This window comes from Hippoglossus stenolepis, chromosome 19 (genome assembly GCF_022539355.2).
Source record: "Hippoglossus stenolepis isolate QCI-W04-F060 chromosome 19, HSTE1.2, whole genome shotgun sequence".
Lineage (NCBI taxonomy): Eukaryota > Metazoa > Chordata > Actinopteri > Pleuronectiformes > Pleuronectidae > Hippoglossus > Hippoglossus stenolepis.
In genome coordinates, this window is record NC_061501.1 from 15327494 (window position 1) to 15571286 (window position 243793).

The window sequence follows — 243793 nt, forward strand, 5'->3', positions numbered from 1 at the left end:
GTGTCAAAGGTGAAGCAGCAGAACCAGTACAACCTGGTGCCTACATTACCCAAATACTATTATAATATCAAAAACATTTCTCCATCTACTGGTTTTCACTCTGATATAAAGTTTTTTTTTATTCAGACATGTAAAATAGTCCTCAGGTTGTCAGCTGTAACACATTCTCCGTCACAACATCTCCGCTCTGTTGTGATCCGACTGCCTCGCTCCTTGAGAAATTACGCTTTTGACATTTATAGCTGCCGCACATCCGTCCCTGACGCACTCGCTGTGTGCTCTTTGTTTTATTGAGCATGATGAGTCAGTCTTTCCCTTCCTCTGTCCAGCACGGTAACTCCGTTACCACGGCGATATATCCTCCAGACAGCATCCGCAGCACAATTGATCAAATGGTCAATATGTTCAGACGGTGGCACAAAGCACGGCACAGTGGTGGTTTTTTTAATTCTTCATTACACCGATCTTCAGCAGAGTAGATTTGTCTGTTATCATCTCCAGCCAGAATATCAGAGCATCATTAACGGAACATCCGCAGCTTCAATCATTATCATTGAGCTCAGACCAGAAATCCACTAAGTGTCTGTAACGGTGCAGAGTCATGATGGAGCGGAGCGCGGACGTGCTGTGATGCTGCTGTTAAATCATCTGTGACAGTGCTGAGACGCCAATAACGTCATTTTGATCTCTGCTCTGTTTTATCGCCTCATTGATCCTCTCAAAAGTTTCCTTGTTCTAAGGAATATCTATTGAGATGTGGTTTTCACATCAGTGCTACAGTGAAAGGTTGTTTTGCTTGAAGTCAGTTCACGTAAACTATAAAGAAACAATTCAGACATTTACTGCTTTATAGTGAAGATCTATAGAGACGATCCCTGACAACCTGGGAGAACAGGACCAGGACTGTCTCTGTGGCTCCTAACCTGGGGCCGTCAAGATAAATCTATGGGGTTAGGAGATGGTTATAGGATTCAGACGAAAGAAAAAAACAGCCCTACTTAAATATTTATCATCTTTTCTTTCTCTATTGCATCTAAAAGGTTGTTGGAAGGCAGTGATTATCAGCCCAAAGGACATGTTGGTTATGTTTTGGACACTTTGGACTCATGTCGTTTTACCTGATGAATGTCAGTCGCTCTTTTTGCTCTATATTTGGTCTCAACCAGCTCCTGAGTGAAATATCGGATTGTTTAGCTGCTAAGTGCGATATTCACTATGTGCATTAGCTCGTCGCTGACTGTGCCTGCCTGTTGTTTGATGGTGCAAACGACGGAGAACGATAAGAGGGAACCAACACGTTAAATGTGCGACCAAAACCAAAGCAATAAACTGAAAGATGTTCAAAACAAAAGGTTTGGTTCAGCTGAGTTACAGAGTTACGTGATAAATGCTGTGGGGGAAATGAGTTTTAAAATAGTTTTATTTAAAGAAAGACAATGAGAATGGAGAAAGGCAACCCACTTACCCATCCCAGCACAAAGCGGCCCTTTATTTATTTACTTCTTTTAATCTTTCTGGCTGAGGAACACAGGTCTGAACTGACAAGGGGGAATCTGGCCTTTGTTTGGATATCATCTGTAGCTTTAATGAGGATACCACACACGGGCTGTACTTTAACAGGCTGTTTTAAGGCCTAATGAACGGAGTGTCGGGTCAGACTGAACGGTAATGAGGCAGGCTGCTTAGGGACGCTGCCTTCGATCGCCCATTCATCAGCACATTCCTCTCGTCCACACACACACTCTTTCTATTTTGTCCCTATCTCTCGCTGTCTCTCTCTCTCTCTCTCATTTTCCCTCCCCCTGTAATTACACAGCAAATTCTGCCCACAGGCAGCTGAGCGCGGACGTTCGCAGAACACACACACACACACACACCCACACAGACACACACACACACACACACATGCACGCTAACCACACGGTTTATACACTTTCCCTCATCCTGTCAAGGTGCATCAGGAAGAGGCCATTTCCTCATCACTCTCTCTAAGTAGTGGTGCCGAGTGAGACGAGGGGAGGCAGAGGCGGAGACGTTCAAACAGACAGACAGAGGCAGAGGTAGCCATTAGTGGGACATCTTGGGAATAAGTGCGTCGCCACAAAGCAGAGGGTGTTGGTGTTTGAGTTTCCTTTTTTTTTCGCTCTTATCTCTCTGAGCAGTTTGAGTGAGCCCGGACTGATAAGTGGTATCCATCTCTTACCGCACCGATTAAATGTTACCAGCCTTGTTTTTGTTTTTTTGTGCTTTGGTCATTTCACAGTGTGCCCTGCGCAAACAGAGCAACTGCTGAAAGGAGACGAGACAAAAGCAGTTGCATGATGCAGCAGAAGGGGCCGAGCGGTGGAAACGAAGCATTGCACGGTTGTCAATAACAAGTGGGGGGATTTAAAAGCAAATGCAGGAACAGTTTAAGTTTTCGTTTGAAAATGCATCAACTCTGCTACGAAAACGTCTGGCGTCCACATTACTCCGGAGTTTTAGAGCTGCTATAACAATCCAGGGTTGCGCTTTAGTCGGAGATGTTTGGAAACGATGACGTAGAAACTCAAAACCGTTTGCTGGGTCTTTTAAGTCACAATGTAGCCTTCGCTCATTCGTCAGGTTCCGATCACGTGACCCCCTGCAGGAAGAAAACAACCGGCCTCAGCTACCAGTGTAGAACATAACAATGTATGTACAATCAATTACAACCCTGTTTAAATTCTGCATTGTATGATGCTACAACTGTTTACATGCATTAGAGACAAGCTGTTATTCCGTGTACACTGGCACATGTTTGCCCTCCTGTGTACACCTGCACACGCACATGCCCAGTGAACGTCAGTGGTCACGTGATACGTGTTTTCAGGCGTGTTGGTATAGATAAGAACTCAAAGCGGTTCGCAGCCAAAACGCTCGTTTGGACAGAGATTGTTTTATGCTGCTCAAACAAAAACATGGATTTAGTCCAAGACAAATACAAACTGATTTACCCACTGAACCCTCCTCTACTACACACACACACAGCAAAACAGGGAAGGAAGTGACAAGTTTCACAACAGCAGCTTTACGGGATTCATTTTTCACAGTTTTTAGGTGGAAAACAATTAATGGCGCTGCTCAGGAGGTAGAGTGGGTTGTTGGTTTGATCCCCGGCTCCTCCTGTCTGCGTTCCAAAGTGTCCTTGGGCCAAGATACTGAACCCACATTTTTTTTGTAAATGGAGTGTGATAGAAGAAGTGCTGCGTATAGAAGTGCTGTATGAATGTGTGTGAATGGGTGAATTCAACTTGCACTGTAAAGCACTTTGAGTGGTCGATAAGACGGGAAAATCTCTATATAAATACAGTCCATTTACCATATGTGGTCCTTAATCTTAACTAAGTCAGTATGTGAGTAACCATAGAGGTGGAAGTTCAGAGAATGTTTCTGGAAGGCGTTGAGACATTTTTGCCGTCCTGCCAACAGAACTCCCACATCTGAAAATGCTCATGTGGATTGTTTTGGAAGGGGAATGACAAACCTATGATTTAATGTTTTCATACCAAACCTGGTTATTTTACAGTCACAGAATTGTCTCCAACAAATCCTGTTTGAGTAATATCTGCTGCAGTTCCCTTTTTTAAATGAAACCACAAGGTTTTTGACCCATTTTTAGGCTTGACAGGGTTCGGGGATAAAGCCACAGTCAGAAAATACTGAGCTGCAGCTCTGACGTGCTGATGCTTCACAGGTGACCGTGGTGAGCGTTGCACCATGGTCTTCATGTTAGGCTACAACCACACAAAGATGTTTTAAAACATATGCATTTAGCTTTAAATACTGAAACCTTTGGAGATGCCATTGGCCCCATTTCAGTCTGAAAACTCCGGGGGTTGTTATTTTTGTCTCGGTGAGCAGAAACCATGTCACCTATATTCGCTTCCTGATTGGTTCTTATCAGTCACGACTTGACAACCAACGATGGGAACCCGCACTCAGTCTCAGTTTTAACTTGTCGTTCGTCCAAAAAAAGAAATCCCTGCTCTTACTTTTTGCCATTGCTGTTTCTCGTTCATAGTATTTTTCTGCAACTAAGCAACCAACTGCAAATTGACAATCTGCACGACCTGTGTATTAGTGTTGCCCTAGTTTAACATGTCAATTATATTTCTGTTCAACTTCCCTGCAAAAGAAAATATATTTTGGAGAAAAAGTACATTACATTTTCAACTAACGTAATGAGGAAATGTTAATCTATGTATTGATACTGAAAATACTGTATAGTGATCCATCGTTAAGGCCACAATAAAACATTTGGCCCAACCTGGTGTCCAGCAAAGAGGACACAGTACCTGATGACGAGTGATGCAAATATGGAAAAGATTTTATTTACAAACTAGAATAGCACTTAGACGAGCATATACCTCTTCTAATTAAGGCCCAACAGTCTTTAAATGCAATCAAGCTGCACACACTCAGATATCAAATTGAACAATGTTAAAGAAAGCAATACAAAAATCCGTCCAGTCATCTTGCTTAAAACCCAACAAACGAACGGAAAGGGTTGAAGACAGGTCACAAATTGGAATTCCCATAGGCTGTGGTGGACAGTATCTTCTGCTCAAAACGGATCAGGAGCATCTGAAAAGAGAGAGAACAACACAAAGGGGGGACTGAACAAATCTAAAAATCCATTGATGCATTCATAACATACATCTTCTAAGTTAAAAGTAGAAAAATACAAAATATATACATGCTATAAAAGACACAGGTACCTCGTGGGCCGGTCAGTAACAAGGTTAATCATCCAGCTGAGTTTTACCCAAACAGAAGCTTCTTGCGCTTCACATTTGATGTAAAGGAATAGTTTGACATTTTAGCAGCCGGCGTTTATCTGCCCCTCAATCACAGACGAGCATTTTCCACTGCCGTTGCATAACACCAGCGAACAGTCTGTCAGCATTAAAGAGACACTTCGGTGGTGCAACACTGAGGCAAATAACACAACGCCTCAGAGCGCCGAACATTAAATAACAGTGTTGTCTGCATATAGAAGTTAAACGAAGCACATGTCACTCAGGACTGACGGCCCAGTGCGGAGAGACGCCTGCAGCACAAATCAATTGCACACACCGAGCTGTTAACAGGAAGGAGGCGGCAGCCCAATCTGACAGATGCACCGCGTAAAATCCAAATTTGATACATAACAGGCCCATAAAGCCATCCCATCTATCAGTTACACAGCTACTCAGGTCCAACACACAATTAGCCATCAAATCAATAATACCCTTCTGCTCAATTACCCTGTGAGTGGCAGCTGCCGTAGGGAGGAAATAATGGAGTCAGGATGGGTTGTGACATCTTACCTCAGTGTGGACATTGTTCTGAATGTCGCTCTGTCTTACAGTTTCTGAGGAGACGACAATCAATGCTGATTAACTGGTTTTTTTTGCCGTTTCCCAATAAAAACCTACAAGTATGGATGTAGCTGGAGATTGAAGACTTCTCTTTGTTAGATTTATTCATGAGAAACAGTGGAAACCATTAAAAACGAGATTGGCAATAGAGTGCAAACCAGTCAGTCGCCTAAACATGATCAATGTATTATTCTCAGAGAAATTAAGGAAAATGTTGAAATGTTAAAGGACGCAAAGAAAATAATCCTGGATCCCCCTTTGATCCATCAGGTATTTCTCTGTAATCCTTCTAACTAACAGACAAACAACGCAGGTAAAACAACCTCCCTGGCGCAGGTCGTCATCTGATCAGGGACGTTAACTAGAACCATCAGCCTGTCAGACGCCATCGTTTATTCCCGACGAAGGGAAGGTCACCAGTCGTCCGTTTGCCTGTGCAGAGCCGAGATAGCAGCGAGGAAGATTCTCAGCTATTCTGCCAGTGACAGGAGAGCGATTATCGGTGAATTGCCTCTCGGAGACTCTCAATTACCGAGCCGATTTCACCTTCTTATGAATTTTACCGTTTCAAATTAAGCGCAGAGGAAACGCTCGCCAAGGCTGTAAGTCATCGCTAATTACGCCCCTGTTCTCCCCCCCTCCCCCCGGTTTAATATGACTTCACCCAGCTTCAGAGGTCTATCCTGACGTTGTAAACAAATAAGCAATCGTGACAGATTGTTGGCAGGGTAAAAGAAATATAATTATTGCTTCATTAGTCAGTGTCACTAATGAGGTATCTGCAGCGATCCAGTGTTTACCCGCAGCAGCGACAGGTGTGACAGTTGGTATTGATTCATCAGTAAAGCCGACTGTACGGCAAATAATGGCGGAGCTCAGAAACACCCTCCAGACTGACTGCTGGGAAGCAGGTGGGCATCAGCTGCCCTCATACATCACAGCACTAACAGCCTCCTCTTGCAGACAGCGGGGGTAAGAGGGAGCTGGAAAAACTATCAATAGAAATTAGACAAAAAGAGAGAGAACGAGAGGGGGGGAACAGAGAGGTCTGAAAAACAGATCAAACCGCTGAAAGGAGGAGGGGGGGGAGAAAGAGAAAAGAAGGTGATGTAAGAAGAAAAAGACGGCTGTAAGTAAAACAAAGGAGTCAGCTGCTGGAGTCGTGCATGAACAGCTGGTGCCAAAGACAGAGCCGAGGACAAAGTGGGTTCTGTTTGGACTGGAGCCGGGCCAAAGCTGGGCCGGGTTAGGCAGGCAGGGAGCGCTGCCAACGCCAGAAGAGGCCTACGGGAAGATCATTATATAACCGAGAAGGGAAACCTCACAGGCACAACCGAGATGCTCTTGACTCCCTAATGATATGACTCGGTTTAAACCCCATGTCAGAGGAGAAGGCCGGGAGACGCTGAAAAGAAAGAAAAGGCGTCTATAAAAAGACGAGGGGGGAAGGAGCAGAGGCCTTGCGGAGAATGCAGTCTATTGTTTATCCATTAACCACCGCTGCAGAAACCGCCTGCGCTTCTTCACTCTTCTCCCACTTCAAAACAAACCACACACTGGTTCATATGAATATATAATTACGCTATATGGAAAGTCTGCCTCTTGCAGCACAGGTACCGGGCCTCAGACGGAAAGTATTACTGAAAACTGTCCTTTTTGATTCATTTTCACCAGAGGAGAGGTTCAAAAGAAATGTGGTTTTGATTCTGCACTATTGAGAGAGATGGTTTGTTTTGTAGGGAAAGTGAAAATCATCTCTGGGTGGGGGGGGGGGGGTTTTGTCGCCCTTTTAACAAAGAAAGTGTGTCTTTCATGAAAGTCAATGAAATGATGAAATCAGCGCCCTCAGATGGAATAAAGACAACATCATTATGACTTTTTACAATTCAAGATGAGCAGTGACTCCCTTTTATCCATTTTCAATAGGTTGAATTACACACGATGCTTGGTATCATTTAAAAAAGCGGCACGCAGCACCTAGTTTTGCCTCGGTGAACTCCACGCTCTTCCCTTTTTTGTCAGATATTTGACACCGTGCCAGCCTTCCTCATATATGGCCCAGTTTGGTAATAGCACTCGTACAGCAGCACCTCGCTGAACTCTGACTAATACTCTCTCTATGCATTTAAAATCTGAGGCCATTGTCCCCGCGTCTCTGAGATTCAGGACAAGTTTAAGGCCCTGATGTCTGAGAGTAGCAGTCTTTTTTAAAAATGAAGACTGAGCTCCTCTGTGAGCTCTTTCATTAGGTCGAGAGGCACCGAGCCAACTTACAAGCTACAGAATTACATAAGAGGGGCTTTTAAGACACACTGGCTCATTTTGCCTGTGTGTTTCCACGTCGTTAAAAAGTTATGTTTTACGGTTCCGATTGATACACGACGAGAGCTGTACAGAGCAGCCTTCAGGCCGAGGCTCGTGAAATCAACGAGTACATTGTGGATCTTGTCGTGGACAGAGTACGAGACAAAGAGCAGAGACGTCTAAAAGCTTTTCTGCACAGACGCAAGACTGACAAATGATGTGGCTGCATCTTTGTGGTCCATCTGTGTCTCTTTGCATCCCTGTTGTGTCTCTTCTATACATTTTGTGTCTCTGTGTAGCTGTTTTGTATTTCTCTTGTCATTTTTGTGTCTTATTGGTTATTTTGTGTCTGTCTGCCCCTGATGTGTGTCTCTGTTGGACGTTTTATGTCTTAATATAGCTGTGGTCATTTTGTGTGTGTCTGTGTCCCTATTGTGTCTCTATGTACACTTATTGTGTCTTTGTGTAGCTGTTTTGCGTTTTTATTCTATTGCATATCTGTGATTATTCATCATATTGTTTTTGCATCTCTACAGTTGTTTTCAGTCTCTTTACAATCATCTGACTGACTTTCTATTTAAAACTGTTTACAGTCGGTCGGCCCCCCGGCCCCCCGGCCCCCCCCGGCCCCCCCGGCCCCTCTGGTTCTGTCCGGTGGGCTCGCTCACTAATCCATCCACAGATCCTGCCATGTTTAATAAGACACTGACAGTTGTTTGGAGGCGCAGCGTGTTTTCAGTTCATGGATGAATCTGTGCAGCGAGCCTCTTTGTAATGGCTGCATGTTTTTTCTCTCTCCACCTGTTCTGATTTCTTGGTGTGTTTTGACCAGTTCTGTTGAATTTTCTCTAAAGCTGCGTCCCCGGACAGCTGCAGCAGGCAGCTGCTGGTTGTGTAGAAACAGAGCGATCTCCTAACAGTCTGTGGATTCATGCTGCACTTCATGCTCACCCGCTGATAGGATGGCAGTGGGGCGCTCGGCAGGACATGCCTCGACTTGTTCCTAATTGTTCATTTGGGGGTTCGAATCCTGCTTAATCCCTATCTATTTCTCATCTTGTGTGCATGTAGCTCCTCAGCGTAGAGGTGATTATCTTTGATAAGCTGACACAAGGTCACCAGTGGTGTCTTTGCTGCCTTTAAGGTAATGAAGGTGAAGCCAGTGCCTTTTGGTAGGTTAGTGATGCTTTTGACCACTTGCCAACCGAACACACACATTAACAGCCCCCGCCTCCTCACGAGTATTTACTAAAAGTTGCACAAACAAGCCCTGATTGTTAAACATGGGACGTACATGGTGCGCTAATCATCACCTTCATTGTTGATTACGCTCCCTTTTATCTGTTCTGCGGGAGACGAGCAGCCGGAGCGTGCAGCCAAGTGTTAACATGATGAGCGCGGCAAAAAAATAAAAAAAGGGAGGCTTGTTGGGCAAATATTCCTGAGTCAGACTGAACTGGGAATACTGCAGCAAGTCGAAGTGAATCAATGCAGTCATCAGTCCCACGGTGACTGGTAATGGATGGTCTGGCAATGCTGGCAGTGTACACACTTTGGTTGTAGTGTGTGATATTAATCATAGGAACAATTCTAAATGATAATTCTTCATGGAATAATAATATTTTAAAGTGTTTTTTTCAAATGCTGGAAGGCTGCCACTCGTTTTTAAGTCTTTTTATTTTTTTATTGACTGATGTGCTTCGTCTGTCTGGTGGCAGACATGTTGTCTTCTATTTGTGTCCAGATTATATGCACAACTTAGATCAGATTTAAAAGTATTGCCGCTAATGGACACATCATCCATGTAAAAGCTCTGTACTTGAATTTCATTACCACTCAGAGCAGGAATACTTCAAATTATGTCTCTGTTACTCGGCAGCAGTAAAAGTCAGTAAATCGTGACTGCAGCGGACATAAAACACTGAAATAGACACCGAGTCTCCTGAAACACACTTGTTTTGAATTTAAATCACCTGCTGTCAGGATGAGAAATGTGCTTCGACATTTTCTTAAAAGTCATAAAAACAATTGCATACGCAAAGGCGGATGAAGCCAGGAGGGCGCGCACGGCTTCGCGCGACATCATTATTCCCTGCACTGACGTGGATTTTGAATCATGTCTTAATAAACACAGCAAAGAAAAAAACAAAGCTTCAAACTTCAGAGTTGGATTTGAGGATGCAGGGAGCAGCTGGAAATATCAAAAGTTCATCTGGAATGTTTTAACATGGATTCATCTACATGAGATTATTATATATCATGCTTGATCTATGATGATCCTGGACAGGTAACGTTCGTATCACAGGGTCAACATCCAGAGACCAACAACCATCCACACCTCTGGACCCAGAGGAAACCCATGCAGACACTGGGAGGACATACAAACTCCACACAGAAAGATCCTGGACGAACCGGGATTCAAACCAAGAACCCTCTTCCTGTGAGTGCAAACCACTGTAACAAACTTAATTTTGCATCTATTGCATCGTCAGCATGCAGCAAATGAATATTCCGCTCCACCATGTTTAAGTCCGGTGTTTCAATCCAGCGTGTTTTCAACCATCCACCCTCCCTATGCTGAGTTTTGACAACGCCCCATGATGTCGTCCTTTGCTCATCATAGTCATAATTAGCCACAGCCACTAAGGAGATCTGTCACTTGAACTCGTGATAAGCAGCGGTGGGGTCATGTTCGGGAAGAGGGCGCGAAAAGACGTACAACACACTGGAGACGGGCTAAATAAACATGAAGAGGAATTAATGATTCTCGGTTTAAACTTTGAAGAATGCTTTTTGTGAGCTTTTGTGATTGTAAATACGTGACACACTGTATATTCATATTTTCTATTAAGAATCACGGCTGTATGTAAAAGACCTTTGGCCCTAGGTGTTGTATGTAATTTTGTAGTTTTTTTTAATGCTTTCATTTGGTTTGTAATAATAAATAACTTAGTTCAAAAAGCTGTTTATTGACCTAAAAATTCATTTTTTTAACTGCGAGTGTTCCCTGATCTCCCTCATCTGCATAGACACAAGTACCTGAGAGGCAAACTGAGTAATAAGCATAATGGGCCGGTTCAAAATTCATTTCTCACTGTACTGCATCACAGCAGGAGTCCAAACAAACGGAATCGTGGTGTTTTTCTTCTTTTATCATCGTTTACTCTCACCCTCCGAGCTCCTCTCACACTCACACACTCCACACCTCAACTCAGGAGAGGTTTCTCCTCTGCGTCAGTGGTGCTTCGATCCTCTCTTTGCTTTCTTTCACTCTAATGGCTTCTTTATCATTTCTTCCTCTGTTTTAAAGGCCATGCCGTACTTGACCGGCTGTAAATCTGTTTGGAGACTAATCTGCCACTACCTACCAGCTGCTCTCCTGGCACTCGCCAGGGCCAACATTCCCGTTGCCATGGAGATAACCAGTCACGGCAGTCACACATAAGGCCTGGAGCTGCGCCGAGCGGGCCGTGTGTGGCGAGCGTGTGCGAGTGTGCCCGAATAATGTGCGCGTGTATTATTAGAAGTCGAACCGTGTGGTGTGTCAACTGCCAGAGAAAGAAAAAGGTTCATGATTAACTGCCATTACCAGCTGTTTGGCAGTCTGAGCGTGTTAAGTGGTTCCACGCCGTGTACGGCACTTCTTTCTGTGCACGGTGTGCACGAGACAGTTGGACCAAAGTCGGTTTAGCGTTGCCTTTTGTTTGGTTGTCTAATTGTAGAAGTCTGTGCCAACCTTTGTCCCGTCTGCAGACACAGACCTGATGGACATGAAGCTCCTTCATCACCTCAAACATCACCTGTGTCATTTTGTCAGTAGAGCCAGTGTTGGCCGATGACGTTCAAAGTTCGGGCGATTTTGAAGAGATTCATACCACTCTCAGGTCTGTGTGGTCGATATGAAGCTCAAACTTTACTTTGAAAACTCAAATAAACTTAAGCATGTCCTGTTGAGACACCACGAGCAGCTAAACCTGTTAAGATTGCAAAAGTCTGTCGAGATAATGATCAGCGACCACACCTCCGATACCTCTATATTGTGCCACTGTGTCCAGCATTGTTAGGAGGATAATGCAAAAACTTTTGAACTTCCAGGAAATTATGTGCAGGGTTGGGAAATTGCCCACGGCCATTTGGAACGGATCTGAACAAGTGTTTCTTTCTGTGCAGCGTTTCTTAGAAAGTTCACGTAATCTGTGGAGAATGTCGCTCTCACACACGACAGACTCAATGACAGGTATGCAGACCAAAGAGAAGTTGTCGTGTGAGACAGAGAACTGCATTGCATGCCACTAGGGACACACAACTGAACGAAGCAACACACCAAGTTACAGATGTCTTATGTTATTATGAGTAGTGTTGAATGTTGTATGGGTTTGATATGATTCTGTGACAGGACTAATTAGACCATAGTCTTATTTATTATTAGTCTAAAAACTCAAAAGGAAGCTAATTATGGGGCCCAGACATTTTAAAATGTCCCGGTAACAAACCTGGTGAAGGGTCACAGGGTCACAAAAGTCATATAGGTTGTTTGTTTTTTTCGTGGCATCATTGTTGAGATTGACTTTCAAGCGAACGTGAGTTAATGGTTTTCCTTAGAGTAGAGACGTGTTTGGGGAGGAGACGTGTTTGTTATCTGTTCTCAGGTGAACGTAGAAGCTCGTGAGTATTTTAAGATGAAAAGCAGTTGGTGTTCTTTTATCAGTGTGTTGTCCCGAGCCCTGAGCGTGCACGCAGCCGCAGCCTGAGACTGTCACACGTTGAGCTTTTGATGTATTAGAAAGCTGTTCGCGAAAGAACAGAGCAGCCGCAGAACGTTTAAATTTAGCCGCTGCGAGTTACACAGAACTAGACACAAAAAAATAACACAAAAGCAGACAAAATCTATTGTTGTCCGTCACAGCCCCGGATGACACACGTAACATGTGCAGCACTCTGCTTGATTTCCCTGTGTTTTTCTAGGTATGCACGAGGCCTTTCACTGAACACGTCTTAGGAAATGCACAGGAAGGAAGCTGCTGTGGTTTGGTTTGCTGCGGAAAACAGGTGAGAGCATGTGCTGTGTGTGTGCTCAGGCAGTGACATCACATTCCATGACGTCGACATGGCAACAGTGAAAGGACGAGAGGTGAGGGGGCGAGCGCACAGACCTCAGGGTTCAATTGATCCTCTTTAAGACCTGGGAGGAAAAAATATATAAAGAGGAAAAACCTGACTGTTCCTAATAAAGTTTGTTTGTTCCTCACTGTCTGACAACATCACACGTACAGTACAATCCTCCATCTTTATAAAAGAGCCTGTGCTTGTGTTGCATGAATCAGGTGCCAGTTCGACTCCTGATCCTGGAACAAAGACGACACACCTACACACGTAAACACAATCCAAAAAATACAAACGGATGGAAAGTGTTCAAATAAAATAAAACGAGTTAAACACACAAAGATCCAGGCCAACAAACTCTTCAGCAAATGTTAAACGTGTTGAAATGTTGCAAAGAACAGAAGTCAGAATTACAAGTGTTACTATTATTATATATAATAATATTATTAAAATGTGCTGAGGATCTTTCTGTCCTCTACCGATGATTTTAAAAGTGAGATCAACGCCACCTTGAAATCAAATCTTATACTTTCCACAAAGGGATGTAAACTGGAAAATGAATTATAAATAAATAGATAAAAAGGGGAATTAAAGATTGGGAGTGTTCTCTAACCTAAAAGGCAGCACAGACAAAAGCTGTGTCGCAATTCAGAGGCTGCACTTGAAGACTGATTACGTCACAACCCTGTAACTGGGCTGGTACCGATTCAAAGTAGTTGTCCCACACACAAAAAATGTCAAGCTGGGCCGATATAGGCGAATATAACTGTAGTCTCATCACAGGCCTGCCCTGAGGGAATTTTTTTTTAAATTATGACTATCCTCATACGCCCAATCAAACTGTCTCGTGTGTTGTACAGAGGCCTGGAGCCCCCCCGGGTGTTTCCCAGCCCTGAACATGAATGTGTTATTTACCCGCATGGGACTAAGTTTAAGAAAGGTCAGATCCGTATTTCTCTGGTTATTGTCTAGAATGATCACAGGATGTGGGTGTGGGTGTGTGTGTGTGTCAGTGTCAGTGTCAGTGTGTGTGTTTGTGTGTGTGTGTGTGTGTGTGTGTGTGTGTGTGTGTGTGTGGGTGTGTGTGGGTGTGTGTGTGGCTCCCACATGAATTAATGGTTTCAGACGTTTGTCGATTTGCTTAAATCAGCAGTCTTATCGTTACTGTCATTACCTGTCAAGTTACTGTGAGCTCACTGTCATGTGCTCTGGTATCAGTTCCTGCTTTTTAATCCACTACAAAACAATGATCCTTATCTCCTTTATTCGAGCACTTTGGGAAACGAATCGATTGTTTTTTTGCTTTTAGGCTATTTTAAGAAAAATAGAAATGTCGGATGATTCATGCGGGACATGTTTAAGCCCTTGAACCCCGCGGCCTCCCTGTTGTTACCTGTCTCCGTCTTGTTTGGCTGATTAGGGGAGATAATAGGAAGCAGCCACTTATCTGGTCTCAAACATGGATTTCCAGTTTCCCGCTTGGCGGAGGTGAGTACACCTAAGACTGAAACCACCTGGTCCAGACATTGAAAAGACTATTACAGGCCGCTATTCAGGTTCGGCTCCAACTCAGCGGGAATCGCTAAAGATGAACCTCTTAAGCTGCTTTTCACAGGGCTGACAAAACAGCAGTGTGTCCTGTGATGAGCCAATGAGTTGTTGGTCAATAGATCTGCAGGAGGCTCTGGTGCTCTAATCTCACCGCATCACCACTGGAGACTAGATGAGAAAACGAGTGATGAGAACATGTGCAGCATCAGGACAGAGAACAGCAACATGCTCCACATTTTATATGGACGTGCAAATGTGCCCAAAATCTGCCAAGTGTCCAAGAGGGTAATTGAATGAATCTGTGATTAAAGCGCGGCATGGGTTTCGGCACATTACTCCAAATTAATCCTTGCACCCTGATTTGCATGCATTCGAATGCACATTGTCATCAGAAAGACGAGGAGAAAATGCACGGAGATGATTGCCGGTGACTTGCCAACGCCAGTCCTTCTCTTTAGTCTCTATTAATCCCCGGCTCCTGGCCTCGGGCCATGGCGGGAATGTGCAGTGGAGGACGCCCGCGTGCCCTCTCTCAGCTGCCTCCTAATCTCACTCCCAGCCGCAGACTCGCTCCGACCCCTCGGCCCTGCTTGTGAGGTCCAGCCAATCTTTTCCTCTGGTTCTCTCCTGCCCCCTAAAGCACGGAGAGGAGAATCAGCCTGTTCTGGTCAGACCTGATGATCTCCGGCTGGTTTCCTCGAGGCTTTTTCTGAGTGAAGCACTTGGAAAATGCAATGTACAGCTTCTTGTGGATATTTTTCCTAATGCATTAACAATGCTATAGGACGAACCTTACATTATAATAAACGGTTCTGACCGTAATCTTCCTCGTCGTTGTGTGGATGTCACCAGAAGATAGAAGAGGGAGAAATAGCGCTTGGCAATCAAATATTCCCATGTGCTTGGTTTGTTGGCGTGCTTCTTTGAACCCTCGCGATTCACATGCATTCCTCTCCCAATAGGAGCTGTCACTTTGTGTGGACATTGTCCCTTCAGTGTGTGTGGCTATAGGGAGCGTCTGATGTCCACTCCGGGCCACTTGTCTATGATGTGAATGGGAAGACAATGAGACCCCCAGTGGCTCCCTCTCTCCATGACCCGCCTGGGGTCTGATTTGCCTTGGCAAGGGGGACAGAGGCCCAAAACAAAGCTGAAGGATTCTCCGGTGAAGGGGTGCAGAGGTCAGCCCCAACGCCCAACTAACAGGCCTGTCCTCTGGTTCGGGCTCCTAAATGGGGAAGGAACACAGAGGTGCAGAGACAATGGGATAAAAGGGACCTCCAAAGCCATTAAATTCTGAGGAAGTGATGGCCGTGAATGATGACAGAGACTGAATAGAGACTCTTGAGGTGGGAGGTACGCTCTATTAATGACCATGGATGCTCCATTATGGCAGCCCTGAGAGGTTGTGATGAGGTGGTATATTTTTTCCCATTAGGCCTCTCTTCTCCAAACAAGGAGACAATTCCAGATTGATGCAGGAGTCCTGGTCGGGGCGTCGCGGAGATCCCCACTGTGGCGCCCGGCGCAGGGGGAACAACGTGACACCGCCAGGGCCCCGTTAAAGGTATGGATGAGTCAAATTACTGTTTGCGCAACATCAAGCCCTTCACAGCTCCCCTGAAGGACACTTTGATTGATGGACTTTCTCCTTTACATTGCGTGTACATGAGGACGTGGAATTCATTATTCTCTGTCAACACGGACATGAAGGACAAACTGCTTGTAACGTAGAACTGCATGTACATTACATGAACCCTAAACGTGTTATTCATCTATAAATTAAACCTAATCCCACTTGAAGCAGATTTATTTATTAAACACCTGTCCACTGAATTATATCACAGACATATGTTACATTAAATGTACGCACTGTTCTCTCAGGGGTGTACAGTATGTACACTCTCTCCTATACGGACAGATTTATTATTTCTCAGATGTAATTGCCGGCCATTAGGCAAATCCACATGTTTCTAATAGAAGCAATATCAGAGCCTTATTCAAAAATAAGGAACTAAACTCACATAATGACGTGTTATGATCTTTTGTGTAAGATAACATTCAGTGTAAGTAATATTCAAACCTAATGAATTTTCATTATGCACTATCCAATTTTCCAGGGCCCTTCACTCCCCGGCAATGAGCTGAAAACTCATTTTCCTCCCGAAACACTTCACCTCCCTCCCTCCACCTCCTTCATACTTCACTATAGGAGCCTGATTCTGCAGCTGTGATGTCAAAAATAAGACTTTTTTCCTGTCTGGATCTTTTCCACACCCCCACATACTGGTCTGTTTGACAGGAAAACTCAGGGAGCACAAGACGGTGAAGGCTCGTGGAAAACGGGGTGTTAGATATCTCAAGATGATTAACGATTAACGTACCGTAAAATGAGAATTCAATTAAATTGGATTAACATCATTTTGAGTACATTTTGATATATGATAGCTCATGTGCAAGGCTGTGGAAACCAGATCTAAATTTCTTTTTGACTTGACAAAGATCCAGCTGGGATCAATAGTTTGGGCATTCAAGAAAAATAAATGGTTTAGCTTCCCCCAGCGGGCATCGTGTCATTGAAAAGTGAAAATGTATGTAATATGGAAGTATGGTAATTTACCTTCCAGCCGAGAGTTAGATGAGACGATCGATACTGCTCGGGGGGGGCGGTGAGCTCCTGACTGCAGAGGGAATAATCTCCTCATCTAAAAGGGAAAGAAATCGAATAGATGTGTTTCCCAAATAGAATTATTTAAGCCCGAAATCAAACTAATCTTAAACGCTGATAAACATTTTCAATCTGTGTTTCTCCTGATCTCACTTCTGAGTCCACTTCACAAAGTCCGTGTGTGCATCACCTCTGGATTCAGAGGTAACTCCAGATTCAGTGTTAAAAAGCAGAAGCATGTCTAGACTGCAATTATACATCCACAAATAGCTGGATTTAAGGAAGCCAGCCACATGTTTTACAGTAAGAGTCCTTAAAAACAACACTCAACAGCTGGCTGTGACTGCTCCACGGTGCTGTCAGGAGGATTCCACTTTTTATTTTTTTTCCCCCCCAAAGCAGGAAAAATGCACCGGTCTGGCCAAAAATAGGCATTCCGCTCTGTGAGGAATTGCCTGCAGGAGGATATTCTATAGTGGTTCTGCAGAGCCGCCGCACGTGGCTTGAATCTTGGGCAGCAAACTTTGGGCAGAGATATACGGAATGCGGCTTAATGGCCACCAGCAACAACAACGAAACACATTTAGAGCACACTCGGCCATTTGCATAGATCAGGTCAACAACAGAGCCAAGCACGAGCTCCATGCAGGTCCGAGCCACTCCTGCACACTCCGCTGGTCCTCCCACTGAGGGCACTTTCAAGAGAAAAAGGCCCCTACGCACTTAAGTGCACTTATGGCGTCTTTGGGGTTCAGTGCTTCACGTGTTGTTGCCTCTTCTGCACAGAATTGAGGAGACGCTACGATGCCAGATGATTCCTTGTGGAGGCATGGGTTGGAACAGGGTATATATACCAACGTCTCTATCCTCCAGAGCTGGTTCACAATGCAGCAGAGGCAGAGGAAGGTGAATCCACTGGCATCGTCTGATCAAAGCACACGCACTAAACCTTTCACCTGGGGAGCAGCAGACTGTCTGCACATGGAGATCCCTGCTGCTGACTGGGTTAAACAGGCTGCTGTGGGAGTAACCGAGGGAATGGCCCAGACTACCAACTAGCCGCAAGCGTGCTAATATGCTAATGTTAATATGCTCATCACCATTCCCACGTAGGCGCAAAGGGGTTAGCCCCGGACGAGGAGCTCTTTAATAAGGGTCCGATTTCACCCCTGGGACAAGAATGAATGGTAAACACGGCTGGAGTTAAAGCCGCGGTGATTGACATAAACAATGAGGTCTGTTCAGGTAAAAGGAGTTTTTTAGATCTAAAAAACACACTTTCAAGCAAACAGAGATGTATTTAAAATAGATTTGAGTGGGTGTGTATGCAAAGAACAAATTCTGTGTGAAATGCAGATTTACAAGTATCTTAGAAGATATTTCAATTATCTTTATACCACATGAAATACAGAGCAAAACAGAAAAATACGAGAGATGGCTGTGTATCTGTTGTAACCCATCTACAGTGCATGCTTCTGGTTTCAGGGCCTTTGTTTGTTAATTAAATTGGGAATTTGCTTTTGTGTCCGGCGCACTGCAGCGTGCATAATTTAATTTTCCATCCGTAATAACCCCCGCCCCGCCCCACCCCCGCTCATGGCCGGTGTTATGGCCCTGGAAAGGCAGAACTAGACCCCCTTTTGTCTCAGCTGTAATTAAAGTGGACTGATGGACAATTAGTTTGGTCTAATTTCCAGGATGGCACTGGTCTTATTCTCACCTTTGAACCACGAAGGCTTGACACCAGTCTGACCCCCAGGGGCTGAATCTATAGGCGGCTGTGACGGGGTCAGCGGGGTGGAGAGGTCGTCCATACTTTGATAGGGTCTTAATTCCTCAAAAGACTTGTTTGGAGTGATGTGACAGATTTGCATTCATCGGCGCACTCATCCGATGACACGGGCGGCGTTACGAAGACTCCGACAGTACATTTTCAATCTGACATTTAAAAGGAGGGGAACTTCAAACAAAAGTACTTCCGTTCAGAGAGACTCAACTAAATAAAATCATTTACTCAACTGCACATTGTTCATGAATTGTTCCACATTGATTTTTGTTTTCAATTAAGACTCTAAAAGACTTTATTTCCACTTGATGTCGATTTCACAATTATCTAAACGACTGGTGCAAAGATTCAACGTTTCTCATGAAGCTTGTGACTTGAAGTTAAGTCAAATGTCCAGTGACACCTTTTCTTAGCAATCAAATTGGCCTCACTAATAAAGGCAGCCTTTTGTCTTCATTAAGGAAACCTGACCTAATTGGATCCCACTGTTTTGTCTTCCTCATTAAGGTCTTCATGTCAACTCGTCCCCTCCTTAATGTCTCAGATCTGAAATTTAAGCAGACACTCCGTTACATTGCACTTATTGTTCCACTTTTAACTCCTTTAATTGGTCCTTTAATTAAGATTGAGTCCCATTCAGAATTTACATGAGATCATGCGCCTCTGACACGCAGCTATGCAAAGTACCAGCGTCCAATGAAGTGTATTAACCTGCTCATTAGATCGGTTTCATATTAAATCAATTTTAAACATGTTCTTGACGTATTCAAAGAGAATTATTGCAATTGTCTTAAAACTGGAAACAAATGAGGATTGAAAAGTAAATGATGGTTTCGATTTTCCGAACTAGAATTGCACTCAGAGCAGAAACCTCTGCCAAGGCCCAATAGTCCCTTATATCTGTACCAAATTGCAGACACTCATCGATATCAGTCCCCTAAATATGCCTGATTGTTTTTCATTAGGATCCATAAATTATTCCCTGGGAAAACCTCCTGATCCGGATATGTCACCCAAATGTAATTGAGCAATGCTTTATATTTCAGGCAGGTTCCGCTCACCTGGCGGCCACAGCAGCTGATGGAGATGATATAAAGAGAAATGTTAGTTCTTACATATTTTATGATTAAATGTACAACAGTGTTTTATACCATCTGCTCCTGGACATCAGACATGTACCAAGAAATACAGAAACGATGCAGGTAGCTGAAAATGTCCCAGTTTGTAATGTACTCTACATCTCTGGCCACATGCCAGGGTGTTATCACTGTTTGCGTACAGTGTGTTGGTGAGAGTTACACCACACAGACTGTTGACGCAAGGATTACTGAGAAGTCCGGGCCTGTAATACTGAAAATCGACATGATGAGCCGTATCATAACGGACCATCCTCTCAGTTATTAACTGTTTATATCCTCACACAAAGGACAACTTGTTATTCGAGAGAGAGGCTGGAGCAACTGCACAAGAACGAAAGTAGTGAAACCTTGACACATGGCGGCGATACACATTGAACGAACCCCTCGCAAAACACCGGAATTTATTCCCATCCTGTGCGTTTGAGTTATGCGCTTTTTGAGTTACGTCGTATTCTGGGAAAATACGGAGATACTGCGGGTCTACATCTGGACAACAGCAGCAACAGCCACTCATGTGTTTGTGAAGACGAGCATCACAGGGGTTGAGTGTACCAGCACAGGAAAGACCTTTCTTTGAAATTAAAGAGGATGAAGGATGCCACTTGTGTACGGCCTTGATTTACGTGCAGTCAGCGGCTCTCAGGGGCACATTGACGTAACGGGAAGGGAAACGCACCTAGAGATCCTGCAGCGACTGGGAACAAGCACCCAACACCAACAGAGAGGTACAAACAACAAGAGGACGTCAACATCTTCTCATCATTTGAGCTTTTAGACCAAAATAAGCTCCTGAAAGCTGAGCTGGGGTTGGAATTTGACTTCATGGCATCTGTTTTGCTCTATATAACAATTACTACGTCATAAAATCGGACAGTTATGTTAAACCCCTATATGAGTTGTAAATATCCACCCAACCAATATCCTCACCACTTACCGTGTAAGGTTTGAAGGAAGGCTTCAGGCAATTGGACCGTAAGTATAAAAAAAATGATGTATTTTTTTAAAAAATCAAGAAGTTACATTGTTTAGGCATTATCTGTATGTTTAGCTCTTATGTGGACGTATAAATAAAAGGCTTCTAATCTGAAAAGTTACAACCAGTCCCTGCTGTCCCTAGTTTCCCATCCTTCCCACTATGGTTTTGGATGTGGCCTCTGTGTGTTTAGTTTGAACAGCCGGCTTTAGCTCCTATGTGAGTTCTGAGAAGCAGCTAGTGTGTGTGGACTGACAGCTGATTGCACTATGGTTTAATCTTGTTAGGGATTTTCAAAAGTGCTGCGTCCACTCAGATCTGGAGATAGGAGCAGCGCGCAGCCTTTGTGTGCAGAATTTCAACGCTCCCAAAAAGGGGGACAAAGGGCCCCCCTGGTGATGTCATTCCCCTGTCAGCAAGCAGGCCCTCGCTGCAGGAGAGGGGCCAGGACAGGACATACTGTGACCGTGACTCCCCCGCCGCCGTCCACTCTCCACCGCGGCCCCAGCTTCTCACCCTGACTCCCCCCGAAACTTAAAGCTCGAAATCCGAGTCACGCGGACAAACGGCAGATTTAAAATATTTATGACCTTTAATAGCCTAAATCTGCCCACGGAAACTCAAACGCTGCGTATGTCATCCTTCTTATGGCACGTGTCATTCCAGCGAACTTTTCAGTTGTATTCAATTACCAGTGCCGTGAAAGTGCAGCTGCCAGTTTGGATGTGTTCCTTGAACTCCTATATTTATATCAGGGCCATGTCTTCACCGCACACACACAACCGACTGTCCGTGCACATGTGACACATGCTGCTGGAGACTTGTGTAATAGTGCCTACTTCAGCACATGGATGACCGATTGTGTGTTACCGCACCAATCATATGTTACGGTAACCTAACAGTTATTTGGGTTTCCATTGATACAGCAGCCAAAATCTGGGCTTTTCATTTCCGAATATATCAAACTTGTTATTCACTGTAATTTAGATTTGTTGAGATGATGTTGTTGTTTGCGGTTGTGGATGTTCTCTCATGTTGTCTAACACACACATGTACACGGCTTCCCCTAATGACCTTTGACACTCCTTGACCTATAACCCCCAACATATGACACAAATTGAGTTTTGGCCCCTTGGCACTTTTGTGTCTTTTTTAACTTGCAATGTGAGTTGTGCGAGGATCTGTTGAGCCAGCTCGGCATTCCACGAAAACAGCTTCATAAATCTCAGCTGTGCCTATGTGCATGTGTGTGTGTGTGCGTGCGTGTGTGTGTGAACACAGGCAGATGTGTCCTAACTTAGCAAAGTACACTGCGCAGCAACTTCTGTTTCCAAGAAATTGTACATCGTTGACTTCTCCCCACTTTTAGAGAGAGTGTATCTGGAGACACTCTGCTGGCTCATGTTACGGTACATAGCGCGCACACACACGCCCGCACACACACACACACACACACACACACACACACAGGGACAAGCGGACATCTTACACCTATGGTAGCGTACACACCCAGTGTTTATGGGTATTTATGGTTATGAGTCCTGTAGGTTCATCAGAAGTCCCGCCCCCTAACTCACACATAGTATTTCCCCCTGAAAACATGTCAGACCCCGTGGTGTCCACTTTAAGTTGGAGTCTTTCCTCACCGCTGTAAATCATTGGTACGACATCAGCAGGTCCCACTGGGCAGAAGGAGACAGTTATGCAGAAAAAGGACAAGCGGCCGTGGAAATATGGCGTTTGATGGATGAAAGACAAACATCCCTTAGATGAATGATTCTCTGGTCTGTTCAACTGGCTGCCTCTTCCTACGCAGACCACTAGGGCACCTTATGTCACCTAATAAACTTTTTCCGATTTTGCACTTAATATTCATTCAGGCTGCAGCCACACTGGTATTTAAAATGGCAAAATGGGAATCAGGATAATTAATTTTAGTGTAACAACGGCAATCAGTGGACTCGCGCAGCTTCGATGACGCAATTTTTGTTTTGACATTTACACCACTGACAAAAATAGCCGGCCGCCTGAGTGGTGCTGACCCTTGAGGGGACAGAAAGTGATTTATTTAACCATAATCCCTCTGTGCTGTAAATAAAGATGGATGACATTACAGCTCCTTGAAAGTGAAGCCGTACCATCTTGATCGCCCCCTGGTGGCTGGTTGCAGTATAGATCATAAACATTGAACAAAATGTTATTGTTATTAATGTTATTAATGTTATTGACAGCTGATTAAAGAGTCTGCAGAAATTAACGAGTCAAAAAAGGGAGTAAAAAAGATTAAAAAAACAACTGAAGACATCTCCAAATATAGATAAACCACATAAAAGATTAATAACTGAGATATGATCGAGCCGTTTTAGACAAGACAGTGACTCTAAGATGTGTTTTAAGGCAGAATTCAATGCACAGTGTCAGCAGAGCCAATAGTAAATTAAGTATCAAACTTGTTTTTGGATTTAATCAAGTAGAAGTAAATAAAAAAAGCTTTTCATGACTTTCTCATATTCTTACTGTAAACAGGAAGGAAGTCCGGCCACATGACGAGACTTCCTCCTCATGGAAACCTCCTCTGTCTTGCGCTCACAGAAAGCCCAGCGCCTGCACGCTGCTGCTGCCGTGACGTGGGCGAACACACAGACGTGTAATGGAGTGCTGGTGGATGACCTCACGGCAGCTCGCAGAGGCAGGAAGAAACCCACCGACGGCATATGAGAAAGGCCGGCCTGGCTCTGCCGGGCCTGAAACTAAAGCAGAAGAAGGTGTGGAAGCCTCCAACTGTGATGGTTACTGAAGCAGCAGAGGGGAGGAAGCGTTGTCTCAGGTTTAGAGCGACAGGGGAGTACGTGGGTCTGTGGTGGGTGTTTGCACAGAGCAGCAGCTTCAATCTGGAGGTGCCATTCACTTTGTTCAATAACATATTTCCATCGGCACAGTTAACATCAAGAGATCACAACAGGCGTCTGGACTGAGTGATGACACAGCAGTTCAACTCGAGGCCCGTATCGACTGGAAAGACACTGATGTATCGAGACAAGCATAACGCAGAAGAGAGGCTTCTGTTTGCAATAAGTGCCTTTCGTTTATATGAGAAACGAGGGGCGTTTGAAGTCGGGAGAAACAGCACCTCTGCAATGTGTTCATTAAAAAAGTTATTATACTTTTACCCTGAAAGTTCATCATTGGGGTACTGAGTCACAGCGATTTGAAGCAGGACCCCTGCACTGCACATTTAGCCTCTACAAAGAGTTTCAGTGAGGACAAAGCACACGTTTTCCCATAAATACTTGAATTTGGCCAAGGTAATGATGCCTGCACAAATGGCCCCCAACCAAACTAAATAGCCTTGATTGCCGGTTAATTTATTTGAGACAGGCACCATGCTGAGATCAAACGAGTCGCTCTCGCTTGTAGCACCTTCGTTGCAATGAATTTGCTGACCCCACAACCTCCTGCATTTTTCTATAAGGGGCATGAGAGGCCGGAAAAGAGTAGCCCCGAGGTAAGAACGGGGTTAGTCCACATGAGGTTTGGGTTTGTATGATGTTTGTGTAGCCCAATAAATCAGCTAGTTAGGGAGTTTTCTGTATACACACACAGTAGCTGAGAAAAAAAGCAGCATGAAAGCCAGGTATCCTGAACATGGAGTAGCTGCAGGGAAGAGAAACACACACACACACACACACACACAGACACACACACACGACTGACAGATGCATGAACATCTCGTCTGTCCTCGGTGTTGCACTTCAAGAATGTGAACATGAAACATTTCCACCTGAGATTAAAATAGAAATAGTGCATTCACGCACGTGCACACAAACTCTTTCTAGGCACATCCTGCATGTTTTTTATTTTGTCACCGAGGTTGTCCCTGAGTCGAGGTGAGGCTTGAGTTTCATTGCTAGACGGCTTTAATGACCAGGGGAAGGGCTTGGAATTCCCACAACCTGAACATATGAGGAGGATTTAGTTTGGTTCTTTTGTTCCGAACATGAAACAGGACATTGTTAACTGTGGCCTGGAGGCAGAGCGGCTGCAGTGCACGACAACAGGTCAGAATCCCAGGCCTCTGTTTGAGCAGGAGATCTTAACAAGTCGTTATTGGACCAACATCAGAAGGAGAACGAGTGGGTTATTCCTTTATTGTGTCCTGCAAAATGACCCACATTTATATATCAAAGTTTTATTTAAGAGACTTTCTAATTCCACATCTCCGGTGCCTACATTACCCACAGTGCAACTGTACGTCTGAGCTTGGTCAGAGATTCAGGTGACTTGCCAGTAGAAGCTTCATTCATCTCAATGCACTTCATCAGATTTTGAGTAGCTCCATCTGGTGACACAAAAGGATTAATGCAACTTTATTAACCCCACAAATGCAGCTCAGAAGACGTATAAACAGATGTGTGTTTCCAAGATTTACTTTATAAAGCACCTTTCACACGCAGAGGTCGATTCAAGGTGCTGCAGGGGACATTCAAATAAATCCATTTGAACACTGAAAGCAGAGTTGGAAACAATAGCATCTCAGTTGTATAGAACACATATTTAAATATTCCATTATGTCGACTTATCAGGAAACACAGCCGCTGCCAAAGACAAGATTTGTGATGTGACAGGTTTCAATGACGACCGTCAATCAGAGGTCAGAGGTCAGACAAGAGCTCCGCACACGTTACAGTCAGTCTGCTCACAATAACTTTGATTTAACACAACAATGGTTTAATTAAACTGATCTGATTCCTGAATGTCAACCAACAAACATGCTTCTAATAGAAAAAGATAGAGATGAAAAAAATATTGAGTTTTGATTGTGTTCAATCGAATACAGAAGAAAAAGGAAAATAAAGTAAAAGACATTATGTTATTATTCAGTTTCTTCCTGCAAAAAATTTTGTCTTCATTTTGCTTTATAGTAATTCTAGTCTACTGTTTACAAAAGCAGTGTAAATTCTTTTTAGATTTTACATTATATTATATGATCCTAGTTTAATTCTGTAATTTACGCGATATATATATTGTAATGTATTCTATTCAGGTTTATGTGAAGTGACTCAAAATTATTCAATGTTCTTGTAGGAATTTTCTAGAAAATGACTGATAATAAGAGGTGTGACGCTGTAATAAATCTTAAAGATCTTTGTTCGACAAAAACCTGTAGAAGAAGATTTATGGAGACAAAACCCACTTGTGTGTAAATCTCATGAGTTGACCTGCGTCTGGTCTGTAAACAGAAATACTCTGCAGCCTCGGGTCTTTTCTGTCAGACCAACCATCACGTGGAAAAAAACTAAAAGCTTCCCTCTGTGTTTGTCTGCAGATTTTTTGACGTGGGTGAATGTGTCACGGTCAGGAGGTCTCCACCCCACCGGCGATGGACGCCATTGTTCAAGCGGCACCCCCCTCTGTGTTATTGAGACATGCTAGTCGTCTCCATTATGAAACGTAATTAGGTTGTTGTGTTTATTAACTCCTATTATCGGAGGAGCCCTGAGATGTCGTCTGCTTGTGACTGGTGTTGTGGCTGCAAATGTCCTCAGACGCAGGTCGATGCATAATTTATGTTTTTTCCTTTATTTCTGTCTGCATGTTCTGTTTCATCCCATTTACCACCGTTTGTTTAGAGATAATTTAAAGGTGCAATCAAAACCAAAGCCTTGGTTTACAGATTGATTTGTTTACCATTCATTAACGTGTGCTTTAAAAATCCATTTGCACATCAACACATTTAAAACAATGTGTACTATTGTCAAACATACATTATTGTCGTTGTGGAAATACAACTGCAATGGAGACGAGAGTATATTGTAGTTTTCGTTGGTGGTGCATTCAAGATACAGTGTGTAGAAATGATAAAAGCATCTATTTGCATAAATGGAATATCATTCTCATAAGTATATTATAGTGACTCTATAACCTTTATAAATTAGATACCGTCGTGTTATTGTTACGTTAGAATGAGCCTTTTGTATCAGGGGGCGTGTCTTGCCTCCACGGACAGCGTCATGCTGGTCATTGTGTTTCTACAGTAGCCTGCAGAGGACAAAGCATTTGTACGTTCATGCAGCAGCGTGAGTTGGACAGATTTGGACGACACTTTCATGAAGTTGAGCCACTTCTAAGAAACAGATTAAAAAAACAAAGGGTTTTCACATTCACACGTTCCATCAGAGAAGGAAATCTGGAAAACCTTAAGTTTGATCAAAGTTCCCTTTAAACGATTCACACCTCTCTCAGCCATGTCTGCTCTCACTTTAAATCCACAACAATCAAGTAAAGTAGAAAATAACTTTCTGAGACCGTCTGTGTGTATTCTGCTACATCAGACTAATAACAGGAGCCCTTCGCTTCCTGCTGGGATAATTGGCTAAAGTGCTGCACCTCCTCCCGGTGTCACCGACCCGAACCGCGGTGGTCCCAACATCCCAACATCTGGCCCACTCTCATCGCGCTCAGATACCAGAGACATTTAAGGGGAGACATTAAGGATCAGAGCGGAAGTGGAGGTTATGGATCAAGCTGAGCCCAGTGTCCTGGGCTCTTCAGGTTCTTTAACCCTTAAGGAACGTGACTGATTAATGCTACAAGAGTTCAGGATCTCAAAGGTGAAGCAGCACTGATCTCTGGGGTTTTCTATTTAAAAGCAAAGGGTTAACGCAGCTTGATCCTTAACCTGTACTTCCACTTTTATTCTTAATGATTTCCCTTTAACTGGATTTGAGGAGTGTAAAGAATAAGAGATGTGAAGGTTAAGGATCAAATCGTTGCCTTTCTCATGTTCTTCAACACTTTGCTTTAAAAACAATATGACGATATATTTCAGATTCTCAAAGGTGAGGTGATGTTTTGACAAAACTTAAAGGGCTGTAGTTATCACAGGGATAATGGACGACACACTCTGGAAGTAAGAGGAGAATCCAGTAGCTCAATTCCCTGGAAAGGACCAAAGAAGATCAGATGATGGACTTGTTCAGGGCGAATGTTTACGACGAAGCAAAGAAAAAATGCTGTTTAGTCCTAATTCTTCAAGGAAAAATGCTAAACATCCGACTTTATTTCATCCTATTGTGAACATTGAGCTTTCATACGTCACTTGAGCGAGGTTGAGGTTAGTTAGCGGAGGAGTTTAGGATGAAGACTAATTTATGTGTTTGGAAAAACAAATTTCCTTCTCGTGTGGTGAGTTCGGCAGCGACTGCTGGAATGTAAACTTCTCCAAATCCAATAAAGAGCAGGAGAGAGTGACGATAGAAAGTCGCCCGTGTGTCGCTCTCCTCGCGGAACGTTCCAACATGTGGAGAAACACAACGCTGAATATTTGCACGGATGTGATTGTGCACATATCGACAGACAAATGTCTCCCTCAGGCTGATTCTCTTCGGCTTTAAATGAACTTGATTAAGTCAGAATTGGACGTGAAAAGATTTGGTTAATGTCTTTGTTGCTTTTGATCGAGAACTTGATCATTTCTGCACTGATGCATCTTATCAATTTAGAGCTGAGATCGCCAGTAGCTGCTCCGGGTGCATTAGGAGGCAGCAACATTAATGCCTTAACATTGGCTAATTTTCTAAATGAGCCTTTCTAATTAGCTAACTAATAGCTATAGCTAATGAATTCATAGCCCGTCTCTTCTCATTAACGCAGACTTAATATATGTTTTTCTTCTTCTTAGGGATTTGCTCGGTCTGGAAAAAGACTTAAAAAAGTGTTGTGTGTTGTGTAATAACTGGAAGTTAAAAGACAAAATCAAAACAATAAATCTGGAGCACTTTCATTTTCACTGTCAGCAGATTGAAATAGAAATCTGCTTCTCAAATGGTCGACAATAATAATTTAAAGCTGTTACACACAGTCCATTCAGGAGGTGGAGAATATGTACGCTCCACATTCCTCTCGGCTGCAGGACGCTCTCATTGACTCGCGGAGATCTCCATCGGATCCGGGGCCTGACCTCAGTGGAAGCTGCGGAATGAGGAGCTGGTTGGCAGGTGAGCAGATGAGCAGGAGGCGACACGTGAATCCTGGTGGATGAACCCGCTCCTCTCAGGCACCGAGCCCAAACCTCAAAGGGGAATGTGCAGCCAGAACACACCCTGCCAGGCAGCAGTAACCTGAAACGTGCTGCTTATAGACCACCGAAACCAGGATTTTATTTATCTTAGCGGGAAACCGCTTATGATGAGGCGGTGGCGTTTGAGATCCGATGCAGAAGTGGCTCTTTTTTTTTTTTCAGGTTTGACTGTTTCGACAACAAATCTGTGGACGATATGTTGAAGCCTGGAACAAAGCTGATGGAAAACTGGTGAGAAAAGTAAGAATGGGACAACACATTTCACTGGAATCCAGCAACTACATCCCAACTCCATTTCTTCATCTTTGATCTAAAAAAACCACCAGAACAAAACCAGTCACAGCAACAACAACCAAGTGTCACTGGATGGTTGTCCACTGACCAGAATGTTGGTGGTTCGATCCCCGGCTCCAGAGAAGTGTGCCGACAGTGGATGAATCCGGTGTCCCCTGCAGGAGAGAACATGGCTGTTAATGGTGACGTTCAGACTGAATGATCTTCTACGCACGATGGCACTCAAGCTGCTCGCTGTTTGATTTCGGCGTGCGACCTGGTGAAAGGTGCCCGTTTGCTGGCAGAGGGAGATTGATTGCGACATCAGCGCGAACCACCGGGCCTCTCTGCCCTGTTTGATGGAGATGCTGCTTGACGTGGAAGAATTCAAGGTTAAAGGCTCCTCCACGGTGGGAGCAGGGGGATGTGGGAGTGGTACCCGATAACAAACCTCCTCAGTGGCCCTCAGACTCCGACGCCGTCTTTTGACATTGCTGATCTGTCATTTAGGGAAAATCACCCGAGAGGTTCAGGCCTTCCAAATGTTCTCCTCCAGTACTCGGCTGCAAAGTCAGTGTAGAGGATTTCAGTGCCACTGGGTATAAACTGGGGAAAAAAAGTCTTTATTCTTTATTACCATTTAACTTGAAGGCTGCAGGAAGTGTAATTAAATGTTCCTTGAAATGTTGGCGACCAGTTTTTTGTGCTCCAAGTTTTCATGCTCACAGACGAAATTTTACTTTCATGCCGATGATTAGGGAGTTTGATATTCCACCATCTCAAGGACGTAATGTTTTCACTCTGGTCTGTTTGTTTGTTTGTGAGCTGGATTGTGTGAGAACTGTTGTTTGGATTTCCACAAGAACTCGGTGGAAGGATGCGAAATGGGCAAAGAAAGCTTCTGTTACATGTTTGTGCAATTTAATCCGCAATTTAGTGAGGTTTTCTGGTTGAGGGGACTGTTTTCATATTAATTAAATCTTAGATTAATTATGTTGAACTATTTACTGAATCATTTGAAAGAAAAGCAAAGAGACTGATTTTGTTGATCTCAGTTTCTTTAAAAACTCTAAAAACCTTGAATCTCTCTCGTGCTCGGCTCTTCACTCCACACAGGCCCTGGAGCGATGGATAATGACTTGATATCATTCCAGTCACCTGCTTTAATATGCACTTTACAAATAAACCAAAGCAGAATTACTTGGGACAAATCAGCCTCAGTAGGGAATAGAACCATTTACAGATGTTTTGTAGAGTTTGTGGAAATTTGGATTTTGGATGGAAATCAGTGTTGGATGTTTGTTGGCCACTCCTCCAGGGGGATCAAACATGTGAATAATAAAATATACAGTGTTGGTATCATTGCATCAAACCAGAGAATCCCATCCCCTCTGCACAGTCACCAGCAGCGGACCATTACATGCTGTATGAAATAGCTTTAAAAAGCTTCAGGCCTGTTTACTTTACTTTCCCCTGCATCCCCGTGGCCCCACTGAGCAAATAAACATTAACACAAGAAAGAGACTCTGACGGGCACCAGGTTGTTGTTCCCAAAACTACCGGAGAAGCAAATGGCCGACGGGCACCGGCACCCATCAAACACGCTGTTAAGTATCATCTGCTCCGACCCAGACACGCATCAGACGAGCAGAGCGGATGATTCCCGTCCTCCCTGAAGTCTCACTGTACTCTCTCTCCATCTGCCTCACTGAGCATCTTAAATGGAGCTGCCCATTGACCTGAGCACGCTCGTAAATAACTGAGGGCTTTCAGAGGTGGGTTCTCCGAAAGGTAAAAGGGTCATAAAATGGGCCGCTTTCACTTTTTAAAATAAAAACCCTCCATCCACGTTTTAAAAAAAAAAAAGGGAATCCTGCTGTCTTCTGTTAAGATGTGTGACTGCATGGGAAATATGTGTAGTGTTCCTCACTGTTTGCTATGAAGCCAATAAAAATCATACTCCATTTTTCTTTTGAATGGCATTAAAACTATTTTTAACCTGTGACGCACCTTGCAACTTTATTTTAACAGGTGCCATGTAAATAAAGTTTATTATTAGTATTAGTATTAGTATTTAAGAACGTGATAAAAGATTCCTGGATCCACCCTCTGATCTGGATCAGAACCATGAATCCTCTTTCTATAACCACAAAGACACATAGAGGTGGATGATAATACAGAGATTATATTTATTCACAATATGCACATTATTTACATATTCACAAAGAGGTGTACGGGTAAGGAATGAAGGGTAAAGGGGAGAAGGGGAGTGGGTAAGGAAAGAAGAGTTCAGTCTGTTAAGAGCATCCTCCACCGCTCCTGTCCTCGTCTCTTCTGCTCCTGAGGTTTAATCTTGTTCACCTCTGGTTCGTCCTTCACAGTTTCCACTGCGGCTCTCTGTCTTTCTGCGTGAGCTCAGGCTCTCTTCCACCTGAGTGAGCTCCAGACGGCGACTCGCCTTCAGTGCGTCAAACCTGGGCCTCGCAGCTCTTCAGCTCGTTGTGAGGCCGCAGAGGGTCGATGGTCGATGGTTGGTTGGAGCTCGGCTTTCCCACTCCCTCTCCCTTCTGCCCTTCATTTGATTGAACAAAGTTAAACTTGTACCTAAATATACACAATAAACACACAAGGATAAATCTTCAGCAACGGGTTTGAATCACATCCTTGAAGTTTGGGTTAAAAGAAAACAATTGTTTTTCTTCTTGATGCCAAAAAGCAGCCAGAGCAAAGCTTATTAAAGAAGTTCACACGGTGCAGATCTGGAAATTAGGTCACTTTCCTCATCAGTATGTCTGACAAAGTGATAATTCCAGCTCACATGAGTCATTTTTTGAATCCCACATAGAGTGTCGGCTCCACGCAGGACGCCCAGCACAAGGTCAAACCCGCGAAGAGGCTGGGTCAGAGATACGCCTGCGTTCAGCCTAATGACCCACAGCACAATTAGCACTCTGCAGCTCAGCAGGTCAGAGTGCGGGTATACGGAGGTGTTTATTGGCTGCTGGCCTCGCTCCCCTGGTGGACTCTGTCATGCAGCTGATCATCTTCCAGACTGGGGCTGGAGGCGCTCCAGCCTGACACATGCACAGTGCACGGCCGAGCCCGGCAGCCACACAGAAGGAGGCCGACGCGGAGAGAGGGATGCTCAGGTGCTATTGTTCTTGTGGGATGTTTGTTACACTGGTCAACACTGAAGCAACTGGAGATTACCCCGCAAAGCCCAACCTCCAGTTTTATAATCACACATTACGTGCTTTTATCACCTCGGCTAACACCCAGCAGGAGATGTCTGAGGCATTATAATGTAACTGACCCAATTTTACAAACAGCAGAGTCTCTTTGCACCTTTTCAAAAACCTGATGGAGATGAGCTGTTCGGGGGGGCAGCTCTCAGAGAGGAGGCTCTGCTCGGCTTCAAATTCACAAAAGCTGCACGATTTTAAATCCTTTTGTCCTTTATCGACTCTCGAGCTCAGGCAGAGTGAGTTTAAGACGGACAAGGACGGTTTGGGGAGCGGGTTTTAAAGGGAAAGGCTAAGAACACGGCTAAATAACGTAAGTGACGGCTTTTCGAGTCAAATTTGAACCAGTTACTTCAATTGTATTGGATTTGGCTGCAACGCTGTTTACCCCTGATACTCCAGAAGTGCTTTGTGGACTCCAACACTTCACCCACCCCCCTCCATCGGCATAGCGCTGAGGAGATAACGAGTGAATTATCATTTTCGGGCGAACCATCCCTTTAAACTGCGACGTGCACTACAACACCTGCACGTGCACATCTGTCCCTGAAGAGTTTACACTCGTCTCGGCTCAGTTTCCTAATCACCAGAAGCAGGACGGAGAGCGGGAGAACTTCCCCTGTGCGGGATTCATGCAGCTCACATCAGTTATTTCTTTCCTCCCATGTGTTGAATGTGCAGACGCCGAACGTGCCAGACCCCGAGAAGCAGGTGCACCTCGTCAAAGCCAGATTTTTAGGCCCACTGTCTCCTAGCAACAACACCAGAAGAGGAGAGCGCCACCGGCTCCCGGGGCTGCTGCTATTCACCAAAACGTCCTCTAGCTTTGCTTGGCTGTTGTGATAAAAAACTAGGCCACTGGTTCTGGTGCACTACACTGAACTGGTTAGAGACACAGGACAACACAGGCAAGTGTGTTTGTGTTTTGCAGCAGGTGTGATGTATAAATGAGTGAAGCGTGTTTATCCAGGTCATGATCGGGTCAGGGCAGTTTCTATTGGACACACACACACACACACACACACACACACACACACACACACACACACACACACACACACACACACACACACACACACACACACACACACAGAGAGAGAGAGAGACGGCATGTTGTTATTGTGCAGTGGGAAAACGAACAATTTTCTATCCCATGAGTCTGTAATTTGCCAATAATTTTCTTAAAGTTTCTGGGAAAATTGTGATTTTTTCTCCTAGGTCACATGTACAGTTCCCGCTACCTCTAGACGTCCAATCACAACCTGACCCTCTCGCCATTGAGCCAATCACCTGTGAGCTGTCAAAGTTTAAGATGTTCTCTCTCTCTCCTGTCTTCAGTTGTCAGTTCAGTACCACGATCAACGAGTGACACCACCTCATCATCTTCCTTCAAACCGTCCAATCAGAAGCCTCCATGCTCCGGTTTCATCTCCACCAACCACGTGTCGAGGCTCCAGGGAAATTCTCCTTCACGTCTGAAGCATCTAATTCAAAGGAAGCTTCCATCGTGTTGACAATACATTTAATTTTACTCTAATTAACAAATTTCCATGTGATTCTCTCCTGATTGACGTATGTTCTTATACCGTATGGAAACAAAGGAGGAGGTTGAATGTGGATGTTTCAGAGAAAATACAGTTTGTTCCGGTACTGTTTGTTGTCGTGTGTATTGTTTGTGTTGAAAAGTAACACAAACGTGTGTCATTCAAAACTACTGCTCATAAACCTGTCAGAAAAAAATGACAAGAGCTCAATGATCAGCGACAGGCGGTAATTATCGCAGCGTGTCGGAGGAATGCGGCTCTGAAACATCTGAGGCATTTTAAGTGTTTAAAAGTTTCTGGCCGCTCTCACAGTCCACGGTTTACCATGAAACTGTCCATTGTCAGGGGCCGGTGCTCGATGAGTAGCCTTCCTTTCTTATTGTGGGCCGTCCCAGCAGAGATTAGGGGCCTGCGCTGCTGAATGGAGGCGAGAGGCGGCTCTTTTTTTTTTTACCCTCTCGATGCTTTCACTCGTCAAGAATGAGTGTAACTCTGGGAAATGTTCCCCGCGAACACTGGAGGAAACCCCTAAATCCTGCAGAGCTCCCGAGGGGATCTGTCTTTGACAAACGACTTCCCCCCCGCGTGGGGAGCACAGCCTGCGGATCAGCGAGTACCTTTAATAAAAGAAAACAGAAAAAGTGTGAAGGTGTGGTGTTTGTTCCAATCTGAAAGAAAAGGTCAACGAGAAGTGATGCGGCAGGTAATTTATCTGCTTATACTCTTATATATGGTAATTTGTTCCAAGTGAAGTCATATACTCGGCACAAAGAGGATATTTACAGCCGCTTCGTAGCACAGGAGCAGTTGAGAATAATGATAGAACAAACAGTGATCTCGGTTTTAGCACATTCCCATTTGAAAAGGTCAAACATCAGAAAGCTGCTGAGTGAGTGACGCTGACAGATGCTGTCAATCCTGTTGGGGGTTATACTGCCGGTGGTTAGAGGGGCGGGGGCCTCAGAACAGGAAGAGACAGCTGAGCGTTCCCGATGCTCTCCAGAGCCTGAACAGCTGAGACCACGAGGGCCCGGGCAGGCGGCGGCTCCTCGGCAGCTTCAGCGTTTTGATGAGGAAAGCCTGTGCGAGGGGGTGGAGATGAAGTGTGTCTGCACGTTCCCTAAGCCGAGCGGAAGCCATTACCCAAATCTCCCCAGAACGGACAAAGTGCTGAGTGCCCAAAAGAAAAACAGGCCCTCGGCTAATAGACATCTGTGGTCAAAACAGAGGAGAAGTGATAGGAGGCCGTGTTGTGTTTCTGTATCTGGAGAAGACAATGCACAACTGTTCCACATTATCACCCACAACTGGTTCTGCATCTATTTCGCCCGTAACGCTCGGCAAACGGCCGGTGCTATCTGCAGCAACAAGCGTGGTCAGATTAGACAAACTGTGGCCGCGGCACGGTGCATTTCAGTTCAACAGTCCAAACAACATAGAGTCAATTCAGGGAACGCGATCGCGGTGAGGACCTCCTTGCCCCAAGAGACCAAAACAAAAAACCCCCATCCTGACTGATTTCCAGAGTGAGGAACGCTAAAAGCTCTAAGACATACTTCATGGTTGGGTATCAAAGGATCTAGTGGGGGGCACTCGAATGCTCAAGCTTTCATCTCCACTGTTCTGGTTAAGTAAGCCTCGAGTGAGTGATGGGAACCCGTCGTACGGCGAGGGGAAGGGGGGGAGAGTTTTTTTGCACAGCAGCTTTATATTTTATGAATTTTAGCGCAGGAAAAACTCAAAGTTGACCTCAGCTGTGTTTCCTTTTGAAGCTTTCCCCTGACAGCAATATTATTAACACCTTTCGACCTTACACCTACAAACACAAACCATCCTCTCAGGACGGTCTGTAGCGCCGCAGGTAGCTCGGGGATGTAAGTGATCTGACTGGGGGCCTCCCCGCGGACCAGATCGCCTCAAACACAATAACTCACCGAGGGTCAAGTCGAGCGCTCGATGATGTGCTCGGTTACTCTCCCGCTGCAGAACATGACCTCTGTCAGCCGGCACCGCTCCACTGGGCCCGCTGTCCTTTCTTCTGGTAGCTATCTCAGCAGTGACATCTGTTTTCAGGCTCTATTTACCAAACTGGGACAGGAGGCAGATTTTCTGAGATTCCCAGGAGGCTCCCTGTTGGGTCTAAAGGGGCATTTCAGCATCCACAATCCATAAAGTGAGGCATGTTACACATAAATGACGGCTTTAAGGGCCTTTAAATGAGGTTGTCATAGAGTGTGTAGTGGGTCGTTAAAGCCAAGACAATATTAGGGACACCTTTTACTTTTAAAGCCCTGAAAAACACAACCAATATATAAACATGTATGATTCTGACACTTCTTTTCCATATATTTTGATACTGTGACCTTTCATATGTTCTTTTATATCATCACATCTTTTAATGTTGAAAAAATAAAAGCCCTGAGGGTCAAAACACAACAACATTTACTGAATGTTTTTTGTGTTTGTCAGAGTAATGTTGTGTTTTCCTTGTGTTTTGACCCTCAGGGCCTCTGCACTTCTTTATCTCATCATCACTATCTTCTTCTTAAAGGGTTTTATTCACAAACTGATGTCATTTATTTCAAGATATTTTCTCCTTTTATGTAACAGAATTTGAAATAACTCACAGACTCTGCCCAAGTTGTTGTTATGTTGTTTGTCGGGGAAATAAAACGTAGCTTAATTGGGCCAATAAAACCTATTGGGTGGCTGATGTTCGCCTGAGGAGCCGGAGACGTTTTATCTACTGTTAAACCATCTAGAAAATTATTCTTTAAATACATACATTTTCATGAATTTTATGAAATACATGAATGAATACATCTGTTGGAATAAAACTGAAAACTGTGTCTCTTTTTTTAATGGTTTCAGTTTCAGTGGATCCCACCTGACCATTGCAAACGTTACAATTACAATGTTAGTTCCAAACATCTTCATAGAAGCCCAAAGATACAGTGATACTTCCATCCATCCATTATCTGTACCACTTAACCTTTTGAAGGGTCAGGGTCGAGACCTGAACCAATCACAGATGGTATTGGGTGAGAGACGGGATATAACCTTGTGAGGTCATAACAACTGTTCACGTTCACATTCACACCCACGGCCAATTTAAAGAATCCCATTAACCCAAACACAACCTGCATGTGTTTGACCTGTGGGAGGAGGCTGGAGAACCAGACACAGAGAGAACATGCAAACGTTCTGTCTCTGACATATATATTATATTATTGTCATGTTTTATATTTTACACAGAACTTATTGTTACTTTCTCATCAAAAACACTAAAAACAGAACCATAAAATCTCCGAGGTAAAGTGAACAATGTGGGTTTTCTTTTCATTTCCTCATTAAGATTATAAAAGTGTTTATGTCCTGATGATTTCAAGCAGTCGTGGGATTCAGAAGAGTTTTTAAATGACTTAAAACAGTTGTAAAACAGTCAAAGTATAAACATGAGTCATACTCATATATGGAAATCTTTGTTGCAAAACAAAACAAGGTATTATTTGTATGTGGGTCAGTGAGGCCTCTTTACAAAACCAGGAAACATGAGTGAAAATATTCACTCTTTAATAATATTTATCAGTGAAATGCACCTGAAAATCAAATTAAAATAGGAATATATGTATTATATCTGATAATAAAAGTGTTCGTAGTCTTTGCTAGGAGAGATAATGGAGCTGTATTCATGCTTGGCAGGAGCTAAACTTCCTTAACGACGCTTCCAAGGATGAAGAAGCTGCCACGTTGGACCATCTGGACACTGGACGTTTCACTGCGCAGAGGTGAGGGATTGATTCTGGAGGATGCATACTAAAGAGAGACGGGATGATGCAACAGATCAGTGAGAACAGACACAAAGAGTCCTCACCGTCCTACCTGTTGGGGACAGGGAGGCAGTTAACTAAGTTGTTTTGACTGAAAATATCCCCCTGTCCGTCAGAGCTGAACTTCTCTGACTTGTGGGATGAAACGGAATCGAACCTGCACAGAAATCCCAGGAACCGAACCTGGATCCTTCTCCTGCTAATGACCGTTAAGGGCCGAGAGGAACACAAATGAACAATAAATCAAGTGCTTTCAGAAAAAGGTGCAGAGACATGAGTCCCGCAGGGAGACAAATGGTTTCGCCCAAAGTGCCGTCACTCCCCGCTGACACGGCCGCGGAGGCCCGGTGACGCATGACCAGCACGGCTCCTCGGACCGTGCCATGAGATAACGAGCGGGGGTGACGGGACGGCCGGATAAGGGTGAAGAACTCTGATGTGGCAACACTGTCTGTTGGAGTAAGGGGAGCGTGTTGTTTTCAAAACAGGAACACACACTCATGACTACATACATGTGCACATGATACACAAAACAGTTTGGGTTTAGGGAGCGGGACGTCTCACCTGCAGCAAAACACTGGCACAGATCAACAGTGTGTGGCGTTGGATGTAGAGCAGAGGTGCTTCCATTCACATTCATCTGGGTGGAGAGGGATTATACAGGGTTTAAGTTGTCGCTATTGCAGAGGTAGGAAAGTACTTTTACTTTGTTACTGTACCACTACAGTGGTATACACATAAAAATGAAGATTTAATGTGTACTTTAATTGAGTATTTATATTTCTGACGACTTTTTACTTTTGCTCTCCACATTAAAACACAAATATCTGTACTTTCTATTCAGACTCGTTGGAAACACGACCACAGCTGAAGTGAGCGACAACAGACGTGATTGTGTTTCCGTTGTGCGTCTTTTGTATTTGTGTTTTCTGTCAATACCCTTGTGTGAGATGTCACGGCCAAAGCGGGAAGGCAATGACTCAAATGCATTAAATGAAAATAATGAGTCTGTTTTGAAAATGTAATGAGTAGCAGTTGTGTCGTGGCTTTGGCGTTCGTGTTGCGTTGTTTGTGTGTTTTCTGTTAATGCACTTCTGTGAGACGTCTCGCCCACCGTACCTTCCCAACATCAAGAAGGATTCACACAGACAACACGATTCCTGGTTGTGTATCGATCACGTGACGCACAAAAGACGTAACGCGGCGTGAAAGACGTATAAAGAGGAAATAGACAAGAGCGGGAGACTGAACTGTGGAGAAGAGGCGTGACAGGAAGTAACAACATGGAAGAAAGTGAAGAATCAGCCAACATCGTTGACAACAAAGCAGAGAAACGAGAAATTCCCCGTCCCTGCACTTAATTTAAATTAAAAATATTTCATTCAATATATTTCCTCCTGGACAATTCTCACAAAGCTTTTAACCCCAGTTTTTAGTTTATTGTTTTATCTGAAATAAGAGAGGTTTGAGTCAGATAGTCTCTGAACTATATTCATGTGACATGATTCTCGGTTTGTTTTGCACAGATACAGACGACAGAAATTACTCTCAGGGGGAACATTTCCCTTTTATACTTTCAAGGTCTGTGCTTTTATACTTGTACTGTCTTTAACACGAGTATCTGTACTTCTACTTGAGTAAAGTAAGTGTGTACTTTTACCACCTCTAATTGTTTTATCAGTCGTTCACTAATGCTTTAAAGACTGGTTGTGTTGATAAGACCAGGTTGTGAGATGCCAGTTGTTAAAATCCAAGCGGCCCCAATGACTGAAGGTCAAAGGAAAGTGTTTGACTGAATCAGGAGCCTTTATTTCCAGCAGGATGTGACGGCCTGAACAGAATTGAATGCAAATATTTACTTCCAGGTCTGTTCTTCCGTCTGAACCTGCGTTGGCCGTCCTCTGATGGGACGTGAGGGTCAAGGAGACGGAGCGAGCAGACTACACACACCGATGATGTCTCTGAGGCTGGGGGGGGGGATCACGGATCTGGCCGGTGGCGAGCGGGATATCTGTCTGACTTTGGTGTGAATAAAACATGCCATGGCATGTTGGTAGCGACGACCGAGGAGGCCCCCTGCATTATTCATGGAAGAGCAGCAGGCGAGGATGAGGGGCTGCTGGCTGGTAGTAGGAGGAGGGGGTGGTGGTAAAAGAGGAAGAAGAAGAAGAAGAAGAAGAAGAGGACAGGGGGGGTGCTGTGCTCTGCAGGGGCTTGAGAAGGTGTGAGGGTGTTGCCAGGCTGTAAAGACCAGAGAAGGTCGTCCACCCAGCAGCTGGGCTCAGTGGCTTATCGTCACCCTGAGGCGTCTCACACACTCACAACCGTCTCCCTCCTCGATGCTGCATGTTGAAATAGTAACTGAGAGCAGCGACGTATGGGTTTGACACATTAGTGAAGCCTTCTCTGTCAGAGGAAGTGAAAAAGAGAACAAAGGTCCGAAACGTGAGCAGAAATACTGTCACCGGAACTTTGATCGATAGATTTAACAGCCAATCGATACCTGTAAGAATTTAAAAACCACATGTGTGCGGTCACAGTGTGTCAGAGGATGATGTGGATGGGATGTGGGTGTCTTTGGCAGCGCTGGTGTTATCCCAACCCCACTCACCCCAGAGACTGGACTCTCCCGTAAGAGCTGAATCAGTGTTTTCCCTCTGCAGAGCAGCAGAGGAGGAGGAGGAGGAGGAGGAGGAGGAGGAGGAGGAGGAGAATGTGTTCCAGTCAGCAGCTCTTCCTCCAGTCAGGGAGAGGCAGACAGAGCTGCGAGCCAAAGCTGATGCTACTGCACCACCTGCAGGCTCCACACCAGACCCAGTGTGTCTGCTGCGTATATGTGTGTGTGTGTGTGTGTGTGTGTGGTGAAGTTTATAATTCTCCTCCAGAATCATCATCACTGAATCATGCAAAAGAGAAATTAAGAGAAACATTAAGATGTGAATCGTGAAGTGCAAGATGTTAAATCTTAAATTAGGAAAAATAGATGTGTTCAGGCCAGACTGCAGCTTGGATCCATCCATTCCTCCTGTGACACGCCCTGCGGAGTGAGAGGTCAGAGAGGAGCGCTGCACTGCAATAAAAAAACACACACATCTGCATCTCAGCAGGTAAAACACAGTTTTACAATCTGTGTGTAACAGTGAAGCACGGAGAGCAGCAGGATTCTGAGTCGTCATTGGGTCAAAAACGGTTGAAGAATCACAATAACGCCCCAAGGTGACATCTTTAAAGAGTCCAAAGGTAGAAAGTTTAGGACAAAGAGAAGAAACAAAACCACCAATTTAAGCAGCTGGAGCCTGAGAATATGTATAAAAGATTGTGAGGAAATTATTTTTAATTAGATATTTTTATAGCCAGGATTATTTGACACACTGTTATTGGACTATTTGATGCTGGTACTGTTTTGTGGGTGGATCCTCTTGGTGTTTGAATCCTGCACGTGCATGTTTGTAAAATGATTTATTTTGTATAATTGTAAGATGACTGTGTGGGAGAAAAAGTAATAAAAACAATCAAACAAATCGATTATTAGAATAGTGGCCAAACCGATTAATAGACTGATCCTTTCCAGCTCTAAACACTTGAATCTGTGGAGTTTTCATCCTTCAGCTTTCCTCTATTTTCACTTTCAAAGAATCACCTCTCTTGTATCTTCTACAATGATCCGTGCACAAGTATCAAACCTCACGTGGGAACTCTGCTCCCCCAGATTCCTCACTTGAGACGGAGGCGACCCTTTCTAGTAATGTAAGAAAACTCTGGAGCACGAAGGTGGAGAGGAAACCGTGGATCTGCTGCCAACGCGGCTTGATTTCAGTAATGTGAACGTTTAGTAGCAGCTGGAGCTAAAGTCAGCAGCACAGTGCACCGGCTGACGTGCCCCTCCCTCTGCTCAACGTGCACGCACGCACACACACACACTGCCTGCATTATAATTAAATATAAATACTCACCATCAGCCTTTGCAGGGAAACACGGTGGAGACAAGATGCTGTCGTTTCAGATAAAAATGTATTGATTTAAGTGAAAATCAATGATAAAATATGTCTTATTATATAAATTATTATTATTAATCTTTTAAAATAAATAAATATGTGTTTACTGGACAATAATATGGTAAATTCACAGTGTTTTATCAAGCACTTTACATCACATTCACACAGCTCCACTATTTGCTTTTTCTATCACACACTATTCACACACACTTGCCCAAGGACGCCTATAAGGATCTTGGAATCTAACCTCTGACCCTCTGGTTAGTGGACGACCCGCTCTACCCCCTGAAGCCACAGCCCTCTGGATATTCATGGTGATATTTGTTGTTGAGCAGCAATTTGAAGCTGCAGACGTGATCAGACTCGACACACGTCTGTTCAGTGCACGTGGTAGAAGGTCGATACCAGCACCTGAAGAAGCTGGGTTTTCTTGCCATGTTTAAATACACAGGACCACAATGACCACGTAGATCATGTGACCTTTAATGGAGCTGATTCCTAATCCAGTTCATCTCTCTCTCTCTCTCTCTCTCTCTCTCTCTCCGCAGTGTATGAATAAAGTGTGTAAAGTGCTCTGAGTCAATAAGACTGGAAAAGCATTGTGTGTAAATACAGTTGAAAGCACAATTTGGATAAATACATTTTAAACGATCATCCAAAACTTGGTGTGTTTCTAGACGACAGTCACCCCCGACCTCTCCCAGGTGTCTGTCTGTTAGTCAGATGGATTATGCAAAAAAGTACTGGACAGATTTACATGAAACTTATTGAAATGATGCAGTTTGGGTGAGAGAAGAATCCATTACATGTTGGTGTGGATCTGGATCAGGCTGCGGCTTCAGGACTGGATCTTTCCCTGTCTTACTTTTGTCAGATAGGGCGTTTTCTCTTTTTTTTATATATATCTTGTTATTTCTCTATCATGTGTGTATTTAGTTTCTTGATTGGAAAGATGGTAAGTGGGGGTGCTGATAGTCAGAGCCAGGCTTCCTGTTTCCCCACTCTTCCCAGTCTTTATGCTAAGCCAAGCTAATTAGCTTTTGCCACAAGGGTCTCTGACATTTCCAAACTGTCGCAACAGCCAACGAAGACCTATTTCGCCATTTTTCTGCCGGAACAGGACAATCAGCCCCTCGTCCGGCGGCTCGGTCGGATGTTTCGCAGTGACAGGATGGCTGGAGACAGACCTCGGCGGTGGAGACCCTAACAACAGTTGCACAGTCATCAGGACTCAGAGTTATGATTTATGGTCAAACACCAAGACAGAAAACGGTCGACTCCCTGCGTCAGGACCTCCGTCTGAGGAAATTGCAATAGACAGGGTGCATCAGAAACTGGAAGTGGAAGTGACTGTGAGCGCGACGGTTTTGTCTACATGAACAAAAAAAAAAACCTTGATGTCCGAGCCAGGTATTAGTCTGGACCGAGCTACGAGGTTATTCTTAGTTTGGAATCAGAACACATTTGTCCACATGAGACATCTGTCAGTGTCATGAGGATATTTCAGCAGAAATTCTTAATAATGAATATTTCATGAGGTTTTAAGGAATGCTTTTATTAACTAAATGATTTATTCAACTTATTATACTCATACTCAGGCTTTATTATCTATATTCATAATATTAATAAGTATATGCATTATACTTAACTGTACAATTTGGAATAACGAGATATTATTTGACTTCACTGTCTATAGACGTAATAGACAATGTGTTTATTAATGGTTGATACAGTGAATTTATACTTTATATGTTGTAAATACATTGGGAGAGAAGTTTTTTCATACATACGATACATTTTTAGACAAAACTTGTTTTGAAATGATTTCATTACTTTCATTGCTGATGGTCGACATAGTATTTGTTTCTGCTTTCAGGACTGGTAGTAAACCATTAATAACTTTTATTGGTTGCCAGGCTTTAGTGATAATCAAACTGGAAAACATTTGCCGAAATATGCAAAAGATCACACAATATTTTGAAGCTTTTTTATAAAGAAAAATAAAGAATAGCTAGATATTATTATTATATACATGTTAATCATGTTAATCAATCGTTTACTTTTAAAAACAAAAACCTTTGGGTTGCCAGGTTGTGAGAAAGGGATTTATATTTTAAATCTAGTCATCCAGTAAGTTGCTCTTACAAAAATGTTATTTAAGCTTTCATAAATTATTAACTATAACTTGTAAACCCAGAGTATGTCTGGTACCAAAGGTTCACTGTGGACCTCAGAAACATCCGAATCCTTTCGGAGCAGAAGCTGCGGTCGTCTCCGTGTCGTCCCCTGACGTGCGGACCAGCTGTTGTTTGCAGTGTGACTGTGTGTGAACGTCTGCTGACCTGCAGCAGGAGGTCAGGTCCGACATGAGGAACAGGATTTCTACTGTCAACAAGTAAATGACGTCCACCGAAGGCGTATTTCACACAACGCCTGCTCACTGATGTGTGAAGTAGGTGTATAAAACATCAACAAGCAACACGTTCTGGATCTCAACATCTTTCGAAAAGGTGGTTCAGCTGCTCAGACAACTGGAAACATACTTTATCTGCGTCTCCAAGACAACCGAGCTCCTGAGGAAGACTGTGTGGTGAGATCGAAAGAAAATATTACATTACATTAACTAAGGATTCAGTTAAATTAAGAACAACTGCATAAATATTTCACAGCTGCAAATACGAGCCAAATGTTTTTTTGTTTACTGTTGTATAAATTATGGAAAAGCAGCAAATCTTCACCACTTACAAGCTGTGCATGCATTTCTCCTGGAAGGGGACTCCACCATCCACCATCCATTATCTATACTGCTTATCCTAACCGGGATTCGAACCAAGAACCTCCTACCGAGTCGGTCTTTTGTCCAACTTCGTTATTTAAATCATTCTCTTCCATGGGTCATTTGCTCTCATGGACAATTTGCATTAAAACTGGAAGAACTTTTCTCTCTGTGACATGTGACGATCTCTTTACTTCCTTTGTTATTTGCACAGAACTTCCTCCTGATGTATGAATTCTAAAAATCTATACAAATGTTTTCACTGTTTCTTAATTATATTTAACTGCAGAAACCAACAGGAGGTGTTTTCTCTGTGTCCTAGAAGAGGACCTGTGCTCGGGCCTGAGCCCTCTCACCGAAGTGTAGCAACACTTTCACTGACTTCTCACTTCCTGAGAAATGCTCATGCAAATGCTTTGCACCAACAAAATAGTCCTATCTGCCCAACGGACTCAGATTACAGCACCCTCCTCTCGGGTTTGGCATGAAACGTGATCCTCGCTGAGCCGTTGATGTTTTGACACGACTGATTAACTAAGACTCCACCGATTAAAGCAACGTACAGGAGGAAGTGGGATTTTTTTCAGGGTGGTGGGGTGGGGGCTTCTGCATCTGTGGCAGCGTGTTTGTGTGTGGAGGGGGTGGGTGGGGGTGGTCTCAGAGGATAGCCGTTGTCTTTCTGAGAAAAGCGAACTTGTCTCACCCCAGAGACAGATGAGCAATGTGTTAGGGCCTTGTGGTTTATGGACAGAGTTCAGTTCTCAGGCTCCTCTGGGGGGGGTTTTCGCCAGAATTAGAGAAACTCTTTACTCAGAAATAACTGACAGTTGTGCCAGTTCACCGTGGCACATAATGCTCCAAATATCAAACCGTGGGTAGCAACGTGACAGGAACATCACACAAACCTGCTATATTCAAGAAAAAAGGGCCTCGTTATTGTGAGGGAGAGGAGGCGGGTTCGTCCTGCAGAAAGATGGACGTTTCGGATTGTTTCCGGAAGACGACGCTCTCCTCGTGTTCGTCAACTCTTTACGTCTTCACTTCAGTCGACATAAAAGTCGCTCAACAAACGTCGCGCAGAGTTAACGTCTCCGGACACGAGAAAGACATTTCATCTGTAAAGGTGTGACCGACATCGTTCACCTGATGAAAATCCTCAAGGTCAAATTCTGGAAGCTGCAAAACGCTGCAGGACTCCCTCTCTCCCTCTCGTTTGTCTTTCCCTGCGCTGCATCCGTCCTCCACCTTCACTTAACCTTCAGGTTTGGCTGCAGTATAACAAACACAACTCCCCCCAAAAACACTAAATGCACATTTATGCACCAGTGAATGTCTGTTAGAAAGTAAAACATGAGGTTTTTATACATCATAAGTTATTTTTCTTCCCCTTGTCCAACTCTCTGACCCTTTAAAATAATATTTGCTGCAAATCAGGCGTCAGGATGATCTCAGTAACTTTCAAGTTCACTCAATGACGCATCCGGGTGCAAAGTGCAGTTCGGGAGATTGGATTTTCTTGTTTTTTTTAGTCAGCCACGCCTGCAAACCGCATTTTTTCGTCATAATTTTCATGCACGATAAAGCAGAGCACCTGAGAAGACGCAGCCCGACGACGCAGGATGAGTGAGTGCTTGTGCGTCGGGTCACAGCGGGAGATCAGCCGTAGCAGAACAAGGATGCTGCTGCCCACTGAGAAGATGTCACAGTGACACACACACACACAGGCAGCTGCATGCTCCACAACCGCACACAAGCTGCATTCATGCAACAGAAGCTCCGGGCAGCAATTTCCAGTTTATACCCACCCTCTCCCTCAAGGACTTTCAAACCCACCCAACATTAAAGCACTTTCTGTCCTCCCCTCTCCTTCGTCTGTTAGTGCAGTGATGCTGCAGAGGACACACCCATCCACACTCTGCTGCCTCCTTGTCTCTCTCTCCTTGACCCTGAGAAGTTCTAGATGCTCGGAGTGCTGCAGTGCCCACCCAGCGGCAACTTCCCTGCTCACACTGAAACGCTGCTGGAAGGAGGGAAAAACGCTGCAAAGGTTAGAGACGTGAGGGTGAAATGAACGGATGATTCACTTTCCCTCTTTTACTGAACACAACAGATACAACACATATTAATAAATGAGGAAAGAAGGAACAATGGATCCCAGAAAAGCTTTTTTTTTTATGAAAGGGAGACGACTACTTGTCATTGACATCATGTTTTTAATGAGCCCTAAGGTACAGTACACATGGAGTGGTCATAAAAGGCAAAGAGAACATGGCTCAAATTAAAAGCACATGAAGCGAAATGCTTGAATTTAAAGAGAAAATATTACTGGTTTTCTTATTTTCTTATTTATTTGATGAGTCTTTCATAAGCCCGGAATCAAACTGTCCCAAATTGTTATTAACTCATTCCTGCTTAAAATCGAGGCTTCAAAAACTGCAGCTCACAAACCAATGGGTGACGTCAGGGCGGGGTTTCTACTGCTGCACATTCAAGATGCCTCACTCTCGATTACCAGCCGGAATTCGAGAGCAAAAGTTCAAACCCTAAACTAAATGAGCAGATCATCTGATTACATTCATTTTGCACTGCAGAACTTTCTTATTAGGTTTAGGTTTTATTGTTCCTATTAAAAATATTTTACTTGAAACAAATTTGCCACAAACGCAGGAGGAATAACGTTTGCTTTTTGTGTGAAACTGTCCCTTTAAGGTAGTGAAGCTCATCCTGTGTCACTGGGTTCGTTTAATCAAGAGAAGAGAAGCTGCGAGATCTGAGACGTTCTCCCTCGCTGCCTGTTTTTATGATCGATCATAAGAAGGTGCTTCTCGCTAATTATCACGTGAGGAATAAAAAGAAAACGTTACAGTAAAACATCCGACAGCATGGATATGAGAACAGATCAAACCCGACGAGGCGATGGTAGAAAACAAGAGTTCTCTTTTTAATGTCTCCAGCCACAACTTACTGTCCACGTACAGTACACGCTCCCAATTTGATTTAGATTTTGCACACATCACAGTTTGAAAGTTTTCAAATGAAAAATACAACACAACTATGAGAAAAAAAAGTCATATGCACAAATTAAAACCTATAAAAAAATATAAAAACAGTACTCTGAAATCTCATTTTGACAAGTACCATTTCATTAACAAAACATGTAATAATGCACAATAGAGCAGACAAATTAAACTGAACCATTAGTTGTTTTTTTTAAATACAAGGAAAGAAAAAGACAATTTTCATCATGCAGAAGATGTAATATTAAATAACGAATCAAACAAAAATAATATATACTTCTCTATATATCTCTCTCTCTTTTAAATTTTCAAGTCAAAGCACTCCCGTCCCTTAAACAGGGAAAAAAACAAGACATTTTTAAAAACACCAGAGGTTCCGCTATGTTTTCATTAGCTGCCATTGTTGCATGGCCTTTTTATCGAAAACATCACAGCGACATCTTTTTGGCACAGAAAAAGACGTTTCATAATGGCAGTAGCATTTTGCAATATAAAAGAGGGCGGAGCTGTAGCTCTTTAAAAAGAAAAAAACAAAAACATTCTGTGCACCGACATCAGTCAGGAGAGTGGCGTCTCCCCCCAGCAGGGTGTGAGGCAAGCAGGCGCAGCCGCTCAGTCCTACTGCAGCATGCTCTTGATAGTCTTGTTGGTTGATTCATCGTTCAGATGCTTGGTTGTGTACCTGCAGCGACAGGAAAAGCCATAAGTGAATTTCAACAAACAGAAGAAGTGTTCAGATGTTTTAATTCCCTCCGACAAGGAAGTTGTGTTTTCATCTGCGCGATACTGGAGGATACGAATCAAAACAAACAGAGAAAGTACAAACTATACAAGCTGCCAAAGAAGTGGAGTTAAATGAAGGACAACATAACGAAGACCTTCCTAAATGTATTTAAGAAGTAGAACATAATATTTGAATGTATTTAAGACTTTCTATAACCCTGAAGAAAACCTGTCTAAAGTAAAGCTGTACTTGAAATGTACTTTGTTACTTTCCACCACTGTACATCTAAAATAACTTGTCATCCTCTGTCCGATCCGAGCTTTAGTCGCTGAAAGGAAATCTGGCAGCTTTTGGATGAGAGTGACCTCATGCGGCCGCGGAGCGCTCGCCCGCCTCGGGCCTCCGGTACAGAGAGAGAGAGAGATACAGATGTGAGGTCGACACAGACACGGCCTCGGCAGCTCAAGCAGCTGTGAGTGTTTGGCCCAGGCGGGTAGAATTTGGACGACTACGAGGGAACGAGGTGTCAGATGTGATCGGCCTCTCTGGAGAGGCTTCGACACCCAACACACAGACGACCAAATCCCCGGTGGACTGAGCAGAGAATGAGTCGCCGCACTGGAGGCGAGGGTGAAATAAACCAAGAGGTCTGTCTGCTGCTCATGAGCCACTGTCACCAGCATGAGCAGCCGTCTCTTTCTCACTGATCTGCAGAGGGGAAGTTACCTGAGAGCGTTGAGAAGGCCTTCTACACTGTTCGGAGGCTGATCTCTGAGGACTTTGATGCAGCCTTTCATCTGAGGACCAGAAAAACACTGTTAGAGTCAGAGTCAGCTGGGCAGAGCGACAGTGGAACGACCGTGGCAGCACTCACGTCGATTTTCGATGACTTGGCGAAGGCCCCTACGGGATGGACGTAGTCGTACAAGATGATGACCCCGACCATGACCCGCAGGCAGAAAGACACCGTCTCCTCGCTGGCGAATCGGCTGCGGTACTCCCTGTCAGGACATGAGCGAGGGATTACATCCACGAAGGTAAAGAACAGCAGGTGAAGCAGCTCTGTCAACATTCAAGTCACTCACGGTGTTTCCAACATGACTTTACACACGGTCGCCATTGTGCTTAAGCAGTCTGTCGTGTTCTCAATAGGCAGGTTCTTGTTCTATAAAAAGACAGAGATAAAAAGGAGTGAGAGCTCGGTGTCACAAAGACGAGGGTTTAAAAAAAGCTCGCTGCCTCTGCTGTCAGTTTTACCTCCGACACAAACTTTGTTGTGCCGTCGCTTAATGTCTTCAGCATGGGCGTGGCATCGGCGTAGAACAGAGATATCCGATTGGCCAGCTCGTTGTTGACTTCGTTTTCTCCCTCCGCCTGGAAAACAGTTTTTTTAATGAGTAAATAGTCGTGTCATTATAATTTCATTGAAGAATCATCACTTTCATGTCAAAGGTCAGAGTCGGTGACAGGCCGGACCCTGGAGTTCACAAAGATTCACCAGGTTGATGCACATGTTCACCAAACCGCTCGATGCAGACAACTTATTGATTTGTATTTAAATGGAGCGTTGAGCGTTGAGATGCCATTGTTCTCTTTGTTGTGATAAAGTGAAAAATGTTGTTTTTAAAATGAACAAAAAACGAATTGAGAAGGAGGAAAGACAGTGAGGGTGTTATTTGGAAACCAGGTGTTTTGTTTGGCATCACACTCGTCTCCATGCCGCCCGACTGGGATTGTGCTTTTGAAAGTCATTTCATTAAAATGAAAATCCTGACAGAAAAACACTGATATAAGCTGACCCCTGCTGCACCTCCTGCTTTTGACACATTCTGCCGCTTCACTGAAAAAACACAGGTATCTCTCCAACGGTCTGTTCTAAATTTGTCTGCATATTTAAAAACGATGAAGAACAATTCGTGCCTTCATTGTTTCCGCGCTGACAGAATAGGGAATAAAATATCAAAACCAATTCCTGCTTTAACAGATGACGACACACGAGCCCAAAGACATTACCACGGGGACAGATGCGTTTCATCTCCGATGTCTGAATGATTCAGTCGTCTGAGTGGTGACTCAAACGCTGCTGCTGCTGCTGTGTGAGACTGAGCCCGGGCTTCTTTCAACAGTGACAGGTTCTAATGACAAGTGTCTGGGTCCATTCGCCAAATGGTAAATGTCAGAGAGATCAAACCTAAGAGCGGTGTCTGTTCATCCTGCACGCACACACACACACACACACACACACACACACACACACACACACACACACACACACACACACACACACACACACACACACACACACACACACACACACACACACACACACACACACACACACACACAATGAAACCTCACTATTCCCTGCACCAACTCTCTTTTAGATGTCCACTGAATAAAGATGCATGTCTTCTATATTTTATATCGCAAAGTAGGAGTGAATAAAACGCAGCCCCGGACTTTGCTAAATAAAAAGGCTCAAGCCGCATTTCCACAGTTCTTCATTTTAGGGGCTAGAAAACTTCAGATGTTGAAGCTGCAACAGTGATGTCTAAATGTACATTGTAGGAAACAAGTTAAACACACCTAAAACCTAGTGAAGGTCAATTAATAGATTAATTAAATAGTAGTTTCACGTGTGAATCTATTGTTAAATCACACACACTCATTATCAGGTTTTTCTGCAGCGGGTCTGCTTCGCTTTCACACCACGAACGAAGCTTGGAACTCGTCCAAGACGCTCATTTGCTCCAGACCAGAGTTCAATCCCAGAAGGTGTCATCTACAGAATCCGCATTGACCTGGAATTAAGTGTTTAATCTCTAGAGGATTTGGGCCACGCTACTGATTTGGGATCAGATTCTCCCGCCACGTGCCGTTACCTCCCACTCTGCGCTTCAAACTCCCTGAAACTCCCCGTGGGGCCGCGGCTTCCCGTCGCACTCCTCTCGACTCCCGAGGGCGATCAAACAGTCGGAAAACTTCATTTGTCATTCCTGCCTTTCAACTGCTGCAGTCTGAACTGTGCCGAGATTATAACGAGAAGTGAGGGCTCGGGTCTGAGTTAAGACGAATCGCGATGACGCACATCTTTAAATTTGATCAGGGCCAGCACCACGGGAACATTAAAGGAATTCAAAATCACAGACCGTCTCAACATGAGGAGTTTTAAAATAAAGTCATTATTCATCTTTGCTGACTCTTCTGACAGTTGACATAAAGGCTGCCTCTGCAATCCCACACAACTGAGTTCTTTGCATTTTAAATAGCAAACTGATGAAACGTTTTGTGGTCGTTACCTGAGGTTGAGCTGAAATTCTGTATAAATGTTGTGCAATGTCACACCCATCAGAAATAAAGGCAATGCCAGTTAATCTACTTTACCCAGTAAGGACTACACAAAGTAAATTAAAAAATCAAAGTTATTTTGTGTACTAGTTCCAATAATGTAAATTCTTAATGCTGCAGCATCGTAAAGTGGGTTTTGGAACTTTTTATGCTGCTGCTGAAAATAACACTAAGACAGTGAGTGAACCAAAACAGTAAAAATCAAAACAATAAACTAAAACTCTCACTAGAGTTGAGGTGAACTGCAGAATTGTGTTGATAAATCTCTGAGCTTATCATCTCCAGAGATTCCTTTCAAATGCATGTAGATATTTGATTCAAGGCTGAGATCAAACCATGTATTGTCGCTGCTTTAACCGAGTTGAATTCTCTTCACCACCCAGAGAGCGGAGGGACGTAATGAGCTCACCGGTACGTTGTTGATCCGCATGCGGCTCAGCGTTCTCCTGTAATAACTGAAGTCATTCTGAATGGCAGGATTTGTCATCTGCGAAAAAACAAAACAAAACAAACAGAAATGGGGTTTTAATACACACAGAGCAGGAAAGTGTTTCTTTTCATGTCTGCAGGACATTCAGCTCTGGATCCAACACGCCGTCGTCCTGACAGAGTATTTTAGTCAACAAGGCAGAAATGTAGCTTTGGGGGGCGAATGGCATAAAAAGAACACTGATACAATTACAGTTTCATTTGCCGAACTGGATTTGAATCCTCTGACACTCATCCCGCTTTAACATCCACATCCCCGGCTCCTCCTGTCAGGGAATATTTGGTAATTCTCCCTCCACAGTCTGGCTGTGCAGCTGTACAGTTTGTGACAAGAGGGTCAAAAATTACGCAGCCGTCAAAAAGGTATAAAGGGTCTCATTAGGCCGAGCGAAGGTGAGAAAGAAAGCCTCAAACAAAAGCCACAAAATTCAGTTGATTTCCTTTGACACCACTTTCTACAAATATGACTCATCTGGCTACGGTGACCTCTTAAAAAAAAGAAAGAAAAAAAAAAGAAGAAGCAACCAACCAGAGAGCTTCTTTCAAATGTCACCGCTAGTGAGAGCTCATCCTGTGGCTAATTATCGTCAGTCCTGTATGAGCATGTCACATTCAAAGCTGTACTGGCAGCAGGCTAATCCTGCGACAATAGACTGGTGCTCAGTCTGTGTCCACTGTGTCCACCAGAAGAGACGGGCGGCACGCCACACAGACAGTTTAACTAGGTCAGGAGCCCGTGTATGGGTGTGAAAGATTGATGACAAGGCCTAGCATGCCACTTTGCACCCCCAACCCTACCTTTGGGTTTCCATCCCGCCTGGGTACTGGGCACTAATTGGGACATCACAGCAAAATCGCCTCAGGGTGTCAGGAGGGTTTTTTTGTAAGTTTTTGTTTCTAAGGAGTAGGGGTGTAAGGGGAACCAGTTCACCCGCTGTCTCATCATGAGGCCTCATGTTTTTGACAATGCGCATTCAAGCGACACCCGCGCTCGATTCCTGGTGGTTTTTTTGGGGGGGGATGGCGCATCAGCAACTTGTGTCTGAATTCGAGCCAAATATTAATTTCTGGAAGGTGCCTTTCTCTTTCATTAATAAAAACCTTCTACATTATGCAGAACTACACTCAGGACAACAACAATTTGCACACCTCTTTACCCGCAGTAACCCGTATTAGCCATTCCACTGACATCCACTGTATTATAAACAGCAGAGCAGTATCAGGACTCTAATTAAATGCTAATTATGCACTCACTGGCTGCGGTTTTAAATTGCACGGAGCAAGAACCTAATTCAAGGGCGTCAGCAGCTTGTAGGGGACTAAGAGGTTGGGTCTGTATCACAGGAGAAAAGTGCAGAGGTTACTTCAATATCTAAAAGGTTAGCTTGAGGTTTTAAATGCAGAAAGTGACGCCCCGGACGTGTTGGAGAAATTAAAGAGTGTCTTACTTTAAGCTCATCAAAGCGCAGAGTGAAGTGCAGGATCTCGGCAAACTGCTTGGCCAGTGCCTGCTCCCGCTCCAGGTGCTGAGTGGGGTCGTCGTAAGTCTCGCTGGTTAGAGCTCCCAGGAGGCTGTGCAGCGCCGCCTCTGTGGGGAAAAATATGATTTCTGTGTTAGAGGAAAGGTGCTGAGAGGACAGGCACAAAAACACAAGAAAAAAATATATATATGTTCTTTTATTGAGGCTTTCAGAGCCTCTTTTATGTGTGTAGTCGTCCAGGTTGTCTTTCAAAATCTGTTTTTTGTTGTTCAAGGTTCCAGTTAACAGCTGAAGAATCCGTACAATATTACAGAAATGGAAAAACCCAAAGGTCGTGTGAAAGAAGAAACGCTCCATGTGTCAGGACAGACTGAATATTCAAATCCTAAATTATAGTTTATTTTCATCATTGATTCATCTGCTGAATATTTTCACATTGAATTGTTTCTTAAGGCTTGGGAATGATTAAAAAAAACTTTAAACAAGACAAAATATATAAACTTTATACTCATTAATGATAAGAAATAACAGCAAATCTTAACAATTGAGAGGCTTTGCCCAGTCAGTGTCTGACAGTTATGGTAGAAAAATGACAATCAACCATAACAGCTCCACATAACTCATCAACCAAGATTTAGATTCTTTCTGTCTTATATCATTGTGTGTTTTTGTGGACGAGGCCAAAGAAAAAGTGCTTAAAGTGGATCATAACCACAGTTAGTGTGTCAGCCAGCTGAAGCAGCCTGATTAGGACACAGACAGATAATGGGACAGTGGTGGTGCCCAAACTGCCGAGGGCCCAGTGCCAGTCTGGGGGGGAGGGAGAGGGGGGTGAGGGGTGGTCCGGGAAAGGGGGACGAGAGGCTTTCCTGCTCAGATGCAGATGAGACATGGGACTAATTATCTCATTGGAATGGAATTGGGGGTGGAGGGGAACAGGATTTCATTCAAGCAGAATTACACTCATTGTTTTGACAGTAAGTAAATACAAAGCCTGTGTCATGCCTTGACATGACATACACACAGACCAATAATTAAGCATGCATGAGGAGCCCCAGCAGGGATATTAGGAAACGATTAAGTGAAACGTAGTAAGAGACGCACAGGCACTAATAATATAAAACAAGACAGGTCTTCTTCAAACACATAGTTTCTAGAACGAGAGGAAAAAAACTGAGTCCAGCGGGAGTTTTTATTTATAGATGCAGACGATGCTCAGAATTCAGTCTAGTCCGAGACGCTTTTAAATAATGACATAACCCAGACGAGCTCAGCATCTGATGCAAGAAGCCGTGCGTGGTACCAAATGAGCACCGGATAGATTTATTCTAAGTGTCTTTTACATCTCTTGTTGATTACACACGACGATGAGCATGTCAACATAACCTAGAAACGGACAGATTCAGACGGTGGTCGACTTAAGATAATCAGAAAGGGGGGACGGACGGAGCACTGGCAGCGCTGCGCGGTAAATTGAGCGTGTTTGCCATTCGGTAATGACTCCCATCTGCTCGGGACGGCGTTTGCAGCGAGGCGGCTGACTAAGAATGGCACTGAGTAGTGGCTTTTTCTTCCCTCTAAGTCCCAGTCAAAACATGAGTTAAGATGGAGATGCTTAAAGGCCGTCAGAAATGAGCCACTCTTGTCTGTCGGGAAGTCGGGGATGGGAGGGTGGGCGGCGGCAGCGTGGGGGCATGTCTGAGCTCATCAGGTCACGGCAGAGCAGGCAAGTAGAATGCGGGCATGTTAGGCGCTTTAGTCGCAGAGAGGGGAGGGACGGAGGATGGCGCGTCTTTAGTCTGTTCGAGACCCGACAATCTCTGAGGAATCAGATTCAAATTCACATCAGTTTCTCCGAGTTTCGGTCAAAAACATTAAATCCTGATCAGAAAAAAATTAATTTAGTCTGGTCTGTAGCAGAAAAAACTTACGTGGTGCCAGTAATGTTACATTTAAGTCAGATTTGAGTTTTCATGCAGGAACAACACGTGAGCAAGAGAAACACGTCTCTTACATAATCAAGCAGAAATGTCAAATATTTACCAGCGTCTCAAATGAGTTTGTTTCACAAACAGTAAATACTTGGTTTGTTTCCAACTGTTGGTGAAACAATCCAAACAACATAAAGACCTTAATTCTGGGAGGATCCATGTCTCAATTCTACATTATGTTAGATTATGGGGAAATATGGGTGTCAACATAAATGACATAATGGTCCCTCTAGAATATCTTCCCTCCTCGGCGGCCCTGCTCTGCACAGTGCTCTACCAGCCTGTAGTAGTAAAGGCCTTTCAGCTTCATTTAGATCAGACAGGACATCGGGATGCGGACGCCATCACGGACGCCATCACGGCCCCCGAAGCCTAAAGTCAAGGCAGTGAAATAGAGCAGCAGCCGCGACTGGGAGGTGACCTACTTCATTACATAACCGCCACCGTGAGGCAGCCGCCGCCCACTGCTCCCATTGACTACCTTCTGCACCGCCACTGGGATTACGGGGCTGAGGGCGTTGGGGCATGGCGGGCTCCCCCCCGCCCCCCCACACCCCTTCAAGCCTCAGGGTCATAAGAAGATCAGGGAGCAGTAAGCCTACTTCCCCCCCTTCCCCCCTGTATCCATGCTAATTAAACAACCTATAGCCCCGCAGAGGTCAGCGCGCAGTGCAATGCAAGCAGCATGTTGAGAAATGCGCGGCTGTGGGGGTTTTCAAAGAGAGTTTGTATAAGGCTGAGCTGTGGGTTACGTGGATGTGTCGCATGTCTGTTGACTTTTGCAGTTCAGCAGTCAATACTGCAGATGCACACGTGAACAATTAAGGTCATGTATGAAGGTTGTGTGCTTCTGAGGCCACTAGAAGACCTTTTCTATAAAGGACATGGACTTTCATCCTTCCCAGTATCAGGTCTGGGACTTTGGTGATGCTCAAAATTAAGAATGGCACTAAAATGCATGACAAACTAAGACACACAAGAGAGGGGTTTTGCAGCATGAGACTGTTTGGGTCCGACACGTTCAAGACAACAGGAAAGTGTTTCAGCAGATACATACCTAACCTCTGGGAGAACTGGTAGAACTTCTTCAGTTTCCCCACTAAGGGAACGACAGCCGCCCACGCTTGCTCCTGTAACGCCTCATCGTTTGGATTCTGGATCGCCTAGAAACATACACAAGAAAATAAGAATGAAAGTCACTCATAACTCTGTATAGTGACCCTTGTCTATAATAGAGGAACTCTACAGATTTTGTTCATAAAATTGTTTTAAAAAAGGTATTGAGGTGCACTGGTGCATATAAGAAAATGAATTGTCTTTTGAGGTTTCCGTGGAGGATGCACAAAAAGATTCCGCTGCTCAAATTTAGTTTCTTTCTTCATAGGGGAACTCATAAAGGGAGGACAAGGAAAACGACAGTTTCTCTTTTTACATTTGAAAAATCTGCTTATTTTCAATTGCTACAAAAGGCTTTTATCTGAGCCCTATTATTCACAGAAGCAATGTCATTCACAGTTGGTCAGTGAGAAACCACAAGTGGACAAAATGGGGTGTTAATATTCCTTCACTTTGAAATTTGTTAAAGAAAAATGTCTCCAATGTCAATATTCATTTGTGGTTACAGACTTAGGCAAGAAATCCTTAATGACTTAATAATTTTTACAATCCTTGTGAATTACTCCCAGCAGTCGTCTCCTGTGGAGGTTATTCATTTTTCTTTTTTTAATCCAAAAGGGAAACACCTCCACTACTTTCAGTGTGATCTGAAACCCTTTCTTCACAGCGGGACACAAGCAGACTCTCCAAACTCTGCAGCAGCTCCGCTTGCCGTGAGTTGGAGGTGGGTATTTGTGTTAGGGCGTACCTCTCTGATCTCCTGCCCCGCTCCCTTGTACGCCTGCAGCTCATCCAGGATCCCCTTGGCGTCTTTCAGCACCACGTCAACCTGCTCCCACACCTCTCGCTCTGCGTCCGTGGGCTGGGCATCTGCAGCAGACCGCCACCACCACGACAACAACAACAGGGTCAACGGGGCAAATCTGATTAGTTTCTAATCCATATTCAGTCTGGCTTGACATACAGTAAAAAAAAAAAAAACAGCTGTAGGAAATCTATGATGAGAAAGTTTAATGTGCAGCTTTCAATTATGTAAATGTAAATTCACAGGAATAATCTCATCTTTGCAAAGCTTCCCATTTATCCGTGACACCACCCACTTCCCTGGCTGATAGGAGGGAAATGGAGCAAGATAAGAGAAGACAAATGAAAAAGGCTTATATATACTCTTTGTAACAGCTCTGTGTGTAGAGACTGTTTGGTTTCTGAGTTCTTATTTTGCCTTGAGAGAAGTGGCAATGAAGAATAGCAACAGGAGTATGAACTCCTTTCCACCACCTGAAGGAAGAGCACCTTGCCAAGTGTGATGAATGTAAACTCCTGCTCCCGTGCAGAAGAAACACCTCAAATCGAGCTCATACTGGGAGCTATAATAAAGTATTTCTACTGTGTATCATTATTAATTTAGCTTTTTGAATTTATTCCATTTTATAAATCATTGTTTACATTTAATGAGCCTTTTCGAGTAGATTTTAGGGAGTAACAACATTCGCAAAGTGCAAATACACTCTAGAAAGAAAACAGCTAGAGAGATCTTTATAATATTTAAGCAATCTTGCATTGAAATTATTTGTTAGATATAAAAACTGTGATGTTTTTTCAATATAAAAAGAAATCACCTAGAAACAGTTGGAGCCAGTCGAGGCATTGTTTCCTCTAAAGGTATGACTGAGTCTCTGGCTCTGCCAAGTGTGAGAATAGTACAGTACAGGATCAAGCCATGTTGAGGGGCCTTAGGCTACACAGCAGCTGAACTTAAGCGCTTTATATTTGAGGAGGGGGCTCTGCTGCAACCCTGCCCTGATTGATATTCCGCACACACTCCGGTGTAGAAGAGGCAGGTTGATGGAAAAGAGCAGAAGTGGTGGGTTTTATTCCTTTTTGCCGCTGGGAGGAACACAGTGTTTCGTGGTTGATAATGTTATGGTAAGATATTCAGGTGATCAATATCAGTGGAGGGGGAGCAATTACTTCAGAAGGACTCACTTTCAAAGTCGAGGAAAAAATTGGGCTCCTGTTCCAGATCTGTGCATGTCAAAACTTTCAGTAGGTTCCCCATGATACGATACCTGTTGAGGAAAAAGGGAGACAAATCAATAGGGAGCAAAGAGAGAGGAGTTCAGCGGTAAAGTGAGTGGGCGGACAGAACGACTGAATCCACCTCACTCCTGCTCGGCTTCACCGCCTGTGCGAATGCAGCGGTGCCCCCCAGATGTGCCCGCTGCTCATAGACACCAATGTGTTTCCTGCCCTCAACAACCACATGTCACACCAGAAAGTCCAGAGAATATAAAAAGAAAACGCACTCTTATTCTACCCAGCAATCATCAGCATTTACAGGCAGTTGTACGCAAAGTAATCAATTCCACAAGCCTCCGCAGGGAAATCAAACATGATCTATGTTTATATGAAGCAGGTAAATGTTCCCTGCACATGATGAGACGCAACTAATTAAACTTTTATAGAGGATGTTGTCATGTGGAAACAGAAGAGGAGCGGATTATGAAGTTTGTTGGTTGTGTGTGATGTAGAGCTCGTCCGCCGTGATTTGAAATGCACTTCGTCGTCTGTGCAGAATCACGTTGTTCCTCGGGATAGTGCGCTGCAGTATCTTGAAACACAACATGAATCATTCACGTACCTTTGCCAACCTAAGTACCGACAGTGGGACAGACAGAGCCTTGTATTTACTACAGGAGCCCAGTGCAGGCCAGTCGTCCATATAGTATAACATACATCTGCATCCCAGGAGTTATGTTGGACCACGTTAAATTCTATGACAAAGAAATTTTAACTGCAACCAAGTATTACCTCCACAAGTCAGTTATGTTTTCTCCCTTGTCCGTCAGTTTGTATGTTGGTAGGATTAAGTAAAAACTACTGAACAGAATTCCACAAAACTCGATGGAAGGACTGGACCTTAGCCCCTGGTTGGCAGAGGATCCAGAAATGTTTTAATCACGTTCTTTAACATTGTGAGAAAGGGCTTGTTTTGAAGTTTTCACTGTTTTCCAAGGAAATCATTCATGGAGCTTGATGAAAAGAATCTGGAATATTACGAAAACTCTCCAGCTCCATGTCGACGTTAGACTTGAAAAAAAATATACAAATGAAATGATTCCATTATTCAAGCAAATATAGATGCAAATGAAAATGTTTCAGAAAGTATAGCTACCTCAGAAATGTACTCGAGTCTCATTGACCTTCACTTAGAAAATACTTAGAAAATACTTTCTCCATTTCAAGCTTTCACACTTTGTAACTGGCTTTTAATTCCTGGTGCAACAACTGTGCTGCATAAGGCAAGTATCAGACGTTGCCATTGTCCCTATGAGGTGACTTGAAGGTTCAAGAAGAGGATGATGATGATGATGATGATGATGAGGAAGACTGTGTGCAAGCTTTGGCAGTCACACCCATACCTTCGCTGCTGATGCACACAGACGTTTATAGATACACCTTATAGCTATACATCTGCCGAGAGCTGCGCAGTGAGAAGTGACAGCCTCTCACATGTCTCTGTCCTGTCGTTCCTCCGACTCCTAGAAAGCACAAAGCACGATCTCTCTCTCAGTAGCACAGGTCAACAGACATATGACAAGTCAAAGATCGGTGGCGGTTTGTAGAGAAAAAACAGCGACGGGGGGGGAATCCCTCAGCGGTGACAGATTCAACCCCTGGTGACAGAGCGGAGACGGGCAGGATGCACTCAGAGAGGACGGAAGGAGGGTCGATGTGGGAGCCGGTGATGAAGTTAAACTTCGGCAGGCAGATGTCAGCGGGGATGAGCGACAGGTGAACAGCCAAAGTGACTGAGTGAGGGCCAGAGGTGACAGGGTAAATCATGGCAACAGAGGTAATGCTGGGAGACAGGGAGACGCTGCGACAGAGCAAAGTACACAGTCAGCAGCACAGGGTGAGATGGAGTGCTTTTAAAATGCATGAGGTGCACGAGGGAGGGGCGACGTGTAGTCTTGCATCTTGAAAACCTTGTACAGGCTTTTTTTTTTTTTTAAACAGAATTATTTTTATGATGAATGGACAATTTATACTTGACTGTAAAGTTTATGTACAAAAAGCTTTTATACTATTACCTTCTCTGTATCCAGTTAATGGATTGGTACTTAATTAACAGAGCATCTCAAAGTCAAAAGGAGCCAAGCAATGTCTTCTAACATGTTTCCTCAAGTTCAGTCTCCAGTGAATCAAGCTGAAGAAAAAATATATATACATATAAAATAAAATATAAATGTATAAGTTTACTGTAGGAAAACAAATATCTAGTTCCTGCTTCTTCAATGGGATATATTTTGGTGCTGGTATTAATTTTCTTTGATAGTAAATTTGAAATCTGGGGATTTTCAGCTGCGGTGGTGGTGTAGTTCAAAACAAGGCGGTTTCACTACTGACTTCTTTGTGCTGGATCGCTGCAGATCCAGGAGAAGCTGCTGTGTGTTGGATTGAGGATTTCGATTACAACTAGATTGCTTAAATATAAAATGTGCCTGCCCACATTTACTACTACTTCTGACAATAACACCATTGTTCCTGTTGTCATTGCTGCTCCCTTCATCTCTGAGACTTTTTCTTTTGTATGAATACCTAAAACATTGATACACCTCTCCACAGTCTTTTCTCCTGAATGCTGTAAATAATGTTATTTTGTCGACATGCTCTTACACACGACACCTATTGCACTTCTGTCTGTCCTGAGGGAGGAATTCCGCTTTGAGGTTTCTGCATTTTCCCCGTTAAAAGGTATTTTTTTTAAAGGCAGTTTTTCCTGTCCTTACTTTATCCTGCAGCACTCTGCACTGACAGTATTTTCTACTGACTGTTGGTCACTCGTCGAGCCCAGTGACCACCTGCAAAGACCCACCTGCCTTGTCCAGCCTCGTCCTATTGCCCTCCACTAATGTGACCTGAATGTCTGACTGTGCCAGCACTGGCACCTCACTGGCTGTCGGAAAGCAGCACCTGATCCAGCAGCCTCAGAAGGGATGAGAGCTGTCAGCGTCCTCACCCTGCTGGATGAAGCGGGCACTGCCCACCAATCGCAGGGGCCTCCACCGGTCCTCTGCTGCCCCCTCTCAGCCGCCCTCGGACCGGCTGCCTGGCAGAGCTGCTGGGGCTCGGAGCGCTTAGACGCCAGCACTGGCAACCCTGCCTGCTCCGTGCTACAACTCCCCTGTGCCGCTTAAAATGAGGTCATTTTAGGGACAGGGATTTATGTGGCCGAATTTCAGAGTCCACTGGAGAATCTTCAAGTGTAGTAGAAAGAGAGCAGATTAAATCTAGATCATTTTAATTTTTACACCTCAATCTTTCTCTCAAGCTGTAGCCTGAGTATCACTTTCACATTACATAAACATGAACCAACTGACTTTGTAGCTCCTGTGATGACAACCCACACATTATACGATGACAAGCCTCCTTTTAAAAGATGAATTAAATGCAATACGAGTTCCTGTGTGTACGCCGGTTGCCTGGTGACGGTGTAGTACGAGGAGAGAGGTGCTGGCTGAGAGTTCACAGATACAGTATCAGAGAGAGATCGAGGAATTGAAGCCCCCGCCCCTCCCTCGCTCCCTCCCTCCCTCAGCAGTTGTAGTAGTACCCGGACGTGCTGGCATGACCTGGGCACCACAGAGAGCCCGCCGACAGCCTTGTTGTTGTTTTGCACCCCCCCCTCCACCCCCCCACTGAGCCATCGCGTGCTCCCTGCGAGGAAGGGGGGGGGCTGCTTCTAAGGCCAGGGGCAGAATCTGACAAGCGGGAGCCCGCGCGCCTCTCCCATTGGCTGAGCCGATCTACCCAACAGCTCACTGTATCCATGGAGTCAAAAAAAAAATGTTGTGCCATTGAAAACATTGCAGCAGCCAATCGGAGGCGAGCTCCCGGTGAGCAGCGAGTACAGTAGTAGTAGGACTTGAAAGCACATGAATATATTAATACAGATGAGGTAATGCGCCAAAAACAGCGGATTAGTAGTGGAGGGAAGAGGAATTTTTAATTCCACTACTGAGCACGTTGTGGTTTAAAGTGATTTCATTATTTATTATATGCAGTACAGCAAATTCACATTATGATCAATTAAAAAATAAAATTTATAAAATATTCACAAATGATGCTTCGTGTTGCCACTTTGCTAATAACTGATCATCAATAAAATATATATAATATAAAACTGTAAAAAAAAAAAAAAAATCCACACCCACAAGTATTTGCAGGTTGCAGAAAAAGGCTGAAGCTTATTTTGGTAAAGACACCAAAACAGTGCCACGCCCATGCAGCAGCCTGACCTCCGGATGGCACTGGCTTTTCTCATCTCCCGGCTCGCCGACACGCGGGGCACAGCTGAAACCGAGCACTGCGGCAACGTCCGACACAAACCAGCTCGAGGGGTTGATGGCTGGCTAATGTGAGGGAGGAATATAGTGCTGACATTCCACTACTCGGCTGCAGCATGAGGATCCACGTGCCCTGCCGCTTTACTATGGATGAAAAAAAAAAAACAACGCCCTCCCCTCCCCTCCCCAGCCGGGCGCAGACACAGCAAAGAGCGTCACGTGGGCTCCGCCGTGGAGAGGCTGAGAGCATGCCTGGGGTGTGTAAAGGGGGGGGATGGGGAGCGGCGGCGGCGGTGTGTGTGTTTATGTCTGAAATAATATGGGTCTGGAATGGGAAATGCATGGCTCATTTTTCTTTCTTTTTTTTTGCTCTGTGTATGATATTTAAGTTAAAAACTAAACAATAATATGGGGTAAGGATGAGTGCTGTATATTATTGCGTGTGTGGAAGGGGAGGGATTTGAAGCGTCACACTGCGGCAGAGGCGGGCAGCGCTAGGCAGCTTTAAACTTGACCTAGATTCCCCGGGTGACATGCCACATCGCATTAGCCCACTCAGCCAGACCCGGACCCGCCGGAGCTCGCTGACACTGGCCCGTTTCGACAGGCAGAAAATGGGGGAGCACTTCCCGAATGGGGGCTGGCATGCCAGCGTGCGTCCCCGCCACCCCTTCCTCAAGCCACGTTCTCTTCCCCAACACAACTTCTCCTCACCCCCCCTCCGCTACCATCCCCTGCCAATTCAACCCAGCTGACTAAAAATGGCTTAGGGGACACATGGCGATGAGGAAAGGGGGCGGGCTTGGGGGAGGCCGCCATTTGTTTGTTTTTGGGGGGAGAACTTGATTACCTCGTAGCCACGCCTTTGTATTGTTACGCCCGGGTAAACATCGGCTAATGCTCCCCTCACCCAGATTCTATCAAATCAAAACAAACCGAGTCTGCACGACTGATGGCGGTGCTTAAAGTGACATCAGCTACCAGCGATGTCATCCTACTCTCGCAACCACACGAGAAAACTCTGACAGGCCTACAAATGATGGCAATGAAAAGGAATTCAAAAAAAATTGTGCAGAGGTAGCAGCTAATCTGTACGACTAAAAAGATTCCCTCCCTAAAAAAACAACTCCTGCAAAAGCTCCCTGCATCCCATCCCATCTCGACTGTGTGTTCATCAGGGAAATTAACAGGTGAAGCCGGCAGTTTGACCGGAGAGGCAGTTCAGAAGGGGAGGATGAAAGTGACAGCCCCTCATCCTCGGCTAAGCCCCTCTCTTTGGACGGCACCAGATGAAAGTTGGAAACCATGGCAACAGGCACATACACAAAGAGTCAGCTAAAATGCTGGCTCCATTGAAATAGAGCGAAGAGGCTCTCAGCGCCGCTCCGCAGTCACACCAATATAACACTTTACACCATCAACACAGAGAGAGACACTGACAGGGAATTTCAGAACGATGCAATTAACTGATTTTAAGACCGGCTCCTACAGCAGCGCCACAAAAGTTTATTTGATTCTCCAAATGAAGAGAAGGATGGAAAACATTGCGTGACAGACGTGTCAAAGGGGTGTGGAACCAGTCCATGATGTCTGTATGAACTCTTTTCCAAATTCACCACTTTTGACTCTCCTCTGCATCCGCTGAACATCTGCCTGAGAAGGAAGCCCCCCACCACCCCCACCCTGCCCTTGAGAGTCCTCTGACTTCCTCTTAGGACGTGTTAGGAAATCATTAAAAAGGAGCATATTGCCTCACTGTCCTCCGTCAAAGCAGCACCTCCTTCAGGGGCAGCTGCCTCCAAAACCCATTCACAGACTGATCCCCCCGTTCTTTTGCCACAACAGCCCCGAACCATCATTACTCTCCCGACCTTCTGACTGACTGTGACTCACCAACATCACTGCATCCTCAAGTCTACCGCAACATTCAGAGGGATTACTCCTCACAGTTTAGTGTGATGACAAATTAATGCCTCATTTGAATGGAAGAAATACTGTGAAGCGTCACCTCACTTAGTTTTTCCCCGCAGTATGTTAACCTAACAGGAATTTGGGTGGGGCACGCTGGAGATTTTGGAGGGATGATGCCTGTCACATTGAGGAGCACCAGAGATTATATTTCTGTAAGAGATGAGTGCCATCTGGAGGAGGAAAACAGTTGTGCATGATGGGTAACGAAGACCACTCCCAAACCGTACACCATCACACACCAGCTTTAGGGAAGCTTGTACTTTAAGATACAACCGCAAGTGAACAGCCAGAAACCTTAAAATTAGTTGAATCAGTAAAATAAAATGCTGTCATCTGCAAAAAATGTTTTAAAAATCTTTGCAGCAAATAATATAAATATCTGATTCTAATAATGTAGCAGCTCCCTGGGATGAGCAGTGGCATTAATGACTGATCCAAGAGCTCCACCCAGTGTTCACATGCTGACACTTCAGGAGATAAAGGGGATTGTTATTTTATAAAAAAGGCAGAGAATTCAACATTATTATTGACTAAATCTAATGGTAATCTGCCCTTTGACAGGATGTCCAACATGTGAGGCTGCAGGAGGGAACTTTGACAGGAAGTTCCAGTGTCAGCCCTCCAGAGGCATAAATAATAGATAACTGAGGAGAAGCCGGGAGCTTTTAGCTGACATAACAAGCCACTCCATATATTACACCCACTTAGACATATCATCTCAAATTACCTATGCAGCCTGTGTGGGTGAAGTAGAGCAGGGGCGTTTTCCATATGCTGACTCAAGAGTGGAGCAAGTGATATTTCCATTATATAAAAAAACAAGTCTTTTCATAGGTGAACTCCTAAAAGAGGCCAAAGACACCCCTTTAGTTTGGAAGTGTAATCGATGGCATAGCATTTGTTAGAGCTAGAAAACGATCTACAGTGAATTCACAAAGTAGTCAGTCATTTTTATTTCATCTAATGTTGCAGCCTTATGCCAAAATAAAAATAATCCTTTTTTAATCTTTTCCAAAAATGGAAATATCACATTGACATAATATTCAGGCCCTTTCCTCACAACTTAGTTGAAAGCACCTTTGACGGGGATTAGCAATAAGATTTGCACACCTGGGTTTAGGGATTTTTCTACCATCCTTCTCAGATAGACGGGGGATGGGGGCCGTCGGTGGAGAGCTATTTTCAGGTCTGTACAGAGATTGGGTTCAGGTCACTGCTCTGCCTGGGCCACTCAAGGACATCCTCTGTCCTGTTGGAAGGTCCTGGGGGCTCTGATCTTTTTAAGGATATCTCTGTACTCTGGTCAAAATCGAGGGAAAGCTGAATTGAATTGAATTAAATTAAATTTGCTGCTAGTGAAATACACCCCCACACTACGATGCTACCACCACTATGCTTCGCCTCTAGGATGGGATTGATGAGCAGTGCTGGTTTTTCTTCATCAAGGTGTAGCAACAGTTTAAAGATGATCATGGGGTATTAGAGGCATCTGAGCTTAACTGTAAGTGTCAAAGCAAAGTGTATGAATACTTATGTCAATTTGATATTTCAGTGTTTCCTTTTTAATAAATCTGCACGGTTTTCACTTTGTTTTCTGCTCCGAGTGTAAATTGATGAGGGGGAAAAAAATAATCAAGGATTTTCAACATAATGTGAATTCTATATTTTCTGTGCAAAATCCACTATATCAGGCTCCGCCAGCTGGGGGCAGTATTGACCAGGTTATGATCCTAGCAACAGGAGAGCCAAGAAAAGCTTCCCCTCGGGCTGCTCACCCCCCCTTGGCTTAGTGAGCTAATCCATCCTGTGCATATTCACACAAAACTCGGCCCGCTGCATTAACTCAGCTCCATTCTCCATTTATAATGCAACGCGTCTCCTGCTCGCCTGCACCGCCACAGGCTTGTGTACTGCATGCTAACTAAAATAGCTCGTTGTTCAGGCTATTTTCGTGAATGGATTTGGGTCTTACCAGAGCACCACAGCAGCTTGGTGTTAGCCTATAGACACTCACACACAGTTCTCTGGTGGGGATGCACTGACTTAGTGATCCTATATATGAACCACCTGAGGCTAAGCTGTCAAAACGGTGCAGCATTCAAGCACAGGAGCTTAGCCAGTGGAATGATAGCTGTGTGTCATGGAGACAATCTCCAAGGAAGAAAATACAACAGGGATGGGCAGACAGGCAGACAGACAGACAGGCAGACAGGCAGACAGACAGACAGACAGACAGACAGACAGACAGACAGACAGACAGACAGGCAGGCGGGGGAGAAATGATGAGTCGTAATAGGTTGAGGTGAGAGAAGGAAGAAAAAGAAAGCGAAAGGGAAACATGAACAGGAAACAAAATTTCTAAAATGCTCTGCTCTAAAATGAGAAACATGCAAATTCTCTGTGAGGCACAACAGTTCAACAGCATGGAAATTAAAAAACATGGAGTGTGTGTGATCGCACAAGAAGTGTCGAGAGCTGAGAGTTTGTCGTGAGCAGTGACCCGGCGCCCTGTCGTTACATAAATACACTGGGCCTGGGGAGGGGGGGCAGGAAGCACCTACTGTACATCTCTCTGCTCCTTTTTACAGCCCACAATGCACTTCATCCCCTGAGCCAGTGTTACACATGCACCAACAGCACGGCACATTAAGATGATATTAATAGGCATAGGTGCACCACAGGCGGTCTTACATAACGATTTGTCTGTATTGGTGCACACAAGGTACAAGCACAGAGATTAAAAACTGAATTTATGCTCAATATCTTTAATCCTTGGTGGCAAAAAAAGGCTAAATTGTTTTTATTTTAACACTGAACATTACGCCTGAACAACAAGAGGTTAAAGAAAGATGTTCAAACTGCATTTCGACTGTTTTTATGATGACTTTATTTATTACCTGCAGCAAGGAGGTTATGTTTTTGCCCACAGGTCATTGGTTTGACAGCAGGACTTCCCAAAAACTGTAGGACGGATAACCACAAAACTGTGTGGAAGGATGCAGTGTGGGTCAGGAAAGAACCTATTCAATTTATGTGCGGATCCAGATCAAGGGTCAGGATCGAGGACTATTTTTTGACTTGAGGCTGCTGAACAATGTCCATAGAGAGCTATATCTCCACCTGGGTATTAAAACAGCAAAGTGAGACAACAGTTCCACGATTTCTCCTCCCACCTGCACTGAGCCCACACGAGCACGGGAAACACCAGCAGTGGAAAGAAAGCTAAGTATCAACAGCCATGTACAGAAAAATGCCTCCATCGATTCAAAGTCCTTCATGACCTAAATTCCTTCTGAAACAATGGGAGAAATGCAGGCGCACAAACCAGAGGGATGTAGAGAATTATGTCTGTTCCTCTCAGTGACCTGCTTTTTCCAGCGCTGCGGTCAATTCAAATGAAGATCAGATATGATTTTAATCCTTGGATAGATAGAAATAGACACGTAAACCCAAATCAGCAGTAACTGTGTGAACAGTAGATGCAATCTGGACACGCCGAATGGAGGTTTACATAATAAAAATAGACCAATGGGAGAATTGTCATTGATGAATTGAACTGATATGAAACATATGGACTTGGACATCGAAATTAACAGTAAAGTTGGTCTTAGGACAATACTTGAATGTTTGTATGAACCCTGAGTCTCTTATAAGTCATAAGTAAATTCTCCTGTTCACACTGGTTGTGAAGAGATCTCTTCCTTACTTAATATTCCATTAATTGTTCTCGGAATTTTTCAAACATTACTTAGTTGTAGCTTCTCAGTTGTGGGGGTTTGCTGCTTTTCTTTCTTTGTCAAATATATTCAAGTTTCTCTGAAATTTACATATATAAACTAAGATAAAGGATAAATTGACACAACCATCCGCAGATTACTCAGTAATAATAGCTGTAGCCACTTCTGAACCAATCGTACGACAACAAACGTTCCCCACGGCTTACAGGTGAGGCGTGGTAGGAGGACTCACCAGCAGTGGAGCTGTGCGACTGTCAGTCAGGAGCAGGGAGGCCTGGCCTGGCAGGTGGCCCCGGGTCACACTCCTCCAGCAGATGTCAGCCTCTGAAACACAGGTCAACAGAAACGACATCTAAATGAAACTCTCCGCAGGAGTATAACAAAGTAGGGCCCAGCGCAAACAGCGAGAGAGAACCTGCACACGCATGTTATTTCACTTCTCTCTGACAATCTGTTATAACTCAATAAAAAACACACGAGAGGGAAATAAAGTAACCAGAGTTGTAACAGTTATGGTAAGGATGCAATAAAAGGTTTGCCGTTATGTTCTGCTGTGCCTAACTTGGGGAGAACGGCCTAAGTGCAGACTGAGTTAAAAAAACATGGAACAAATAGCTGTGCATAAATAAAAAAAAATACACCACTTCCTATTGTGCAACACTTCCTCTGATTCACTTCAGGTTATCTGCAAGCCGCCCTGCTTCCTCCTGTACGAGCGCAATAACTTAATACACTCAACCCAGCTCACGTTTACGACCCGACATTTAAAAGACGACCGATGCAAACTGCGAACTAATTAAGTCGTTTAAAAGACACCTTTCAAATGCCAGGACCTAGTGGAAAAAAATCACCGCACAATTTTCCGTTTTCCGATTGAACACATTCTCTAAAAGCCACAAGCTGGTTTCACAAGATGTGCAGAGAACAAGCTCAGCAGACTGTGAGACCACTAGTACCAAGGAACTTCTCTCTTTTCGACAGCTTGCATGCAAATGAACGGCAATAGCTGCAATGTTGGTCATGCGTGACTCTGATCAGACTTCAAACCCTGAAACTTCAAATACCCACAAGAATGGTGAGAGGGCTGTGGGGGGGTCAGCCGGAGAATTCAACAATGTGAAAACTACAAAAATAAAAGCAGGATAAAATAACCCTTCTGAACGCAAGAAGTCAGAAGCTTTCCTTCATGCAAACTGGCCGCGGCCTGCTCTTGATCCGATAGAGCTGGCATGTCACCGGGGAGCTTCTGGGTGACATCTGTGGCAGGGCGTCATGGGAGTCAGCCACACATCGTGCCTTCAGCTGGAGGGCACAGTGACACGCGGCCAAATCAGCCCTCAAATAGAGGTTAATGTTTAAACCTACAGAATGTGGAGCGGAATTTTTAAACCACTCTCCTGCATCACGTTCTTCATGATGGTGAAAACTATAACTTCACAGTCAAGATTAATAGAGCAATTAAGCCTAGATCATTAAAATAACAACATGCCTTGCTCGTGTCATTTAATTCAATTTGATTTGTATAGCGCAGAGAAATGGGTGCTTTTCGTGCGGTGCTTTAATCGAGTCCCTTTCTGCTCATGACAGCTTCCATAATAAATGTGAGTTGACCTGATACCTCCATCTTCTGTAGAATTCACTCCCACAATCTAAATTAACATTTAAAGCAACTATACATATATACGAGGAGGAGGAGGACTGTCATTCACTGCAGTGCTGATGACAAAAAAGCCCCACATGATGAGATCATTCACGAGGGGCAGTGTGTGTGTGTGTGTGTGTGTGTGTGTGTGTGTGTGTGTGTGTGTGTGTGTGTGTGTGTGTGTGTGTGTGTGTGTGTCGTCATTCAACTTTGCTCATGCCCCCAAGCAACAGATAAATCCAGGCTATCGGGGAAACTCAGCTCCAGCATAGTTATCTAGTGTAACTGTTTAACATTTCAAATAACTCTGAGGCGTCTGCTTGTCACATGAGACGCTTTTCATCCTACAGGAATAAAAACTTAAAAGAAGCTATTTAAATAAAAGACCAAGTCGGTCAATAGATCAATGACATGAAAAAAAAGAAAATCTGATATTCAACATGCTTTAAAAATCACTTTTCACAAACATCAGTAAAGCAGCACGACTGATCCGACGCTGCTTTAATCCCACAGGATCAGAAGCAATCAAACTGAACTACATGTTCACATCCTGCTGTTTCAAATACTTAATTCCTTGTTTTGATTAGTCACTTCCAGGGAGTGTGCACAGTAGCTGCTCCGCGTAAACGAGATCAGAGAAGGATGCGTACAAGAGATGATGTCGAGGGGCTGAAACATCACAGCATCTCCAGTTTGCAGGAGCAGTAATAAGTCGACATGCCGCAGATATTCGTTTGCCTTTTATCTATCGTACCACATGAAGGGGTCGATCGTTTTGTGTGGGCCCGCTGCCGAGTGTGTGTGGTACACATGTGTCGAGTCCGTCTGTAGATGAGAACCCTGAGGTGATCAATAGGATCCATATGTGGAGCCCGTCCGTTTGTCCCGCACATGGAATACATAGGGTTTATTAGGTTTCCCAACACGCACTTTATATTCCTCTTTAAACTGTTGAGAAAAAACGTAAACTGACCTTTTGCTTGAAATTAGCTCAGTCTGCCGTGATACGATTCAAAAACGCCACAGTCGCCACTAAATTGGCTTTGTGGTGGGACTGTTCTGACCCATATAACATGTTTAAGACTCTTTTTAAAACACTAATAAATGTGACATTACTGTTGCTATAAAAATGAAGTGTGTGTGTTTGAGGGATTGAAGACCAGCCAGTACAGCATTAAAGCACGAGGCACTTGGACACAAATCCGTCCTTGTGGTGTGAGTTTCAACACCACTGAATAAAACTTCCATTAAAACTCAAGTTGCCATGACAACTTGTACTCCCCCCTCCCCCTGCTGGCGAGCGAGAGCCGAGGACCGAGGAGGGATATCGACTGAAGGTGCCGAAGCCAACGGAGCACAGCGGAGCCTCTGTGGAAAACCATTTCATTAAGAAAACTCCCACAGCTCGGTTCCCGTGGACTAGAGACGCTCGGACTGAAATGTCACAACAAATAAGTTGTGGAGGGCTCGCTCGTCTCATCTGGACACAGAAATGCATCACAGCACGCCGAGCAATTACAATCAATCACCACACAGAGGTAGAGAGGTTTGTTTGTTAGTGTTACTGCCATTAAATTACGCTTACATTTGCCAATATGCTTAAATTGTACGTATTTTTCTTTTCTTAAACATTGCGAGATTGGACTTTCACCATTTAATACAAAAATAACAAGATTTAAATCCACTAATCACAGATCTAAAATTACTTTTTTTCCCTGAACAATTAAAAACCCTCAATAATGAGCCCTGTGCCCTGCACCACAACACTGCATCTTTGTCCAGAAGGAGAATTATAATCGTTTATCAGCAGCTTACAATGTTCTAGACATGGTTAAATATTAATGAACTCGCAGTTGCAGTTAAAAAGTGGGACAGAATTTCTCCCCGGGTTTATGTGACTGTTTAACACGATGAGGAGTGTGAGGATGAAGGTTTGGGGCGGGGGCAGCCCAGCAACAGTTTCATGCAAAAAAAAAAAAAAATCTTAATTTCCTGCTGGTCGGCCATCTGTGGCAACACCCTCCTCTACGTGTCCACAGACGTGTGGGCGGCCACATGAGGATGTCATGCCTGCCTCCTTCAACATGCTACAACAGAAGCATCAACAAGGTAGAGATGGATTCATTTTTGATCTGCTCGCTGGAAAAAGAAACTCACTTTACATTTAACTAATTTACATGAATTTTGCTTAAAAAAGATTTCAAACAAATCTTGTACACAAATGTCTCTTCTCTGCGATCTGAGCCTGGAACTGTTTTCACTGCATGTGTGAAAGGTGTAGGGGGGGGTGAAAGACGTCACTGCTTTTCTTTCCTTGTGAGTGGGCCTTGCTATTTATAGCCTAATGTTGGGAGATTCAATGCAAAGTCCACTTGGCTTTTTCCTATCACATTTACTCCGAAGATGCTGCTGTTGCACACAGGGAGCAACAAATGAAAGCATCCTGTTGGCTGCCTGCAGGAGAAGGAACGAAGAGGAAGAAGAAAAGGATCCGACACTGCTGCTCTCTCTCTCTCTCCTCTCATCGTGCACATGCTTTAAGGCTTCACATAAGCCAACATCACAGGGCGGAAGTGAGAGAGTTGAGAGGAATGCTCGAGTCTACCAGCACAGCAGATCACAAACCAGCACTCACACAGTGATTCATACACATCAGAGACATACATCAAAAGTATATTACTGCCGCCGCCAAGGGCTGCACACACACACACACACACACACACAAAGCTAGGACCTCCAGAGCTTTAGAACATCTCGCTCTGCTCATTTAACAGCAATAAACAGTGTTGACTAACTCTGTTTGTGGGCTGAATGGCACGGAGGGAGCAGGAGCACTCGATGCTTCCTCACATACAGTATGGACTCTTTTGTGAATTCAAACCACTCACACGCACTCTCTCTGAATCCATATGCTTTCTTATGTAAGAGAGAAGAATGTAAATGGCAAATTTGTTGTAGAAGCTGAATAGCATCACTGAGATTAAATAGCTCTTTCACTCAAGTGTCCTGGTCAGACATTGTAAATAAAGATCGACGACGTGTCTCTTCTTCATCACACTATCCAGAAATGAAGCTTGATATATCCTGGAAACGAACACTGCCATCCTGCACATTAGGAGCCAGAGTCTGACTAATAGCGATCGGGGGATGGAGCTGCAGTAGAGAGGTCCAGCAGATGCACATGCTTGACCAGTCAGTGTCACCCTGTTTTTTATAGCTTCAAATAACAGATTGAAACCAAACTCCACCATCATGTCTTCGATCTTTATATACAGTCTATTGTCATTGCTCAGACAGCAGCAGCACATTAGACATAAATGCTATGAAAACATATACCATAAACCCTAATAGATAAATAGATGGGTATATGAACAGAATAAACAAGTGGCACAAAGATAACGATCAGATGGATAATTTAAGGGTGATCAAACAACAGCAGTCAATTAACTGTTTCGAGGAATCCAGAGTCAGATATTTAATAGATTTCAGCTCTCTAGTAATTCTGCTCTGTACAGGAACACAGGCCTGCTCAAAGGGTGAGGTGGTGTCGGGGTGTGGGGTTGAGGGGGGGGAGACTCAGTCGGCCTCTCCCAATGACTCGAATGTCATCACATCAGCTATGATCTGCTTAAGGACAAGTGTGGGCATGCAGCAGTGAGAGAAGAGGGAGAACCGTGTGCACTCGAGAGGGAAATGAGATCACGCAGGAGAAGTCCACGACTGATTATTTTATAATTGTCAAATAATACAACTTCCACGACAGTGAACAAATCACCCGTCTCTGTAATTGTAAGCCGAGTGCCTTTAAAAAGCATATAATCTAAAATGAGCTGTGTCACGATCATGTTCAGAAACATGCTGAACAGGCCAAATCAGCAAGAGGAAGTAAAATCCAAACAACTGCACAAACAGCATTAAGCTGTGGAAAGAGATCAATACAGCTCTGTTCAGTATAAAGCCAAGACACAGCAGCACCTGGCCGAGCACACTGACTAACACGAACCTTGCAAAACATGTAAATACTCAAATGTAGTTGCGTTTGCGGACTGCGTCAGAGAACTGCTGGTTTGTGTTTGAGCCCGTTGTTAACTTGTTATTGTGTCAACCTACTAAAGATCAAATGAGTCCAATACGATGCAGGGGAAACAACTGTGCTGGCACTGAATAAAAAGCTGAGAAACAAGGTTAAGTGGGTCAATCACAGCTTTGCACGGTAGTAAGGTAAATAAACACTGCATAGTTAATTAACATGGTTAACTGGTTGGAATGTCACAAAGCTGCAGAACCCAATCACATCAACTATGTGTGTTACAGCAATGACTCAGCTAGACAAAATGCAGTGTGTGTGTGTGTGTGTGTGTGTGTGTGTGTGTCCATTTGCTGCCGGAAATATATTAAATCGTCTGACTGTCAGCAGGAGACAACACTGAATCTCATATCGACAGTAACTCAACCTCCAGTCAGCGTCTCAGCGACACAGGGGGTGATCAGGCGAGTGATCTGCATTAGATGGTTCTCGCCACTCGAAAAATGTCCCAATCAGATAATACACAAAAGGTGCATAATTGCAATCATACGTTTTATTCTCATGACTGTTTGTTTTCCCTTTTCAATGTACAGACAGACAAAATGATGGACATAACAGTGTCTGAGCGGCTCGGTCTTAAAAGGTGCTTGAGACGACTCCTGGAAACCTGATGAATAATTAAAATGACCAACCATTATGCTTCCTCTCCTCTCATGTTATCAGCCCGGCTACAGCGTCTACAGATGGTCCAACTAGAAAAGACATTTGCTCCAGACACTATGTGGAAAATGTTCACTTTACTGGTTTAGAGGATCCCAGTGGGTGGAAATACAGTTTAATACAAATTTACCTGTATTACGTTCGCACAATATGAGGATATTTTGACTACAATTAAACATTTGTCTATTCCTGTTATTTAAGCATGAATAAAAGTTAAATCTAATGCAAAAAAAAGGTTACATCCAGATTATAACCCAGTAGTGATAAGTTTACACATAGAAATAACCATTTCCTTACCTGGAAGCTGACATTTGCTCTGTATTACACAATATCCGATCAATGTTGAATTTTCTCGGAAAGGTCATGCCTACCAAACGTGCATGCCTCTGCCTGCGTTGGACTGATTTATGGGGGAGTAGGTTGTGCATAATCATTTCATGCTTGTTTAACAAACCACGGCCGTGAGAAGAAAGAAAAAAAAGCTCCTGCATGTGACTTCCTGAAGCCACAAAATACTCAACACCAGATTTCAGTCTTTTGGTCACAAGAGGCATTTCCTCTCACTTTGGCAATCTGAGTAACTGCTGCTGCAGAGTTTTCCATACAACAGGGATCAAAATAAGGATTCAGTTCGCTTCAGAATAAACTTTAAGAGTTTAAAAGTCGCTAGGACTGATCTCACATCTGTTCACACCACAGCAGAAAGAGAATGAGACACAGCACAGCAAGTCGTACCATGTCTCCCAGTCCTACGTCTGTGGGAGAAGTCGGGTATGTGTCATGTTGTTTCCAGACCAAAGTTACAGGGCGACGCTGAATCAAACGATGAGAGCAGACATGAAGTGTAGATGTAAGGAAGAGGGAAAACTCTAATGACCAACAAAAGGATTGAGACCTTTTGAGAGTCTGACCAATATGGATTTTCTGGGGGGGGCCAATATTAGGGAGTAAAAAGTGACTCTTCATCACAGGCCTAACTCGCCTCTCACACAATTCACACAAACAGAAAGCGTGACACCTCTGAGACAAGTTACACGCAGACGTTGCATCAAATCTGTCTTTCTGAACGTTTCACTTCCACTTTCAGGACGTCTGCAGAAACACGGCAGGGAGGAAATAACACGCACTTCCGTTCTCTGCTTGTATGGTTGTGTAGACAAGTGATGCAAACACAAAACAACAAATTAACTCCAGTCAGATAGTTATCCGAGCTAATGACAGCTTTATTAGTGGACCACATAAAGACTCTTGGAAGATACTGGGACCCAGTAGTTGAACAGCACTAATTACATTTACTGCACTGGAGGAGAATGTTGGGGTACCAGCCCGAACATATTTCCATTTTAAGCAACTTTAAACAACGTCTCACGTGGAAATATTGCACTTTCTACACCTCTACGTGTATTTGACAGCTACAGTCACTAGTTATCAATCAGAAAATGAATTAGCTGATTGGATAGTCAAATAATTTTGATCATTTTCTCGCATAAACAGTGGATAACAATTTCCTGTGTTATATATGTTTATACACACACAAGTAAACTAAATTTATTTGGGTTTTTGTGCTGTTGAGCTGATTGATTTATGAGTCTTTCACAAACATATCGGCAGAAATGAAAACTTTTACTTTACTCATCCAAACAGTCAAATCACTAAATGGCTCCTCAATCCTGCATCAGCTCTTTGGTTCCAGGTTTTATTTGTCATATGAACACAGGGTCAACAGCACACTGAGAGAAACCGGTCAGCTCGGCGGTGCAATAGCCAAAGTAAAATTTAAATAAAAACAAGGTGTCAAATGAAATACAACACAATACAAAGACTATATAGATTCAAACGTGCTTTAACGATACGGAGTGAGTGTGAATTATTATTGCACATGTGTATGTACAGTTATTACAAACTCAAAGCAATAACTACCACTGAATTTGATTGTATTTTAAAGAGGCACTACTCTAATTGCACTAGTTTTTACTGCATTTACTTTTATGTGATGTGTTTTTATGGGGAGGGGGGGGGTTGTGTGTTCTGTTTCTTTTTCTTGCTATGTGGTGAGGCAGATTCCACACACCCCGAGTTGAGTGGCAGTGGAAAGTCTTGACTCTTGAATTGACTCTTGAATTGACTCTCGAATTGACTCTTCTATGGAGACCCGCTTCGTGTCGCGGCTGTCAGCGGGTTCATTTCCCTCTGAAGCAGCTTTTAAAGATGCCTCCCGTCCAGCGCCTGGAAGCGAGCAGCCGTAATCCGGACCATACGGTGCGGGTCTGGATAATCTGAGCCCACTTGATAAACGTGGCCTGCGGCCGACACACGGGGGGCCGGGGGCATGTCACAGTCAAATGCCTCCGGCCAAATAAAGGAGAAACGTACGCCGGCGGTGTCGCCTTGAGAAACCTTCCGCTGGGCTTAAAAAAAAAAAAGAAAAGAGGAAGTTAACGGTTCCAAACCGAGGACGTGATCGAAAACACCCCCAAAAAACAGACGTTTCTAATTAAAGTGAAATTCAATAAAAAAGAGAAAAACCTCAGTTTGGTTTCGACACACGCGTTTTTTTTTTTGAGTCACCATTCATTTCTTCCCCCAGCGAGGAACAGAAGTGAGGGAGAAGCTCCGGTGAATGGCAACCGGTGGACAGCGGAGGAGGAGGCGGCGGAGGAGGAGGCGGAATGAGGCGCTGGGTTTAATGGTTTCTCTTACCTGGATGCTGGTTGGGGGAATGGGGAGGGGGGGTCGACGGAGCTGGAAGCCGCCTCGCTCGGAGCCAGCAGCGGTGCGAGCCGAGCGGAGAAGAGAAGCGATCTGCGGCCGCTGCTTCCGGGTTTGTTGTGGAGCGTCGATGCCGGAGGGGCGCTCGGTTTGAGTCACCTCTGCGGGGCGGGAGTGGAGTGGAAGACGGACCCGCCCGTGCGCCGCAGACCCGCTGAGGTGTTCCAGCCAACCGTGACTCGAACCGGATCACTCCCGCTCCGACCCGCTCCACCGATGTGTCACCGCTGCTTTCATTAGGGCCGTTAGAACCCGGTTTACTTACTGTGGCGGAGCGATACGGACACGAATTAAAACACGATTAAAAAAAATAAATCGAGTAAATGTATAATATATATATAATAATAATATGACTCTTCTTTATCAGAGTCATATTATTCTAATGTACACACACACACACACACACACACACACACACACACACACACACACACTCTGACCCCAGGTAACCCCATGTAATTGTTGTGGTGTTGTACTTTTGTTGAATATGTCATAGGAAACATTTTACAAACACATCTGTACTTTTCCTATTCATGTACATATTATTATTGTTTTGTTTTTGTGTCTTTTATCTTGTGCACCTGACTCAAAGCCAAGTCCCCCCCCCCCACCCCCAGGATAATAAACAGCTGAAAAGAATGAATGAAAAATGCATTGTTGTGAATGAACACATTTTGTCACAGCCTGTGCTTGAATGGACACAAACTTTGTGATCTCTGGTGATGCAACATCTATATCAGAAAATACAATGGAATGTCTTTTCTGATATAGATGTTGCATATATATTATACAAGTTAGCAGCTGGTGATACAGACATTCAAAATACTTATCCTACAAGTTATACATAGAAAACAGGAACAAGTTACGCAGCCTTGCAACAAGAACATGTGATTAGTTTTATTGTCTGAAGTGCGATGCACCATTATTGATGACACAACAGTTTCCTCGCCTCTTGATTTTCCTGCTTAACACAGTCAAACCTCCACAAACAGCTGCTCGTGTCAAATTAAAAACACGTTTTATCTCCTGTCTGATCGTTTTCTCTTTGTCTCTTTGTGGTTAATCACAGTTTGTTTGATGTACAGCGAGAAGCTGCTTATTAAAGCTGTTTGAAATAGTTCCACCTGCCAAACCCACAGCACCTGGCTGTAATTTGAGCTCATTAGATGATCCACAGAGACTTTAAAAGACAAACAGACTCTAGGTGCTCGCTGCACAATGATTAAAGCTAGAGCTGGAACATTTGCACGATTCCTTACTTTGCATTATTGTACACAACTGAAAGAAACAGCATTTCTGACAAGTTTTTAAAGCTTTTCAGCATTTTATTCTCCTTCTTTCCAAACTGTTTAACAGCGTCACTCCTCAGCGGACTGGACTGACACTAATCAAGCTTAATGATGCAGCACACCTGACTTCCGAGTGGCTCCTGGAGCTTATATAGTCAGTGCAAAGAGCCTGTTCCCACCTATTTGATAGCAGCTACAGAACACGTCCACACAGTTGTTGCATCTCAGGAGAAAATTGTTTGTTTGCTCAGCAAGTTGACTTTCAGCCATGGTGAAAGAGAAGGCTCACGTCAACCTGGTGGTCATTGGCCACGTCGACAGTGGCAAGTCGACCACCACCGGACACCTGGTCTACAAATGTGGAGGCATCGATCAGAGGAAGCTGGAGAAGTTTGAGAAGGCGTCGGCACAGGTTGGGAACAAAAGGCCTAAAACCTAATGTTTAAAATGTTGGAAAACAACTCATCTAATGTGTTTTTTACAGATGGGGAAGAGTTCCTTCAAATTTGCCTGGGTGCTGGACAAGCTGAAGGCTGAGAGGGAGCGTGGAATCACCATCGATATTTCACTGCTGAAATTCAACACACAAAAGTTCACCATGACAGTAATTGACGCTCCAGGCCATCGAGACTTCATCAAGAACATGATAACCGGAACATCACAGGTAAAAATTGCTGAATGCTGAATTTACTGTTGGCATATATGTGTTTTTATTCTTTAATGATGTTCCACTACTGTGATTTCAGGCTGATGTTGCCCTCCTGGTGGTCTCTGCAGCTAAAGGAGAGTTTGAGGCCGGTGTATCGAGAAGTGGTCAGACCAGAGAGCACGCCCTGCTGGCTTACACCCTGGGTGTCAAACAAATGATTGTCTGTGTGAACAAAATGGATCTGACTGAGCCCCCTTACTGCCAGAAGCGCTTCGACGAGGTGGTGCGTGGCGTGAGCGGCTTCCTCAAGAAGATCGGGTACGACCCCGTGACCGTGCCCTTTGTTCCCATCTCTGGCTGGACTGGGGAGAACATGATCACCGCAACCCAGAAGGTAAAAGACATATTTTGCTTGAAGTCAATAAGGTGACATATCAATGTGTTAAATGGATGTCTGTGCAGATGCCCTGGTTCCAAGGCTGGAAGGTCCGACGGAGGGAAGGGAACTCAAGTGGGAGAACTCTCCTTGAAGTTCTGGACTCGATTCAGCCTCCTGTGCGCACCATCAACAAGCCTCTTCGATTACCTCTGCAGGACGTCTACAAAATTGGAGGTCAGGAAAACTAATTTGATTTAAATTGAAATTAAAACTTCCTGATTTCCAGGCCTCAGACTTAATTGATCGTCTTAATTCCCTGTAATGAGTCAGGTGAGTATTTTGGAGGAACTTGTTGAATGCTCTGTGTTCATGCCTCCAGGAGTTGGGACAGTACCGGTGGGCAAGATTGAAACAGGCATCCTCAAACCCGGCATGACCCTGATGTTCTCCCCCGCCAAACTCACTGCCGAGGTCAAGTCCATTGAGATGCACCACCAGGGGATGCAGACGGCCCTGCCAGGACACAATGTTGGCTTCAACATTAAGAATGTGGCCGTCAAGAACCTGCGGCGTGGGGACGTGGCCGGCAACGCCCAGCAGGACCCTCCATCTGATGTCAGCAGCTTCGAGGCCCAGGTCTGTTCGAAGCAGCTCAAGATGTTTAACCATTAAAATGTCTGCTTGTCCTGATGGTGTTTCTGTCTGCAGTTGATTATCCTGAACCATCCAGGGAAGGTGAAGGCCGGATACTCTCCGGTCCTCGACTGCCACACCACCCACGTGACCTGTCGCTTTGCCGAGCTGAAGGAGAAGCTCGACCGACGCACGGGCAAGAAGCTGGAGGATAATCCCCAGGCCCTGGTGTCGGGAGATGCTGCCACAGTCAGACTGGTTCCCATCAAGCCCATGTGTGTGGAGAGCTTCTTCACATACCCTCCCTTAGGTACAGAATCAGTCCTCCTTGAGTCTTTATGTGAATTAAATCTCCCTCATGCTGTCTTCTGAAGTGTAACATGTTTGTTGTGCTCCACAGGTCGCTTTGCAGCCAGAGACCTGAAGCAGACAGTCGCTGTCGGCGTCATCAAGTCAGTGGTGAAGGACCATGGGTCTAAACCACTCAAAGCCCAAGTGTGTAAATAAGTTAGTTTCTGTTTACCAGTATTTTGGTATCACTGCTTTGTGTACAGTTATTTTTATTCGGACTGAATCTTTGTGTTTTGACACAAAGTATTTGTTTTGTGTTTTGAAGTGTGTAGTATTCCTGTGTTGATATCAAATCCAAAAGATACTGTTGAGTTGTACTTTGTTTAAAATGTGAAATGAGACGAGATAATAAAAGTATTATTTGAAGTTCACGTTTCAGACTTTTGACTCATCTGCTCTTGAACTGGTGTCGGATAGAAAAACTGAAACTAGAGTAAAGCTTCAGTTTCAATATCTTGTGTTAAATGTCAAAACCTTATTACTACCACAACAATGTGAATGCACTGCAGTCCTGCATGCAAGTATACAAGTACTCGGTATTATGAAGAAAGTAATGGTCCCTTGACTGATTCAGTCTGACATTATTGGATTACTAAACCTGAGGCACCAACATCACTTTAAAATTGTTTGTCTAATTCTACAATAGATGTACTAATATACAATAGTTTAGTTCAGTGTTTTTCTAAAATGTCTGAGTCCCTTGAAACAAGGTGTTGAAATAAATGAGTCATGAGCGGCAAACTTTCTACTACACAACTTTTACACTTCTTCTCTTTTCTCAACTATATTCAACCCAAATCTCTGCTCTCCCTATATTAGGTCTCAACCTTTTTGTGTGAAGCTCCTTAAGATTATGAATGTTGCACAAAATGAATGAATTCAATTTTGAATTCTTGGTTGAAATGATATTTAAAACCTGTGGAAAAAGACATTGCTTTTGTGTGAAGGGTTTTGCGTGTCATTTTATTCCAAACCCTTAATTTAATAGTGAAATTACTGATAAATATAAAAGTACAAGATTTCCCTCTGAAATGTGGAATAGAAACGTAAGGGTTCAAATTAAAATGCCTAAAAAGGGGTACTTGTGTACTTGTCATTTGTTACAATCTACAACTTGGATTTGTCTACTTTACAGATATGAGAGCTAATTATCCTGCAGAGTTTAAATCACCATTTCCCTTGTTTCTCCATCTTGGAACAGTTGCTCCAATAAGCTGCTTAGAAAAATACACTTTTCCCTCTAATGCTGGAGTTTTGAAATTCCACAGGGAGACACAGACACTTTGAAATCACTCGGTACAATGAAAACTAAAGGAGCAGGCTGAGGGTTGAAGTACAGCACTTTTAATGATACAATGGGTTTGATGGGTTTGTTCCTTAACATGGGGAAGAACTGCAAGTCAGTGAGGACCCGGGTGAAAATACATCGGCTCTCCAGCCCTTTTACAAAGTCCACTCTTCATCTAAAAGACATCTCTGGTTCACAGGCAAACCTGGAAATGTACTGAATCCAGTAACGTGGAATGATATTACATGACTCAAACAAAAAAATAATAATAAAAATTCAAGCTCATGAGGTTTTACAAGACACTGAACTGTGAACACAGGTTGGTGTGAAACGTCTAGCCTGTCAGAAAATCAAGTTATTGCTAAAGATGTCGAGTTTCCTGTACTTGTTATTAATAGTGGCTTTTAACGACAGGATACTGTTTGTGGAGTCCTGCTTAATTAATAGTGGCTCTTCAAACCCTGAGGTGAGCGTCTTAGAACGCAGCACTCCACTCAATTCCAGTCATTGTTACACCATGCACAGAAAAGGTCAAAGCACTGCGGAGATGGGAGTAGAGTTCACACACACGGAGCATACACACAGTGAACAGTGTAACAAGGAGTAAATTAGTGACCTACAGTGAACCACAGGCTTCGATATTCCACCACACAGTAGCAGCAGGTTTCTATACTGTAAAACAACCAGAATACGTGTACACACACACAAAGCAAGCAAGAACGAGGAGTACATTTAATGAAAGATCAGTGGGAGACTCCGGCACCTTCAGTCTATTCTGGTGGCAAACAGGGATGCAAGACACGAATAGTGACGCGACCTATTTCACATTCCTTTTCTCATTTGTCCTTTTTCCAGAAATATATGCTGATAGTTACTTAGAGGGCCAGTAAAATGAATACAGATAAAACTCAACCTCTACCGCCCTGATGCTTAATCTGACAGGCAGAGAGCAATGGTACATGTTTTGTACAATAAAACATGTATATACACTCACACACAAATATATATATTTACATACATATATACACAGTAACAGCATAAACATAGACTTTTTAGGTAAGTGCTAGGGTTCTGAGAGTGGCTTCGTCACAGCCGTGCTATAGGGTTAAGATAATACTGGTAGAGGAAGAATACACACATTCTTTGTACAGCATGGATGAGGAATCCATGGCTAGATCATCCTTCTTGGGTTAATTCTTCTTCGTTGTTGTTTTTTTTTTTTCTTTAGACACTCGTCATGTGACAAGAGGTGTAATGATCGCTATTTACAGGAGCTCCCAATTCAGGGAGAGGTGTAGTGCAAGTCTCTCTGGCTGTCAGTCACTCAGGATGTGCACAAAAGACATGGGGAACACCCCCTTTCTTTCCGGATCTCCTTCAATGTGCCCGATCTGGAAGTCAAAAGCATGAATTAGTATGTGAGGGAAAGATTATGATCTGGCATTCAGAGGGATTTTGACCCCGTTCAGACCTGGTATGAACATCTCTCTCACAAGTGGAGAGCTTAAAGTTTGTCTGTCCACACGTGACAGTAAAATGTGTCCTGAACGTGTCTCCTGTGACAACTTGTGACCGGATCTCACTTCCCCACTCACCCAGAGTTTACAGACGTGTCCGACAATGTGTGTGTGTCAGCTCAAGCCAGAGAGAGAGTGAGCAGAGTCAGGAGGGGCTGAATGAATGAATGCGTGCAGCTATGAAGAAAAACTATAATGTTGATATTGTGGCAGTGGCTACAAACAAATCAATGTGTGATTACAGAGCATTCAGACAGGAGTGGTCACAGGAGAAACGTTAAGGACACATTTTAATACTGGGAGTGAACAGACAAACTAAACACCGCCCTCTCGCAGAACAGATGTTAATACCAGGTCTGTGGAGCCTCTGTGTCTTCAAGGTGGTTCAGAAACCGTCTGAGAACCAAGAGAGTGGAGGTACAGAGTAAATAGTGGAGCAGGACTCACCCACCACTCCTGGTCCTCCTCGCCTGTAACTATGATCACCTCTCCTTCCATAAAGGTCAGCTCGTCGTCGTTGTCAGCCTGACAGTCGTAGATCGTCTTCACCCGGCGGGATTTGCTCTTCCCCTGGACATATTATTCAACATGATTTTAAATTGTAAAGCCACTGTGACCACAAATACTCATTTTAAAACAGACATGGCGACACAGAGAGACGTAGAAAGCATCAAAATCCAAAGTGGAAAATCTCAAGGACAAGAAATCCCCTTGAAAGTACCTGTAAAAGTGGCTGTTCACCACGTTCAGTTTTTCGTATCTTTAAGTAGGACTAAAATTTGCAGCCTGAGGGGACAGAGCTTCTTGGCACCAAACTGACAGCAGCAGGAGAAAATACCACCAGTACATCAGTAGTTTTTAAAAACAAAGTTTTCGAGGACGGATAAAATGTGGAGCAGTGATGGACTTGTTCCTCAGGAGGATTATTGCCTGAATCCAGAAGAGGACGTTAAAACAAACCTTGGGGCCTTGAACAGAATGTTAAAAAGCTGATAGCCAGTGTCAGAGTGTTTTATTGTATCACACTGGATGTTTTATATTTATAGATTAATAAAACTGCGACAGAAGAGAGCCAATATTGTTCTAAAAATCACAAAGGGGGTGAAAAATAGAGTAATAAGTAGAAAGTAGACAAGCTTAAAGTAAAACTGCAGTTAATCAGTTCTACATATAATAAAGAATAGTTCACGAGCTTTAGAGGTGAGCGTGTTTGTACCGTGTTTATCTTCCTTGGTAGCGGCACAGGCGTCTCCGCAGTTCCTACCGGCGTCCCATTGGTGTCTTCAGCAGTTTGGTGGGAGGGGGTCGGGATAGTTGCTTGATTAGGTGAGGGCGAGTCTTGAGGTTGAGGTTGAGCCTGCGGCTGAGGTTGGGCTTGAGGCGGAGGCGGGGGTTGCGTTTGAGGCCTTTGCAACGTCTCTCCAGGAGGTGGCCTGGGAGCGGACTCAGCCACCCCTGGTTTGGGGGGGATGTCGGCGAGGTGGGGCTTGGGAGGGAGGTCTTTGAGCTGGGGTTTGGGCGGGAGGTCTCCCAGCTGAGGTTTAGGAGGCAGGTCAGAGAGCTGCGGCTTCGGAGGAAGTTCTCCGGGTTTCGGAGGGAGATCAGACGTCTGCGGTTTGGGGGGCAGGTCTCCCAGCTGAGGCCTTTCCGCTGGAGGAGCCTTCTGAGGGGTGTCAGTAGCCGGCGGGGACTTCTGGAAGACCTCTGGAGGAAGGCTGGGTTTATCCATAGACGGGTGGTGTATGGTGTCAATCTTCCGCAATGCCACTGCAGAGAGGAGCAGATCATCACTCAATCACTTCTTCATTTTAAAAGATTCTATTAAAATTAAATTTAAAAAAAAAGAGACTTTACCTTTTTGAGGTAGTTTGGGAAGAACCCTTGGACCAAGTGTGGACTTTGTGTTGATTGAAGTAGTGCTGGGGAGAGATTTCCAGATTAAACAAAAACTAAATCTAAGAGGCTGCTTGCACCATCTCAGCTGGAGTGTATTTTGTCATAGTGAGTGATGTCATAAATTTGAGACGCCTGAAACCACAGATTTCCCCGTGGCTGTTGTGTTTCAGTACCTTTGCTGTTGAGGAATGCCTTCAAACTTGTTAGACACAGGAGACATCTTGCTGACAGGAGGCGGAGTAGAGTCACTTCCTACAATATCAACATTAATGACGACAAACAGATTACTCAACACCCCAGCAGAGCGCTCACCACGAGATTATATTGATATAAATGTGGAAATAAATAAACATGCTGTGATGGTTAAAAAAGAAAAATAACAAAACAATGAGGGAGGCGTCATCTGGCTGAGCTTTCCATGAGCCCGTGTTGTTTGGAAACTAACGTTGTGCAAAAATAAAGTTTAATTAGTGGTGGGGTGTTACAGTACGTGTGACACAGAATCCACAAACACCACACCACGGAGGACAAACAATAACAAGACGAATTACAGTTAAAAAAATATCCCCATTTTACAGATATGGGATAAAAGACTGTTTGATTTCACTTCCTCTTTCTCCAAGTCTTTGGAAGGGAACCTCTCTTTTCAGGGGGTCTGCATTTCAAAAATATTAAAGTAGCTATGTGTCTTTCAGAAATGCGAGAAGCCAGAAGAGTAAAAACTTGATATAATATTGAAAAAAAAGAAGAAGAAAATTAATATATGAATAAAAAAATGCGTCGTTAGGGTGAACCAGTCATCCATTATTTAGTTTTTATCCACATTTCATTTAGATCCCTTCATTCTATATTATATATAAACTGCAAATTAAAAAAAAGGCACCAATGGTTTGTGCTGTTCAGGGTGAAATTAAACTTAACCACTAAGAATCTAAACATCAGTAAATGTTTAAGCATTAAAATGTTTATTCTTTGACAAAATAACCCTTAAGAATGAGGCTGGTGATATTCTACACTATTGTCAACAAATCATACGAACAACCGACAGTTAATTCAGTGTACTGACAAATACTGTATGTGTATGATTTCTGTGTAGTTCTCCAGATATTAAAACTGTGAGCCAGACTCTGGATGTCAGGTTCCTTCATTATAATGAACAGGGACACTGTAGTTTACACGCACACAAGCCTGGTTGCATAAATATTCATGAGGATATTCATGAGGACACCAATGCGTTTAAATCTGTAACTGAAAATTGTCGCCTACAAATGCACTATTAACTCCTGTTAGAGACAATCCTGTTACACGAGACAGTGACGAGCTGTTTAAGGAATTTACAATATACTGTACGTGTGGGAGCGGCTTTTAAAGATTTACATCTTCATTGGGACCAATTGACAGTGAAACTGGGACAAACATCATTTTTGTGGGTTTTGTTGACAATATAAAAAAATAGGATAACACCAGCCTTATCATTTGACTCAATAATCACTTAAGGGCTTTTTCTGGAGCTTTCAATAGCATGTTAAAGTATCCACCCGTGCATGGTTGTTATTTTGTCAACAGGTTGTGCGCCGGTTGATAAAATAGGTGAAAGCTCTGGAAAAAAGCTGGCAAGTGGACCTAGAGTTTAGATTATTTTCATCAAAACTTCTATACATTTGTTTATTTCAGTGCAGATCTGTTGAAATCCTCCAGCATCTCTGGAGGATCATGATATTCTGGCTTCAGGCTGGAGCCAGCCCGACTTTACTGTTACGTGTGCTTGCGTCTCACCCCCAGTCAAGCCCCCTTTACTGTGTGGACTGTGAGAGAGCGGGCTGGGTGGGTCAGACAGGGTGCGTTTGTGTCCAGGAGGTGGGGGCGGAGGCCTCTTCTTGGACAGGGTGGAGCTGCCTCCTGGAGTGAGTGTAGAGGGAGGGCCAGATGGGGGAGGAGCTGGAGGAGCGATACATAAAACACATGAGGTGATGAGGCCGACCTCCAAAAAATCATTCTGTTAACCCCCAAATCCCAGAGAAGGCAGAAGAGAGGAGAGGAGGATGAAACATGGAAAGGAGAGGAGGAGCGGAAAATATGGAAAAAAGTTCTGCTCGCTGTCACGGATAAGTTTATCGAGACAAAATGAGGACACAAGAAAAACCACAAATATACAACTGTTAAATTATGAAACAAGATACTAAGTGTGTTTATAGCGTGTCTATCAGGTTGGTGTGTTTATGAATATGCCTGTCTGTCTCTACTTGGACACCAAAGCACTCACTGGTCACTATTATAGACAAAATAAAGCGTGCGAGCAGCTAATAGAGAGCTCAGCCAGAGAGGAATCAGCTGCGGTCAAGGTTTACAGCTCAAGGATGGTGGGACATGATCGTAGACGGATAAAAAAAAATCATCTAGACAAGAAATGTTTAACTTGAAGCTCAAGTTGGCGACGTGGTCCCAAAAAAATCACCACCACCCTTTAAACCTGAGCTGTACAGGGAGAAACAACTGAGGGGTAACTGTATATGGGCCACACAGCCGAGTAAGGAGGAGAACGTAAAACCAGGATATTCACTGATGTATGGTCGGGTGCCAGCCAGTGTGGCGTAGTGCGAATGAGAGCCGAGGAATGCCAAGTGAGGAGCTGAAAGAATAGAGAAACAAAAAAAGAGAGAAAGAAAGGAGAGCGAGATGAGGAGTGTGGGAGAGAATCTGCAGCATGTCAGTCTTAAGAGGAGCTGCTCCCACACATTATAAAATAACAAGATGAAATCTTATCAGTGGCAAGCAAAGAGAAAAAAGAGCAGCAGCGGGTGCAGAGCAGGCCCCCGGGGCGAGCTCGTCAGCACCCGCTGAGAAAGAGAGGAAGAGAGAGAGAGAAGGGCACTAATAATCAGGAGCATCTGCAGAGTTAGCATGTTCTTCTATACACTGTGCAGGTATGTATTATTTTTGCTTAAATACAAAGTTAAAAACTACACTTGTTTCCAGTGCGTCAAATAAAAACTTTTACTACTGAGTCTATTGAAAATGATCTGAATAGTTCCCTGTCACCTCCAGGAACAGAGATGCTCCAGGAACTAGACTTCTGGGAACTGAATTTAGACACTGGTTCCTGTGGTCGACAGGAAGGTGAAGGTCACGCGTTACTAAAGGGCTTCCTGAAAAAGTTGGTTGAAAAGGAAGTAACTGACACGTCTGTCAAACTTGACTTTTTCTCCACATGCATGTGAGGTGTGCGTGTGACTGTGATATGAGTGAGATCAGTGACATTTGTTGTGTGGGAGTTAGATATATTTCGATTTAGCAAACACATTGATTAGTCTTCATTCTCCAAGCATAGTGTTGTAAAAAAGTTTAATATATCTTCTGAAAACTAAGAGCATAAATGTAGCCTCTATGTCGTTAATGTTAATACTCATGTGTTAAATTGAAGATCGGTGGTTTAAACAACAATTACCACATTTCTAGAGCGTGAAAGTAGAAGGAAACTAATTCAAACTTCTTCATTAGCACTGAAAGCAGATGCAGTTTCTCTCCTTCTTTGTTTTTAAGAAAAACAAGATTGATGGACTGAATGACTCGTTAGGATGGATGTGTTGCAACGTAAGCTTCTGCAATATTTCAAACCACCGACTTCAGTCCCCCCACAGAAGGAGGAGTGTTATTTTTAATTCTGATACTGCAGAGACAGCACGCCCCCAGTACACTGTGTGTGTGTATAATGTGTCGGGACTAATGATTAAGTGTGTATCCAGCTTCCCTTTCACACGCCTGTCTCACCGCTGCCACCCTGGCCTCTCCTGCAGCCATGTTTTCCTGAAGGTTTACTGTGTAAGCAATCTTAATGACACCTGCTTCCCGCCCTCTGGTCTGTTTGTTGGCAAATTGCATACCACTGCAGGGTGTGTGTATCTGTCGGTGTGTGTCTGTGTGTGTGTGTGTGTGTGTGTGTGGACTAATGGACAGCACAAAACTTTCCAGAAAAGCGATTACGAAGCGTTCTTCTGTTGCTAATTCTGTCCTGGATACAATCAATAGACATAATCAAGTCAATTTTACAAGCTACAAGTGTACAGACAACCTTTGGACTATTTGCATCACATTTAGCTAAAGAGGTAACCGAACATAATCTCCTGAATTTAGTGCGACTGTGTATAAACCTGAAATTAAACTGAATGTTGTCTGGAAATGGAGGCTGGCGTAAAGGCGCTCGGAGCAGGCAGTTCTGACCTTTGCCCTGGTTCCTGGGTGGCAGCGGCGGCCCGTCGGCCACGGGGGAGGAGGTGAGGTCGGTGGACGCGCTGTACATCTGGTTGGTGAAGGCGCTGTAGGACAGACGCTGCTGCTTGTCCCTCTGGCTGATGAAGCCCGGCAGGGAGAGCTTGTCGTGGGGTGAGAGGCTGGAGGAGTGGCAGAAGCTCTGGGGCCTCGGGGAGCGGTCCTTCTTGATGGGACTGGGCTGGAGGGTGGGTGGGGGGAGGACACGAGACAAATGAGACTTTAGATTGATTTTAGGGACGAAATAAAAAAACAGACATGCTGATGATTAAATTATTGACAATCATTCTGCAATTAAATTCATCATTTTGTGACAAGCTGCAAATTACAAGTCCTTCAGACAGCTAACCTCCATACAGTATGAGTGTGCCCATTGGCTCTAGTTCACTTTGAATGAGAGGCAGTAGTACATGGGGGATTAGCTCAGATGGTAGAGCGCTCGCTTAGCATGCGAGAAGTAGCGGGATCGATGCCCGCATCCTCCAATGACATTTTTTTTTCACGATTACATTGTTTTGGTGTCTGCAGCAGTAGAATGACAAACAAAGAATCTTTACTTGCTAAACTGACATCGTCTCTTAATGCTGATGATTTAAATTGGTACAAATACATCTTAACGTTAATCTCAGCAACCTTGGGAAATCAATCCTTGGATTCTCTTACATTGTGTTTGCTGTGGTGAGCTGTTCATTAACCTAATGAGAACCAGTTTGGTCAATTACTCTAACAAATGTATCCCTGGATGTCTTCACATCTTTTTTATCTGCAAATCACAAAATCAATGCTTATCAGTGTCTATTAATTTGACTATTTTCATCCTTTATTCTAATTCTTTACACACAAAGACACACAAAGACACGAGAGAAGCTTTTGTTCTCTGATTCTCTGGAGATGACATCAAGTCTCGTTTCTATTCTGTTTCATGTTTGCGGGGAACGTCTCACCATATCATACGAATTTGGAAGATCAGCCACAAAGACGACAAAATATATCAAATCCAATCACTGAGCTCTGGAGGAAAATTCCCTCAGGCATGATTATTAGTAGCATTCAATAACATGATGTGTTCGAACCTTATCATCCAGGTCGTCATCGCTCTCGTCCATCTCCTCCAGTCTCAGGCTCCATTCATACTCCACATGGATGTGAGGGTTGAATTTCCCCTCGGCAGCCTGCACAAGCTAACACACACACACACACACACACATTCATCAGTTAAGCTCAGGCAATGTACAGTGGCGACAGTCTAGGATTGCAAATACGAATATTTTCATTATCAGTATATTTTCCGAGTATTTTTTCTTATTAAATTGTTGGAAATAGTGGAAAACGCACAGTGTCCAAGCTGATATATTCCGATGTGCCATTATGTTCGTCTAGCAACCAAATATATTCAGATAAATTAAGAATTTACTGTATGAAAAATGAATTTGATGAATTATTTGCTTGAACAAGACTTAGAATGATGAATTATTTAAAAAGACTCAGCTCTACAACAAAGTAAAACACTATAAATAGGTAAAAAAAAGAAAAGCAAACAATAAAAAATGCAATAAGGAACATTAACACTATAAATTGGGGTCAAACATAAGAATTAGGAGAACAATAAACCACAGATATGATAGTGTTATTCTCTACATGAGAGCAATTGTCCAATATACAGAGGTACCACAAAGAAACATTACATTTAAAGCTGCTTTTTTGTCTACATGCTCATATTAGCGTTAATAACAAACATACATCAACAATTATTTCCACTCTGCTGACATTGTTGCCTGCGGCTGGAGACGGACCTTTGACTGCCATCTAGTGTTCTGAATTGTCTGGTCAACACGTGTCCAGTCAACGCTTCGCAGCTTGTTGTTTAATTCATCTTATTTCATCTGTATTGCGTGATTTTCATATAAGTTTATAAATCTTTATAGACCATTAAAAATCGACTGTGGTGTCCAGACGCACCAGCTGGGCAGACGTGTACTTACTGCCTCCTCGCACTGACTGTTCCTCAGTCGCCTGGCAACGTCCAGGGCCGTCTCTCCGTTCTGATTGGCTGAGGGGAGCGGAGCGATAGTCAACAGTTAGGGTCTGAAACGTGTGCACGGATGACATTAACGAGACGATGAACCTCGCCGTGTGACTCACTGATGTCAGGAGCCGGCTTGCCCCGCAGGAGTAACTTGAGGCACTCGGGCTTCTCGTACATGCAGCAGTAATGCAGGGCGGTGTTCCCCCATTCCGTCTGCTTATCCACGTTACCACTGAGAGAACACACACACACACACACACACACACACACACACACACACACACACACACACACACACACACACACACACACACACACACACACACACACACACACACACACACACACACACACACACACACACACACACACACACACACACACACGAGTAGTCAGGACACGGGTCAAGAGCCGGAGGGTGTTTTCCACAGCCCGGCAGCTTCAGGTTAATGTGGTATTACCCAGGATTTAGTGAGAGAAAATGGTTGAAAACAAACAAAGATCTGTCTTTTACATTAAAAGTCAGAAGGAAAAAAACTAAATACAGCAAAACTAAAGCACAGCAGGCATTAGCTGTATTAGCTGTGCAGAATCTTCAATGCTATACAGCCACAGTCGGTAAATAACCCATTTATGATCTTCTGCAGCTCCCAGAGTAATATCTTAAATAATGAGGCCTAAGCATGACACTGTATGAGCACAGCTATTAATTAATGAGAGGGTCCCGCTTCTTGTGCATACAGACTGTGTGCGGTAGGAGCAGTGGTGGGTAAACAATTGAAAAGAGGAATAAATTAAGGCAGCGAACAAGTGCTTGACCCATTTCTGTTTGCCTTGTGGGAATCTGAGCTGAGCTGTGCAGCACTAAGCTTTCCTCTGCACTTCGGCTGCTTTATCACAGACCAGAGCGCCGAACAAGAAAGACTCGCAGCAGACAGACAGATCATATTTAATACTGTGTTTTCCCACCAAAGCGTTGTTTACTGCATAATTTAGCCGTAAACCACTGATGTGTTCAAAGACATTTTGACAGCTGTTTAAACTCGCATGAAAAGCCGAAAGTCAGTCCGGGCGCTTGTGCAACATCATGCTGACTTTTCTCCTGCAAGTGACAGTTAAAGATTTACCTGTTCTGCACAAGGAAGTCCACCAGGTGCAGTGAGGTTTGGTCAGCAGTCCGTACAGAGTAGTGCAGTGCTGTCTCTCCGGCTTCCTGCAGGGGGCCATCAAACACAGCAAAGACACGGTGAGACAATCTTGGGCAGCATCCATTCTGTATTCTCTCCCTCTGTGTCTCTTTCAGCATTTAAACAAGCTGCAGTAAACAAAATGGCTCCTAAAAAGTCATATTTAAGCCGACGAGAAACTACGATTTTGTCTATTTTAGGGGATATTCTCGCAGATTGCCCCCGAATCGGTTTGTTAAAACCGTAAAAAGCTTTTTCTTTAGATTCACCATTAAAGCTGGAGATATAGGCTTAAATTAAAGGAACGGTTACATGTATTGTATATTTGGTGGCATCGATAGGTTTGAGAATGGGCTGTGTTTCGTCATGCATTCCTGTAATGCTATCTGTGCCGAGGTTTAAGGGGAGAGTGGGATGTCACTGTGCAGTCTGCAGCCATTCAGATGCACCGACAGCAGCAGTTCAGATATCGGTGAGTCAGACTTGATAGCAGCAGCAGCAGCAGCAGCTCCCTCTCTCACCAGATGATGTCCTCTTTCATTCTGTTGCAGCAAACGCACATTTAATTTTTCATTAGGGAAAAAAACACGTCTGTGTTATAAAACCTCGACCCATTTATGTCAGATTAGGTTTCACCAGCCATGTTGTTTACGGTTCGGTACAATGAGAGAGAGAGAGAGAGAGAAAACAGGCTAAAGCACAGAATAAAAAAGCTGACTCGTGAATCGAGCCACTGCAGATGTCGTCATTCAGTAAATAGGGCCTCAACAGAGATTAAGGCACACAATGTGGTGGAGGTTGTTGGATGTCCCCACCTGCTGGCGAAGTTATTACGGATGACTCAAGATTTTCCAAACGTTACGCCCATTTCTACCCACCAAATAATTCACCGACTGGTCAAGATGTGTCAGCGCTGGTTGACGGGAATAAATCTCACATGAGGACGAACCGCTGCAGCAACATGTGCAGAGCTGCGGGGAGGCCATATTCCTGGCTTTCTAGTTTAGTGTGAGATCACTGAGCGTGATAGAAATATACTGTCGCGCTGCATGTGGAGGTCTCGGCAGGAGGTTGGCAAAGATTACAGGCAACTTGCTAAAACCGAGAACATCAATTTCCCCGTGTTTTGTATCATGATTAAAAGACTAGTTCACCTAAATAACACAAAAAAAATACATCTTTTGAAGGCTCCTCAAAGTGCGGCAGATATGTGCTTCCTTCCATCCCTGGAAAACAAAGGCTCGAATGGGTGGATCCTTCTCTCAAAGCGGTAATGGCACCGGCAAGCGAAGAAACGCCTGATGCTTGAGTATTAAGCTACGGTAAACATGTTAAAAAACCAAGAGCCAATAAACCTTGCTCAACATTGTGTCCAGCTGCAGCTCTGTTACTGGACGACAGCAGTAATGGCTGGTGACGCAGAGCAAAGAAATCCTCTGTAGACCAGAGCGTCTCCTTTGGGTTTGCAAGCTTTTATGCAACTGGCAAATGTAAATATTATAATACATCTTCTCTACATCTGTCAAAGAAACTCTGACACTTCCATTCACTCACAACTCAATCATACCAGGCAGATGAGCTGATGATCTACTTCCACATTAGTCGTCTCCAAAACAGAGCGTGATGACAATTGATGCAGTGTGACACACCACATGACGTTCAAGTATCGCAAAAGATTATCATTCCACATCAAATCATATTATTTACTTGTGGCCTTGGAGTAAATCATTGAAGTCCCACAGCCCGGGGGGGTTGGAAACCACCGCTGCAAAGGTCAGACTCACCTGCCCCGCGTCTGGCAGCGGCTCCATAAGCTCCACCCCCTCTGCGTAAACCTGGACGAGGGCCAGCAGGTCCCTGGACTGAACCGCCTCAAACAGCTCGATCATCTTAGCTGCTGCGGACGTGCACGTCTTCCTCGCATACTTGTGGTCCACGTACTTAGCGTTGATGAACTCCTTCCTTACCGTCCTGTGGAAAAATTTAATAATTGTTATCAAAGTTTGTTTTGAGAGAAAAGGAATATGAAAGGGTATGAAACCCTGAGAGGACTTACATGTCACTAGAGGGAGTGGGCTTTGGTGTAGGGGAAGTGAGGTTTCCCTCCATGATCTCATTGAAACTACTGTTCCCTACATTCTTGGCCAGCTGGGGGAGAAAGAGGGAAAAATCAGTCATGTTAAAAAGCAGAGCAGCATCAGAGCCAGATGAGCGCGGAGTGAGACGCCCTCCTGCTTTAGGAACCACATTCTGTGCCATCCTCAGTTTCCATGACTCCTTCGCTGTTGCTAATGTTTCGCAGGAGATGGAAATAGAAGAGGGCCTGGACTTCTGCCTCTAACAAAGACTACTCACTCACACGTTCGAGCGATTCTCTGACTCACCAAGAGTTCGGAGGTCCCCAGCTTGTCGAGCTCCATGGACTGGATGCGGGAGATGTGGACCCCCATCTCTCGGTGGATGCCAGAGCACTCGATGCAGGTGAGGATCCCCAGGTTGGTGGAAAGCCACTTTGGGTCTAGAGACAAAGACGACATATAAAAACACACGTCAGCTTCCTGCAGTGTAGAGTTTCCGCTGTAGTCGGTGGGATTGTGAGTGGAGCGGGTGTAGGTCCAGGAAAACTTTTTCAATTTGGATACGTGTCTCACACCAGGTGCCACTAACAGCTCGAAGCTCCAGATACAGCGAGATACGATAGCTTGAATACCCAGAATCTATTTATATTGCAGTCAGGGAACATGGTCAAATAAAGATTAAAAAAAAATGATATATACCGAATGAAAAAGCTTAAGTTTTTCCAGCAATAAAAAGCATCCGTCATGCTCCTCAGTGAAAATAGATTTTGTGGCCATGTTGTATCGTGGCCCTGAAAAGCTGCTGCGAGTGGAGGAATTGGTTTCTCTGTGTTTCTATTGATTCATTCCGGTGTGATTGTTGAACCCAGGAGAAAAAGCCTCGACATAAGCTATTACACTTAAACTGTGAGGAACTGACATCAAAAACCACAGACAACGTTTATCAATAGATGAAAAGTTTTCTGATTCAAAACTTCTCTGAAGCTTTGTGGTCACGTTCTACACTTTCTACTTTTGATCGCTGTGCTTGGGGAACAAGAAAAATATAGGTTTATCAGCTTTGCTTGATTTTATTTGTTTTGGGTTGCATTTTTTTTAAAATTTAAGATAAACCAAATTTGGCACATCCTGTAGAGATACACAAATCCGACCCCAGAAATTCATTTCAATAAACGGAAAGGATGTACTTGTGGATGTAGCATTTCATTTTCCTGCCACGGCCCTGCATTCTAATCGTGTGTCATTGATTGAGGCTAGCACATGGGCTAACAGCTCGAGGCTACATTCCTGACAGCAAACAACGGCACTGATTAAAATAAACAACACTTCAATCCCAGTCTGATCTTCGTCAGGTCAAATATTTGATATTTGAGGTCATGTAATCTTGTGTCAGCTGATGAAACGTGAGACCACATGAACCTTGAAAATGACGTGGATGCTTCACACAAGCTAATTTATTGACCGCCTGGATTGATTTTATTGGCATTTCAAAAAATAGATATTTCAGACAACTCAAGGACTGGCACTAACAGTGACCTCAGTCACATCGTACACAAGGAGGCAGATAAAGTCTGTTGTGTAACCTAGGCAAAGCTGCTAGACGTAGCAGCAGGGACTTCTCGCGGTGCGCTCTGAACCGCTGTATCGACCACCATCACAGCCCCGGTGCTCTGATGCAATCTGGGAGATTTAAACCGGCGATAAACACAAAGCTCGGCCGTGTTGGTTGTGAGCTCAGTGATGCTGCAAGGTGAATGATGTCGTTCTGTCTCACTCTGACAAGTGAATACCGAGCAGCAGAGGACGGTGGAAACGTCAGGTGGCAGTTTCAACACGCGCATTTACCCAGCACAATGAACAGATGCGAGCTGCTGACAGGCCGCAAAGTGCATGTTGAGCATGATGACTGGATGCATGGTGACCTCTATAGCTGCTTAATGCTAAAGCTGCAAAGCTGGGTGTTATAGACAGAGATCCTGAGAGAATATCAAATAAGATGGAGTCGTCCTCTTTCCACTCGAAGCAGAGGGAACAAAGAGGCGGCGACCTCTGCGAGTCATTACGATGACCTTTGCCGTACTGGGGCGTCATCTCCTGTGATTTGATGAGGTAAAACAACAGAAAGCAAACAACCTTATCCCACATCTGGTGGTGATACTACTGAAACCATGTATACGCAGAAACAAGCGAACAGACGTGACAAATGACCTCCCCTTTCTGCAGATTTCAGGAGTCGACAAAGCGTGTGTGACTTATGTCAGAACATGATGTAATGATGTTGCTTCTCAAAGCGTAGAAATGTTTTTTTTCCCCCTCCCGTCGGTCCGAGCTGCTGTGTGTGTTTGTGTTGACGTAGGGGAATGTGAGTGAGTGTGTGTGTATGTGTGTGTGTGCTAAGTGTCAGAGGGCCTGAATGTCTACCCTCTTAAGTGCTGAGTCTTTGCTTCCAAATGTGGGGGAGGACCGAGATGGGATTGTGTCCTGAATGCTAACAACACTAGTGCACGTACATGCACGCTCTTGTTTATTAAAGGCTGCTGGTGAAGGCGCAGTGCAGCTTGTTCCATTGCCGTCTCCCCAGTGGCTGTGACATTACAGAAATCCAGATTGCTGCGTGGGATTAAATAAAACAGTGGCTCACAGTTGAATGTGAAAATGCTGAAGTGACGCTGTTTGTCCTTTTCCCGTAACAAGGTGAGCGATGACGAAGCACAAAACAGGAGGAGGGTGTGTGTATGTAGATATATTTTCAAACCTGTCTGGACACACACACACACACACACACACACACACACACACACACACACCTGCAGCTCCGCAGTCACAGCAGATTTCGTTGCCTGGCATGCGCAGCACGTCCTCTATGATGGCTTTAGTGAGATCCTCCAATCCGTCTTCGCCTCCGCTGCTCTGCCCACCACGGAACGCCATGTTCAACGCCTCCTCCTTACTGTTGGTCAGCACCGAGATCCAACTGCAGGAGGAAACACACCATGAAGGGAGATGAAGCTGGAACGAGGGAGTATTTGTCCTTGTTGCTTAAACCGACAACTTTAACATGATTAAGATGATTAGAAATAAATATTGTGAGTGAGGTAAATTTCCATAAACCCAAAGACCCAATATATTCTTTATTAAACACAATCATAAATAAATCTTAAGCAAAAACTTCTGAGGCAATAAACTACAAAAACTCCTCTTTAACTTAACAGTTTTTAATATTTCTTTATTTTTATTTCTGTTTGCTGGCATGGCTTTTTTTTAAATAATTAGGTGTATTAAAATCTCAAAGCTAAATCGGTTTGATTCTTCAAAGGTGTTTTGTGCCTGCAGATTCATTTCCTTTGAAAAGGTGGAACACACACAGATGTATTCACAGACACTGTTGTTCATTAAGAATCACACAGGAAACACTGCAGCGGCCTTTCAAACATGGCCTCCTGCAGCTCACTACACGGTGCAATCTGCTCCTACACTCTACCCACTGAACCGGCCCACGCTCACACCTACACACACACACCTACACACACAACACACAGAGAGTGGGCTTTATGAGCCTGACGTCAGCAGTTCCTCTGTCACTGTTTGTAAAGCCAGAGGCCAGACAGGGAGTGGGCACACAGACTGATGTGTTAGATTGTCTGTTTATCAATAAGTGTGAAAAAACAAAGATATTTTAATCTGCAGATGCGTAGGTGTGCAGCTGCTGAGCCTAAGCACTTTTGTGTTTACATTACAATACGCTCCCAGCCTAATTGAAGGGGAGCATGATTGCCTAAAGCAGGAGCCCTATGAAGCACTAAATATTTGATGGAAAATTCCCATGAAGAGGCTGCGGCTGCTGCAGCTGGAGGTGCGTGACAGAGCGGGCGGCGAGGAGCAGAGGGCTGGATCCCAGAGGACGACATGTACATGGAGGAGTGTTCAAGCAGCACTGAACCAGGCAGCACAACCACAGGAAGGATAAAAAACTAAGTTCCCGTCATCAGAGGAGGAACATGCGGAGGACTGAAGTGTCAGAAATCAAAGAGTGTTTCAACTCGAGAGCGCTTTAGTCCAGACAGCTCAAGAAGATTCAGTGTGATTGAATTCAGTTTTCTTTCAATGATTCAGTGTGTGTTTGTCCCGAGAAGCAACACAGTTTACGTGTTATTTCATCATTTTGACTCTTGTGAATGTGTTGAATGAGGCTTTATGGTTCCATTAGCCTTGTCTTAAACGTACATACTCACTTACAATAGAGCTGAAACATCTTCTTTTCTATGTTTTACATAAATGCAAACTCAATCATTTTGGTTGGTTTGACAACAGAAGCAGCTTGAAGGCATAATCTTGGGCTTTAAGAAATTTAAACTGGTATTTTTCACAGTTTGAAGTCAGTTACTTGACCAGATAACCAGTAGATCAGCTGAAAATGTTAACAAATCTGGTCGCAGCCCTAATTAACATTTAATTTAGAAGCAAGTGCAAAATGTTAATCTTAGTTTTCAAACAGATTAATTTATTAAAAGTATTCAAATTGATGCAGCAGAACAAGAGCTATTGCCTTATTTATTTTTTACCCACAATGCAACTCAGCAGCTGAGAGTTCAGCTCATGTTATGCTAATAGAAGCTAATGTCGCATCGAGCTGCTGCTGTTGATCTGCAGCAGCCAGGAAAAAACTTTACTTATTGGTTCATAGAATGTGATTCTGCTTGCGTTTGTATGTATAATAAAACCTTGGTTGAATGTTGAACTGTCCCAGTAATCTGTGTCTGTGTGTTCCTACCGATTTATGTGCATGTGTGTGTGAGTGTGAAAAAACTGGTTGAGATTGACCACAAATTCAACCGCTGCCCTCTCAGCCTCTAACTCTCAACTGTCCCTCTGCTCGTCACAAAGTAAAACACATCCTGGCTTCAGGGATGACAACGACACGACCCACTGTCCGCCAACCAACCTCTGCGGTAGGTGACGGCTTTCTAAGTGAATAAATAGATTTGGGTGAAAGGAAACGAAAAGTCATAGGAAACGAAAAGTCTCTTTCGACTTCGCAAGGAGTGCAAAACTCACAAACCTCAGGAACTAAGAGTAAAAGCTCTTTTTACTGTGGTTGATGTATTTGTCTGTGCCAGGTTACTCTGAAGTACTCACATGACAAACTCTTGCTCATCCTCAGCTTGGAAATGATATGTCCGATTATCTGTGGAAAACAGAAACCACGACGTTAAGTAAGCTTTGTAATGAGAATCATCAGACAGCACACTGTTGACTAATCAAATATAAGACTTGTCATGTGATAGCTGTTGTATAACTTTCTAAAAATGTTCTTTTCTACAAAACTGTGTTGAATAACCACAGATTATTTTTCCTTGATGTTTTTGTTTAATAAACTCCTTCCCAACGTTCGGAATGCTAATGTGTAACTTTACGTAACTGATCCATTCTGGCACGAACAGTGTGTGTGTGTGTGTGTGTGTTAAACTTACGAGAAATGAGATCAAAGCACTTCCTGTCCTCTGTGCTGGGTTTGACCTGGCAGGTGAGCAGGTTGAGTTTGACCGGCTGCCTGTTGGACTGCAAACGTAAACAGATTCAGGATTACAAAGACGGCCCCTTCACGATAAGACATTCAATCCCGACAATGCACAATATTAGACACTGAACGCTCTTTATGATTAATGCAAAGATTTCTAATACAGAACCCAAAGGTATCAACTGTTCATTGTATGAAATGTCAGAAAATAGTGAAAAAAGCTCATCAGAATTTCCCAGGACACAAGGAGACGTCTTCAAATTGATTTGTTTTGTCCAACAACCAAAGAAAACGGTGAAAAAAGCAAAAGATCCTCATGTTCAAGAGGTTAGAAAATGCATATTGTTGACATTTTTTCTAGAGACCGACCAATTTATTGATTAGATGATAAAATCCATCGATACAAGCCTTTCACAGACAAAGGTATCTGCGTTTATGTTTGCCGATATGCACCACTATGACAACCTTTATTTTACAGAATAAACAATGCAGAAAAGATATTAATATTAATGTATTAATGTTTATAAAAGTATCTGCATCAGCTCTCTCTTTTATAACGATAAAGAAACTTGCATTAATCGATCATTAAAATGGCTGTCGACTTTATATTCATAATTCATCAACATCACTGCCATTATCCAAATATAAACCTAAGATATTGAATTATTCACTAAATCAAAGCTACAAACCCGTCAAACTGTTGAACAACAATCTGACCTCAAGGCTTTTCTGGTGCCCATTTGGAAGCTGGGCCGTGCTGGCTGGCTGGGCTGTGTGCTGTAATAATGGGCCCAGTTGGCACATGCACACGGAGCATTGTCTCCTGCCAGTACTGTGCCAGAGGAGAGGCCGGGGCACGTGCTAATGAAACGCTAACAGGCTATGACGAGCCTCGGAGCCCTGCTGGCCCGCTGCCGTCCCACCATGTCAAACGAGAGTCACCAAGAGTTCAGCTGCCGCGAGGGCTGAAGAAAAAATAAACTTGGATTGGTGGTAGATGGGGAGAATTGATTAGAAGCTCTTGTCTAACTACAACCCAGCGGGTCAGACTGTACAGAGTGAGGTTAAAGATTTAGTCGCTTTCAAACGGAAACCTTTCATTTTCTATCTGAGGCAACCACTTCCCCTGAGCCTCTTCCAGCGCACACACAGGAATGATGTCACGTTCGAGGCAGCAGCTGGGTGAAGGTTAAACATCGCGCTCTAACACTGAGTCTATAAAAGCCGCTAATGTGAAGAATGAAACTGCACAGGTCAGGATCATTTTTGCGCTGCCAGAGCTGATCCTTCTGGCAGATGAGTTTGAATGAGGATGACTGTTTTTTGGTTTGCAGGCCCGAGGAAGATCCATGTGGAGTTGAAACCGACGAATGAATGAGTCTCAGATTTTCTCTTCAATTATTTGTCCTGGGATTTCTTATTTCCAGAAGATTTACACAAGAAAAGAGAGGAAATCACACTGAGCTGTTTCTCTGCTGCTGCTGCAGAGCGGAGACAATGCTATAGACGTGACAGCGTATACAGTACGCTCGCACTCGCTCCGAGATGAGTCACCGAGGCGCAGCGGGCGGAGGGGGGAGGGGTGGTGGTGGGGGAGCTCGGTGGTTGAGGAAGAGGGGGTTGGGGGGCACTGTTGCCATGACAACCCATCTATGTCAATTCCACTCTTGAAGCCTCCAGATTGAGAAAGACCAACACAACCTTTTCCAAATGATGATGCTCTCCCTTTGATTCACATAGTTACTTGTGGGAGGGGGTCAGGGAGTTTGTGTGTCTGTGTGTGTGTCTGTGTGTGTGTGTGTGTGTGTGTGTGTGTATATACTCACTGTGGCATGAGAGATGGTGAGCATGCCCCCTTCACTGAGCACTGCCTCCTCTGCCACACCTTCCTTAGTCTGCGTGAGAGAGGGGTACACACATTAGTGAAGGGGCTGTCGTGTCTTTGGTGTTTAAATGTTAATGCAACACGTTCTGTTCGGTGCAGCGTTCTGAAACAATGGCCGTGTTCTCCACTCACCCGTCACTCTTCTTCAGCAGATAGCCTTTCTTCTCACTGCCAAACTCCTTGTTTCCCTGCAGCTGGTGCATGCTGTATCCACCCTGCTTACTCTGAGAGTCCTGCGCAAACGCAAATGAAACAATGTCAAACACTAAGCATGCACAGAGGAGGTATGTAAAGACATGCATCACAGACACAGACACAGACACAGACACAGACACAGACACACAACAAACTGACATCCAAAGTACAGGGTCTCTTCTCAAAAACAAAGTGAGAGTGCTAACAGAAGATGAGAATCTACAGGGCATGCACTTTAACACCTCTAAAGGGCCAAACAGTCAAGCATAATAGACAGATGCCAGCATGCTCCACATGCACCAGCACTTACTCTTCTAGACTTGATTCCAGACAAGCAGAAGGCAGAGGGGGGAGATAGAGGGAAGAGGTGTGAAAGATCCAGTTCAGGTGCAGGCGGTGGGTGTGAAAAATTGTGTGTTGCCCGCCCCGTGTGCTCACTGAAATCTACCATCTCTCCTTTCAAATAGTTTGTGCTATTAGCTAGAGAAGCTACAGGAGGTGTGAATGAAATGTGAAAGGCTCTATAGGTTGTTTCATGCAGAACAGTGAACTGAGAGTGTGAAAGTGTGAACTGAGGGGATGGTGGGAAATCTAAACGATATACCAGCCTGTGCAGATAAATAAAACCAGGGTTGGCTGTGTTTTGAATGTGTGTGTGTGTGTGTGTGTGTGTGTGTGTGTGTGTGTGTGTGTGTGTGTGTGTGTGTGTGTGTGTGTGTGCGTGTGCGTGTGCGTGTGTGTGTGTGTTAAGTCTGGCAGTGAGTGGCTCTCCACTGAGCAGCCAGTGAGGCACAACACTGGTCACCAGCAAAGCCTACCACACACTGGCTACCAGCATGGTACAGCACTGGGCACTCGCTCTGTGCTGCAGGAGGCAAGCTCCAAACCGGGTAGTGGCCCGAGTGGGAGCGTGTGCGTGGTCAGACATGGAGAAGGGGGTTTTAAATAAGACTGGAATGGCTGACTCGTGCCTACCCTGACGGTGTTAAGCCAACTATATGTCTGTTTGAGCTGGTGCAGTCGGAATATCACCTGCTACGAGTAAAGATTTGGCCTTGGTGTGTGTGGGTGTGAGCTGCCTACCTCCTTCTGGTCCAGCTGGAGGGAGGACTTGATCAGATCTCGCAGGGCAGTCAACTGCTTCTTCTCCTCGTCCTGAGTTTGTTTAATCTGTGGAGAAAATAAAGCTATGTTGAGGAAGAAATACACCAAAGCTGTTTTCAGACTCTGGAAAACTGCCCGGACCCAATTTTCCTGACTCTGAATTTCACATATGAAGAACGCAGCAGGAAACAAAAGGACAATTCTCAAAAACATCAACTGTGATTCTGCTGAGAAAAACAAAACCAAATCTGGAGGATGCAGTTGTTGGAAGAGGTGAGAAGGTGAAGGACGAGTATTTACATTGTAGAGATCAGCTGCCAGCTTCTCGATGTACTGCTTCAGCTTATCCGCCGTCTTCAAGCCATCCTGAAAGAAACTGCAGAACAGAGGAACGTGTGAGTCTCACTGACATTAACATTCACTGGAATAAATATGAGGCACATCAGTAATTTACGGGAACTACTCTGCAAATGTCAGGCGTCACAATCCGCTCTTCTTGGCTGCGATGAAGGTCACACAGAGAGGAACTGCTGCAGTTTATGTTTAATGTATAGACCGATTCCGTCTGGCACCTTTGCCTCTTGGCACAGAAAATCATGGCTGGCCGAGTCTGAAGGAAATTTGCAGAGATGCTTAGCGCATCCTGAAATCAATTACAGATCTGTGAGTGGTGCACACCTCGAATGCAGCGCTGCGGCTGCAAATCACCACTAATGACCTCCCCCTTTCTCTCTCTCTCCTCCCACTGACCACTACTCTCTTCCTCTTCTACCATACATCTCCTTTCCTCATTTCATTACATGCTCTTTCGCCTCTTTTGTGCTTGTTGTCTTTTACTCCCCTCCCAGTCCACCCAGCTCTCCATTAGAGACGTTCCGATACTTAGCCAGCATTAGGTCGCCAGGTCGGATCACGCGCAAATGTATGTACCGACCCAATACCAAGTCTTTAAAGTATATGAGTTTCATCCAGATACAACTGCAATTTTCTTTTGCTATGCTATGTATTTGTACTTCTAAGGGTTTAACCTGACTCAGGCCATATAGCAAGGATAGCAACTATCGCTTCCATACAGTGTTAGTAGCACACAAATGTTAAAATAGACATTGAATTATTAAAAAGTTATTTTTTAAATGCACTGGTATCGGATTGTTACTCTGTTTTGGACGATTCTCAAAGTCCCGGGATCTGAATCACTATCAGATAGGAAAAAATGGTATCTGAACATCTCGACTCCTCATATCAAGTGTCAGAAAGTTTAAGTGTTTATAATGCAGGTTGTTTACTGTGCTATACATCTACAGAACGACTAAACTTTCGTTGATGATGACATTTTTTCTCTAGCAAAATCTGGGAAATGCAGAGTGTCATTTAGGGTCGATGAGTGAGAGCCTCCGTGATCTTTAGAAATTACTTAACAGAAATCACACCCTCACACGCTTTGAGCTCGGCTGAAAGTAAACACAGAAAGCAGCCCCCTGGGAATCTCTGTAGCTGAATCACCAGCCCTATTCATGCTCTTTCATCTTGGAAAGAGACTGTGGTTCGGCATGCGAGAGAAGTAATAACAAACACGAGGAGATGGCTCATGCCTGCGAGTTTCAGGATCGCATTTACTGCGAACCTTGAAGTTTTGAGATGTGAGCAAGATGTTAACAGACACCAAATTCTGCTGTTATTGCTTTACTTTCTGAATGAAATGATCTGGACCGTAAAATTAACGCAAACTTTCTAATTATCTCCATCTTTTCTCGGCTGTAAGCAATCACACACTCAGCTCTCCAATCCGCTGCATTTATGCCTCTAATCCATCACCGGTGCAGCTTCTCTATCCATCGAGTCCCAGGTTGAACAGATTAACAGGGAAGTATATTGTTTTGTCCCGGTGTTATGACAGGACCTAGCAACGCTGACAGAGAATTTGTCATCCTGTGACGGGGCGTTCTGAGTTGCGATTCTGGCACGAAGCGCATCCACTTATTTACCCACCAAACCCCACAGCTGTCAGAACACATCTGTATGAGGACCTGTGCATATTTATGAGAGCTATATATATACACACACACACACAAACACACGCACACACACAATGATGCACCACTTAAGATCTGAGAAACATTAAGTGATAGGAAATTGAAATCTAGAGCTGCAAAGAGAGAGAGATGACCTTTTTCCCTGGAGTGGTGTGTTATCCACTTCTCCTTGGGTTTGATGCACATTACAGGAGAGATTCGCAAAATCAGGTTTGGGGGGATTAAGGTGGTACTTACTTGCACTGTGCGTGGTAATACTTGATCAGGTTCTGGAGGAGGTCCACCCCTTTCTTTGTCTTGATCTCATTGACTTTGATCAGGTACTGCAAGATAAAGAGAGGTGCAGAGTTCATCAACGAGTTGAAATTCAAGTTGCTTCGATCGTTTTTCATGTGGCAATGATGTTACACAGAGAGAAGAGACTCTGCTTTGCCGTATGTACTCTCTGCATTATGCTAATCACATCTGAGTGAGTGCCCCGTGAAGCCTTTCATGTACGAGCGAGGACGGCCTCGGCACTCTGGGAGTGGGGACAAGACTGGTAAACACAGAAGAAAACGCCTTGTAGTACAAGAGAATACCGTCGCTCTGCTTTGATCTAAATAAAGTTTCAAAAGGGTGAGGAAAAATATTTTATATTAGCATTATGAAGAAAAGAGAGGGAGAAGCCTCCGGAGGAAGTGCTTTGTCGGCGCCGTCTGGGTGTCTGAGGATTCAAAACAAATGTCTTCAGACGCCGCTCCCACTAAACAAACGAATAAAAGATAATCATAATCGGAGTTAATCCCACAGTGGGCCAATCCACAGAGATTTACAAAGAGTCACGGCTAAAGACCACTTTCAGCTCCGCAGTCAAATTAAAACTACTAAAGCGTTGTTAAGCTTCAGTTCCCAACACACAGTTTAAATTTACGTATAACATGTATGTGGATTCATGGGTTCATACGTGTCTGTGTGTGTGTGCATCAATGTGTTTATGCATGCATGTGCTGTCCCTTTGTCTGCCTGACTGTGCTCGCTGGACGGGAGATTATCCACATTTTGTCTGAGCCTTGTGTGGGTTCAGTGTTTTGAAGAGCGCTGCCGCATGTGCATGTTTGAACTCTTTTGTGTGAATGAGCAGCGACGCTCAAACTGCTGCCGTGTCTGGGCGGAATATAATGCAGCCCGCTGATCCCTGCCTTTCCGCACTCCTTCGCTGACGGCGTAGGATGAAAAGGGTGAGAGAGTGAGAGCATCCTGTAATCTGGTGATTGAGTAACATGGTGAGAGAGAGCGAGAGAGCGAGAGAGCGTGAGAGCGAGAGAGTGCACGCAACACAGAGAAATGAGGTTAAGTGGGATGAACAGATTGTGCCACTGACTGCAGCAACTGCCCCGCACACAACAACAGCAGCAGTGATATGTCCAGCCAGGATGACTGTTGATTTAGGATATCTCTGATGTTTGTGATTACTCTGTCTCCTCTGTGTTACTGGCAGCTTCAGAAATATTAATTAATCTCAAAAACATGTCTCTTACGTAAGACAAAGTAGGATAAATTGAATAAATGCCTCAGATAGAGAGAGATATGGATAAAATGTCAGTTTATAAAGTGTTCCAGCTGCTACTAACATCCTGTGAAAGGGTTTTAAACCGAGCAACCACACTACTTAGCAATTAGCATTAGCATCCTCAGAGCTATCAGAAGGAGAAATTAAAATAAATGGCTTTGCTTTGGTCTGGATCAGATTAATACTCTGACAAATATTTAATGAATTTGATTTGTAGCCAGCCTGTGAAGTAGCTAGAATAACAATGGAAGCATGTTAAGATGCATCAAGATGGCGGGAGAGAAACGTGCTGCATTGAGTTCACATAACCAACAGCAGGAGAGGAACCATTGGTCCATTATGCAATTTTGGTATAAAAGAAAAAAGTCCTAACAGGATAAAACAGTGAAGAAGGCGTAGGCGTTGCCGCCCACCACCAGAGAGGGTTTTGGCAAAGCACAGTGAGCTCTAACAGTTTGTTCTGATTCTCTCGGGCACATAAAGAGCTCTCTTTGGTTTTGCACTTAATTCCAACTGTCACTTTTCTTTAAGTACGGCCTTTGGGATTAACTAAAAAACAACAAAAAACAACAGTGTCGCCACAGACTTGAAGGGAGACAAGTTTGCAGAAACAATGGAACATCTGAAAACACTTCAATTAAAAGGCAAACAGTTTGAGTGTTTATGAGCTGTCAGCTGCTCAAATATTTAAAATGTACTCGTCACGTGTCATTAGACTGTGAGTGTTGTGTTTTCTTAATCTTACCCACTGACTTTCAATCATTGTCCAGTGTTGAGGACGACAAGTAGAGACTGGTGAAGTACGTACCATCCTCATGAATTAAGTTCATGCACAAGTGTTGCAGCTATCCTTTAAATTATTCAAATCATCTAAGAGGGGAAAAAGTCAACTATATTAAACTCTAGTTCAATATTATTAGTAAAAGACATGTTATCGTTTAACAATAAATAAATATTCATGATGAATATCAAAAAACAGCATTTTTAAAAAGAACATAAAACCAGGAAGGCCAGTGTGAATGACAGATCCATGGGTTTGAAGGTTAGGCCAGTAAACTAAATACAGTTTATAATACTATGAAAATTGATTTTACAATTCTGGTTTTAAAAAAAAACTACCGTTCCCAAGGAGACTGCAGCTCTAATGCAGGATAACTGCAAAGCACACACGGCTGTGATACATTCCAAGACCTGGATAACTGCTCGGCTGCTTAATTACAGCTCAAACTGCCACATCAATTGTGTTTTTGGCTCCATTTACACCAGGTAATAAAACCTGATAATGAAGTCTGATCCATCTGTCTTTATTACTGTTATTCATTAACAATCTCCTCATCGTAATTCTGCCTGCACTTTTATCACATCTTAATGTGCAAATAGCAGTGGACGGGCATAGGCACGCTCAGGAGCTCTTGCTTGCTACTGATACTACTTGTAGTTTTTTTCTGGGCAACCTTTCAACTTACTGGGCGGTTATTTATCTCAAGAGTGACGTCACACGAAATAGAAAGAATTCACAGCTGAGATCTGATCATAATGAGAGACAGACCACCTCCACTTTGCTTCAGTGGCCACAGTGTGTCACTGTATGTGGTCTGGCTGTTAATGCAGCTCTTAATGAGGTCAACAGTCACACTTCACTACCTACCTCGCACATCTGGAGCTGAAAGAGACGCCGCTCCTTCTCCATCTCCTCAGCGATCTCAGCCCCGGTGATCTCGGTGCGGATCATCCCGTGCTGCTTGGCGTGCTCTCGCTTCTCCTTCTCTATCTTTGTACTGACACAGAGGAGAGAACAAATCAATAGATGAATGTGCTTCTCCTTTTCACATGTTCTTGACTTTGTGTGTAGGCTTGTGACTTCTACAACGGTTCCTGGAGGAGCCAAACTAAATGATTGCATGTTACTAACACTGTTTGATCCATTATTCAGAACACGACAATGAACGAGGTGATGCAAATATGCAGGATTAAAACAGCAGACTTTAATTATCCACTTACAACTTGGCCTCGTAGTCCTTCCATGCTTTGTCAAAGGGCTTCTTAATGTCCTGCAGAAACACAGGAGGGCAAGCATCAGCAAACTACAAAGAGGGTCAGCATGGGAACCATGTTGTTTGCAGAGTTGGATCGCTACCAGAGACGCAGCACATGCCTCACTCCGCTCACGATTTATTCCCTGGACGCACAGCAAGTGACTGCTCCCCTTCCTTGTACTCGAACATCAGGGGTCCATGACCCAGTTACTTGCCACTAACCTCAGGCACAACATGGAGGCGGTGTTTATTTCTCCAAGATTTACAGTGTGATCTTAAAGCAACAAAAGAGCTGAACCCCTAACTCCCCCATCTCTCGTCTAACTCCCTCTTACTCACATGCACTAAGAGTTAGATAGAGAGGTGTGCAGATGAGGGATCTATTTTTCCTTGGCCCACTGCTGAAACGTGTCATGGGGGGGGGGGGCCCCGAAAAGGTCAAGCAAGAGACTCTTACCCCTTTCACGCCTTTCAGATCGCCCTTCAGCAGCGAGTCCAGGGTGAAGATCACATTGTGGCTGAGGCTCTGGAGCTGAAAGACGACACAGAGAAAAGGAGGACAGGAGTTATAATTTGGTTCTTGTCACAAGCAAACACAGGCAACACATCATAAAACAGTGTGAGATGTACATATATTTAAGGGATGAACAAAAACCATGAAAAGACAGAAACGTCTGAAAAGCTGAAGCTTGATATAACAAATTCAAGTAAATCAAGCTGCCATTTATATATAGTACTTGTCACTCCAGCTGGTTTTTAGCCAGTATTTAAACATCAGGCAGGTAACAGAGCAACCTAATACAGTGAAGGGTCTTATTTCTGGAATCTACATCCATTATTCACTCTCCCTCTTCGCTCTGTTTTTGGTCTCCACCAACTCCTGAGCTGCACTATGTTCACTCAACGAACTTTGTTTGCAGATTGGTGGTGGAGAGGTGGCGTACACTGGGTTTATCATCTTATTTAATTTTTTTACAGCTCTACTGTTGCTGTAAATGACGAGAGACAGGGAAACCAACACTAAAGTAAAGTTTTGGTGCAGAAAAACCAAAACAATAAGCTGAAAGACACAAAAACGTTTTGTTTGGTTGAGGGAAACTGCAGAATCATTCATGTGCGTCCTTCCACATTACATTTAATCATCTGATATATTGCCAATATAAAATATTGATTAGTGAGGCCACTGATAGCCGAATGGTTCGGGCACACTCTGTATGCCTGGTGCAGCCGGCCGGCTCCTGGCTGGCCGGCTGCGTGTTTCTCCTCTACTATCTACCAGTTTCCTGTCTTCTTCAATGTCTCTATCAAAATAAAACAAGAACAAAAATGCCAAAAAAGCTCTACTTTCAAAATAGTGATTAGTGCAGCTTTAATCTTAAGTAGGGGCTTGAAGGATAGAGTGCCACAGTCAAGTTGTTGTTTTGGCTTTTTTAAATGAGTTTCTTGACAATGAGCAAAGTCTCTGTTAACACCAGCGTCATCTTTTAACCTGTAGAGCAGTGCATCATCACATTCCTGCTGATTGAAGAAAACATAATAGCAAAAACAGCACAAGTGCAAGTTGGGTCTTTTGAGGAATTAGCAAAAGCTGAACGCTGCCAGCAGCTCGGGTTGCCACAGCTATGCTCAGCAGCTCTAACCATCAGGATCAGCAAGGTCATTTACAACACTACTAAGCATTTAAGTCCCTGTTGTCCGCACAGACACACAGCGGCGGTCAAGGAAGTAAACAACACTTAATGGGCGCTAATGTGCTTCTTAAGTGCCTGTCTTGCATATGGCCAACGTCAGAATCAATCTTCAACTGGACAAGTGCCGGACTACTCTAACAGCCCATCCTGGAAACTGTTAATGTCTCCTTCGCTTTCTCATTCAATACGATTCTCCGAAGCACAGGGGAAGGTGCAGAAAGGCTGGAGCCAACATGGACCGAAATCCTTACATTTAAGCCAGAAAACACATGTAGGACATCGAGGACAAGCATTATTCATCAATACTAATTTGTAGAGCATGAGCATACCAGCAGCCCGGAGGGCTAATTTATCGAAGTCTGCGCACTCGCTCGATAAAATACTCAAAACGGAAATGACAGGAGTCAAAAGAGAGGAAAAAGAAGAGATCGAGAGGAATGAACAGAGATAATTTCACCGTCCCGCAAAATATGTAGGTAGCACCGACATGTGGCTGATATGAGGAGGTTTCCAAATTGTCACACACAGATATAGACACAGACACAGTTTGTCCTAGTGCTGCCAAGTGCACTTATGGAGTCTAATCTCGCTGTCGGCCACACAGGCAGGACTGTCTCTTCTTCCAACAGCAATCCCTCACAGAGGATTCACACAGGACACAACATTCAACAGAGACGTGGGGGAAACAGGGGAAATCCACAGCGGGCGGATAAGAGCCTTGACTGGAAAAAAGAAATACAAGACTCAGAGGTAGATTTATTGACTGTCAGCTGTACTGTCTGGCTGTGGTGATTCTTTTTAAAGGTGTACAGACATAAGAAAACCTCTTGATCACCTGCAGACAAACAGATACAACTATCACCCTTTACCTTAAACCACAACCTTTAACCTAATGTAAAGCTAATCCCAAACCGTAAAGCCAAATCCTAAACCACTTATCCGAGCGTAGACAGGGAGAATAAACTCTCTCTGGAGAATGATCCTCTTTCTGTCCACGTGAAAGAAGAGCAGCCACGATGGCAGTTAGCGTTCAGTAGGACAGGCTCCCTAAGACGTTCCTTTTAATTATAGCCCCAGTGTTGACATGCTGGACTCACCAGGTTCTTCAGCAGGGCGGACAGCTCCTTGGTGAGGGAGGAGAACTTGACAAAGGCCGTCCCCAGGTCAGGGTTGTCCCGGCTGATGAAGTTGCTGCCGAATTTGTCCAGAGCGTGGGCGTAGTTCTCTTCATTTTGAACGTGGTCTGAGGGAAAGAGAGGTCAAGCAGTGATAAATATACCTGCCAGAACATGTGATAAGCTCAAGATTAGTATGAAATGTATATATGATCCTAACTGGAGTTCTCTGCACAAAAAATGTGGTGAGATGAAATGAAAAAGAAGAGAAAGAAAATATTTCTTTAATATCACTTTTTGTTCTGAAAAGCTAGATGGTCATGTTGACACAGATGTGGCAGAAACCTTCAGCGGAAAGTTTCCCTCATCAGTGCAGCGACACGAGCGAATCAATAACAGACACATGAGACCTCAACCCATGATTTTCATCGTGAGTCAAACAGCAGCATCCATCCGTCCTCGTCATTAACTCAGAATTTGAGAGAAGCTGGAGGGACAGACAAGTTTAGACTGATGCCAAATCTGGACAAGAGTCCTGGGAGGGAGGTCAGGTGAGACGAGCGCCGTGGAGCTGATTCCTGCAGCAGCAGCCATTTTTAACCTTAGTTATACCGGAAACTCAAATAGAGTCCAAACAGGGCTGTAGTTTCCATTGAGGACAAATAACCCTTGTATTGTTTCTTTCTTTTGTTTCTCCTTTATATTTTCTGTATTCCTGGGTATTTAGCGTTTTTACGAATCTGTGGGGTCGAAATTTTATGGGGCCAACAAAAAATTTTATATATATAAGACTCAATATTTCTAACTATCATGAGATAGCCTCAAGATAACCTTACATTTTTTATAAAATAAACCGCTGTCTGCTGTTACTGTGAAGCTGTCGCAAAAAAGAACTACTATAATTAAGTTCTTGTCACCGGAGTTAATTCGGAAAACTAGACGTGTTATTTTCTTGCATTTTCTCCAGAGGACCATTTTTTTATTTTTTAAAGCCTTAATGGAACAAAACGGAGCCTCAGCCTCAGCGAGCTGTTGAATGAGGAGTTGCAGACGACGAACTGCTGCACACCTCCGACTCCTCAGCAAGCGAACTCCTTCTGCCGTGTGCAGCGTGAACTCTGATTGCAGGAGACGTGATGGAAAAGGGCAAATTATAGGCCGACTTCCTTTTTTTTAAAACAAAGGGAGTTTGTTTGGCTGCAACATAAACAGACGAGCCACTCACTCTCCTGTTGTATTTCTGACAAAGAAGTTGATTCTGGAGAGAATTTGGGCGCTGAAGTCTTAAACTATATTTGCCAAATCAACGAGGAGTTAAATCTTTGACTGAATGAATAAATTTCTCTTTTCCTTTAAAAAATCATACAGTATTTGTCTCACACCAAAAATAACTACTTTAACAAGCAGATAACGTGTCAGACAGTAAACGTAGAACTGCTCCAGGCGTTTCTCTAGAGGTCACAACGAGACTAAACTCTTTCTGGGGAGAACAAACAAACGTTTTTGTGTGTGTGTGTGTGTGTGTGTGTGTGTGTGTGTGTGAACAAACATCTGAAACTGTCAATTTACTGGGAGGAGTGTGCTCTCTGAAGAATTCAGTGGAAAATTACTGAGGATCCATGTCACAGCAACGGGCAAAACAAACTCAGGTGTTGGTTTCTGGGACAATGTGGATACGCACGCACACAAAACACCATCTGTCCCAAAAAAGCCAATGTTCCAGACAAAAAAAAAAAAAAGAAGAGAAATCCTGCGTTTTCCAATGGGGGTTTTATTTGGAGGTGGTTGTGAACGTGTAACCAACATTCAGTGTTGATCTAGAAACAGTATGTCTCACCTTGTCCTGAATTGTAGATGGCCTTCACTGATTTCTTCACCTTCTGCAGGGAGGTTCGATCCTGGTCCAACGCCTGAGGAAAGAGGAGGAGACCACATGAAAAAACAGCAAAACAATTTTTAGAAATTCAAAGCCTTAGTTTTAATGAAGTAGCAAATGTCACGAACTTAGGGCGTCAGAGCTGATATTTGCTCAGTGATTCAAAGCATTCACGTTCCTTGAAACTAGACAGAGTGCTCACAATACAGCGCTTGACCTGAATATGGCATGAATCATTATTTCAACACTGCTGACTGCAGGAGAAAAACCCTCCGTGTTCCCCATTAGCCAAAGCAAATAGGCAGCGTTTCCAATTTTATCGCGCTTAGGTTATTTATTCTGATACAATGAAACATATAAATGCAGGAGAGATAAACCGCTGAGCGAGTGTGAGAATTAATTATCTGTCCCACTTTCCTTTCAGAGATTAATGCTCACAGTTCAGAAACCTAAGCACCAGGGAGTTCGTATAATGACCAATAAAAATTAAAATAAACTATTCAGTGTTTCCCTTTACGTGAGCGGGCCACCCAGGTATGTTAACACACACCAAAGTATGTTTAGTTTTGTATTTTAAGTGAAAGACGTCACCCGCGAACAATTCTCTAGTTGACAGTTAATATCTTAAATTGAGTGAAATGTTTAATATTTATTTACTACATCCAGTATACTTCATAGCCTTTTTTTTTTATTGTAAACCTTTCTTATTTTTATATTTACTATATCCCATTTTTATTCCAGTAGTCTTTTCTTCTTATTATTATCTAGATGACCTGTTTCTGTTGAACACCATGAGTTTATCAATTTCACTCTAGCAATTTTCTTCTTTACCAATTGTATTTTTGGTTGTTTTATTTGTAATAACAGAAGAATCTGCAGCAGATATAAACCTTCTGAGAGACTTTAGTCGTTTTCAAATACTTTTACCTGCAATGATTATAGTTATAGTTTTCAGAGTGAAATCAAATGCTTGAAAGCCTCTCTGTTCTGTATTGTGATTTATTTACCATGTGTATGAACCGCTGTGACCAGATTAACGGCTGAGCAACTATACAAATAACTCAACAATCCCGGAGACATTTCTCTGCTCGCTGCACATCAGCAACATGAAAATCACCTGTCATACTGAGCGCCATCTGCCCAATATGATTTAATTTACTGCAGGAGAGGCTGAGACAGGAACAGTGTACACAACCATCACAACCACACAGAACCTGCCTCGAACAAATGGTTTCAAATCTGAGCCGGTATTGGTGCTCGTCACAATCAATTCTTCCTGAGGGAACAAACATTTCATATCCAGCCCATTCTAACCACAGGGATACCAACCATAACTCTGCCATGTTTGATCATAATAGATGATAAACACCAGCAAAAACACCATTACGTCAAGGTCAGCCGGTTAACAACAGAGAGACACACACACACACACACACAACAGCGGGCTAATTAAATTTCACAACATAATTAAGCTGTCCTTGCCTTCCCCTGGACAGTTTTACATGGCTCTCCCCCAATTATGGCAGCAGACATTTGTTGCCGCCGGGCCCGTTCTGCCAGGCCAGAGCCTTTTGATCCCCCCTGCACATGGAGCAGACCTCTACTCATACTGCTTAGCCCCGTGTCTGTTTACCTACACAGGCACAAGATGAAGATTTAATGGCACCATTATTACCTCTGTATATCATTTTGATAATTGCTATATTGAAAATCTTCAAACAGAATGAAAACATTCTCGAAGGACAAAAAACTTCACTCAGATCTTAAAGGTTATTTGTAGGGGAACAGCCTTCGTTTAAAGATGAACAAAGCATCTCCACTTCCTCCCACTATCAGGAAATTGAGTCAAAATATGCCATCTTGTGCATTTTTGTTCTTAAATCTGCAAAGTATTGATCAGGGATGGAGCCTCGGTAGTTTGTTCCCACTGATAAACACGCTCAACCAATCGTGAGTCAGTCTCAGCTGTCAATCATGAGGTTTCATGACATTTCTGTAGCATCAACTCCTAACTAATTAAAACCAAACTTATTGAAATAGCACTTGAACAAACACTGGTGTGATAAGAAGTACCTGAAATGACAAAAAAACATGTTTGGGAAAAATGTATTTGACACATTGGACTTTTTGGTCCACTAACATGGAGGAGGCGTATCTTATGACCAATACTGCAGCCAGCCACCAGGGGCCTATCCAGATGATTCGGCTTCACTTTTAGGAGTCATCCCCAAACAACAATGTCTAAATAAAATAGATTTATGTTTTACTATTGTCATTGTATTCTTTTTCTGTCTCTCAGTATTAATAATATGATGGATTTCTCTTTGGCTTATAATCTGATCTTTCCCAGAGTTGGAACAATAGATCTGTGGATAAACAGAAAGTCTATTGGCAACAATTTGATAATTCGATGAAAGATCGAATCGCTCATTGGCTGTCATCTTTCAAACGGAAATGACAGCCAGTGTCCAGCTGCTTCAATGCGATGATTTGCTGCTTCTCTCTGTTTGTGTTTTTACTTTATTCTATGACTGTAAACTGAATATCTTTGGGTTTTGATCAACACAAGATGCTGAGGACTTACTCATACACTCTGGGAAACGGTGATGGAGATTTGTCATTACTTAAAAAACTATGTAATTAATCAAGACAATCAACAGCACACTAATCTATGAATGTCTTTTAAAAGCTGAAGGAGAATAAATCAATTTCTTACATGTGATTACATGTGTTATACCACAAAAGTCACAGATTAAATCCCCGTAACAGCCAGCGCATGTTCTAACAAGCTATGTTTTCTCTCGGCTTTCCTCTTTGCAACTCCCCAAAAAGTGCCTTTGTCACTCCGTCCGAGTCCGTCGGCAGTGAAACCCCTTCCAAAGTAGATCTGTGATTATTCAGAGGTTGTAGTACCGTGTGCTGATTAGGATGAGGAGCACAACACACGGGCTGAGCAGGCAGATTGACCTTTGTGGGGCTCATGCTGAGAGCAGCTGGCACCGCCACCCAAGGGTCACCCGTAATCCACTCTGTCTGTGCTCTTAATTAAATATTCGGCCGCTACGTGAATAGGCTTTAAAAAGATTCACTTTCTTTTTGTTACACTGTCCATACATCCTCATATTGTTACACCTGATTAGGTAGCTGCTTTAGATTAGATGTCAAGGCCGAGTGCATTCATTCAAAATCCCGAACAAATTCATACAGAAGATAAATGATAAATTTATTCTCGTTGGCCGGTACAATGTAACTGGGAGAGATGGTTTGCTGAAGCTGTTTTCTCTCAGCTTTTCAAGGGGCAAAAAAATAAAGGAAATCAATGAAATAGCGCTGTCTTGGCACACAGTCTTTGCAAACCCTTGGCAACAGGCAAGAATGCATCTGAACTCTGCTTTCCAAGGGGCTGACAACTATTGAATATAGTCAAAGGATTGTTTTTTATCTCGCAGCAGCCAATTGCGAGATCCCACTCTACCCAGGGGGATTAGCTAGCGTGACAATGCCAAAACATCTGCGGCCATTTGTCTCTCCACCCAAACAGGAAAGTGATGCATGCGGACGATTTATTCAGCGCTGCTGAGAAAATGAAGCGAGGAATAAAGTATGTTCCGTCATCATGTGCTATTCCCCTGAGGAATATCTCCCTTGAAGAGCCATTTGTGCTGTGAAAGTCAACATGTCAGTGTCAGAATGCTTTTATGCCCAAGTCCGTCAGAGATGGAGCCAAAGAGGTCAATGGCCAATTAACGGGGGTGAAGATGAGTGACCATGCATGACGCCTCAGTATGAAGAGATTGTGTTGCTACTCAGCACCAAAGACTGAAATGACTGTACCTAAAACATCTTAAACTATAAACTAGGGGGATTTCATCTCGTTTTGAGTATTAATACTAGTATCAATCAAAAAAGACCTTCTGTCCACTATCAATAAAGGAAAAATGTCCAGACAATGTCCCCACTTAAGAAACAAGACAATTAAAGATACAAACAAAACACAAGAAAATCCCCCAACCAACATGTGACCTCATGTGACCAATGGGGTTAATAGGCTGATTGCTAGTCACCGAAAAAACACAGAAAACGGGGGGGAAACTGGTGTCTGAAGCGACTGGGCATCACTGACTGGACACTGTCTCAACTTCACACTTCCTGCCCGAGGCCTTATCCTCCCCCGGCAGCCCTGCCGTTTCCCCTGCAGCCGTCCTTTGACAGGAAGCAGGAAGCGGCCAAGCTTGACAGTGTCCTGTCCTGGGTCGGCAGCACTCCGTCTAATGACACCAACAGCTCTCCGCTGACAGCTGAGGAGTAAAAACAACGCTGTCTGGCTGCCGGGGAAGTGTTTCTCTTGATTCGCTGATCCACTCAAGATTCCTGCTCTGTCACTTTCATGGCCTGTTAAGTCCTCACTTCCTCCCTGAACTCTCCCTCCCCAGCTCAGCTCCTCCTGCAGCTCGGCATTTGGCATCACACCGGGCGGACGATTTCTGCAGTTACCAAGGAGACGTGATCTGGCCGTCTTGCGCGTCGGCTCAACATTCTTCACTGCGGAGATCGCAGGAAGCTGCTCTGACTAACCAGTTTGTCATCAGCTCTCTGGGACTCAGTTGTGCCACTGTGGCAAAATCTACTGTGCACCCAGCAGAGACGGACACTAGCTCTTAGAGGAGCTTAAATGCTAATTATTTCCTGGAAGAAGAAAACAGGAAGTGGCACATTTATCCATGGACTTGAGCTAAAAATTCTCTGCAGTGGAATATTTACAACAAAAGTGACTGAGCAGCGTTCACTTTCTAGGTTTTATTTCTGCCTTTTGGTGAACAAATGAAGTTCCTCTGTGGCTTCAATCAAACAATGGCTACTACAAAAATACAAGAAAATTAGGAAAATAACGCAACTCTTGCTTGTTCTGTCCAAACGAAGAACTCACAGAAAAGATAAGTCTGTGTGTCATTTAGATTGTTTTTTTTTCTGTTGAGTCTATGTGGCATGAGTCAAGCAGGAAGGGTGGGGAGTCGTTTTCATTGGCAGGAAACAAATGCACATCCCTTTCTCTGGGCCTGCGGAATGGGAAAAATGAGAGGATGTAACGTTTCCAAAAGCAGCTGAGGTCACATGGCCTGTTTGCCTCACACACACACACACACACGGGCACACACACAAACACACACACACACGCACACGGGCACATAGGCACACACAAGGTAGTGAAACAGAGTGAACAACTGCCAGTGGTTTTGGTTTTGGTTAAGAGGTGCATCAGGGCGACCACATGACCAGTGTACTGTATCTGACATGCTGGCAACTGAAATAAAAAGGATTAGGTGAGACGACATCTTTTTCAGAGTTAGAAGTTAAAGGTCCAAACATGAACATGAAATCATTGTTTTTCTGAATGGGATTCTGCAGGAACCAAGCTTTTGCATCATCATGCTCAAAATAAACACAATATTTCATGATCTATAGCAACAATACTGAAAGTCCTGCAATTCAAAACTCACTTGAGTCCATAATTCATCCACTTACTCGCATTTTTAACTAATCCATTAGGCAGGATGGAGTCACAAGGGAGAATCCAGCTTTGCAGCTACAGACGGTAAAAGGTCAACAAAGAGAATTTACACAAACTGACTCTTGTATTTTCATCAATTTCCTCCAAATATTATTGTGTCTACCCCGATAACATGGATGGATGCTACGTTCACAAAGTTCACTGAGTCTCTATGACTGTAGGTTGTTTATGTGCTAAACATAGAGTTAAAGGTGGAGGAAACGACAGCTCTCAAAAAGTGAAGCAGATCTTTTTTTTTTTATCACCCTCCTTGTGGCTGACGCCCCCTCCATGTTATTTAGAGAGAGTTTCTGTCATTGTAGGTAGTTGTTATCACACTTATATACGTTCAAGTGTTCATGTTTCGGGTCATTTGGGTTTAATTGGTTATTTGATGTGATAAAAACAGGGTGATTGACGGATGGAACTGACTCGTGATTGGTCGAGCTCGTGTATTGGCCCCGACCCCGATACTGCCGTCTCCTCTCCAGGATCACTACTGCACAGAATCTGGCTCCGTATCCAGAATATTTTGGCTCCATATTTGTACAGCGGGAGGAAGTGTAGAGATGTCGTCCATCTTTATTTAGAGTCTCTTGAAACATGGAAAATCACCAGTAGATAGCTGCTCTAATTAGCTTGAATGCATTTATCGGTTATAGAAACCTTGACCTGCTAATGTATTGGCCACCGAGAGACGTCGATACAAGTCAGTCATTACTCCATTATCTACTGCTGCGATTGGCTTCCAGCTCTGGCCTCCCTGAGAGAGAGGAGCTGCTCAGCCGAGAGCTTCTCTGTGGTGAGTTTGGCGAGGTCACGTGATGGATAAAAGCCGACTCTCCGAGCTGCGAGGCCGCCGACTCCTTGCAGCACGTCTCCGGAGACTCGATGCGGGAGGCAAATGCGTGAGTCGAGCAAAGAGTCAAGCCGTGCACGCAGCAGTGCTACATTCACACATCATCTGGCAACTTCCCTCTGTGGTGCTTGCTCTCACTCAGCCCACCACTTCGAGCTGTGTGAGTGTTCTCACAATTACGCCCACACACTGCTGCAGCAGACTCACATCACACAAGGACCATACCGCTCTCTGTATCATGTTTACCATTATTCAGATTATCAGCAGCCATCACCAGGAGAAGAGTGAGAGGAACAGGCAGATGATGGATACAAAATAAAAGCTCTTTCTGCAGCAGAACAATGAGACAAATCTGAACATCAAAACAGCCCTACACCACTTTCTATTCAGGCCTGTGATTAACTACCACCATCTGTTTAATTGATCATGGCTTTGATTAATCGTTTAGTCCATAAAACGCCAAATTGTTGGAAAACAAAGCCAAAACATAATACTTTATGATTGTTTTCTCACATAAATTCTTTGTTTGGTTTACAAAATGACTGCAGTGACATCTTAAACTCACTTACTTTGGTTAAGAAGTTAACTCTTGAGTAGTAGTTTAGGAATTTTCACATTTCCATCTTCTGAGCGATATGGTGGCTTTTCTCGTTTTGGAAAAAAGATTTTTAAAATAGTTTCTATGACAACAAAGTTACTGTATCCACTTAGGAAGACGGTGATTTTCATCAACTGGTTTTTGACATTTTTTTAAAGCTAAAATGGCCGAAATCCACTGGTTCTAAGAAGCTTAAGTAAAAATACGTATTAGTTGTCTTCATCTTTTATGATGAGGAAAAAAAAGTGACGTTTGGATTTGCATGGCTCATTGATTGATCACAGACAAACACTTTATTGCTGAAGCTCTTACAGATCAAAACAATGAGAACATCCGACCTATTACATCAGCGTTAAAGTGTTGATCATTTATGACACAGTAAAAAGAGAAATACAACACCAGACACAAAACTTGTGTTTTGTAACAGGCCAGCGCCCTGTAGGCCGATCAAAGAAAAGCTAAAATAAACTACTTCAAGCGTTTATCATCGAGTTTTCGCTTATCATTGATCAACTGGATAAGCCTGGCAGCTCGGCTTCCTACCAATCAGCCGCCCGTGTCGTAAATCTTTAGGGCACCCCGCCAAGGAATGTGCTCCTTTGATAAACATGCACAATGAGAAGTACCAGTAATTTTCTAGCCTCTGAGTAATGTTCCCAAACGCCGCTCAGTCATCAGGAGTCTTGTCTTGTTGCAAAGTCACAGAGCCAGGACTCCGCAGAGCGCTTTATGGCATTCCTTGGAGTTTTTCTGCAGACCAGTCTCAGGTTTCACACTTTATAGGACTCCGCTGGGTGAGAGAGCAGCTACTCCAAAACCACAGGTGTACCCACTCCCACAGGCCATTCGGATGTTCAGACATTTGAGCAACTGGACATTCAGGGGACTTCACAGTGACAAACCACACAAGCTTGAACCACTTGAGGGGCTGTGGTTCGGCAAATTTCCACTTGGATTTCCCCTCGTTTTCAGAGTGACAGTAGCTTAGAAAGAGTCACGGCGCACAAGAGGAAGTGATGCAGCACTTTTCCCTGTCTGTAAAGGGAATTAGGAAAACAAGTAAACAGCTTGTGTCGAAGGCCCATCGGTGGTTTTCGTGCCTGGATGATCTCTGCAGCCGGGGAAAGGTGGCATTGAAAATCGGCATTGAAAGGCTGCATCAGTTGTTCGGCCGCGCTACACGCACACATGCAAATGAAGACAGACAGTCCAGGGCCGAAACACCGTGAAAGCTCACACACACACACACAGAGAGACGCAGTGTTTACCCCTGAGGACACGACAAGACAGGCAGCCGTCACAGGACAACACTGTGTCCTGGTTCTGCGCGGCCATCCTGGAGGACAACAATGTTACCACTGATATAATCATAAAAAGAAAAACCGACAACAGACAAACAATGGAGGATTAAGAGCATCTGTGGCTGTTTTGTCGCAGCTGAACAACAGATTTTTAACACTTGATGTGTCACAGCTCTATTTTCTATATTCAGAACGTGGCTGATGAAGCTTTGAAATGCATCTTACTGCTCATCTTTTAAGGGCTGCGGGGGGGGGGAGTCAATCCCAGCTAGCGGTGGGCGAGAGACCCTGCACAGGTCACCAGCGCAGCCTTGATATAATGGTATTTAAATCCACAGTAGGGGTGGATGGTGGTCACTGAGAAATGATCTTAGATGCAATGATTAGTCAATTAACCAATTAACTGATACTGGCAACTGTTTTTGAGGGTTTGATTAGTATCATAAATTTCTGTATCTACCTGTGGCATGACAGATGTAATAATTAATGGAATACGTGACTTGACTCTGGAATTTAATAAATGAACAGAAAGTGTCATTTGAAGACACATTATTCAAACTGACAGCCCAGACTTCTGAAAGTGTCACGTAGACGCATCCCTCACAGCTCCCTGTGTCCCATTAGAGATTAAAATGGCTGTCGACTGAGGGAGACTCTAACCCCATCCATCCGTGTGAGGAAGGCGAGCAGACAGATGTGAACACTGACCCACTCTTCCTCACCTAAATCTGGGGAGGAGCAGGGGAGGGGGGGGGAATCAGGATGCCAGAGCAGAGTCTGGTCGGGGGGCTAATCCGCTGCCGGCTAATAGCCCTTGATGATATACGCAGTGCAGCTGCGGCAGGAAGGTAGGCCAACAGCTGTGGCCCACAGACCGATTATCAGATTTCAGCCACAGACGGCAAACAAGCTGACAAACAAGCAACGCAACAGTCCCACCTCCTGCTGTGGGGACAAATTAGAAAAGGCCTCGGAGATTTATTAGTATTTTTTTGGGGGGCCAGATTTCAAGTCACACCTCCCCCATATGCCAGCCCTCTTTGGGATGCTCTTTTAGTTCATGTATCATCACTCTGCAACATTCACTGCGTACTTGGATTTATCTCTTTTTGATGAATTGGGCCTGGAAACGTTCCTTATCATCACATTTACACAGAAAATTGCTGTTCAAAGGCCAGTTTGTCTAAAATAACAGGCCGGCAGTAAATCATGCCTCCGTGAAGGCTGGAGTTTTTGTGGAAACTGTACGAGAGATCTTGTTTGTGGTGCTACTGAATTGTCCTGCATTGTGCTGACAGATGTCGGACGCTCGCGACAGCAGGAAAATGTTCGTAGCATTCAGGTGAGGGGGGGTGGGGTCTCCGTAGAGCAGCAGGAGGCAGGACGTGACGTATTAATCCAGCTGCAGGAATCACATGTTTTTGTTTACGGCACATCTACACCGTGTCGGCCATTATCACCCAGAGCTCTCGAAGTTCGTTCTCTCTTTCCCAGTTGACATCTTCATCTGTGTCTACTGCGTTTATGACTCCTCTTTCTAATCCTCAGATTTTTGTATTCTTCCAGTTTTTGCTTTCGCCGCTCGTTAGAAACGTCATCATCACGCCCACTTGTCGCTGTGCATTTTGCCGACATTTTCCTGCTGCACTCTCACGTGGGCTCGCTCGGACATGTTACGAGGGGGGGTGGAAGGAAAAGGTTCCAGAAGATGTCTGGAGCAACTGACTCGTATACGCAGCCCAGTTAGAGATTTTAAAATGCAATGCCATGTTTGATTTCACAAAACTCTAAGATTTAAAAAAATGAAAGTCACCATCAAGACAGTATTAAATTTCCTGCAGCAGTCATAGCAATATGGTCACTATCAAAGTGTGTTGACTATGACAAATGCGGTGAAGAAACACTATTGTAAACTGACAAACTGGGAAATGACCACTTATACTTTTTTTTTTAACTGGAACAAGATGTCATGTGCTGTGGTGCCGTGACATAAAAAGAAAATCCCCCTCACAGCGTATGAATTATTGGGTTTGGTGACACCGGGGACAAATGATGAATAAAATGCAATAACTTCATTATTAATTGAAACAGACACAGTTGTGCTCCTGAAATAGCCGGCGCTCAGTTTTGTTATGTAAAGCCAAGTTTGATAAAAACCCAGAGTTGAATTATTCATCATATTTGCCTCAGTTCTGGTGGTTGGAGACTCAAAGTATAGTGAAAAATATAATCAAGCAGGGACATGAAGGGGAAAATACTTTTTAAAATATTTGTCAGGAGAATAATGAAGTGGAATCTATCTAGTATCTGACAATAATGAAAACCTTTATTTACAATGCAGCAAAACACACGTCTTTTAAATCCTCTTACGTATCTGACACCAGAGCCTGAGTGATGTGGATTTTTTCTAATAGCAATATATTGGCCGAAATATATTTTTTTGAATTTAGTGTTTATGCGACAGACTAAATGAAACTGAATCTTCCTTAACGTGAAAAGTCTGCTTCCAGCTCGGTCACTAAAAGGTGCAAACCTCCGAGGCTAAATGACCAAACACACAAAAGAGTTGTGTGTTTGCTGTGCAGACTCTGTGACCACTGACTCCTCGCTGCTGGGCTTGACGTTACATGTGACGGAGATGAAGCCTCACATGATAACATGTCATGAAGGCCGCCGCCCTCGGGCCTTTTTCAGACAAACAACTCCGAACTACGATAACTAACAAGCGCTGTATGTCCCGCTCTGCGACTCAACTCCAGGACGAACAACAGCACCTCTGTGAAACCAACACACAGCAGATTCCTGCAAACGTCACAAACACACACTTTTGTTGTTCACGTTTTTTAATGCTTTTCCTGTGTCCAGCTCAGGAGCTGTGGGCTGTTTGGATGCTTCTAATAGTGAGTCCTTCGTTTTGAGTAATGCAGTTTGACATAGTACTGTACTGAGTTTCCAGAGGCTTTGTTTCTCATTAATCCTCATTTATGCTCATTAGATTATCATTTTACAATATATGACTGTATTTTCGTCGATTCATTTCACGGATCCAGTGTTTTTAGCAGTTTTTTCCAGAATCATGCAGCCTGACAAGGGGTTAAAATCTCAGAAGGTCACCTTAATGAAAGATCCAGCATTTGATAGGAGGGAGAGCAGCTCTTATAAAATGACGTACTGTAAATAAACACCGGAGCTTTGAAAAGAATGGCAGGAATGTTAATTCCTCTCCTTGGACTTACAAACAAGAGGAGGAATGACAACTTAAGGCCATATTTTCATTCCAATATGAAAACCCAGTGATTTGGAATAAAACTCCTCATTCAGCTGGGGGGGGGGGTTTTCAAAAGCAGGATGGCATCCAAACTACCTAAAGCTAAAAAATGGCGGGACTGAAAAGGCTGTTATATAAAAGTAAGAATATAAAAGACCTGTGCCTATTAGGTCAAGCCCAGCCATGCTTGAAGAGAACGACAGTGTAAAGTCAACAATTCTCTGCTCCGGCCCATGTGATGTGGTGCGAGAGGCGCGCTCAAAGGAATGCCAGTGCACTGAGGGTTTCCCTTGTATCGCTGCCGTGGCTCTGTGTGGTTTAGGAAAGCAAACCCAGTGACGCAAAGTACCATCTGTGGGGTAGAGAGGGAGTGACAATGCAAGCCCCACAGGGGGATAACGGGAGCCTGCTGCTGCTAATAATAACGTATATCAGAGAAAATCAGAGCGAGCGGGAGAGTTGTAGAGTGATGGCTTGTGATTGGCTGGTTCCTGCTGTTCAACAGGAAGAAAAAAAAACTCTCAATCTGATTAGCAGTTTTTATCGTCGGCCAAGTCATTGAGTTTCCGCCTCTTTGGGCTTTGCAAGAAAAATCTAGGTAGGAAATGAAGGTTAAGAGCATTATTATCATTGTAAAGCAGCAAATAATAATTATCCTAGTCAGTCATTAGTTGAATAATGAACTAACTAGCTCGAATTAGTTGTGTTGCTACAACACTGAGTCATCACTTCTCTGGAATAATTTAGTAACTGGACTTTAGGTGTACCTAATAAATTGACAGCTGAGAGTTTATTACTACACTGCATGCTGTGCTGCTTTTTAGGTTCGTAGAACTTGATGCACACTATAAAATATAAACAGTTGTGAATATAAGAAAATAAATCTGTCGTAACTGTCTCCAGCAATATATTTAAAAAGAGATTTAACAAATAAAAATGAATTTCCTTGCAGCCATATTCATTTTTTTAGGTTTGAGGGTAAGGAAAGTTTGTTTATGGACGTCAGTTGAGGAAAGGTCACAGGTTCATGACAATTTTAAAGTTTTCTTCTTAGTTGCGTAACTCTGCTCTGCAAATTTCACAGCGATCTGCAGACAAGGTTCTAAGAAAACAAATACTTGGAGCGTGAATTAACGAACGAAATTCTGCAGAACTCCAGCAGATTACAACATATTTTTTGGGTCACGGTGTCTGAAAATCCAAAAGATCTGAATGCTTTTCTCTCTTTGGTGTCTGTGTGAATGAAATTCCCTGGATGACAAACTGTAAGACTTTGTGTTCCAGGAGTATTTGAGGGGATTTCAGCGTTATATCTTTGACAATAACAAATAACCATATTCCATCTCTCGCGCCGGGATGAACAAACTCCAAACTTCCCTGACAGTTTTCTGGGAAGTGCAGCGAGGGGAAAAAACACACACCGCAACAATGGCTGATTTACGCCGAAGATGTCACCAAAATAAAACCCAGACGCATCAGCCGGCGTCCGCTCTGCCCCCCACGCTCAGAGAACACACAATGCCCCCGTCTCCTGCGTCTGGAGTCGTCACGACAGCGGTGCCTGGGAGGTTATTTTTAGGGGCTTTATCTCTGCATCTCGCTGCTCATTGTTTTCCATATTTCTGCAGTGATCCCGGTTCAAACTGTAAACATCTCTGAGTGCTCCGCCGAGACGCCCGCGGTGAGAAACCCTGGTGATTCACGATTCCTCTCTGTGTCATTTACTTCCTGATCAGTAATTGAGATTAAAACAATATGATGCTGGGATGACCGTTTTGAGGGGGTTTTTTGCACCTCCAGATGACTCAGTGGAAGCCTGCAGAGAAGGACAACCCCCCCCCCCGGACTCGACTCTGCCCCTCAGGTTACAGCATTAAATATTCACGCCCTACCTTTGCATAATTTACCTCGTCAACATACCGAGGAAATGACTCAGAGAAAAAGGAAAGAGGTGAACGCTCTTTAGTTTGAGGACAGGAACTCGAGGGCTCAGCAGATATCCAAACTCCTCTCCGGGCAAAGTGAAGCCGAAGGCAATTTTTATATTTCTGAAGTGGCTCCGTTGGGTCCCTGCACGTCTCCAAAGGGATAATTTTATATAACAGACTCTAACATAACAGTGTTCCTGGCTGTAGCCGGGCCGCCTCCGTCTCATGGGTGGATCCCAGTCTGAGTTATTCCTCGCCGAGATGTTCCAGGGGCATCTCGCCTTTTGTCTAAACACTGGGGAGCATGTTGCTCTGTGCCAGAATAACGGTCTTCCTTGTCATGTGATCTCCGCAAAAAGAAATTCCAGAGCGGCTACTGAAGCACATGGCGGCCCTCTCCCTCTCCTTCTCCCTCTCCCTCTCCCTCTCCCTCTCCTTCTCCCTCTCCCTCTCTCTCTCTCTCTAACAGATGTTTTTCGTTTGTGCAGCCTCTCGGTTTCGGAGGCGCAGAGCCAGGGAGGTGATTCACGGCGCGAGCGGTTTTTCCCTCGTTACAGTCAGCAGACGCGGAGTGTGCTCGGGGTTCAGGGTAAACACGGCCCTGGCCCTGTTTCGGTGGACTTTCTGCTGCTACGATATAATAAACTTGTAAAGGAGTGAAGGTAGAAGTGATGGATAGCACAGGCTGGAATAGCTGCTAGTGTGTGAAAGAGAGGCCTCAGCTTTTTGGGTTCTTTTCCCCTTTAAACAAACCGTCTCTGGTTACCGTGCTGATCACATTATTGTTTACACATGAGCTGCACAGTCATTTAGCCACAAATAAACCTCATTTAGTCACTTTCAAAGGAGCGTAAATGAAAACGTGGGTATCGTGTTCAGCGTTTCAGACGGAATACACTTAACAGTCTGAAGCACGGACTGAAAATAAAGATGGATGACACGTCTCCATTTCCTCCCACTATCCAGAAATGGAAATATCCCGGATACGAACGCTGCCATCTTGCGCATTCGGAGGCAGAGTCGACGCAGTAACGCTCGGGGGGGATGGAGCCGCGGCGTCAAGGTCCGGCTGAAACACGCGCTCGACCAATCGTGAGTCAGTCTCAACGGTCCATCGTGACATTTCACCCTGTTTTTATAGCATCAAGTAACTAATTAAAACCCGACTCACTGCGGCAAAGTTAAAAGTTAATATCAAACGCTGATCCCTACTGGAGGGTTGCGGTGGATACAGGCGGCGATGGAGCTCCACCTTTGACGGAGCCGTCATTTCCTCGATCTTTTGTCTGCGGTCCAAAGGGATTCTCGTCTACAGCTGAAGGTTTTAAGGTTGGAAATGAGGTCATGTTTTGGCATTTATCACTGAAGGTGCTCGCTCCCCACCCACCCCCTGCTGTGATGTTCAATTCAATCATAGCAGGAAGTACAGCAGCGGAGGGTGAGGGGGAGACACACACACACACACACACATCTCTACACATCACAGCCCACCTGCCTGACCTGATTACACTCCTCCTCCGTGATCAGAGGTGACACGGCTTCACACAGTGTGACTTTGGGCGTGTTCCTGCGGAATATCTGCACCGTTTTCAGGAGGAACACGTCTTTTTTTTTTTTTACTTTAAGTCCTGAGATGAGAGAGAGAGAGCGGGGAAATCTCTGTAATCCTGAAACAGTTAAATCCAGATCTGACTGCCAGCAACTAGAAGAGGTTTCTCTCTCTCTCTCTCTCTCTCTGTCACACACACACACTTCTACACCCTGGCAGAATTGCTCCGAAGCTGTGAGTTATGTAATAGTGAGCACAGAGAGAGAGCTGCAGGCCTGAGTGCACATCCTCCTATTCCCTGCACTCTTGCACCATTCCATCCATCCCCCACTCTTTTATTGCTCTAGATAATCTGGAAAGAAAGGGAAAGAGAAAGCAGGATGAAGAAGTTCACCTCCGCACACCCACACACACCCACCCACACACACCCACGCACACACACCCACACACACACACACTCTGTATGTTCATTCAACAGCAGGGAGGCGTCCATCTTTGAACCAGGGGCAGTGAAATATGAGAGAAATGCACTTTAAAAAGAAACTGCAGCTCAACAGGTGCAACTATTGTCATTTGTTGGAGACGAAGTTGTGGGCGTCAACGTAGCTGATCGGATGACAACAACAAGTGCAAAGCATCATCTTACACTACAAACGCTCACGACTTACGCTAGTTGGCTAAGTTGCCGAATAGCGTGTTTGTGGGAATAGCTGACAACTACTAACGTGCAGCAGTCGAGAACGCCCTCATAATTTAAAAGTACAAAATGTGCTTGAACATGGAAGAATTAAAAAAATATATATTCAATGAAGTGTGGCTGACAGTAAACAACGAATGACTTAAATGTGCACCTGAATCAGGAACTGTGCATGGAGGTTGCACTCTGTGTAAACTGTGGCCCCCCCTTATGGCCCCCGATTTATAAACATCCTATATACACCACTGTCATAGAACAACAGTTGAATTTAGGGGTCAAATGCAAGAAGCAGAAGGTTTATTTAAAAGTTATTCCACCTTAAATTCCACATTAAAATATGTGTTGTGTTGTTTAATTAATAACCTCCATCCATCCATCCATCCATCCATCCATCCATCCATCCATCCTCTCCAGGCAGGCTGACACTGTGCTCTTATTTTCTGAGCTTTTTTAGTTCCCGATGTGCTTGAACGAGAAACACTTTTCCAAATATATGCAATGACGTGACAGTAAACAAGGAATCACAGGAATAGTGCGTGGATGTTGGCCCCCTCTGTGGAAACTGTGGCCCCCTTTTACAGCCCCTGGTCAAAGAAAAATCTTAGCTCCACCACTGTCAAACCTCACCAGTTGAATTTAGGGTTAAAAACACGAACCAGTGGATTTAGTTCAAGGTGATTCCACCATTCAAACCCTGGTGTTTCCACTAAAATGTGTTTAATCGACCTTCATCCAACCCTCGTCCATCCACCCACCCGTGGCTCTTACCTCCTCCAGCACGTTGACCGTGTTCCTGCAGCTCTGCAGGCGGGTGGTGAAGCTGGATGTTGTCGGGGAATTGTAATCCTCTGTCGTCTCCGACAGGAACTCGGACACCGATATTTGATCCGGCATCTTTCAGGCCGGTGGGGGGGGGAGAGAGCGAGGAAGAGGAGGGAGACAGCGGTGGAGGTTCAGCGATGAGAAGAAGCTCGGAGACAGAAAACCATGAAAGACGAGAAAAGAGGGAGAGCGAGGAGGAAGAGGAGGAGGAGGAGGAGGGAGATCTGCTTTTCCTCTGGAGGTGATGAAGACTCTTCTTCTTCTTCTTCTCGGATGACTTCACCGGTCCCCAGGGGCCACGGAGGGAGGGAACGCGCGGAATATCTGCGGGCTGTGTGGCTGTGTCCCCCCTCGGCGGCGTCTAATCTCTGGCAGGACGAGTGAACGCGTCGGGAAGCGGTGTCGCGGTGGCTCTGGCTACAGCTCGGAGGAGGAGGCTCCGTGCAGGACCGCGGATGAACTCATTATGCGCCACAGATGTTCCACAAACCGCCGCTCGTCGTCCGCACTGCGCTCCGTTAGCGGCCCCTGTCTACGATCGAGCACCAGCCATGGTCCGCCGGGGTCGTGTCACTGCCGCAGCCGGGTTCGCTCCCCTCTTCTTCGGCCGCACTGGATGTTTTTCGTCGCTAAACGCTGCCGCAGACTCCGACTCCTGCTCCGTGCTCAGGATCCACAGCTGCAGTCAAGCTGGCCGACAGGGGGGGAGGGACTTCCGCTGCAGGGTTTCAACATAAAAGCCCCTGTTGACTTTTAGCTAATAGCCAAATAATAAAAGTACTCGAACAACTACTACTATTATTATTACTACTACTACTACCACAACCACTACTACTACTACTACTGCAACAACTACCACTGCTACTACCACTACTACTACTGCTACTAACAATACAAATATAATGATACTAATAATACTACTATCACTAATGCTAATAATAATAATAATGATACTAATAATACTACTACCACTACTACTAATAATAATAATGATAATGATCCTAATAATATTACTCCAACAACTACTACTACTACTACTACGACGACTGCTCCTGCCACTACTACTACTACTAACAATACTACTACTACTATGACTGCTACTAACAATTCAAATATATTGATACTAATAATACTACTACCACTACTACTGCTACTACTACTACTTATTATAAAAATAATAGTAATACAAATATAACAACAACAACAATAAGAAGAAGAAGAATATTTAAATTTTAATGAACGTTTTTATTTGAATGAACAAATTGTGTCCCTAAAATATGATTTCTGTTATTATGACCATTTGTCATGTTTCATTACAGCTGCTCAGGATGTTATGATCAAAGTGTTTTAAAATCATATTGAATAGGGTCAAATCCAGTCTCATAGATTAATGTACACGACTCTCATAAACTGCTGGGTAGTTTTAAAAGGATCTGTAAAGCCTGAACCTAACAGTACTATATTTACCCATGAAATTAAATGTAGTGTAGTACAACTTCATAAGTATAAAGGGACTTAAAATAAAAATCCATAGGTAAAGTACACCTGAGTAACTGTACTTTAGTTACTTTCAGCTATAATGCCTAACACACCTCCTTGCTTGTATATATATATAAATATATATAGTGAAAGGTTATTATTGGGTTTGGAGTTTCAAACTTAAGGGTGTGTGTTTTGCAAGTTAATGATAATGTAATAATAACTTTATTTATACAGCAACTTTCAAACGGCCATTACAAAGTGCTTCTCAGAGGACAAATTAAATAAATTAAAACAATAAAATAGCATTCAAATTCAAAGACAGCAGATAATACTCTACAAAATCTGAAATCAAATACAACAAATCAAATAATGCACCATTATAACTTATTTTTGTAAACCGAATGCTCCGTTTCCGGTATCTCGTGTTTTTAACTTGACGCAAACCTCTCCCACCTCTGCTGGCTGACGGGGACGAGGAGTGCGTGTGCACAGTGCGCATGCGCGCTGTGGCCTGTGCGACTGCAGCAGAGAGACGAAGCTGAATCCCTGAAAAACCCTGAGGATCCTGGGAAATGTTTGAATCTGCGTCACTTTAACCTGCAGTTTGTGTGAAGTTTAAACTGCTGAGAGTTAAATAAAAGATGAGACTCCTCCTGGATTCTGTCAGTTTGAGGGAAGCAGCTTCACAAGAGACTGAATCCAACATGAAGCTGCTGAGACTGTGCGTTGACCTTGTGGATTTGAACCTGATGCAGCAGAGAGGAGACAAAACTTTAATAAACAGTGACTCACATTTATATTTTCTCATTCGTGCTTTAATCATAATCTATTTTAGATTTGGTGCGAATGAATCATGATGTTCTTTCATTTTCCTCCCATCACAGGCCGGGTTTGAAGATGTAATGAGTTCACACTGTCGGAGTTCATCCTCTGATCCAGCTCAAAGAAGGAGATGGACATTTACAGCCCCTCTGCATAATGTCCTGAGTTCAGTGCACGTCTGAAATCTGTGGTTTGTCCATTTGCTTGTTCTGAAACATGACGGTGCAACATGGAAAAGGAGCCGTTCCCTTTTTTGTTTATGTGATTATAGACTAATCTGAAAGTTATTTACCATTTGTCAATAGACAGATCAATAGAGATCCTTACGTCCTGCACACTGCTATAATAGTTTCTTTTATAAAATATCACTGACAGGAGCCAGTTTTCTGCAGAATGATTCTTTTATTTGTGACACTATGAGAACTTTCTTCTAAGAATATCTTTTAAAAGCAGGATTTTTAGGTGAACAGGTTTTATATTGGTGCACTGGTACTTTAACCTCACTGAGGATCTGGTTACTTCTGCTGAGCAACACAAAAGACAGACGGGATCTCTGCCACCGAAGAAACAAAAGCTGTTTCCTTCTTTTTCAACCAACTTCTCACCCGCCTGTATTAATATCCACAGACACACTGAGCCTCGTTCTCACAGCAGAGATCACACAGCGGCTTGTTCAGGGGGAAACACTATATCTTATATTAGAGCTTTACTTAGTTATAATACATTTGAACCAGTGGTCGCAGAGGGAAATCTTTCAATTACACCAGGTTTTAATCCACTAATAACTTTTTAATACAGTGTAAATCTATAGAAAACACCAAAGAATCTACCTGTGGTAAATAAGCAGTAATATATAAAATGCGATCACACTCAATATTCAACCTTGACAAGCTGCATATAAACATTTAATAAATGGTTTATTACACATTATAGTGTCACATTCAAGTGTTTTATTGTGTATTTGTTAACTTTGTTTAAACAGATGATGAAAGTCAATATCAGAAAACACATTAATATTCACTGCTGTATGTTTTCATAACAGATGATACATTTCTGATTAATAGTAATTTACATTAAACACTTAAACACGACTATTATATTTATAGTGGGTTAAAAAACTATTTAATAAATGTGTATGTGCAACTTATAAAAGCTAAACTGGGGCCTAAAGTTTTACATTTCATTATTAATATTATTATAATTATTGTTATTATTATATACTTTTTTCCACCACCAGAGAAGTCTCAAACATAGTAAACTCAAACATAAAGCGCCATCATGTGGCCATGTGGTGGAATTATTTAATTTTGTATTTAATATATTATTTAATTTTATTTAATTTTATTTTATTCTATTTTCATTTTATTTTATTTTATTTTATTTTATTTTATTTTATTTTATTTTATTTTATTTTAGCTGAGATTCTCTTGGGGAGAAAATAACAATAATAATTTAATTTCTCAACTATACCTATTAGTTGTTTATGGTTTACTGTGGATGTTCAGGTTAATAACAGCCTCAGATTAAGTTTATGAATATTATAAATGATATATATTTTAAATAAAGCCTTTAATTAAAAATTAAAATTAAAATCTTATACAAGTGATCCAAATTTGAATATACCTGCCAGTGTGTAACTTATTTTGTATTTCATATTTTGAAACTCCCAACAGGAAGTTCCGGTTCTTCACTCCCGCCGGCTTGACGTCGCCCGTGCTAGCCTGTAGCTCGTTAGCATTGAAAACGTGAGCCGAGGCGCCAGCGGCAGGTTTCTGACTCTTTCTGAACGAGCTCGTCTCTTTTCTCACGTCCGGAGAAAAGCGGAGAGGATCCAGATTCCCTCCAGACGCCCGGACTCACGTGACATTTCGGGGGAAATTCACCATTTTGTTGTCAAAACTCGCGACGCAGGAGAAGCAACAACCGGGAGCTGGAGCTGAATGGCTGAAGGCTCCTCAGGTAACTGCTCATCCTCCTGAGGAGAAACTTAAAACTGCATGAACTCAACTGAACTGATTTTAATATTTACTTTAAAGTTATAATCTGACGTTTCACACTCTTGAGTTTAGCAGCTAGCTTCATTAGCCCCTCCTGAACTTTGAGCTAGCTGCAGCTAACCTCACCCAGCAGCTCACTCCCCTCAGTAATGATGCACTTCTTTTTTTTTAGCTCGTTGCTAATGCTAGCCTAGCATCTCAGTGAGTGGACTTTGAAGTCCAGATGCTAACAGAAGTTAAGCTAACATCTTAGCCCGCAGTGATTCCAGTGTTTTGTTCTTTCATTTGTCAGGTTTGTCTCGATCGTTACTCAATGATTATTAAATATGTAAAATAACTATGGGCCTGATATTAATCTGAACATATGTCAAAGTCCCTAAAACAGAAGTTAGTCCACATAACATGAAAACATCATAGTCAAAATCCAGTTATATATAAATAATAAATCTGTATTATAAGTTTGTTGATGTCTGCTCATATCTCCCATATTGCTTTACTTAAATAAAAATTATTATTATATGTTATTTGGGCTGTTTTTAAGCTCTGGTAACTTTTGATTGGTTTCGTTTTTGACCTTATGTCGATATACACATATATTTTATAAAGTTCATATTTCCACAAACTATAACATCTTAACCTGTATCTCTTTATTTGTAGAGTTGGGTTATTGTACTATTACACTTTTCTATTGCTGCTCAGATTGATCTATTGTTCTTGTCTTTATTTAGTTTTGTGGAACCACGACACAACGATTCCCCTTTTCTATTTGTCTTATTCTCTATAAAAGACTAAGTTAGAAGTAAATACAATAGGTTAAAGCCTGAGTAATAAGGAAGTGGAAGATATATCGACCAATATTTGCTCATTGCAGATACGAGATCTGACAGATGACAGGAAATTGAAATGCAGAAATGAAAAAGAAATGTTTTGAAACCATGTCTACCAGAGAGATGACAAGTTTATTTTTCATATGTGAAATAACCTGCTCTCTTCTGTTAACTACTGTACAGTTGCTGTGACTGTATTAGGTTGTGATTGATGCACAAACACCTTCAGGTTTTTAACATCGTCTCTTCTTCTCTCTCTCTAGACCCACCTGACTTCAATCCAAATGGGACGTCACACGAAAAGCCTCATCAGCACAAATCCAGACGAGGTCGACCCAGATACAACAATGACAGAAACCTGAGCGGCAACAGTTATGATCCTTCTCAACAATTGGGACACTTGCAGCAGTGCTTTAACCCCCCGTCTAGTTCTAATAATTCAAATCATGAAGAGCATCAGCATCCTCCCTACGAGAGAGAGGAGGGAGCCAGGAGACGAGGCAGAGGGAGAGGGAGGAGAGACGGGAATAGAGACGAAAATGGAAACTCCGGCTCCGGCTGGCAAAGACCTGGAGGTGACTATTCCTCCCACAGTGGCAGCAACAGAGGTGCAGGTGGCTACCACGCAGGTGCACATCCCATGGATAGACCCGATAGGACGAACTGGCGAAGAGAAGATGTGAGCCGACATTCAGAACACGCCAGTGAAGACCAGGACACGTGGGCGAAAAAACCCAGGAAGTTTGTCCAGGAGCAGAGGAGAGTAGAACAAAACAAGAGGGGAACCCACGTAAAGGAGAACAACACCTCAGGAGAGCCTCAGAGGTCAGATGACACCAAAGCAAAGAAACAGCCGTCAGAAATAAGAGAGAGAACTCAGAGGAACCGAGCAGGTCCAGACTTTCAGCTTGATGATCATCAGAGGAAAGACACTGAGACAAAGAGACGACAAGGACCGATCAAACCGCCTAAACCAGCGTCTCAAGAGGAGGTGGGCTCAGAGGGGGGAGCCGCTGGTCGAGATACCTCGGACCGTAGCCGATCATCTCAGAATCCAACTAGTAAAGCTGGAGGAGGTTCGGGGAGACACACCCCCCTCCAGGCCCGAGGAGGAAGACGGACACAGCCTCAAAACCACAGACCTGATCTGAGGAAGTGGGACAAGATGCCACAGAGCAATGAGACACAGACAGGTTAGAATTAAACAAAACAAAAAAACTGCCCTGACCTTTGTATCACCATTATCAGTACAGGATGTCATGGTAACCTTAAAAATCTTTACCTTTGCCAAAGAGATTATATCATCTGTTAGCAGGATGACCACCTGAATAGATTTTAATGAAACTTAGTGGAAAGGAGGGAAATGGGCAGAGGAAGAACCCATTAACTTTTAGAGCCGATTTGATTAAGGGGACAGATCATGAAAATAGATTATTCATTTTCTTTAACATTGTGAGATAGGGTATTAGCCACGGCGGAGGTATATGCTCTCTCTCCGACTGCCCTTCCAGTCATAATATATCATCTTTAAACAGGTGTTTGTCTCTACTTAACCTAATGCTCATTCAAAATTAGATTTATTTAAATGATTTATACGTCACGCCGTCTCTTTTCAGCAGTGAGCTTCTTTCAGTTCATCTTTAATCAAATAAACATGTAGGTTTGTTATTATTTAAATTTGTAGGTGACATGTACATCATTCTATACACATCGTCCTATTTTTTTAAGTCGCTGGGCGTGAACAGACTTTATTAGAACATGAATTTTCTCTGATGAAGCTGCAAAAGGTCTGTTTTTTAGTTAAAGAAGTTAATTGCAGGTTATTTTCTGCTGTCTTCTGAGCCTCTGATCTCCCCCCCCCCCCACAGGGTGTCTGATTGAACAGCTCTCCGAAGAGAAGTATGAGTGCATGGTGTGCTGCGATATCATCCGACTCATGGCCCCGGTGTGGAGCTGCCAGAGCTGCTTCCACGTCTTCCACCTGAACTGCATCAAGAAATGGGCTCGATCTCCGGCCTCTCAGGCGGACGGTATGACCTTTAAATAACATCTGGGTGTTTGCTCTGGACTCTCTGAACTCTTTATGCTACGCTGACCAGGACTGTGCTCGGCGAGGACTGCACAGTAGCTTAGAACATACAATAGGTCCCTGTAACATAACACCCTGTCATAATGCTGTGTCGGGTGTCTGCTTTCCAGGGGGAGCTTATTGTGGCCCTGTTAACAAAACACTGCTTTGGTATTCCCGCTGTTTCATCAGTGTTTTGTGTTGCATGACATTACTTTACATGTTATGCTACTTAGAAATGTGTCTTATTGTCTCGAGATGATCCTGTTTTTCAGATTCAGAAGAAGGTTGGCGTTGTCCAGCGTGTCAGAACGTTTCACTGAAAAACCCGACCTTCTACACCTGCTTCTGTGGTGAGTGATGGCCGCACTCGTGTAATTAAATTCAACTTAAATCAGTCAGTTTCAGTAAAACTATTTCCTGTGAGATTCTTATATCCTCACAACATCCTCATTTCTTTTGTATTCATTTGATTGACAGGTAAAATGACAAACCCGGAGTGGCAGCGCACTGAGATTCCTCACAGCTGTGGCGACCTGTGTGGAAAGAAGAGAAGTGGATTGGACTGTAACCACCCCTGTAACATGTGAGTCTTGAGAAAGAAGAAATGTAATATATATAATAATTATTATTACTGTATTATTATTATTATTCACTTGTTTGCAGTCAGTAACATCGCCATTAAATCCTACAAACTTCTCTATATACATGAGTTGAAAAGAGATAATAATTTGTCTTAATACTTTGTTGTTGTCAGCTTATGTCACCCTGGGCCTTGTCCACAATGTCCTGCCTTCATAACCAAATCCTGCGTCTGTGGGAAGACCAGGTATGTCACCTTCTGTTTTTATTGTGATCCTCTTCACAGTTTGGTAATATTTCCCTGTTGCTTTGAGTGTTGACATCTTGTTATTGCTTGATCTCTTTCTAGTCAACCGATGCGCTGTGGCCAGGCCACCGTGCTCCAGTGTGCCGACGTGTGCAGTTCTTTACTCAACTGTGCACAACATACCTGCTCACAGGTGTGTCACAGCGGAGCGTGTCAGCCCTGCCAGCTGCAGGTTCAGCAGGGTAAGTGTCACCCCAACAGAAACACTGTGACGGATAAAACACATTCTCCTTTGTCTCATTGTAGCTTTTTGTAATTATGAGAATAAATAACTAAAATTCTGGCCTAAATTTAACAGATTTTCTCCTGGTTTTATTTTCTGTAGTTTGTTACTGCGGAGTCACAACTCGCACAGTCTCGTGTGGGACAGATAGAAACGGATTTAACGGTTCAGGACATTTCTCCTGTCAAAAATTATGTGGAAAGTAAGTATGACGGCGCAGCACTGAAAATGTCCCTCATCCATCCATACTGAAGCTCTTATTTCACTCTGACAGTTCCACTCATACTTTCATGCCTCTCTCTTTGCAGGATGTTGGACTGTGAGGCCCACAGTTGTCAGCAGGTGTGCCACCGCGGCCCATGCCAGCAGTGCCCGCGCTCCCCGACCCTGGTGAAGACTTGTCCCTGTAGCCAGACGCTGCTGTCCAAACTCCTGGAGCTGGGCTACTCAGAACGACAAAGCTGCTCCGACCCCGTCCCTTCCTGTGGAAAGACGTGCAACCAACCTCTGGCCTGTGGCTCGAGTGGTGAGTCAGACTAGAGGGTTTCAACTAGAAATAAGTTCTTTGTTGTTCCGTCGCATGGACACACTCATTTCCAGGAACTACTGAAACTCAAATAGTGGTTAAGGATGGGAATTTCTGTGAGCCTCATGAGAGACCTGAAAACATGTGTGTAACATCTCTTTATTTTTCCGTTTGGCTCGTGTTTTAATTCTGAAACAGATTTGAACTCCTGCTCTGTTGTTTTAAATCTATTAACAGGAAGTGCATTACCTTGAGCTGACACAGTTTGTTAGGAGTTAACAAAACGTGTGTTATTTCAGACACCATCCATCTGTGTGAGAAGCTGTGCCACGAGGGCAGCTGTGGACCCTGCTCGCTGACCTCTACTATCAGATGCAGATGTGGCTCCAAGACCAAGGTGGGCTGAAGCACCAGCGGGACACGTGTTTGTCACTGTCACTTGATTTGTTTAATGTGTGTTACCAAAGATTGGAAAGTTGTCTTCTTATAACAAACAACTGGCAGCCAACTGTGGAAGGAATTCAGCTGGGAAAATAGAGCCAGGTTTTTTTTCCATTACTCCTAAACATTTTTACAAGATATTTATCTACACACTGGAGGCTGTGTGGCTAAAAAGACTCAGATCCCAGTTATGTTTTCTGGGAATTAGAACATTTTGAGATGATTTAATGAGAGTTAGTAGTGATATTCCCCAAGGTTGGGATTGAAAAGCACTACAATTCAAAATCTTTGTTTTTCAGGAAGTCCCATGTGTGACAATCCAGAAAGAGGGTGAGATTTACACTAATTCAGATTAAATGAAATCAATAAAAGATCCCCTCAGCCGTACCTGACACTGATGCTTTGTGTTCCAGAGGAGCTTGTGTTCACCTGCGAGAGGCGCTGCAACAAGAAACGCTCCTGTGGCCGACACAAGTGTGGGGAGCTGTGTTGTGTGGTGAGTGTTCGCTGAATCTGAGTCTGTGTCCTGTTTGTTCACAAATCAATCAGACCTCAAGAATGAAAAGCAAACGTGGCTTGTTGAGCTACTTTGAATACCTGAGGTTTTTATATGACGATTCCATATTGTCTTTATTTTTCCTGCTCAGGGACCACAGATGAAAATTAGCTGTACAGCTTTACTGTGGCCCAACAGTTGTTGTGTTGTCTGTTGCATCTGTTCAATAAACTAGGAGCCAGACGATAGCCTGTTCCCGTTTCCTCTTTGCACCATCTGGAGGTGGCACTTAAAATACAGTTCAGTTTACATCTAATAACAGTGATGAGCGTTTCCTGTGTTGTGTATTCAAGGCCTCACAATCTGTGCAAACTGACCATATGAGGTTGTGTTACTGGTTTCTGTCTGTATCCATTCAGACTGCGGAGCACAAGTGTCTCCTGATCTGCGGCTACAAGCTCAACTGTGGCCTCCACCGCTGCCAGGATCCTTGTCACCGTGGCAACTGTGAACCCTGCTGGCAGTCCAGTGAGTCATTTTCTGTGGTCCGACAGTGTTTAGGAGCCAAGTCTCAGTCAGACCACATAGTTATTCTGTCATTCCAAAATACTAAATTAAGGTTTTTACATCATCTTTTGTTTTAGTTTGGTTCCATCTGTATTATTATAGTTGGCATTTAAGTAGCAGCTCAAGTGTGTCGTGATTCCTTCCGTTTGCAGGTTTTGATGAGCTGACGTGTCACTGCGGGCTCTCTGTGTTGTACCCACCCATCTCCTGTGGCACCAAACCACCCGAGTGCAAGAGTCTGTGCACAAGGAGACACGAGTGTGATCACCCAGGTAGAATATAACAATAAGCGTTCACACGTGTTTAAACCAAGAATATGTCCTTAACGTTTTCCTCTCGTTTAGTGTTTCACAACTGCCACAGTGAAGAGAAGTGTCCACCTTGCACGTACCTCACTCAGAAATGGTGCATGGGGAAGCATGAGGTAACTTCCCCAGAGCTCGTGTGTATAACTCATATTCTGTCATTATTCTTGAGAGTAAAGTGAAGTGATGCTCTTTTTCTTTTACTTACAGCAACGCAGCAACATCCCATGTCATCTTCAAGAAATTTCTTGCGGCCTGACATGTAACAAAGCGCTGCCGTGTGAAATGCACCGCTGCAGACGGATTTGCCACCGGGGCGACTGCTTGGCAGAAGGCAGCTGCCAGCAGCCCTGCACGCTGCCTCGTCCAGACTGTGGCCACCCGTGTGCTGTTCCCTGTCATAAAGGCAGCAGCTGCCCACGCAGCACCTGCACTGCCAAGGTACAAAACACTGTGACTGAGAACAGCTGGACTTCTGGTGGCTGAGAAATGGGTGACAAAGTTTAAGCAGATGGTCTCGGCTACATCTGTATTCACAGAGAGTCGGAGCTTATGTTCCCACCATCAAACGTTTCTCCTCACTAAATAACTAATGACCCTGACTAAAGTGTTTTCAGTGAAAAAACTCAGTTTTGTGAATGTGTTGCATTTCCTTAATGACTGAAGTTAACAGTCTCGCTGTGACTACAAGTATAGACGGTATATAAACATTGATGTAGACTCCAGGTCCAGAAAAGGAAGCAGTGCCTGAAACCTACATTCTCTCAAATGACCAGCAGAGGGTTGCTACTGGTTGCAAAAAGAAGTCAGTTTCTATAGAAGTCGATGAGAAAATTACTTGATTTATAACGTCAGTAAACATTTTCTTAATGAGTGTATGATCTCGATCGTTAGTTTCAAGTCTGCTACAATACAGCCTGATGTTTATTTTGTAAACGATAATGCCATTTAGCATCAAATAGTCGATAAAACACTGTATGCATTGGGGTGTGGGTTCTCTGTGATTGACTGCTAGTACCATCCATCTTGGTCAGACTCCACCCCTGCTTCTCCAAATATGGATACTTTTGGTTTTAAAAAACCAACATGGCGCTGGTAAAAAATCTGTAGCTCTAGGATTCAAAATGGCAGCTCACAAACCAAAGAGAGTTTGTCTGCTTCCACAATCCCTTGTGTTTTCTTTACACTTCTAGTCGAGTCTAACTCTCCCTCCTTTCCACAGGTCCCTCTACAGTGTGATTGCGGCCGAAGAAAGGAAACAGTCATCTGCCAAGAAGCAACCAGTTCCTATCAGAGGTCAGTTTCTCTCTTCTCGTGCCTCTACCTCTATAACGCCATTAGACTTCTGAGTATGAAGGGGTTGAAACATCATATTTATGAACTTCAGGTACACGGCCATCTCCATGGCCAGTAAACTGTCTGACATGCAGCTCGGCGAATCCATGGACATCGGCCCGCTCCTCACCAAGAAGGAGCTGAAACAAACCAGGTAGAAAAACGGAGGAAAAATAATGGATGACACTCCCATGCAGTATTAATGTTACGACAGAAACCTTGAGTGTCTCTTTCTTCTCCTCAGGCTTGAATGTGACTTGGAGTGTGCTACCTTAGAAAGAAACCGGCGCCTGGCCGAGGCGTTACAGATAGACTCGTCCTCTGACCCCTTCAACGTCCGCTCCCCCTCCATATACAGCGACAGCCTCAAAGACGACGCCAGGTCTGACACTTTTCATGGAAACCATTTGTCCTTATTGGTTGTTATTATTAAATTATTATGTAGCTTCACAGACAATAAATGTTTAACCTAATTTCCTCGGGTCTCTTTTTTTGTCCTTTTCCTTTTTCCAGGAAAGATCTGAGATTTGTCACCGACGTAGAAGAGGAGATCAAGAATCTCGTGGAGCTGGTTAATAAGGTGAGTCAGGGAATCCTTTTGCCAAAATGGTGGATTTTACAGGCTGGATGACCTCTGTTTGGATGCGATGCTCCCTCTAGTGGTTGTGTTTGTAGCCCACTGCACTTGGGCAACAGTTACTGGAGGAAAAATTGATTAAACTCCTGAGCTTGCACTCAAGTTAATCCTTAGTAAGTGGTTGTTTCATGTCGAAATCAAGGCTCAGTTCAAGGAAAACCTTTGACGCAAACTGAGCTTCTAACACAACAAGATTCTTCATGAAAGATGCTGAACCCTCGATTTCCTTTCTTTAATATAATCACGTTCTTCCTTTTTACTGGAGATCACAGCATCTTACATGTTTCATGGATCTATTCATGATCTTACTTTTGGTTGGGAAGAAAACTACCTTTCAAATAATATAAAATACAGCTTCAAAACTAGGCTGGGTGTGACATTAATGCATGCACACTGACCCAGTTGTCGTATATTCAGTTATTTCTGAGCTTGGTCAATCCTCCAGTGGACCTCCAACATGGAACCAGCTGCGGCAGCTTGCAGATTCCTCCCAGTACAACCAAGCCTCTCGTGTAACTGTTTCTAAGCCAGGGCTAAATTAGTAGGTACCTCATGGGGCAGCTGGAAAAATACATGACTTTTTTTTATTTTGTATTCTGCTTTGTTTGGTGCATATAGAGAATTAGGGACGAGGCGGACAAGGTCGCTGTTGCTTTCATTTCTTGCCAAATATAAAATATTGTTTATCACCTCCTGAATGTCTTTTACTCAACAAATCACCAGTGGAAATATTAACGGCTGTGGAGTCGGCTTCTAAAAGGTTTTTATGTTCTTTTCTCACGTCTTAAATTAGCTGCAAACACATTTGTTTCATTACTGACTTCATTCTCCACCTTCGGTCGTATTGTGTGGATTTCTACGTTCCTAAAAAACAAGATTATTAAATCTCGTCCATCGAAAGTTAGCTGGAACGCTTTCTAACAATCTTCTGGCAAAGAAGGTTGACCACTTTCATGCCAGCGTTTGTTTTCCACCTTTTTCCTTTGTGAGTATGCTGTTATATAAAGTCCTGTCAAACACGCTCAGTGACCCTGCTAACAGAAAATAGGCCACACATACACTACAAACCCAAAAGTATGTGGACGCTGAAATCACTCCACAAGCGTCCACAGATTTTGGCTCACGGCTGCAGGGATTTGCTCTCGTTCATTCACAAGAGCATTAGTGAGGTCGAACACTGATGTTGGGTGATGGGGGACGATGTCTGCACGCACTTCCACTCAATCCCAAAGGTGTTGGATGGGATTGAGGTCAGGGCTGTGAGCAGGTTCCTCCAAAAGAAACTAGGAAAATCGTTTCTTTGTGGACCTGGATCTGTACACAGGGTTAGAGTTAACCTAAATCACTGAGAAGCCATCTTTTCTCTTTGCACCTCTATGATCTGACTGATTAGATCAATGGAGCCCCGCCTTTCTGACATGTGAACCCTTAAAACAAACTACTTTCCACCTGGCTTCACTGGTTGCATGACAACGTGACTATTGACCATCAGATTTATGTAATCCTTTGAATACTTTCAAGAGGTTGAAAATGAAACATTATAATTAAATTCACCAGAAAAGAACAGTTGGAAGAAAGCCTGCTTAAATAAATCTGATATTGTGCAGTAGAAACGTTTTTCTGCTTTCCTCTCGTGTGACCCACAGAATAAATTCCAGATGTAGTTCAGTGATTAGAAAAGTCAGAAATGTGGATTTTCTATCAGCATATTTTAACATGACATCTAAGTTAACCATTAGAGAGAATTCTTTGCCATTAAAACTGCATAAATGTATATAAATGAACACTAACTCCAAAAGTGAAAGTCGTATTGAGGACAGATTGAAGCAGGTCAGCGAAGCTTAGAAATGCCTCTCAGTAGAAATCCCTAATGGACATGCATTACTGATGTCTGCAGGGAAAACAGCCAAAGAGGAGCCACTGTTTCCCGCCCATGAACAGAGAGCATCGGAAGATCATCCACGAGCTCGCCGAGGTCTACGGCGTGGAGAGCGTGAGCTACGACAGCGAGCCCAAACGCAACGTGGTCATCACAGCCCAAAAGTACGAACTCGGTTCCAAAATACACAAAGAGCCACGCTAATGAAAATGAAGTGTAGATTGTGGATTTGAGGATGTCTGTGTGTCTTGATAATGTTCAGGGGGAAGTCGACGTGTCCAAATTCAACCCTGACGTCACTGATAGACAGAGAGACGGCTGGGAGAGCCCCTCCTCCCATCGCTCATATCAAACAGCACAGCAGCAAGTGAGTCTTCTTCCCTGATTCCTCCTTATCCCTGGCTTCCTTTTAACAAATGAGCTGCCGCTGTGACAAATCCACCAAACCCTGTGTAGAATTCTTCATATTTAACGTTTCCTCACAGAATATTAGAGATAAACGCTGGTTTTTACTGACTTCTAAGTCTTTTTAACGGATCTACAGACCAGCATTACTCTTAAACCTGCTGGACTTGATTCTGCGACTATCCAGCAGTTCCAAACTTCTCACAGGAGATCGTAGCCACTCACCAAAGTTACACTGAGAACAGACGTTCAGGGTGAGGAGAGGGAATGAAAGAGGAAATATTCTCCATATTCCAAGTCACTGAACCATTAAATTAATTTTGAAGCTGCTGTTTTATGGTAAAAAAAAAGCTGCTTAGTGTTGCTTTAAGAATCACACTTACCTCATACTGTACCTCCTCAGTCATTTTAACTTTATCTGGATTTCCCTGCCTCTTTCGAAACTCATTTCTTCTCATTTCTTCTCCTCCAGGGTCACCAGCGGAGCTTCCTGGTCCAAGATGGTTAAAGAAGAGCCTGTGATAGATTATTTTGACGTCCAGGACTAAGATGAGCCCAGAACAAACCTCAGGATTTGCTCAGAAACATCACTTTACATCTGCCAAAGCTTTTACCGTTGTGTTCATCAAGGATCAATAAGAATCCCTCTAGCTTCAAATCTAATAAAATATCATTTTAATAAAATCTCTCAGATGTGATTACCTCCCCGAATCTCGGAGGAGGAATAGAAGGAGTGCTGAGCGAAGTCATCTCATGAATTAAGATATTAAAGTGGATCTGAACTTGCTCAGATTCTGAAGGTGAAACATTTTGAAAAGCTCCAGAGTGTTTTCTTTTCCTTGTCTCATCTGTGGCCACTCCCTCATCGAAGACAATTTAATAAAAAGCAAATTATTCCCCATGTAAAGGAAACAACTGTTGACATCAGTCCAAACACTTCTTATCAAAATACCTCATATCTCAGCAGCAGATTGTTTGTCAGATTGTGATCTTGTTTGAGATTCTCCACCAGTGTGCCAAGCAGCGTTTCAGCTGCCGGGTACCCTTTTGTTTTCTTCGCTGGTATCGAGCCAAAGCTTCAGTAGTGAGCCTCTGCTGATTGAGTTGGTGGGTAGGTAGGAGTGGGCTGCACTGCGGAGAGAAAGCTTTGTTCCAAACAAAGCTATGACCCAGATGTGGGGCTGCGTTTTTCTGAAGAACTCTTTACTCAAGCCTTAAAGTGTTTAGAGGTCACACACTCAACTTGTTCACCTGATGAGGATTCATGTCGTGGTTAAAGGAAGGATGAGATTTTCTCTTGCTTTCAAACCATTTCAGTCACTAAACTGCTGCATATTTTACTCAAGTGTTTCCACTTATATTTTTCTTTTTATTAAATCATTAGCTACAGTTCTTGACAACCAAAACATTTCAAAAGACGCCAACAGCAGCAAGTAGTCTGTTCCTCCATCCTTTTACTTTTATGCTGTTTTTATGCATCACTGAATAAAATTGTGGCGTGTTTACATTTCCTGAAGTCTGTCGTACTTAGCAATGAAGGCTAAGTGTTTTTGTCACCTGTGGATCAACTTGTTTAAGTAATATTTAAAATGCCAAACTGACTGTAACTGTAAAATGGGCTTTAGGGACTTTTAACAGGTCTTATGACTGAGTTTTACACATTTCATAGACTACTCATGTTTACCAAATTGGTAATGAAGAAAATTGTTAGTTGAAGATGAACAAAGAAAATATGAGTCAAACTGAACGAACTATGTCCATCTATCTATCTTTTATCATTCTTTCTTTCATTGTATCTGTTCTATCCATCCATCCATTTACATCTGTCTATCTAATACAGTAATATTATATTATTATAAATGTTTATTGATAACATCTTTATCAAGGGACATTGACCCTGATTATTTGCAGATGCTTTTCCAGAACAGAAGGTAGGTGGACAACATAAGGCCCAAACCAGTCAGTGGATTATATTTAAATTATAACTTCTCTACAAATAATTGGCAAATCCATAATGAAATGAATAACAGTTATAACTTAGATGGTGCCTTATAGTAAAGTGCATGTTTTTTTAGTTAGGGAGCTGATTTAGTGCATCATTAAAGCATAACACCCAATAAATAAAAAGCTATTTGCTGCACAAGCTTTTCTAAACAGCCTGTATTCAACATTTAAAAAATATATATTTTTTACAACAGTGCCTCCCTCCCTCTAAAATAAAAACCCCGAGTACAATTTGCTGACGCTCCCTGCCGCTGGTTGGGTTTTTTCATTTTATCGACTCCCCGGCGGAGGAACCTGCGCCTGCGCCCCTGCTCCCTTCCCCCGAACGAGGCTTCACCAATCCGGGCTCTGGCTCCATCCCCGGCTCGGCGTCCCACAGGCCAGCAGCGCTCATCAGACGCCTCGCTGTCCAGTAATGGAGAAGTGATCGGAGGAGGGAGAGAGAGAGAGAGAGAGAGACAGAGAGAGAGAGAGATAGAGAGGAAGAGCCGCTGCTGCCTGAGGAAGAAGAGGAGGAAGAGGAGGAGGAAGAAGAAGGAGCCGTGAGGAAGTTGAGGAAGAGAAGCTCCGAGCCCGGACCCGGACACCTCCGCACAGACACATCCGACAGTTGCTGTTGTTGAGTGGCGACCCCTTCCCCAAAAAACCGCGCATAGTGATGGAGAGAAAGGTACGGATGCTCCTGCTGCACGCTGATCCACCATTGAACTCCTATGTGTGTGTGTGTGTGTGTGTTTTCTTTATGCTGCAGGCCGGAATAGTGGGAGTTGTTTTATTTTTTTTTATATATATATATATATTATTCTCATGTAGCTGCAATTTATTGTGCATGTGAAAAAAAAAAAAAAAAAAGCTGCAGGATTAATTCCCCCCCCTCTCCTCGTGTTGAATTGTCTGCATTGAGTGGGGATGTGGTTGGAGAAAGGGGGTTGGAGGGGGTGGGGGGGTGTTTTCAGGGGGCCACAGTGGCTGTGCAGCCCGCGTCTGCATCATCATCACACCGGGTAGTTTGCACCGCCTCACCCCCGCCACCTCCACCTCCTCACCCCTCCCCAGTTTTTTCCTCCAGCCGACGCAGACACCAGCAGCTCCGGCTTGTTAACCTTGACTGGTGTGGGAAGCAGACACTTGAGGAGCAGCAGTGATCCATGGATCCATCCTCTGTCTCTCTCTCTGTGTGTGCTGCTTCCTCTTCTTCTTCTTCTTCCTCCTCTTCCTCCTCATGCACGCCTCCACACACACACACACACACATGCACATGCACACACTGGTAATAATAATAATAATAATAATGGTGGTGGAGTGTCCAAGTGTGGAGTGTGTTTTGGATCTTGCAGGAAAAGTTTCAGTGTGGCTGTGTGTTCAGTGGGTGCACACACACAGCAGCAGCAGCAGCAGCAGGAGGAAGAGGAAGAGGAGGGGGATTCAGGGTGCACAGTTGTAACCAGATCCACTTCTGCTGATTCCAGAGGAAAATCTAATTTTTTAGATTCCAGCTGTAGCCGGCACGTTCTCTGCAGCTACGTCTCCACTGTTTGTGGAGATAAAGACAAAGGCCACAGACTCTATAGTGGTATAGAAATACTACTATAGACATTTTGGGGGAATTGACTTTGTTTCTCCTTCCTGAGAGGATGCCACCTTAATGTCCGTATGCTAAATATGAAGCTCGCCCAGCAGCCAGGTAGCGTAGCTTAGCATGGAGACAAAAAGCAAGGCATAGCTAGCCCACATACTTTAGGGCCCCTCTCCCTTGGCCCTAACCCCTTGATATGAAGGGCCCTTCACTGGGAGAGGGCTTAAAAACCTTCCCCTGGGAGTTGTCATCAGTTATTACAGTGACAAACGATATCAGCTAATGGATAATCATAGATAATGGAGACACAACTGCAGGACAGACGGGACACATTGATCTAATGATAAATACAAAGACAGTCATTGTTAACACCGGTTTATTTCAATATAACGTTAGCCCTGTCCATCTTCACGAACGTTACTCTCACTGTTAACGTTAGGCAGGAAGCCATCGTGAGCAAAACAACATCCTACCTAGCCACATTGCTACATTGGCATTAAGACTAGAAGCGATGGATGGCTAAAATGTCTAAACTTATTTGTGAGATTTAGTTTTAGATCTCATTTGTTTTATAAATACAAACACTGGTATAAAAGCACGTTACCTCTGTAAGGTGTTATGTTTTGGCCATGCTAGCTCCCCCAGCTTCAAGAAACCGCTAGTTGTCGACCTCATGCTAAAAAATGTAGCTACAGCTAGCAGGCGCGTAGGCTAGCTTTTCCCCCTTGTTTCAGTCTCATACCTCGCTAAGCTAATGATTTAAGAGCTGTACAATAGTCTCAAATAAGCAAGAAAGCAGTAGCTTAGCTATAAAACAGTGTTTCCCAAAGTGAAAAGTACAGATACAGAGTTGTATTCGGGCATATGTGGTTCTTTTGAAACCATTTTCATTTCATCAACTATGACGTCTGCTCGTAAGTTAAGTTGTGGCTTGTTTCGAAGGTTATGTAACATTTAAGTCGTCTATAAGTGAACGTTCGACTTGACTTCATGAATAGTTTCAACACGCTAAGAAAACTACACCACAGTCATCCTCACAGAGAGATGAGTGGTATTGGACGATACCACGGATGCATTAGATTGCAACTAGCATGGCACTGAGTGATGTCGGTGAATGGACACAAGTCCTTTAATAATCTGGACTATTAAAAACATTGATACAGAACAACCTGTCCGTGGTGAACAGGGTCGGTTTATAAGGTGGCCGAGAATAGAAAGAACACGAACAAATTAAGACAACAACTTCATCGATGTGACGACACGTGCGCTGCAAAAAAGTGATGCATCTGTCTGTGGTTCGATGTTTTGTGAAGTTCCCTCACCACTGATGAGTAGCAGATTTTATGTCATCACTTTTTTGGGTCCCCTGGAAACATGTCGTTGCTGTATTTGCATGTGTTGTGACTTTTTGCAGCGCATGTGTCGTCAAATTGATGATTTGATCGTGTTTTTTCTAGTTGCATGTGTTTTCTTCATTTGCAGTGCGTTGAGCTCTCTCTTCCACCGTAGATTTAAGTTTCTGTGCAGATGCATCTCAGAGAATCTGTCAGAAGAATGAAAGACGAATGAAAGATATTTACTCCTCAACCTGAGCAAGGTAGAACATGCATTGTGCCTCTCAAAGGCCACTGGCAGCTTAAGGTGGATTGTTTTTCTTGTGTGTTATTCTGTGTTTGAGCTGACGTTGTGAATCAATGGACGCACCTTAAAACTTCTGGGTTAATGTACAGGACTGTTGAGTAATGCATGGAGGACCTGGTGACTCATCCGCTTGCTGATTGTCAAAGAGCACCATCGTGCTCCTGGGTTTGATTCCGTGTGTGAATAAGAAACGCAGGCACAGACGTTTGGGTGCAATTAGTCAACAAAGATTGTTGCATAAGCAGAAAATGGCTGATTGTGTGTTGGTTTTCCATGGATCTCATCTGTCAGGAGTGTTTTTGTGTGCAAAAACGTTTTTTTAGATAGATTATATATCACATTTTCATGCAAATGTGCAAGATTGTTCCACCTTTTTCATGTCTTTTCCTCTCTGTTCACTTTTTCTTTGCATTACAGGCTGTATAGTTCTGCTATTTTGGTGATTTTCCTCCCTATGTTTGCTGTAGAAGTGGCTGAATCTTGTCGTCTCGCTCTCTCTGTGGAGAACTAGGACGAAAAGAGCTAATTTTTAAACTCCAGTCTTCCCTGACCCAGCTGCCGGCACAAAAGTAGAACAGAGCCATTAGTATGCAAGGTGCTGTCACAGCTCCTGAGGTCTGATAGAGGATCAGAGGATCAGCTCCTTTTACAGTCCTCTGAATGCTTGACCTGGCTTTTTAAGGAGAGCCACACTGGATTACCCCCCACCCCTCCTTCACACACACACATTATTCAGTCATGTTTAAAATGTAGTTTGGGAGGCTCATCAAGGTCGATCAATGTTCCACTGTGGAAGTGGCTTTGGAGTGTACGGCTGCAGTGTCTCTCATAAATTTGTCAACAGAATTTTTTTTACGAGCAGTGGGATTGATCAGACAGAATCTGGACGCTATACGCATTTGGCTTTGTTTCCTAAATAGCAGGTCACCCAATTAAATGTTCCCTGGCTTTGTGTTTTGTGTTGTTTGCTGGATAAACGGACAATGGAGCACTTCCTTTTTTTTGCCGGTGAGGAATGTGCAGACTCAATGGCTTTTTGTTACTCTGCAAACAAATGAGCCGACAGGAAACTTTATGAAAACTATTGATTACATGAAATATTAGTGTACAGACTTTCAGTCCGTTCCCTCAGTAGCCTGCAGACAAGAGTATTTTGATAATTAAATCATTGTTTCGATCGGTTCTCAAGCTAAAATGCTGGATTCAAGGTGAAGATTTATTTTATATGATATTGAATTGTATATAATTTAGTTTATTCTCAGACAAAGCAGAACATCTGAAGACGTATTTCTACGTTTTCTGACCTTTTCCATAGCAAACACATAATCGAATAACTGAGCGAAATAATCGTTAATGTAAATAATCTTCAGTTGCAACTGAAATAACAATTCTGTCATTTTCCGAGCCATTATTGTCTTGACCATATCTGTAATAATGCTCGACAAACAATAAAATCTGACTGTAGATTTCTGGGGGTCGATGCCGATACCAATATTAGGAAGTAAAACAATTCCAATATATTGGCCAATATAAATATATGTTTCAAAAGATGGCAGTTATTACTAAGATGTCATTATCAAATGCTTATGACAAAGATGTAATTGATATTCTACAGTTTAACAATAAACCTTATCATAAATAATTGTAAATGAAAAGAAAACACAAATACAACCAAATGTGTAGGAATTGAATCAGGAAAATAAACTTTTTTATGCTAAATGTAAACATAAATACACATATTTTCTGCATTGTAAACATCTTTGTGAATATTGTATTGATCACTGTAAACAATAGTGATAAAAAGCTGAAACTGCGATGGACAAACTACGTCATTTCCAACAGTCAAAGCATTTTCCTGCAATGTTAATAAATATTTTCATGTCAACAAACATGAGAACCCACAGATACATAAAATGTCGGTGAAAAGCTCCCATCGATTTAGATATCGGCCCATCGATTAATCCTCTGGACTCAACGGGCAAACGATGCGGTGATAAACTACAGTATTTCACACATACAGTAGATATAGTACATTTACAATCCTAGTACTGAACACTTCATCATGCAGCCCTCTGACCCGAACACTGTGTCATTCCCACTGTGAGATTATATATTTTTATGTTTATAAGCCGAGCTCTTTGTAAACCTAATAACACATGACGGCCTCTCTTCCCTCCAACACATAACAACTGGTTTATTTGTAATCACCGCTGCCTTACCTAGTACATGATCTGTGTTTTTATTCCAGTTGCATATTACTCCCATTTAAAATGTAGAGTTAGTTGTGGACAAACTCTCTGGGTCCTAATGGTGCTACAGTTCACTGAGCGGCTGGTTGACCCATTTACATGTTAGCGCTCGATACTGCACCATACTCTCATGTGGGCTGCACACATTTCAAATAACAGACACTGCATCTTTCCTTTTAGTTGTAAAAGCTTTAAATTATTCAGATTATTCAAATTATTTTTAGAGTAGGGAAACTGGTGACAGTTATTTTCATGCTCAGCTAATTCACTGATTGTTTTTTCAATGAATCCTGTCGTCGCAACTGGTCTGTGATTAATTGTCTGTTGATTAATCAGTTAATCATTTCCACTGTAGCATGTGTCTCCTGCTTCTTACAAAATCAGTATGTCCACAGTCAGAAATTCTAAGTTATTAGTATTCAAACAGTTCACGACTCTGCGATTGAGGAATCTGAATATTTGTTTGGTTGTTGGTGAAACTGAAAGTGAATTTCATTTGGATTGTTATTTTTGACATTACCATATACATTCATTTTATTTTTATTAAAATTTTTTGTGCAGAAACTGGAAAATATTACAATTTCATATTCTGTCTAGTTCTTTACTATCTAGTACTAGTGTCATGTACATACAAACATCCAGTTTATGTCGACTTAGGATATATGTCCAAAGATATATATGGTGAAACACTGGGCATATGAGAATATAACCTCTTAATTATAATATTACTGCAAGTGGAGAACTCGCCTCGTCTGGAAAACACCACAAATAAAATCTGCCACAAAAGATTTACCTCGGTAGAAATACAACTTAGACCTGAATGCAGTAATGATCCTTCCAGAGGGAGTCATTAAAACTGAAGACGCTTAAAAGTGCAATGTTTGAATTATCATGTAATTAACAGCAATGCATAAAATGAATAGATAAAGCCTCTCAGTTCAGCCATTTAAACTACAGCACATTGTTTCTGTAGTTAACAGTTATGTCCCTGGTTTTATATGTACAGATGTTTAGATAATCTTTAGTTTAGTTTAATTCTTTACACTATAGTTAGTTTGAAAAAGACAATATTACTTGATTTGTGCTTCTTTCTCCCGATCTAAACAGAAAATCAGCTTGTACCAGTAAATGAACTAGAATGAAACATGCTATCTTGATTGGGAAATATAGTCACCACTTCAGAAATAGATTATTTATCACGATAAATTACATTGTTCTTTCTTTAAAGTTTAAATAGTAATATTTGCTCCTGACTGAAGGTTTTGGTTTTAAAGTCTTTATCAGCAGAAAATGACAAATCTGAGGCAGATCAGTTATGTGTCATACTTCCTCATCTGTGCACAATTCATGAGCAATAGATCGATATGTTGAACCTTTGTTTAATTCCTATTGATGGATGTTAGATTATTGATTTTATTGCCCAACCCCGAGATGAGTCTTTAAAGATTCTGGGAATCTGACTCTTGGCTCTGTGACTGGAATGAAAATGAAATAATAATACATTACAGGCAGAAACCTTATACTGTGTGTGTGTGTGTGTGGATTTATAGATTCATTTCTCTAATTGCTGCTTGGATGATGGGCGTCTCGTGACCCTGAAGGAATGGATCAAGTCTTTGACATGAAAGTGCATTAATTTAATTCGTTCCCCGACAACGTGATCCCCGCACATACCGATCCTGCCCTCGTTCTGTCGGCTCCCCCTCTCATCCTGCATGGGCAGAGTGGTGCTGAAAGATCAGGGCTATTACTGAGCCCAAGAGGGAGGAGGAGGAGGAGGAGGAGAGAGAGAGAGAGAGTGAGTTTGCAGTGGGGGAATTATTTTAAGTATCCTGCCAGTTTTATTTTTCATGTTGTTTCTGTTGATTCACAGCGAGTGACTGTTCTTCACTGTATATTTGCGTCATCGCGGACTCCGTTGACCCGACTCACAGCCGCCCGCTGCCATTTCTGTCCCCAAAAACCAGGATTTCTTCTCAGTTGTACGGTTTGAGCTCTGGAGTACTTCCTCACTCGGTTCGCCAGCTGCTGCTCCAGTTTTGAAGCCACTGCAGTCGACATCGCTGTCACCCGATTGGCTGTTGGCTCCAGACGCAGGGCAGATTATCCCGTTGTCATGGCTACAGCAAACAGGAAATGCCCCGAAGCAGGTAACGCTTCAGGGCCTGTTCCGGTGTGACGCTCATTGCTCGTGGGCAAACTCGGCTGATTACTGTTGCTCGGTCTTTCCATCTGCTCCCCACAATGCCTCCCTGTTTTTTTCGGGCGACGGGAAGCAGCTAAGGAGCCGAACCACAAACTCTGTCTGGATAAAGATGCTTTGTCCCAAACAAGCCCTGAAATCCAAGGTCGACGCTAAACTCCTTATCTGCAGCTCCTTAGTTTAGGTGCTTAACATACATTTGGACTAAAAAACTAAATCCACAGGACCGCTGCTGCTTTGTGCATCCTCACTATTTCTTCATAACATATTGTACCGAGTCACTTTGATCGCAGAATATCAGCAGATGCTCCATTATTTTCGGCCGTCACGGGAGACTTTTCTCTCTTTCTCTGCGGGTTCCTTTTCATTACATATGCCTAACTGTTGGAAAACCGGCCCTGAATGTACGTCCTCTCTCTCTAATCCCCCCGTGGTGAAGGTGCAGGTCTCTGTGCCTTTGTACAGTCCCTTTGATGGTCGCTGATGGCCATTGAGTAGCTCTCCGCGAGCTGCGGCCTTAAAGCGGCTTGAGCTGGGTTTTGTGTGCAGCTCATAAACTGAAGAAAGAAGAGAGAGGGGCCCAGCGGCGGGAGGGAATCAGACTTTCTCCATGCCCTCGGTTACAGTCCATATTCCCCCTAGTGCACCTCATCTGTCTGTGACAATAATGTTGACGGGGGCCCATCGGTGGTTTCTGGTATGTAAACGTTGCCACCGGGGGAACTGCAGATTATATATCAGAGCTGGTAGAAATCTGTATTCTTTGTATACGTTTTCCCCGACTCGATTTCCCTTTTTCCTCCTGAGCTGAAAAACAGACAAAGAGTATGGATTTCTCTTCCTGTCTTCCAGGGCGCTCGGCTCATTGTTATTGCACAGACTAGTGGACGAGAGGAGAGCAGAGAAATCACACAAGTTAATACAAAAACAAGCATTTCTAACCAATACATACATACTTACATGTAAATCTTTTATTTCTGTGTCATGTCTATGCATTTTGCCCCTTTTTGGATTACAAGACGCCTCCTGCATCTTCTTCAGGGATTTCATATACAAAACATGTGCAATAGAGAAAAAGAGAAGAACTATTACATTTCTTTAAATTTACTTGATAAAAAGCTTTTTTCTCTTCACCCAGGTTTTCTCATGATAACTGTCTCTTTATACGTTTCATACGTTTAAAAAAACAATAGTAAACTTCACAATCTGTAATTTTAGGAACGAGGAAATATGTGATTAATTAATTTACAGTCAGTTTACTTTCTCCCGGTTGGCCTCTTTGATTAAATGCAGCTTAACCCTGATTATATAAACCTGCACTACATCCTTCAGACCCTCAAAGACCCTGAAAACCCTCTTTTCTCAGTCAACGTTTCTATGAACAAGGCTGTTTAACAACATTTGTGGGTTTGTATTTTTGGGGGGGTCTGCAGTGTCGATATATATTAATAATTTAGGTCACGTTTCAGACAATATTCCATCATATCATCTGTGAGCATTTTATTTATCCATTCTGCAGACATTCTTCACTTTCTTCTGACATTTCCTTGAGTCGCAGCCCTGCTCCACAGATTGTGTTGTTTTGAAGGTTGCAGAGGATTCAGGGGTTGAGCAAAGTCCTTGAATTTAAACATTAATGCGATGATGCAGCCATAGAAAACCAGTTTATACTCTGCTGTATGAAGCACGACTCCTGTAATCAGCTCTGTGTATCCCTCCTGTGGCCAGATAGGGAAGTGAAGAAACTACAAAAAGAGCCCTGAGAAGAAGCTTTGAAAATCGAATCTAATGATGAGAATTTGGCTCCAAGTAAAATGTCTCCACCGTTAAATGTTTAAATAACATTTCAAGCTGCCCGGTGTGTTTTTTTTATGTTCATACTCTACGCAGCCAGTCCCTGAAAAATGGATTCCTCCTTCAATTCAAACCACCAGCACCTCCCTGCCTCCCTGGCTCTCGGTATATGCTCCCTCTCTTGGTCATCAATAATACTACTGCTGCTCCCTTACCCCCTGTTAGCCCCCCTCCACCCCCCTGTCTGCTACACACTGGGACATTACCATTTGGTGAGACTGACTGGCTTTGGTGAGGAGACGGTGGGGGTCCTGTAGGGGGTACTCCTGCACTCAAGGCTCCCTTCTGCATCGCCCGAGCAGCCGGATTTCTTTGTTATCGTTGAATGCCCACGTGCCGTCGCTGGGAGGAATAGGGGGGGGTGTCACCGTCTCTGAATCTGCGTGGTTAAGCTTGAGCTTTTTGGCCTTGTGGGAATTGGAGTCAGACACCTTGTCTGCCCGTGTGGGGAATGCACTTCAAACCTGTGTCATATGCAAAGGAAGGTTAATCTGATGCTGAATGTTGGTGCGGACTCATAGCGATGCTGCAGTGAGGATACAGATGGGTTTAGAAAGCGGTTACACATCTTTACAGTGAAGCGTTTGTTCCTCAAAGCCTCCCAGACCTGCAGCAGTACACCTGTCTCGACAGCAGGTGTCACCACCAAGCAAACTAATGCTGGGAGCAGAGCATGGGGAGGGAACAACGTTTGTCTATCGATAAGTCGGTTTCAATAATCAGGGGCGTGAAGGAAGTCTGAAGGACGTATGATTGGTTTTTGGATCGCTGCTGGTGCCATCCATACTTTTCTTTACGTAATCATGTCTTTACATCATGTGTTATAGGTAATATGGAAGCTTTAAGAAGGATCAGGCTCATTTAGACGCCTCTCAGGGACGACAGATCCTCCAGAAGGTCACGACCTCTGGCCTAGATGTCACAGACCAGCTAACCAGCAGTGATAATAGAATAACTGCAGAATGTTCCTCTTAGAGCTGGACTGGAGCGACACCCTGTTTTTCTTACATATTCCTTGTGCCGTTCTGTGGGAATAAGTTTGTGACGTACGCATTTTGTGCTTCTCTCAATTTCCTGTTAAAACTCTTCAGGGTTGTTTAAGTTGCCCTTTGACGCCTGGTTCGACACTTTTCACTCCAGGAGGGCCGAGGAAGAGGAAGCGGCGTGGCGGCGTAAATTTGCCGTCGTGTGTCACAAGCCAAGCCCTTTCTTTGAATCTGCCCCACTTCAATTCCTTTGTCATTCAAATAACCTCATGAATATTTCACTGCCCTGATGTGACGGCTGGATGGGAGCGTGGTGGCGGGGCGGGGGGGGAGCGGAAGGGGACCTGAAAGAGTCATCAACTTCAACGTGGCGTGCTTTTTAGTCAGACTAACGACCTGTGTGGCGACGGCCAAAGTGCGTAATTTGGAGTGTTAGACGTCTTGTCACGTCACAGCTTCAAAATCACAGCACGCACACACACACACACACAGTGAGAAGCAGCCAGTGTGTGCGATTCAGCTTTGCTTCACTAAGTCTTTTCTTTATTCCTCGCATCACATTCCTCTGTCCTTGGTGTGTTTTTTGTTTTTTATGTGGGGGGTGCTTTCAGTTTCTTGCAATTTGTGGAGGAAGCTTCAGGAAAACCAGCTCGCAGGGAAATCACAACAGAGCCTAATTACACGTGTCAAGTGACACAGTCACCTTGCTGTGCGGACCAGCCTTGTTTGTTTGCCATGGCTCCGCAGCCTGAACGCAGCCTCTGAGCCGACTAGTGGGTGAAAGGTAAAGCTAATGAGGCGGCTGGAGGAAATTCTCCTAACCTGTGAATGCACTCTTACAAAGGCCAGTACAGAAACATGGGAGATGAAGGTGCTCTTGCTGTGGCCTTCTCCTTTTGTGAAGTGCCAGTAGAGCTCACTCCCATTGTGACACATGCTTTCCACTCAGAGGGAAACCGTCAAATATAGTCCCCCTTTTTTCTTTTTTTTTTCTTTTAATTGAGGAAAATAACATCACCCTCCTCCTCCTCCCTCCTCCCTCCTCCTCGTCATCGCCACCACGTCACGGCTCGATCATATATGGCAGTTTGTGAGCGTACACATGCGCTAATGATATGCAGCGTGGCCCCTTTAAGAGCCCAATGTCCTTTTTTGAGAATGAGTCCAAACTCTGAGCTCTGTGTGTGCTGACCGTGGCCTCTGGGTTGGTCACCAGGGGGAAGCTGCAGAAAAAGGGAATGGCTTACTGATTCTAACCTCCCCAGCCCCCAGTCGAGACCAAACGGCAGCCTCTCTCCGGCTGTGTGCCCTTATCTACCAATGGAATGCAACAGCTGTGCGGGGGAGCAGCAGGGTGGGCTGGCTGAAACCCCCCTGCCAGACCCCTGCACGGCTCCCCCACCACCACCACCACCTCCACCTCCAAGGGACGTACTGGGCTCCTGAAAGGCAGCTCAACTAAAAAGTGAGCTAGACACACAGTGAGAGACTCGGCAGGGCTGCTGCACATTCAAAATAGAGGGAGAGGGAGGGAAGAGAGAGAGCGAGAGAGAGAGAGAGAGAGAGACAGGGAGGGAGAGAGAGAAGGAGAGTCAGGGACAGGCAGTGCTGAAAAGGAGAGCACAAAGAGAAGGAAAGTGGAGCAGGGGAGGGGAACAGGAGGCTGGGTGAAGGGAGAGGGAAAGACAAAAGAAGGAGAGGGGAGACTTAGCAGGGTGAACGGAGGGGACTGAGCAAATGGCTACGGAGGAGACGGCGGGGGGAGCCAGGAAAGCCACCAAGAGCAAACTGTTTGAGTTCCTGGTCCATGGAGTGGTGAGTGGCGCTGTCCGTCATTCCTGTGAAAGGAGCTGAGCTCTGGCATGCATCTGTGTGTGTGTGTGTGTGTGTGTGTATGTGTGTGTGTGTATGTGTGTGTGTGTGTGCATGAGTCGGCGCAGCAGCAGCAGCAGTCTGTGTGCGAGAGATAGCTGGGTAAAGCTGGCCATGTGAAGGTTATTTCCAGCCCCCTGGATCCCAGCCTGTGAGGAGGAGATGACTTGAGAGAACAAGAAGTGGAGCAGCATGGATGGATGGAGCTGAGCAGGAGGAGGATGGGGAGCAGAGGATTTCTCCCTCTCTCTCACACACACACACAGACACACACACAGAAAATGGATAATATGTAGAAATAGAAGCTAAGCGGTGGCAGCAGCAGCAGCAGCAGCAGCAAAAAGCAGCCAGCTCCCCCTTTGGCGAACAGAGGAGCACGCTGAGCATGCTTCCCTGGGAGTCACAGACAGAAGAGGGGGGGAAATGACGAGTCCACTCACAACAACACAGGCAGAGTAGCCTTCCAGGCGGCGTGCTGTGCTGCGGGATGGTGGGGGGGGGGATCTGAACCTGTAAGGTCACGAGACAAACGGACGTAGTATCGCAGAGACGGAGCCGAGGCAGACGGCCAATCCTGGAAATCATGCAGAACAATCAGCCCATTCATGTGAAGCGAGCATGAAATGTCAAGTCAAGTGTTGCTCACGGTTTAGAGGTTAGGCAACTATTGCCACAAGCTTCATGGTGCACGTGAAAAACAGGACAGGGAGCACAGGGGTGGTTTGTTTTGGTAATGAGCTGAATGAAATGGAGTGTGTAAAGTCTTTTTTAAGTGACACTTTGCTGTTTGAGAGTTTGAACAGATGTGCAACTGTGACATTGACTCATTCATTTCCAAACCTGAACATAAAGCCGTGTCTGTGTTTGACCTCTGTTCAACCGGAGTGACTTTCCCTCTCTCGGATAATTTCATTTAATTATATTTTTAAGAGCCGGGGCTGCCTGGAGATTCATTGTGTGGTGCGGTGTCAAGAAATGACCAACACAACTTCACAAGGCTCAAGGTGACATCGTCAAATGTCTCGTTCTGTAGAAGCAGAAACATCAAACCCAAAGATATTGCGATGACAATGATGCGTGACAATGGAAAGCAGCAAATTAGTTTTTTTATCGATTATTCTTCCATCAGAGCTTAAGGCTTCTGCTCTTTTGTTCATCAAGTATTTTCAGTGGGATATGTGCCTGTATTAGCGAACTGGCAGTCGAGCCATGACAAGGAAAAGAGAGATGGACATGCAACACAAGTCAAGGCCGGAGTGGAAGCAGGGACATTACAGTTCACGGCTTTAAAACCCCCCGCGGCCAACAGGACGATTTGTAATGACCTTAAAAGGTAGAACTGTATAGTTTGACACAAAACTATGCAGCAAACAGCCTGACACGTTTCACCATAAATATTATTTACAAGTCCACCTGACTCCACGAGACCCTGCGCGGCCTCGACTTTATGATTAAAGCGAATTTCACCTTTGCACATGTTTCCTTAAACCTGGTGTCACTTCCTAAATCCTCAAGTGTACAGAGAAGGTCAAATATACTGTGGGGTAAGATTTATTCCCCCGTTGCCAGATTGTTTCGTTTGAATACATTTATTTGGGTGTATTTTAAACCTTTGGTATTAAATTGAAACTTAAAGAGATGAAGAACGTTGAGAATGTTGAGGTCCATGATTTCAAAGTCCTAGGACACCGGGGTCCTCTTGATTTTGGTCACTTTAAGCAGTCTTAAGAGAGAAAACTGCAAAGTCTAGGAAAGGAGTCAAAAAACCATTGAAACAGAATTATATTTGTATAATTTCCTACTGCAAATTTCTCTGACAACCTGTGAAACTGATCCTGGACCTGTCATTGGGGTCCTGATGTCCGGGCTTGTCCATTAATTCTTAGTCAACCTGTTTTCATAGTTTCACAAAGTTGCGTTTTTCAGCTAAAATGTCAAAACGGTCTAAATTTGACCTCTTTGTATTCAAAGTGCTAAAACTCCCACACAGCTCTTTTTAATGTTAATGTAAACCCACTTGAATTAAAACCGAAAATTTGCACTTTAATGTAAATCCATTATTTTATTTTACATAAAAATGTGCTGAAGCTCAGAGCCTGAGGAGTGAAAAAGAAAAAAGTGTGACTGTGTGAATAAGTTTGGCCTTGACCGTAGCTCTCTCGTCATAAATGTCAGTTCCAGGCTGTGGTTTCCACTTTCTGCTGAACTGAATTTCACCTTTACACTGATTCAGAAACTTGGCATCGCTTCACTAATCCTCGAGTACGTCGAGAATGTCCAGAAGACTGTTTGGCAGTAGCTCGTCAAATCTGTGCATGTCTCCAGGACGCTGGGCTCGGCTCCGGTTTTAAGACGTGACTCTATTTGAATCAGTGCCGATGTCGGGCCGTACGGTGACACCACGTAGATTTATACACTGGAACAAGATGAGGTATTGTTTCTGTGACAGGAGCGGTCATTACAGGGGCTTCGGTGCCGAAGTCCTGCACACGGAGACAGACTTTAGGATACAATGGACCAAGTGATTGATGAGACGAATGAGTGTGTCCTCTCAACAGACCAATTAACCTTGATGAGGCTCTGGCTGCTCCAAGCCAAATATTTCCCTCTGCCTCTTTTCTCTCGTGCTTTGCTCTGTCTCTCCCCCACGTTCTAAGATGGAAAAGTCTTGTTATAATAGTTGTGGCAGGTTCCCTCGCTGTGTACGCTGCAGAGCGCAGAAATATTTATAGTGTGGGATATGGCGATGATTTGGCGCAGCTAGTTAGCTTGTGGCGAGGGATGACGTTCTCCTTTCCCCTCGTGGCTGACTGAGGCAAAGAGAGCTCTCACACACAGAAACACACATGTCGCTGCGTTTATTCGGACAGAAATATATGTAAATACTGTACGTGCACGCCATTGTTGTGGTTACCAGAGGTCATAGTGTTCCGGCCTCAAAGCAGCTGCGTGAGTGTGTGTTGTGGGGGAGAGTGTTTGGCCGAGGTCTGGTTCTAGGACTGATGGGTGGGCTGAAGGTCTGGGTGAGGTCTCTTCTTTCTCTCTCATTATCTGCCTTACCTCCCCCTGCTGTTGGTCCTCTGCCGCGTGTGTGTCTGTGTCTGTGTGTGTGCGTGTGTGTCTGTGTGTGTGTGTGTGTGTTTGGAGGTCAGTAAGGGCTGCGGCGATGAGAAAAGCCTTCCAGAGCTCTGCATGGGAAACCCTGATAAGCTCAAACATAATACGACACAGTGTAGCTTTGTCATCTGCAGCTCGGAGTTTGTTTGTGTTTAAGCGAGTGATTGGACCTTTGAACGTAAACCTCACCCCACCCCCCCCTCACATCTGGATCCCTCACTTGAAGGGTTAGCTCACCCAAATTAGCAGAAAAGGTTCAATCCCTCTCATCTATGAGGGTTTAGATTTTGGTGTTTAGATTATTGTATCGAAAATTACAAGACAAGTCATTTCACTGCATCTGCCCCAAAACAACTGGGGTTAAAGAAATGTCATATGTGGTGCTCACCGCATTGAAATGTATTTTTTAAAAAGAGTCAACAGCCATATGGATAATCCACAGACCCGGCCATGATCAGGTTTCATTGAAATGACTTCAAAGTCCAAACAAACATTGTAATAGAGTCGTGGGGTGGGGGGGGGGGTTCTGTGGAGGGATTAGAGCAGTTTCATATTTCTGTTTTGTTGAGTTTCACAAATTAAGTCTCATTCGCCTCAGTTCTCCTGAGCTGGAGGACGACATCTCGACATCAGCACATGAAACCAACTCTGTCCGTGTGGTTTGATTCCACTGGAGGTTAATGAGAAAACATATCATAATACGTCATTAAAGCCATTAGCATGTGTTTGATAGTAGAGGTAGGGAGTTAAAATCCATCAAAATACATTGTGATATGGTAAAGAGTAAAAGTTCTTTATCACACTGATGTTAAAGTCGAATAAGAATCCAAAATTCCCATCAGTCAAGCTTATTGATTTGTATTTGAAATATTGTTATACAAAGAGATGGTATTCTAGTTTGATATCAGTATCAGAATAAACACTTAAGTTATTAAATTGATGCTCAATGCAGTGTCCCACTAAGAATCATCAACTATCTGCTCATTATGTTATCATGTAATCGATCCATTGTTTGATCTATGAAATTACAATGGTAAAAGCAAGAATGCAGGACTTTAAATTAGATATAAAATATAAAAACACGTTTAACATGTTTTAAATATCCTACATTTACTATGTTCCTTACTAGACGACAGTTAGATGACACAGTATTAACAAATCATCCTGAATAATGGATAAACACACCACATGCCTTGAAAGTGGTGCTTGTCATATATAAAACAACATCAAGTAGCATTATTCAGTAAACCAGGGGATGGAAATCTAATATAAGAAAACATATTTTATGTTATCTTTTGGGTTTGGGAGATAATGATTGACGTTTTCTGACACTTGAGATATTCCCCAATAAATCAATAATGACATTGATCCGTAGTCTGAGTCACGTCCCATTCACGGAACTTCATCCCCAGTTTTTAATAGATTTTCTGGGTGCCAGTCGAAATCCGTGTAACAACCCACAGATTCATATGTTTAGTTCAGTGTGGGTTAAGTTTGGCCTCTTCAAATCCCTGCAGCCGTCCCAGAGATGCCAACACACTTCTCAGATATCCATCCACATGGCGGATTCGATTCCTGGCTGGCTGGCTGGCTGCTGGAGCTCTGGGCTGAGAGCTGGAGTCGGTTCAGCAGGTCAGATTATAGAGCACCGCTCATTTTGTGTGTGTGTGTCTGTGTGTGTGTGTGGATTTTAGGGGAAATTCATCTTACACATTACCCAGCTACGGCTGTGTGTGTTATCTGAAGAGCTTAAATTCTCCAGACAGCCGGTGGTAACAGTAACTCTGTCTGTCTGTCTGTCTGTCTGTCGGTCTGTCTGTCTGTCTGTCTGTTAGTCTGTCTGGGCGGGGGGGGGTCTTGCCGCTCAGAGTCGCGTTTCTGTTTGGGTGTTGGTGTCCAGCTTAGGTGGGGGACAGACAGAAAAAGAAGGGGGTCTCTTAAGGCTCCATAAGGTGGCAACAATCAGGCAGGAGGCCCCCCAACCATATGTTGTTTTATCCTCCCCTGTTTGGAGATCCTTCTCAGTTGCTTCGACACCCCCCACCCCCCACCACCACCACCACCACCTCTACACCTCCACCAAGCCAGAGTGACAGCACCGCCTGCTCGGCCTCCTTATCACAGGATCTGTGCTCGGTCACCATTTCAAAGGGCACATGATACGTCGGCCTCGGCCTGTCGATAGCTGTCGTGACCTGAGTTATTAAGTCTTCCCGTGAATACGTTTTCACATTCTGACTCAGTTTAATATGTAGTTTGTCTGTGGTGTAATATCTAGTTGTTTTTATTGTTTATTACCGTGTTCTTTGTTTGTTGTCTGGGTGTTTTGTGGACGGTCTAAAGATATCATTGGACACTGTGTGTGTGTGTGTGTCTGTGTGTGTCTGTGTGTGTGTAATCCACATTTAGACGTGACAAACACTGTGAGATGTTGGAAAAACGTGAGCTGCACGCGAGGAGCTGGAACTCCTGATTTGGGGCGTTCAGCTGTTCTCCATCACTCACAGGTTCTGTCAGCGCGCTGGGGACAGATCCTGCGTCGGTTTGGAATGAGATGTTTTCTGTTTTTTGCAGAAGGACGGTTCAAAATGGTGTCATGGCTTTTTTTTAAGTATTTTTCGAAGAAATTTCAGCCCAATGCAGCTGAGCAGCTTTTCTATGGCGTTTTTATTGGGTTATTGTTGCAGTGGATGTTTGTATCTTGTTTTTTGGCCTTCTTTTAAATTCCCTCAACCAAATTGCCTACAAGATTACTAAAGTTATATTGTGTTGTGCTGATCTGCAGCTGCTTCAGTATGAATTAACAGCAAGGTTTAGATGTAGAGTTTTATTTGTCTCATTTGTGCAAATGGAAATGACTTTTTTAATATAATTGCGTGAATAAGTGAATTTGTTGTCGATGAAATTTTTTCTGTGCTCAATAAATATATTTAAATGTTTGTTGTAGCCACACAAGTGCACAGTGGTAATCTGTTGTAGTTGAATCTCATCATATGTAATGGTTTAAAATGTCCAACACGACACCGTGTCTGCTGTTTAGGGTTTATTTGTCCTTATAATGCTTATCACTCTTGAAATGTAACTACATCTACTCAAGTACGTGCTTGAAAAGCTTGCACTCGTACTTCTACTCCTCTAAATTAACGTTTTTTTACTCCACTACATTTCTCAGACAGTTATAGTTGCTAGTTACTTTAAAACTACTACACCTACATGATGAGTTTGTGTAGTATTATGCATTTTAATAGATCAAACCATGCAACATATATCAGGGCAGGATTAACTCAGCAGGGGGCCTCATTGGCCCCGAATCAGATTCTCCCACCCTCCCCTATCTCCCTGGGTTCCTCAAATTAGTTGGATTATAATTTAATGCAAGTATATGCAGAAAGTAAGTATAACATCAAGGGGAAGAGGCTGTGCAAATAGTTAGAACATTAGTTTTTGGTCAATAAATGTCTACTTTGTAAAATCAAATTATTACAACACACACAAAAAGTACATTTGCCTTAAATACTTAAAGTACATTTCATGGCTGAAGACTTTGAATGCAGGACATTTCTGCTTTAACTCAAACGACCTCTTCTTCCACTGCTGATGGAACTCTCTGTAGACGTCTGTGATGTTTAGAGTTTTCTGAGGGGAGGTCTCTGCTCTGGATGAAGTGAAAAGATGTCGCTCTATCCCCCCCCCCCGCCGCCGCCACCTGCTTTTTCATACAATAAACTGAGGCGGGAGGCAGCTGTTGCCATGTGAGTGACAAGCACAGGTGAGAGTTCCCCAGTTGTTCCCAGGCGTCAAGACGAGAGTGTGGGACTGTGGCTTCTGACACTGTTTGCATTGTTTAGTGTGTGTGTGTGTGTGTGTGTGGGTGTGTGTGTGGGGGTGTGTGGGTGTGTGTGTGTGTGTGTGTGTGTGTGTGTGTGTGTGTGTGTGTGTGTGTGTGTGTTGTGAAGAGTCTTCATTTAGTCCGATTTTTGTTAAAAGGAGGCAAGAACGAGGCAGAAGACACGACAGGGACATGACAGTTCCTCTTGTCCTCAGCACAGCTGCTCTTGTTTACTGCATTTTCTGTAAATTACTCTCAGTATCTATTCACCAGTATGGACACAAGGCCGATCACTGCTCTAATCACTCCATATTTCCCAATGTAAAACGATCTGCTGAGACGTGTCCATCTCTCAGAAAAGTTTTCTAAATCACACGGCTCATGTTCTCTCTAATGTGTGTGACAATGAGAAATCCCACATTGAATTTCACCCCATATAAAGTTTCACAACTCTGCTGAACACACATTTGAAAACAGATTCATGCACATTGACGTCACTGAATTACGAAATTCTGTTTACCGACCAAGCTGTTGTTTGATTTCTAAATGGTTGCCAAAGGCAGGAGAGAGGTGACGTGTGTCAGGTGGTGAGTTTTGTTGTCTGTGTTTTGATCTTAAGTTTCTGGTTTTTCCTGGAAATCAAACCAGTTGTAACCAGAATTTTATTTGAAAGAGGAAATATCTGTCAGGCGTCGTCGGTGAAGTCCTTTGTTGATGCTCAACTTCAGGATTTTGTCAGATAAGATGGATGTTTACAAAAAAATTCTCCCCAGTTGGTCTTTAATCCACCTGTGTGAAGTGCATAAAAGTTACAATTGATGTAATATTTCTGTTCTTGTATTTTTAGAAACACTCACTTGAGATTATAATTATTCAGAAACCTCACTGGAGACTGTTTTCTACACACGTCTGACCCCCGCGCCTTTTTCTCGGTTTCTCCCCAGCGTCCTGGCATGCCGTCTGGAGCGAGGATGCCCCACCAGGGCGCCCCCATGGGCCCCCCCGGCCCACCGTACGGAGGGAGCCCTGCTGTGCGGCCCGGCCTGCCCACCCCGGTGATGGAGCCCAGTCGCAAGAGGCCCGCCCCCTCCCAGCAGGTCCAGCAGCAGCAACAGCAGCAGCAGCAGTCCGTCCAGAGCCGGGCCAGAAAGTGAGTCTTAGTCCAGCTCCCCCCCCCCACACACATCACCACCCTAACACTGCATGGCTTTGATTCAGCAGCCGCTCATCATCAGCTGTGGTTACACTCTCAACTGAGCTGGAAGTCTGAAGGAAAAACACATCTGACTCATATTTTATGGAAGTATGGAACTGCTCTGGAATCAGGTGCAACCGACGTAAAAAGATCTGGGAACCAAATCTCCAAATATTTCTTTGTGAAAACTCGAACGTGCCAAATTGTTTCTTTTCTCAGTCGCTCTTATTAAGTGTTTGATCACACAAGTGGATAATTTCAGACAAAGCAAAAAGTAATTTTCTGGCTCTTTGTGATGAGTCAATCTGAAACACAATGCATTCGAGAAGTTGGGCCTATTGTGTTAAATTTAAAAAAGGCTTTTCAGGTATTAAACTGGTATCTGTGTCAAAACATTTCGAACTTGAATAGCGCCCAGTGGAGCACATTCCTCCGCCAAGGCCGAACAATCCGACACAATCGTCTAGTCCTCAGAGTAGAAACAAAAAGAAAGAAAGGCTTCTGATAAACGGAATTATTTATTTGTCACAAAACATAGTTTAAGAGAAAAAATATCTGGATCTGCCCCTTAAAGCAGATCCGCAAAAAAAATTGAATGGCCTCATCCTAACAAGTTTGGTGGAAATCAGGTTTATTAGTTTGTGCATCGTCCTGCTAATAAACGAGCAGACACATCGGTGGAGGTGATAATGAAAAGCCAAATTATAAACAGGTTAATATGTGAACTGGTGGACAGATCAAAACTGTAACTGATTATTGAGTGGGTTTTTCCATCCACCAGCATAACTCATCAAAAATGCCAAATATTCGTTGTTTCCAGCTTCTCAAACGTGAGAATTTGCTGCTTTTATCTTTTTTTTCCTCCGTCCCTGTAAGCGGAACATTTTTCACTTCACAGAAAAAAAGAAGTTATTTAAAGAACAATCTCAAACTTTTAAAAAGAAAATGATAAATGAATCAATAATAAAAAAATCTTGTTCAACAACAGTTCCATACTTTCCTAAAATCAGTTTAAAAAAAATCCAATCTCAAAGATTACACGGATGAGAAGTGGAACCGTGACCTGTGTGTGTGTGTGTGTGTGTGTGTGTGTGTGTGTGTGTGTGTGTGTGTGTGTGTGTGTGTCTCCTCTCAGCTTTCATGTCAGTGTTTCACGCTCGCACACAGCCTCTCTCCCATTCCCCCCCCCCCGTTTGCTTCACGTGTGCATCCACCCTGCTCATCCCCATCACTGCTGTGTCAGAGCGTTTCCTCTGTTCAGGCTTCACGTGTCTTCAGAGTCGGGTGATCTGTCGTATCCTTGTGACGTCCACACGGCTGTCTGAGGACGGTCAGGATCTAGTCGTGTTTTGGCGTTTTTGTTTTGAGCATCAGTAAACCAGGCGCACTCACGCACACACACACAGAGTGGATTGATATCTTCTGTATAAGGAGACAAGTGTGAGGCAGGTGTGGTCATTGGAAAGGCGATCGATGTGCACCCTCTGCGGACCTCTGTCTTTCTCCGTTTCATTCTCTCAGTATCTGCAGCACAATTGATCCTCGTACAATTAAGCCGACTTGTCGAACAGGTCGGGGGGGAAATGTTGTCCTGCGTCAGTGCCTCGACCCCCAGAGCGGCCCGGCGGGGCTGCGCATTGGGTCTGATCAATGGTCCAGGGTGACCGGTCCAGGTGTCTCCGTCCCTTTCACTCTCTGGTGCTTTGTGTGAGCGTGTTGGACAAAAGCTCAGACCCCCGGCGGCTGCCAGCTGAGGACGAACCACCTGTGTTTGCAGTGTCATTGAGACCTTATGGTCCCGGCTGCACTCGCTCTGCAGAGTCAACGCTCTCATTTGCAAATCTGCAGCTAAAAATAGGATTTGATTTTGGTTTGCTTTGGTATAAATACCCAACCTTGTGTCCTAACAAGCTTGTTTGTATACAACTGTTGTTTTCACAAATACAGTTTGTATTTCTGTTACGTAGGAAGCACTACATGTACGTCCTGCTCGTCACCCACAGGCAGGGGGTCGGAGAGGATGCAGGAGGTTTGACCTTGACACCAGTTTCTCATCCTTAGTCCCACGATGAGGTTACACAACTTCGACCTTAACACATTAATACATTCAATTGCAATGTTTGTGTTCCTAAAAACTTTGCTTCAAATAAAAAACAGGAATAATTATTCTTTAAATAATAAAATAACAACATGGCTTATACTTTATTATGCTTATATCAATTCTTATTATAATGCTTATTATGATCATTTCCAAAAGACTCTAAGTTGAGACGAACATTGTTCCTTCATGGTTTCCATCGTGTTGTTGTGTTACTCTGGAACGATCTGCTGCTTCCTTCTTCAGAGCACAGCTTCATCCAGCGCCTCATATAATTTGACTTTTGCACACAGGGACTTTCAATCTCGTCTTTTATCTCCCTTTTAAAACCGCATCGCTGTTCCGATCTTTTGTCCTGCCCCCGCGTTTGTCCTTGAAGTCAGACCCAAAACCTTTTCTCGCCGCTCACGACAAAAGGTTACTTAGGACACTTGATGGTTTTTTAGGAGCATTGTGAGATTCGTGCAGGAATGAGGCAGGTCGGTGATAAACCAGAAGATTTAAGGCGCTGAACAGAGCGGAATGTTCTGGTATTTGTGCATAAAACAAAAACAATGTGTGCATGTTGTCTTCACCTGCGTCTCTGAACCCATCGCATATAATCAAAGCAACATTCGCAATTCAGACTCTGAACCAAAACTCTAAACTCACACACTGCTTGTTTGCTCCGTCTCCATTGAAGTTCACAGTGTGTCCATTATCAGTGTATTGTCTGTCTGTGTGTGTGAAGCATGATTGTTTTGGTTCACGGAGAAACTTTGTTGAGTGAGCGTGTCCCTCGGACGAGCAGGGCGCCTCCCCGGGTCCTCGTCTGCTGCACTCTGTGTGTGCATGGACTCAGTCACACGCCCATCCCTCTGTCTGAGTTTGGAGTTGTGCACCTACTAATAGACCCTTGAACTTCACACACATCCAACACGCACAGACACACACAAACAGCCAGAAACCACCAGGTGTTGCTCCTCTTTTTGCTGCCACTGAGTGTGTCGACTCTAATCGGACAACCTTCGAATCCTCACCAATTCTCAGGAAGCCGGTCGGATTCCCCGGAGCCAATGAGATGCCGGCGAGGCAGATGGACATGAGAGAGCCCCAATCAGATCCCACGCTCGGATCCAAGTAGGAGTTTATTCTGCTGCATGTCAGTTTTCTTACGTTTGATGACTCTGGCCTGGTAGTTTCACCCGAGCCCAGCACTCCCTGAATGAGTGGTTTTGGCCGAACGTACGTGCGGGCCTAGAAGATGACTCCATAACATGTAGTGGTGCATGCTTTGGACTGGAGCATGGCATGATGGGAACGGTTTACTTGAAGCTAGAGCATTAAGAACATGTAGAATCCAGAATCTGAAGTCCCTTTTTAAATGAAATGGAGATTGTTGTGATGCAGGTTTGTGTTTCCCTTTGCACTGCACCCCCGGATCTTTCAATTTTCCTTGCAGCAGGCTTGTTCCAGTATTTGGCATGCTGATAAAAACATCCTGCTCCACAGATCAGTGCAGTGCTCCGTGGTAGAACATTTCTCCACACTGCAAAAGAAAAATCCCCCTTCTACAAACAAGCAAATTATTCTGTGATTTAGAAGAATATCGCTGCTGTCAAATAGATTCAGAGGAAATTATGTTATTTACAGTGAGATGATGGAAATGTAGAAAAGAGTGCAAACCTCCTCCAAGGCTAAACATTTTCTTTTACCAGGTCCTGATTATTATGTGGATCTGCATGAAATTATATAACGACAGAAAGATCTCATGAATATGTATAATTTAAAGAAATTATCTCGCAATAATGAGACATTAAACATTTATTTTAATTTCCTGAATCCTTACGAAAAATCTTTTTTCTGTTACTGTATATAAAATACAATCTAAAATTGGAATGCGATAAAAGATTTGTCCATAGACTGTATATAAAGATGGATGATATGACTGCTCCCCAAAAGTGAAGCCAAATCATCTCAAGCGCCACCTGGTGGCTGGCCGCTGTAGAGGTCATAAACCTGCCTTCTTATGGGACATGGGCCAAACTAAAAAATCAGGGAACACATCAAATAAATTTTAGGCAGTTGTTATCAGACTGACGTGTGTTCATTCAAGTTTTCAATTTTTCATTAAGTTTTTTTTGATTAGTTATTTCATGCTATGAAAATGGGGTGAAACAAACTACTGAGTCTGGTTCCAAAAAGACAGCAGCGTTTATATCCAGGACATTTAGCTTCATTTCTGGACAGTAAGAGGAAGTGAAGACGTGTCGTCCATCTTAATACACAGTCTGTGTATCTGACCTTTAAATTAGCAGTTTGACATTTTGAGTCATTCATAAATTTGCTTCCTTTCCAAGAGTTGGATGAGACGCTTGATACCACTCTCATGTCGGTATATTATTATCTTGTTGTTTTTTCTTTTCTACAAACTTGTAGTTACTGTTAGAAGACAAAATCTGAAAAAGTTTTGAACCATTCCTTGAAATCACTTGGAAAAAAGCAACCAATCTTTAGTAATTCACTATAAATATGCTCGTCATTTCTGTGAATGCAGCTAAATTTAGTCAATAAAAACAGGAGCACAGCCAAGGATCAAAAACTCCCTCTGCTTATTTACACCTTTCAAAGCTTCACCAGAGAAGATCATTTCTCTTTGATTAGAAAAACAAGATTAAATCTTCCAAAAATACATAATTCAGACTTTCTTTGTAAACTCTCTTTTTGCAGTGTGGTGCCATCTAGTTTTTTTTTAGACCGTGTCCTTCTGCAGGCACCAAGAAAAGAGCACATGCATGAATTTACACGGGTGCTCCACATATCACAGATAAATAAATAAATATATTCTAATTAGAAATTTAAAAAGGAAAAGAAAACTGAAGTGACGACAAAGGCAAACAACTCGGTACAGATCGTTCAACTGTTCTTATTCCCTCATCGGTAAGTATACGACCCAAAAAAAACACGGTGTCAGTAAATACGTGTTGTCAGACAGCAGGACATGCCTGTGATTCATGAATGAAAAAATCCACACACACACACACACACACACACACACATACACAGACACACACACACTGTATATTCTCCTCTGTGATACTTTTGAAAACTAAAAACGCCGTAACGCACCTGTCACCTTCTACATCCTGCTGCAGCGGCCCCAGTGAATCTATACCGTGTGTGTGTGTGTGTGTGTGTGTGTGTGTGTGTGTGTGCGTGTGCGTGGAAGGAATACATTTCAAGCAAAAGATGTGCGATGTGGCACTTTTTTGGCTGTTGGATCGCTCTCGCTCTCCAGGTGGACCGCTGCATCTCAGAGAACACATAAAGACAACACTGCACACACACACACACACACACACACACACACACAGCTGGGACGCCGGGGTGCTGGATATGGCCCAGCATTTTAGCAGATGGCCTGGGTGCTACGCTATCAGTCACCATAGTAACATGCTCTCTTTTTCCTCTTTCCCTCTGTCTTTCTCTCCCTCTCTCCAGTGCTAAGAGAAGGAAAATGGCAGACAAGATTCTTCCGCAAAGGGTGAGGCTGCATATTTTTTACCTTTGTTGCTGTGTGTGTGTGTGTGTGTGTGTGTGTGTGTGTGCGAATGTGTGTGTGTTATTATCTTTTGTGCACAGAACAGATGAATCCTGGCCAGGGTTTTGATGTCAGAGGCTCTTGGAAGGCGCAGAGGGCCAGATGATTCTGTGCTATTTCCAATTGAAAAGAGGGAGGATGAGGGGAGGCTTCAGCAGGTTCTGGGGTTTCGTCCTCAGGGTTTCATTCTGTTATTTGTAAGGTGACTCTTTGATTTAAATTGGAACAGTCATGCGAAACCACAAGTAGGAGCGAAAAGGCGACAGAATCACCACATTTCCACAGGTGAGTCTGTGCCGACTGAGGTTTGATTCTCACCCAGTGGTCTCAGCTTGTGGCCCCGAGCCACGCCGTAACCTCACCACGTCCTGGCGAGCTCACCGAGGGCTGGAACCGCGGAGGTCTGGAGACTGCGAGCGTCTGGACTCAGGTCTTATCCCCCTAACACAGCCCAGACAGGGAGATTGCGGCACAGCCATGGCCGGGGCGCCACTCCACAATAATGAGTCAGGGACAGGGAATGTCTGCCACACTCCTCCGTCTGCTCGGCACCTCAGCCACGGTGAAAGGCGGTGGGATTCAGATAGAGGTGGAATGAGAGGCAACAATGAAAGCAGCCATTTAGAAAGAAACATGAAAAAGGAAAGATAGAGGGAGGGAGGGAGGGAGGAGAAGGAGCGAGGCGCAGGAGTGTGCAAAGTCTGGGAAGCAGCAGCCCTTGAAGCTCTGAGGACTTTTATCGGCACAACCTACACCTCGTTTTATCCCACTGGGTCTCCGGGATGGTGTGGAGCGCCATATTAATGATGAGCAGCAGCACAGGGACATTTCCACTGATGTCCTCGTTCTATACGTGCAAGAATAATACGATTTGGGAAATAAATTAGTTTTATACATAGAAAATATTAAAGCAAATCAAAGGTTATACTTCTCTGTGCTTTAATCATTTTGAATATGAATAATCTCATGAGGTTTTTTTTTTTATGAGGACATGGTATAAATCTCTACGCCACCATGGTCCCTGAAGTTTAACTAACACCAAGGTGATGTTATGTAGCTAAAACTTTATTCAAAACCTCTAAACTTCTGATCCCAAACATTCAAAAAAACACCCAATACTTTAAGTCAGGCTGAATTTTTTAATGTTGAAGTAGATGTGATGGTGCAGCTATAAAAACATGATAGGATTTGAATATTTCATTAGTTTTAACCTTTAGTTATTGACAAGATGGTTTTTCATCAGCAAAGGTGGTGAACACAACATTTCCCATGATCCCATGCGGCTTCAGGATGTCATCAAACTAGATTGAGAGGCCCCTAGTGGCCGAAGTTACATATCGTACATTTAATCATTGGCTGTGCTACTTTGAATAAAGCCTTACAGCTACTTAGAGGTAAAGTCACAGGAAACTTAATGTACGCAGCTAAAATGTCCTTGAAACAGGAGAGTGGACCCCCCCCCCAGCACCAAGGCAGGACACAGCTAATCCACTTAAGCCCTTCAGAGATATTCCAATGATATATTTGAAGAAAATCGGACTTCTTAATCCACCGCGTTGTCCGTCTATAGATTTTAATGTCAGCGTGTCCTCTCTCCCTCACTGAGCAGATCCGTGAGCTGGTGCCGGAGTCTCAGGCCTACATGGACCTGCTGGCCTTCGAGCGCAAGCTGGACCAGACCATCATGCGCAAACGTGTGGACATCCAGGAGGCGCTGAAGAGACCAATGAAGGTTAGGACAAAAAATCATGCCCCACGAGGACACACTGCCACAAGAGAATGTTTCTTTGTCTCATTAAAGCACAGAGAGACTCATTTGACTTCATCGCTCGTCGGTTCAGGTTTCTGTGACATGTATTTCAACCCAAGATTTGGTGAAATGCCCCTTTTAAACGATGGATTTTCAATATGCCCTTGTGTCAGCAGCAAAAGCGTAAACTGAGGCTTTACATTTCCAACACCTTCAACCCCGCCAGACCCGACGCCGATGACTCAGATGGCAGCATTGCATCTTGGGAGCTGCGAGTTGAGGGGAAGTTGCTCGATGATGTGAGTTTCATTTGTTTTTTCACGCCTGTATTTAAAACACGGTTTGTTTCATAGCCTTTTTAAACACGACATAAAAATATAGTTTTCTGCTTCAGGGTCTTATGTCGAGTCATCTCTGGCAGATTAATTCCGTTTGAGGGAAATAGTTGTTGAAGTAACCGACATCATAATGTTTCCGTTTAGAAATAAAAAGTTTGCCGCACTTTGATCCGGGAGCTGCTCCGGGTCGTTTTTGTGCCGCAGTCACGACGGGGCTCAAACAACTCTGAGCTGAAAAGTATTTCCTGGCTCCGAATTTAAAATGATGATGTGAAAAGTGGTTTTGTAGGGAGTGAGGATGCAGCATGAAAAAAAAACAAAACACAGAGTGATCATACATTTGCGCTGTAAGCGTTGCTTCAAAAAGCCGCCTGTGATGCTCTCAGCAGTCTGGGGCAAGGCCGTCATTTCACAGCGGTAGGAAGCGTTTAAGTTTCACAAACCACAAATATTTCTGGTCGAGCTCGGGGGAAGTGGACCCTGAGAATGCCTACTGTCTCACTTTCCGTCTGATCTCGCTCTGCCTCTTGTGGGTTTCTGATTAGTTATGTTGCCAGAAGCAAATACACGAAGACAAGTGTTTTACATATGTGGTTAAACAGAGTTCTGTGTGTATCTCATTTTAGACATTTACTGACCACGTCTGTCTCTCTGTTCTGCAGCCGGGGAAGCAGAAGAAGAAGTTCTCTTCCTTTTTTAAGAGCCTGGTGATCGAGCTGGACAAAGACCTGTACGGTCCTGACAACCACTTGGTCGAGGTCAGTTCCAACATGGCTGCACAGAGGAAGACGCCCACGCACCCACATCTCCTCAACCTTTAACCTGCTCCGACCACAGGGCTGCAGACATTTGAGCTCTTATCATGACGGCTCTTTGGTTTCCATGTATCTAATTTTATACTTTTAGGCTTAATTTCATTGGAAGAGCAAAGAGGCGGACAGGAAATAATGGGGGGGGGGGGAGTACAAGTACGACATGCAGCAAAGGTCCACAGCTGGAATCAAACCATGGACGCTATGTGGCCACCAGAGCTCGCACCAATTTCCTGCTTTCAGTCACAAAACTAATTTTTTGCTCCAACACAGCTGAACTGAGGCTCTCCGAGGGCGCAATGCTAAAGGAAGTGGGAAAAAAGAATCCTGCATCTGCCCCTTAATGGAAACTGCTCCTAAAGTTAATGGGTTCTTCCCCGTCTCAAACAGACCTACGGCTCTGAAAACAATAGAAAGGCACATGAAACCACATCGAAATCCACCAGATCCAGATTTCTTATTGGATCTGCACCAAATTATTATTGAATTACGAGTTAAAGGTTTATGGTTTTTCGTCTTCACAGAGAAAAAGAGTTTTCAGATCCATTGCTGAGGGAGTTACAAACATAACCGTGTAAAAATGTTCTTATTCGTACTTTGGTAAAAAGCATCAGCAAAATCGAAGTAACGTATAAAAATGTCTCGTCCATCTCATCATTCCTTCTTTCTTTCCTCTCGAGCCTTAAACACTAATTTAAATGAAAATTACAACATGTCCTCCTTTGAATTGTAGTGCAGCAGAGACATAACGAGGGTCTTTGACGACCTCCTCCTCAAATGGTTATTTAGAGATGTCTGGTTAACGCCACAATCAGCCAAACCCGACGCGCTCCCCTTTGTCTCCCAGTTGGATGAAGTAAATTAACAATAAAACAGAATGAGAGGGTGAACCGTCCTCTCTTTTCTTTAATAAATAGATTTTTCTGCAACAACAGAGAGGAGAGTTTTTTTATATCAGCGTTGCAAGGTTGTTTTAACATGCAGGTTTGAGAGCCGGAGAAAACAAGTGCGTACTTATTAAAAACAACCATAAGCCGCCCTTGACTTTATATCTTCGCAAAATGGGTTGACTTAAAAAAAAAAAAGAAAAACTCCCTTTAGCAGTTGCAGAGGGAAAATTATGACTTCTCAAGGTTCCTCTTTTTAAGAGCATATTTGAGTTAGGCACTCAGGTGCTTCACTCTGAATGATTTTCCATCAAAAGAATTTTTTCTCTGCCTTGAGGTACAATCACTACTTAATCTGTTATGAGTCAGCTGAAGAGCTGAATGAAAACATTACTGTGTATTGTGTGCCGAGCGGCTGCCGCCCACCGCGCTCGATGTGCTGTTTAAAGTGCTTCGCTTCTCGCATTGCTGAGCAGTTAAGATAAAATGGAGATGTAAATAAGACGGATAAGGAGGAGGTCCTGGAAGACACAAGACACAAAGACACATTCTTGTTTTCCGCCAGGCTGCTCTTTGGTTTAGCTGTGAAATCAGGTGTCTGCTGATGGTGTTGATCCTGACTGAGATAACGTTCAGCTGCTGGTTAACCTTCGTGGTTTTCTCAGCACACGTCGCTAGTTACGCAGAAATCTTCCTCGCCCCAAACCACAGAGAAAGCTGAAGTATGAGATCCAGATGAGCTCGATCCAGGTGCATTGAAATGTCTTTCTTTTCATCTGCACAATTGTTGATGCTCCACTTCCTGACAGCCTCATCAACTTTTCTTTAAAACCTCTAAAACCTCTTATGTAATAATAAATATTAAGAGATAATCACAATTAAAGTGAAAACATCCTTAGTTATTGACATTGTTCAACCCCTTTGCAGGATTAATAACCATGTTAGCTGCTTAATTCTAACATCAGCAGCCTAAGAATTAACAATATTAACTAACTGATGTTTAACATGATCATCATCTTAGTGTAGCATGTCGGCACTACACTCTTTGGCCTGATGGTGGTGCTAGAGTATCACCAAGGCCGTTACAGTGCATCCTGAGGAGACGTGGACGTCTGACACAAACCTCATGACAACTCATCCTGGAGTTGTCGAGACATTAAAGCCTCGAGGTGGAGAAAAAAAGACTTATTCTTGTGTGAAATAATTAAAACTGTGATTAAAAAATGATTAATAGATTGTGAAACGAGTGAAATAAACATTCAGCTGGCTGAGTTTGAGGTGTGTAGTAAACATGTGGTGTTATGTGTGTGTGTGCATGTGTGTCTCCTACAGTGGCACCGCACGCCCACCACCCAGGAGACGGACGGCTTCCAGGTGAAGAGGCCCGGAGACGTGAGCGTGCGCTGCACTCTGCTGCTGATGCTTGACTACCAGGTGAGGGCGACACCTCACTGTCCAGGAACTCCTCTGTCACAACTGAACTGAAAACCACCGCTCTACAGAAAACCCCACATTTCAGAATCCACTTCACAGCTCGATATCTGTTCCCATGTGATGGAGCCGATGTGAAGGCTCTTTGTGATGCAATGTTATCGTGTCCCACAGCCTCCGCAGTTCAAGCTGGACCCGCGCCTGGCTCGCCTGCTCGGCATTCACACTCAGACCCGCTCCTGCATCATCCAGGCTCTGTGGCAGTACGTCAAGACCAACAAGCTGCAGGACTCCCACGACAAGGAGTACATCAACTGTGACAAGTACTTCCAACAGGTACGGGGCTGTCGCTGGGCTACAACTCAAATATTAGAATCAGTGTGGCTAGAAAATATGATTTAACTTTAACATTTTTCTGCAGATTTTTGACTGCCCGCGGCTGAAGTTCTCCGAGATCCCCCAGCGTCTCACCAACCTCCTTCTGCCCCCGGACCCCATCGTCATCAACCACGTTATCAGGTACAGATTCCTGCTGTTGTACTGTGTGCGAACCTCATCTAACCAGAAAACTGTCATTTAGATTTAAAAATCTCCTTTTCCAGAGGGGCTCTGCTCAGATAGGCTGTAATAACAAGGAGTCAAAGTATGTAGACGTATTTAAAAAGAAGAGTTTAACTTAAGAGTTTGTTTTATACATATTTCTTTGTATTAGTCCTTTGCCTTTTGTGTCATATTGAAATTCTGAAGTTTTTGGGGAGACCTTTTTTCCTGACGTCAAGGAAAGAGCTATTGAATATATTCAATTCAACGGCTATTCACAGAATCTTAAACCATCAAACTTTTGTTATAATGAAATGTTTCCTCAAGCTTTTTATTATATTTTTTCTTAGACATTTAATATTTTTAGTCTGAAATAAAATGTTATAAATCTAAAAAACGAAAAATCTGAAGGTGAAGCTTTAAGGAATTATTTGAAGTTTTCTTTTCAGGCTCATTGCTGATTTTCTGAAAACCCATCCTGTCTGCCACTTCTGCATAAATGAATGTTTAACAGTTTAAGGTTTGATCCATTAATCTCTGTTTCCTTTTCCACCCCTGCCAGCGTGGACCCCAATGACCAGAAGAAGACGGCGTGCTACGACATCGACGTGGAGGTGGAGGACCCCCTGAAGGGCCAGATGAGCAGCTTCCTCCTCTCCACCGCCAACCAGCAGGAAATCGCCTCACTCGACAACAAGGTGAGATCAGCGGCGTCTCACACACACACACACACACACACACACACCTCTGAATCCATTATTGTGTTACTTGGATGCTGTAAATCTCGCAGAGGTGATAATTAAGCTGCCTCCTGGGAACAGACACATTTTATGACGGCAGGATGTTGTGGTGCTGCTGGTGTAGAGACACACTTTTTCATTAACGATATAACACGTAACAATTTTCTTCATGTTTCAGATCCACGAGACCATCGAGTCCATCAACCAGCTGAAGATCCAGAGGGACTTCATGCTCAGCTTCTCCAGAGATCCCAAGGGCTACATCCAGGACTGGCTCAAATCTCAGAGCAGGGACTTAAAGGTTCGAAAGCTGCTATTTGTGTTTGTACACAAAGACACACACACTGTCACTCGTCGCACAACTTAAATTCCCTCGGAAACAATAGGAAAATAGCAAAATAGCAGGTTTTAGAGGGAGGATTGATTCAAAGTGATGATTCCATTGTTCCACCTGCAAGTCGATATACTTCATGTTAGTCTTAAAATGAATGCTTGTGCCTTGTCACTTCCTGTAGCTAATGACAGACGTGGTGGGGAACCCTGAGGAGGAGAGGAGGTCTGCGTTCTACCACGAGCCTTGGTCTCAGGAGGCCGTGAGCCGCTATTTCTACTGCAAGGTGAGGAGACGGCCCCTCGGCGTCTTTGAACTCCTCTAGTTCTTCCTCTAGATGCAGAGGACAGGTCATATATCCACGTTTTTCTCTCTCTCTCTCCCTGACAGATCCAGCAGAGGAGGCAGGAGCTGGAACAGGCCTTAGCTGTCCGCAACACCTAAACCAAGGCCCTCCTGCACCTCTGCATCTGATTTCAGAGCCGTGTGTGTGTGTGTGTGTGTGTGTGTGTGTGTGTGTGTGTGAGGCCATCGCTGTAGTCTGCTGAAACCTAATACCTCTCAAAGTGTCAGTAACTTAAAACAAACGCAGCCTTTGTCTTTGTGATAGCGATTACATTTTTTTAAGGGTTTTGAAAAGGAAATTGGAAATTTGAGGGGGGTTTCCACAAGCCGGCAGCGATGTGCATGAATGGAAGACAGACCTCCGACGCTCGTCCTGCGTTCGTGTCTTCTGTTTTTTATTTTTTTGTGCAGAACCGTGAGGACACCGTTGCTAATCGCATGTTTTTAGCCGTCAGAGGTCGACATCCTCCGTCTCACTGCCGGATAAACGACGCTCCTCATCATCACTCTCTCTCCGCTTTGTAAATACTAGCAAACCCCACCACCACCACCACCACCGTCTCTCCCTGTCAAGTCAAACTCACCTGACTGCTCTGGATCCTCAGAAGAGCTCGGACCTGGTGTCACATTTTTTATTTTCTTAATCATTTTTTCGGGGAGGTTTGATCGTCGGTGCGACCGTGTGTGGTTTCTTTCATTTGTTCTCATGAGGAGAGTGTTTGTGGAAACACTGAGGAGTAACTACACCAGCAAAGTGGAGGTGGGACACATTGGGTGGTTGCAGGGAATCAATGATATCGATAAACCTGAGATTTTCATTTTCAGGTTTGAAGGAATCAGTTTGACGACAGCCAACGTGTCTCACTTAAGTCTTATTCGCCGGTAAACAGATTTTTCTTTTTACGGCGATTCCTACGACAGTATTAGATGAGTTAACTGTGAGTATTATCACACGAGCAGATCCAAGTCTGTGTTTTAATGAAGGACAAAACAAGTATTGATCATTGTCACAATATCTTTTCTTCCCTTAAGCAAAACAAGATGTTCCTTGTACATGTTGACACTCACTGCCTCTTCCTCGTGTCGTATTGTTTGGCCAGTTAATGGTTTGAAGGTTTTACCAAAGGTTGCAACGAGAGGAAGAGAAACTGAAACGGAAAATGGACAAAAATCCAGATCTGGTTTTTAGTTGAAATTGCAAACGGGAAGAAAAACTCTTTGGGTGGGTTGGTCTTAAATGTTCTTTTTAAACAAACTCAGTAGAGCTTGTACCTCCGCCAAGGCCCAAAAGAGCCTTTCAATTAAATCAAGCTGCACCAAATTTCACACGCTCATAGTTATTAGTCCTTAAATGTGCCTGATTATTTTCATCAAGATCCATGAATTATTCCCTGGGAAATTGAGGATGTTAAAGAAAATGGGGGGGGGGAATCCTGAATCTCTCTGTCCAGATTCGCACTGAAATTGAATGGCTTTCTTCTTGGCTCAGGTCCCATCCTTCCACCAAGTCGCATGGAAATCCATTCAGTAGTTTTGTTCTGCAGAGATGACTTCCTTGGCGGAGGGAACACTAATTGCAATAAACACTTAAAAAGCCCCGGTTTGAAGCTTTGTCCATTTGTACACTTTTTTATTGTTACATGAAGATCTTTTTTTTTGTTTTCTAGAGATGTGAATGTAAATAAGTTGTTTTCCCTGCAGAGGGCCGACTGTACAGTCCACGACAGATTATGTGTTTGGTTTGTTTTGGGGGGGGTTCTGGGATGGATGTGGCGGGAGGCGGGCGGGTTGAGTTACATGGTGCAGGATGGGAGCTCCATGAGTTTTGAATTAGTAGAGCAGGAATGTTAGCGTTCCTCTGTGTCCCCTCTCGGGTCGGGGTGGTTTATTTTAGGTCCATCATGTTTATCGTGGGAGCTGAGGGAGACCTCCCTCGCTCTCGACCCCATCCGTTAGCTGTAACACACGATATAATCCACACCACCTCATGTTACACTTCTTTTTCTAACACTACACTCGACTTGTACGTATACACGGTCAGATGGAGGATTTCTTCTCAGCAGTCAGTTTCTAGCTGGAACCTTTTTCTGGGTTTCTTTGCACTGTGCTGTAACTGTTTAGTTTTTTTTTTTAAATCCCAGCAAACACAAAACGTGATTGGACGATTTCACAAAGACCTATGCATGCTCCGTTCACTAATACAGCTGATGGGACGGTTTGTGTACATATATGGAAAAGGAAGCTGGCATAGCCGTCTGTGTGAAGACTCGTTGAAATGCCTTCTGGGAAACTTTTTTGCCAAAAATGATGTGCCCTACCAGCAACTAACTGTAGGTGTGATTTTACTTTCTCGTCTGTGTTTTTTGTTACTAGGTCTAAGTTATATTAACTGCACTCGTTAGAGGAGGAACAGTAGTCGGTGGTAGTATTTTAGTCCTGTGTCGAACCCAGAGTGACTTTTCTTTGTATGGCCAGGGCATTCACATTGTCGTCACTGAATCACTAGCACCTTCCTGTGGAGGAAAGTCGCAGCTGCAGCTCCTCGGCAGTGAGCAGCACAGTACCAGGCTCTTATCTGACTCACCATGACTACTGTGTCTCCTGTTACTGAAGCCTGGTGACCTGTCGACATGTCCCCCTGCATGTGTTCCCTCTCTCTGTTTACACTGAGGGTCACCGACAGGATGATTAGGGTACACACGCATAACACTGTTTATCGGTAAAGAGCAGAACTTGTTTGGTGATTTACAAAAGACGAAGAGGAGGAAAACAAAAAAAAAAAGAAGGGAAAACAGCTGTGATACTGCGAGACAGCCTGGATGTAAATAAAGAAGCGCTTGCCAAAGTTTGTAAATGCCATGATATCTGAAGGCGTCTTTTTTTTTTTGTCCTCATCACCTCCATGGGAACAAGAAGTGTTTTTTACTGTGTTGTGCTCTGCTGCAAAATATGTAAACATTAACATATTAAAGCTCAATGCATACAGAAATTAAAATGTATTCATATCCTCTGAGGAAACAGTCCTTCAATGTCACTGAGATGTAAAGTCATTGCCTCAGACACGTGCAACTAGAGCTCTTAGTAGTTTTAACTTTTACTTTTGTTTCTACCTTTTTACAGCAGTGGGATGTAACCAAGTACATTTACTTTGTTACTGTACCTGAGTATATTTTCAGAGTATCTGTACTTAAGTCAAGTAGATTTATTTTAATGTACTTTTTACTTGTGCTCCACTACATATGAGCAAATATGTTTACTTTTTACTCCACTATGTTTATGCAATGCATGAGAAGCCGCCGCCGAGGCTCAACCATAATGAAGCAAGACTGTTGCATCAGAGAGTAGCCTTCACTCAGAAAGTACTTTTTTAATATTCTACATATATTCAAAAACAAGTACTCACATTTACTTAAGTAGTCTGTGTTTTAAGATCATCAGAGTTGATCTTGTAACAAATCCACCAAACTCTGTTTAGCATTCTTCATATTTTAAAGTTTCCTGCTGATTATTGGAGATAAAGGCTGGTTTTTAATAACTGCTAAGTCTTTTTAACAGTTCAGCTTCACTCTTCAACTCGCTGGATCTGATTCTGACAGCTGAAGCTGTGACTCTCAGTCAGTTACACACTTCTCACAGGAGATCGAACCCACTCACCAGTGTTACATAGAACAGACGTTCAGGGTGGAGAGTGGGAAAGAAAGGGGAAACATTCTCCATATTCATACAAATAATTGTGCTCACTGCTACATAGCCCTTCTTTAAAAGAACTCTCACACTAAGTGCTGGTGATGCATTCAAGCTCATTGGTGGAGGGTTAAACTTTCTGCATCAGTAAGAGGCCAACAGGCGTTTTATTGTTCAGCCGTCTCACCACAAGGAAGCAGGTGGAGGCCTTTTCACTGGGAACTGCAGCCGGGCTGTACAAACGCTGACTGCAGTCGAGCCTCAGAAAGAGCCTCTTTCACTGGGCTGCTCCGCCATTCTCCTGAGCCCACAACCCTCACATGAGGGGCCTGGGGGGTAGGGGGCCAATCGGAGAGGAGGAGGAGGAGGAGGAGGAGGAGGAGAGGGCTGTGTGAAGAGAGCCATTCAGCTTGTTCAACCATCTCGCTGCGGAGGTTAACCACCACCCCAGCACAGCTTGGACCAGGTAGACGCGGCCCTCCCTCTGGGCACTGGGTTCACTTCTCTCTCCCCAAAGACACATGTTGTCCAAAAAACCCAGGGAGGCCCGGGGAGGGGTGGAGAATTACTGCCTGACTGTGGGAGGACGAGGTGGGGGGGGGGCGGCTGCTTCGGAACAAACTGTTCACTGCCTCCGGGCGCCGCATTCAAGCTTTCATGCAAACTGGGAAGAATTAATTCTATGAGAAGAAAACTTTCTGAACATGAGCTTTGAATCATTAGTGACCAACACAGATCCTCTAACAGTGACCTTTCTGTCTCATGAGACTGAAACCAATCATTTTGGTGAAAACTCTGTGGAATGAATGAAGAAACAACTCACAGCGGCAATAACACTCTTTAATAATAATACCTCTTTAAAAAAAAAAAAAAAGAACATATCTTAAAATAAAGGCAGCTTCAGCTTGTTCCAGTATTATTTTTCAACATCTTCCCAAAAGAAGATTTGTGGCTCAAGTGTGTTTTTCCTCAAATAATTATTAAGAAATTAAGTCTTTTTTTTTTATTAACTTATTTTTCATATATATTCAATGGAGTGTAAATATTGTTCTTCAGCTCCAGTTAGAACAGCAACGGTACTATTGACTGTTCTGTCTGTGTCCTCGATCAGGGAGCGAGATGTGAGGAGAATCTTTGATGAGTCATATTTCCTCTAGACGTGACAGATTCCTCGATATAGACTCATAAGTCAGATTTGACACCTTTGAGCTCAGCACCAGCACACGTTCGCTCGGTCAGAGTCCACGCACGAGACGGTTCCGTTTGAATGAGTGACAACTTCAGTGTGTGGATCATAAAAGTACCGTGTTAAAATTCACATTATTCTGCGTGACTTTCCTTTCCTCGAGGCAGAGAGTGTGAGTGTGTGTTAGAGGTTCAACGCTCTCGAAGTACCACAACGTACCAGAGGTCCCAGTGAGATCTAGGTGCTGTTGGCCTGCTCTTGTTCAAACAGCGCCATGGCGAGATGCGAGCGTGACCCCAGACCCTCCAAGTTGCTGAGCACGCAGCGGTGGTAGATGTCCTCACTGAACCGCGGGTTGCACGCTCGTCGTACGTATTTCTGGATGAGCGCCGGCTCCACGGCTCTAAACACATGTAAGCCCGAGTAGCGAACAAATATGTCGTACACGTCCATGCTTTCCAGCAGCTCCTCGTTGTCTAAGATGTCGGCAGCCATCTTGGTCCGTGCGGTCATGTAATCCGCATTGTAAAAGCAGGCCTCGTCAAAGACGTGACGGTCGAAGTGGCCGTCCCTCAGCGACTCGGAGGCGAAAGAAGAAGAGGCAGCGGAGGGCTGCTGGTCGCGGTAGACGACGGCGGGGCTGTACTCCTGGAAGTGGATCGGGAAGAACACCTGCCAGTTGCTGATGGCGTTCATTCTGCAGCGATTCAGGAAGTCCGCGTTGACTTCCGTCCACACGCTGGACAGGAAGAACAGCGTGTCCACCGGATGCTTCTTGGAGATGATGTCCATCAGCTTCACCTGCGAGGGCACCTCCGTCTTCACGCTTATCCACGGGATCTTCACGTCGCCGTAGCGTTTCTCCACCTCCCCGATCATGGCCTTGATGCCGGCGAACACGTCCGTCTGGCTGACTCGCTGCGCGTCAAACGGATCGTATATGAACAGGAACGTGAGCAAAACGTTATCGTGGGTGTCGAGAGTGTTCATCACATACATGTCGAGGAAGTTGCTGACATAATCCTGATCCTGGGCGGTGACGGGTAGGATGACCTGCACCCGTGTGGCCTCCGTCACATAAGGCATGGGGATTATCTCCACTGCACTGAGGGGCCGCAGCAGGTTGACCCGTTTTACAATGACTTGACTGTGGCCTTTCTGGGTATAGGCCTCCAGAGCCAGGTCCAGCATGTACTCCATACCGCGCGTGGGGTCAAAGCGCCGGTACCCGTTGAGAAGACGGCGTTTGCGGAAGCGTAGCTGTGGCTGGTAGCGTTCGTTCAGGCGCTCCACCGCGATCTCCAGAACGGCGCTTACATCCGCGCGGTCCGCCCCTCTCATCTCACACTTTGGAGCGCTGTCGACGCACAAGTAAATGTGCTCCTCTGTGAAGTACTCCCAGTTGATCACCTCAAAACGGGTTCTTGGCTTGAAGGGAGGGTTGATTCCTATTGGCCACGTGACTCCGGCCTTTCCCTCTGGCGTCCGCTCGCTCAGGTTGTTGATCTGCATCTGAAGAGTACACACAGAAATCTGTCATAAGAAAACTGAGAAGGATCCGTTAAATAACAACATGACTTTCTCTGTGGTGTAACGTATATTTATAATCAAGTCAAAACATCCCTAATTACCATTATTATCATCAGCAGATACTATATTTACACAATAAAGCTTCTTCAGCAGATCATAGTCACAATAACATGGCACAGAAATTTTAAATGTCATGTTCCAGCAAAACGCTGTATTCTTTGTTTTGGGCTTTCTGACAATAATTGCACCAGTCAGCAGTTTCAGCAATGATTCACATCGGGTTTGGTGAAGAGAACAAACATTACACCGTGACACAGAACTCATCCCCGTGGGAGCTCACTGGATTCTGTCCCATCAGATAAGTTAAGGTGAAAAAAGCAGAGCGGTGTATTACCAACCTGGAGCTGTTCGATCTGTAGGTACGTCCATTCCAGCTCGATCTGGCTGAAGCGTTTGTGCAGGCGGTACATGAGATTCGGTTCTGATACAGGATGCACTGTGAAGGCGTTTTTAAACTGGGTGCTGTCTTCTCGCTCTGGATCGGCGTTTTTCCCCAGTTCAAAGTAGCGGTAGGTCATCTCCTGTGAGCCACGCAAACATTGATGGAGAACAAGAAGCGTTACAATGGATATTCAGTGTCAGAAGCACTTTAAACTTCTAATAACACTCTTCTTATTTGTATAATTTGAAGGTTTTCTTACCCGGTGCACTTCCACGCAGCTGAGACCCAGGTAGTCAATGATGCAGCGGCCCAGCCACTCATCAGGTCTCACGCTGAGGATGTCATTACGGCACGTGTCGAGATGGGGCTGCAGGCGGGCCAGCAGACTGCGAGACAGCAGATAGCCGTAACCCCCGTGGCAGTAGCGTGCCTTCTCCTCCCCACCGATGAACTCCTCCGCCCGGCCCATGTACAGGTCCTGACCTGCACTGAGGTGGCCCACGAGCTCAGACAGACGGTCTGCCTGCAGGTAAGTGTCATCCTGGGCTAAGAGGAACCAGTCGTAGTCTGAGCCGTAGTGCTGGTGGAGGTGACGCACCGTCTCGTACATCAGCCACACCGGGCGGTCGTCGCCGTGGGCGACCACAGTCATGCCGTGAGGCACCTTGGGGCTGCGCAGACCCGTGAAGAAAAAGGTGCGGTGGAAGTGGTGGGCGACCGTACGGTTCACTGCCACGGCCAGCGTGTTCAGCGTGGCCCGAGAGGTCAGCACGCCCACCAGGAGGCGCTCCCTGATGCCCAGTTCAGTGTGGATGTATCGGGTTCTGGAGAGGAGGGGAAAAGACACAGAAATGGAAACAACAAAAATGAGAAAATAAAAGCACAAACATAATGAAGGTGACAGGATAACACTCATCTCGTTTCATTAATCAAACTTGTTTTTATGAGGTTCTACAACGATTTAAAGACAAAAAACTGTCTGAACTTTTTGCAGTCAACCATCAGCTGAAACAGACTTTTCACACAGCTCTTTATAACCTAATGGAGAATATGGTTCTGCTCATTCATGAGGTGTTATGAAGAAAACACGACCCCCCTTCACTCACCTGAGGACTTTCTTGTGCGGCTTGTTCGGGTCCTTGTGATAGGGCACGATGCGGGGCTGGATGTCCTCGTCTCCGGCCTCATCCCTGGACACCCCCTGGCTGTCCCCTCTGCCCTGGAAGAGCCTCCCGTTGCCCAGCTCGTCCCTGCACGAGTCGTCGGGGTCCCCCTGCGTCCAGGACACCATCAGCAGACTGAGGCTGCATCCCAGGGACAGCCCCAGGATGAGGGGCAGCGCAGGCCTGAACAGGGCCAGCAACGAGGACAGACGCATATCTGGGCTCCGCTTGATGAGGCTGCTCTGGAAAATATGTGCTGCCTGCGAGTCTGTGTGCAGAGCATGTGAGGAGGTGTCAGGTTTCCTGTGCTAGCGTAGCACGTTTGAATGGAAACATGTCAGGAGAAGCTCACGGAATCACCCATATTGTTTTTATTATCCTTATCGTCTCCTCCTGTGAGTTTCTAATCTTCTGATGAGAGGTTATCTGAACACATCGCAGAGCTGGACGTTAGAAGACGATGCTCTCCAGCCTCAGTCTCAGAGAACAGAGTAAAGGTGATGCTAAGTTACTTCTTTAACCTAGTTCCCCCTTTTTAAACAATGAATGACCTGTAGCACGACACCATTAGCGTTTAATACGACTTCCCTGTTGTCTAATAAACCAAACTAGTCATAACATCAATGTTGTCAAGCTAACGCCACGTTAATTAGCTTAACCAATGTTTTTTTGGGGACTAGCTACTTCTGAAGTGAGCTAACTAACGTAGCTGGACGTAGATGTGTCACCAGGTGAGGGTTAACCACTAGTTAACTGTCACGGTTAGTTAGCGTTACAGAATAATAAGTTAAAGGAGTGACAGAGGTGTCGTTAGTGGAGTTTAAAACCCTCAAAAGGTGAAACAAACACCGAGGAGCGGGCTAGCATGTTAGCATCGTTGTTGTCCGTCGCTTCTCAGTCCATCTCCGCCGACGGCTTGAGGGTAAAGATCCCAGTTTGAGTCGCTGGTTCCGGTAAAGAGTCGCGAAGCGGAGCCGCGGGGGAGTCGTCCATTTTCTTACTTGACTTCCTCACAAAAAAAAAACTCATCACCACACGCACGGAGGAGAAATAACGTCCCTCATCATCCTCATCATCATCATCTTCGTCATCTTCGTCATCATCATCATCACTGACTGACTGAGGCTCTGCTGCAGCATCACCTCCAGCTGCCCCCTCTCAGAATAAGAGCACCACTATAACTATAAACAGAGGAAATAACACATTTATATAAGTTTAATTCACTTAAGTTATAATTGCAAGGGAGGAAATTACAATATACACTTTATTGACCTGATAAAAGTAAAGAGAAATGCAACAGATCCCACATCCAGTATAATCTACCAGAAACTTATTTAATCTCACCCCTTCTATCATATGTCATTAATTATTAATAATCATCTTGTACTTAACCAGCTTCCTATACATCTATAAATATGTTGTTTACCTGTGCTCTATATTGTATATAATGCACAACACATATATGTAATAATAAATATAAATAATACACATAAGCTATATATTTTCATACATATATACAAACTCATACATCTACATACCCAAAATCAAAAATAGACAAATTTGCATTGTTATTTATAGCAAAAAAGAGTGGAAGATAAACGAAGGAACGATAAATATTAAGTGAACAAATAAAAGTAGTGATTGTCACATCCTCTCTTCATCCTCTGCACCTTGTGAACAAACATATCTTTGTATTTTAAACTGGGTTGTGTTTGGACATAGTTTTAACTCCACATTCAAACTGTTCCACAGGTTGAGCTCGAGACGCCTGAGTTAAAGTGATTTAGTTGATTATAAACTTCAAGTGCTGCACATTTTACAACATATCATGATCAGGTTTATGAACTTAGTGGAAAAGTTGCATTTGAGGAAGATGAAATATCGAGTCCCAGTCAGTCACAACATTATTTTATGAATCAAATCTCGTTGTAAATGTCCAGTTTGCTGCAGTGCTGTGGGAAGGGGAGGCGCCCGGGATCCTCACCGCCCCTCGGCCCCTTATATGGTCCGTCTGCCGGTTCGACGTGCGGCTACATCCACCCGGCGAAAAGTGGACACGAGACGTCGGTGTGCTCCGGAGACCAGAGACTCATTGAACAGGTAATTCAGGCGTTAATGGCGCATCCGCCAACGATTAGTCATTTCCACCCTGACTCATACTCTGATCCGATTTGACTGGAGCGATCAGAGGCATCGCGTTATGGTGAAATCCTCGCGCGCATCCTCGAGAGTCTGTCTCCCCTTTCACAACATGGCGATGTGAGGGCAGTTACGATTCGTGTCCTCTTGTGGTGTTTCTTTCTGAATAGCCCTGAACAACCATGCCATCCGACTTGGCCAAGAAGAAGGCAGCGAAGAAGAAGGAGGCCGCCAAAGGCCGACAGCGCACCAAGAAATCTGATGAGCTCGATGAGGCTGGTGAACAACCAGAGCCCCAGAGTAACGGAGCTCAGAGCAATGGTGAGAGGACCGATCTGAATACACAGTTATATCTCGACAGCCCTTTCTGAGAGGCACTCTGGCACCCCACACTTTGAGGCAGATGTGGAGAGTAAACTCTGAATCAATGTTTTTTTTGTTTCGACAGGTATCGCGTGTTTGACTAAGGAGCTCGACGAGTTCGAGCTCATGAAGACGGAGGCGCGGGCGGTGACGGGCGTTCTGGCCTCTCACCCCAACAGCACTGATGTCCACGTTGCCAGCCTGTCGCTCACCTTCCACGGGCAGGAGCTGCTCTCAGACACCGATCTGGAGCTCAACTCCGGCAGACGCTACGGCCTCCTCGGACTTAACGGCACAGGTAATTGATTTATGTGGCAGAGGATGTTTCCAATCAGTTGTGTATCTCCTGTGTTTCAGGATGGTCTCCCTGAGTTGACATTAAGCACCAGCAGTTGTCCCAAAGTAAAGATTTTTGTGACCGCTAGTAATATTATTTTTATTCTGTTCAGGAAAATCCATGCTGTTGTCAGCCATCGGGCTTCGTGAGATTCCCATTCCCGAGCACATCGATATTTACCACTTGACCCGGGAGATGCCCCCCAGTGAGAAGACGGCTCTGGAGTGTGTAATGGAGGTGGATGAACAGAGGATTATGCTGGAGAAGGAGGCAGAGAGACTTGGCGCTGAGGACGGTGAGGGCACACGCAAAACAACTTGGCCTGAGCAAACAGACATGCAGCAAAGAAACTTATTTCAGAACAGTCTTGCATATACTTGTGTAGCTAAATGAAATCCATAGTAAATGTATCTCTTTTCCTTCACAGCTGAGTGTGAGAAGCTGATGGAGCTGTATGAGCGTCTTGAGGAGCTGGATGCAGACAAGGCAGAGATGCGCGCCTCACGGATCCTCCACGGTTTGGGTTTCACCGCTGCTATGCAGCAGAAGAAAATGAAGGACTTCAGTGGAGGATGGAGGATGCGTGTTGCTCTGTCCAGGTAAAGACCACGAGCTTCTGTGACATCGTATGTGAGCTACTTTGTGTCAAGTGCAGCTAAATGTGCTCTTAGCAGAGCTGCATCTGGCACCAACCTCATTTAATTCAGAATGTTCCTGTTTTGCTCTCAAATCAAGACCGTTTTCTGAGCGACACTGGACGCTAACACAGGTGTCGGTCACACATTTATGGTAACACCCATGGAAGAGAAGTAGTCCATATATGGACACACATTTTCTCGTATTTGCATTAGAACCAAATTATTCAAGATTGAAATTAAAGAGCTGTTGCTTATACATTAAGTTTCTGTGACATTTTCTGTAATTTAAACTAAAATAAATATCCACTGTTTTTACAGAGCTCTGTTTATCAAGCCCTTCATGTTGTTGCTGGATGAGCCCACTAACCACTTGGACCTGGATGCTTGTGTGTGGCTGGAAGAGGAGCTCAAGACGTAAGTTAACTTATTTCATTGCTGTATTAGTCCAAACAGTTATGTACATATATGATGAATGTGCGGAGATGTGTATTAACACCACCTGTTGGTTCTTGTCAGGTTCAAGCGAATCCTTGTGCTCATCTCACACTCTCAAGACTTCCTGAATGGTGTGTGCACCAACATCATTCACCTACATCAGAGAAAACTGAAATACTACACGGTAAGATCCCTTGCTGGTGTCTTAAAGTAAAATCAAGAAAGTTTGGCATCATCGGAAAGGTGTTGGACGTATCCTGAACTGAAATGCCTCCTGCGATTTCCTCCTGCTAAATAAGGAAACCAGGGGTAGGCTGTTGCTAATTCTGTGTGTGGGAAGACCCGTTGGATGACCGTGCCAATCTATTTTTAACTTCAGGGTAACTATGACCAGTATACGAAGACCAGAGAGGAGCTGGAGGAGAATCAGATGAAGCGCTTCAACTGGGAACAGGACCAGATAACACACATGAAGGTAAAAAAAGATAATCCATTACTACGTGGTGCCAGTAATCATATTGTACAGTACTGAATACATTTTTAGAATATGCATAATTAATCCTATTAACAGAAAAAGGACACAGGTGCCATTTCGCACTACAAAACCTCTTTCTATTTATTGTGGCTATTGAGGCAGTTAAGTTAATTTGATCAGCTGACAGGGTGTAGGCTCCAGCAAACGCGACACTAACAATTTGCTGGGGAAAACACAGCCAGTGACTCATCTTGTTTTCTAAGCAGTGGCTTCAAACAATCATCTCGCAGCTGATTCAATCAAGATGTGCACTCATTGTTCTGTTTACACCTCTCCTCCAGAATTACATAGCCAGGTTTGGTCACGGTTCTGCGAAACTGGCACGACAGGCACAGAGCAAAGAGAAGACTCTGCAGAAGATGGTGGCGTCAGGCTTGACTGAAAAAGTCGTGAGTGACAAGGTACGGTGCTGGTTTACTGGTAGGCTCGTAATGGTGGTTAGCAAACCACCTCATTAAAGACGAGCAGTGGTTTTGACCCGGTGACACTCACTGGGTGGGGCGTTCACTTTTGATACTAATACCTCTCTTCCCCTTCTGCAGACTCTGACGTTTTGTTTTCCCGCCTGTGGGAAGATTCCTCCTCCTGTTATCATGGTTCAGAATGTGAGCTTCAAGTACAGTGACAACACAGTGAGTACGCTTCATATCACATCATGAACACAGCTGAATTCAGTTATTTCTCAGTCTCACTCATCTGTTGATGTTTCCTGCAGCCGTACATATATAAAGACCTGGAGTTTGGTATTGACTTGGACACCCGAGTGGCTCTGGTGGGGCCCAATGGAGCAGGAAAGTCAACGCTACTGAAGCTGCTGATGGGAGAGGTTGGTACAAAACACATCCCCAGGACCCTGCAACAACTTCCTGTTTTCAGAGTGAAAATATTTAATATTTTTCCTCTTCGTAGCTCCTACCCTCCGACGGCATGATCCGCAAACATTCTCACGTCAAGATTGGCAGATATCATCAGGTAAATACACTTGAACGCTGCAGTGCACAAGTTCATCGGAATCATCGCATGTCACACCTTGAAAAGTTCTTGGGAAGTAGCACGTACACTCAAATTGACGGTTTCCCACGTTTCTGCCTTCTGTTACAGCATCTGACAGAGCAGCTGGAGCTGGACCTGTCTCCTCTGGACTACATGATGAAGTGTTATCCTGCTATCAAAGAAAAGGAGGAGATGAGGAAGATCATTGGTCGCTACGGCCTGACGGGAAAACAGCAGGTGGGAATAGGATTTTCCACATGATGCCTGATTCAGAAAGTGTGACTTTACTCTTTGGCTTTTTGGTCTTTGCGCTGAGTTGACTCCTGAAGTGTTTTCCAGGTCAGTCCAATCAGGAACCTGTCCGACGGTCAGAAGTGTCGCGTGTGTTTTGCCTGGCTGGCGCAGCAGACCCCTCATTTGCTGTTCCTTGACGAGCCCACCAATCACTTGGATATCGAGACCATTGACGCATTGGCAGAGGCCATCAATGAGTTTGACGGCGGCACGATGCTGGTTAGCCACGACTTCAGGCTAATTCAGCAGGTACGCATTCATTTGATGGATTCATGGAATGTTTGGTTTGAAACAGCTGTGAAGTTGAGCCGTTATTTATAACATTTTGATCTTTCCTTCAGGTGGCGCAGGAGATCTGGGTGTGCGAGAATCAGACCATCACAAAGTGGAACAGGGACATCCTGGCATACAAGGAGCACTTGAAATCAAAGATCGAAAAGCAAGCACACGACATCTAATTCAACATCACACTGAGCCACTCCTTTATCTTGTATAACGACCCATAGGCTCACAAAGGGATGAGCCGGATTTGCATCGCAGGAAATCTCCCAACGACAAGAACTGAAACAATCTCTTTATGCATCTTCTCAGACGCGTCTCTTGAACATGTTGTACTGTATTTCCATCTCGGTTTCGACAGTGCTGCATCGTGCTACACCAACCCTCTCCCCCCTTCACCTCAGGCTGCACTCTGATTGGCTGATTCACCTGAAGCATCTCAGTGCATTTTGGAATGCATTCCATTGTGCTGTGTTGATAGAAAAGTTTTATTTTTTCCAAATGTTCTGTTTTATCCCATCACGTATGCAGCAGCTTTTATGATATTTAAAAGTTGACTTATTATTATTTTTTTTTTTTCCCTCCGTGTAGAAGCAGTTCTGCCTTATTTAACAATGTAATGCAATAAAGAGTTTGTCAGAATAAACGAACATAAAAACAGCACATTTAGTCTCATGTTTTCTTTTATTCATTCTAAACTTAATGAATACAGTGCTGGTATCTTCAAATCAAAGGCTTCTAGGGAAAAATAAACTGTTCAACATCTGTAAACAAGGACAAAACTTGAAATGATAAGTTGCTTTGGATTCCGATGTGAGCCCCAAGGCTGCATAAATAACCATCTACATCTATACAGCCACTACAATATACTCTTCTCACTAAGTATCTGAAAATGGCATGGCTGCCCCAAAAAATCTTGATAAAATAAGAATCTGAAAAAGCCACTTATAAACATCAATTGAGGCCAATGCATCTCCAGGATGCAGTCTGGAAAAAAAAAAAAGCAATTCGCTTAACATCCATATGGGTCTGATTCCAAAAGTAAAAACCAAAATGTATTCTTAAATCTCCTTCATTGGTTAACGCCCCTTCAGGTAAAACTGAAATAGAACTGTGATGTTGGGCATTTAATGGCAAAAAAACCCCAGATCTTCTTGGTAAATCTAAAACATGGGCTGTATATTAAGATGGAAGACAAGCGTGAAGCAGAAGTGTTTCTGTGTCATGCATCTCTATATACAGCCTATGATTTAAATCCACTCAAACTTAACAGTGGTGGACATCTGTATTTGAACCAAGCACATTTGGTTCAAAAGACAATTAGTTAAATAGTTTGTCATTTAATTTCTAGTCTCAATAATCTGTTATTCATTACAGTCTGAAAATACATGCTGTTATACGTTTCCAACAAAAAGTACATTTCTGCCTATCACTGTTGTCTCAAACATACGAGGCTGCACATAAAGCTATAACGTTTGTCAGGTGGTCTCCTCCAGAGACCAAGGGCTGCAGTGTGAGTAAATACTGATTGATTCTATGTACAGTATGTAAACGTTATTAACGGCCTAGTTGTTAAACACAAGCCTCCCATTTAAGGTTTCAACGTAGCGTGGGTGATTGACAGATTAGTGGCGCTAGTTGCAGTTGAAGGAGTGTTTTGGTGACGCCGTTCCCAGGTGATCCTGGAGGCAGCGGGGGGTAAAAGAGGACAGCAGCAGTCAGAGGCGCGCTCAGGTGCAATATGAGAGGACCGACCCAGCGGGGGATCGATGCTCACTGGGCCTCCCACTCCTCGTCTGACGCCTCATCGGGGGGGATGGCTCGGGTGTTGCTGGCCCGAATGCTGTTGATGTTGGTGAAAGAGAGGAGGTTCGCGATACCCATCAGACTCACACCGGTGCCGTCCAGGTTCACCTGAGCCAGGTGCATGTGTTTCAGGAACTTGAGGCCTGAGGAGAACAGATACACACGCGATGACATTGGTCCAAGTCAGGCAGAGATTACACGTGTGTGCGTGTAGAGGGTGAGCCAGATGCAGTGGGAGGAGCTTACCGTGGTCAGTGATGCGTGTGCGGCTGAGATTAATTTTAACAAGCTGATTGCAGCGGATCACACCTCTCCTCACTACTGTGTCTCCCACCTGAGTGCTGGCTAATCCCAACACCTACAAAAGCAGAAAGACGTACAATGAACAGGAGCACAAAAGCAGAAAGAGAGAAAATACCTACATTTCATAGTTCATTTTAAGTTACTTAAGTAGACAGGCTTGAGCAGAGGTTCACCCTTTCATTTTTAAAGCTGGTGGTTGATCACATTTAAATGTGATCAACGTTAATGTGATGTACTCATGTTTTCTATGAGATATCATCACATAGGGTCAGAATTAAGATTATCCTCAGTCAAATAGACATATTCCAGCAGAGAAATTACCTGGAGGTGCGGCAGACAGATGATGAGATCAGCAACTCCTCGGCTTGTCACTGCTGTTCGGTCCAGACACAGCTCCTGCAGCTCCTGCAGTCCGCGCAGAGAGGGAAGCCCCGCATCTGTCACCTGAGTGTTGCTGAGTGACAGCTTCTTCAACCTACGCACAATATACACAAGAGACTCTTCAACATCCCTGTTGTAACAGTACTCAGTAAGATGTGTCCATTACAGTATATCAGTTATTGAGTATGGGAATGACCTGCTCATGGTGGAGAGTTGATTGACTCCCTGGTCTGTGACCTGTGTGTAGTCGGTCAGGTCCAGCTCTGAGAGCAGGGACAGATCCGAGAGGTACGCCAACCCGCTGTCGTTCACTGAGTGGCGTCCAGGGAGGGTGAGGTGAGTCAACTTGAGACCTGGGGAGGAAAAGTAGAAACCCACGATAAGAGTTTGATTCCACACAGACTTGGAGCGTTTTCTTTCATCTCGTCTGTTCCTTCCCAGTAACGGACCTGAGATGATCTGAAGGGCATGATTGCCATCAGCAACAGGAACTCCCGCCAAACTGAGGGAAGACAGGGAAGGGAGGTTGGCGATGTTCTTCAGTGACGCCTCTGTCACACGTGTCCCGTCCAGGTTGAGCGTCTGCAGGCTGGACATCTCTGCCAAAGCGGACACATCCTCAACCTGGGAAAACAAGACACGGAAAGATCATGAGAGAACAGTGCACGTTGCTAAACACAATACTAAGATATAAATGTGCCAGAAGAGCTGATGTACCTTTGTCTGCTTGATGCTGAGAAGTCGCAGCTGTGGTACACATGAAGGAAGGACTGCCAGCGTAGCTTCTGTCACTGCCGTCTGATTCAGGCTGAGCTGAGAGAGGCAGGACGGAGCTGACTGGAGATATAACACCATCCCGGTGTCGGTCACTTTGGTATGGTCCAGTGACAGGAAACACAGACTGTTCAAACCTTGAAGACACGGGAAGAAGAAAAATACTTTGAAAGCAAGAAAATCATAACCTCATTTAACACTTAATACAAGTACTTAACACAGAGCAGCTTATGTTGGGGGTCTGGCATTCTTGCACGTAACTGTAGCTGCTGGTGAAGCAGTGTTGCATAATTTGTTATCCCTGTATAATAACTGTCTGAGCCTCGTTCACAAGACTGACCTCTGATATGCTGCAGACAGGAGTCCGTTAGTTTACTGCAGGAAGCGAGGTTAAGGTGCTGGAGTTTCACCAGGCTGGACAGGATTGTTAGACCAGAGTCTAGAAGGAGATAAACATAAATTAGCACAGACGTTGACCAATCCAGTCCAGAAACTACATCCCAGGATAAAGCTTTATACCAGTGATTAGAGGTGAGTTGACAAGACTCAGATGCTTGAGCGCCGTAAAGGCCCTCAACTGCCGCAGGAGCTCATTGGTGGAGTAAGGGTAGCAGTTAAGGACCATCTTCTGCAACGGGCAGCCGAAGAAGAGCTCCAGGGTGCGCGGACGAAGGAGCCTTTCACGGGACATGTGGTTGAGCAGAAGCTCTGCTAGCTCCGGGGTCAGACATGCCAGACTGCTGCTGTACTGCATACTGGGAGCTGAGTGAGTAGAGACAGAGCCAAGAATGACCACAGTGAGTAAACAAGGCAACAAGACCCCACTTCTTAAAAATCAGTGAGTCATACAGCTGCAGCTCACCGGTCATGAGGTGCACAGTTGCTCGAGTAGCCAAGGCACATAGGGACGGTACGCTGGGTGTCCTGAAGGCTCTTTTAGGTGGCGATGGCTGTCCCTGGGAGGCGCTGGGGTCTTCTTGCTGCGCGGCACGTTGAAGACGCTCCACTGCAGCCAGACCTGCAGCCACGGGCCCCCTCCGACCTCCTGCCCCCTCAGGCTCTGCTGGGTCCTCTGCTGGAGCCTCCCTGGAACATTTTAATGCAAATAATGTTGAAAGTGTGCGAGTCCATCCACGCTCACTGCACTCAAAAAGTTTTTTTTGCGTTTATGACCACTTACCCATGAAACCGGTCAGCCTCAGCTACACTTCTACTACAGCAAATACCAAATGAAGATGGTGAGCATGATTAACACTTGCTTCACACAACCTGCATATTAGCACTGTCATTCGGTACATGTTAGCATGCTAACATTAGCATTTATATCAGAACATCACTGGGCCTAGAGCCGAATGCATGGTTAGTCGTGTTCTAGTTTTCGTTGGGATAACATTGTCCAACACAATTGAATTTCATCAGACTGTGAAGTAGACAACTAGCTGCAATGCACTTTAGTATCTGTCCTACTACATTAATAATATATGATGCTTTGCACTGTTCTTAACAAAGTTACCAAGGGAATCACAAAAAAATAAGAACAACATTAAAAAGGCAGTACCATGTATATTTTGATTGCTGTCATCCATATAATCTAGTATCACCACGTGCATATTACAGTTCTTACATTACATCAGTGCCGTTCTGTCTCGACACCTACCTGAGTCGATTGCCTTGTTCTGGCCAGTGGTGCCTTGGCTCAAATCCTACTCGAATCCGGTTCTCTGGAAAGAAGGGCAGCCTTGGCATTCCTGTGAAAATTACACAAGTGACAAAAAGTAGTTCACAAGAATATTCCAATATCATCAGACTGAACCACAAAACGAATCATTTACAGCCTCAAATGTTTCCAGTGTTTTCACAGGGAATCGCAATTTTAAATTCCACACCTCGAATCCGCATCTTTTGTTCTGGATTTGTGATTCTTTCTTTATTTTTTACAAATCTCTCAGGACACAGAGATTTGTGACCCTCTGTGTCCTGAACACACAATGAAACCACATGCTGAAACACAGAATATGATTGGCTGACCAACAGTAAGGACTCAGATCTGATTGGTCGGGCTCAGCACTGTATGTTTGACAGGAAGGGGCATTCACCGACATACTTCCTAATCCTAATCTTTCTTACACTGGAAACACATTTCTATGGCAGTCAGTCAAATGTTCTGCACACTGAGAAACTTATGTAATGAACGGAACAAGAGTCATCATGAGATGACACATCCCCCAGCACACAAAACATAATAGAACAGATAATTTGGTGCTATCGTAGTTAACAGAAGTCATAATATCCTCTCATGAGACACAAATTACCAAGAGGCACCAGTTCTCTACCTGACTGACATGATTGTGAAGTTACATGAAAAATGTCTACTCAGGAAACATAATTACAGACGGCTATACGGATCACTGTATTCCCCCACATGGCGTCTGGGGGGAGAATAAAACTGAATGAGAGTTATTGCAACAGCTGAGAGTGAAGGGGCCACGGCCATCTGTTTCTGATAGGAGAGGATGACGTGTGGAGACGTGGAAACAGGAAGAGGGGAGGAGAAAGGGTGGGGAAAGAAAGCCAAACAAAGGTCAAGGGAGGGGTGAAGTGTCAGTAACAACCTCAGACAAAGGGAGCAGTACCGTTCAGCATGTAAGGTGGTTCTTCGTCTGCTTCTGGTTCCTCATCGACCTCTATGCCTGCCGCTTCTTCTGCATTACCAGCAACCAGCTTCTGGCCTCGTCCTGTGGGGCACCAGAAATACCATAAAGCATCTATTTACATAATATGTAAATAATATCCGACATTCTGGTTTGTTGAACTAATTGAGCACATAGTTGCAAACTGGGACGAGCTGTAATGTTCCAGAGGGAAAATGTAGTCACTCGTGTGGTGACTCATAGCTGGAGAACTACAATGGGCGGAAGGGTAAAGATTAACAAAAGCCTAATTTTAAAAAAAAGTCAAAGGTTAAAATCATAGACTGTATTTAAAGATGGACAATATGACATCGTCATGGTTATATCGATCACCACCTGGTGTCTGGCTGCAGTAAAGGTTATACATCCTGTGTTTTTCTACGCTACTAATATAATAATACACAGCAAACAAGCTTTGACAAAGAAGAAACATGTCTGAGGTACATAAGAAAATGTGTTTGTAAATCTCTTTGCCCTTTGTTTTTTCTGTATAAAAAGATCAAATACTTAAAATACCCCAGAAGTGAGATGGTCCAGACAGTGAAGCACCAGCTTCAGGGATCCCTGCATAGTTGACTGCCTCTTCCCACAGTTGGTTGGGTAGTGGAGGAGGTAGAGCCATGTCCTGCCCTTCTGCTCCCTCCATGACAGGGATACGAGGCTGGGGAGGCTGAGGAGGCTGAGGAGGCTGGGGAGGCTCAACGCACTGAGGTGGCTCGTTCTGTACTGCTAACGGTGGATCTGCAGGACTCGGCGGATCCTGAGGCGTCTCTGGAGGAGTGGTCTGAATACACAGTGCGGCATTGGGTGTTAGGCCCAGAGAGCGCAGCGAGCAAGCAAGTTCTGCCTCCCCAAAACGCTTCCGAGGGAAACCCTGAAGGAGGGAGAAGGAGGGCAGGGAGGGGTGACGTCCGGAGATGTGCTCCATGACACTGCGCAGAGGGGCATCAGCCGGGAAGCGTTCACGGATTGACTCACCGGACGGCAGCCGAATCTGCAGCAGAGCACAAAACCCACAATTCTGTAATTTGTCTGTTTGTAATTCTGACACATGTAATCAGAAAATAAGGTTTGTCAGTGGCTCACCATGAGGATGCAGTTGTTATCGACATTAGTCTGAATATTTCCTCCAAGCTTCTGCACTTGACCACTAGGAGGAGACGTCTCAGTGACTGCGCTGGTATGGATCTTCCTCTGCAAGCTCTTCCGATCCTCAGCTATCCGCTTTAACACCAATTCGCGTTCCTGCCAGTACAAGACACATAAAATGTTCAACTCCACAAATAAGAATCAGACATTTGCCTTAAGAGATTTTGTTCTCCATTGCCAGTCAGGTTGAGTTAGCTCTGTTTAGAAGACGTCACAAGTCCTTCTTTTCTTTACAGCTGACCTGTTTCTTTTGAATTCTCTCTGCCTTGGCCTCCTGAGCAACACGTTGTCTTTCATGGTCTTCAAAGTCACTTTTGTCTTGCTTGATGCGCGACTCAAGGGGTAGCAGGTCCGGGGACAGGTTGGATGACTGTGACGGTTTCAACACCAGTGAAGGGGATGCTGTTAAAGCCAGAGACAGTCCAATGAGATAATTTTGCATCCCTTCTTTGGCCATTTTAAAAACAGACTAATGGTATGATAACAATGTCATATTACAATTAAGACATACATTTATCGATATCTAGTCCAACTGATGCGTTAAAGAAAGAAAACAGCTTTGATACTCTAAAGTCAAAACGTCTCGTGCCTTACCTCCACTTCCAGTGGGAGACGGATGTGACTCTGAAGTGCCTGCTGCCTCTTTCGGTGGGTTGAAAGCAGCAAATGGTGTTTCAGCGGGCTGTGATGACTGCTTGACCAACCTGTGCCGTGGATACTGACCCTGCAAGAGCCTATTAACATATGAGAGAGGGACACAGAATTTACTGAAGGGTGTTGTCCTTAAGGACTGAAAAGAGCATTACTGAATGGCAATAACCACATGGAACTGAGAAAAGACTCTGGGTCCACTCACCACTCAGCTGCATCGGGCACAGAGAAATGTCCTGCCTGCATAGCTGCCTGGATCTGTTCCTCCGTGAAACCCATCTCACTGAGGATGAGGAATAACTCCCCGACAGTCTGCAAAACAAAATCAATCAGACTGCTTAGCAGCTGTCTAACATGCCAATAAAGGCCGTAAGCACCAGTTGACCAAACTAGCTTTGTGGTTGTTTTATCCCTGATCAGTGATTCTGGAAACAACAGACCACTGAAGGGCAGATTGCGTCGTTCATACTGTCTGTAGCGGATTTCCATTAAGAGCTATATTATTGCATGTCTGTGAACTTTTGCGACGTGTGACGTATCATCATCAGCTGCACTAACAATTATCCACACGTTACCTTTTAGATTCCTAATTTATTGATCACACACAGTGTCGGTACATAAGAGAACTCAATCATTCATTGTATAGATCACAAACCAAGGTTAACTTGGTTAATCTTCATAAAAAAAGATTAATATTCTGGTTCTGTTTATAGGCTCGACTATCAGCTTATATTTCATTCTGCCATGACCAATCATGACTGCAAATTATAATCAATATCATCTTTGACAGCAAATAAATGTGCTATTACTGTTTTTACTACAGTTTTATGAGTTGTTACTACAGTATAGTATATACAAGTATCTCTGCTTTGATTATGACATTGAACCACTATGATAGAAACGTGTACTCTTTATATTACATGTTTTCTCCCAAATACGTCACGAGTGTTTTTCGGGCGATTACATTGACTTGCTGCCTTTAAACGCCACAATATTAATATCATCGTGCATTGCATTTCATTGTGTTTCTGGCGAGGACAACAAGTTGGCAGATTTTATTTTCTCTTTGTGTTTGCGTCATGCAGTGAGGCTGAGCCACAGTTCAACGTTTTTTAAACTCTCCGCATCTACGTTAACGTGAAGTTTCCAGCAGTTGCTTTCAGCCTGTGTCGTGGTGCAACGCATCAAGTCACAGGGATGTCAGTGAATTGACTGAAAACCAACCAGCTAGCTCCGAGCTAGCGCCGGGCGTGTTGTTGTGTCCGTTGGTCCAGTGGAGGCTGTCAACAACCGACGTTAGCATGACGGCTAACTGCTAGCCCCTGGAGAGAGCGATGGCGAGGATAGAAGCTAAAAGCAAGCTAGCAAGCTAATATATTTTGTGCATTACAGTGTCATGGAGGCGGTGCGTAGCTTACCGAAGAGGGCGCGGAGCTCATGTCGTTGTTTGGGCTTCACCGTGGAGAAAAACACGGATAGAAACTGGTGTTTGTGAGGAAGTTTGTTGACTTCCTGGTTGGTTGTGCAGCGCAGCTTGCTATGCTAGCCGCACTGACCCCTCCCCCTCACAGCTGAAGATAGACAGGAAATCCACAGCGCAGCAGCCAATCAGCGCCGCGGAGAGAACACACCGCCCACAGGCCCCGGACCAATCCAGTCAAGGTCCCACCCCCAACCACTGCCCGACCTCTGACCTCAATCATCCCAGTAAAAAATACACAAATAAATCTGTGGACAAAGTAAAAAATATACAAATTATTCTGTGGACAAAGTAAGAAAGAAAAACAAATAAATCTGAGAAAGAAAAATAAATAAAGAAAGAAAGAAAGAAAGAAAGAAAGAAAGAAAGAAAGAAAGAAAGAAAGCCTGCTATAATCATATTCAAAAGTTCAAAAGATATAACTTCTGGCTTCAGTTGCAGTAAACGACCAGTAGGGGTCGCCCTCATTCTGCATATTGATTTTACCATTTGTATAATCAAAACATATAAAACTTTTGTGACCGTTTATCAACTTTTACAATGTTCAAGGCAAATAAAGTAATACGAGGGAGATTTGTAAAAAATATAGCCCAATGTTGTGGTAATTTATCATCTACGTTAATACAAAGTACAATAAATATATATATTTGGGTTTTAGGGTATATTAGGGTAAGATATTGCAAAATACCACATACACACACAATATATATTATTAGGGCCCGAGCACCGACAGTGTGAGGCCCTATTGCTGTTCGTTTGATTATTCAGGAAAATGAATCGCATTTTTGACAGCTTGAACATACTCGAATTCTCACCAAACTTCGTGGGCACGTCAGGCCTGATGAAAATGTACGTACATAAACTTTACAGTGATAAGAAAAATTTTGTTTATTAAGTAAGAAATGAAAAAGGGAAACAATGATTTGTGGTAATCAAAAACAAGATATTGAATGAATGCTTAAAGTAACAAAGGAAACATTTAAATAGGGATTAATTGGGGATTACCTAATATACTGAATGATGAAATTCATTCACTGCAAAGATAAAAACTGAGCAGTGTCACTTTTGTGTTGTGTATCAAAGGGTTAAGCTGAAAGAATAACACTTGTTTGTGACTTAGTATTACTCAATACTTTATATAAAAGAACACTTCAAAGGATTCATTAAGCAAAGAATTCCTTGTTGTCAGTTTTCTTTAATGTCTTCACAGTGTCAGTGGTCATAGATCCCTTTGATGTGTTAGAATGTTGCAAAGGGGAAAGATGTATACAATCTGAAAAGAGACAAAAGCGTGTTTTTGACCTGAACAAGTTGACAGCACCAAACTACTGCCAAAAGGAGGTAAGCCTCGTTTTACAACTTTAATTAAATTTACATAACATTTTCACCTTGTGGTCTACACTTGATGGTGTGGACAGCAGTGCGTGATTAGTGGGCGCGCTCGCACGCAACACGGAGCCGAGACATTTCTGTTTCCCATTCACACTAACAGTCTATGATGATCTGAGCTGTTGAACCTGCTGCTTCACTGGAACATTTACGAGGACACTTAGTGAAAGTGAGCTGTGACAAGTCAAAATGACTGTACAGGTCTTTCTACGCAAGAGTTACCACCCACTGCCAGAAAACAGGAAACAGAGACACCTATAGGTTCATAAAAGAAAGGCTCACTTGGTCTTTGTTCAAATACAAGCAGAAGGTAGGAGGTCAGAAAGGTCAGATACATGGAAAAGGATGCAGGCAGGTCAGGCTAGGAACCACTAGTCAGTTTGTTATGTGGCCACGTGTGTGTCAGCTAATGCAATGGTTTATATAGTATGACTAATAACGGGAAAGGAGTGGCAGGCATGTGCTTATGCAAAATATTAAAAGTTTCCGAAATTGTATTAGTTTTTACAATCTATTCAACTGAAAACAGCCAAGTCTCACATTAGAGAAAGTGAAATCAGTTCAACTTGGGGTTGTGATTGTTTATATAAACAGTTTGTGGTTGATTTTGTGCCAGTGATTAATCATTTATCATTGTTTCAGCTCAAATGATGATGACAATGACAATGCGACTTTCTTTTAGCCCCTGAAGTAACTTTACACAATAAATGAATCATCATGCAGATGAAATCTCCGATACTAGAGGTCATGTTTCTGCATCATAACGGGAACATCATCCTCCCTGAGGCTTTCGTCAGAAATGTGAATCATCTTCTACGCAGGCGCACAAACTTGAATTTGGAGAAGTGGTGACAAAGTAACAGAAATAATCAAAGGGAGACCGGAAACAGATAGATGTCACCTCCAAAATAAAGGCCCAAATCCATGACTATACAAATCTACATTTGTATCAGCATATATACTGCTTTGGTATGTTTAATTTACCTATAAGGTCATCCTCGAATATAATATTGTTTTTTTTACGATACTCGCACTGCAGGCTTCGTATTTTTTATGTATTTGTACTTGAACTACTACTTCTACTACTACTAATAATAATAGTAATAATAATAATCATAATAATAATAACAATAATAATAATGATAACAGCTATTACAAAGTACTTCACAAAGAGGACAATAAAAACAAGAACACAAAACATCAAAAGTAATATGAAATAATGAAATCATACAAAATCAAAAATAACAAATAAAATAATACAACAGCATTTAAAATGAACGACATAGGAAACAGATAGAATAAACATAATAATACGTTTAAAAAATATATCTTTCACTGGTTCTGGGTTCCAGGGGAGGATCTGAGTACTTCCCCTATACCTTTATTTTGAAAGTCCCTCCCGAATGTGGGTCTGTTTCCATGATGGCGCAGTGACAGCGGTGGAGCAGCAGGTCATTCACACAGAGTTTGAGGTAGAAACACACCGGTGAGTAAATAACTCTTAATAAGCTGCTGTTGTTGTTGTTGTGAGTCTCCGAAAACAATTCAAGTTGTTTCGAGGCGACGTGGCTCCGGAGACCGTTAGCCGGTGATTAGCCGGTGTCTTATTGTGACAGTGCCACACAGACATGAACGTGTCCTCTGCTTCTGGACCTCGTCTCCTCGTCTCTCGGCTTCACAACCAGGTGAAACACGGAGGAACAGCAGCAGAAGCACGTTCGAGCCCCGGGCTGATCTTGGCTCCGTGTCGGCGGGTTTGTGGTCAAACGGCTCCTGACAGCTGCGGGGGAATCAGGTGATGAACGTGCGTGAGCCGAACCTCATCATGTCCCCATTTTACGTTTCATTTTACGAGTTCGGTGGACGAGTGAGTCATTGAGGAGGACGAGGTGTGGTCAGCTCTACTCATTCATTCATCACTCATTCATTGGGATTGAGTATCTTTTGTTTCCCAGGTCATGAGGTGACATGAGCACAACAAAGATGTCTCTGTGGCAAGTGTGCGTATGGAAGGGGGGGGACGTATTCACGCATGAGAGGAAATACAGACACAACACGACTGCAACTTTAATGCGTTCACTGTGGATTTTGGCTAATGTAGCTATTGATCCACAAACTATTTCCATGATGAGGTGAACACTCATAGATTCTCAAGTCTGTCGTTGGTGTGAATGACAGCAAGTGGTCGAATAATCGATCGGTTGCTTGACAGGAAAAGAATCTGAAACTACTTTTAATAATCGATAAATCACCTAAAATGTTTGCTTTCTAGTTTCTCGGTCTTATCGCTGTGAATGTGTGGAATATGAAGATGTCGCTTTGGGCATTAGTATTATCTGCTATCATAAAATGATCAACAGATAACCAGATAACAATAGTTACAGTGTGTTGTGTACATCTGTTGTACTGTAGCGTTGGTGATATGAGACAATCGTGTGATATAAATCAGGATTATTATCATGAAGTTGTTCCCACGCTGAGGTTCTCTGCATGTTCAAGGTATAAAAATAGTGAAGTAAAAGTTATTTTAACAGGAGACATTATTTTGACACATGTGTAACTGATCACACTGCTGATTGGTGCACAGGAGCTGAGATGTTGAATATTAGGATCCTGGTTTATTTGGAACCGTAAAGAAAAGTAGACGCTCTGAAACTAGCGAGTCCACCAAGATTGGAGCTAGCCAGGTTTAAATTCTGCTACTGATTGTTATAAATGTTATCGCATTATCGGTTAGGGAGTTTTTTTGTTTTTCAACTTCGAAAGTGGGATGTGACTAAAAAAAGTCAGTGAACCACGCCTTAATCTATCATGAATATTGGATTCATCTTCATCAGTTGATAACCTCCCAGCGGGAAGGTAATGTTTTGTCCGGCATGTTTAGGGGACTGACATTCATAAGTATGTGCGATTTAGTGCGGAGTCACATAAAAATCTGGTGAATTTAAATGTGGTTTCATGAGGCGACTGTTGGGCCTTGGCGTAGGTTTAGAAGTCTAGTTTCTATATTTTGTGACCAATGATTTCTTTTTTCAACCCCCAAAGAAGAATGCAACTGAATCAGTCAGTGAACCACACTTTAATATATCATAAATAGTTATTTAAATGTTATTTCAATTGATGACTATTTGTGAAATATATCCATTTGAAACCCCCCCTCCAAGATCCCTACAACCCCCCTACTTCGGGAACCTTATACTCCCAGAATACCTTGTGTCACATGGCTAATAGATGTCAGGACGTGCCCTCTGGCAGGATGGAGGAAGGATGCGTCTCCTCTGCTGACTCAGCAAAATCATCTCCATGTGCCGTCCAGGTTATTTGAGGGGACACTTTACCTAGAGAATATTAAATCAAAGTGAAACCAACCACTGCGATGTTATTTATAACCTGAGCACTTCAACACTCGTAGGATAACAGATTCTGAAACGTTCATCTCACTCAACGTGATCTCATTCGATCTTTTAAAAGGAATACGACCTGAAATTTCTTCTTTTTGTGACACAATCCGGTTCCGGTGCTTGAACCCATCACATACATACATCTTATCTTTGTGATCGCACGCTCAGCTTTTGTTTGTTTTCCTTCGCCTCAGTGGAATTTGTCAAACAGACTTATTGTTAACTGAGGAAAGAAAAAAAAACAAAAAACGTCAGAGCACAAACAGTTGAACAGACCGTCTCCGCATTCCTGCCGTGATTTGCTTGGTCATGCAGGAGAGAAGGAAGGAAAAGAGATAGATAATAAATAAGTTTTTATTTATCAGAAGTGCTCGGTTCTTCGGATTTATATTACCTTCCCCTCTGCAGATAAACAGACCCAATATTTTGTCTCTAAACACATCTAAAAAAAATCTCTTGACCTAAACCCCCTTGATTTAAAGCCTGTTTACTATTGGAGATCAGAGTCACATCATTCAGTTTCCCTACTTGGTTGTTGCTCTGCTGCTAATGTGCATTCAATCACCATTAAAGTGCTTTGGCAACACATTCTGGAACGTGCACAGTTTAGGCTACTCCTGACCTGTCTGCAGTTTGTCGTCTCTTCTGAGCGTCTAATTAAACATTTAGCTACATAAATATATAGTCTATATATATATAGTCTGCCATCTTTTCTACTCCCCCTCCATCCACCTTCACTGTCGTCGTCCATTCCCACAGGAGTACAAGGTTCAACCCTGTGTCATCTGTCACACACACATATTCACATCACGTTGTTTCCCAGGAAATCGATCAATGGCGGATTTGTGTGTGACCTCAGTGTGAGATGTTTTAGGCCTTTGTCTGCGTTCTGAGAACCGTGGGGAGATTTTCTTCCCGGCCCCCTGTCTGAGTCGTATGAGAGTAAATACAGTTATCACAAGCATTCTGCGTCTAAGCTTCACAATTACCACGTTTCTGTGAGAACGTGCTTTTAGCTTTTGTGCAGCTCGTGCAACCTGAGCAGCTCTGGATGTGTTTTTGAGCAGAAGTGCCGCACCTTCAGAACCGCTGCAGCCGTAAGGGGGATATAAAAAACAAGTAAACCTCCTGTCTAATTTATACTGTTAATATATTATACATGAAGTCTAAGATTAGCCAAGAAACAAGGGCAACAGGACCTGGTTGTACTTGACCCAGGTATTTAACTTCTGTGGGATCAGTATCGAGACCACTGATGTCTAGAGCCTGACAGATATCGTTATCCTACCTGAGAAAGTGCAAAGTGCAAATAACCATTTTTGTGCTACATCCGCACAAATATGTTTTAGTTTAAAATACATAACTTCATGCTACGTTTATGCTTGTGCGAATGGTTGTTAAATCTCCTAGGAAGAGATGACAGGACAGTATTTCTGATGGTGGAGTCGTTGACCTCCTCAGTTGAGGGATGGCTTCTCCACTTTGAAGCAGATGACCTCCTTTCAAGTCACATGTCCTCTCTGTTTAAAATATGTGCACCTATATGCACCCATATGCGAATAGGTCAGAATTTATGTAAACTTTACATACACCTGAAAAATAAGAGAGACTCCTACAATGACAACAATGTACGTATTTATAAAATGTGGAAAATACAGCATTTGAAACATAAACATCTATTTCAATATCTCGAGAATAAACTGGTTTACCTGTGAGAAGTCAGATTACTAAGACTAGAGCGTCAAATAATTCATTTTTAATGGAGTTGGACTTGACTTCTTGACTTCATTTCAAAAATCGGACAAACGAAGGATTGCATCATTTTCTATTTTAAAATATTGACCTGCCTCTCCGTGCACCATAACCCTCCTCAAGATATAAAAGTGCTTGACAGGTGGGTGTTTTTTTATTTTCTCTTCAGGTGGAGAGGACAATGGGCTGACATTATGTTAGCTGCCTCTTTAATCCCTCTTCACCCCCGAGACAGGTGCTATCTCAGCCCTAAGCACAGCCGCCGCTGCCTGAAGCCTGGGCTGGGAGACACAGGGAGATATAGATGAGGCATACATTGACCCACGTGCAGCTGTTGGCTGTGTGAGACTGGACACGTTCCAGTGGCTGCGTGCACAAAGAGTAACTTAGCACAGTCGTGACGAAGTGTCGGACGCTGCCAAACCCCCGAGCGGGGTCGTGTGGTCACTGGGCTGTGAAGCGGGGAGGTAGAGATGTCTGCATGTCGAAAGGCTCAGGGACTTGGCTGGGGGACTTCTAAACTGCTGAGCTATTTCAGGCTAAAACACTCGGAGGCAACAGAGGCACAGCTATCAACATACACCACTGCCAAATCCCCCTAGAGACCCGCCAACAGGGCAGCTGTCCGAGGTATACAGCGTCTCCGAGGGCAGTGTTTGCATTAGGAGGCTCGACCGGGTGAGAGCACCGGGTTCGGTTCTGGTGAGTTTCTCTCAATTCAGCTTGTGGACGTTGTAAGTGTGTTTTTCTCTATGTCTCGGAATATGGCCTCGTTTTAGACTCGGAGGAAGAGAAGAATAACAGGAAGCTGGAGAGAGAATTTTCCCGAGTTGTGTGAACGTTTGAGATAATAGCTCGAAAACTGAGCATGGGATGTTATTGTGTAGAAAAAGAATGTTGTTTCACGTTGTTTTTTCTTTTGACAACTTTCAGCAGAGAAAGTTGTTTTGCATTGTACACGAGGATCTTCTCGATTTCTGTGTTTCACCACATTTATCCAAAGAAATTTAAAACCGTCAAATTGTGCAAAGCAGCATAAGGGTGAGGACAGTGTCTCTTCTCTGTGCAGGTTAAGTGTTGTGAAATGAGTGTATTGTCTAATGCTCGTGGTTGAGACAAAGCTGCAGCTCGTCCTTGCATGCATGAAGTCACACCACGTAATACAGTTGACCACAGCAGACGATGCTATTATCAGCCCACTGCTGGGATTGAGGAAAGCCCCGACTTTGAAGTGGACTTCAATTGTAGCTGCTTGTGGCCTTGACTGTGTTTCTTTTCCCCGCAAGACATGCATGTGACTCCACAGTAAAGTCCACATCCCTGGGGACAAACAATTATATCGCACACATATGCACGTGCACACACACTCACACACACACTCCTCCGGGGGTTGGGTATTTCTTTAGCCCTAAGGCTCATGTAAGCTGATGTGGAATGCAGCACTTTTTTGGCGAACGGGTAAGCAACTTGTTTAGATCACAGGACTGTTCTTTGTTCGCTGCAAAACACAATTATTCCAGCGGCTTTCATGACTTTGGGTGGGATTAATTGTGTAATAGTGTTGATTCCTCCAGTATATGACAAGTTATTTTTTCCATTGCCAAATACGCGTAAGAACCTGCGGCACCCCGGTGTGTATAAATTCCCTAAACTTACACCAAAACTGATATTTTACCAGAACAGGCTCATATTCTAGGTGAAAATATTCAAACCTGATGGACGTTATTCTGAATTACCTAAGGATACAGTGTTTGGACATTTCTGCATCCATTACCGATTAATAATTAAAGACATATTTGGTAACACGTTATTGCTTCACTGCTCATTTCATGAACAGAGGAGACATATTCACAAATGAATAAACATCCTCTGCAGCTTTATAAACATGTCCAAAGTTAGTGCTAAGAACCTGGGGTCAAGTTGCATTGCCCTTCACGAGAAGTAAAGTTGCCCAATGTTCAACTTCCTAATGACTCACCCGCTGTCCTGCGGTTTGTATTATCTTAAATGATCGTTTGCTTGAACGTGCTGGTAAACCAGGCTTTTGTGCCAATCCTTCTGAAATCCTTCTCTCCAGCAGGTGATCACTGTCTGTGTCGCAACAGGAACTTTCTGTCACTGCCGTAGACTTAAAATAGTCAGTTTTAGAATAGATACGGTATTTCCACACATGTAATCCTCATGTGATTAAAGGACCATACAACACATATATGATGCATGCGCAGTCATGACAGCACCGTGGCTCCACGTCCGTGGGCCAGTCCACCACTTTGACAAGATCGTCACATCTTATTACAGATTGGCACAAAACAGACATTCTATGTCTATGTTTACATGGAAATATTCTGACTGTTGATCTTATTCTGACTAAGACCTTATTTTGATTATTTGCTAGTAGAGTATCCCATTCAGATTCCTGTTTACATATCATAGAGCGGAGTCTGATTATGACGCACGTCAAAATGACTTCACTACGTCGTCACCCGAACCCAGGGGACGTTAGTAACTGTTGTTTGTCAAAAATGCTGTGAAAACACTTGATTATTGCTTATTTCAAATATGATTTTATTCAGGTTAAGGTAATCAGAAAATGCTGTCTACATGTCAGTGTCTTGTTCAGAGTATTATAATATTAGTGTCCACATAAACGTGTCTACTCAAGGTCCCCATGATAAATTGAAGGACCCCTACGAGACTCAGATTTGTGGTTTTGAAAGAAATCCCTCGAAAACGAATTGATTGATTGGAATTGCAATGAAATAGAAAAATGTTTGCCTCATGAAAAACATTAATAACATTTTCTCTCTAGCACCATCATCAGGTCATAATCTTAATCTGTCCAACACTTTGCTTTATGCGTTGGTTAAAATTTGTTATTATTATTAACTTACCCCTGATCCTTTTTTTTTTTGTGCAAAATTGCAGGTAATTATTCAGATGAAGTGAAAAGAGGTGGAAATTTGCAACAAGTGATGAGGAGCTGCAAGTAGACACTGTATTCTTATGAGGGATAAAAAGTACAACCAAGACATTAGAGATTGATAACAATCTTTGGGATTGATTTTCCACAAGTGTGCGTGCGTGTGTGTGTGTGTGTGTGTGTGTGTGCGAGTGTGTGTGTGTGTGTGTGTGTGTGCGTGTGCGTGCGTGTGTGTGTATGTGCGGGTGGGTGTCTGAACAACAGCCTTCTCTGACTCAGTGCTGAATGGGTCCTGGAGTCACATGGTTGCTTGTCAGCAGGCTGGAGGAGGAAACATAATCCTGAGGAGGAAGGCTGCTGTTATCAGTTGGTGCATGTTGGTCTGAGAGAGCACTCAGCTCGACGAGGGGCTGGACGCCACACGATCGGCCGGCGCGCACTCGCCACATCTCTGACTCTCGCCTCTTTTGTCTCCCTATCTCTTTCCTCTCTCCCTCTGTTTGTTTTTCGTCCTGCACTCTGACCAGCATCGGGTCGCTCTTCACAGCAGAGTTCAGAATTGCACTACAATGTCTGCGGTGGCTTCTCTGCAGTAAGCACACAAAGGTATGGTACAGTCGTGGACTTGTTTCTTATATTTCTTAACCACTTGTCATGTTTTCAATTGATCTCCTTTGTCACTTTGTGGATTTTCTGTGCAGTTATGGTCAATTTAATCCATTGTTCGTGTTATGTCGGTCGTTAATTAGAAGAGCTGCTGTTTGTCCAGTCAAATCAAACATAACAAAACTCTTCCTGTTAGTGTCACACTTTCTTAACAATCGACTTGAATGAGGAGTTGAGTTGAGTCAGGCTCGGACCGTGATGATGATGATGATGATGTGAAGCCATAGCGGCTGTAAACAAATCAAGTTCAACAAGTTGCACAGCAGAGAAACTCTCCAAATGCACCACTTGAGTTTCAGAAGGCGAAAGATGCTTTTCCACTTTTATAAATCAGAAATGAGCAGCTTTAAATTCAGTGTTTTTGGAATTGATAGCTGTGATTGATGAATCAAAACATTGGGCTCATTTTCTTTATATTTCATCTTCTGCGTATATCTAACACATACGATAAAAGTGTTTATTACTGGGAAGTTACAGCAGCGTTCAGAATGTCCCTGTGTGTCACTGTGTGAGATAAAAAGGCCACAAATTATCTCCAGGTCACTTGGGATTATCACAACTAGACAATCACTTGTTTTCACTCTCTTTAATAATGCATTGTCCGCTAAACAAAAGCAAATCACTCACTCTTGTTTTTAAACCCAGTTCTCTAAAGGAACCGTTCACCGCTCCTGTCCTCTCGTCCTCCAGGCCTGTGCGTCCGAGGTTTGAACCTCAATCTTCCGTTTCTGCAGAGACGTTTTTTATTGTCAGTTTGTGTATTTTATTGAACTGATCTTTAATTATGCCTCTCTGATAGAATTTGCAGACGAGCGTTCAGTCTGTGGCCAAACGTACACGAGCCAAGCTGGCGCCTGAAGCCGGGCCCGGGCCGAGCCTCCAGGCCGATCACTGGTTTTGGTCGCATGCGGGCCTGTGTTGGCTCGTAAACTCCGTCCAGTGGTCTGAGTGTCTCACTCCTTTACGTTAATCTCCTCATGAGGAGGAATTGTGGACCTTTTCTCTATTTTCAACCCAAAAGGTCACACGAGATGACAGTGAAAGACCGTCAGGAACAAAATTAACCTTTCTGACACACATGTCTTGACTTAGATTAAAACAAATCTGACAGCGTCTGGTCATATTTAACCTTTTGTAGGTTGTTCAGTGGGGATTTTGTGCTAACTCATCACTTCCCAATGCTACTGTGAGAAAACACACTATGATTATGATGCCAGGCTAATTCCTGATGATTTGTTTTCACCAATTCTGTCCTACTCCCCTTTAATTCTCTATAAATACCTTGTATTCTAAGTAAAAGCAGGAAATTGTTCTTCTCAGGAAGTAACCAGGACACTTATCAATAATCAATAAACACCAAAGAGATCTTTTCATGTTTATCTTTATCTCTGGGATTAGTCACCATAAGTGTTTATGACAGATCTGCACGAATGACTCAAAAAAGCCAAACCTCTTATCTGACCTGATCTAATGCCTACGTCTAAAGATATGACACATATGTCAATATATGACATTCACCTGAACTCAGACTTTATATGATCGGCCTGTAGATAGTGAACCACTGCCCTGTTACTGCAGAAGCTATAAACAGCTGGTTACACACTGTCAGCTGTTAAATCAGTCAAATAGGATTAATATAAACGGAGGAGTGTTAATCTCCTTCTTTGTTATTATAAGAGAGTTGATATTCTTTTACTTGTTTACTTACTTCTTTGCTACAAAGCAGCATCTTCACACACTTGACCTGGTTGTGTACCGTGATCTTCCCGTCCTCTCTGTCTGTCCGAGGGACAGATGACGATGACAGCTCAGCTCCTTATGTTGTCACACATTGAGTTAACCTATAGTGCCACAGGGACGACATTATGGGTTTATAACACATTTTCTATTTACCCAGATTAGCTCAGGTATATAGGTCCAGGTCAATGTTTACGCTTGTCTTTCAGTTAACTCTTTCCAAATGTCTGAAATTATAGAGACTAGAAAGACAGCCATGTTTCCATTTTTTAACGATTATAGCTGCTTGTGACAAGGCTCTGTTTGAAGCAGTTACCTTCTTCCTGTTTTCATACTTACTTCCTCCCAGAAGGATAGTTTTCCCAAACCCTTGTGTGTGCACAATTTGGGGATGTGACTAAATCTAGTATGGAAAGGTTTTGAAGTCTGGAGGAAAAATAAACGCCACACACCTCGTCTTCCTTGAGGAACAGTTTGCGAGGTGTGCGCACTCCGATGACTCCTGGGAGACGTGATGAACTTCTTCCAGGAGAAACACTGAGCATCTTGTCCTCACTTCCTCATGCAGCGTCAGCACTCGTCTACGTCCTTTTGGGCAATTCAGATATTACACAAGGAACAATCAGTTCCTTCTTATGCAGCCCTCTGATTGTACCTTTTATGTTTTTTAATGTACGAGCCTACTCGGGCGATTGCAGTTGGTATTATTGTTTTCTTCTGATCATTATTGTTATCCTAACAGTATTATTACAGACATGCCCGGAGGTAGATAAGCTGGTTCCCATGGTTTTTGCCCAGGATCCCAGGGTTCTGTAACTTTATCCCTGTGTAGCCAGCCCAGCCTCTTCCACGGTGCCGGGGTCTGGGTTTACTGAGAAAGTAATCTACGAGCACGCCAAGCTAACGTAGTAGTCTCCTGTATCAAAATCAATGCACGGATTGCAATGTCCCCAACCAGTTGACGTTGTTGTGTCGCAGTTGAACAGCTGATGGTTTGTAATTAACAATTGGTGCATTGATAAGTGGTTTGGCAGAGCAAACGTAGAGCGGTGCCAGAACGGTGTGTGGTGTACTCTCAGTTTCGGGTCCCTGAGGAAGGTGATGTCTTTGTTTAATCCTCGTCTGAATACAAGTTCACTCTGTCCGGCTCCTTCATGCTCCCACATCTCTCGTCAGTGATTGTACTTTAGTGTAACGTAGATAGAAGTCCCTCGCTGTCGACAAGGTCGTTGATATGATTGTGCTCAGGCATCAGGGAAGCTTATCGTTTCTTTGATAGCTGCTGCCAGAGAGCTTGATTTCTAACCGTGACTCTGGAAAGTGAACCCAAAGAGGGCTCTCCTCTGCTGTGAGACTGAAGGGGAACCATTGCTCTGTTGTTAATGTTACTGGAGTGACACTTTGAGAACGGTTTCAGGGCAGTTTTCCAGAACTAAATATCAGAATAACTGTGAAACAAGTTTCTTTTCTTGTTTGCTTCAATTTGTTTAATAATATTGTGTTTAGCAATACATCCTCTACAATTTGGATTATTTTACTATTACTACTTTTACTCACTTTTACAATTACATCAACAGTTATTTTATCAATATCAATTAGTTATGTTACAAGATTTTATTGAGGCGGAAGAGTATGACATCATAAATGTAGTGAGCAAGTATTTTAATTTGAATCTCCAATCTAACAAGGGTGCAGTCTAGGGTTTATATGTTATAATAAAAGTTAATAATTAGAATAATATTAATTATCATAAAAGACAAACATGGCTGAGTTGACAGCCATGACATGGCATCATCTGATTGGTTTGGGGGCGGGACACTTGTCACTTTGACGAAGGGTGTCCCTCTATAGTCTTAATCTCTGAACTCATTACTTCTGTACGTTATTGTCGCCTTGTAGTATTTCCATTTACTTCTTATCTGTCTCTGGCCGAGTTTCTCCGGCTGCCTGAGTGATGATTATTTATCTTCCTGCAGTTCAATTGTATAACGGAGACTCTGGAATGACAGAGGTGGAGGTTAGCTGAGGCGCGTGCTGTTCTGCTTATCAAAGGTTCCTCGACACAGTAGCACTGTGTTATCTGGCTCTTATCTGAGTAATGGTTAATGACCTTGAATGGCGGGGGGGAAGTTCTGCAGGGCTTCAGATCATAACTCGCACAATGACAAAACACGCGAGTGTCACTGTTTATAAAAGCCTGTACCTCCTCTGCCGCTGTTGCTATTATGTCTCAAGTATAACGCAACCGTCTGAAAGTTTTTCCACCACATCACAGATCTGACATTTAGCTGAAGCCATTAGTGTTTGTGAAGTGGGATCCCGGTCTCAAAGGTACTTGAGGTCCTTCCAGGAAATCCTGGAACTGTTGATTACTTCTAAGATGACTGCGAGTCACAGTACGGACAGTGTTAGGACAGTGAAGTGTGTTTAGCTCGGCTTTGCATTTCAGCCCACTGGCTGTGACACGCAAAACTGACTCAGGTTCAAGATGTCTGACTTGTTTAGACGTCTACAACCACGTCAGATAAACTGTAGGAATCAGTTCTTTTTATCCATGTAGAGAAGTGAAGAAAGCTCAAGGGATGCAAATGTTTGTTGGTCAATACGCTTTGTTTAAGACTGAAATGTGTTTATATAACAAGTTGATAGATTGCCATGAAGTTTTGTACAGACATCCACGTTACTTGGAGCAGAGGTTCCCAAACTTCTCATCCCCTGACCCCCAAAATAACTGCACCACAGACATGCAACCCCCATTATCCAGAATGATAATTATTTCCCAGGGGGTCCCGACCCCTAGTTTGGGAACCACTGTCGTAGAGGATGAACTTTAATAACTCACTTTTCCTCCACTGCCACCACTACATCAAAACTTACTGTTACTGCAAAGCTAACATTCCCATCATCCTCAGCTGTACTTTGTGTTTACTGCTAAGTAGTGTTAGCATTTAGCTCAGAGCACTAAGGTGTATGGTCTCATGGGTGAAAACTCATAGTCTGGGTATAATTTAAGGGCACAAACTATTTTGCACAATACAACATAATCTTCATCATAACTAAGTCTTTATATTTCATATTTCATCTCATATCCTTTTGGAGTTTATGATCCATTGACAGTAACACACCTGGTATATTTCCATTCGATGCTCTGACCTGCTCTGCACCAATTTTCACTTCTCGCTTGTTCCAGGATATTTTTGCCGTGAGATTAACCGTCAAAACTTTCCACTGTCTTTGCCTTAAAATCTTATCCATGTGTGTTTATGATCTCACTCCTGCTGCAATGTCCTAAAATTGAAGGTTGTAGTGTAAAAGAGGCTTAAGGTCCTACATTGTTTACCAGATATGAATGTGAACATCCTGAAAGCCCAAAATCAGACCTTAAACCTCAAATATATTATTTTAATTTCAAATCCAATGTCCTGCAATATACTGTACAGCCGTCCTTTTCCTTGTTGGTCACGCTTCACATTCAGAGATTACCTGCCCACAGCTATATTGCTCTGCCTGTAAGTTATGAATCTCCGGCTTCATGTGAGCTAACTCCCGGATCTGTGTCTGTCTCCAGGTTATGCTGCCCAAAAGCTGTCTGAGTCCCAGCGAGAAAGAGAAGGGCTAAAGCCGCACTGATCCACACCAGCTTTCCAGTTCCTCTCCAGCAGCAACTCCACTGCTGAGCCATGAGCAACCCCGGCACTCCCAGCCAGATTACAGATGCCGTGGCAGCGGTCATTCACAGTGTAAGTCCACGCCGACAGGCCTCAGTCTGTCCAGTCAGGGCACCGCTATCAGCCGCACAGTGAAACGCTTGAGCCAGAGTCGGCGACAAACCAGGTTAGGTTAGATTGTGATCGTTTCATGTACGAGACGATGGCTCCTCAGCTCCAAGCCTGCCTTTTACTGTAGTTCACATTCTGCAACATTGATGCTGCATCAGCTCTCTCCGTCCTCTCTGGCACCGCAGTGTGTACTTTGGACGTGCCGATCCCTCCGAGGTTATGTACGTACAAATCTAGTCGCATCTCGGAGCCAGGTCCCTGATGTACTTATGACAGCAACAATAAAAAATGTTCAGAATAGCTCAAAAAACGTTTCAGATCCGCACAGAGAGCGACGCCTGTTGAATTATCCCTTTTCATTAGAGCACGGGAGAAAGTGAGCCGTCCCACAACTAACACAGTTTCCCTCCTCTTCTCTTTAACTTGACGGGCTGCCAGAGGCTGGAAACACTAAAGTAATACTGGCACGCGGTAATGAAAAACATAATTGCATGGCTGCGTGGTGGGATTGATGTGATACAGTAAACATGGCTGGCAAAGGGGAGGGCAGCTGGTCAGCGGCCAAGGGAAGCAGCATTCCTCCACTCGAGATCTCCTCAAGAAGTTCATCCCCGGATCATTAAGATACTGAGGCAGAAAATATCGAAAGCTTAAAGGAAGAATCCACACACAGATAGTTTGATTTTGCAAGATATCATCAGTTTACAGTGTTTTAATGAATTCCAAGAGTTATTTATCTTATTTTATTCGAGGAATAATAAGGATTATCGTGTTTTCCTTACTGATTCACAACCTCAAATCTCATGCTCTCTGACTTGACTTTAGCATTTTCCTGATCAGTCACTGTGCTGCTGGCTGAATGAGATATTTGCTGCTCAGTAACAAGTGATAGAGGCTTCTTGGAGAGACGTCTTATGAGAGATAAAGTGACAGTACGTATTCTCATTGAATCGTCCCGTTCACGGTTTTTCACTCGGCAGCATCAGCATTGTTCTGCTCTTCCCTCTGACCCCATTCGAGGAAACGTGAGCTTTCTCTTAGCGTAGCACTTTTGTCAGTGTTCTGTCAGCTGCTTCCTCTCCCAACTGTCCACGACTGTGTGCGACAGCCCCAGCGTGCACACACTACCTGCTCCGGAGTCTGGAAGGGGCTCGGTCGCCGGACAACATGTGTGTTGTTCAAGTTTGTAATCTTATCCCAGCTGTCACGGCAGAGAATGCAGAGTATGTAGGAGGTGGAAGTGGATCCATGACCGCGGACCCATGACGGATGTGCAGAAAGACAGAAGGGTCATTGATTTAACTGTGTCTAACGAGTTATTTTGCCCTTTTGACACAGAATGACACCCTCTCGTTACGTGTGGGGCTATTTAATACCCTTTATTTCCTCCTATTTTCATCTTAAAACTAGAATGGCAGTCAGTGGAGCACGTTCACAGTCCGCTTATCGATTTCTACCTATTTTATTCATCAAGATCTATGACTATTTCCCAGGGAAATTGGTGACAACCCTTTTGTCCAGATCCATGCCAAAGTTTAATGGGTTCTTTTTTGACCTGTGTCCCATCCTTCCACCAAGTTTTGTGGAAATCCGTTCGTGTAATCCTGCTGACGAACAAACAAATGGGGGGGCAACAATATCTCAACAATAACAGGCACCAAACTTAACAAAACAAATAAAACAATGTGTTATAAGGAAGGTTAGAAATGAAAAAAGAAAACATTAGTGTGATGTCACGACACATACAAATCAGTGTTAGATGCTCTAAAGGTCAGCACGGCCCATCCTTAGTACAACACCCACAGCAACTTTGTCGACCTTGAACTTTAAATTTTTTCACGGTGAAGGTGTTGAATGACTCGGGGATCTTCTTTCAGGCCTGTTCATAATCTGCATGTCTTTATAGCTAATTATAGCCGGAAAGACAAACAACGTATGGAGACACAGTGGACGAGAGTGTGACTCCGCTTGATGAGACGCGCCAGCAGGAAGCCCTGAGTTCAAGAAGCTCAGTGAAGATAAAAACATGTTTGCTCTATGACACTGGCCTCGCCGTTATTGGCTGTTCCTCTCGCCTCCAACTGCACCAAGTTAATTATTATCTCCTTAACAATGTGTGTTTTTGTGCGTGGCCAGGGAGAGTCCAGATAATCCTGTTCAGATTTTCAAGGGTCGACATTGTGAAACTGAGTAACGTCTTCTTCCTACCCTGAAGATCTGCCCCGGTCATGTGACGCGGGGTAACTGAAGTGGGGAAATAGTTTCCAGAGAAGAGGCCGCAGCACTTCTAGCTTTTGCTCTTGACAATAGAAAAACAGAAACAGTATAGTTTTCTATCTATGCTCAAGGCTGCAGCTCTGCTCCTGTGTGTTATTTGATGGATTATCTTTATGCGTTGAAGGTGAGTTTGTTCAGTTGCAGCGCAGAGGACTCTACGCGACATGTGCGTCTAAAGCATGGTTGGCTTTCTGTTTGTGTGCGTGACATTCAGTTTCACTCTTATCATCCCCGGTCAGTCGTTATACATTATCCTGAATAGTGCAAATAGACGTTTTCTGAGCCGATGTGTATCCTGACTTTGCTTCTTCAGGTGAATTCAACCTCAGCACGAACTCTGACGCTGGTTAACGTTCAGTCCAGTCCAGTATGTCTCTTTGCTTTGTCAACAGCTGAGCGACTTTTCCCAGTTATTAGCAAGTCAAGGTTATAATTACAACCAACCACAGTTAACTTAATGTGTCACTAATTAGTCCCCCCCCCCCTCTAATGTCCGCATGCAGGTGGATTACGAAATATTTCTCGACGGGAGAACAGAACACGTTAACCTGTTATGGCCATTTTTAACCATGTGGTGACATATTGAGATAATCTCGGGAAACATTACAGATGAACTTCAGATTTTTGAAAAAGTGACGAGCTGCCAGTTACTGTGTTTTGCTTGTTTTAGTACTGATTGAACAAAACATTGATTTGAGTGATATTTATAATTGTGTCATGCACATTCTGTACCCAGCCTAAAGACACAATTATTTATAAATTGAAAAAAAAAGAGAGAGAAATCAGAAACCAGAGTTGCATAAATAACAATAACAGACAAATAAACCATCCTGATGGTTTCCCCCAAGATTTAGAAATAAAGATAAAGCCCACGTGTAAACATTAAAATTAAAACAACCATTCCAATCTGCCATCAGCAGTGCACCAGAACATTTGTTCATGTAATACAGATTTTCTTGACTCATCATAATAAGGGCAACACAGAGGAAAACATGGTTTGTTCTCAACTTCTCTAAATTCACACAATTCAGGGAACCCGTTCTCCTCCGTCAGCAGGATTACGCAAAAACTACAGAATCGATATCCATGAAACTTGGTGACAGGAACATGGGCCAAGAAAGGACTTTTTAAAATCTTTTTTTTCTTTGACATTGCAAGATTAGGTGTTTTTGGACATTTTCAGTGATTTCCCAGAGAATAATTAATGGATCTTGATGGAAAAAACCAGGACTTAAATCTACACAGTAGCACGGTGTATCCTCTTGTTACCTCTCGGTTTCTTCTTTGCGTCCTGATCATGTCGTGCATGCAGAATATATCATCATCATCATGTCTCCATCCATATGTGGTACAAGTGTATCAGTGACTCAGTGAGGATCAGTAGGTTCACACCCCCTCGTCTCTATCACAACCTCATATACTTCCTGTGACGTGCATGTGGTCGTCTCGGCAGAATCGTCTTACTCAATTATATTATCACATCTTCAGCTGAGATAAAAGGGGAGAAAACGTTACCTCAGGCAAATGCTCTTTGTCTTTGGCTGAAAGTTTAGATTTGATTTTATTTTTAGCTGAGCAAATAGTAGAAACCATGATGCAATGGGAGGAATTGTGACAATCACTGCTTGCGTAACGCACAAGTGGGACAGAACTGGGTTAAACCTCTGTCGCGTGCAATCATAATCAGAAACCCTGAGCCACTGGGATCTGCTTGCAGACTCGTGTTAAGATATGAAGTAATGCAGCCACTCATCGGTCACACAGTCCGACGCCGGGATCACTACAACATTCCCGCCCTATCTCACCCTTTCCCCTCCAGTGCTGACTGTGTGGGATTGGAGACGACCTCACGACACAGATAATCTCCCTCTGCAGCGTCTGCTCGCCGTCACCCCGTGAAGAAACACTGACTCTGCACATACACAGAAACTTGCTCCTTCTGAAGATGAACTTTTCATTATCTTTATTTTCCCTACAGTTGTTTTACAGCTGACTTTATTCCTTGGGTTGAAATTTCAAATGCTAATCTTAGCCATCGAGCTCTCGGGATGCCAACGTCCGTCTGTCAGTCCGCCACTTTGGTCCAGACTGAAATACCTCAACTCCTGGAGAGATCACTACGGCCTCCGTGATCCTCGAGAGTCTTGTTCAGGTCTTATTTGTTATTCAAGCAGACGGGAAATTACCTGAGCTGCTTATTTTTTAACGCAATATTTGGCATAAATCATAAGGGTTCAAAAATGTAAATGCATGACAGTAGGCTGAATAGTCTTTTTTATAATCTAATGCATCGATTGGATGAGTGCGGTGAATTAGCTTCTTGAAGTGTATTATTGAATTATGCTCTGTTGGAAAGCTCCCATCTCGCACGCAGACCGACGAGCTGTTTTATTTGACTTAATATAGTTTAGCAATCAAAAAATGTTCCTCTCCAGTCAAATCCATCCAGCTCAAATATTAGTTTTAGTTATTTGTCACGTAGAAATTGATTGGTTTTCACACAACGTTGAAAATCCAATTTCATTCCAGCCTGTTTCTTATTATGTCATCGGTCAATATTAGCCATCATAAATGCGCCTTTGAAGAGTGTGACATGTTTAGTTCCTCTGCATTTACATTGCCCTTGAAGGCGCATTGACTAAAAGCACCTCGGTCAATATTTAGGCTTCGTGGGGCAAAGTTAAAATGTGGAAATGAATGTCAACGTGAGGTTTTTGTTCCGAGCTGTTCAAACACGCCGTGTCCTTTCAGGCCGCGTTTGTCCTCAAAGCGAGATTGACAGTCTTGTTTATTCTGCCCTGGCACAATGAGCGGACAGGCGAAGGTGGCAGGTTGGCCGATAGGGCTCTGATTAGGTTATCACGAGGCTTTGATAAGCAGGGGCAGAGGGATATCTCCCCCCCTGCACTTCTTAATCAAGGCGTTGAGTGTCAGAGCTCCAGTGTTGTCATGGTGGAGGGCTCTGACGCTTGTTACCTCCAAAAACCACCGACTGTGATCAAGCTCACAGGGCCATGAGCGAGGTAAGTCTCTGGAAGCTCCTCGCCGAAGTCAAAGGTTCCTTCATCCTCTGGTCAGTTCTGTTATTTTTACGCTCGGCTCTCCTCTGCTTGTTTTCTGCACATGGTTCCGACTGTGGAGAATTCACCTCCTGGAGAATCCCTCGCGCATCTCTCCCACCTGCAGGGATTCACTGGGAAACCATGATATGAATGAGAGCTCAGTAAAAATAAACCTCCGGATTGTGTAGCAGTGCTCAGAGGGCTTATAGTCACCTGGTGATGTGTTCTTCAGCTTCTTGATTCGCTCATCCACTTAGATATTGAGACGTCATGTGGACGCAGGGTGAGACTCATTGACAGAAAAAGGTTCTCGTTTAAAAATGTTAGATCTATTTCCAAATTTGCAGTTTATTTTCCATTCAGGCCTTCTTTTTTTTAATGTGGAAGTCCATTTAAAGAAACTGTGCGAGAGTCATCTGCGGCTACAAAGCGATGCATTGTCTCTGCGGTTTGTTCTGGAGTTAAATGTAGAGTTTGTTCACTGTCTTTGCTGGTCTGTCAGAAAAATAGCCATATGAGGAATTGAACCTTGGGTCAATATTGAACAAACAGGCTGACCCGTCTCTACTTTGACTCTGGAGAGCGTCGGCAGCTCTGCAGCCCAGTGCAGGGCTTCCTCCTCCTGTCACCTGTGTGTGGCATGTAAAACAGGTCAGGGTAAAAAGCAGCACGGCCGCGTGGGTCATGGGAGTCGGGTTTTCACACGTTCTTCGGACATTCCCTGAGTTCGTGAACATCTGGTGAGTGTTGTGAAACCAGATCACGTTTTCTCTTCTTGATGGATTTGATGAGCCTAATGTGTTGAAAGTGGAACATACATGACCCAGTGGTGGATGAAACTCCATATGTGTATGTAGATTCCAGCTGTCGTTTATGCAGTGTAAGTCAATGGAAAGAGTTAATTTGAATTAATGTATTTGTTCCACTTTTATTTATGCTTCTTGTAACAATTTGTCACACGTAAGTGACGTTAAGTTGCCAATATCGTAACTTTAATTTACTCTATAACAAGTAAAACCTCTGCTATCAAAAGTTTACTCAAGTGTAGCTGCGTTATCAGCAAAACATGTTTAAAATATCACGATGACGAATGCAAGTCCTGCTAAAAAAATGCTTTATTTGACAGGTATATTATATGAATATGGTCTCGATGGAGCTTGTTCCAACTATATTATAAACAGTTAGTTTAGTCCAGGTGTAAACAGCACAGGAATCAAGTGAGGGGGTCGACAGGAAGGAAACAAACCCACTCAGCCTCTTTGGGTGAGCAACAGCTATTCATAATAAAACATCTGATATGTTCAAAGGGGATATTTCCCTTCAGTGACAGTACTAAATGTGAAACGTGATAACTAGACACTGGATCAAATGTCAAAAAAGATTCAGTTGCTTTCTATCACTGCAGTTACGGATACATTATATCTCGAGGTCTGCTGTGCATCAGCTGAAGTGTGACTTTGACACTGAGCGGAGCAGGAGTTGCAGGTCGGAGGAGAGATATTTATATTTCATCAGGTGGTTTCTGTGGCTGCCTGCTGCTCTGTGGAAAATCTAATCTATGGCAGATACGTCGGGTGTCCTGAGAACCACCCGAGGGCGCATCAGTTGACGTGTAGCCCCTGAGTGTTTCCACAGGTTGGGTTCGCCGCGGGATCTGAGGCATCCGCGCCGTAGTCATAGCAACATTTACTCTGTGGTGAGGAGTCGATCCACTCTACCTATCACTCCAGACAACCCTTATCACAACAACCCACCAGCAGAGCCGGGCACAGCGGGGCAACGCGTCCTGCTGCAGGAAAACAGATCTCTTATCACTCACATGATCCCTGTCACACCACAGCGTGGAAATCAAGGAACTGTTTGAAGCTCGGGGCCATTGTTTCTAATCTAAAGCTTATTTTCAAGAATGCATGAGTTAGACGACTCCTCATATGGTGCCCTGACTCTGGTTTGTTCACAGCACCACACCGCCCTCTAGTGTCGGTTTAAGTCAAAGGCAAACACAATACTGTTTCGAAAAGCAGGTTTTGAGTACGTAGTGATTTTTGCTTATTTGTTCTGCTGTTGTTTGTGTCGCAGCCAGAGGCCCCTGCTGCCTCGTCACTACACGGGACGCCACGCACAGAGGAAGAGGACGATGGGGACCTGAACAAAGCTCTGGGCGTCCAGCGCTTCCAGCAGATCCTCAGCCCGGCTTCTGTCGTCCCCGATGAGCAGCACCACCCCTACCATGACGAGGACATTGAATGTAAGCACACACACACACACACACACACACACAGATCAAAGTTGCTGTTTGCACTTTTAACATTCACCAAGCTCTACATTTAAAATGGCACCTGCTAATCATCGTGTCTCGTCTCCGCTCCATCTTCTTCTCCGCAGACCACCGTCACTCGTCTCACCACATCCACCGGCCTCTGTCCAAACTGCCCTCAGAGGGACGCAGGAAGAAGGGCGGCAAGAAGAGGAAGAAGGAAAAAGATCACAAAAGCAGCCACGTTCCCAGCAGTGGCCCCATCGAGGAGGGAGAGGATGAAGAGGAAGAGGAGGAGGAGGCAAGTTCTGCTCCATCTGACTCCGAGAGAGCGAGGGATGTGGAGGTAATGCTTTGGCTTCATATTAGTCTTATAATGACGGTTTTACCCCTTTGTGTAAAAATATTCTAATATAGACTCACTGAAATGTCTTTTTATTCATTGACGATTTTTACTTGTTTATACAAAAACTAGGGATGAAACCCACAAATTATCGATTATTCTGCTGACTCAGTAATAATCTGATCGATAAAACTAAACCATATTTTCATTAATTTAAAAAACTAACCTCTTTTTTTAGTTCTTGTTTCAGAAGTTTTTTCTTTTCTCTGAGCAACAATCAAAAACCTTAAAATATCCAGTTTACTGTAACGTGTAAAACACACAGTTGCAAGGATCCTTGGTATTAGCCACACTCGTGTCTTGCTTGTGTGAATCTTGTTTCCCTTCACTGTCTCAAACTGTCCATAGAAAAGTAGAACCCCTGTTAATGTAAAGCGTCTGTTTTTTATATGCATCAATTCCTTCACACGGCCGTCCAGGAATGTGATGCAGAACAAATGGCCCATTGTCTTCTCGCTGTCGTGTCATTACTATATTTTCCTCTATGAATATTTCAGTACAGTGAATTATTCATCTGGGGGTTTCGTGTTTGTTATTATGATACTTCACTGAATCAAAAGGCTGTAACAGGACCAGGTTTAACCTGATCACGGTGTAACTAGGTAGTTTTCACTGTCGCAGGATTTATAGGATCGTATTTTAACACATTCCAAGCAAATGTTTGTGTGTGAGACTGCACTTTATTCAGTTATAAAAAAAATTAACATCAGAAATAGCAAAGTAGAACAGTGACAAGTGTAGATCTGTACTCAAGTTGTGATGTTAAGGTGAACAGAAGAGAGGAGTGATTATTTTCAGTTTCTCCGTTCACATTTTGGGTCCATCTTCTGCTCTCACACTCTGCGTTCCCTCCACAGTTCTTTGTTTCCGATGAAGACCATGCAGCCACACGGGGCACAGAGAGCCCTCACACATCCCGATCGCTGGACATCGTACCGCAGTCTGGTGTCGGAGCAGACGCTGAGGATGTCACTTCCACAGAGTGAGTCGACTTCTTGGAATCAGTAAATAAACAGAAACGCTGTGTGAGAGAGACGCTCGGCTTCATAATAAGACTTTACCTGCTGCAGTGATTGCGTAATGTTCCTATTTGCCATGTTGCTGAAGTGTTCTCACAGCTGTTCTGATTGGGTTAGACCGCTCAGGCACACAATGTCTTATTGGTCTGCGGGGCGCACACTGTACGTTACCATGTCTCAGGCATCCAGTGGGCCTGCTGGGCCTGATCTGATGGGCCAGAGTAATCCTCTCCTCAGAGACCCATATATCACCTGTCGCTCCAGAGGACACAACACACCTCAGCTGCCGCAGGCTCCACCTATGACATTTACTTCTCCACTTCATGAGGGTTTGAATCTGAGCTGGGATAAAGCTGCATTTACTCAGGCACGCTGCTTGTTCTCAGTCCGTCGGAGAGGGGCATAGTCACAGAGGATTTTTATACCAGGGTGGGAAAGTTGAGGGGAAAGCGAGCGTCTTGATACTGGAGGAAAAGGACGGTGAGTTCATTCTGTTCTAAGAGTTTTGTTGAGTATTTAATCGTTTGTATTGTAGAAGGAGCATCAATAGAAGGGTGAGATATCTGGATCACAAGGCGGCCTTTAACGTAACTGCTGACTTGCTAATCGTTTGAAAGAAAGTTATGATAAACAAGAGCAGTAAAGGGTGTGTTTGTGGTTTAAGGCAAATGAAGAGTCAATTTGCCTGTGCAGTTTCTAATTGTAAACAAGGTATGTTTGGTGAAAATAGTAAATCAGCTGCCTGGTTCCTCTTCTTTTCTTTCCAGTAAGCCGGACACATCCGACACTTCCAGCCCCTCTCAGTCAGGGCCCCCTGAACACATAGCGCTGGCCCGGGTGTCATCCACCAGCCGCAGCTACGATCTGCAAGACCGCCGGCGCACGGGCAACATGACGGGTACCGAGCAGGCCAAGTACGAGCGCATCCCCACGGACGAGAGCGAGGCTCAGACACTGGCCTCCGCTGACCTGGACGGCATCAAGAGTGAGTATAGACCAAATGTCTAAAGATTATTTTTACTTTAACTTTTTCGCAAAGCTCCTGGATGGATTTCGATGAAACTTGTTGGAAGGATGAACCTATAATCCTTTCTGCTTTCTGTATTGTTTCTGTAAAGATAATCTATATTTTATTATTAGTAATGGCTTTAATAGTTTGTAGCTTCATTACCTCTGCATTGTTATGTGATTAGACAATAACAGTTATGAAGTCCTGGCTTTGTTGTCGTCTGGATTCCTCCAGAAATATCCGTGCGAGTGCCGGGGGCCACCTCAAGTCCCCTTCTACATTGCAGTCTGCTCCCCACTGCACTGACGTCCCCGGGCCCCCTGGCCCAGCGTGGGCTTGTGTTCAGGGCCGGGGAGATTTACGTCAGGCAGCTGACCCCTCAGCGGACAGCAGCAGCTTATCAGAGAGTGTGGCAGACAGGCTCGCATAATTAAATTAGCCGTTCCTGCTGTCAGCTGAGGCCCCTGGACCCGGGCCCGAGCCATCATGGTAGCTAATTGAGAAACCGGGATCCAAGTTCATAAGCTTTAATTATTAGTGGAGTGGAACGAGCGGAATAGTTAAACTGCCTCAGACGCAGGATGGAGACGCTGGAGTTTGAGGAACAGGCTCGATATTGTCCGGCTGCAGTGTTCGGTCGTTGTGAGGCTTAGTAATAAAAAGTGGAGTCTTCAAAAGAAGACACCAGTTATTTTGTGTCTTCTTTTATCTGCTTCCCGCCACCGTAAATCATCCTGGGAAAGTCTGTGTCTCTGGCTGCTGCTCAACAATGGGAATTATTAGATCACCGTCCCTCCCTTTTTGTTCAACCGGAGCCAATTCACACCTCGGCTCGCTGATGCTTTCTGATAGTCTCCGTCTCCGCGGGGTCGGACGCCGGTCAAGAAATTACTACTTTTCCCATCTTGTCAAAACTTTAGCGTAAGTCCCACAGTCCGGTTTGAGTGGGTCACGTAGACAGATGGCCGTGCCAGCGCTAACCCAACGCCCACCGCTGTCCTTCCTCCCCTCCTTCAAGAGCTCCGTGCCAGTCAGGCCCCATTTCACTGCACCGTACTTGACTCACACTCCAGTGAACACATCATGGAGCAACTTGACAGTGCACCTCCTCAGTAAGAGTTGAGGATTGTGCAGGTCCAAGTAGAGAGAGGAGAGGATAGAGGCACATCGATGAAGACCCTCAAACGCGTCACTGTTTGTTACATAGAATTTACGAGCGCCGATGAAGGTAAGACGACTGGTATTCACGAAGAGATTTTCTGTCCTTGCTTTGTAGCTTTTGCGTCTCTCCGATATTGTGAAATTATATTTGCATGCTCATCTACAGAGTGCAGACAGGCACGTTGATGTTTTAGATCGTAACGCCTGACAGAAACAGTTGTGCCCGCGGTGCTGCGTCGTGTCTGTGCCACCCAGGGTCTCTCTCAGCATCCTTTTCAGAGTCCGGTGCGCTGCCACCATGAGTAACCCTACTCTCTGCTGCGGGGCCGTGGAGACAAAAGAGAAGTGGCCTCACCCTGTGTGACTCCCTGGGCTGAGATTTGAACTCAGGGTGAAAGGTCAACGTGTCACAGGCTGAAGAAAACACGCTGAACAGAGCAAACTACCGGCAGGATGTCACGTTTAGGATTTGTGTTGGGAATAACTTTTTAAAAAATGTCTTTAAATTGTTAAAGGTGTAGTCTCACCCCCTCGTTTCCTCTCTCTCCACCAGGTCATCGTTTTGAAGATGTCCCCGGCATGCGCAGACACCTGGTCAGAAAGAGCACCAAGGGACAAGTGGTGCACACCGGTAAAGACCACAAGGAGCCGACCACCCGCAGCCGCAAGCAGGACCATAGCCCACATGAGGTGAAACATTACTCACTTGTCATACAGCCTCTTCGGCATTTAAGGCGAGACATGCATTACTGTACATGCATCATTTAATGTCCACTGATATAAACCTGTCTGTCCCAGGTCCATATCTGTGCTTAAGTTCATTTTCACAAAACTATACCTGGAAAGTGTCTTTTAAGAGGGTCACTGGGTTTATACAGCATAGGGATGGAATCAATTAATCAGGATCCAAATGTACGATGATAAAAATAGCCTCAAATTCAATTAATTGTTTGGTCTATTAAATACCCGAAAAATAATCTAAAGGGAATTTGTCGCAGTTTTCCAGAGCAAGAGGTGAGAACAATTAATCGTTGTTTTTCACATGGTCAGAAAAAATACTGAGGGGGCCTTTTAATATCCTTTCAGTTTGATGAACCTCGGTGGGAGAATATTCTATATTTGAATCTTTATTTTCTCGTCCCGACTTTTATAATTTCCTCAAATATGACGGTAAATTGTTGCTAATCCTGGGAAATGTCCCCCATCTCTTTCCCTCTGTCACATTTAGTGCAGCCCTCTCTCTTCTTCTTTTTTTTTGTGGATGGGAACGGGAGGGATGGAGACAATTAAAAATGAATGAATGAGTTCTTTTCTTTCACACACGGAAAGAAGAAGAGAGAGAGAGAGGGAGAGGGAGAGAGGGGAGCTTGAGTAACCAGACACTGGGAGCTCTTGAGGGCGGGAGAGCTATGTTTTATTAACACACACACACACACACACACACACACACACACACACACACACACACACACACACACACACACACACACACACACACACACACACACACACACACACACACAACAGGTCCCTGTCAGGTGTGTGTGCTGTGGGGACTATTAGCTATGTGTGTCGTGGTGAGGTCCCATCCTTTGTGCCGCTGTCTGTGTCAGTGTTTGAGTCCTCTCCTGCACCGTCTCGCTCCTCCAGCCGTTACCGGTGATTCTGTACCGCAGTGCCTCGCGGCCAGAAGGCGTCATGATGCCCTCCGGTAAAATGGCTCGGTACCAGAAGGTGAGGCTGGGTGACCGGCCAGAGTCAGGTCTGACTCGTGTGAGCGTGATTTCACTGGCATGCAGCAGGTGTTTAACGGCACATGGCGGCAAATTAGGGGATTTATTTTTTTCCAAGCCTGTTTTTTTGGACATTTTTTACTTCACTCCGGACTGTGACTGACCTGCATGGTGTTCAGTTAATAACCTGAATTATATATTGATATTTGATGCTGAGAGTTAAGAGACGCACAGAACATTAGTGTCTCTCCTCTCTCGCCTTTTTTAGTGTTAGGTTTTTAAAGATGTTATTGGCTTTTTTTTCTGCCTTTTTTTTAAATTGAACATCAAGGGATAATAACCTGGAGAATCCCAGTAAGCATGACGTCTGTTTTCTGATGCTAAAATACAAGATGCTTCTCTGAAGTCATGGCTCCTAATCCAAGTGTGATTATATCCACTGGGAAACTAAACAGTGCTTTTGCTATGAGGTGGTATATTTTGTGCATATACTGAACATGCATGTTGTTTGGTCTGGATAGTAAAGACGTGCTGTGCCGTGTCTCACTCGCTCCTGTGTGATGTCCGTAGGTGTTTGTAGAGCTGAACGAACTGACCATGGACAAGAACCAGGAGATGCAGTGGAAGGAAACGGCTCGTTGGATCAAGTTTGAGGAGGATGTGGAGGAGGAGACAGACCGCTGGGGGAAACCTCACGTGGCATCTCTGTCTTTCCGCAGTTTGCTGGAGCTCAGAAAGACCATCTCGCATGGTAAGAGGGAGAAACCGAGTCAAGTGTGTGCACGAGTCATTTCGTAAGAGACAGAGCTCAGTGTGTGTGTGTGTGTGTTTGCAGGTGCGGTGCTGCTGGACCTGGACCAGAAGACCCTGCCTGGCATCGCACATCAAGTGGTGGAGCAGATGATCATTTCTGATCAGATCAAAGCCGAAGACCGAGCCAACGTCCTGAGGGCCCTGCTGCTTAAACACAGGTGATTTGTAACATCGGTTTGGAGCTGAAACGATCTATTGATTCACTGATTAGTCAGTCAACAAAAAGAAAAGGTAACTAGTTTGGTAATCAATGAATCGCTTCAATCGTTTCTTCAGCAACAAATGGAAAAAAGCCTCAGATTTGCAGATTTCAGTCTCAAAAGAGAAGATTCACATGCTTTCATTTGTCTCGTATTATTGTAAACTGAATATTTGGGGGTTTTGGACAATGGTCTGAGAATCTGAGAAGTAAAATAGTTTTTTCTGCTCACTTAGAATACAACCTTAGTTATAACCTTATTCATTTTAAAAGGCAGCTGGGTGGTAAAACTTCTTTTCAGGTCATTGTTGGACATTATTACCTATAATTGATGTTAGTTCAAATGTGGACAGGAAAATCTGTGCTGTGGGTTATTGTGATATGTGTCTTATCCCCGAGGCCGCAATTATGCCCCTTTGAATAATAACAGGGCCACACACTCGTGAAACTCTTCTTCGAACGGCAGCACACTTCCTGCTACTAGGTGGCTTCATGCCTGGTCGCTGCCTCTCTTCCTCCTGCTCACCCTCTCTCTGCCTCTCCCTGCCTCCCCTAGTCACCCGAGCGACGAGAAAGAGCACACCAGCCCATTCCCCAGGAACATCTCCGCCGCCAGCCTAACACACCACCACGGTGCCAACCACGGTGCCAACCACGGTGCCAACCACGGTGCCAACCACGCCCATCAGCCAGAGCCGTCTGCCACCGACCCGCTCATGGGCACCGTCCACGCTGCGGTGGACACGGACACACGTGTCGACGTGGAGAAGAACGATGGACAGGTAATTCTGAAGCTCAGGTGTGGCCCAACAATCTCAATTACTGATATTTTTCTTTCTCCTGATCTGACCCCCTGTCCTGTTTGTTCTCAGCAGAAGGAGTCGTCCTTAATGACTGGAATGCATCGATCCAAATCCAAACATGAGCTGAAGCTGCTGGAGAAGATTCCTGAAAATGCAGAGGCCACAGTTGTCCTTGTGGGTGAGTTACTAACACGACGTTTGACACCTGGACAACTGAAACTCACTTACATTCCTTAACCTTTCATTGACTATTATGTCTCGCCGTCTTCTAGGAAGTGTGGACTTCCTGGAGCAGCCCACCATGGCGTTTGTGCGGCTGCTGGAGGCGGTGGAGCTGGAGTCCGTCCTTGAGGTCCCTGTGCCTGTCAGGTTCCTCTTTGTTATGCTGGGACCCCCCAGCACGAGCATTGACTACCACCAGATAGGACGCTCCATCTCCACGCTGATGTCTGACAAGGTGAGTGAGGGAGTTTTTTTAAAGATAAACCCCAAATCACACAAACATAATATAAAAAAACAACTACACACATTACTTATTATTTGTGGCTGAATTATCATCCAGCAATTCCACGAGGTAGCCTACCTGGCAGATGAGAGGCAGGACCTGCTGAACGCCATCAACAGCTTCCTGGACGGCAGCATCGTGCTGCCGCCGTCGGACATGGGAGGTGACGAGCTGCTGCGCTCCGTCGCTGGCTTCCAGCGGGAGATGCTGCGCAAGAGGGCGGAGCAGGAGGTCAAACTGCTCAAAGAGACTATAAGCGTCGAAGAAAACGGTAAACATCAGAAACTTTAGGAGCATGACTTACTGTCTTTTTGAGATAGGTTAACAATGTCCTCTCTCCTGTCGCCCAGAGGCCCTCCTCGATCCTCTGAAAAAGTCAGCCGACCCTTTAGCGCGCACAGGACGCCCCTTTGGTGGCCTGATACATGACGTGAAGCGGCGTTACCCGAAGTACGTCAGCGACTTCAAGGACGCCCTCAACAGTCAGTGCATGGCTGCGGTTATCTTCATCTACTTCGCTGCCCTCTCTCCGGCCATCACATTCGGAGGCCTGCTCGGTGAGTGTCACAGGAGCTGAGCCATCGTGTGAACTCTACTGTCAAATCTCTTTCATGCTTTCCGTGAGAAGTCTATCAGTGAAACTTGAAACCCTGTTTGTGTCCATTATGGTGTTAATGTGTTGCGTGTGTGTCGTTTGCAGGTGAGAAGACGGACGGTCTGATTGGTGTTTCTGAGCTGATTGTGTCGACCGCCGTGCAGGGCGTGATCTTCTGCCTGCTCGGGGCTCAGCCGCTGCTGGTCGTGGGCTTCTCCGGACCCCTGCTCGTTTTTGAAGAAGCATTTTACAGTGTAAGTCCAAAATAGTGAATCAACTTACAAACACCTGACACAGAGATTCTCCAGGTGATAGCATATTCCTACAATTTGAAAATCTAGCTGAGGTACTTTCAAGTTTGTTGTTTGTGTAGATGTTTTTTTTAAAACCCCTGAAAACTTGGTTTCAACTGTTATTTATTTTTCTAAAACGATTAAAGATCTTGACTTGGTCGACCATCACCTGTAAAACTCTCTGTCTCTGTTTTCACAGTTCTGCAATTCGAACGATATCGAGTACCTAACAGGCCGCGTCTGGATCGGGTTCTGGCTCATCATCATCGTGGTCATCACTGTGGCGTTCGAAGGCAGTTTCCTGGTCCGCTTCGTCTCCCGCTTCACCCAGGAGATCTTCTCCTTCCTCATCTCCCTCATCTTCATCTGCGAGACCTTCATCAAGCTCGGCAGGGTACGCCTGAAACTTGAAATAACAACTCCTGATTACAAAAGCTTTTTGTTGGCACGCTGGGAGATTATGCCGCTGACACTAAGCCGAACAGACTAATCTTTGGAGGATATTCAAAACCCGGGGTCGAAATTAGTATGTTTTTCTAGCAAGTGCACCTGAAATCATCTGTGATTGATTGGCCCTGAAAGTTAAATGGATTTAGAGTTTAACCATTACCCAGGCTTATGGTTTTGGATGGTTTGCTTTACCGTAGTTTTATGGCCCCGACTTGAGAGCCGCTTGATTTTGGGGCTAATTTTATTTTTCCAGAAAGTGTGGTAGTGATACGTAAAAGTGTGATTCATGAGTAAATCACACAGACGTACATGCAGTTTGTGTGTATTCTGTAGTAACAATGTTGTGCTCTGATTCACACCCTCAGATTTTCAAGGAGCACCCACTGAAATACTGCTCCCTTGACAACAGCACGGTAGGTGGCACCTCGATGGGAAACACCACCCTGGTTCTGAGCAACAGCACCTCGCCTGTGCCGCTGAATGTCCAAGGCAAGCCCAACACGGCGCTGCTGTCCCTGGTCCTCATGGCCGGGACATTTTTCATCGCTTTCTTCCTGCGCAAGTTCAAGAACAGTGCGTTCTTTCCTGGAAGGGTGAGGAGCTGAAATCCCTTTCAAACACTGGTCCTGCGGCGTTAATTATAATATATTCACCTCCGTATTTATCATTGTACATGAAGGATACATGTGTGTTTTTATGTGTTTAGCTTCGCAGGATCATTGGAGATTTCGGGGTTCCAATCGCCATCCTCATCATGGTGCTGGTGGATTACAGCATAGAAGACACATACACACAGGTAAGACTTAAACCACTGAAACTTTAAATGAATGAACCAAAAAGTCACAATACAGACCTTCATCATCCCCGTCTTCATCTTCGTCCTCTCTCCAGAAACTGAGTGTCCCCCGTGGACTTTCTGTGACGAGTCCCGAAAAACGCGGCTGGCTCATCAACCCTCTGGGTTCGGAAGGTAAATTCCCCGTCTGGATGATGTTCGCCTGCTGTTTCCCGGCTATGCTGGTTTTCATCCTCATCTTCATGGAGACGCAGATCACCACGTGAGTTACCCTGCAGTCAAGAAAATATTGTGTTCGCTTTTGATTTATCGCTCGATACTAAACCCTAAATACTTCAAGACTTAAAAAGCATCTATGAACACGTCTGTTGATTCCCTCTGTGTGACCGCCCCCGACCTCTTGCAGCCTGATAGTGAGTAAGAAGGAGCGGATGCTGGTGAAGGGCTCTGGTTTCCATCTGGACCTGCTGCTGATCGTGACGCTGGGCGGGGCCTCGGCTCTGTTCGGGCTGCCGTGGATGGCGGCCGCGACCGTGCGCTCCGTGACCCACGTCAACGCCCTCACAGTCATGAGCAGGGCCGTCGCCCCTGGAGACAAGCCTCGCATCCAGGAGGTGAAGGAGCAGAGGGTCACTGGGCTCCTGGTCGCCATCATGGTTGGTGAGTGGCGGACACTGAAATCTCGTCGCTGCTCTTGACCCCTGTTTGGATTTTTGAATGTTTAAACTCCTTCTCTCCAGGCATGTCCATTGTAATCGCTGACCTGTTGCGTCAGATCCCCCTGGCCGTCCTGTTTGGTATCTTCCTCTACATGGGTGTGATGTCTCTCAATGGCATCCAGCTCACAGAGCGGATGATGCTGCTGCTTATGCCACCAAAGTATCACCCTGACCACACCTACATACGCAAGGTGAGACGCTCATGGTCATTTTGATGTTCGGTCTGTTCAGATACGTTTTTGCATTATTTAAGAGGAGTTTTCAAAATGTGAGAACCAATGAAATAGTCAAATAGTTGAAAGATGTCAGGTTCACGTTGACTTTTCTAGCAACAACAACCAAACACCATTTGTGAGGAATGAAATACAATTTTCAGATCCTTGCATCGATTATTTTGGAGTCTCCTAAATGCTTGTGTCAGTTTTATAATGAATCTGTTTCCTGCAGGTCCGAACGCTGCGCATGCATCTGTTCACCTGCATCCAGCTGGTGTGTCTGGGTGTTCTGTGGGCGGTCATGTCGACACAGGCGTCTCTGGCGTTCCCCTTCGTCCTCATTCTCACCATTCCTGTGAAGATGTTCGTGCTGCGCCGCATCTTCACCGTCAGAGAGATAGAATGTGTAAGTTTACCACAGGGGGGCACCATACACCGCTTTATACACCCTCGACCCAGATGCAGCAATATACACTGACTATTAGAAAGATGCAGAGAATTGACAAGTAACTAAATCGCACATTACACTACGGAACATTGTATATTCTAAATGCCTCCGAGTGAGACGAACTCTTTCTGTGTTTTTGTGGTAACTCTGACGTCTCTCTGCTTCATCCAGTTGGACGCGGACGACGCTGAGCCAAAGTTTGACGAGCGCGACTGTCAGAACGAGTACGCGGAGGTGCACATGCCTGTATAACCCTGCTACACGCCCTCGTCGTACCAGTCAACTCCTCTTAGTGGACACCGTCATCTGTCAATCACAACCACTGACATCTTGGATGCAGCGACTCCAACTTGAAGCCCTCGTAAAGAAACTTGACGCCACATCACTGTGCACCGCCGACCCTCATCATCATCATCATCCTCCTCCTCCTCAAGTCACCAGCACACAGAACGTCTGGTTGTTGCTTGAGTCAAACTTTTCACTATTAAAGTAGCTTTATTTATCAGGTTGTTGGAGGCTTCTCTGATGGTTAGCAGCACTTTGTGGTCGTTAGCGTGCTTCACTCGTACTTTTTTTTAAAAAAACAGGTATTTCAGGGGAAAGAAAATCAAATCCATGTGATCTGAAGCTCTAAATGAAATTAACAGTAGATAGATGTGCAAGACCGATTTAATTTTAAGCCCTGAAAGGTTGCTCTCATTCACATTGAATATGTGGGTCAAACATTCTTTTATATTCTTGTGCTAGTTTCTAGTTTGTCGCTTTTCTCCGTGTTTTAAGCTCACCAAGCGCCTTATGAAGGAAATGAACCGTATACGGAGGTGTTTGTTTTTCCTCGTCCTGTATTATTGTAGACAGCTGATCACTTTGCCCGCCTCCTGAAGCTCGTAGCACTTTTTAAAGAAACCAAATCTGAACGATGACTGTATTTTAATGTGATTTGTTTTATCTCTTTAGCGTCCTCTTAAAAACCCATGAATCGATATCAGCGTAGCTTTAGTTTTCCTCTTAATTGCTTCTGATTGATTTTTAGCCTGTCCTATAACTACTCGTAATTTTTTGTGCTCAAACGCAGCAGTTTATTTTGGCTTTAAGTCAACGTCTGTACCTGTCGTGAGTTAAAAGCACCAACAGAGGGAGATCTTGCAGGACTGTGCTGAATGCTATACCAAAAAATTTAAAAACAGTAAATGAAAATGCAATTACACTAATGCCATGACATCTTAACACACGTTTTTTTTGTGAAAGTAAGAAAAACACAGTTGCACATTAATGAATTTACTCTAAATGTCTCCACGCACATGTTTAGGGCACTAAAGTTCTGATGGTTCGTTTCGACCTCTCACTCGGTTTGGTTGGTTGGTTGTTTTTGGGGAATCGCTGTAATTTATTGGTGTCTGTGTCCGAGTGCCAAAACCGTGGCTCGTGTAAATAGTTTTGTGATCAGAACAATAAGCTGCAGTTCAGTCATCTCAATAACTGTATTGTTTTGGCCTAATTCACACATTTTTCATGGTATAACATTCCTCGTTTTATCAAATTTCGTGCTGTTTTGGGGGTTGGGAGGGAACTAATTGTTAAAAACAATTTTTATTCACTCATGAGCTTGGTCGACCAAATTTCCACACGAGCTGTGTAGACAATCTCAATATTCTTATTACTAAGAGGGAAGGTTTTTAAAAAGAAATAAGAAGTATATATATATATATACACGGTGTTTGTGATTAATTTCAAGTTGTGTCCGTGTGACATTGGACGGTTAAAGCTCTGTGCATGTGACACTCTCCTCGTCCCACCTCCGCCTGCCTGTCGCTGTGATCTTGTGCCTGTTCGGTGTCACAAAGCTGCACAAAATCTCAAGTGCCTGTGGGACCATGAAGCGATCGGCCGCACGTGTCTGCAGCTGCTTTGTTCGGGGCGACACACGTTACAATAGTTTGCACTTTTCAGACGCTCACAAATCAAACATCTCTCCATTATTTATCTGTTGCAATATGAGGCATTATTACTGTTTTTATAGAAAAAAAAAAGAAAAGATTTATTCAGAGTATTTCACAAAACCCTTATCTCGTGGCTGCATCACGGCCGTGACACTGAAGAGTATATTTATTAGAAGAAGGCAGTGGAGAACATTGTCGGTTGTGTGTCTGCTTATTGTGCCCGTGGATGGAGTGAACGTCGTCCGCCTACGTCAAAGTGTTTGTTTTCCACGTTGTGAAATGTGATGTGTTGATTCGTTTCGAAAGCAATACAAAGTCTGACAGGATATTGCTGATGCTCCCTTGTACATTAATGGTTCAAATATTGATGACAAATAAAAGTTATTTTCTATTTATCCTGGTGATTGTTCCCTCGTGTTTTCAATAGATTTGAGAGTCTTTATTGTCGTCACACGGCTGCAGACGACAACACAACAAAATTAAAATAACCCCTAACTATCCCTGAGATTAAATAAAATATTAGAAAATATTAGAAAAATAAATGAAGCGAATACTATGCAAATACACAAATGTAAAAATAAAAAACTAATTTAAAGATCTGAAAGGAAATGTGTGCATGGTGGTAAATGGTTTATTCAGACCAACCAGAGGCTTTTACAAGGTAGATTTATTTATAAAGCACATTTCAGACACACATTTAGATTCCAGGTGCTGTTCAGGGACATTAAAAACAACACAGACTAAATTAGAAGAAATCATTCAAGTCAGAAAAGCAACAATTTTCATTAAAAAGACTAGAATAAGAGGTAAAATAAATAAAAAGCATAAAAAAATGTATAAACTGAAGGACCTAAATAATACAAACAAAAAAAGAGTAAAGTTGAACGATGGTATAATCCTTAGATTTAAAAAAAATAGATTAGATAAAGGGACTAAAAAAGTTTTCAGATGAAACAAAGCGGGACCAGGAATTGAACCCTGTGGAACCCCGGGAGTCTGATTTTGTTTAGAACTATTTTGTCTGTCCTGCAAATAAATTAAACCCGTTTGAGGAAGATTTTCTAGAATATCCATCATTTTTTTTAATAATCCACTGATGTCAAAAGAGTTCAAATTTAAAGTCTGGGCCTTAATCTTTAGTCTTTAAATCCTCATGTTGTGGATCAGCTCTGAGTCTTTGTGTAAAAAGAGGGCTGGATGTTCTGCCCTGCTCATAAAGGGGGGTGGTTCCCATCACAGCTCCCCCACTGTTACAGACACAGGGAAAAAGATGGCTGCTTTGTTGCTGCTGCTGCTGTCGAGCGTCGGAGCTTTGTTCCTCGCCTCCGACGCACAGGAGGCGTACGACAAACTCCCCCAAACCTACAGGGGAGGAGTGGATCTGGCTCTGGAGAAGATCAACTCTCACGCCGGGATCCAGCAACATTTTCTCTACTTCAGGAGCGTTACAAAGTCAGACATCGAGGTACTTGTACAGTCATATCTGTGATTGGGCATTTACTGGTTGTGCAGTTGACTCCTCACTGGGAGTTTTTGTGATAAACTGTGATTAATATCCTCAGGGAAACGTGCTCATCAAAGAATCTGGTGATTCTGTTGTAAACAGTTCCCTTCATGGATGAGTTGTTCAGGTCTAACCCTCCTCTTCCTCCTCAGCCTGGGTTTGATGTGAGCTACATCTACCACCACTTCTACCTTAAAGCCACCAAGTGCCAAAGAGGAACCGTGGACTCCTCGGCGTGTCGGTTCAGGAACGACAGAGTGAGTTTGGCCTGATTTCCAGAGCCGTTGCTCAACTGAAAAATGTGTCTAAGAGGGCGACTGCCTGTTCTAACTTGTCGGTGTCTTTTGTTTGTGTGCGTTCTTGCAGCCGGTGGTCGACTGTGCAGTCTGCTACAAGACTTTCAGAGAGGAAATTGAACAAGAGCCCAAACCCTACGTTCACTGCATCCACAAACCGGCCCTGACGGAGGTTAGTCCACAGAATCTCCTCGTTTCCTTTGTGATTTCAGTCTTTTCTCTTGTAAATAACACAACCTCTTCCTGTTTGGATCCCGTCTTTGTGACTGGCAGGAGATGAAGGTGGGCAGAGTGGAGCACTGCAACAGAATGGGCTATAGCAGCGGAGCTCCAACTCTACTGGCATCAACAGGAGCTGACTGAACGCCGTCTGAACACATTATTAAAAACACTATTGTGATTTCTGCTCTCTCTCTGAAGACTTGTTTGAACTAGAAGCTTTTAACTGCATCTCCCTGTGAGGGAACATTGTTTATCTGCACGTTAATACTCAAAACATTTGAGAAACCTTTTTGTGTCACATCTTCAGCAATGAAATGTTTCCTTTCCACGTCAATCTCTAAAAATAAAGATAACATTTAAATTGTGAAACAATCAAGACGAGTTTTTGTGTGTGTGTGTGTGTTCCTGTACTTATATCTTTGTGAAGACCATTTAAAGAATAGATCATACAGAGTGAGGACATTTTGACTGGTCCTCACTTTTTCAAATGACCCAGCTTTAATGGACTGTTCGGGGGTTAAGACTTGGTTTCAGGGTTAGGGTTAGAGTTAGGTCTACGTTAGGGTTAGAGTTAGATATTTAGTTTGGATGGTTATGGTTAGGGTAAGGGGCTGTAGAGGCTTGTATAATGTCAATAATAGCTACAAGTAGGTACCTTCATTAACCACCTCATTGACTGAATTCAGAGAAAATCTCAGTTTCCTGGAAGTGACCTGCTTTTCGGTTCCTGCAGCAACAAG

General features: G+C 43.9%; 9 protein-coding genes, 1 long non-coding RNA gene and 1 other non-coding gene across 31 annotated transcripts; 6 read left to right on the plus strand and 5 right to left on the minus strand.

Annotated features, from left to right (window-relative positions):
• Positions 1–4336: 4336 nt before the first annotated feature.
• On the minus strand, positions 4337–17223 carry LOC118098863. Its single transcript, XR_004694217.2, has 3 exons — positions 17161–17223; positions 16960–17044; positions 4337–4605 (listed from the first exon to the last, which is right to left on the minus strand). It is a non-coding gene; the product is annotated as an uncharacterized LOC118098863 (long non-coding RNA).
• A 30339-nt stretch (positions 17224–47562) lies between these two features.
• fam49bb (family with sequence similarity 49 member Bb) lies at positions 47563–78115 on the minus strand. Of its 2 annotated transcripts, XM_035142656.2 has the most exons (12): positions 77959–78115; positions 69102–69193; positions 58798–58880; positions 57560–57681; positions 56753–56858; positions 53672–53811; positions 52144–52221; positions 49644–49760; positions 49472–49551; positions 49261–49387; positions 49113–49183; positions 47563–48344 (listed from the first exon to the last, which is right to left on the minus strand). In XM_035142656.2, the coding sequence occupies exons 3-12, from the start codon at positions 58868–58870 to the stop codon at positions 48281–48283; spliced, it is 978 nt and encodes a 325-aa protein (XP_034998547.1). In that variant the 5' UTR covers positions 58871–58880; positions 69102–69193; positions 77959–78115; the 3' UTR covers positions 47563–48280. The 2 variants fall into 2 exon arrangements, with proteins under 2 accessions (XP_034998547.1, XP_034998549.1); XM_035142658.2 differs by lacking the exon at positions 69102–69193 and having other exon boundaries at positions 77959–78083.
• A 1091-nt stretch (positions 78116–79206) lies between these two features.
• On the plus strand, positions 79207–81694 carry si:dkey-37o8.1 (Elongation factor 1-alpha-like). Its single transcript, XM_035142268.2, has 7 exons — positions 79207–79728; positions 79801–79980; positions 80063–80359; positions 80428–80578; positions 80724–80980; positions 81053–81287; positions 81378–81694. The coding sequence occupies exons 1-7, from the start codon at positions 79585–79587 to the stop codon at positions 81482–81484; spliced, it is 1371 nt and encodes a 456-aa protein (XP_034998159.1). The 5' UTR covers positions 79207–79584; the 3' UTR covers positions 81485–81694.
• Positions 81695–82650: 956 nt separating this feature from the next.
• Positions 82651–131867, minus strand: asap1b (ArfGAP with SH3 domain, ankyrin repeat and PH domain 1b). Its single transcript, XM_035142262.2, is given in 30 exon segments — positions 82651–84007; positions 84581–84703; positions 85350–85900; positions 85988–86052; positions 86203–86281; positions 87806–87967; positions 88590–88658; positions 90248–90476; positions 91369–91476; positions 92278–92345; positions 92438–92553; positions 93449–93534; positions 95293–95479; positions 95565–95656; positions 95893–96026; positions 98394–98560; positions 100723–100771; positions 101058–101145; positions 102931–102959; positions 102962–102999; positions 103122–103222; positions 104268–104354; positions 104589–104664; positions 106559–106644; positions 109522–109651; positions 109875–109924; positions 110367–110441; positions 112698–112843; positions 114553–114625; positions 131108–131867. Coding segments are annotated over 30 exon segments (3465 nt in total). The 5' UTR covers positions 131234–131867; the 3' UTR covers positions 82651–83932.
• On the plus strand, positions 90708–90780 carry trnaa-agc. Its single transcript has one exon. It is a non-coding gene; the product is annotated as a tRNA-Ala (tRNA).
• A 3269-nt stretch (positions 131868–135136) lies between the features above and the next one.
• On the plus strand, positions 135137–147567 carry nfx1 (nuclear transcription factor, X-box binding 1). The gene is made up of 23 exons (XM_035142763.2): positions 135137–135424; positions 136553–137482; positions 138158–138319; positions 138633–138710; positions 138838–138943; positions 139115–139186; positions 139289–139428; positions 139572–139671; positions 139778–139995; positions 140295–140392; positions 140736–140766; positions 140850–140932; positions 141352–141460; positions 141652–141771; positions 141844–141923; positions 142015–142245; positions 143027–143100; positions 143192–143293; positions 143384–143521; positions 143653–143719; positions 145674–145819; positions 145918–146022; positions 146533–147567. The coding sequence occupies exons 1-23, from the start codon at positions 135406–135408 to the stop codon at positions 146606–146608; spliced, it is 3285 nt and encodes a 1094-aa protein (XP_034998654.1). The 5' UTR covers positions 135137–135405; the 3' UTR covers positions 146609–147567.
• An 810-nt stretch (positions 147568–148377) lies between these two features.
• On the plus strand, positions 148378–184297 carry smarcd3b (SWI/SNF related, matrix associated, actin dependent regulator of chromatin, subfamily d, member 3b). 9 transcript variants are annotated; one of them, XM_035143101.2, is made up of 14 exons: positions 148378–148734; positions 168336–168541; positions 171714–171803; positions 174165–174207; positions 175874–175996; positions 176188–176313; positions 177015–177110; positions 179369–179485; positions 179657–179818; positions 179904–180001; positions 180585–180720; positions 180941–181063; positions 181278–181379; positions 181484–184297. In XM_035143101.2, exons 1-14 carry the CDS (start codon positions 148723–148725, stop codon positions 181535–181537), a joined length of 1488 nt encoding a protein of 495 aa, XP_034998992.1. In that variant the 5' UTR covers positions 148378–148722; the 3' UTR covers positions 181538–184297. The 9 variants fall into 9 exon arrangements, with proteins under 9 accessions (XP_034998992.1, XP_034998995.1, XP_034998989.1 ...); XM_035143098.2 differs by lacking the exon at positions 148378–148734 and adding an exon at positions 159838–160388 and having other exon boundaries at positions 176191–176313; XM_035143097.2 differs by lacking the exon at positions 148378–148734 and adding an exon at positions 159844–160388.
• A 1644-nt stretch (positions 184298–185941) lies between these two features.
• chpf2 (chondroitin polymerizing factor 2) lies at positions 185942–190549 on the minus strand. Its single transcript, XM_035143094.2, has 4 exons — positions 189387–190549; positions 188540–189104; positions 188237–188419; positions 185942–187820 (listed from the first exon to the last, which is right to left on the minus strand). Exons 1-4 carry the CDS (start codon positions 189656–189658, stop codon positions 186546–186548), a joined length of 2295 nt encoding a protein of 764 aa, XP_034998985.2. The 5' UTR covers positions 189659–190549; the 3' UTR covers positions 185942–186545.
• An 836-nt stretch (positions 190550–191385) lies between these two features.
• On the plus strand, positions 191386–196119 carry abcf2b (ATP-binding cassette, sub-family F (GCN20), member 2b). Its single transcript, XM_035143096.2, has 15 exons — positions 191386–191543; positions 191753–191903; positions 192031–192243; positions 192395–192577; positions 192710–192881; positions 193239–193334; positions 193437–193539; positions 193735–193830; positions 194172–194291; positions 194433–194522; positions 194606–194716; positions 194800–194862; positions 194992–195120; positions 195223–195426; positions 195519–196119. The coding sequence occupies exons 2-15, from the start codon at positions 191765–191767 to the stop codon at positions 195633–195635; spliced, it is 1836 nt and encodes a 611-aa protein (XP_034998987.2). The 5' UTR covers positions 191386–191543; positions 191753–191764; the 3' UTR covers positions 195636–196119.
• A 2-nt stretch (positions 196120–196121) lies between these two features.
• Positions 196122–204782, minus strand: si:ch73-173p19.1. Of its 2 annotated transcripts, none has more exons than XM_035143093.2 (18): positions 204629–204782; positions 203416–203522; positions 203154–203293; positions 202801–202961; positions 202497–202655; positions 201927–202404; positions 201354–201455; positions 200378–200468; positions 199901–199930; positions 199583–199806; positions 199240–199482; positions 199061–199159; positions 198664–198857; positions 198396–198570; positions 198143–198299; positions 197887–198040; positions 197509–197620; positions 196122–197405 (listed from the first exon to the last, which is right to left on the minus strand). In XM_035143093.2, exons 1-18 carry the CDS (start codon positions 204647–204649, stop codon positions 197230–197232), a joined length of 2823 nt encoding a protein of 940 aa, XP_034998984.1. In that variant the 5' UTR covers positions 204650–204782; the 3' UTR covers positions 196122–197229. The 2 variants fall into 2 exon arrangements, with proteins under 2 accessions (XP_034998984.1, XP_034998983.1); XM_035143092.2 differs by having other exon boundaries at positions 199901–199933.
• Positions 204783–207488: 2706 nt separating this feature from the next.
• slc4a2b (solute carrier family 4 member 2b) lies at positions 207489–241426 on the plus strand. 11 transcript variants are annotated; one of them, XM_035143081.2, is made up of 25 exons: positions 207592–207874; positions 214680–214758; positions 220124–220295; positions 227753–227921; positions 228059–228276; positions 229191–229315; positions 230120–230337; positions 232076–232212; positions 233173–233256; positions 233826–234006; positions 234091–234226; positions 234824–235049; positions 235140–235248; positions 235343–235527; positions 235633–235846; positions 235926–236132; positions 236276–236424; positions 236663–236857; positions 237279–237506; positions 237620–237709; positions 237805–237971; positions 238116–238369; positions 238450–238619; positions 238876–239049; positions 239263–241426. In XM_035143081.2, the coding sequence occupies exons 3-25, from the start codon at positions 220236–220238 to the stop codon at positions 239341–239343; spliced, it is 3777 nt and encodes a 1258-aa protein (XP_034998972.2). In that variant the 5' UTR covers positions 207592–207874; positions 214680–214758; positions 220124–220235; the 3' UTR covers positions 239344–241426. The 11 variants fall into 11 exon arrangements, with proteins under 11 accessions (XP_034998975.2, XP_034998972.2, XP_034998974.2 ...); XM_035143082.2 differs by lacking the exon at positions 207592–207874 and adding an exon at positions 211492–211934; XM_035143084.2 differs by lacking the exons at positions 207592–207874; positions 214680–214758 and adding an exon at positions 207489–207565.
• The last annotated feature ends 2367 nt before the right edge of the window (positions 241427–243793 follow it).

Coding starts and splice junctions, on each gene's coding strand:
- fam49bb (XM_035142656.2), bottom strand. CDS start 58,870: ATGGGGAACCTACTGAAAGTTTTGACATGCACAGATCTGGAACAGGAG. Junction 56,859..57,559: donor CGGGGCAGGAGATCAGAGAG/GTACGCCCTAAC, acceptor GTATGTTTCTAG/GCGATCCAGAATCCAAACGA. Junction 53,812..56,752: donor CCAGTTCTCCCAGAGGTTAG/GTATGTATCTGC, acceptor TTTTCCCCACAG/AGGCGGCGCTGCACAGCCTC.
- si:dkey-37o8.1 (XM_035142268.2), top strand. CDS start 79,585: ATGGTGAAAGAGAAGGCTCACGTCAACCTGGTGGTCATTGGCCACGTC. Junction 80,981..81,052: donor TCAGCAGCTTCGAGGCCCAG/GTCTGTTCGAAG, acceptor TTCTGTCTGCAG/TTGATTATCCTGAACCATCC. Junction 81,288..81,377: donor CTTCACATACCCTCCCTTAG/GTACAGAATCAG, acceptor TGTGCTCCACAG/GTCGCTTTGCAGCCAGAGAC.
- nfx1 (XM_035142763.2), top strand. Junction 139,672..139,777: donor TGTCAAAAATTATGTGGAAA/GTAAGTATGACG, acceptor CTCTCTTTGCAG/GATGTTGGACTGTGAGGCCC. Junction 143,720..145,673: donor TCGTGGAGCTGGTTAATAAG/GTGAGTCAGGGA, acceptor TGATGTCTGCAG/GGAAAACAGCCAAAGAGGAG.
- smarcd3b (XM_035143097.2), top strand. CDS start 160,311: ATGGCTACGGAGGAGACGGCGGGGGGAGCCAGGAAAGCCACCAAGAGC. Junction 174,208..175,873: donor ACAAGATTCTTCCGCAAAGG/GTGAGGCTGCAT, acceptor CTCACTGAGCAG/ATCCGTGAGCTGGTGCCGGA. Junction 176,314..177,014: donor AGGGGAAGTTGCTCGATGAT/GTGAGTTTCATT, acceptor TCTGTTCTGCAG/CCGGGGAAGCAGAAGAAGAA.
- chpf2 (XM_035143094.2), bottom strand. CDS start 189,658: ATGCGTCTGTCCTCGTTGCTGGCCCTGTTCAGGCCTGCGCTGCCCCTC. Junction 188,420..188,539: donor GCTGCGTGGAAGTGCACCGG/GTAAGAAAACCT, acceptor CGTGGCTCACAG/GAGATGACCTACCGCTACTT. Junction 187,821..188,236: donor TACAGATCGAACAGCTCCAG/GTTGGTAATACA, acceptor TGTACTCTTCAG/ATGCAGATCAACAACCTGAG.
- abcf2b (XM_035143096.2), top strand. CDS start 191,765: ATGCCATCCGACTTGGCCAAGAAGAAGGCAGCGAAGAAGAAGGAGGCC. Junction 194,292..194,432: donor AAAAAGTCGTGAGTGACAAG/GTACGGTGCTGG, acceptor CCCCTTCTGCAG/ACTCTGACGTTTTGTTTTCC. Junction 194,523..194,605: donor TCAAGTACAGTGACAACACA/GTGAGTACGCTT, acceptor TGTTTCCTGCAG/CCGTACATATATAAAGACCT.
- si:ch73-173p19.1 (XM_035143092.2), bottom strand. CDS start 204,649: ATGAGCTCCGCGCCCTCTTCG. Junction 199,160..199,239: donor CAACTCACCTCTAATCACTG/GTATAAAGCTTT, acceptor ATCTCCTTCTAG/ACTCTGGTCTAACAATCCTG. Junction 197,621..197,886: donor TCTGTCTGCCGCACCTCCAG/GTAATTTCTCTG, acceptor CTGCTTTTGTAG/GTGTTGGGATTAGCCAGCAC.
- slc4a2b (XM_035143084.2), top strand. CDS start 220,236: ATGAGCAACCCCGGCACTCCCAGCCAGATTACAGATGCCGTGGCAGCG. Junction 228,277..229,190: donor AGAGAGCGAGGGATGTGGAG/GTAATGCTTTGG, acceptor TTCCCTCCACAG/TTCTTTGTTTCCGATGAAGA. Junction 229,316..230,119: donor GAGGATGTCACTTCCACAGA/GTGAGTCGACTT, acceptor TTTTCTTTCCAG/TAAGCCGGACACATCCGACA.